This window comes from Sebastes fasciatus, chromosome 1 (assembly GCF_043250625.1).
Source record: "Sebastes fasciatus isolate fSebFas1 chromosome 1, fSebFas1.pri, whole genome shotgun sequence".
NCBI lineage: Eukaryota > Metazoa > Chordata > Actinopteri > Perciformes > Sebastidae > Sebastes > Sebastes fasciatus.
Window position 1 is genome coordinate 7,753,228 of NC_133795.1, and position 275,052 is coordinate 8,028,279.

General features: G+C 40.5%; 13 protein-coding genes, 2 long non-coding RNA genes and 2 other non-coding genes across 27 annotated transcripts; 4 read left to right on the top strand and 13 right to left on the bottom strand.

Moving 5' to 3' along the window:
* The first annotated feature begins 273 nt into the window (after positions 1-273).
* Positions 274-9,471, top strand: rae1 (ribonucleic acid export 1). Of its 2 annotated transcripts, XM_074660951.1 has the most exons (13): positions 274-413; positions 2,326-2,444; positions 2,579-2,683; positions 3,477-3,569; positions 3,664-3,750; positions 3,835-3,921; positions 4,261-4,332; positions 4,450-4,557; positions 5,406-5,512; positions 5,671-5,746; positions 7,173-7,367; positions 8,189-8,274; positions 8,897-9,471. In XM_074660951.1, coding segments are annotated over exons 2-13 (1,107 nt in total). In that variant the 5' UTR covers positions 274-413; positions 2,326-2,354; the 3' UTR covers positions 8,898-9,471. The 2 variants fall into 2 exon arrangements, with proteins under 2 accessions (XP_074517052.1, XP_074516993.1); XM_074660892.1 differs by lacking the exon at positions 8,897-9,471 and having other exon boundaries at positions 8,189-8,278.
* Positions 9,472-13,928: 4,457 nt separating this feature from the next.
* LOC141754511 (RNA-binding protein 38-like) lies at positions 13,929-28,361 on the top strand. The gene is made up of 4 exons (XM_074613656.1): positions 13,929-14,334; positions 17,515-17,638; positions 18,552-18,606; positions 26,551-28,361. The coding sequence occupies exons 1-4, from the start codon at positions 14,122-14,124 to the stop codon at positions 26,885-26,887; spliced, it is 729 nt and encodes a 242-aa protein (XP_074469757.1). The 5' UTR covers positions 13,929-14,121; the 3' UTR covers positions 26,888-28,361.
* Positions 28,362-48,922: 20,561 nt separating this feature from the next.
* On the bottom strand, positions 48,923-55,860 carry tada3l (transcriptional adaptor 3 (NGG1 homolog, yeast)-like). 2 transcript variants are annotated; one of them, XM_074661599.1, is made up of 10 exons: positions 55,695-55,860; positions 55,464-55,555; positions 54,953-55,206; positions 53,052-53,299; positions 52,764-52,869; positions 51,867-52,002; positions 50,814-50,917; positions 50,567-50,673; positions 50,074-50,265; positions 48,923-49,458 (listed from the first exon to the last, which is right to left on the bottom strand). In XM_074661599.1, exons 3-10 carry the CDS (start codon positions 55,160-55,162, stop codon positions 49,266-49,268), a joined length of 1,296 nt encoding a protein of 431 aa, XP_074517700.1. In that variant the 5' UTR covers positions 55,163-55,206; positions 55,464-55,555; positions 55,695-55,860; the 3' UTR covers positions 48,923-49,265. The 2 variants fall into 2 exon arrangements, with proteins under 2 accessions (XP_074517700.1, XP_074517782.1); XM_074661681.1 differs by lacking the exon at positions 55,695-55,860 and having other exon boundaries at positions 55,395-55,495.
* Positions 55,861-56,267: 407 nt separating this feature from the next.
* On the top strand, positions 56,268-60,203 carry arpc4l (actin related protein 2/3 complex, subunit 4, like). Its single transcript, XM_074609827.1, has 6 exons — positions 56,268-56,353; positions 57,736-57,854; positions 58,245-58,356; positions 58,451-58,546; positions 59,348-59,518; positions 59,669-60,203. Exons 1-6 carry the CDS (start codon positions 56,351-56,353, stop codon positions 59,672-59,674), a joined length of 507 nt encoding a protein of 168 aa, XP_074465928.1. The 5' UTR covers positions 56,268-56,350; the 3' UTR covers positions 59,675-60,203.
* A 1,979-nt stretch (positions 60,204-62,182) lies between these two features.
* pfkfb4a (6-phosphofructo-2-kinase/fructose-2,6-biphosphatase 4a) lies at positions 62,183-82,395 on the bottom strand. Of its 4 annotated transcripts, none has more exons than XM_074661500.1 (14): positions 82,104-82,391; positions 71,888-72,004; positions 71,678-71,774; positions 71,517-71,583; positions 71,341-71,415; positions 71,194-71,250; positions 70,987-71,108; positions 70,152-70,359; positions 69,922-70,068; positions 69,722-69,826; positions 68,798-68,927; positions 66,813-66,875; positions 66,633-66,697; positions 62,183-63,092 (listed from the first exon to the last, which is right to left on the bottom strand). In XM_074661500.1, the coding sequence occupies exons 1-14, from the start codon at positions 82,150-82,152 to the stop codon at positions 63,033-63,035; spliced, it is 1,362 nt and encodes a 453-aa protein (XP_074517601.1). In that variant the 5' UTR covers positions 82,153-82,391; the 3' UTR covers positions 62,183-63,032. The 4 variants fall into 4 exon arrangements, with proteins under 4 accessions (XP_074517601.1, XP_074517440.1, XP_074517529.1 ...); XM_074661339.1 differs by lacking the exon at positions 82,104-82,391 and adding an exon at positions 74,800-75,178; XM_074661428.1 differs by lacking the exon at positions 62,183-63,092 and adding an exon at positions 63,930-64,775 and having other exon boundaries at positions 82,104-82,395.
* A 4,710-nt stretch (positions 82,396-87,105) lies between these two features.
* On the bottom strand, positions 87,106-112,301 carry mapkapk3 (MAPK activated protein kinase 3). Of its 2 annotated transcripts, XR_012590161.1 has the most exons (11): positions 111,553-112,301; positions 101,480-101,619; positions 96,530-96,594; positions 96,230-96,309; positions 96,006-96,132; positions 95,773-95,848; positions 95,513-95,637; positions 93,052-93,137; positions 92,838-92,918; positions 88,278-89,236; positions 87,106-87,908 (listed from the first exon to the last, which is right to left on the bottom strand). XR_012590161.1 is itself a non-coding variant. In XM_074609656.1 (10 exons), exons 1-10 carry the CDS (start codon positions 111,865-111,867, stop codon positions 89,081-89,083), a joined length of 1,251 nt encoding a protein of 416 aa, XP_074465757.1. In that variant the 5' UTR covers positions 111,868-112,301; the 3' UTR covers positions 87,106-89,080. The 2 variants fall into 2 exon arrangements, 1 of the variants encoding a protein (XP_074465757.1); XM_074609656.1 differs by having other exon boundaries at positions 87,106-89,236.
* A 1,362-nt stretch (positions 112,302-113,663) lies between these two features.
* dnah1 (dynein, axonemal, heavy chain 1) lies at positions 113,664-162,693 on the bottom strand. 2 transcript variants are annotated; one of them, XM_074661140.1, is made up of 79 exons: positions 162,551-162,689; positions 162,252-162,293; positions 160,889-161,068; positions 160,728-160,800; positions 160,416-160,566; positions 159,511-159,655; positions 159,106-159,391; positions 158,742-158,997; positions 158,466-158,623; positions 158,126-158,337; positions 156,884-157,182; positions 155,959-156,109; positions 155,638-155,831; positions 155,293-155,518; positions 154,490-154,609; positions 154,312-154,397; positions 154,007-154,148; positions 152,667-152,822; positions 152,304-152,502; positions 151,946-152,199; positions 150,806-151,018; positions 150,545-150,709; positions 149,574-149,695; positions 149,088-149,193; positions 148,817-148,996; positions 147,795-147,935; positions 147,536-147,699; positions 147,296-147,409; positions 147,016-147,204; positions 146,818-146,923; positions 145,690-145,803; positions 145,449-145,598; positions 145,081-145,167; positions 144,762-144,948; positions 144,584-144,675; positions 143,819-143,973; positions 143,545-143,722; positions 143,265-143,459; positions 143,044-143,163; positions 141,720-141,878; positions 141,501-141,602; positions 141,261-141,401; positions 140,279-140,439; positions 139,716-139,873; positions 139,324-139,497; positions 139,179-139,208; positions 138,027-138,205; positions 137,537-137,767; positions 137,140-137,336; positions 135,826-135,961; positions 135,470-135,678; positions 135,186-135,357; positions 134,109-134,300; positions 133,884-133,994; positions 133,544-133,729; positions 133,260-133,451; positions 132,906-133,073; positions 132,596-132,787; positions 129,910-130,041; positions 129,413-129,538; positions 128,463-128,582; positions 128,042-128,191; positions 127,769-127,929; positions 126,293-126,518; positions 125,911-126,106; positions 125,584-125,735; positions 125,271-125,467; positions 125,022-125,166; positions 124,076-124,234; positions 123,271-123,402; positions 122,428-122,598; positions 121,650-121,829; positions 121,200-121,376; positions 120,446-120,616; positions 120,074-120,204; positions 118,373-118,517; positions 116,298-116,504; positions 115,921-116,152; positions 113,664-113,974 (listed from the first exon to the last, which is right to left on the bottom strand). In XM_074661140.1, the coding sequence occupies exons 3-79, from the start codon at positions 161,063-161,065 to the stop codon at positions 113,853-113,855; spliced, it is 12,585 nt and encodes a 4,194-aa protein (XP_074517241.1). In that variant the 5' UTR covers positions 161,066-161,068; positions 162,252-162,293; positions 162,551-162,689; the 3' UTR covers positions 113,664-113,852. The 2 variants fall into 2 exon arrangements, with proteins under 2 accessions (XP_074517241.1, XP_074517159.1); XM_074661058.1 differs by lacking the exon at positions 162,252-162,293 and having other exon boundaries at positions 162,551-162,693.
* A 9,450-nt stretch (positions 162,694-172,143) lies between these two features.
* Positions 172,144-182,184, bottom strand: LOC141752288 (uncharacterized). 2 transcript variants are annotated; one of them, XR_012590210.1, is made up of 4 exons: positions 182,003-182,184; positions 180,740-180,814; positions 180,492-180,630; positions 172,144-172,894 (listed from the first exon to the last, which is right to left on the bottom strand). It is a non-coding gene; the product is annotated as an uncharacterized LOC141752288 (long non-coding RNA). The 2 variants fall into 2 exon arrangements; XR_012590203.1 differs by lacking the exon at positions 172,144-172,894 and adding an exon at positions 175,068-175,877.
* On the top strand, positions 177,049-186,296 carry LOC141752126 (netrin-4). Its single transcript, XM_074609878.1, has 10 exons — positions 177,049-177,639; positions 179,276-179,751; positions 179,836-180,156; positions 180,465-180,591; positions 182,127-182,315; positions 182,950-183,166; positions 183,243-183,370; positions 184,070-184,138; positions 184,228-184,398; positions 185,738-186,296. The coding sequence occupies exons 1-10, from the start codon at positions 177,489-177,491 to the stop codon at positions 185,872-185,874; spliced, it is 1,986 nt and encodes a 661-aa protein (XP_074465979.1). The 5' UTR covers positions 177,049-177,488; the 3' UTR covers positions 185,875-186,296.
* A 1,216-nt stretch (positions 186,297-187,512) lies between these two features.
* chchd4a (coiled-coil-helix-coiled-coil-helix domain containing 4a) lies at positions 187,513-191,153 on the bottom strand. Its single transcript, XM_074610001.1, has 3 exons — positions 190,935-191,153; positions 190,037-190,135; positions 187,513-189,650 (listed from the first exon to the last, which is right to left on the bottom strand). The coding sequence occupies exons 1-3, from the start codon at positions 190,954-190,956 to the stop codon at positions 189,298-189,300; spliced, it is 474 nt and encodes a 157-aa protein (XP_074466102.1). The 5' UTR covers positions 190,957-191,153; the 3' UTR covers positions 187,513-189,297.
* Positions 191,154-193,162: 2,009 nt separating this feature from the next.
* Positions 193,163-201,024, bottom strand: LOC141752346 (protein transport protein Sec61 subunit alpha-like). The gene is made up of 12 exons (XM_074610244.1): positions 200,887-201,024; positions 199,210-199,277; positions 198,146-198,211; positions 197,979-198,057; positions 197,285-197,416; positions 196,996-197,105; positions 196,277-196,430; positions 196,009-196,169; positions 195,693-195,890; positions 194,485-194,676; positions 194,319-194,395; positions 193,163-194,229 (listed from the first exon to the last, which is right to left on the bottom strand). Exons 1-12 carry the CDS (start codon positions 200,891-200,893, stop codon positions 194,043-194,045), a joined length of 1,431 nt encoding a protein of 476 aa, XP_074466345.1. The 5' UTR covers positions 200,894-201,024; the 3' UTR covers positions 193,163-194,042.
* A 6,846-nt stretch (positions 201,025-207,870) lies between these two features.
* On the bottom strand, positions 207,871-217,125 carry LOC141752394 (inositol hexakisphosphate kinase 2-like). 2 transcript variants are annotated; one of them, XM_074610450.1, is made up of 6 exons: positions 217,002-217,125; positions 215,294-215,570; positions 213,386-213,626; positions 212,679-212,836; positions 211,718-211,893; positions 207,871-210,141 (listed from the first exon to the last, which is right to left on the bottom strand). In XM_074610450.1, exons 1-6 carry the CDS (start codon positions 217,023-217,025, stop codon positions 209,554-209,556), a joined length of 1,464 nt encoding a protein of 487 aa, XP_074466551.1. In that variant the 5' UTR covers positions 217,026-217,125; the 3' UTR covers positions 207,871-209,553. The 2 variants fall into 2 exon arrangements, with proteins under 2 accessions (XP_074466551.1, XP_074466470.1); XM_074610369.1 differs by lacking the exon at positions 211,718-211,893 and having other exon boundaries at positions 212,728-212,836.
* Positions 217,126-224,796: 7,671 nt separating this feature from the next.
* On the bottom strand, positions 224,797-224,869 carry trnaf-gaa (transfer RNA phenylalanine (anticodon GAA)). The gene has a single exon. It is a non-coding gene; the product is annotated as a tRNA-Phe (tRNA).
* Positions 224,870-228,156: 3,287 nt separating this feature from the next.
* Positions 228,157-228,229, bottom strand: trnaf-gaa (transfer RNA phenylalanine (anticodon GAA)). Its single transcript has one exon. It is a non-coding gene; the product is annotated as a tRNA-Phe (tRNA).
* Positions 228,230-230,997: 2,768 nt separating this feature from the next.
* LOC141755756 (uncharacterized) lies at positions 230,998-232,411 on the bottom strand. Its single transcript, XR_012591328.1, has 2 exons — positions 232,263-232,411; positions 230,998-232,073 (listed from the first exon to the last, which is right to left on the bottom strand). It is a non-coding gene; the product is annotated as an uncharacterized LOC141755756 (long non-coding RNA).
* A 3,969-nt stretch (positions 232,412-236,380) lies between these two features.
* On the bottom strand, positions 236,381-256,460 carry LOC141755516 (G-protein coupled receptor 22-like). The gene is made up of 2 exons (XM_074614669.1): positions 256,131-256,460; positions 236,381-239,503 (listed from the first exon to the last, which is right to left on the bottom strand). The coding sequence occupies exon 2, from the start codon at positions 239,390-239,392 to the stop codon at positions 237,854-237,856; it is 1,539 nt and encodes a 512-aa protein (XP_074470770.1). The 5' UTR covers positions 239,393-239,503; positions 256,131-256,460; the 3' UTR covers positions 236,381-237,853.
* Positions 256,461-258,451: 1,991 nt separating this feature from the next.
* cidec (cell death inducing DFFA like effector c) lies at positions 258,452-267,735 on the bottom strand. 2 transcript variants are annotated; one of them, XM_074610560.1, is made up of 6 exons: positions 267,477-267,735; positions 263,315-263,383; positions 263,060-263,213; positions 261,742-261,891; positions 260,893-261,083; positions 258,452-258,896 (listed from the first exon to the last, which is right to left on the bottom strand). In XM_074610560.1, exons 2-6 carry the CDS (start codon positions 263,365-263,367, stop codon positions 258,716-258,718), a joined length of 729 nt encoding a protein of 242 aa, XP_074466661.1. In that variant the 5' UTR covers positions 263,368-263,383; positions 267,477-267,735; the 3' UTR covers positions 258,452-258,715. The 2 variants fall into 2 exon arrangements, with proteins under 2 accessions (XP_074466661.1, XP_074466734.1); XM_074610633.1 differs by lacking the exon at positions 267,477-267,735 and adding an exon at positions 264,079-264,234.
* Between the last annotated feature and the right edge of the window lie 7,317 nt (positions 267,736-275,052).

Consider the following 275,052-nt stretch of genomic DNA (forward strand, 5'->3'; position numbering starts at 1 on the left):
TTAACAGACCCTTATTGTTATTTATTTATTTTGTTTTATTTTATTTTATTTTATTTAGTTTTGTTTTGTTTTATGTATTTGTTTTATCTATTCAACCTTTCATTTCCTTACATTTTATCTGTTGTATATCTTATTTTATTTTTATATTATTTTTGTACTGTAAAATATATTTTATTATAATTTTTTATGAATGAATAATCTGACCAAGTTGATGTGTAACTCCTGTCACGCGCTGCCTCCCAGCGTTCACTCTCGTCATTGCGTTCGGCTTGTTACCGGGTGGGTGGAATACCTACGTCATCAAGCTGCGACGCATCGAGGAGAACAAGCCGCCACATTTTTGATGCGCCAAATTATTTTGGCATTTTCCATCGTTTTCACGGCTCAAAGTCTGAATATAACACATTCTGGAGGTACGTACAGTCATGTAGTTATCAGACTGGTCTGCAGATAATATCATGTGTGAGTAGGATGTTTGATAATGTTGCATTGGGACGTTTTAATCCATTAAATTAGCTTAACTGACTCAGTATAGGTCTATAACCTGACTCTGCTAACGTTAGCTAGCCTTCAATTCTGTTGTTTTATAACCTACATGATGACTCAGATAGTAGTGCATACACTCAAGCGTATATTAAACACCGTATATAGTTAAACTGCTCAGATAATATCATGTTAACAAGCTAGCTAACGTTATAATGTAGAAACTAGCTGAGGTAATGTTAGTTAGCATCAACATTAGCATCTTGTCAACCTGCATCTGTTGTGGATGACGTCACTCACGTGTTCCCTGATATCTAGCCTGTATCATCAGGTATAAGCTTTATCATTATACTGTATATCTAGTCTATATCATCATGTATAAGCTATATCATTATACTGTATATCTAGCCTATATCATCAGGTATAAGCTTTATCATTATACTGTATATCTAGTCTATATCATGTATAAGCTTTATCATTATACTGTATATCTAGTCTATATCATCAGGTATAAGCTTTATCATTATACTGTATATCTAGTCTATATCATCAGGTATAAGCTATATCATTATACTGTATATCTAGCCTATATCATCAGGTATAAGCTTTATCATTATACTGTATATCTAGTCTATATCATCATGTATAAGCTTTATCATTATACTGTATATCTAGTCTATATCATCAGGTATAAGCTATATCATTATACTGTATATCTAGTCTATATCATCAGGTATAAGCTATATCATTATACTGTATATCTAGTCTATATCATTAGGTATAAACTATATCATTATACTGTATATCTAGTCTATATCATCAGGTATAAGCTATATCATCAGCTATATCATCAGGTATAAACTATATCATTATACTGTATATCTAGCCTATATCATCATGTATAAGCTATATCATTATACTGTATATCTAGCCTATATCATCAGGTATAAGCTTTATCATTATACTGTATATCTAGTCTATATCATCAGGTATAAGCTTTATCATTATACTGTATATCTAGTCTATATCATCAGGTATAAACTATATCATTATACTGTATATCTAGCCTATATCATCATGTATAAGCTATATCATTATACTGTATATCTAGCCTATATCATTAGGTTTAAGGTATATCATCAGCTATATCATCAGGTATAAACTATATCATCAGGTATAAACTATATCATTATACTGTATATCTAGTCTATATCATCAGGTATAAACTATATCATTATACTGTATATCTAGTCTATATCATCAGGTATAAACTATATCATTATACTGTATATCTAGCCTATATCATCAGGTATAAACTATATCATTATACTGTATATCTTGCCTATATCATCAGGTATAAACTATATCAGGTGTAAGCTATATCATTATACTGTATATCTAGTCTATATCATCAGGTGTAAGCTATATCATTATACTGTATATCTAGCCTATATCATCAGGTGTAAGCTCTCTAACTGAGTGGTAAAAATATCAAGTCAAATAGCATAAGTCTCTTTATGTAATGCATAAATCATTGGCTAAGTACTATAAGCTAAAGAAAACTTACAACTATACTTGCAGTAAAAACTAATAAAATAGTAGTTTACTGAGAGTATACTTTAAAGCAGGGCTTCTCAACCTTTTGTAACTTGAGGCCCACGTCTGACTGTTAAAATAATTCCGAGGACCACCTTCCCAAATAAATGAATATCTTATCTTATCAGATAATGTAACGTTACGTTGCCTGTTACTGTGGTTTGGCTTTTGATGATATTGATGACAGACTAATGAATGTAGTCTACTGTTGTGTAAGTTACACCATGCCTCTGTCTTCTCTCTCAGGTGTACATTAGGACTAACATTAATGTACTATGAGTTTATTTGGGACAACCTCCGGGTTTGGAGCAGGAGGGACAGGTGTCTTTGGAAACGCAACAACAGACAGCCATAATCCCATGAAGGTAAACCAGTGGAGGACAGAACTAAAGCATCTGACATAAGTTGTTATGATGACTCACTGAAGCTGTGCTTTTACCTTTTAACTTGACAGCTTAATGTTTTACTTTGTTGTTTATGCTCCTGTCTGGTCCAACAGGATGTTGAAGTGACTTCACCTCCAGATGACAGCATCAGCTGTCTGGCTTTCAGTCCCCCCACCATGCCAGGGAACTTCCTCATCGGAGGATCCTGGGCCAACGATGTGAGTTATTTATTCTTAATAATTGGTGTACAGTAGGGATGCACCGATCTGAATTTTTCAGTCCCATAGCGATACCTGGGATTTGGGTATCGGCCGGTACCGAGTACCGATCCCATACCAGTGTTTAATTAATAAGATGTATGCCGCACTGTGTGGAATTGACTGGGATCATTCTTTTATGTGTAAGGCAACATCAGGCTTGACTTAAATATCCTAACTTTTCAAAAGAAAATGTGACAAATAAATACATAGATGTAAATTTACTTAATTGTTATTTATTATTTAAATAATATATTGTGCACGAGCAACTTGGTAAAAAAAATCTTCAAAACTAAAAGGAATTACAATTCAAGTGTAAACCTTTGTAAAGCAACAATAACTTGATAAAACTTAAACAGGAATTAAAATTCCAGTATATAGGATATAAACTTAGAACTGAACTGAAGAGATCAGCCTACAGTAGTAGATTGATTCAGTGAAGATTATGGATCATTTTTATATGAGATTCGAGTACAGTTGAGTTCCAGGAGGATCCCCTCACCAGGTTTGTCTTCCATAGAGGACTAGTTCTGGACCAGATAACGAGTATGTAGCAGTGGTGGAAGAAGTCCTCAGATCCTTTACTTAAGTAAAACTAACAATACCACCCTGTAAATTGTACTTAAGTTCATTACTTATGTAAATGTACTTAAGTACAATACTTATGTAAATGTACTTGGTTCCTTTCCACCACTGGTATGTAGTATGCTCACAAGTAAACACAGTCTAACTATGTGGTATCATCTGACTTTAGGTCCGGTGCTGGGAGGTTCAGGACAATGGACAGACTGTCCCTAAAGCCCAACAGATGCACACAGGTCCAGTGCTGGATGCATGCTGGAGTGACGTAAGTCTCATCATAATAAGTAATTTAAGCTCTGGAGTAGCTGCCATCTGCTGGGCCATGGAATAATTTACGATGTGCTATTCTCTTTAACCAGGATGGGAGTAAAGTCTTCACTGCTTCCTGTGACAAAACAGCCAAGATGTGGGATCTTAACAGCAATCAAGCGATGCAGATTGCACAGGTTGGATGAAAGCTTACAGATCAACTATGTGGTCATAAGAATGAAGCAGAATCATCTTACACCTCTTATTATTTCTCCTCACAGCATGACGGTCCGATCAAAGCAATCCACTGGATAAAAGCCCCAAACTACAGCTGTATTATGACTGGCAGTTGGGACAAAACACTGAAGGTACAACAGCACATTTCAACACATCTGTTGAAAAGACATACATTTGTTTTTAGCATTTAGTGTCCCAAGAACATCTGAAAAAACAAAAAACAAAATCATGAAATATGATCAGCCATTATGCTTCCAAAACAGCTTTCTGGTAAACTTCATTTCAGTCACCTCTTATAAATCGGTAATGGTCACTATTGAGACTTTTTTACTTGATGTGTTTGCGTATACACCTAAATGTAACCACAACAATCACTTAATTGAGCTAATCAGAGAGTGGTATGTCAAGCTTTTTAATGTAGCATTGAGAAAGAACCGCACAACAAACCACTTTTCTGTTTTTCTCTTCAGTTCTGGGACACTCGCTCTCCCAATCCCATGATGTCTCTGCAGATGCCAGAGAGATGCTACTGTGCAGATGTTGTAAGTGGTTTATGAGGAGTACCGCATGAATTGTAATACTTGATGAGTTGATAATTGAATATGTGATTTTTTTTTTTTGTTGTTGTTTTTTTTCACCTCCCTGACTATTCTATGTAGGTGTACCCTATGGCGGTGGTTGCCACAGCTGATAGAGGGCTGATAGTTTACCAGTTGGAGAACCAGCCGTCTGAGTTTCGCAGAATAGACTCTCCTCTCAAACATCAGGTGAATTTTTTTCCTCCATGAAATATTTCTTTTTGTCTTTTCCTATATCTTTCTGTGCACATCGTGCCGAGTGTTGGGCAGTAGCGGCGCTAAAAGTACCGGCGTTACTAGTTTAACTACATTTCTCAGTAGCGTGATGGTAGCGTTGCTGTTTTCTGAATCAAATAGCTTTTCAGTTGCTTAGCTCTTCTATGGATCAAGTAGTGAGGTTTTCATCCACACAAGCTACGTTTCTGAAGCTCAAGCGCAGCTGAGCATTCTCAGTGATGCAACCGCCATACACAGACGTGTATGTGTAGCCAACAGAAGCACTTATGTATCATTTCCGCATCACTTACCAATCCTTGGACTGATGCTTACGACGTCTCCGCTGCAGGGAATACAGACACACAAGCTTGTGTTTACTTGATGGAAAGGTGGCAGACGATGATCCAGAGGGAGTCATCGTGGCCGTAGTAGACCTGCACACAAGGCCACAAACATATACTGTTTGATTATATTAATATGCGACAGTGTAGTACACTGTACATTAGTGCAAGGCAGATGGATATTGCTATGGTAGTAAGGTGCATGATTGTCCATGGATGTTAGAATTACTGAAAGTGTGCATTGATAGTTGAATATACATTATAAGAGATGTTATTAAGTATATTATTATATAATGTATATTAGGCCTCTATACAGTATGTATATTATATTGTATAATTTTATATTAATAAAGGTAGTTTACTGGTAGTTTTATGTACAGCCAGATTCATTTTCTTTGACTTGATGTTAAGATAGATGTAAGATATTTTGCTTTTCATGTATGACTCTCTTTTGATCCAATGTATTTTTCTGTCCCGCAGCACCGCTGTGTCGCCATATTTAAGGACAAGCAGAACAAGCCGACAGGCTTTGCACTGGGAAGCATTGAGGGCCGAGTGGCCATCCACTATATCAACCCTCCAAACCCGTGAGTGTCTAAAACAATCAATTTCTTACAAGTGAATGAGTTTTCTTTAATCCAGTGATGTGTAGGCATGCCTGATTATCATTTGGTTTTACCATTTGACTTACTGTCAAAGGCCTGAAGCAAAACATGACATGAATGTGTTCCCGGATCCCTTTCAGAGCCAAAGACAACTTCACCTTTAAGTGCCACAGGTCAAATGGAACCAACACAACGACTCCACAGGACATCTATGCTGTAAGTTGTTCTGAATTTCTAAAACAGTGTTGACATTGTCAAATAATTGTATCCTTTGTGCTCTTAAATTAAATTTGATCAACATTTGTATTGGAACATAGACAAATTATACCAGTTTGAGGACTTTATTTTCAACAGTTTTGATGCAAAGTGTTATAATAGACCTTTTTCACAGCAGACATTCTGCTTGTCATATGTCAATAAAAACCTAGATGGAATTAAGTGATGGATGCCTTGGAACCGATTAAACTACAACTGAAATGTATGTAATTAATTAGATGTCATATCTGCAGTGCAACAGGTCTGTTAATAGTGTTTCATTTAATATCTGAGATCAGTATTAATGTGAATATGAATATGGCTTAAAGGGTAACTTCAGTATTTTTCAACCCGGGCCCTATTTTTCCATGTTTTTTAACAAATGGGGACAACTATTTTGAAATTGGTCCAGTATTGAGGGATAACGCTGTAACCGACGGCCGCTCACACGGTGCGAGGGCAAGTGAGCAGCGCTAATGTAACGTTATGTCCACTACTACCACATAATTTTTCACTTGCAGGCTCAGATTGTTATTATAAGTGTATGACAACATTATGGAAAGGACGCTACAGAGAAATAAAACTTTTTGTTACCTTTCTCTTGATACGGTCTGTTCGTTATGGTGTCCAAGTCACGCTTAAGGAGAAGTCTCGTTGTGAAATCTGAATATCCGTATACCCTGGCTCAAATAAATCAAATTCAAAGACCTCATCCACATTGTTGAAATCATCTTAATATTCAGCCACGACATTGAAAATCTCTTAGATAACACTAAGCTACACTTTCTGTACTCCAACACAACAAACTCTGCCCGGCTGGCACTCGCGTTTCCACCATGGATGTATTCCACTATTCCACCGTTGTCTTCCGGCAACACGTCACCTCGCCAGATTTCAGAACGAGACTTCTCCTTGAGCGAGACTCTTTCCATAATGTCAGACACTTATAATAACAATCAGAGCCTGTCATGGCAAAAACAAGCACTTTTAGTGGATGTAAATGATGGTGCCAGCTTGCCTTAATAGCTCCATACTGCAGCCTTTGATCTGCTGCTGTCTACAGCGTCTTCCTCAATACTGGACCAATTTCAGAGACTGTTGTCGCTATTAGTCACTTAGACGCAAAAACACGGGAAAATATGGCTCCAGGTTGAAAAATACAGAAGTTACCCTTTAATATTAATGTCATTACATTTTTGTATTTCTGTTGCATTTGTCATATCCACTGATTTTTTAATGCTATTTGGTAGACACCATCTTGCTCGACAGCCCTTTTTTATCTTTTCACAGACTCCATCATTACATTATAATCCCTCTGATAACACCAACCAGCCTCGTTATAATGTTTCCTCATATCTCACCTACTGATTTCCATCCTTCCCATCAGGTCAATGCCATCTCCTTCCATCCTGTCCATGGCACACTGTCTACCGTTGGCTCAGACGGGCGCTTCAGCTTCTGGGACAAAGACGCCCGCACCAAGTTGAAGACCTCAGAGCAGCTCGACCAGCCCATCACGGCTTGCTGCTTCAACCACAACGGCAACATCTTTGCATACGCTTCCAGTTACGACTGGTCGAAGGTAGGAGGCGTAAAATCTCAAGTTGTGAGCAGGTGTTTGTATTTCACTTGAATTAGGGGTTGGCGATATATCGAATAAACTCAATGTATTACGGCTTGTTCTACGTGGGATGTAGTAAATGACTGTATCACCAGTATAAATATTAATTGTAATTTTTTAAGCCGTTGGCATGAGACTTGCTTTGGCATTTCGCTTCTCCCACGGCTCTCTCCCTCCCACAGACACACTCTCCTGGGTGAGTGTGTGTGGCGTACGAGCGTGGATGTGCGTATGTTTTTGTATCTGGAGGGAAGCGGGGGACTGAGAAAGAGCCTGGAGAGAGCAGAAGAAGTGAAGCACCAAAGGGAGTTATACGTGTTGAAGTCGGAAAAGATGATGGAAGATGCGCCTCCACTTCAAAAAAGACGTTACCGCTTTTAATAATCGGTCTCTGAACATATGGGACATACTGGTTTTGAACTGCCTGTGGGAAGAATGAATGTCTGTCTGTCCATTCTGGATAAAAAGCTCTGTTTTAACTGTCTACTTTTCTCTTTTTAGAGCACGGCACTTATTGTCTCTTGTCTCGTTTCTCCAGTGTGTTCATCTCCCTCACTGCTGCACCAGTTAAAATAGAAATGCTCTGTCAAAGTGTAATAATTCTCATTATTTATCTGTTATAAGTCCGATGTATATCGCGATTTAGCTTAAAAAATATCAAGATATTATTTATAAACCATATCGCCCAGCCTTAACTACAATAGTTGAAAACTGTTGGCATGCACCACATGCTGTCCTTCTCTCCTATTTTGTAATATTCTGCTCTCATCTGAATTCCTCAGGGCCATGAGTACTACAACCCCCAGAAAAAGAACTACATCTTCCTGAGGAACGCTGCCGAGGAGCTGAAGCCTCGGAACAAGAAATGGTGAGAGAAGGGCAGCCGCTGTTTGTAAACCTGGAGACCGCGGTCGCCGTACGGGGCTGCCCCACTTCCTCTGTACCCCTGTGACTCGCACTGGGGCCTTTCAAGGCACCCCATGATCCCTGGCATGCATGAATGTGGGAAGTGACGATAGACATGATTCTGATCTCAGTACTGCCGTGTACTACAAGTAGCCATTTTGTATGGGAATGCTACCGTACTGGCCTGAGTGAGTCATTTTGAAGGCTTGAGTAGTTTTCCGTAAACAGTGTATACAAGCTGCATTTGCACCTGTACAGTCGGGACATTTGGGATGAAGCCTGCTGGCTTTTTTTAGAGAATTTTAGCTTATAAGCCGTAAAAGGCTTTGCAGTGTATTCAGTGACATTAAAAGATACTTAAGGATTAATTATTAAATTATGGAGATAATGAAAAGATTCAAGAAATATTGAACAAAGGCAAGCAATGATTTACAATGAATTAAGAGTCATCTGCAAGGATTGATTTATGTCTGCTGAAGAGTGATATCGTACTGTTTATTCTGTACAAAAAGGGACACACCCTTTCAGAAATAAACGAAACAAAAATCAAGAAAAATGTTCTGACTGCTCCCTCCTGTCTTTAGATTCGTCGTGCCAAGTCGCATCTCTTGTGGGGAAATGCGGAAGACCTGCTGCTTTAGTGTGTGTATATGCTCAAGACAGACTCCTTCCTTTCGGCAAACACCTGGACCAATGCCGCCGCGCTGCGTACTGTGCATGGACCAATCAGAGGGGCCTACCCAACCTGGCGTTGATGACAGCTGCGTGGTCGCAGAGGTCATCATAAAAAGGGAGGGCTTTATTTGTCATTCATCTTGATGTTTCGATTTATTTTTTTTATGTGTCCAGCTCCTCATTTTTTTTACAGCTCTCCAAAGACTCTTACGATTTGCTGTTAGTCCGTGGTTTAGCTCCATGAATGAAACTGGGATGTAAAATAAATAACTAAGTACATACTGTTAGATTTGAACATGTTTATTCCAACCTGAGGGAGTAGGTTGTGTTTGCCGTATAAATGTTGGTTGGGGATTCACAGAACTGTATAGTGCATGCGAAAACCATGAACCACTATCATGTTTCAGCTGTAAATCTCTTCATCACATGGGTGGAATCATCACAACATCAAAATTATAAACTTTGGACAACATCTGTATCACAATGACCCCTCCTGTGTACTTGTTTTAACCCTAGTTGACCAGCAGGTGGAGCATTTTGCCCTTCAGTGTCTTTAACTGGCAGCAGTTACTTGAAGAAAAAGTCAGAGAGCTAAGCAGGACAAATGAGATCAAAGCAGGTCAGTGGGGTCCTTCATCCAGGTCGAGTCCTTTTGACTGAGCTAAACAGCTGGAAATGGGATTTATCAAGTGGATATGAATGAGGCAGCTACAAAGGCCATGTGTGAAAAGTGAACCAGTTCATAGAGGAGAAGGTGTGAATTAAATGTCTTTTTATTGAGGTCATTAGAGTATCACCTCTCTGTTAGCCTGACCCGCGGTACTTAGCAGTGGAACTCCAAGGCAGCGGGGGCGGGAAGATGCCACAGCTCACCGGCTCCTCTCAGCTTTCATGGGGTGACACTAGTACCACTCTTCTAGACCGCTGTCTCCTGTACTGTTCATTCAAACAAGTTTCTTAATATAAAAGAGTCCTCCAGGTTGCAAAGCTGACTCACTGGCTCCTATAAGCACCAGGACATTAATATAGTTTTTATTTTGACAGTCAAGCAATTCAAAAGTTTACTGTTTGATTGACCTGTTGCTTCTGACACTTGGATCTGCCCTTTCCTTTAAAGAGATTATCAGTGTTTGTGAGTCGCACGCAGGGACGTGTAGACAGTATGAAACTGGAAAAAGAAGAGCTTTGAGCTCAAGTGTACACCTTTTTTTTGCAAAATATGACAATCATTTGCTTTTATGATAGGGTAATACGAGGTGGCCTGTTGTCGCGGGCCCAATGAAATTTGTCATATTGTACTTTAACCAGTCTATTTCACAAAAGTGTGTGTGTATACTTGTCTGAACTTTGACACTGGTTCTCCTAAAGGAAGCAAGAAATAATCACTAACTTTATATAATTATAGTGCTGTAGTTTTAAATGAATCATCCATGATATGTTGTACTGTAACACTAGTCCAGATTAATATATTTGTGAGACCACATTAGGAGGTTTTAAAAAGGACTAGAGTACATTAATAATAGAAAAGTAAACGGTGTCTGTGATGTAATTTTCCTTTTGGTATATTAAACCTGCAGTAGGCAGAATATTTTTGGCATCATTGGGCAAAAATTTCATAATAACCTTTCAGCATTTTGTAATTCAAGTGCTCTGAGATAAAACTAGACTTCTGCACCTCTTCATTGCTCTGTTTTCAGGCTTCAAGAAAATCTAGCCCGTGACGGGAGACTTTGGCCAATCACAGGTCATTTCAGAGAGAGAGAACGTTCCTATTGGCTGTTGATTCAACAGAGACAGCTGTAAATCACTCGCAAACTCCAATCAAACGGTCAAACTAGGCAGCACTGATCAAATATTAATTAATATTCTGTTACTGTAATGCATATTTCTCTCAAATGTTTTCAGAAACATCTTGTAGTGTACTGTTGCTGGTGGGCAGTGCTTGGTATTTCCTCAACTGATCTCAACATGGCTGTCGGGTCACAAACTTTATAATTTTACAGCTAAACAGTACACTACAATGAAATGCGAGAATATAGGTATTACAGTAACAGAATATTGATTCATATTTGATCAGCGCTCCCTAGTTTGACCGTTTGGTCGGAGTTTGCAAGTGATTAACAGCTGCTCAGAGGCGGCAAGGCTCCAGCTCGGCTCTGATTGGTTGTTTTCTTTTGGTCTGTGAAGTCTTGCAGATGCCGTTGGAAGCACCTGAGGACACAGAGGCGCATGGTTTTTTTTTCAGATTACCTGTCTCACATAGTCAAGATATAGTGACTGTTTTATAAAATAACTTTTTTTTAAATCATATTTGCGCCAATTCTACCCACTGCAGCTTTAATATATTTATGAGACCACATTAGGAGGATTTAAAAAAGACGAGTACATACAGTAATAATAGTAAAGTAAACGCAGTGTCTTTGATGTAATTTTCCTTAAGGTATATTAAGTGATAGGACATTTTTAAATTTTGCAAATTCAGCATAAACAAATTATAAAGTAAGAGTTTATTGGGTTTTAGGTGGAAGTGGTGTGGTTTCCACTGTGCTTTTGTTTCAGCTGCACTGTTATGTAGGCTAACTTGTATTTTGGCTTTCTGTTCAGGCTATAGATAGATAGATAGTAACTTCATTAATCCAGAGGGAAATTCAAGTTTCCAGCATCACAGTTCCATAGTGCAAAACATGTTAGTAAAAAGGCAGTAAAAGAGTTAGTAGTGCAAAGTACAAAAAATATATACCAGATATAAAAATACAACGAGATGAAGAAAACTGTTAAAAACTGAATATAGTTCAGGGTAACAGCTGTGATACACGACTATTAAAAAAAAAGTGAATGTAGTGCAGAAGAGACTGTTAAAAATGAATATAGTGCAGAAGAGACTGTTAAAAATGAATATAGTGCAGAAGAGACTGTTAAAAATGAATATAGTGCAGAAGAGACTGTTAAAAATGAATATAGTGCAGAAGAGACTGTTAAAAAGTGAATATAGTGCAGAAGAGACTGTTAAAAATGAATATAGTGCAATAGAGACTGTTAAAAGTGAATGTAGTGCAGACGAGACTGTTAAAAAGTGAATATAGTGCAGAAGAGACTGTTAAAAATGAATATAGTGCAATAGAGACTTAAAAAGTGAATGTAGTGCAGAAGAGACTGTTAAAAAGTGAATATAGTGCAGAAGAGACTGTTAAAAATGAATATAGTGCAATAGAGACTGTTAAAAAGTGAATGTAGTGCAGAAGAGACTGTTAAAAAGTGAATATAGTGCAGAAGAGACTGTTAAAAATGAATATAGTGCAATAGAGACTGTTAAAAAGTGAATGTAGTGCAGAAGAGACTGTTAAAAAGTGAATATAGTGCAGAAGAGACTGTTAAAAATGAATATAGTGCAATAGAGACTGTTAAAAAGTGAATGTAGTGCAGAAGAGACTGTTAAAAATGAATATAGTGCAGAAGAGACTGTTAAAAGTGAATATAGTGCAGAAGAGACTGTTAAAAATGAATATAGTGCAATAGAGACTGTTAAAAAGTGAATGTAGTGCAGAAGAGACTGTTAAAAAGTGAATGTAGTGCAGAAGAGACTGTTAAAAAGTGAATATAGTGCAGAAGAGACTGTTAAAAATGAATATAGTGCAATAGAGACTGTTAAAAAGTGAATGTAGTGCAGAAGAGACTGTTAAAAATGAATATAGTGCAGAAGAGACTGTTAAAAGTGAATATAGTGCAGAAGAGACTGTTAAAAATGAATATAGTGCAATAGAGACTGTTAAAAAGTGAATGTAGTGCAGAAGAGACTGTTAAAAAGTGAATATAGTGCAGAAGAGACTGTTAAAAATGAATATAGTGCAATAGAGACTGTTAAAAATGAATATAGTGCAATAGAGACTGTTAAAAAGTGAATATAGTGCAGAAGAGACTGTTAAAAATGAATATAGTGCAATAGAGACTGTTAAAAATGAATATAGTGCAATAGAGACTGTTAAAAAGTGAATATAGTGCAGAAGAGACTGTTAAAAAGTGAATGTAGTGCAGAAGAGACTGTTAAAAATGAATATAGTGCAGAAGAGACTGTTAAAAATGAATATAGTGCAATAGAGACTGTTAAAAATGAATATAGTGCAATAGAGACTTAAAAAGTGAATGTAGTGCAGAAGAGACTGTTAAAAAGTGAATATAGTGCAGAAGAGACTGTTAAAATGAATATAGTGCAGAAGAGACTGTTAAAAGTGAATATAGTGCAGAAGAGACTTAAAAATGAATATAGTGCAATAGAGACTGTTAAAAATGAATATAGTGCAATAGAGACTGTTAAAAAGTGAATATAGTGCAGAAGAGACTGTTAAAAATGAATATAGTGCAGAAGAGACTGTTAAAAATGAATATAGTGCAATAGAGACTGTTAAAAATGAATATAGTGCAATAGAGACTGTTAAAAAGTGAATATAGTGCAGAAGAGACTGTTAAAAAGTGAATATAGTGCAGAAGAGACTGTTAAAAAGTGAATGTAGTGCAGGTTAACAGCTGTGATACACGACTATTAAAAAAAAAGTGAATATAGTGCAGAAATGACTGTTAAAAATGAATATAGTATATATGTACCATGTCACGATTATAAAGGGAAGTCAAAGCAAAAGCATAATAAGCATTACTTTAACGGCTGCTTTTTAAAGTTAGGAAATGTTATTTAGGGCTTGTAGCAGAGACAATTACTTCCTCATTACAGTAGTACAATGCACCATGTGGCAGCAGAGCCGCGCTTTCTGTCGTACAGTACGAGCTTCTCTTTGTGTCTTAAAGGACAAAAGCAGGTGCAGCACAGCGCCGTGGGGGAGGCGGACCAATGGGAGGAGCCGCTGCCCATGTTGGCACTCAGCGGCCTCTCTGATTGGTCGAGAGTTCTCTGTGGGCGTGGTCTAAATCCTGGCATATAAAAGCTCCCTCCACTTGTTTCCTCACAGTGTCAACGAAGCAACCGGTTCGACCAGGAGGGAGCTCTGCAGCGTGCAGCGTAGTAGTCAAAACTGCAGTAATAATATAGATAAATTAGTGTTTTTACTGATGCCTGGAGGTTTTTAAAGCACTTCAGTGTATTCCAGCGTGCCTCGGGTGTGTCTTCTTCTCTACCGGCTGACCAATGCTTCTGCATCAGTTCATGAACGGAGCCCTGGAAGTCATGCATCCATCACCGCTGCAGAAAGACACCACTTTTACCAAGATCTTTGTCGGCGGGCTGCCGTACCACACGAACGATGCCTCGCTGAGAAAATACTTCGAGGCCTTTGGGGACATTGACGAGGCTGTGGTGATAACAGACAGACAGACTAGTAAATCCAGAGGATATGGCTTTGTGAGTACAAAACACCAACCCATTCACAACTTTTAACATTGTCAAAACCACATTACAACTTGTTTGCTTTAATTCCACCACACGGATAAGTTCCTGTCATTAAAACATGCTTGTTTTTTAGTGTTTGCATACTTTGCATGGATGTGTTGGTGTCTCCCTCTCTTCATATGGGAATTATTATTATAAATAAATATCCATGCTGCATCAGATGCATGTCAAAGGTAATCCTCCACTGAAGCTTTTGTAGTGTTTGTATACTATGCATGGATGCATTGGTCTCTTCATATGGGAATTATTATTATAAATAAACATCCATACTATGTATAACTGCTTCATCAGATGCATGTCAACTGTAATCCTCCACTGAAGCTTTTTATTGTTTGCATGTATGCATTGGTCTCTTCATATGGGAATTATTATAAATAGACATCCATACTATGTATAAGTGCTGCATCAGATGCATGTCAAAGGCAATCCTCCACTGGAGCTTACTGGCATAATGGCACAGCATCTCTGTTTTTTGTTTTTTTGCCTGGCTGGCTGTTATTTTAGCTTAATGAGGATGAGGGATCACACAAGTTGATGGGTAACTAAGAAGATTATATTTCAACATATGTCTGATGTCCAACCCCCCCTTTACCAACCCTCCCCCAATGGAGTCCCCCCCTTACTCACCCCTGAGCAACCCCAGCTTATGGCTTTGTGTGTGTGTATGAGAGAGAGAGAGACAGTCTGCACTCCTTGCTTGCTTTATATGGTTATTTTGGAGCAGTGGGGAGGTTGACCTTGCACACCCTGCCCTCCATTGTCAAGGACCGGAGCAGTCGGCCGTAGCACATGATTTGCATCACATCTTGGCTGCTGAGACAGAAATTCCTACGTCAACAAATTGGCCCTCTAGTATTGTACAAATTTATGTTGAGTTTCCCTTTGATCTTATCTTTTTTGGACTAGTCCAAGCCATATGAATTACTTTCATACAATGTAAACTACCTGATCTCAGCTCACGTTGCATGGTGGGAAAAGTGCTGTTTTACCGCTACATTAACCACAACTTGATCCTTTGGCCACGGTTGCTTAAAGTCAGATTAATGAGTCCAATTTTAAACCTACAATAATAGGTGACGTATCTTGTTCCTGTCCAGGCACATAAAGATCCCTCTTTGACACAAAGAACAGAAGCTGCACAAGAAATGCTAATATTTACCAGAACCTTTGAAAAGACACATCAGCACTACTAGTACTGTCAGGCCAAAGAAGGAATGGAAAACTGCTATGTGTGCTTGTTTACGTCCAACGTCAGAATTGTAAGACAATTGCTCTTGGTGTTTACACATCAGCTCCCTTAACTCGGGAGGAAAGCTGTCCCGTGAGTCTAGCTGGTATCCAACGGCTGTGTATTGAGGCTGGTGTTTCAGGTTAAACAGGCTCAGGGAGATGTGGGTGCTTCCCGGGACGAGACATGCTTACTCGTGGTAGATCAGCACTTTATACTCGGCACACTTTTCTATGTGGCATGAGGCAACCTAGTTGGAGAGGTAGCTGGCAGCAGGAGGGGAGACGGGGAGGGAGGGAGGCTCCCCAAAGCTGAGCGCACCTTTTTTTCTAAACACACTTTAGAGGTGGATTAGTAGAACCCCCCCACAGCAAGGCTCTTCACAGTGTAAACACAGCCTCGTTCCTTCCTGTGTGTTCACAACACAGGCCCTGGAGTGGGCTTTGTTCCGGATCCCTCCACTATGAAGTACTGCTTTTAAAAAAAAAACATCCTCTTAAACAATGCAAGCCGTGGTGGTGGCCTACATTCACTGCTCGGTCCACACACCGAGGTGACTGAACCCTCTGAGTTGGCAGAACGTGGCAATCAAAACAGAAGGACTCGTCTAATGCCAGGAGGGAGAGAGGAGGGGTGGACTAATACCAATCTCCTTAATATTTTGTCCCTAATTGGATAAGCTCCTTGTTGCTCTTCCCAGAACCATATTTCAGCAGGTCTGCCCGCGGCTGAGTGGCAGTCAAGTGGCTGGCTACTGCTGCTGTGGGCAGTTTTCAAAGCTTATCATTGTGCTTTGTTTGTAGTTTCTTCTTCAGAGAAACTGAATCTTAACAGTGGAAAGCCTGTAGGGGGGGGTTATGATGAGATAAGCAGACCTACAGTCCTGTTTAATGCATTTCAAGTGTTTTTGTTTTGCTTGAATAGTTGATGTGTCACCAGCTAGGGGTGTAAGAAAATATCAAAAATATAGCGTATCACAATATAATGTTTTGTGATTAACTCAATCAATACTTTATTTTATTCTCAAAGTAGTGCTATGATGTTGGATGTTACAGGAACTGTGATAAATGCAGATCCCACTGTACTCATTGCGTACTCTCCATTTAATGCATATGGTGGTCTTTTCTTTATACTATGACAGTTTTCCTATAATTAGATTTTTAAAAATCCCAATATATCGCCTTGCTTACAGTATCGCAATATATTGAATCCAGTCCTGTCTCCTAAAAATGACATTCCCATACAGCTATCCTGCATTCTCAATTATGTTTGGAAGAAAATCTATTTTCTTGCAGATTACGTTTGTCTTTTACGTATCACAAATACCTTTCTAAGTCTGCGGACAGCCGCAGCGAGTGACGTAGTACAACGAGCAAAGTACAGAGCAGGTAGTATAGCGAGTGACCGTGCATTAAAATATGTTGAATAAAAATGTTATTGAATAATAATGCGTATAACAAGCAAGGAAGTCCAATACACAGGACTTTCCCCCAGGAGACCCCTGTTTGTGTCCCATGTGAAATGTAAGCATTTCTTGCTGTTTCGTGTTGTTTTTAAGTAATTTCTTGCCAAACCATGATGTTTTTTATTAAACCAAACTAAGTAGTTTTGTTTCCATTTACAACATTAACCACATGCTTAAAACTGCGACTGTAATCCGAGAGAAAGTAAGTTTCCCTCACAACGTATTTTGGTTATACAGTTTAGTTGTATGGGAACGTTATTTTGTGGAAGACGGTGTTGATTGAATCGTAACCCCTGTATCTAATCGCCATATTCCTGCCAATACACAACTCTTATCACCAGCCAGGGACGCCTTGCTACCGTCTGTTCGTTACATGAGTTGATGAATCATTTTGTTCTGGTGAGATCTTGTTTGTTGATGAGTCTGACTCTGTCACCAGGTGACGATGACAGACCGAGGAGCAGCGGAGAGAGCCTGCAAGGATCCCAACCCCATAATCGACGGGAGGAAGGCCAACGTGAACCTGGCCTACCTGGGTGCCAAACCCCGCAGCATACAGTCAGGTGAGATATATGTTGTTTCAAGGTTCAAGTAGGGCTGGGTGACCAAAATCTTCCACCTTAATATATAGGTCATTTCATATCTCGATAACGATATATATAACAATCTAGCATGTTTTCTGGTAATTAAATAAATAGTCTGTATGAAATAACCACATGGTAAAGCCTCTTATTGTAGACTCCTGTGTGAATTAAATACTTGACAAATGAAAAGTATTTTCTCATTTAATTATGAACTTTAGTGGAAAATGAACAGTTTCAAGTGAACTCATAGAAGAAAAAAATTAATTAATATCAAAGCTATACACTGACTATGTTTACATGCATGCAGTACGGAGTAATCAGATTAATACATATATTTGATTTCTGAGAAATTTAGATTAGTGTGCCCTTGTTATTATCAATTTAGGTGATGCAATTGTGTATCACGACATCTGATTTCATCTCTATACGATTACACTGAAAGATGATAAATGATCATATTGAATTATCGCCCAGCCCTTGGTTCAATTAAATTAAAAAAACTGTGGCAATAATGATGCTTCCATCTTAATCAACCAATTATGATTGGAGTGTAAAACATATAATATATCATAAAACAAAACTCCACAATAAAACTGGTTTAAGAACTAATGCTGTGAGCAGGTAGACCAGGGTTCAGGCAGTTTTAGTCATATAAGATGATCCATTCTGTCCATATGCAGCATATTTTATTTGTACATACCAAATAACTTTCAGTTTCCCCAAGTGCATACACGCTTTACTGTTTCTTATTGCGCATTTGTAACTGTTGTTCCATTCGTGGTAGGTTTGAAACAGACACGGCCTCTGTCTCTAAGCCCTCTGTGTATTGTTCTCTGGTCCTCCTCTGTAAATGCAAATGTGTGAGTCTGACAGCCGGCCTCCTATCTTCCAGGCATATCCATCGGAGTGCAGCCCATTCACCCAGCTCTCATCCAGAGGCAGTATGGGTAAGTGAGCGGGAGTGGGCGCTTGTTTTACACTCTGTGGGACGCCACTGGGCTACTATTTCTTTGACAAACAGGGCCTCTAGAAAGTACATGTCAGTTTCTGTGTCCACATGCAACTCCAGAAGTAGTCTATTAGCATATTTGAGTTTTTGTAGGGCTGGGTGATGTTTCACATATCTGTGGTAATAGAAGAGCATTCCAGAGGTGAAATGTGTGCCTCACTTGTGGACTTCTGTCAAGGAGCCGCTTGGCTCGTCTACCTGCCTGAGTGGGCTCTGTCACTGAGACGGCTTTCTAGAAGTGTCTGTGTTGTAGAAACAGCCTGGATGTAAAGGTCTAGGAGCCACGGTCCGCTGAGCAGCTAATGAGCATTTCGCTGCAATAATGAGTCGTCCCCCCCCCCCCCGCACCTCTCAGATATCATCTCTCACCACCGTTCATATTATACTCTCCAAACCTCAGATCTGTCTTGAAGATTAAAATACCGCCAGGTTAACTTGTGGTTTTGTGTACACATTTTGACACATGGTGTTTATAAAAATACAAACTAACAATAACATTGCTATTCATATGAGTAGTACTGAAACAAATGGTTGATTATTTGATCAACAGAAAACCAATCAAGAACAATTTTGCTTATCAGTTAATTGTTCCAACAAATGTTGTCATTTATCAAGCATAAATATAATCATTTGTTGGTTCTAGCCTCTTTCAATTTGTTCATTGTCAAATAAATATCTTTGGGATGGAAAAAAACAGCATTTCACCGTGGGCGTTTTCCACTGTTCTAAATGATTAATCCATTAATTGAAACAAATGATCACCAGATTATCCATAATGAAGGTAATCATAAGTCGCAGTTCGAAATATGTTTTCAGGGTAGAGCTGAAACATTAACTTGTAGCACCAAGTTGCCGATAGGGGACATGATTTTTTGTCTTTACGGTCCTTTAATAACGTTTCTGCCACCGCGGTCATCGCCTCTATTACAATCCCATCATAGGTCATGTGTTTCGTTGGCATGTGCGCCACTAAAAGTTCTCTTTCTTCGTCAGTTTGGTAAACAGACTGTTGTTATCATGCGTTGTTTTCTGCTCCTTTAACTTCTGTTTGTAGACTGCTACCAGCCATGAAAAGTTGCTGTGGACTTTGGTGAAGTGCTGCTTGACGGTACATCTTTTACCGACTGATACTGACACATGAAAATAGTATATGTTTTGCCTTTTATTGGTCTAGCTATTTTCTGTGGTAACTCGTTTAATCGACAGCTGATTGGCAAAACATTTATTCTGTGTCAGAAGGGGACGGGATGTCTCTGAATTTGATTAGATTATCAACTCTATGTACATATCCTTTGAACCTTTAGCGAGCCAATCAGAAACGGTTAGCGAGCTACTTGTTGGAGACCCTGAAATACTCAGTATTTGCAGCTGTATCCAGTATATATGACTCCAGAGCATGTGAGTGCTTAAGAGCTTCATGGAAATCCCAAGACAGTCTACAGGGACAAAAAAAAAAAAAAACATTTGGTGGTTTTGGCGGTTAATGAACCCGAAAAATACATACAAGAAGTGTACATCAGCCATATCTCTGTACTAGGACGGAAATCTCAGTCCACTAGGGACATGTCCCGTCATGTTTCAAGACCTTAGGAGGACCTTGGAAAGTCCCTTCACTGTCCGTCCTCCTGCTGCCACAGTGAGCATGGATTGGTACCAAAACCCTGAGGTTTTGAAATGTGGAGCACAGCGCTGCTCTGAGGCATGTGCCTGACAGGTGCTGGCTCGTATTACAGCCTTTTTACACCCCCTTAATCTCCCATGACCACCACCACCACCCCAGAGACGTAGAGAGGCGCACGGAGCACCTGTCCGCCTGCCTCTGAGGCTCCTCTGTATGGCGGGTGACAGACGCAGGCCTCCCTAAGATGCAGAGCGTACAAGTGGCTTTTCTTTCAGCCTCTCTTCTCCCCCCCCCTCCTCCCCGAAACCCCCTTTGACAACATATGGTGTGAGGAGGACGAGGTCTGAAGTAGGATTTGGAACTGGAGCATTGCGTGTAGCGGTGGTGTGCTGGTTCAGACTTACTGCTGCGTATGTGTGTGTGTATAGCTGTTGTCAGCAGATGCTGTGGACTGTGAGGGCCAGAGGGGGTCACTGAGGCCAGGAACATAGTTTTGATGGGGGGGGGGAGGAGTTGTCATGTCAGTGTGCTTGCAGATTCATCTCCTCTCATGCATCACCTCCTCCGCTCCACCCAACACATTCCCATGTCATATGTGTCCCCTTTTCTTCCCTTTAAGCTGGTTCTTACTTTAATTTCTCCAATTAAAGTGCTGCCGCTACCAGTGTGTGAGAGACACTGAAAACTGACACCTCTGTGTGAGACTGGGAGGGAGGGCGGTTAAAGAGGAGATTGAGGGGGGGAGGGTATCTGGGGGTGTATTCTGGGACTAATGCTTAATGAGGCAGTGTGCTCCCTAGGAAACTCACCTCTCCAGGTGCCAAACAAAACACCTTTTTTTTTTCTCCTTCTGCTGTCAAAGAATATTCACAATCCTCTCAAACAAAGAGGGAAGGACGGCACATCAAGTCGTCTTACAAGTATTGTAAGGTGTTGTTTAATTTCCCCCACCCAGTCCGGTCCTGTCGGTTTTCACACTTTGTGTTGCAGTGAGTCATGCGCGCTGAAGGTCGTTTGTGTTATCGTGTAGAAATATTTGGCTGCTCGGTGTGATATCGCCCAGGCGTTTCACATCGGCTCATTATGTTGCCTTCGTGGTGGCGATTACTTCGGCCTGTATTTGTAATGTTTCTGGCCATCAAATGTTTTCTGTGTGAGCGTCACGTCTCTCTAGTGTCTCCGGCTGCCATCCGCAGAGTGACGCTATGTCAGACACACACAGACTGTCCGTCAGCACAAAACCAGCTGACCTCTGATCTTCTGGCCGTCATCCACACTCTCCCCCCCCCCCCACCCCGCCCCGCCACTGCCCCACAATACACTTGGCATCTCTGTGGCCCCAGGAGCTCCCTACTGTCCCCAACTTAAAGTCCCCATCCCCCTCTTCTCTTTAGATAGAAGCATAAATTACATCTCCATCTATCTGGGCCAAGGTTTTCAATTTTCATTAGTTTTAATTAGGGCTGTCAATCGATTAAAATAGTTCATCGCAATTAATCATATGATTGGCCGTAGTTAATCACGTTTAATCACACATTTTGTACCTGTTCAAAATGTACCTTGAAGAGAGATTTACCAACATGGGAGTTGGCAAATATGCTTGCTTTATGTATTATTCAAATGTATGTTTATATTTTTATTGGAAATAAATTAACACAAAACAATGACAAATATTGTCTAGAAACCCTCAGATACTTTCAGGCATTTAGCATAACAAATATGCTCAAATCATAACATGGCAAACTGCAGCCCAACAGGCAACAGCAGCTGTCAGTGTGTCAGTGTGCTGACTTGACTATGACTTGCCCCAAACTGCATGTGATTATCATAAAGTGGGCATGTCTGTAAAGGGGAGACTCGTGGGTACCCATAGAACCCATTTCCATATCCTGAGGTCAGAGGTCAAGGGACCCCTTTGAAAATGGCCATGCCAGTTTTTCCTTGCAAAAATGTAGTGCATGTTTGGAGCATTATTTAGCTTCCTTCGCTACAAGCTAGTATGACATGGTTGGTATCAATTGATTCCTTAGGTTTTCTATATGACTATCTTTACTCCCACAACCTAAAAATCGTGTTAAAGAAATTAATAACGTTAAACAAATTTGCGTTAATGCGATATTATCACGTTAACTTTGACAGCCCTAGTTTAAATTTAATTATTTAGGCAGTTTTTATTGCTTTAGGTTGATGTTGAAGTATCAGATCTACTTAATGTTGGATGTGAAGCAACGACATAGCGCCGTCTCCTTGAATGTCAATTCCGTTCAATTTCTGTGGTTCAGTGTCTCGAGGTGACGGGAATTCATGCTTTCTCCTTTTGTCGGTAGTGATAATATAGCTAAAATACTAAAACTGAAATGAAAGTACGTTCATTTTTATTTTATTTGTATTAGTTTTAACCAGGAAATATGGTTTTAGTTTTTCTTAAAGGATATCGTTTTTTAGTTCAGTTTACTACAAGTGTTTTTCTCTGCTTATTTTCGTTTTAGTTTCAGTTTTCGTTTACCATAATAACCCTGTTTGGGGCACATTATTTACATTATTTTCTATCCCACTTCACCTAAACAAGGTCATTTGATTTTAAGCCTAGGTTAAGGCAAACGGCCCGTGGCAACACACTGCCAAAGCCACGGAGCAGGCAAGCTCATTATACAGGATGGGAGTGAAAGCACATATGCCCCACGGCGTTAATGTATGGTCATCTTTGAAAGCTGTGTGTGAGAGTGAATGCCTCTTTGTACGTAGCTCAATAGCACAGTTAGGGCAAAGGGTAGATTGCGCTCGTGGGTGGGGGTTAACTTCATTTGCTTATGTTTACTGCTGTTATATGCCACTGTTATCTGGTTTTATGTCACTGTCACTTGTTTCCCCGTCACTTGCCAGATGTCTCCGTGAGCTCCTGTAACTCGTTTCTACTGCGCTGTTGTTAGAAATGTTCTCATGGTGGAAAAAACATGGCATTTATGCAGGTGTCTTAGCTAAAGCTGCCATCAGCCCTGCTCTATATACAGTAGGGCTGGGATGATGCACCTATCTCCCGGTTCCATACCATCACGATCCTTAGGTGCTGATTCGATATGTATAAGTATTGCAATTCGATATTACGATTTATTGCGATTTGTTAACTTTTTTAACACTAGACCACACACTTCTAGGGACTTTTACTTTGGAAAATATCTAAATTAATACAGTTAAATGTATGTAGCATGTATGTAGTCAGAGATGTCCTGAAGACAAACATATCAGTCATTGTCAGGCATTATTTATTAATACTTTTCCCTCATAAATTAGTGGTATTTTCTTTTAATTTATAAAGGGACATATGTTTTATACTTCTAGTGAATAAAATCCAATCAGTCTTATTTCTATATATGTTTTTTGTATATACAGTTCCTTTTGTTAACACCTTATTTTGAAAACCGGATGCAGTCACACATGTATACTTCCGCTAACTTCGCCAAGTCCGTCTCTAGCTCTCCCGCCATGGTCATCTCCATCGGGGCCGTTTGAATGCATTTAACATAAATGTCAGTATATGGGTGCTCTACAGTTGTAGCGCCGGACGATTTGACCACGGAGATGCGAGTGACGACTGGCTCGACCGCACGTTACCGCAATACGATAACATTTCCTGTCCATGACAGAGTTAGCATGCAGCTTTAGCCGTGATGTCTAGCTCTGCTTTTCCTGCAATGTTGTCGGCTCACTGCGGTTTGTTTTGGCTGACGTCACGTTACTCTGACTACAACAATAAAAGCAATAACTTCCTTCTCCCTCCGTTAAGACTCAAAATGAAAAAAATATCGATTCTGGCATTCAAAAATAAATTTAAAAATTGTTAAAAAAAACGCGATACATAGGTGAATTTCTTTCCCACCTCTAATATATCGTTCTTTGTATGTTTGTAATGTCATATCATAGGTGAGATTTGCCTTGTTGTTCTGAATTTTAGGGAAGTTTTTACAAATACACATTTCACATCTCTTTGTTAATGCTGACAATAATCACTGCCATCCTCCTATCCAACCTTCTGCTATGGTTGCTGCCAGCTGACCAGTGTACCAGCAGCGGATCAGAAGATGCCCACAGTGCAGGACTAGTCCCGAGGAGGGGGTTGACAGAAAGTGTCTGCCCCCTCCTCCCTCAGCCAGCCTCTCTCCAAGGTGCCAGTGATGGCTTGAGAGTGCAGTGCGGTGTGCTGTGATGGATTGAAGTGCCTTTTTTTTAATCTTTTCTCTTCTGTGTGATATGAAGTGAAGAGGTTTTGCTGATTGCGGTGTGACTCTTTCCCTATTATGGCATGGTTTGGGGTTTGCAGTTGTTACTGGTGTGTGGGTGGGTGGATGGAAAAGATGGGATGGGGGGTTGGAGAGTGTGTGTGTGTGTGTGTGTGTGTGTGTGTGTTTGAGAGCGTGATGACATCCCTATCCATGCATGCTTCCATCTTTTGCTGTGTTGACTTCACGGCTGCCTCTCATTACTGATCCTATTGTTCTCCTGGACTGAATCTGTAGAAGATTCGTTTAGATTGAAATTAAAACACAGTCCATGAAGGGAAGGTTTTCATCTAGAGATGTTCCGATACCATTTTTTCCTTCCCGATACTGATTCGGATACCTGAACTTGCGGTATCGGTGGATACCGAGTACCGATCCGATACCAGCGTGATAAATATAATATTTTTGTGGAATTTATCTCGTCATTTGAATGCAGTTTCCAACGTTTGCTGCTGCGGTTCGTCCTTCTTTCCCCCTTTGCCTCGGTGAAGTCGTCATGCTCTTTTGCGTGATGCATCTTCAAATGTTTTTTAAGATTGCTAGTGTTGAAATTGGCAACTACATACTGTACAAATCGTCGTTTTTACTTGTTGGATTTTCCACTGTGAAATATTGCTAAATGGGCGACGTTTTTCTCGCTCTGTCTACCGTTACACTCTCCTCTCGCAGCGCACAGTCTTTGTTTGCTATCGTCACGTGACAAACTACCTGCAATCAGTTCTTCTTCGCTGCTCTAAAACAGTTGTCGTCAGTGGCAGCCATGATACATCCAGGGTGACAGCACAGTGAAGGCTGTTTTTGGGGCGGTGAAGAATAAATTATTTTCGTTTAAACAAGTTGATTTTTTTTCTGGGTTAATAAATTATTGGTATCGGATCGTTGGAAATGCGTCCGATACTGTATCGGTATCGGAACAACTCTATTTTCATCAGTACTGAGATGCAGCTGAGGAGCGTACGTCAAAGTGACATTTGGTGTGATTATCTTGTCTTTGTCTCGGGGTGTGTGTGCCTGTTGATGTTTTTCCCCCCAAAGGCGTAGTATCAAAGATAATGGCTCTTAAAAAGTCAGTTGCATCACCCTTTAAATGGAGGGGGGGGGGGGGTCTTCTCTCTACTCTACTCTCTCTGCCATCCTTCCCTGTAGACAACAAACCCAGGAGAGATACTTCAAATCCAGACTAAAAATAGACTCCTAAGGCCCTCTCCCCTTCCCTTCCTTTTCCTCCATTGGGTAAAGTGGCAAAGCAAAGACAGAAAGAGAAGGAGAGACGGCACAGTCCCCAGACCCCACAGCTCCAATCAGCTACATTTTGAAAGCTGGCCCACGAGGCCCGGCAGAGCCTGGCACCCGACCCTGATGAGCTCCCCCGCCGCCATTCCCTCCCCCCAGCTAGCACCATCACCTGCGATAGTCTGCACGAGATTTACACACAAGTGAGAACTAAGAGATGGCAACTTCTGCACTGCCTTCATGCACTTCCCCTTTTTTATGTCCCTGTGTGTGTGTGTGTGTGTGTGTGTGTGTGTGTGTGTGTGTGTGTGTGTGTGTGTTTGTGTTCAGCGAGTGAAGAGCAGCAGCTGTTAAAACACTGTGTTGATGCCTGAGCTTGAAAACCTGCCAGTAACGGCTGACTCTGTCATTCACCCCCCTCCCCCCTCCAGTCCGCCCCTCCCGTCTACCTCAGGAGGCCCTACCTAACAGGTTTTGTAGGTTTTTACTAACTGACACAGACAGAGGGTTGAGTCACCTTCGCCTCCTAACCTCCTTTTGCTTCTCGTCTAATTAGCCTTTAATAACAGTGGATAGCCGCGTGAGAACTCTCGAAGTTCAGAACACCAACAGAGAGTTTATAGTCCCAACATGCCCGCCCTCTGGGAGCAATGTAAACAATGGAAGCCAGACCCTGAGATTTCTCTGCTCTGGTGTTTCAGCCCCTCTTGTCTAATAACCCCCCCTGTTTGGTCTTTGTCTCTGTGTACAGGTTGACCCAGCCATACATCTACCCACAAGCCTATGTGCAGCCCAGCCTGGTGATGCCCACTCAGGTTTCCTCCTCCATCAGCAGCAGCCCCTACATGGACTACAGCGCAGCCTACGCCCAGTACGCCCAGGCGGCCTTTGAGCAGCAGTACCCGTACGCCGCCTCCCCAGCCAGCTTCCTGGGGTACAGCTACGCCACCAGCCCCACAGCCAGTCAGACCGCCGCCGCCACCGCTGCGGCCACCGTCCACCCGTCCCTCCCCTCCGCCGCCGGCCAGGCCCAGGCCTTCCTGCACTACGCCCCGCAGCAGCACATCCAGCCGGACCGCATGCAGTGAGTCTGCGAAGGAAGCGGAGAAGAGGGAGCGTTACAGGCGGAGGAGGAGGAGGAGGGAGTAGAGGACGCAGACCTTCGGACACAGGATGGCAAAACGCCCTTCAGGTGACCAAGCTATCGTAAGGAAGGGCTTTCAGGAAAAAGGGTGGGACTATTGCACTATACGATCAGGATGAGCTGTTTGCTCATTGGTTAAAGGGTAAAAGGGTTGGGAGGACTGTCGAGGTTCAGGTTGGGAAGCTAAACAGCATAAAGTATGTGGTCGCTTCCAAGGCTTCCAAGGGCTTCCAGAAGCTGACACTTCATTTTCTTTTTATTATTTTTATCGTCCTTTATTATTGTATTAATGTTATTGTCAATATGTTTGTATGCCATTATTATAAATGTTAAGTTTCTGGCTCAATCAGTGGAAGTTGCGTGTGTCCATGGTACATATTGATGATTGGAGAGCTGTCTGGGACATGTCACACCTCTTTCCTCCCAACTCCGGAGTATCTGGGGCGGATATGAAGGGCACTGCTGCTTTAGGACACTCGGGGACAGTCAGATATGAGGTGGTGATTCTGGGGAGGCATATAGCCAGCCTCTCAGCCTATCTGTGGTCTCATCCCAGGTAGAGACCTGACTGCCCCATGAACAAACCTCCAGCGTTCAGCTCCACAACACAGGAGGACAATGCGATATTTCACCTCAAGGACAAAACGGAAAGAAAGTTTCAGTATATAAGACAGTGGGAGCTTTGCGACTGTGATGTCAGGACTTCACATTTTTTTAATTCTTAATTAAAGAGGCCTTAATAAAAAGAGAAACTCCTTTTTGAATCTCCTGTTTTTCAAGCGCTCCCCTCCTCCCCCACCACAGAACCAAGTGCACAGAGCCCTTTTGTAACTGGCCTTTCAGCAGTCAGTCACATTAATCTGGCTTACTTGGTCTTGATAATTTCAAATGGATGTAGATAATCACATGCAGTATGTGGGCGACGGGGACCAGGAGCGCTGTGTATCGTTGTTGAAAGGTAGCTGACACTGAGCTCAAACACCAGTGTATTTTCTTTTCTCCTTTTATCACTGCGATTGTCACAAATTGTTGCTCTCAAAAGGACATTCATGTACAGCAATTTCAAATGTTTTCAGTCATCAAGTACATTTACAATATTTATATGTAGGTATTTATATGAGGTACTAAGTTAAAAATAGATTGTTTTTGTTACTATGACTATAGTTGTGGCACTGATGTCATTTAACATGCAGAGGCATACCTGCAGATCCACAGGTGTCGTATTCATATTGTTTTATTGTCCTGTCACCATGTCAGTGGATTTGCCCGGGTTCACGGCAACTACAGTAGATGCTCCTTTGTAGATCCTTCACCGGTTGCATCAGAAATTCTCTAGATTTTTTCAACAAAGATGTCTTTTACAGTCCCTTCAAAGAAGCCATACCAAAAAAAATAGAAATAAAGACTTTGTACTTAAAGATGCCTCTGGACTTCTTCTTTGATTGGTAAAATGAAACATCAAAAGTCCAAAAGGGACGTTAATCCTGTCACACTGAGTACAAAATGCTACGTGACTTATTTGTGTTTACAGTATGTTATGTTATTGCTGTGTCACTGCATTCAGAACGAAACTGAATGGCAGATCCTGCTGTGATGATACTGTGAAAACCCTGTGGGGTGATTGGGTTCAGTTATGTGTGTGTGTGTGCTAGTTATCAAGGCTGTGTGTGCTGTTAGATCCTGTACAGGAGGGGGAGCAGAGAGGGGAAAAGAGGCCCAGACTTTTATCAAGCCCCAACACCACCACCTGCCAGGGGTGCTGGGTGTTCCCTCGGCCAATGCACTTACGTCCGTTCTTTCTCACTGAGAGTGTTTGTCAAAAAGTGATTTGAAGCCCCGTCACCCAGGGCTGCAAGCAACAGGTTTGGGTTTTTTTGCGTTTCCCATCATCGTCTCTACATGTTTGTGGTTACATCAGCTACTTTAGAAGATGTGTCACTTCTAAACCTCACTTAGGCCCGGAGAACAAAACACAGGCAGGATTGTTAAAAACAAAAACACATGCATTATCTTTTTGTCGTCACCCAGGGTGTAATCTATCCACCCAGTAATGATTTACAATACAGCCTCGAATTCAATAGATGTTTTTCTGGTGCTTTGTTTTGATTGAAATCCATTCAGACCTTATTTACTCATGAAGTAAATTACTTAAATTAATTACGTGGGCGCCCTCATTTCAGTGAGTTTCAGTTCACATGATTGTTTGTATTCTGATCCCTCATACCTGTGCTTTCTTTTGGTGTCCGAGGTTTGTTAAAGGGGTACTCCTGCAATTTAGTATTGTACTGTCATTAAGTTTGGAGGCAGGCGAGAGGCAGGTAAAAGTAAAAGCCACACTGGCAGCTCTGTGAGGCCGTACTTGGGCGCATCAGTGCTTTGAGCTAATGGCATTAAAAAATAATGAAAAGTCAAAGTATAGTATGTAATTTATAAAATATCAAAACGTTGTAATATAGTCTGTTGAAAAAGTCCTAGTATGGTATGTCAAAAAAAGTCATGAAAATGAGACAGTGTATTAGGGCCATTGTAAGTTGAAAAATAAAATAACAAAGCCAGGGGAGTGGGATCAATGTCTAGTATCTTAGAAGAAAAAAAAAAACAGTCGTAGTATAAAATGTCCAAAAAAGTCATAGTATAGTATGTCGAAAAAAACGTCAATGATAGTATGTTGAAAAATAGTAATAAAAAGTCAAAGTATAACATGTTGAAAAAAAGGTCATAGTATATATTAAAGAAGTTATAGTATATTATATCAGAAAAAGTCTTCGTATAGTATGTCGAAAAAAGCCATAGTATATTGTGTCGAAAAAAATTTCATAGTATAGTATGTCGAACAAAAAGTGATTAATAGTTTGTAAAAAAAAAGCCATAGTATAGTATGTCGAAAAAATGGTCAAAAAAGTCACAGTATAGTGTCCAAATAAACGTCATTAATGGTATGTCGAAAAAGTCATAGTATAGCATGTGAAAAAAAAGTCATACTTTAGTGTATCGCAAAAAGTCATAGTATACAGTATTATGTCTAAAAAACGTCATTGATAGTATGTTCACAAAAAAAAGCCATAGTACCATCGGAAAAAAAGTCATAGTATAGTATGTCAAAAAAAATACATACTATACTATGACTTTTTTGTGACTACTTTTTTCGAAATACTATACTAAGACTTTTTTCGATGTTCTATACTATGACTATTTTTCGACATACACTGACTTTTTTTCCAATATTTTTTTGACATGCTATACTATGACTTTTTTTTTTACATACTAAACTATGACTTTTTTTTTTACATACTAATGACTTTTTTTCGACATACTACAGATTTTTTTTCCCGATATTTTTTCAACATACCATACTATGCCTTTTTTTCAACATACTACACTATGAATTTTTTATGACTAGTTTTTTCGACATTTGATACTATGACTTTTTTTCGACATGCTATACTATGACTTTTTTCCAATATTTCTTCGACATGCTATACTATGACTTTTTTTTCGACATGCTTTACTATGACTTTTTTTGATATACTATACTTTGACTTTTTTGGACAATTTTTCGACATAGTATACTATGAGTTTTTTATTACTATTTTTTTCGAAAAACTACTATGACTTTTTTACGACATACATTGCTATGACTTCTTTTGACAATTTTTCGACATAGTATAGTATGACTTTTTTCGACATACTATATGACTTATTATTTCTTTACGACATACTATACTATGCCTTTTTTCGACTTTTTTTGACATGCTATACTATGACTTTTTTACGACATACTATACTATGACTTTTCCAATATTTTTTCGACATGTTATACTATGACTTTTTTCCACATACTATACTATGACTTTTTTCAACATACTATACTATGAGTTTTTTATTACTATTCTTTCGACATTCAATACTATGACTTTTTTTTAGAAATACTATACTAAGACTTTTTTTCAAATATTTTTTCGACATACGACTGACTTTTTTATGACTAGTCTTTTCGACATACTATACTATGAATTTTTTTCAACAAATTATATCATGAGTTTTTTCATGACTATTTTTTCGACATACTATGAATTTTTTTTCAACATACTTTAGTAAAAGAAGTCTTCGTATAGCATTTCCAAAAAAAAGTCACGGTATAGTATATTGAAAAAAAGTCAGTGTAGTGTTGAAATAAAAGTCATAGTATAGTCTGTCAAAAAATTCATAGTATAGTATGTCGAAAAAAAGTCATAGTATGTCGAAAAAAAGTCATAGTATTGTATGTTGAATGTTTAGGTGTAAAATGAGAAGTAAATGAGTTTGTAAGTCACTGATAGTTGTCTCCGTTGAATGAACAGCCAATAGGAACACTCTCTCTGAAATGACCTGTGATTGGCCAAAGTGTCCCATCATAGGCTTGATTTAAAACCTGAAAACAGAGAAATGAGGAGGAGCAGAAGTCTAGTTATCTCTCAGAACATTTGAATTACAACATGCTGAAAAGATATTATGGAATTTTTGCCCAATGATGCCAAAAATATTTTGCCTACTGCTGCTTTAATTTATTTAAATTTTAACATCAGAACAGATTCATGCTCAGGTTCAGACACGGTCTCTAAATAATTATTAGACAGGTGTTTGAATTAAAGTTTGTTTAACAAGAGATGAATGAGTTCAAACTTGTCAAAATTACAATCCAAACGTATGTCAAATCACATCAAAGTCATATAGGTCTAAGAAGTCACAGTATATTATGTAAAAAAAAAAAAGTCCTTGTATAGTATGTCGAATGAGTAAAAGAGTCAGTATATATAGAATTTTGACCAGTCAGGACTGTATGGGGTTATGCTGATAACGTACTGTGATTAACACCATGGATGTGCGGTGAGTCACACTGAGACACTGGAATCTATTTCAATTGTGATTTAATGAAGACTTGAAATGGGTGGTAGGGCAGGTGAGGATGGCAGTCCATGCTGGTTTTGTCCAAACAGAGAATATCTACCATGTATTATCAATCTAATTTAACAGAAATATCTCAAACATTGCAAACACAAATATTTTAAGAGCAAAGAAACTCACATTTCCACACAGACAAACATTGCTGCCACATGGGAGCCCAGCAGGGTTCTGCTGCAGGTAAGTGCAAAGGCCTCACACCTGAACTCAATCCCACTTCTGTAGTCTCTGATCAGGCCGGGCTCCTCCCACATCCTGCTCCTCCTCAGACTGCTTTGCCTCCAGATTTGCCTTTTTACAAGACTATAGTATGACAAAAGAAGTCAGTATAGAGTATAGTGTGTTGAAAAAAATCACAACAAAGTCAGAGTATAGTAGGTTGGAGAAAAAAAGTCATAAAAGGTCATAGTATAGCATTTTGAAAAAAATCATTAAAATCATAGTATAGTATGTAAAAAAGAAAATCATAAAAAGTCATAAAGTATGTCAAAAAAGTAATTAAAAAGTCTTAGTATGGGCGGCTGGTTAGCTCAGTCTGTGGTCCTTTCCGCATGTCATTTCTCTCTCTCCCCCTTTCCAGTATCCACTGTCCTATCAATAAATGCTTAAAAATGCCCCCAAAAAATAACTTAAAAAAAAAAAAAAAGTCTTAGTATAGTATATATATCATAAGTAAAACATCATACATACAACATCATAGTATAGCATGTCATAACAAAATCCTAAAAAGTCATAATATAGTATGTCATAAAAATTACAAGAAGTCATAGTATAGTAAATAAGAAAATATAAGAGTCACAGTAATGTAAGTCTTAAAATAAATTTAAAAAATCATAGTATAGTCTGTCAATTAAAGTAGAAGTTTGTAGACATGTTTCATCTCCTTACCCGGTTACCATTTTTGAGGGACGCAGGATTGTTAAGATGTATAATGTCTTCTGTGGTTCTGAAGGAGCTTTTTGACAAAAATAACACTGGTGACGTCTTGGAGAGAGCGTGCATTACAAACTGGTGGAGTGGAGTTTAAAAGATGTGGGCATTTACAGCCCGTCGTCGTTCACAGGGCGTCAAATACTGATGTTTTGTCACGGCTGTTGGCTGTTGGCAGATAGCAAAATAATTATTAGACGTGTGTAAAACAAAAGTTTGTATAACAAGAGATGAATGCAAACAAACTTGTCAAAACAAGGCAAAAGTGAGCATGGCTCACTTACCCCCGCTCACTGCTTGACCCCTACTGAAGTAGGGCCAAAGGTTTTGCCCTTTTGGAACTAATGGAACGACGTCGGCTCTGGAAACAAACAAACAAAGTTGAAGTGGAAAAAAATCACAGTTTTTGTTCCAAAATTTTGGGCACCCTGGACTTCTAACCCCCAAAAGGCACAACTAGACCACACTGGCAAAACATCTTACCAAATTTGAAGTTTCTAAGTTAAATAGTTTTCAAGTTCTGCTACGGAAACGAAAATGTGACACGCAAACGGATGGATGGAAGGAAGGATGGAAGGAAGGACGGATGGAAGGACGGATGGATGGAAGGACGGACGGACGGACGGACGGACGGAAGGACGGTCAGAAGGACATGGGAGCGCTATTACTGACTACGTTGTCACGGGGGTATAATTACAATCCAAACATACGTCAAATTGTGTTGAAGTCTCTGGGGTCTTTGGTTTTCTTTCCACCTAAAAGGGGGCGCGGCCTCGACTTTTTGCTTAGTACCCGTATGTGCCAGTCTGATGTATACAAGTGTTTTCACAGATTGAGTGAGTGCGATGAGTAAGTTGACTTACGTGCCCCTTAAACAGATTTATTAAAGGTGTGTTCATGTATAGAATAGATCACCTTTTTGTTTTTCAGTGATGACAGCGTAGCGTGTTTGTGTTCAGGAGCTGTGTCAAGGAACAAGACAGCAAGTATAACTAAAAGTAAAACCTGATAGAAGCCATGCCAGTGTGTTGGGACAAGTTGCACTTTTTATAGCTGAATCATGTCACAGATTTTTTAAACACACTTGCGTTCTCAACAGAATTGATGTCCTCGCTGTTGCTGTGTTTACTGGTTGTTACTGTTGTGAGGCCGCTCTGGTCCTCCTCTCTTTTCTTCACTTGGTCACTGTTTATCTTCACTATCTCACCTCCCTTTCTGATCTCACTCGCACATTTATTTACTCAACGTTTTATGCTTGTCATTTGTGTTTTTTCTTCCCCTAAAATTTCTTCTCACTTCAGCACTCGAGGTCCTGTTTCTCCTCACATGCCATTCTGTCCCCCCTCTCTTCTTCCTCGTCTCTAATCCCCTCTCTTCTCTGTCTCGCTATCCCTTTCTCCTTCTCGCGTCCTCCTTGTGAATCCCATCAGAGAGGAGCAGAAACAGAGCCGGGCGTCAGCTTGATGAACGAGGTCACACAGGCCCAGCAGACCTTGTTATGCTGAGTCACCATAAGGCCTCTCTCTCAGTCTCTCCACCCCCCCCCCCCGCCTCCCTTTCACATGCACATGCAAAGTAGGTTCAGTCAAATCTCACTCCCCACACGCTTCTCACTCTGTCGTGCAACTGTGACGTCAAGGGATTCCTCAGAACTGTCATAAACACAGTCGCTCCTTATCAGACCTCAGCTCAACTTTACTCACAACCAGGCAAAGACGCTTCTTGATTTCATGGTCTGAACAACATGTAGGTCAACTTTGAGTTGACCCGAGTCAGCATCATGTAAAAAAATATATTCTGATTGAATGTGTGATAAGAAAAGCATCCAAATAATTAGCCAAGCTTGAGGTATAGCAACAAGTTAACTCTTAATTTTAGGTAATGTAATGGAGTACAGTGAATTTTTTTGGATTTAGAACATATCACCATAACTATTACATTATATTTGTGCCCCAGATACTTTTTTATACCCAGTTTTATGAATCTTTATGAAACTCTTCTTGTCCTCCACCGCTTTTCTTTTAAATGTCCCTTCTGTGTCACATAAAAGTAGCCGCAGTGAGTGCCTTCTGTATTTATGGCCTTTAAACTGTGGATCACACTGCCTCTGGATATTAGCATGGCAAGCTCTCTCTGTATTTTTAAAAGGAAATTAAAGACTTATCTTTTTAATCTGGTTTTTAATTAGTTCGTTTTTCATAATTTTATCCCACATATTTTTTTTTATTTTATGTTTCTTTTATTTTCATAATTTTATTGGGGGGGTTTTTCAGTCATGGAAAATTGTATATATATTTTTGTCCACTTTTTTTTTTTTTTTTTACTGTGTTTTAATTTTGCAATGTGAAGAACTTTGGGCTGCATGTTTGTATGAAAGGTGCTATATAAATAAAGTTGAGTTGAGTTGTAAGTTACTCTCTACATACAGATAGCAAAATATTATTGTATCAACAGTGCCACCGTAGCTATCTATCTATATTGATAGATAAAATATAGCTAAATATTGCCAGATAAACTGCATTTAACTGAGCTAGTTGGCTAACTTGATGATTTTGGCTACAAAGTCAGGCATTGTAATCATTCATTTCCATTTTAAAAGTGTGCCCCTAAATTCAAATAAAAATTAACACAATATCATTTTGTCAGCGTGTGCTACACATCATTTTAAAAGCATGCCATAAGGTGGTTAATAACAATTAGTAACTTTGCTATAACATGCATAACAAATACTGTGCTACTAAACAACATTAGTTATCATTACTCTTAATTGACAAAACTACAACAATAAATAAAGAAATACGTTTTGGACCTCACTTTGGTGCTGTTTGGCTTGTTGTGTATACAGTAAGCAATTGTAACACTTTGATAAATTACATCTTAACAAAGCAAAGTAATACCATTTAATTTATAAGCTACATAAATTTGAAAGGATATATGACGGCTATGAAACATCCCCCTCTTGTTTAATCTTCTATGGAGGTTAATGCTTTGTAGAGAATCATAAATAGCAATTTTATGAGCTCGTTATTTTAAAATATGCTATGATCATGCATTAAAGGACGTTACATTTGACGGTTGGTGCTTGTAAACACACGGCATTCAAAGTTGCCTCCTCCTCCTCGGTTCGTCGAGCGAGCGAGGGAGCAGCGATGGTCATGCGAGCTATAGAGTGAATGAAGAGAGGGGGCGGTGTTAGTTAGAGAAAAAAGCAGTGAATCAGAGAACTAAAACGTTATTTTCTGACTGTTTCACAACAGTTACATTCTTCTAAAGCAAAAAATAAACACAACCACACCTCCGCACAACCCTGCGGGAAGGAATTGGCTGGGTGTTACACGCCCACACGAGGCCCAAACGCTCTTAGCTGAAGCCCAGAAACATCCCGAACACAGCAAAATGTTATCATATGGCCCCTAAAACCCAAGCCAAATTTTACACCTGACTAGCCCTGTCTTTAGACGCTGTGTGGCACGACAGAGTCCAGTCCCACATGGGTCTGTCTGAGCCTGGGGAGTGTTGGTGCTGTGGTGTCAGATAGGCCTCTGATACAGGCTATATTTACCCAGGCTCTCAGAAGAAATGACCAGACCCCAGAAACCCATCACATGCTCTCTCCCGTAGCCCTTTCCCCGTGCCAATAACCCAGTCAGATAACGTGGTCTAGTGTGGAGAAAGTCAGGTATGAACAGAAAGTAGAGACAGTCAGTAGGTCACTGAGGGGAAAAGTAAAAGTCCCAGTTAGAACAGAGTAATGTGCAGGATAATAAGAGCGACCAATGAAGACAGTCTGTGGTCATCACTCACAAACACTGCTTCATACTCATTTGTTTTTGCAGTATTAACATTGCTTATTTATTACAAGCAAACTAGGGAGAAGTAGGACAAATGAGGGCAACTGGAGCTCAGAGCAACAGAAGCTGATAGAGTCACCGATGAAGAATTTCCCCACAGTTGGGATACTTGTGCAGTACTGTGATTATCCCAGCCTGTGATGCCGCCACAGCGCGAGGAATGGCGCTACAGAAGGTATTGCTTACCTCGATGACCTGTTAGAGGTTTACGGTTTACCTAAACTACAATTAGTGTACGAGGAAGAGGAATGAAGAAAAAACCCAAACAGCAACTCCTCTGTTACACAATAATGCTACAAACCTGGACAAACGTTTGTAGGATGAAGAGACATGAGGAAATAAAGATTAAAAGCAGTTCAACTGAGTGCAACGCTTCCAATAACCTCAAACAAGCTGAGCAACCTTATCACTCAAATGAGCGCTGAAAAATTCAGCCGGTTCAGCCAGTAAGACCGGCACAAAGGGATGCAAGCTGTTGATGTCGAAATACTTATGTCCCAACCCTTTAAAGTGAAGTAACTTCTGCTGAACAGCAGGAATTGAACACTTGTCATGAACTGGAAAGTGACTAGGAAACAGCCACAACCAGGGCTGTGGAGTCTGGGCGTGATAAAGATTGAGATATTTGTGGATCAGTGTGAGTTTTCAGGGCTCTGGCAGAAACAAGTGCTTATCCAGCAACAGGCCGGCACTCTATCAGCTGCTCTGACGGCCCTACAGGCCACTCTCACACCTCCTGCTCCTTCTGGCACTTCTGCTGGGGCTGCTGATAATGAGGCGAGCCGAATGAGATAGCCCCATACGGGACTGATACGTGTGGTAACGATTATCCAAGTTAATGGGAGTGAAGAGGAATTAATTAGTTGGCGAGACAGAAAAAGATAGACACGACAACAGCTGGAACAGGTTGCACTCTGAGTGAAGTGAAGCAACATATCCTCACACAATGGTTCGTATATATGACGTCTTTCTATGAATGTCCAGCAAGATGTGATACACAGGTCATTTACCGCTCCAGTCTTTCTTGGATAAACTTCCGTCTTCACAGGTAACAAAACTGCTTAGTTAGGTTTAGGCAATAAAACTGCTTAGTTAGGTTTAGGCAACAGATTTACTTAGGTTTAGGCAACAAAACTACTTAGTTAGGTTGTAGGTATTTGCTCCATTTCTACCCACTGCAGTTTTAAGTGTATCTCAATGAACTGGCCATCTGTGGATATATGGATTATAATGTACTGTATGTATTAATCTGTGTCTTTCTCCCATTAGCACAGTAGTAGTTCTTAACTTCCCTCCGATCATCCAAGTCTCCAGCTCTGTAATGTGATCTTAGTTTGTCTCACTCAAGCAGAGCTTGGGGAGATCCATCAGAGCCCCGACACCCCTCCACACTCCCCCTCAACAACAGCCCCTATCCAACCCCCCAACGGAAAGCGGAGCCGAGGCGCCACAGACGCTTTCAGCCCCACATCCTCCCCTCATGTCCATTTCACACCACGCCGCACCAGTCCGGCAGTGTCGGTATGCACACACAGAAATGATTTCTCCCCCCGCCAAACGTGGAGAAGGGCTTTGCAGTTTGTTCTGTGTCATTCTGCACGTGAGCAGCTAATGTAGCATGGGTAACACCCTGCACGGGGTGAGACAGAGCAGTGGATAGTGGATTCATCGAGCAAGCGAGGGAGCGAGAGAGCAGCGACGGTCAAGCAAGCTATAGAGTGAATGAAGAGAGGGAGCGGCGTTAGTGAGAACAAAGCAGTGAATCAGAGAACTAAAACGTTATTTTCTGACTGTTTCACAGCGGGTACATTGTAAAGCACCAATAAAAAACACCCACAACTGCACACAACTCTGTACAACCCTACGGAAAGTAACAACACAGGGCCCAAACGCTCTTTTGTTGAAGCCCAAAAACATCCTGAACACAGCAAAATAATAGTCTGTAGATACAGACACCGCCACACACTTCTAGTGGGAGAGCAGTGGATAGAGTACAAGAAGAGAGGTGAGTAGGTGAAAAGGGCTAAATCCAAGGGTGAAGCGAGGTCAAAGCCGTGTTTATAATATCACATATCACAGAGTAAATGCCTTGACCTTTGGCCTCAATATTGCTGACACTTCTTTGCTGTATGTCTGTGGGTTCGTAAGATGTTCAGCCCAGAGGGGAGGTTTGTTGGTTCCTTATCTCTGGCCAACATGCTTGTACAAACCAGCGCCTTCACCTCGACCTCAAACCCAGCCAGCCGCTGTTGGGGGGCAATAAAAGGGGAGGGAGTGAGGGAGGGAGGGGGGAGGTTAACTACAACAGGATCAGCAAAGAAAGAGAGAAAGAGAGAAAGGCAGAGGCCCAGCGCCTGACAACTACTGACAGCTGAGCTTCCTCTCTCAGCGGGGCTTTCACGACCACAAACTGACACAGTCACAGTCTCACACACACACAGATCGATCCACTTCAGCTGTACACACAGCAACTGAGTGGTCATGCACGAATTATACCCATTTTCTCTCTCATGCAGAGTTTGACATTGACTCGGTTGGACTGTGCTGTGGAGTTGTCTGTGTGGAAGAGGAGCTCTTATGTAACGAGTGCTGATGTTCAGAGTGTGAGTCTGTATGTGTGTGATGTTTTGTTTTCGCTTGCCTTCGGTGCGCAGGTCTCAGCTCAGACAGCCACGACGAAACCAATTTGTGTGTGTCCACAAGTGTCTCAGTGTGTGGTCACAAACACACACACACCACAGGGGACAGTAAGCAACAGGTGTAAAACGAGGATGTTAAAACACTCTTTTTTCCCGTTTGACTTCTGAACCTTTTGCTGTCACCGCTGGCATACGAGGACAGCTGTGAAAATGATCTTGTTTGCTTCACACGGAGCGCAGCAAACGTTTTATCTGTGTCTCTATATCTGCGGACAAGTGCACTACAAGTGACCTGCTTCTGCATCTCCTGTCGAAACACGTCTGCCTGTGGTCTGTGTTAACCAACACATGACGGGTATATAACTTATGTTGTTATTTAGGCCTAACGGTAGAAAGCAGCTGCTGATTTCACAGATGACAACAGCAGAAAAACAGAACAGGCCGTCATTGATAACTGGATAAGATAGATAGGAGAGGATATGGGAGTAAATCACATTAGTCACTTAGAATTGATGACGCAGCTGTTGGATTTGTTAATTTGTCATGAGGGGAATGTCCTGAGTGAAGAGGTCACCTTCATGTTGCTGACTGAAGCCTCATCACTTACGACTGATCAGGCATTTTCTCCTTTGAACAGTCGAGAGCTTCAACTCTGTTTCAGGTAGAACCGGCCTTTTGCATAGTTGTTTCATTCAGCTGCAAACTCAGGATGGTGCTCTGGAAAGAGAATGGACAGAGTCATTAGAGAAACTAAGTGGTCAAAAAAGACAACTAAAAAACAACAACAAAACTATTTTTTTTTGTGAAATAAACTTTTTGGGAGCTACGCATTTTTGCTTTCTCATGTACTAAAAATAAAAGGCATACTGTACATATAAGGCTACAGAAAACTACTGGGTAGCTGGGCTTAGCACAAAGACTGGAAACAGCTAGCCTGGTTCCTTCCAAATAAAAACCTTTAATGCTCACTAATTAACACGTTAGCCTATATCTCGTTTGTCTAATCCATACAAACACTATCCAATACAAAAAAACAACAAGTTGTGGTTTTACGGATGGGGTAATGTACCCGACTATTTCATGGCTGGGAGCAGTGACTTCCTGGAGTCTTTCTGTCAAAGTGAGGTTGCCAGGCAACCAGCAGGGACACTGCACCCGGCCAACAAATAGTCTGAGTCAATCTCAAAATGGTGTGCACCGTCTTGCTACATTTCCTCAAAACGTTGTGCAACAGGCTTTGGGGTACGTTTTCTCTTGTTCGGTGGGCGTGTCAGAGGTTTTACCCAATCAGCGGCGACCTTAGACTTCTTATAAAGATGGACGACATGACAGCTCCCCAAAAGTGAAGCCAAAACATCTCGATCGCCCCCTGGTGGCTGGCTGCAGTATACATCATAAATCCTGACTCCTCCATGTTAGTGGTTGGGACATGGTCAAATATATTTTTCCTAAAGATGGTTTCTGTCGTTTTAGGTAGTTCTTATCACGCTGATTTATGTTCAAGTGTTAATTTTTCTGTTAAGTTTGGTTTTAATTAGTTATTTGATACTATACAAAGGGGGTGAGACGTCATTATTGACAGCTGTGCGTCTCTCTTGCTGACAAGCTGCGGCCGCGCTCGGCTCGCGACTGGTTCGGGCGGGTGACCTCGATACTGAGAATCCACAGCCCGATCTCTACTTCGCAGACTCTGGCTCTAAATGACGTCAAAATCTCAAAATGGAAGCTCCCGTAACAGGGATACTTTGGCTTCACTTTTGTACAGTGGGAGGAAGTGGAGACGTGTAGTTTATGGTGGCGACGTGTAGGCTTATACTGTATAAACCCCGCAGTATTAAAAAGGCAGTGCGCACAATGGATCCAACTAAAGTCCTTGCATAACACATCATGGTGCATTACCGTTTCCGTTTAAATAAATGTTATTGCTATGTTTTATCAGGCTGAACGTGCCCCTGGTTTTGCTGCATTCACAACAAAGAGAGTTTAGCTCCTCGCAATTAGCTGAATTTATTCTACAAGTGTTGATATTGGTCTTTATCTAGATGTAACTGCCATGTTGCCAGCTATATATGAAAGGAACTACTGAAGTTGGTCTTTTCACTAAGCGGAAGATATCGTAGCCGCTAGAAATGTTGTAATGTAATGTAAAAACCACAACGTGTTGTTCTTACACTTCACTTGCATGTCATTCTCTCTATATCTACACTCTTTTCCTTTCATCTCTTTACTGTCATCTCTAATAAAGACATAAATATGCCCAAAAATATATATTTTTTTAAAAGTGAGCTTTACATATCATTGCGTATTTTGTTACCTTTGGATAGAGCCAGGCCAACAGTTCCCAACTGTTTCCAGTCTTTATGCTAAGCTGGGCTAACTGGCTGCTGGTTGCAGCTTCATATTTACTGTGCAGACATGAGATTAATATTGATCTTCTCTCCTAACTCACGGCAAGACAGTGAAAAAGCATATCTCCAAAGATGTCCTTTAAGACAGAGGCAAGTTTAGAAGACGGATCTCTCTTAAGAAAAACATAACGACTATAAGTGAGGCGGGATTTGAGCAGTAAAGAGCCAAAAAGGGGCATCTCGGAGCTGGAGATTGTGTTGATATAAATTTAAATGCATAATCCATCCTTGGAGATATTTTTGGGCATAAATTCATCCGTATCTTTTTTTCCTAATCTCCTTCAATGTCTTGAACTCTCAGGCCAAGAGCCTCCCCGCATCACTCATTTCTCCCATCATTTCTTTTGGGAGGTTTCCTCAAACCTCTCCTATTTTAGTATGTCCCACCAAACATGATTTGCCCTGTGGTGTAAAGAAAAAGCTCACTAAGCCCCCTGTCCTCTCTCTCTCTTGTGAAACAACATAACTCTGTGTGTTTGTGTGCGTGTTTCCATGCACCAACAGTCATGTTCCCGATCCTGGAGGGAGTGATCTGCTCTCGGTACAGTGAGGAGGATAGTCCAGCCGGATTCAACAGCAGCTCTTTATAAGGACAAGAGAAAAAAGGCCGTGCTGCCTCTATATTTAGATGGACTTTATTGGGCCTCTTGTCTTCGTTCGCCCCCCTCCTCCTGTGCTGCCGCTGTTAGAAATCTCTCACCAAAGCCATGTGGGCGGCCGGCCCTCCTCTCCATCGCAACGAGGGGAGAGTGAGCCTGATAATGATCTGGCTGATAATAACAGAGCAGAGGAAACCAAAGAGAGATGGGGAGAGGATGGAGGGAGGATGACAGAGAAGTGGTGGGTGGTGAGAGAAATGTTTTTCATTGTGTCTTCTTCTCTCCTCAATGACTATTATCCACAGTGCCGGTGATGTCCTCTCCCAGCTCCACCACCACTACAGCCCAGGGGAAGTCACAGGAAAAGGGTTATCCATCCAGTCCCACAACGGGTCTCTTCCAGTCCCATTGCTCCAATTTACACACCATATGGAGAAGCTGAAGTGGCAGACACTGGAAATATGATCATATATATCCATACAGTCCTCTTATAGGTCCCCTCTACATACCTCAGCTATCTGGTCTTATCTCCAAAGAGAAGCATATTTCTTAAGAGCTTTGACCTCTGCTGTCCAAATGTACTGCCAATGACAAACAGTGCTCTAACATGGCACACTCTTATCCACCTATCTCTCTCTTTCTTATCTCACTTATTGCCTGGTGATTCTAACAAAGTATAGTCAAGCGCTAATGGCTCCCAGCCAGCTCTCGGGGGGGACTTTGCTACAGAGGTGAAAAAGAGAAAAAAGCTTCGCCGTGTATTAGCATCAGACGGGGGCTAATGGACCTGGCATGACTTGAGCATTTACAAACGAAAGACCTTAAGCAAACATGGGCTGCGAAGTGTCCTTCTGAGTATTAACGACTCATTACGGCGACTTGTGTTGTAGGTCTTGGGTGTGACAGTAATCAAAGTTCATCATATTCAGTCCCTAATCCTGACCTCACCAGATGTTATCAGTTTTGTTTACATCCTCTTCTTCGATGACAAGAGTCTGCAGCCATAGCAGCTCTGTGAGGCTGCACTTAATTAGACACAGTGGTGCTTTAAAGGGGAACTATACACCCATTTTCAAAATTCATACATGTTATTCCTATGGTCTAAGACAGTCCAAAAAATATTAGTAAGCATGAACAACTCTCTCCCAAATCCCAAAACTGAATGCTAAAACTCAAACTTGTGATGTCATAGGGTATAAAGTCTGGAGCTGCTCCATTAGACAATGGCTTTGTCCAAAATCACATACTATCCACGAAATACTCAATAAGTGTACTATTGTTCAACATACTTTTGTGTGTATAAACAGTATCTTTTCGGACGCACTGAGCAGTAATTTACATCGTCACTTCCTGAGAGCCTCCTTGCCAGTTGGAGATGTGTAACCATGGTAACCCATGCCAACCTCATATGACCAAAACGATGATTTGTGAGAATCAAAGTTTGAATTAATTTAAAATATATATATTATGCCTAGCAAAGTGACATCTAGTTAAATTGAGGCATTATTGAAGTTACAGAGCTGTCCATCAACGTCTGTTATGAACGTTGTCGTCACTACCGAGTTGCATTGATATTTAAGCCGCCATAGTGTCGCATAGTGTTGCATACTGTAATATTTAACCGGAAATAGCTATGCAATTCACGTACTATTGGTTTCTTACTAAGGTTTCGGACATACTAAAATATCTCACACACCGTTTTAGCGTACTAAAGAGCATGTTAGTAGTTGTGTGTGATTACCGTGTCTTTCATACGGCATTTGGTGCGACTGGGCTGTATCCTGAGAGGGACATGAATGTCTAAATTATGTCAAAATTACACAGCAATCTATCTAATATTTGTCAAAATATTTCACTTAGAACCACAAATGTCAACCTGATGTTGGCGCTACAGGAAAAGTCAGGAGATCACAAAGTAGGATACACTGTCGGGGAACCATTTAAGACACTCTGTGCTAAAATCCATCCAGAAGATGTTTTGATATTTTACAGGAGAAGTGAAAACTTTGATCTGCTGGTGGTGGAAGATGAAAAGTCTGAGGATCACCAACCATCCAATAGTTGTTGAGACATTTCACACAAAAAAAAAAAACGTCAACCTAATGGTGGCAGTAGAGCAAAAGTCAATCAAATCAGTAGGATTCATCCTCTGGGCACCATGAACGTCTACAAACTTTCATGGCAACTGATCCAATAGTTGTGATATGAGCGGAGGACTGACTGACCAACATTGCCATTCATAGCATGGCTAATAATACCCTTACAGCTTATATAGACTACACTCGTCTGACTGGGTTTGCTGCCTATATAATACTTCAAGTGAGTGGCTTGTCTGTGGCTGATTGTGCTTATCTTGTACAAACTCCCCTGGAGGTACGGCAGGCTGGAAAAGGGGGCCCAAGAATCTTTATCTTTACCTCTCACCGATGAGCAAAGCCCAGACAGGTGGGGCTGAACGAGGCGGAAAGATTTGCATGTGAGCTGCCAAATTCAGGAGTCACAAGAAAAGCATCAACTGCCATGCAAATGAGAAGCAAATGATATTCAAACCAGAGCAAGGAAGTGTTTATGTGATACTATGTGAGACTATCTCACCATGCAGTCGTTTAAGTGCCACTGACTGCAGGTCTGTCAAGTTTTACCACAGCAGCCCTCGGGGGGGAGGAGGACAAGCCATGACATCAGAATAGTGGAAGCAGCGCTGAAGACAATAGGTCTCTGTGCGGGAGTAGAGGCGAGGCGTGGCCTGGCTGGACAGAGGGTCTTCTCAGTGGACCGGCCAGCCTCAGCAGCTGTCTCAACCTCTGTCTGTATCTCTGTCACACACCACACCATTTCAATTCAGCATGAAAGCTGACATAGCGTTCGGACAAAGGATCAACAGATTTATGTTAAATCCCTTAACTCCTATGTGTGTGTGTGTGTGTGAGAGTGTGTGTGTGTGTGTGTGTGTGTGTGTGTGTGTGTGTGAGAGAGAGAGAGTGTGTTCTTGTAGAGCTATCTTTGTGAGGACCAATATGAGTTTTCGACCTTCAAAGTGAGGACATTTTTGGAAAGTGAGGACATTTTGTCCGGTCCTGTTTGAGGGTTCAAACTTGGTTTTAAGGTCTTGGTTAGAATTAGGTTTAGGTTAGGGTTAGGGTAAGGGTTTGGGTCAGGCGTTTAGTTGTCATGGTTAAGGTTAGGGTAAAGGGCTAGGGAATGCATTATGTCAATGAGTGTCCTCACAAAAATAGAAGTACACGGCTGTTTGTGTGTGTGTGTGTTGTGAGCTCAGGAACGCAGGGACGGAGGTGGAGTAGGAGGAGAGCCCCGGAGAAAGAAACATAGTTCGAACAAACTGGCAAAACAAAGAGCCAATGGACAGAAAGGCCCCCACTGACAGGAGGTCTGGAGTGATAGCAGCATAGATAAGTGTGTGTGTGCGTGCGTGCGTGCGTGCGTGTGTGTGTGTGTGTGTGTGTCTGTGTGTGTGTGTGTGTGTGTGTGTGTGCTCATGTAAACACATACAGCAACACACAGCCTGCCCACATGGATAGCACTGTATTTACACTCCATTTGTCTTCTCGTAATTGCATTTAGGCGATACAGAAAAGGCTTCCAGACATGCAGCCGCTGCACATCTTGTGCCAGAATGCTGAAGTTCAAGTTATTTACCCAGACCCTCCGGTGGAGAGCCCTCTCTACTTAAACAGCCGTAAAGGTTTACAGGCCATGACAGAGAGGAGCGAAGAAGCTCACCACGTAGCTGAATTTCACATGGGGAGAGGAGAGAGAGAGAGAGCTTACGTGAGCGAGCGGAGCAGAGGCTGAAGTCATACAGTAGATCCCTCGGGGACAAACCACCTGGGTTTGTCAAAGGGAGCCTAGCCTTTTAAAAAACAGCTCAATACGAGATGTGCAAACAGCGGCCGAGCATCATTGAGCGTGTATGAGCAGTGTATCAACACAAAACCCACCTGCCCTTCGGTTTAGGTCTAATGACAACAAATGCAACAAAAGCCCCGTGCGATACGCCGAGCCTCGAGGGGGCCGCCACAGCTATTTATTCAGCCTCTCATTCACCTGTGAGGAGGATTCAATAGGTCTGTATGTTATTAAAAGCTTTCACACACATGGGGCCGAGGGCATTATGAATTTGCGTTAAGGACACCGACCTAAACGGAGGAGGTTTTTACATGATGATTGGGCCATTGTTGCAGCCTCCAGCCCGGCTGTAAGCTCGGAGCTCTGCTCAAGGACACCGAACATGAGCTTTTATTTTTTTAACCAGTCGCTTCTGAAAAGATGGTCTCGCTGTATTATTGTGGATTTAGTCTGTTTCCACTCAGGGTCTTGTCAGCATATTCTGTAGATATACACATGTAGGAATATACCTGTGCATATCCGGCTAGTTTAAAAAATAACCTTGTTTTTGTTAAGGTTAAAGGTAGAGGTGTAAATCAGAAGTCTCATCATGATTTGATATATGTTCTTTATACAACGAGACGATATTTGCTGATATCACTAAGTCTGCCACGTTACGATATCTATCTGATTCAATTGGGATATATACGAGACAGTATCATATATATTTCATATATATTTAACACAATCAGTTACATATTTATCAACTCACAAAAAGCAACTATGTCATGATATGACAATGACTTCCAGACATTTAAATGAAAAACAAACTATTCTTTTTAATAAAAAAGAATAGAAATAGTTCACTATAAAGTGCCACATCTCTAATGTTTAAGTGCAAATGTTTTTTTTATCAGATAAGAATTTCAAAATAAAAATAAATTCACTTTGCATTGATTATAATAGATGGTTGATCAATGAACCGATATATTGATCCAGATCAATGTATCGTTACACCCCTAGTTAGAGGTATCGTAGGTGCTGCTTTATATTATGTTTCAAATAAATGTATTTTCACTAAAATCTGTTTGACAGTAACTAGCATCCTGGTAGCACCCTTCCTCTACACTCGCCAAAACCTTGTGATTTTGAAAGTCACGTGATTTCTTGAGCGCAGGGAATAAAACAAACAATAAGGAGATAGAGAAAAAACACTTTCATTTAGATATAGAAAAATACTTCAGGAAGAAAGATTTGGAACTACTGACAGCTGTTGGTGGACACATGCCTGTGGCCAATGTGATAGTCAGTGAGAGAGAGCGATGTGTCTGACTGTTGTGTGTTGAACCGAGTGACCCTCTCTCACAGATGTCCAGTCAGTGAGAGACACACAGTCGCCTACTTTATCCAGGGATCAACATCAGTGCAGAGGATAACTTGAATTCACCACACTGACACACGCTGTGTTGGGCTGATGTCAACCACTGGAACCTTTGCTGTGTAAACTCTGCTGGCCAAGTCAGTCAACAGACAAAGACTGTCATCTAGTGGTGACTCAGTGAAGAGCAACTCATTTCACAGCACATAATGTGAAGAGAAGGGTAAGACACTGTTTAAAATGTTTTTGCATCCATATCTCAGGATATTGACTTTCAAATTAAGTAAAAACAACAATGTGGCTAAATACTAAAATATAAAACTGACAATACTAAAGGAAACAGGACAGTAGAGAGATAGGTTCTTGTGTGCTATTTTTCATATTCACACATTAGATTGTGTGATTTTAGAGTTACCTCTCAAGATGCTCCCTCCTATTACCATTACTGTAACATAAATACACATTATTCTTATTCCAATACATAAACAGTGGAGCAAATTGAACCCCTATATATCTATCAGTCATGGTGGCAGAGTGCCTGACCACCATGACTGATAGAAAACTAAGGAAAACACTGACAATGTACAGACTGAGCGGACTTTGTTCACTTTGTTATAAAAGAGAGGTGGAGACAGAATCTCACTTCTTACTGTACTGTGAGAAATTTAAGGAACTAAGAGAAGTTTTTTTGAAGAAAATAATATATTCTGAGTTTATCCATCTCCCTGATCCTCAGAAAATGCCATATTTACATAGGAAGAAAAATCAATGTGCAACATTAGCTGCAAAATACGTTGACTGCCATGCAAGCTCTGTAAATGTTTCTGATTGACCTAATTAGTCATGCAAATAAAGCTTATTTGAATTGAACTAATTAAGAGAGAAAGAGAAATATGCACAGACATAAGAGCCATTAAAACATTTCTGCACTATATTTTTTGTGGCTAAACGTTTTTTGAGCATGACCACTTTTTCCTCACACGGCTGTTCCATTACATAAAGTTTCTATCACTTTTCAGTCACATGACCAAATAGTGTAGTGGAGTAACACGTCAACTCATGCTGCTGAGTTATAAAGGGTCAATTTGTTGTTAAGGTGCAGGAAATTTTAGCACAACACTGGTCTTTATGGTCAAAGTCTAGCATTGTGTCCGGTTTAGGAAAAAGGACCCTGCCACTACCTCCCTGATAACAGGCTTAGGGACCTTGGTTTTCAACAATAACCATATAAACATAGCAACACAAGAAATATGAATTGAACCGATAATGTTAAACCATTATTTGATTTGATTTGAATAGCAGCGTGCCGGTGACCAGATGGGTTCTGGGAGGACACACTGTAATGATGCTCCTCCTCTGAATTGTTACAACACATACAAAAACTGTCTTTAAGTGGTACAGGTTTATTCAAACATTCATGTGTATTGTTTTCATAACATTACGATGGTAAAAAGCAACATAAAAATACAACTAACAAAGAAAACTTTCAACAAAAGGAGAGAAAATGTCTCTGATGCACACTAATTGTTACGGATCAAATGAGCATTCTGCTGTACATGACATAAAAACCACTACAGAAATGTCCCTACTCAAATCACGCAGCATTAACTGTATCATACATCATCATAAATACAGCTGTTCACTGGCCATTTAACAGCTGTCACAGTATTCTGACCTGTGTCAATCTGCGGGGAAGAAGATTCTTCTTCCAACACAAACGGTTTCCTTCTCTATCCATCCAGTAACTTTAGGATGCTTTCCCTCTCCTTCAGTGCTTTCCAGGCCTGGTCCTTCTCCTTCTTGGTTGGAGTGCGTTTCTTCTGCCTGGCTGCCATGATTCGCCGAAATCCCTCCATGACCTCGTTGTCAGACACCCTGACTCTCTGCCTCAGCTCCTGCTTGCGCATCTCCTCTTTTGCCAACCTGTGAGGCCGCAGCAAATAGTTAATGTCAACAGCTGATCGTAGATCAGACTTTACTTGATGTGCAGTTTACGTAATGAATACAGGGTTCCTACAGTTTAAGGCAAGTTAGATTTAAAGTCCAGGTAAAGTAAAATTGGTTTCTAAACACATTATACATGTTAGAAAATAAGTGCTGAAAACGTGAAACGACTGAACTATATAATGGTTCTGAGTTGTGATACCATTAAACTGTTTTTCTCCATTTTTGTGTTTAGGATTTTTTTAGGCGGGCCTGAAATCATGGCTCGATGACACACTGGAGCCATCCTTAGCATAACCCTTCCTCTAACACGATATAAGCACATCAGTGGTTGTCCCAACTCTTACTTACCAGAGCCAGTGGTGTACTGGCCATCTGGCATATCGGGACAAATTGAAATGTCACAAAAAATACTATTCAGAATATCCCATTTCCCATGTCTTAGCATTTTTAAGATATTTGAAAGATTGATTTAAGGCATTTTAATACCATCTAAGGCCTTATTTTTAGATTAATGAATTCAATGCTTATTAAGACTTTTTAAGGATCCGCAAGAACCCTGTAAATATATCTACTGTTGGCCTGTGTCCTCACCTGAGCAGCTCCTGCTTTCGGGCTCTGTTGTGAGCACTCAGTGCTTTGAGCTCTGCTTGTCTCTTCTGCAGCTCTGCCAGGACCTCGTCCTCAGAGTCTCCTCCTGGTCCGGGTCGCTCCTCCGAATCCAGCAGCCCCTGAGCCACCAGCTCCTCTTTGATCCGAGCCTCCAGAGAACGTGTGTGAGGAACACTGGAGGGGGAACACCGAAGGTATGAGATATGTGGCACAGAGTGAAGTAAAAAATACATACATACTCACGTACGTACAGGCAGCCACAGATCTGTTTAGTGAATGTATCACCAGGGAATAACCCATGATAGCTATCTGGTATGAATGGGTCAAACACAAGTTGAACATGTGTTAATTATCCTACGTCAGATAACGGGGTCAGTGTGTGAACATGGCTACCAACGTTCCAAGTTATCTTATATGGAGAACTGATCGTGGTGCTTCTGACATCTCATATTTTCATTTCGTGTTACACAAATACCTAAAAGCTTTTCCTTGGCTCCGAGGAGAAGTCCCAGCGCCATCATTAGCATCCTTTCCTGAAATGTCGGGTATAGGAGAATCCTCCATGGGGGATATAATGTTCTCCTGGGAGAAAACATAACACAATATATATGGTCATGTTTCAGTGTTTTCACAATAAATAACACACATATTTCAGATCTCACTCATTTTCAAAAGCCACTATACATTACTGGAGGTTTTATCAGTGATCACAGCAAACTGACCTCTACAAGGGCCTGGAGCAGACGCTGTGTGAGAGGACCAAAGGGACACCCGTCTTCTGGAGATTCATGTTGGGACTCTGACTTTTTCAACAAGGAGTCCACATCTACAGCAGATGAACATAAAGATGAGTATTAAAGGAATAGTTTGGGTGTTTTGAAGTGGGGTTGTACAGTATGAGGTACTTATCCATAGTCAGACAGGAGTTACCGCACGGCGCCAAAGCAATACAATAGCCTCCTATAAGAAAGGCTCACCTAAAAACAAAAAATCAATATCTGTTTAAGCGTAAGCTATATTTAGATTTCACAGGTTTACCTTGCCATGAGACAGCTATACAGTCTATGTTTCCGACAGGGAACTGAAGCCATTATCCATGCTCTCACCAAAGCTACCAGACTCCATTGAAAACATTTTTATTTGACCCATGTCAGAAGATGGGGGTTGCTGGTCTACCGCCGCCTCAATAGGTTTGTTTGTTTGTGTTATCGTGTGACTTTGGTTCATTCGGGTTCACCAAAGTCACACGATAACACAAACAAACTAACTGATCAAGGCAGCGGTAGACCAGCGACCCCCGTGTTCTGCAAGGTAAAATTACAGGGTTTTTTTCATAGGAGTCTGGTGGCTTTGGCGAGAGCATAGATGGATAAAGCGGCTTCAGGTTATCCTCAGAACAGCTGTCTGGCGGCGAGGTAAACTGCCAAAAAATATTCTAAATATAACGTACACTTCATGGGATATTGATTTGATTTTTTAGGTGAGCCTTTCTTTTAGGTGGCTAAAACATGTTTTGCTGCCGGTCCCGTCCACAGCAGTACATTGCTTTGGTTCTCTGCGGTAACTCCGGTCTGTTTCTCCAAACTGGGGGCGTGCTGACCATCATCTACTGTAGGTAATACACTGACTAAGTGTAAGTACCTCATACAAACCCCACTTCAAAATCACCCAAACTATCCCTTTAAGGTGAATACATGCTGGCACAGTATGGTAGTACCAAGGGCCTGCTGGCCCATTTGGATTCATTCAAGTCGCAGGCTGCAGTCTTCCCTCACCTTTTGCATCCAGCTCAGACAGCGGTCCTCCCATGACGCTCTTTTTCTTGTCGTTGGCTCGTGCTCCTTCCCTCTGCTCCTCCAGCAGATCTTCCTGAGCCCACCGCTGAGAGTAGTGTTTCCCCAGAGCTGGAATCTACAGATCACACAGACAGTACCAAAGATCAAAACACATCTAAAATGACACATTTTACTGAACATAATATAAACACGTTTGTGAAGGTTCTCAGTCATCCAGGTCATGGTATCCGAGTAAAGGTTAAATCAGCAGCAACTGGATTTGGTTTAGGTTCTTGAAGACGTTTCACTTCTCATCCGAAAGCTTCTTCAGTTCTGGCTGAATGTAACGTAACGTAAATCCGTGAGGGCTTTTGCCCTTTTCTATCCATAGGCAATCATTGGAGAGAGGCGGGGGGAGATGGAGGAGGAGCCCAGTTGGTAAGGCAGCATGGCCCATGCCCGGCCAGTTGAGGAGGTTCTGGCTGAATGGAATTTAACCTCTGTGGAGTCGTTAACAGGGATATAGAAACCACTCAGTACAATGGTGCTCCTAGGTGTGACGACTATAGTTATGGGTCGTTAGAGTCAGCTGAATGGCTCTAGTGTGAATGGCGAGGTCAAGTGTGAATGGTTGTTTAATCTCCTGGGCAGAGATGCCAGGACAGCATTGTAGGTGGAAGATAGGTGATGCCTTAGGCCTCCTCCTCTGTTGAGTGATGGCTTCTCTACTTTAGCATAGATGGCCTCTTTCACTCCTCTTTCAAACCATCTTTCCTCCCCGTCCAAAATAGTCACATTATTGTCATCAAAAATATATAATTATATAAACACCCAGAATTTTGGCCACATCACGAGTGGATTTAGGTTCAACATGTACATGGCTTTTTATTTTCATACTTTGAAATACTCAGCCTCATCCTCCGGGGGTTTCAGAAGCTCTTCTAGCAATCGTATCTCCTCATTTGTGATATCAGCACAATATGGCTCGACTGATGCCCAAAATCTGATAAAGAAAGAAAAAACATTTCAAATATAAAAGATAGCTCATCACCTTAATTCTTACTACAGCACACTTGTGTGAGACTAACCTCATTAATAAGCTGAATACAAAGATCAAAGAGGAAAATCACTGAGGCAAAGCAAATACAGAACTGAGAGATCTTATGAAGAGCTGTTGTTGCTGACCTGTTGGGTGCGTCATTTTTAGGAGTGCGGGGAATGTCTTGTGGATCGTCAGTAAATTCATACTCTTGGACTTTAGGCTGCAGGTTTTTGGATTTGGGTCTGCCAGGACCTGGACCCGGCGCGTGACCGCCTTTGCCGTCCAACTTCTGCTTCTTTGGCTTGTGGCGAGAAGGAGCAGCGGGGTCTGGGTCTTTTCCCAGCTTCAGAAAGCGCTTGTCTCCCTTCTTGTCCTGCCAGTCTGTGAGGATCTGAGAGGCAAGCACAGAAGGGGAGTTACAAATATGAATGAAATGAATGTTTTCATTTGGCTCAGAAAACTGACTTTAAATTCCACAAACAAGTGAGACCCGCAGGATCGCCTGCAATCCCGACCAACTTTACTGTCTTTCAGAGGCTGTAGCAGGTTCAGTTTTAGAGCTACAGTGAAGGTACTGACATCATATGAAACTATAAAAATCCATTGGAACCAACCATGTCATGTTAGCTTGTCGAGGAAGAGGCTAAATAATGCTCCAAACTTGCGCTGAATTTTGGCGAGGAAAAACTGCCATGGCCATTTTCACAGGGGTCGTTGACCTCTGACATCAAGATATGTGAATGAAAATGGGTTCTATTGGTACCCACGAGTCTCCCCTTTACAGACATGCCCACTTTATCATAATCACATGCAGTTTTATTCTAAAAATTGTGTTTTTGAATATTTCTGCATACTGGGGTCCATAAACAGTCTTGGAATTACATAAATTGAGTATCACTGTAAAGCTGAGACTCTTGTAGATTCAATGAGTCCAACTGTATTCATGTGTGATGATGTTAGTCCCCATAGTAGCCATTTCATAGTAGTGAGACCATTTTTTGAAAGTTGACCTCATTGTATAAAATGACCTGTGGTGACCTCTAGGATAATCACAGCCTCATGAAACAGCCACAAACTACAGACCTAGAGCATTCAGAGGATGGATGGCGTTTCTAGGTAGATTGAGAATAAGGGGGTTTCTGAGCAGTTTCCAGAACAGAAGAGCTCGCCATCCAATGCTGAAAAATACAATTCTTGCAGAAATCTCCAAAATGTAAAAAGTTTTTGTCACCAAATCACAGCGTGGCTTTTTCTATGGTGTTCCTCAAGGTCTGGTGTCTTAATGTGGTATTTTGGAGGGATTATTGATCTTTTTTTTATCAATTCTCTGGTGGTAAAAAATGGTTACATTTAGCATCAAATCTGTGGTGACAAATGGTATCAACCCCAACAACAACAAGAGAGCATGGGAATGGCCATCAGTTTTAACAGTTTTCTTCATCTCCTTGTATTTTTATATCTGGTATATGTTTTTGTACTTTGCACTACTAACTTTTTTTGCTGCCTTTTCACTAACATGTTTTGCACTATGGAACTGTGATGCTGGAAACTTGAATTTCCCACTGGATCAATAAAGTTACTATCTATCTATCATATACCTCCATCATCATGTTGTAAACCCTTATACACTTTCACAATTTATTTTAAATAATTTTATTTCTGATTTATGACTAGAATAACTTGACACACAAATTAATCATCAGGTTCCCAGCTTTCAGATGATGTACACCACTTCTATGTGGCATCTACTGTTGACCTGCTGTAGACCATCTTGAACCCCCTAAAAACAGAAAAAAATTGATCTATGAAAAAGAGGAAAGGAGTGGAAAAGACTAATGAGGGATTATTGATCTTTTTTTTTTTATCAATTCTTGAGTGGTAAAAAATGGTTGAATTTAGCTTCAAATCAGCTTTCAGATGATGTACACCACTTCTAGGTGACATCTACTGCTGACCTGCTATCTCCCCCTAAACAAGACTAAACTGGGTCTATGTGGGTCTCAGAGGGTTAAATGAAGAAGAGGTGTCCCCATCTATCTCCTACCTGTCTCTGCTCCTCCAGGGCTCGGAGGCGGCGGCTGGCTGAGGACAGCAGCGTCTCCAGCTCCAGCTGCAGGGTGTCCAGCTCCTCGATGCCGATGCCATCGTCCTCTGAGCGGCCGAGCACAGCCGTGTATCGGGGGCAAACCTTCACATGCTCCACGGGCTTGAAGTCGTAGTACTTCAGTGGAGGGCAGTCCTTCAACTCACTCATGACGAGGCTGCGTGGAGGAGACCAGGTGGTAGTGTCTGGAGTCACTGGTAGAATAACAACAACAGAAGATGAGACACTCTCAGTGATGTCCAGCTGTGCTTCTGTCTCTCCATCACATCACACACACTGAAGGCCCACACAGCCTAAATTAGGCTTAAAATTAACAATAACGGTGGCTATCATGCCACAATTTTGCACACAAACATTTTGCATGACAGAGTTTTGAACTTACAAGCCTTGAAATGTACAAACTAAGAGCACAGATGAATACATGTGAATGTTTAAGAGCAGCGATATTTACCGTCAGTGAATGGCGGCCATGATGGGAAATACCATTGTGATTACAGAGGGGGGTGTGAAATCACATTCAGATTGTTTTCGATAAAGTAGTAGCTGTAGGAACAGAATCAAAATGACATAGCTATAAAAAATAAAACAGTATTTTCTAATCTTACTATATATTGTAGTAAGGTGAAAAAAAATGTAGTGCTAAATATTAGCCTAATGCTAGAATGGTATGATCGGAACAAACCATATTGTGTCATGGGTGCATCACAAAATACCGCTAAACCCCGACATTCAGCAATTTAACCAAATCATATATACGTTATAACGTTATTTAACATCTTTTCTTTAAGAACAAGTTACAAAAAGGTCAAAATGACTTCTGAATTAAGGGTCGCTGAGCAAATATTCCTCCCTGTTCACAGACCGGAATGGTAGCGTCCATGGGTATGCTCCTTTTATGCGAACTAAAAACATGAATATGGTATCATTGGAACAAACCATATTGTGTCAAAATGCATCACAAAAATACATTACCGCTAAACCCCGTCATTCAGCAATTTAACTAAATCATATGTACTTTATAACGTAGTTTCTCAACATATTTTATTCAAAGAACAAGTTACAAAAAGGTCACTACTAAATCAACTGTCGCGGAGCAAATATGCCTCCCTGTTCACAGACCGGAATGGAAGCGTCCATGGGTATGCTCGTTTTAAACAAACACGTACTCCACCTGGGCGGAGTCGTAAGCGCACTCAACAGCATTTCTAGTATGTGGAGGAATCCGGAGAAGATGTGAATGACAAACCAAGCGCTCCCTCTCTGTACTAGACGATGTAGGATTTACGGAAGAGGAGTCGCAGGCGTGGCTGAGCAACTTCCGTCTTTTACAGCGCAAAAATGGTGAGTCTCTTCCACTAAATCTACCTGCATATTTACATTATTTAGACATTTTATCTCCACTAACTATTACTACATCCGAGGCGACATTATGTAGCTATGAAGCTTCGTGTTTTGTCGTAGTAGAGAGGTTATAATGAGAGGAAGAGCATCCTTCATGGAAATGGTTTTGCAGAAACTGAAGTGATCGAGCTGAGCTGGGTCTTTTCCTCTCGGCCCCTTTTTCTCATCGTTACTATGACTGATAGCTCTCCTAAAGCTCTGTCAGTTAACGTAGGAATAGTTATATATAGGTTTGGTATAATTTAAATATATGTAATGAGCTGCAATGTCCATCCATTAACATTGATGCATGCAGAAATCCTTCATGTTTTAACATCTATAGATAAACATCAGGTTTATACTGATTACTATAATGCTTTTCTTTCTAAAATTACTGTTTCTCATTGCTGGAGCAGGATGATTGTGAATAGGGAGATAGAATAGGATGATGACTGAATTGTACACAGATTTTTTAAATTTATTTTATATATATATATATATATATATATATATATATATATACAAATATATTTTATTTTATTTTATTGTTTTAAATTTTTTTTTTTTTTACTTGCGTATATTCTTTTTAATTATATATCTATTTTTTTGTATTTAATATGTTTTTCCTGTATCTATACTGGCTTTTGAAAAAAATTACTATTTCTATCTCCAAAATATAAAAGTGGAAAAGTGTAGGTGGGTTGTAACAGTAGCAGCCATTGCATCCCTGCATAACAGCTCATTTTTTAGTTCCTGATCAAGCTTGACCTCATAGCCCTGCTGGTTGAGTCACTATACTGGTTTACCCATGATCTAAGTAACACATGCATCATCCAACAAGATCCTCTCTGCAGTGGGACCCACCCAGACATTGATCTGGCACATTTATCTCACATTTCTGATCTTCTGCTATGTTATGAACCATCCAGACCTCAGGTCATCTGGATCAGGTCTGCTTAGTGTCCCCAGTCAGAACTAAACATGCAGAAGCAGCGTTCAGTTTTTATGCACCAAATATCTGGAACACGCTCCCAGAAACCTGCAGAACTGCTACAAATCTGAGTTCTTTTAAAACAAAGCTTAAAACTTTCCTGTTTGCTGCTGCCTCTTATTAAACCAGATAATGATCTTATTCTGCACTAGAGCTTTTACTCTTGTGTGTTATAGTTTCTATCCTAGCTTGTTTTTATTTTCTAATCTTTAATGTTTTTATGTTTTAATTATGTCTTAATGTTCTTTTGCACTTTGTCGCAATGTTCTTGAATGTTTATGTAAAGCACTTTGAATTGCCCTGTTGCTGAAATGTGCTCTACAAATAAAGCTGCCTTGCCTTGTGTCCTCAGACAGCGACTCTGCGCCCGTACCTAAACGCTGTGAGGGCCACCCTGCAGGCGGCCCTCTGTTTGGAGAACTTCTCCTCTCAGGTGGTGGAGCGTCACAACAAGCCAGAGGTGGAAGTCAGGTATGTTTGATGGCAGTCTCTTACAGTTGTCCCTCTTGCTCTGCAGTTTCTCCTCCTGTTGTTTTTCTTGCCCTTAAGCTGTGCTGCAGATCATCTACAGCTGTCACACACAAATGCAGACTTGTGCAAACTTGCATAAGAAAATCTGGGAGGGGAAAAAAATGACACAAGCCTGGGCGAGGCTGTACGATTGGCCAGCGGGGGCTTGCCGCAGCCTGTTTGCAGGTGTCTTCCCAATACAATGAGAGGATTTAGAGTTTTTCCACTAACTCCTAAGGTGTTATGTAGAGCAATGTAGGATCTTGAGCACAATGATGATTTTCAGTATCTATAAAACATAATAAAAGGCCTGTTTTTATTTGTAATGTCTGGATTGTGCTGTGCTTACAGGAGCAGTAAGGAGCTGCTACTTCAGCCCGTGGTGATCAGCCGTAACGACAAGGAGAAGGTTCTCATTGAGGGGTCCATCAACTCTGTCAGAGTCAGCATTGCTGTCAAACAGGTGATTTAAAAACAGCAGGATTTTTGACTGTTCTTTTTCCTAATTTTCTCTCACAGTGTAACATGCATTAAAAAAAAAAACTTCTTCACTGCAGGCTGATGAGATTGAGAAGATCCTTTGCCACAAGTTCATGCGCTTCATGATGATGAGAGCAGAGAACTTCTTCATTCTGAGGAGGAAACCAGTAGAGGTAAGAGAGAGAGAGATAAATCTGGGTTTTGTATAATGGCAAAAGAGGAATCAATGTGCAGGAAGAATAAAAAAAAAAAGAGGAACAGTGAGAAACCGTTTGAAAGGTACAGTGTGTAGGATTTGGCGACATCTAGTGGTGTGGTTGCAGATTGCAACCAGCTGAGTACCCCTCCGCTCACTCTCCCTTTTCTAAGACTGCAGTAACGTGAGCTGCAGAGTGCAAAACCGTGGTAACGCCGTTCACCTCGCTCAGAGGCCATCCTTACCATAATACCACTACTTTAGAAGTAAAGGAAGTCAGGCGGCGGCTGGCAGTACCACGGTTTTACACTCTGCAGCTTACATTATGCAGTTTTACAAGCGTGTCGGAGAACTACGGTGGCCTTCAGGTAACGTAAAAACGTGAAAGGTTTGGTTTGTCGGTTCTGGGCTACTGTAGAAACATGGCGGAGCTTCATGAAGAGAACCCGCTCCCTATGTAGATATGAAGGGCTCATTCTAAGCTGACGAAAACATGATTCTTAGTTTCAGGTGATTATACATTAATGAAAATATAGTTATGAATCTTATATTCCATTTCTACTCATAATAATCCCCTGAAATGTTACACACTGTCCCTTCAAATAGCAAACATCATAGGGCTCTTCATGCACAGATGTCATAGAAACTATATACAAACAAAATACCTCAATATTTACAATGTATATTCCCATGATTCTAATCTTTTCTGTTGAATTTCTAATGTGTTGACCGGTCTCTCTGACTCAATTCTTTCTCCTTTCTTGCGCTGTGATTTCAGGGATACGATATTAGCTTCTTGATTACCAACTTCCACACGGAGCAGATGTACAAACACAAGCTGGTGGACTACGTCATCCACTTCATGGAGGAGATCGACAAGGAGATCAGTGAGATGAAACTGTCCGTTAATGCCAGGGCCCGTATCGTTGCTGAGGAATTCCTCAAGAACGTAAGAAACTTGATTCTCTGGTTTAATGGCTAAAATTTTTTTTCTGCGTATCAGTCCGACTCATAGCTGTAATTTTGTACAAACGTTCCTCATCGTAAAAGACAGAAATTCTTACATGGAAAATAATGTCTCATCTTCTCCTCTCCACAGTTCTGATGACAGTCAGGTGGTCCCACACACATGCCGGGAAAACGCTCCAAGGGCTAATCAGCACAAGCGTGGAGTAAACAGCCAATCAGCGAGGAGATGAGAGGAACACGAACCAATCCGGCGATGACACCCCTTTGCACCCGTCTCCAGTAGTTCCCTGTACTCATGAATATCAATGACTGTATATAATGAAATATTTACCAGTTTCATTTTCAGCCACGTAGAACAAATCCCCAAACAAAGGCGGGTCCTTAAAGTATTAATCGAGTTGATAGCCATGAGTACAGGGGCCACTGAGAGCACGTTGTTGCAAATAAAAACGGCCAGGTTTTTGTATTTCGTGTATGTGAGTCTGCGTGTTCTTGTCACTGTCGTTGCAAATTTGTCTCCAAAAATTTCTCTGTTCAGGAAAAACCCCATGAAAGTAGTCTGTGTGGTGTTTAATGGCGGTCATGGAGCAAGATGGGTCTGTAAAGAAACCACCAAAACACATGTATGAAAATAATGAAAGATAATAAAACTCGAGTTGTTTATACCTTTTTGGTTTGCCTATTTGAATTCTGTGTCAATCATGGTGAACGTTCGTGCTGCTGCTGTACCTATAAACAGATTTGTTCTGCCTTCTGAGGAAGTTGTTTTTAGTCAGCAGTTTGGCCACATCTCTCCTTATATACAGTTACTGTGTTATTTCAGCTGTGAGGAAGGGGAAGTAGTACAGCAGACTGTGTGTGAACCGTTTTAGTTCTGCAGCATTTGTTCACATTTACAATGTAATGACTAAACTATAGATTGTCGTCCACAGAGAAGAAAGTGGCATTTTAAAAATAAGATTATATGCTTTTTAAAATTCACCTTTGCCTCCCTATAGCAGTGGTTACCAACAAGGGACCTTTTTCTATCATTGAGTAAACTGATGACCCCTGACTAAGAGACATATTTTATGGCTATTTCATAATATATTCAATTCTTAAAAATAACAGTACAGAACACCTGATAAACTTTACAATTAACCCGAATAGTGAACACAATAACTGCAGGAAGTTTGTGTAAAACGAGCGATTTGGATGAATTTTGAGCAGATTATTTCCTGTAAATATTGCAACAGAGATGGATTTTCCTGTTATTTTTAGGAACTTTTAATATAATTATTTGTAGGTACTATGTATTCTTTTTATTGTTAATTATTCATACATTATAAGCTTCTTTTTTGATAAATTCAGTGTCTTCTTCTCCCTGATGCTTGGTCATTGTTCTATTAGCTCTTAATGCAGGACGAGGTTGTTTAGCAGAGAGGGAAGACTGTGAATATAACTCTGTGTTCAGGTCTTCATCGTGTCTTTATCCTGTTTATATCTTAAATAATAATGCAAACTTTAAAAATAACAATTTGATTTAGTTTTCCTCACAGAAATGAATGAAATGCTGAGATATAGGCCAACTGTATATATTTTTAAAAAAGTTGTATTACACGCCCAAAAAATCAAGAATACCTCACAACCCCCTGTGAAGCTTTGGCGACCCCTAGTGGGGGATGGGACACCCTTGTTGGGAACCAGTGGGCTCTATAGTTACACACACCCCTGCTACTGCTGGAGGTGAATTGCCTTGCTCAACTGCACTGAAGTAATAATGGCTGAAGAAGGGTTTTCCATTACTTTGGGAATTCAGAGGAGCTTTATGGCATCATTCTGATTTATGAAAATGGCAATATTGACTAGTAACAGATAACATTATCTACTGGACCCTCCCTGCTCATGACCACATATATTACACCATGTAAGTTGTTCATGCAGCCTCCATCTCCTCGTACTCCACCAGTTCCTCATTGCAGGGAACCCCCATGTGACAGAGAAACAAAAGAGGCTCACCAACCAGGACTCTGTGGACGCCATCCAACCTCCATCAGCTGGCATATCTCACCTCCACACGATCGCAGTAAATAACAGAGCTGAAACAATTAATCAATTCATCAACAGAAAATAAACAAGCATCAATTTTTTATATTTGATTGTTTCTTCTTTCTTTTTCTTTTTTTTTAGTTTTTAGCAAAAATACACTGGTTCTAGATTTTCAAGTGTGAATATTTGCTGGTTTAAAGTGGCAATCCTTTAGATTTCCGTCCTATTTGAGTGAAAACAATGGAAATGTTCTTAGAGTTTAGCAGTCTGGAGTCTTTTTGTTGATACATGAGCATAAAAATAAAATAGAAAGATTCTATTTCTATGTACATGAGCTTCAAGTTTTGAGAATTGAGTGCATATTTTCAATTTTTTTGTGTGTGCACAATAGAGAAAAACTAATACAGGATTTTTTTCCCCAGACACCCATTTCATAATGTTGCAAATATATAAATAATGCAATACTTACATCAGTGGGCTCAATCACCATTGTGTTACCTCCTTCAGCAATAAATAGTGACTTAACAGACATTTATTTAAATGAAAATCCTTGAGATTGCCACTTTAAAATAATCAGTGCAACCCTAATACATAATTAAACCCATAGTGACAGCGATAATGAGAGATTTGTTTTATAAAAATAACACATCTTTAGCTGGGACGTACATTTTGAAGTTATGACACACATCAAAACAAACAGCTTTGAGCTAATATTGCATTTTTTTGCTTTTCCAATACCTTGTGTGTGCACAGATGTGTTCTTCACAAAAAAAAATTCAAATTTCATCTAAAGTCTGTTTGTAAAATCATCCGAAGAAAACCATGATTTGATTTAACCCATCTGTGTAAAATTTAAGTTTGTTTTCACCATAATTAATTAATAATAGTAATAATAATAATGACCCAGTCCATCCATTCATTCATTGAATCACCATATAGACAAAATAGTAAGCTTCATAATAGTTTTCCTTCAAATATATCAAGTATTAACTTTCAAATTGCACATTATCACTGAAGACACGGTCACATAAAACAATGATTGCACGATACAGTAACATGCAGCAGAAAGATCATGTGAAGAAGCCACACGGTTAACACTACAGTGTTAATTCTGCTGCTGCACAACATCAACACGCTGTAACCATACTGAATAATAGAGAACAAACAGACAAGTGTTTGATTGATAAATAATCAGGACCGGAGTGCCACCGTGTAGCCTTCAAAGGCCCAAACACATAACGTGCTCAGGTTGAGCCCCTTCAAATCAAAAACAACATACATAAGGGTTACAGAGAGGTGTGTGTGTGTGTGTGTCTGTGGCAGAGGTGTTGAAGAAGGAGGAGGAAGAGGAGGAGGCACGTCACCCAGACGGTCACCACTGTGAACAAGTTGTGCAGATTGGGAAAAGTGAAATGACCTCAAGAGTCCGTCGTAAGGGAGCGAGAGAACGAAAGGTCCGACTGCAGTCAGAGGTGAGCGGGGACGGTCTGCAGGGCGTCTCGTGTCGTACGATGGACGTTCACATTCTGGAAAGAGGAATGATTCGGTCAGATGCCTTTTGAATAAATATGAAATGTGTACCAACAAACGAAGAAACAACAAAGCGTTGCAAGTTAATTACACTTCTAGAAAGGTAGATGGGGTGCTGTAGTCTGTATACCATGTGTCATGGTTTTAAAAGACAGATTGTTATATTAGAAACGTTATTTTTTGAATGATGCCTCTACAGTTTGGCCATAGATGTTTCAACATGTTTGAAACAGTACTGGATGCTTCAGGTTACTTTGAAAACTCATTCAAATGCAGATTACCAGACCTATTTCATATCTAACAGACATCAGCATAAAGTGACTTATTATTATTATAAGCATGATGTGTTTATTTGGATCACACCATGTTACATGGCAGCAAGTCCTGGTGAACTTTTATTATATTTTGGAATCATCTTTTATCTTCTAAAAATGACTAAGTCTTTCAGCAAAGTGCCAGCTGTGAATATCAGCGCACAAGAAATGTGTGTGTGTCACAGTGAGCGTCTTGTTGAGGCTGATGAACGGCAGCAGCGGAGTCTTTGCATATGAATGAATGAATGTGGAAATCTGAGTCTTCAGTTTGCACAGCAGAGGAAGCAGGAAGGGAGCTGCACTGAACATCTGATCTGTGGATAGCACGGTTAGGAAGGAAGTAGTCGGCCACATTTGATCTCTAAGTAGTACGAGTAAGAAATATCCAGCTCAGCAGTCTAGATGTAATTTATCTGAAGATTTACTATCAAAGTAAAAGTATTTAACCCAAGATCCTAAAGAAGAAAAACTGCTTTCATGTCAGATTTTCTAAAAATGAAGCACAAGGAGAGTGTGGTAAGGATACATGAAATGGTTGAGTGGAGTTTATTTAGAAACAAACAGAAATATCTCCTCTTATGTCTGATCAGTGATATGAATAAACTGTAAGAGCCTTCACATTGTTGAACAAAAAACAATAAAACAAAGTCTGTACTTCTTCATTTGACAGTGTTAGACATCGTAAAACTAGAGACAAACTGTCAAAGAGGACATTTAATAAGGAAGTAAACAGTTGATTTTATTTATGTGCAAAATGGCACAACCTTGTTTTGTGTTGTGCAGTGCTGTAAAACTAAGATTAAAGTGTCCTGACTTGACAGAAATATAAAGTGATGAGACACTGCTAAAAGTTGACATTTTAAAATCAGTTCCAACAGACAAGATCAATGAGAAAACATCACTAATCGCTACTTCAACAGAAAAGGTGCAGAGAGTTTCACTGTTTCACAGTTGGGATTACAGTAAAAACAAAACAAAACAAAAAAACCTTCATTGGCTTTTTATTCATTCTCCAAAAATGGGAGAACGAGCTCGAGACACAAGATCCGTGTCATAGGATTAATAATGAAAATTAGAAACTGGATTCCAGTCAATTACCACCATCATCACGTCTTAAAATAAAAGTGTAGTAAAAACACAGAAGATCAGAGCAGTGAGGAGTGATTCAATCAAAGGAAGGTGGAGAAGAAAGACTAGATGGTTGCTGAGTGTGGCAGGTACATTGTGCGTCTGTATGGTACAGTGTGCATAAAGGAGGGTAAAGGAGGATGGGGGTGGAGGGTGGGGTGAGGGGGGATAACTGCCTCATTGGTGAGCTGGCACTGTTAGCAAAGCCTCCTTTGACATCCGCGACACTTCTACGTTCTGTTTGATGAAAAAAAAGCACACAAAGAGGGGGAGGGATCAAAACACATGGGAAATATGAAATCCACTGCACATAGACTGGACCAAGACTTGGAAAGACAGATTAAGTTCAGAGGCGTGTTTTTGTTTCCATCTTCGTTGCCAGTGTCTGTCAGTTGTGTGTTAGCAGAGCAAGTCAAGAAGAAATGTAACCACTGCAGACATGATTACTTAGAAAATCAGACAATTTCTCAGCTACAAAAACATTACGATCCCAGAAAAAGAGGCTTAATGGATAATCATCTAAAAATAACAAACTTCACCCTCAAGTGTGAATGAATTATCCTGATTGTATAGATTTTCTAAGCCTAACATTACATCACATCACTCATATAAAAGGGTACATATATTCACTGCCATAACACTGTCGGTCTTCTCTTTGTCGATTACTCAACTAATTGGTCATTTTAGTAATTTTTTAATGCTTTTTTTCATGCTGAATGACTTATTTCCAAGAAACTTCTGAGCACATCTCTGGTAAACACAAGATTTAAAGAGGTGCTTTTGTGTGATTCTTTGTGGACAGATCTTGTGGAGACAGATCCGTTGATTATAGGGATGTCACGATACCAGAAATTTGGTAGTCAATCGGTGGCCGATTATAGTGAAATTCCACAATTCTCGATACCAAGTCGATACCACGAAAAAAAGAAAAGAAAAAAAATCTCATGTACTTCAACATACACTCCTTTTATTACCGTTAGCATGCTGTTTTTTGTTAGGAAGTTAAACAGGTCATAATTCCCTCTCTATTATCTATTTTATATTGTTGTGAAAACATCTCCTTCAAACATCTGGATTTATTCAGGTTTCTCCCCAAAAACGACATTTTACAAGATTACATTTGAACACATCATGATAATGTTAGAATTCACCTTCGCCCAATACTCATTTTTTTCTGAACGCATCATAATGTAAATTGATGGCACCTCCCGTGTTGAAATAAGCAGGACAAGAGCTAGTTAACTTTAGCTGTTAGCAGCCGGTAAGCAGCACAGTGTTGCACGGAGCTAACAGCTAACGCTAACTGCATCTCGTCCTGCTGATTTCAACACGGATTAGTTGTTCACATGTGTTGGTTGGAGCATAATCAGGGAAAAAATAGGGTGTGTCTTCTGAATGCGTCGATAGTGAGTTTACTGCGTCCCAAACACATTTTCGCCATTAGTGTCGAGCCCTGACGATACCTACGGTATCTGCGGTACTGTAGAAAAACGAGTACAGTCACATTTTCTGAAGTTTGTAATCAACTTGGTACCAAAGTATCGGTTCTCGTGACATCCCAAGTCGATTAAATAAACTAATCAATTAGTTAACCAAATTTTGTATGGCATTTCTTTGGTTGAGGACAGCCCTACGTAACACTTGCTGCCAAAGCCAACATTTGCATTACGTCGGGTAAATTTCTCTGAGAACAATCATTGTGACTGTTATCAGAGACTTTCAGCATCAAATCCTGTAAGAAACTGTAACATGATCCACTCCTAGGTGTGTTTATCTAAAAGGGTGTGAGGGTGAAAATGTGGAACGTTAGAAGCAATCGGAGCATTAGTCATTGTTGTCGTGCTGATAACATATAATCCACATATAATCTCACACAAATCTACTCTGAGCTCATTACCGTTTCATACCACTGCTTATAGAAACACGGCCATCAGAATGAACTGTGGCTGCTGTGAAATACCACATGTGACTCCATGATGTTCAGCACCTGAGGCTGTCGAACCGACTGTAGCTCAGATGTACTGTGTGTGTGCTGACTGCGTGTGTGTGTGTGTGCTGACTGTGTGTGTGGCTGTATGCCGTCGTTTTACCCACCTCTGGTCTTTCTCGGTGTGTGTTGACAGAGTCCACGTTTAAGCTGATGGACTCCACCTTACAGCCTGAGCAGACAGAAGATTTGTTTCATTAGTTCAGGCGGCAGGAGTATGTTTTATTACTGTTCATTAGAAATAGATTTATCAGGTGCATCATGTGCTAATAGGAGAGCAGTCGTACCGTAGGCCACTGGCGTTAGCTTCAGCACCGTGTGCAGCGGGCACTTCAGGTAGGGCAGCTCCTCTGTGTGGAGACAAACGCAAAGGTTCATGAAAATACCCGAACAAACAAAGAACTCTCATTCCATTTCAAATTACTTCTTTTTTCTAGCAAAGACAACAGTAGAGAAGGAAATATATTAATTGAGTTAACAACTATGCTCGTTACAGAAAGTGCAATAAAATCTTAATGAGTAAAAAGACGGGAATCATTTATCAAAATGTCTGTTCAACAAGCAGACACTTGCAGTTAAGTTTATGTTTTCAAAATTTCGACTGTTGAGTCCACAGTCCGCATCAGGCTAACAGTAAATCGTTATGAACAAGCTAATCCACATTAGCAGCAGCAGCAGCAGAAGGTGACTGGGCTGGTGACTGTTCTTCATTCTTTTTAAGCTTCACTCAGTTTTGATGGCAGCAATATTATTATATTTAGATTTGTTTCCAGGGAGATTATTTATATTGTGGCTTTGCTGTTGTAAACATTGCTGCTCTAGAAACAATATTTTTGATACATTTAAAATATTAGTACATTCAAAACCTGCTCTTAAATAATTATTTTTTATATAATATTGTTTTTAAATAAAAATTTATTATTTCATAACAATATAAAAGAGCTGAAAAGTATCTATAGAGCCGGACTGATAAGGAATATCAGTAAGAGTAGTAGTAGTAGCAATCCTAATGATACACTTCCCTAGTCATGAGATACTGTATACACCGTATTCTGAAAAAAGGAATGAATAAAAAAGAAATTATTTTTAATCTGATATTTTTGCTACAGTGCCCACAACATGAAATCAGGTCAGTCTGCCATTAGTGAAACACACTTCTTAATCTGGGCTCTATGAAAGTATGTCACAGCTTTACACAGAATGCCTCACAATAAAACATTTTATTCAAAACGAGGCATAAATACTTTTAATTTGCACGGCAGCTGGATTCTCACGATAGCACAAGATCAAGCGAGAACTATCACACGAAAGCCCGCCTTGTCGGGTTTCAAGTAAGGAGTTTGTGTCCCGCCAGCCAGATCAGCGTCCTGTGAGGAGCTACTGGCAGCTACGAGCGTGGCCTATAGGTGTGTGAGACGCGACGACACGTAGAGGCAACGGTTGGTTCCAAACAACAACAGCGGCTCCTGAAGAGGTTAGCGTAGATGCTGCAATAGCATCACTTATATCAGAACTGGAGAGCATTTCTTCATTGAAAGAAGAGCAAAGAACGGCACTGAAGGCTTTTCTCAACGTAAAACATGTTTTTGCTCTTCTCCCAACTGGCTTTGGTAAGAGTTTGATTGACAGAGGTTCATCCAATCACCTGCCAAGTATCTTTTTGAAAGTGCCTGCCCTTTTCCAAACGGTTTCAAATGACGGCTTCTAAGATGGTGGTTCTTACAGTGAAAATGTAACCATGTGACTAACAGGAAAGATTTGCCTTCAAGATAATCTTATTATGTGATCTGTAATCTTCACTCAACCGGTTTCTCTCAAATGACTTGATCTACTTCTACTTAGTGAATTTGGTGACTTCCTACAGTTCTCACAGTGCTGTTCAACAACTTCTGAAGAAGTCAACTAAACAGAATTTGTGTTTCTGTATGTTTGTTTAAATGTCCTACTTAAAAGACATAGACAGCTATACTATGTACTATAAAATTAGTTTTTTTTCGATGGAGTCTGGTGGTTTTAGCGAGAGCATAGATGGATGCAACGGCTTCAGTTCGCCATCGGAAAGGGCTGTCTGATGGCGAGGGACAGCACTGAGTCCACAGCAGTGCATTGCTTTGGTTTCGAGTGGTAACTCCTGTCTGCTTCTCCAAACCCGTCATCTACTGTAGGTAATACACTGACTATGGATAAGCACCTCATACAACCCCACTTCAAAACACCCGAACTATCCCTTTAAGGACTCCTGCCTTCAGGGGTTCAGTTAAAAAGGACTAACCTGCCGTCTTGTCCAGGAAATAGGCCAACAGGCAGCGCATGACGGCCTGGTGACAGACGACCAGCACGTTCTCTTGCCGCTCCAGCTCCATGATGACGGGCTCCAACCGCTGCACAAGGTCCTCGTAGGACTGAGTCAGAAGAAACACAAAAAGAGACTAATCAGACAGACGGAAAGCAGAGTACGATTTAATCTGATAATCATTAAAAGCTAATGATAGCTTTGTTCAGATTGCAGATATTTTGAGAAGAACATTTTTACATGTGAAGTAAAATTAATGAATAAATGAAACGGAGAAAGAACTTCCATACAATCCATTTTCTTCTCACATCCTGCTGAGTAATCCATCCGAGTTAAACAGATTAAGCAGGTGGAAAAATCCATACAAGCTGTCTACACCAACACCATCTTTAACAAGATTCCCCAGAGCCTTACATCAGCACTGTCGGCCTGGGCAACCCAACTAATGCCCATATCCATCTTCCCCTGTTAGATTAATGGAGAGGTAATGGGATGAACTTAAAGTGAGAACAGACCAGCCGGCATTCAGACACACAATTAGCCTGACCCGACACACACCCCACACTCAGACTAATGTGAAGTCTTTGTTTACTGTAATCTGGTGTTTAGCCAAATCTGTCTAAGAGGCTGCTCGTCTTAGCTGAGGCTCATTAGCAGAGAATAAGTGGCCCGTAGCCATCTGGACGCCGTTTAATTGTGTTTGTGGTTACGTGTGAGTTTCTAGGAAAGAGAGTGTGTCCTTAATATTCACAAAGGAGGACCGACTCTGCTTTAGGAAATTCCAAAATTTAAACAGAGACACACTGTCCACAAGCATCAACATTAACATACAAAAACAAACTTTAACAGTTACATAACCGCATCATTAGACAAAATATATTACGTTGGATTTTAGCCACTGACCTCTCCTTTCGGGTACCGATAGCGGTATTTGTCCTGGTCTCTCAGAGCAAACTCAAGGGGATAGTGATCCTGGATCTCCTCGTACATCATCTCCTCACACACGCCCTAAAATGACATCACACACACAGATTAAAACGTTGTTAACACCGCACACATGTCAGCAAACAGCTGTGCTTAGCAGCCAAGAACACTGTACTCACTGCATCGATCTCGTTCAGGACCTTCCACTGTTCGTAGGGCACACTGAGAGCCTCGGCTGTCTGGATGGTCCTCTTCATCTGACTTGTCCACACCTTCAGGTCGCTGATGCCCTGCGCCTGGATGAAGTGGCTCAGCTTCTTCCCAAACTGCATAGAAAAGAAAAATTAACTCATCTAGTCAAGAAAAACAAAACTGAAGACCTATCTCTTGTTGAAAAGGTTAGACATACCTCTTTGCCTCTAGGTGTGAGGCCCGAGTCTCCTCCGATTCGACCGTTGACATTGAGCTCGCTCTCACCGTGGCGGCACAGGTAGATGGAGCGCGGCGTGATGTGAATGTTCATGAGGTAGTAGACAATCCGGCTCTGGATGTGGTCCAGCACCCTGTTGACCAAGTACCGCTGACCCACGTCCATGATTTTAATGAAGGAGAGATCCCTGAGAGGAGACCACAGACCCGTTAAGTCTACCGTTCAACACTGTTTGATGTGACTGAGCCAAAACCAGCGTATAAATATAGAGAACAATGGCATTACTAGTTGTTTAGGAATACAAATGAATCACTGCACAAGCCTATTATAAATAATGATGGTACCAATAATACAATATGAATATCATTTGTTATTTCAGCAACAGTAGAAAGACTGCTAGAAAATCTTAAACTCTCCCTTCTCTTAGATTAAGTGATTATGTGAAAACACTGTTCATGTTGGGCAACATCTTCATTCTAGGCAAAAGGCAGGCAAATGTTTGTTCCTCCTTCCAAATAAGAGTCCTGATCTTATTTGGAAAGCAAATCAGCGCTGACACAGAGGACTATCCTACATAATTAATGTCATAACAACCTTTGGAAATATTTCTGAATTGAATAGATCTGCAAAACATGAGCTAAACCAAAATACTCTAATTTAGGGGCTGTCCGGAAAGAAAAACTAAATTTCTGCCCCATTGTTCTGATGAAAAGACCAGAGCGTACTTGCATATGCTAAGTTAGTTATTCCCATATTTTTACATTGCAGTGTCATTCCTTTCCTAACAAATTGTCCACACCAGCTTTCACCTCACCTGTCCAGGACTTCATCCAGCGTCTCGTAGGAGTTTTCATAACACTTGATTCTCTTCATGAAATCTTCAACTGCTTCTTCTGTGTTACAGTTGGTGTAGTCGGGGCTCCCCAGCTTCACTTGCTGAACAGAAAAAACAGTAGAGGAGTGAGTACAACATGGACAGAATGTAATTTTCTCTTGAGATAAAATCAACAAGTAAACTTACCACTATGTTCTCCTGTATGACGTCTGGGTCTTCACACACAGACTCCACGAAGAACACCTGAGAGAAGAGGAGGAGGAACAAATCAAGTTTACTGTGAATGTCAACTAACACAGTATGACCTCCCAGAGTTGTGCCCCAACAAGTTACCTTAAAACCATTCTGTTCTGCAAACTCAATGATGGTTTCCCTCCTTTCTCTGGTGGTGTTTGTTGCATCAAAAACCTGTTTAACACAGACAATACGGATAAGCTTTTTAGCATTGCACGCTGTGTTTGAGCTACCGGAAACACCAAAACCGAAATAGCATTTAACATTTGACCCACCGCCACTTGGCCTCCTTCTTCTGTGAGATACTGTCGCACATCGTTCAATGCTGCTGAGGCACATTGTCTGTAAAGATCACAGACAACATCAGTCCAAAATGTCACATGGTTGTTGGTGGCTGAATAAATGAAGGCAGCACGAGGCCAGTCGCCACTCTTACCGTCTGATCTCTAACCCCTCCTCGTTGTCTGGACGGAAGAACTCAAAGGACTTGTAGATCTTCACAAACTCTCTCCTGTACTGCCCGACATTGAACTCTACGGTAAAGATGGAGGCAAGGACACTTGAGATCATCCTTGTCTTAGCATGAAACTTTTGATTTATTCTCTAGAATTCATGTTTTTATTCACTGGAGCTCGAAAAGTCATACCTCTGGTGGGCACTCCGATCCAGTTGAGATAGCGAGTCAGCTTCTTGGAGATATAGGTCTTCCCCCTGGCAGGAAGGCCCACTGTCACGATCAGGGTGGGACAGTTGGTCATACATACTGGAACGACAGGTGGAGAGGGGGAAAGAAAGTTTCTGTCAGCTGATCACACATAATGCGATGAAAAGGTGTAAAACTGATTTCATTGTAAAATGTGTAACACCTCAGTACAAGCATATTAGTGTATCTCAAGGTTTTGTTCAACAATTCACAGTTGCAAATATGCCTCCAATCTGCCCTTATACAATCTTGCATCTTACACCATTTATAAGAGTTAATATTAACTTAAATATTAGATTGTCCTTTATCGATGTGTGCGTGATCCAGTGTTGTCTGTGCCATTTAGACAAAGTCCCACATCACACCACTCTGAGACTGTATTAAACCAGGAGCAGAGGTCACGGTGGCACCAGGCTGTGCCTGAGGGGTTGTGAAACGCTGCACTTTTAACTACTCAAGACATCTGGAGACAGCTAATCGCTAGTTTCCACACTCGGTGTGTGCACAGATGACTGGGTCAGAGGGCGAGGTCGTTTTTATGGGTGCTATGTGTATTTTCTAGGGATGCACCGATACCGGATCGGATACCAGGCCAATATTGACTCAAATAGCTGGACCGGGTATTGGGGACAATGGAGCCGATCAATTCAATTCTATTCATTCAATTTTTTACGGGAATTTTATTTCCGGTTTAATTTTTTCCCAATTTGTTGCTGCATTAAAAAAGTTTTACACTTGAAATATAATTGCTGTTAATTTTGAAGAATTTTTTATCAAGTTGCTGGTGTACGATTTATTATTTTAATAATAAATAACAATCCAGTAAACATATATGTATTTATTTGTTAGGAAAGCAATGTTTAAGTCAAGCCTAATGTTGCCTTACACATAAAAGAATGATCTCAGTCACTTCCACACAGTGAGACATTCGGCTTATTAATTAGACATCAGATCGGTACTCTGTATCGTCCGATACACAAAGGAAAAACCTACCCGCTGTCCCATGCAGTTTTGGGCAAAAACCATGCAGTTCTTTGCATGCAGTAAAACATTTCCTATTTTCGCGTATTCTGATGTGTTCTTTACACTATGACAATTTTCCTGATATTCGATTTTTTTATTTAAAATCGCAATATATCGCCTTGCTTACAGCATCGCAATATATTATGATACGTATTGTATCGCCAGATTCTTGCCAATACCCAGCCCTATGTTTTAACATTCCCTGTCTGTAAAAGCATGGCAAAAAGACTATCAAAGAAGGGCACAACAGTCTGTCCAGGTGCATGAATTACAAACATTACAAAAAGGTACCTCTCACAACTACCTCCCTGATTGTATTGTGTTACCAACCAGCTTCACTCCACACAAACAGACCCATTTACCCACCACAAGCTCATGATTTCATTGGTATTTTTTAAAGCCTAACTGATTCAAAAAATCCTTCCTCAGTCAGTCCACAGAGAGGAGACACTGACTGACCATTCACACCAAATGTGAGAGCAGATCACTCACATGACTGCAGGGATAAACAATTCAGCTGTTTACCAACAACAGCTAACATTAGTGCTTGACTTGTGCACACAATGAGATGGACACCCCATCCCTAGTGCAGGGGTCTGCAACCTGCGGCTCCGGAGCCACATGCGGGTCTTTAACCCCTCTCCAGTGACTCCCTGTGGACTTTTAAAAATGGAAAACAGTTTTTTGTTTACATTTTCATTTTTATTTATCATTGTTGTAGGTCGACGGTACGACGGAGTATTAGGGCCATTTCGAGAATAAAGTCATAATATTACGAGAAAAAAGTCACACGTTTATGAGAAAAGAAGTAGTAATATTATGAGAATAAAGTCATAATATTATAAGGTAGTAATTTTACGTGTTATTTTCTTTTTTTCTCATAAAGTTATGACTTTATTCTCGTAATATTACGACTTTTTTTTTCTTGCAAAGTTATGACTATTCTCATTAAATTACGACTTTTTTTCTCATTAAGTCATGTCTTTATTCTCGTAATATTACGACTTTATCGTAAAGTTATTACTTTATTCTCGTAATATTAAAAAAAATGCTCGTAACGTTATGACTTTATTCTTGTAATATTACGACTTTTTTTCTCATTAAGTTATAACTTTATGCTTGTAATATGACTTTTTTCTCACTTAAATTTATGACTTTATTTTCATTAAATTACGATTTTTTTCTCATTAAGTTATGATTTTATTCTCGTAATATTACGACTTTTTTCTGTAAATCTCAGATGTTTTTTCCCTCAATGTGGCCATAATACTCCGTAGTACATTGTCTCTTTGGTCCTCACTGCATTATACTTATACACTAAGACTATAAACTGTGTTACCTTCATCACAATGCTCAAATGTTTTGCAGCTCCAGACAGATTGTTTTTTGTTTTATTTTGCCTAAAATGTCTCTTTTGATAGTAAAGGTTGCTGACCCCATCCACTACTAGTACCAGTCCTTTCTCCTCCATGCGAGCATCATGTGGATCCTTATATAACATAACTGTGTGACCCAGATGGCTGCAGCAACAGCAGCCAGACATCATCTGAACTCTGCGACCCACGTGTTTACAACCGTTAGAACCGTTCCAACCGTTACTAACGTACCAACCGTTACTAACGTACCAACCGTTACTACCGTTGGAGAGCTAACACATCACTGCTAATGGAGGTGTGTGCTACTAGCAGGCGGGTTAGCAGTAATTATGAAGTTCCCGCGGTGCTTCTGGCTTCCTACGTGAACTTAGGTCGAAAGAAATGACATCTCTTAGCTAGATATCACATCTTTTTAAATAGAGACGTTAACAGGTGACGCCACGTCGTCATACGCACCCTTCCTCTGAGAGATGTGTCTCTCTGGAAGGCCGTTTCTACACCACGGCATCCAGATCTTCTTCAGCGGGTTCTGGGTGAGTTCCCGCGGGTTGGACGGGGTTTTGTCCTCCATTGAGTCTGGTGGTGAGGTGGTGGAGGAGGAGGAGGCGGCCGCGGCGGGAACACGGGGCCTTTTCCCGTGATGCTGTTCTGAATGTGACCGGTGTTTCATCCGCGCTGCTCTCTGCTCTCTCTCTGTGGTGATGGAGATGAGCCGGTCTCTCTTTCAGCGCTGCTGTCACGTGCTCTGGGTCTGTCAACCGACGGTCGTACCGTAATGACCGCAGTACAGGCGCAGCGCAGCTTCTGCTTCATTACCGTAAATGACGTGAGTTGTGCTCAGCCGCAAAACATAAGCTTTATAGGGCGCAAGGAAAAAACTATGTAGTGATGCGTAAAAAGTCAAGACAGAGCACCCGCCAACAGCTGCCTTTCATCACTGCCAGTGTACTACAGTACAGGTCCGGCCGGACGTCAGTTCCACCTGGCTACAATACATTGTTTTAGATGTATTTGTTACCATAACAACAGTTTGTTTGATCGCGGAGATGTAACTCTGACATGGCAGGTAGCCTCTATGGTAATATTCCTTCATTTATAAAACTTGTGCTAGATGCTTCAGGAGATATTGCTACTTTAATAGAGACCCTTTTCACAGAAGAAGTTTTGATATGTCACAACTGGAAAGGCAACTAGTAGCCTAACAATAATGAAGGCTGCATGAAACTGAGTCATCTTTAATTTAAAGGTCCCATATTATGCTCATTTTCAGGTTCATATTTGTATTTTGTGTTTCTACTAGAACATGCTTAGGGGAGAGTGGGGTAAGATGAGCCAATTTTTGCTTATGCTGTCCTCGAGGTTAGGAAAAATGAGACAGAAGCAGAATGAAAACTTGAACCTTAAATTCAGGATCTCTCCTATCAAATGAAATGATCAGCATGCATCCATCACAAAGCTGTCTGGAAAAAATGACCTTCCCAAAAAAAGTGCTCCTGTGGCTCAACTTGCCCCAGGTAAGGGGTAAGTTGATCCGAGTCAGTGGGTAAGTTGAGCCATCGTGGGGTAAACTGAACATCTGAGTTTTTAAGTTTAAACCTCAGCATAAGTGTGTTAACAAACAGTTTCACAGTTATGAACTTGTGAGAACAAACCACCAGTGAGTTTCAAGACCATTGAACAATCAAAATATCATTCAATATTCGACTATATTCCAGTCGTCAAGGTTGCAGTGAAATATGAACTGTTGCTCCCTCCTTGCAGTTCCTCCAGCCTTTTGAGGTTGAGGTAGCTTCTTCAGCACATCACTCAGTGGAAAAGATGCCTCATCCTTTTCCTTGAATACAAAGGTGGGCTTCTCACGTCAAGTGTTCCCCCGGATTCTTCTGAGAAATCTTGCACTCACTTCGTTGCCCTCCAGGCTCTCAACCAAGCCAATGTAATGGTAGCTTCTGCCTTTGGATACAAAGTTTACTATGACAAAGTCACCAACTGACAGATCTGAGATGTCTGATTCATTTCTCTCATCATTAGAACTCTCATGCTCAGAAGTGTCATCAAATGGGATGGCATCACACTCTCCTCAGAACTGCTGTACGCTGTGATTTTCGTCTTGGTCTTTGGTTTGACCTAGGCCTACCTGCTAAACCCTTCTCTTTACAGTTGTTGGGGACAGGAGTGTTTTTTCTTTCTGCCAATTCCAATGCCAGTTCACAGCATTTCTTTGGAGTAAGGCCGTGGAACTGTTCAGCCAGCTTCTTGATATGGTCTGCAAGCTCCTTCTCTACCTCCTCTGTGAGGACCCTCTTTGCCTCTGCTGTTCCACTATAACCAACTGTTTTAACTTCCTTTATCTCCCTCTTCTATAAAGGTTAACACATAAAAAAATCAAACCAAGTTGTGTAACACTCAACAGTAATACCATTTTATACATCAGAGAATTAATTTGGTTAATTTATGGTGGGGTAAATTGAGCCAGTGGCTCGGAATAATAGTAGAATATTAGTGAGCCAGTGGCTCAACTTACCCCATAGCCTTTGGCTCACTTTGCCCCATAGCTACCATTTTGGAAAAAATGGCCCAGTTTAGCAATTCAGGCTAATCTTTAGCGAAGGGATTAACATGGTGTTATATCTTAGTAAATCACCAACATGTATAATATATTTTTTTAGACCTGGATAAATTTGCTTTGACCTAACATTCATTATTCCTGACATGCAGAAAATTTACTTTGATAGGGAAAAAACAGTTTTTGGTGTAAAAAAGTACTTACTACTTCTCCCATGTGCTTGACTCCATCACAGCAAGATAGAAATGATGGGTACTTCCTGAATTTATGGTCACATGACAAAACATAATCACAGTTGCCAAGATACAGGGGGTGGGTCAACTTACCCACTGGCTCATCTTACCCCACTCTCCCCTACATGCTTTAATGTTCAAAAAACACATTATTTTCCTCATCCTGTCTGTCTGAATATACCTGTATTTCCCCTCTGTCTGAAACGCTCCGTTTTAGTGGATTTCAACAGAATTGCAACGGAATTGTGTTGCTAGGCAACAGCTTGGGTCCATGTTTACTTCCTGTCTGCTGATGTTATTTACATACACTGCAAAAGGAAATAAACTGGGACACATTTAGAATGTTTATGTTTAAAACCATGTAAATATTGTATATTTGTGACATCACAAATGGACAGAAATCCTAACTGTTAATTTCGAACGCCCAATTTCTGAATACGGGCTGTGTGTGTTTCTCCGTATATTGAGCGTTTTGATAGTTTAACAATATTTATGTAGCACTTAAACCTGCTTTTTAATATAAAAGACATGATCACTTTTTACAATATGGGACAAGGAAAGGCACAAGCGTAACTAGTAGCCTAACAGTAATTCAGGCTGCATGAAACTGAGGCATCTTTAATTTTATTGATTTGAATTGATGTAATTTCCTGCTATAACGACTCAAAATGTCTGCTGTGGAAAAAGGTCCATCGCATGATCTAACGTTGCCAATTAAACCTGCATTAGGCAGAATATTTTTGGCATCATTGGGCAAAAATTCAATAATAACCTTTCAGCATATTGTAATTCAAGTGGTCTGATAGAAAACTAGACTTCTGCACCTCCTCACGGCTCTGTTTTCAGGATTTAATGAATCCAGCCCATGACGGGAGACTTTGGCCAATCACAGGTCATGCCAAAAATATTGTGCCAACTGCAGGTTTAATAGAGACCCTTTTCAAAAAGACACTTTGATATGTCACAACAGGAAAGGCACAAGCATAATTAAAGCTGCAAGCAGAGATGATTGGGCCATTGCACCTTTGTTTAGTTAGAAGTTATTTCCTGCATGGATTGAGTGGCACAGGAAATGACAGCGTCACTTTTTGTGTCCACTATGTGGCGCTATGACTATGAGTCCATATTGCTATGTAGATGTCCTCAGGCCTGGACTGCTATGAAGTAGGTCAAGTTTGGGGCAGATTCGACCAAGTACAGTCGAGTTACAACAGTTTGTCGTTCAATGGCTAATCATGTAAATTCTCTGCCACGCCACGTCAATGCTGTTTCATAAAAAGTCAAGCTTTTAACCACTTTTCATCACAAAGGTCTTCAGATTGCACTGACCAAATTTGAAGTTGATTGTGTTAAATCTGTAGGAGGAGTTTGTTAAAGTACAGAGCTTGGAAATGGCCATTACTACACGAAAAAAAATCACACAAAATAAAAAATGGCCAACTTCCTGTTGGGTTTAGAGCATGGCCCCAAGAGACTTTTTTTTTAAGTCTACATGTGATACATGTGCCTACCAAATTTCGTACATCTAGGTAAAACGTACCGAGAGGGCTGCTTCGTTGAAATTTAGTAGGGGGCAGTATCGAGCCACCTCGCAACACTAAGCACCAACAGGAAAGGCACAAACGTAACTTATAGCACCAATGATGGCTGCATGGAACTGTGGCATCTTTAATTTAATTGATTTTAATTGATGTAATTTCCTGCTATAACAACACTTGAGGTCAGCATGACAACCTAAACTCTGGGTCTCTTGAAAAGAAGAAACAAGACAACTGGCTGTGTGTTATATAGAATACAAACTCAACCACTACGTTGAGTATTGATTATTTTCTAACTGTCCTTTTTCAGCATTTCTCCTGATTCTAAAATGTACTAGACATTTTGTCACAGTAAGAAAAGTAAAAAAATAACATTAGTGATGGCTGAATTCCATTTAGCTGCTTCAGTATCTTGGTATTGTGCATACTGACTCACTATCTCACTGTCACGACTTACTGGAACATGTGAATATAACGGATGTTACTAGTCATGCCTGTGCCTTTCCTACTATGACAAGTATTGTGACAATAATGCCATCTACAGTATCTCTTGGTACTGCAAGTTTTCAGATCGGCAGTCACTAAGTGACAAATATTTTAAACCTCTTATCTTATTGAGGCCATTAACCCATTTGTGCCCAAAGACTATATTTAGTGTGATCAGGAAAAATGCCACAACATTTGTTCTGATTGGTCAAAAATCCTGTAATTTGGTACGGACATACTTTGAAATCACACTTTTATCACAGTAATAGTCAAAGTCAGGATTTTGAAAAATGAGGAAAAACACTAACATTGTTTACTAAATGTTTTCCATGTGAAATATATTTTACACTGCATATGTGTGCATATCTTTAATATTTGTTATGAGTTTATAGATACCATATACCTGATTGTGCTCCTTGTAGTTTCTGAGATACAGCTATTTTCTTATCATACTATATCTAGTATTTGGGCACATGGGGCAACTGTTTTTTCCTAAAATATAATAGAGTCTACTGCAAAAACAGTATTCCCATGAACCCAAATATAACTGTAGATATAGTATCATAAGAAAAACTCACTTTTCAGCCAAACCTTTTACCAATTTTGAAAATTTCCTCACATTTGTGCTTCAGCAAGCTCAGAGAACACTTCCACCGAAGAAAATATAAAAACTCAGTTGCGGGCACAAATGGGTTAAAGTTAATCCAAACATTATTACATACTACATTTCTGTTTACACCTCAGTGTACATATATTACTTCTCATCATGCACATACATCCTGCCATCCTGCCATCCTGCTGTCAGTTTACCTATCTGAAATACCGAACTTACCGTTATATATTTAATTTAACTGCACTATTTTATGCCTTAGATCCTCATTATGCTCGTGGGATTTCCCTTTTTATATCTACATGTTTTATGAGCATTGGTAAAGGATTTTCATTGCCAATGACTGCTTTGAACCTCGAACAAGCATGAGCTGACATTGCCCATGAGATGGCAGCATTACTCTCCCTCTTCCTCTGTATATGTGTTCACCTCAGTTGACCCAGCCTCATAAACTACCAGACAGTTTGTAAGAAACATCTGTAATGCAGTCCAACTCAACCACAGCCCTGCAAAAATGTCCATATTTCCTATATATAGATGTAATGCTTGTAATGTTCAGATTTTTAGGGGGAATTAAGGTGTCAGAGGATTCGTATATAAGGGTGTTTTCTAATATTAATAATGTAGTGCCTTTTAAATGAATGCAGACCAGTAACTCCACCACATCACAATGGGCAAAGAAATTACCATGGAGATCAAGCCACGCTAACATATTATCAACAAAAATAAACATTACGACTAGGACTGATGCGTCGAAGCTTCGACCGTTGCCATGGTATTTGACCTCCAAATCAGTATTCGAATGCTTCGGGGGGTTTTGTTTTTGTTTTTTTAATATATATATATGTATATCATAATAATGTATACATCCCCAAATAGCTCATGAAATAAGGAATAATCCCACAAAATTATTCATTATTCATATTCAACATTCATTATTATTAGTTTTTCTCAGACAGATATCACTGTTTGTTGTGTGTAGAGGTGTATGTGTGTTCAGTAGTGCAGCAGAGGCACTGTCCTGGACACTGAAACGTTGGAGATGGAGACAAAAAGACAGAAGAACATGTCCGCCTGCTGTACCTTGAAGCTTCGAATACCTTCGAATATTTCTCACCGAAGCTTCGAAGCCCAAAAAAAAATAGTATTTGGGTTAGCCCTAATTATAATTAAGCTTTACAAAGAAAGGACATTTTGCAGAGGTGTTGTATTGGATTGAATTACACTGTGCAGTTGTGCATACAATAGTGATAAGTCACTGTACAATCTGCCCATCTATTCTCCTTATAGACTTATCTGATGCACTGACTATATTAAGCTTTAGTGAGTCTTTAGAGCAACAGGGCCTGTGACCTAAATATGGCGAGATGGAGGTTTTTCTAATTAAATACTCTCCATCAAATTCCCTAACTGCTTGTAGACTATAATATATGTCATCAGCTCCATAAATAAATGGCACACTAACTCAGGGTGCTTATTTTTACCTTTAGGTAATATAAAAACACTGCAGTGCAGTAAAGAAAAGTGTGGCACATAACTGGACAATGTCAGCTGCATAAAAGTTCCCATGTCATTCGCATGCGCACTGTGTGAAATAAGTCAGATAGTTGACAGTGAGGTTAAATGTGGTGTCATCATGCATTCTTTACACTGGGACGTGAACAGGAAACGACTCTGAGCTCCTCCTCCTCCTCTTCCTCCTCACAGCTGCTGCCAGATTGCAGCTAGCTACAGCCTCTTATACTATACAAGTCATTTCCCAATATAAATATAGTATATTAACTTTACACTCGACATCCACCAGTATGATGAGAGGCGCGCTTTTACGCACGAACCATCATACATATATAGTGCTTAGAATAAGAAGAATAAATGTTATTATCGCAGCAGCCCAGTCTGAGCTCCACAACAACAACAACAAGCATAATTTATGATCCATAAACACAACAACCATGCAGAAAACGCAATAAAGCATATAATAAAGCATCAACCTCTGCAGCAGCAGCTTCTCCATCATAATCAGTATATGGAGAATAAAAAATAACTGAGAAGAAACCGATCATCTTCAGGCGACATGAAGCATTTAGATGTTTTAAAAAAATATATTATTAATATTCTCCTAAAGCACAACTCCCTCTGCTTTAAATGAGGCTGGTTATGATAATAAACGCACAGATTTGCGCGTGTTGTTGTAATGTAGGGTAAAGGTCTCACGCTCTTGTTTACGTCTGCTCGACCAGCCTCTCTGTCTGTCATCCGTTTCATTAAACATGCACAATCTAAACTCTGACATGCACTAAAGCATCCACAACTATAGAGTATCTTACCTGCTGTGTCCTGGTTGTGAGTGAGTTTGGTGCGGCTGCAGCCTCTCATCGTAGAGCGTCTGGTCTGATGGTCGGTGTGTGTGTGTGTGTACTTGCGTCCAACAGCAGCAGCAGCAGCAGCTCTTCTTCACTTCACTGATGCTCACCGTACAGTAGAGTAGCCTGCGCACACCCACTTCAGTGTGTGTGGGTGTATGTGTGTGTGTGTAGGACCTGCTGGAGGAAGAGTTTCTCCTAAACTGGATGGAGATGGAGTGAGGTATAGTAACCTACCTGCACCCTCCTCCTACTACACCCTCCTGCTACACCCCACCCACCCAGACACCCTGCCACCCTGTCACTGTTGAGAAATGCCCCCACAAGTCCTGACAGCCCCCTTACCAAAAGTGTGCTATTAGTATACTTCTTTTAAGCTTGGAATAAGAGAGTATATTTTCAGTTTCCTTTTTTATGTACTTATCAGAGATATACTTAACAAAAGTCTACTTGGCTTATACTGAGAAGTATACAGAAAATAAGTATACTTGGCTCTCATACTGACAAGTATACAGAAAAGTCTAATTCTACTTGGGTTGTACTGACAACATATACAGAAAACTGTAAGTATACAGTACTTAGATTATACTGACAAGTATACAGAAAAATGTAAGTATACTTGGCTCATATAAGTATACAGAAAAGTCTAATTCTACTTGGGTTATACTGACAAGTATACAGAAACGTGTAAATATACATGGCTTATATTGACAAGTATACAGACAAGTCTAAGTATACTTGGCTCATACTTACAAGTATACAGAAAAGTCTACTTGGCTCATACTGACAAGTATACAGAAAAGTCTTACTATACTTGGCTCATACTGACAGAAAAGTCTAAGTATACTTGGCTCAAACTGACAAGTATACAGAAAAGTCTAAGTATACTTGGATTATGCTGACAAGTATACAGAAAAGTCTAAGTATACTTGGCTCAAACTGACAAGTATACAGAAAAGTCTACTTGGCTCATACTGACAAGTATACCGAAAATAAGTATACTTGGCTCACATGACATTCAATATACCGAAAATAAGTATACTTGGATTATGCTGACAAGTATACAGAAAAATCTAAGTATACTTGGCTCATACTGACAAGCATACAGAAAAGTCTACTTGGCTCATACTGAGAAGTATACCAAAAATCTAAGTATACTTGGCTTATAGGCCTACTTGTACTTAATCTTTTGATCGAGATATACTTAAGAAAAGTATAATTAAGTATGCTTGCCTCAGGCCTACAGAAAGGTGTACTTGACTTGTAGTTGTGCTTACTTTTTGATAGAGGAGCCTACTGAAGTGTCAAGTTGTACCGTTTTTCATGACACTTATGGTTCAATGTACGATACTATATACGGTGCAGACATTTCACAGACAGTATATACATTCTCCAATATTAAATACTAAAATTCTCAGACAATAAGACATCTATAAATACTTACCTTACAGGATACGCTTTAATTAATACATAAAATAACACATGCATGTTCAGGATACCACATATTCACTGTTGAATGTTGCAATGTAAAACTTATTTCCATACAGGAACATAACAGGAAGAGTTGGAAGTTTCTCAGCAGCAGTGTAACTCGCAGAACTTGTTTTGCAGCAGAGCCTGTAAAAGTATTCACTCTACTTTCTTTTCTGTGTTTAAATGTGCAACAACTTAGTGTCACTATTGATTAATCAGGCTTTTTGCATGTAAACAAGCAGAACTCTTTGATATCCAATTGAAAGCGAATCTCTAATCTGAGGTAATTGCTTAGAATTGGATTTGCGTAACTGTGCACCTTTTTATTGAGACACACCTTCAAACTCACTGGTGCAGCCTTACAAAGTTGTTTTTCTACGTTGAATACTTTTGTGTAATTAGGGCGTGACAGCATATCCTGAGGATTAATGAATCTCAGGTCGCTAGTTGCTAGCTGTCTGCCCTGCTGTGTCACCCGACCCGCCTCAGCTCCACCGACGATCCGCCTCTTTGCCCATTTGGATTAGCCGGGTGTTAAGCCATGTCGTCACTAACAAGATGGCGACGGATGGAAACACCCACTTTGAGCTTCACAACGGCTCTTCGGAAACCTTTGGGTGACGTCACGGAGATTACGTCCATATTTTATACAGTCTATGATTTCAACCAACTGAGTAAGCCAGTGTTTGGTTTGTCCGTTCTGTGCTACTGTAGAAACATGGCGGAGCAACATGAAGTGGACCAGCTCCTTGTGTAGATATGTAGGGCTCATTCTAAGCCAACGAAAACACGATTCTTAGTTTCAAGAGATTATACGCGAATGAAAGCTTAGTTATGAATATCATATTACATTTCTGCTAATAGATCCCCCCAAATGTTACACACTGTTCCTTTAAAGGTGGAAGCATGTTGGGGGTCATCATTCACCCAGTTATCTTCCCCTGGAGGTACAATGCTATGATGTAAACATGGTAGCCAGGGAAAGCACACTCTTGACTTGAGGCTATTTCAGTAGCAGTAATGATACCCTGATCAGCAGACTGTGATATGATGACGCTAATTGTCAAGCACACGGCTTGTAACTGCACATCTGTGGATGAATGCGACAATCACACACACATAAAAGATAGAGAAGAGTAAAACATCTGGGAATCGTTGAGGACTACTCATCAGAAAAGTCATGAAACATTCAGAAAGAGAACGAATGGAGCTCAGACAACAAGGACTGAGCATGACAAAAACAGTCGAAGGTCAGATTGCTCTCAGCTGACCTTCAACACATTCCTCCCCAAAAGGGCAAAGTGATCTAACCCCCCCACACCACCTCCACCCATATATACACTTCCCCTGCACGCCTCACAGCCAAGCTGCAGGCAGCATGCCCAACACTGACACAGACTGGTCAGACCTGTCTCGCTGGTCTTTATCTATGAGCTCAGCATAAGATAAGCATTAGATAACACATTTTAGATAGTAGTGTAGTAGCTAACATGACCTGATGTAGGGCATACACCTAAATTATCTGGCTCCTTCATTTTCCTTTTTTGGGGGAGGACTTTTTGGCATCTCCCATAAATATAACAATCAATTGAAAATAGCTTTACATGACGATGAAAGCATCAATATTCACGCCTCATTCTGCTCCACACACCAGGCCAGTTCATACATCGACAGCTTTCATTACACAGTTTAGTTTTGAGAGAGATATAATGCTTTTTATCCAACAACTAGTCGCATACTGACGTTTTGTCAGGACCCCTTGGCGTCACTTTCTAACGCACTGGATAGCCCAGCATGTTAAACTATGAAGCTCCTCTACAGTCGCAGTAAACACGTGGTTAATGTTATGAATTCAAACTAAAAACACTTGCTTGGGTTTAGGCAACAAAACCACTTCGTTAGATTTAGGAAAAAAACATCATGGTTGGGCTTAAAATGACTAACGGGAAAGTGGAACGGATCGTTGTGAACACAAAGACAACTAAGTTACGTTTGTCACATATTTTTTAGCGACTTTTGTGACGTGTTTTTCAGTGACGTTTGTCAGGTTTCTTTAGTGATGTTTGTCACACATTTTTTAGTGACGTTTGTCACATATCTTTTAGTGACGTTTGTGACGTGTTTTTTAGTAATGTTTGTCACATATTTTTTAGTGATGTTTGTGACGTGTTTTTTAGTGATGTTTGTGACGTGTTTTCTACAGTTATGTTACGCTGTTTCTATACATATTTTACTTAGTTTACATACTTAATTTAAGCCTAACCATGACATTTTCCTAAACCTTACTAAGTGTTTCTTTTGCCTCAACCTAACTACGGACGTTACCTAATTTTGATGCTTGCCATACAAATGACACATGAAAAGCCTACAATGTGTCCTCATGACATGTGGAATGTCCGTGTAATGACTTCCTGTGAGATCAGGTTGCACACAGACACTAAAGGATACCTTGTTGTGCGTTGGTATCACACGCTGAGGAGCGTGACAAACGTCTGTATTTGACTCCCTGGGAATGAGAACGGGCTGCTTTTTATCAGGAGGTATTGTCTCTGTATAGCCCAGATTAAAGTATCAGTTGAGTCCATGAATCAATCAAAGACATCATCTTTCTTCAAAACTGGGCTGCTGCACAGACAGGCTGGGACTCGCACTGTCGCTTCACGAGAAGGCAAGAAGAAATCAATCATCGAACAGTTTTAAAAATCAATCTAAGTCCCAAAAGAATCAATAAATGAAAAGTATTTAAAACCTATATCTCTATGTCTCTCCTGTGAACAGAAAAAACTGACCCATGACTGAACCGACCTGCTGACATTTGACCTAATAAGCACTGTTGTAATCAGATGTGTCTCAATGTCAAGGATACAGCAGTGGGAGGATCAGCGACTTGATGTGTGGAATAATACAAGCAGGAAGTGTACAATGCACTGTTATTGTACAATGCACTGTCATCATATTGGTGTTACAGGCACATGTTGTAATCATGACTGCACTTGTCTGTACAAAATGACTAACAAAGGGAATTTACTCACCTGCCTCCATAAGAGGAAGTATATCATTTGCAACACGCTGTAAAATTCCACCCACAAATACACTCTAAGTCTTATTATCTTATTCTGAGAACTTTTATACTGAAAGACGAGGAGTGCCGAACAACAGCTGAGAGGTCATGCTCTATTTGGGCTAATAATGGCTGACATCCCATATAGTATTTACAGCGGCGATGCCAAGTAGTTTGTATGATAAGCTTCCCTTAACCCATCACCTAAATACTGCATGGGCACCATGTGATGGAAGTGGGGGAAAGGTACTTCACCATATAATCTAAACATAATATTGTTGACCTTTTCCAGTCGAACACCAAGTCAGATGGCTGCGTCCCAAATAACCACTCCACTGCTGCTATTTATAGTGGCCTCACAAAGCCTGAATGGCACTACTGTATTACAAAAACAATGCTTCAAAGGTCCTCAGAAAAAAAAACATGCAAGGGTTTACTTTATAAAGTTTTATTTACAACCGTATGGACAAATCCAGTCTCTACATGGAGTGGATATACCTGACAGATGAGGTTTCCATTATCAAAAGGCTGCACTGTCTTGTTTTAATGTGAAGTGAAACCCCTATTTACTGGAAGCATTTTACTCATAAATAACCTGCACATGACCTTTCTCAAGAAAAGTGTCACAACTCATCCATGCAGCACCACCAGCCATTACCCCACTGCTGCTGACATACAGCTCTCTGGCCTCACACTGACAGGTTATGTGCTTCCTCTCATAGCTCCATTAAGAGGACACAGTGTATACCTGCAGCAGTGGCACTGAGTAAGATTTACTGCCTGGTTATAAGTGTGGAGCCATTTTATTGTTGCTTCAATGAAAAATAGTGTATGGATGTTATTAACAAGACAGTCAGTGTCAGACGATGCTTTAAAGGGATAGTTCGGGTGTTTTGAAGTGGGGTTGTATGAGGTACTTATCCATAGTCAGTGTATTACCTACAGTAGATGATGGTTGGCACGTCCCCAGTTTGGAGAAGCAGACAGGAGTTAACGCACAGAAGCAAAGCAATGTACTGCTGTGGACGGGGCTGAGAGAAAAACACATTTTAGCCACCTAAAAGAAAGACTCACTTAAAAAGAAAAAATCAATATCAGTTTAAGTGTACGCTATATTTAGAATATTTTCACCAATTTGCCGACTGGGAACTGAAGCTGTTCACTATGCTCTCGCCAAAGAAACCAGACTCCATTGAAGAAAAACAGTAATTTTACCTCGCAGAACACAGGAGTTGCTGGCCTTCTAACCCAATGGTTTTCAAAGAGAGGTCAAGGGACCACCAGGGGTCCTTGAGGGGGTTCCAAGGGGTCCCCGGCAAAAAGGGGAATTATTTATTTTCAATAAAATGCCATCCATAAATAAAAAAATGACAGAATGTATGACTATGTTGGTCATGGGTTTCCATACAGTTTCTATAATAAAACACCTAAAAGAAAATCCTATCAGATGGAGACCCTGAGACAAAATCTTATCAAATGGGGGTCCGTAGTCTAATTTGTGTCAATTTAGCGGTCCTTGACTTGAAAAAGTTTGGGAACCACTGTAGTAACCAATCGAGGCTGTGGAAGACCAGCAACCCCCGTGTTCTGTGAGATAAAATTACAGTTTTTTTCAATGGAGTCTGGTGGCTTTGTTGAGAGCATACATGGATACAAAGGTTTTAGCCCCCCCTTTGGAAAGGGCTGTCTGACAGCAAGGTAAACCGGCAAACTAATATTGATTTTTTTAGGTGAGCCTTTCTTTTAGGAGGCTAAAATATGTTTTGTTGCCAGCCCCGTCCTCAGCAGTACATTACTTTGGTTCCATTCGGTAACTCCTGTCTGTTTCTCAAAACTGGGATCGTGCAGACTGCCATCTACTCTAGGAAATATACTGACTACGGATAAATACCTCATATAACCCTACTTCAAAAACACCAAAACTATCCCTTAATTTCCTGAAAGGAAGGCAGCAGAAGACAATATTAAGACAACGCAGGTAAAAGTGAGTGTTCTAGTTTCACAGTCTGTCTACAGCTGCTTTGTCTGTCTGTGTGTGTGGTTTGCACACCAGTGCATAGTTACAAAGGAGACCACAAATAGGCATTCAAATGCACAAAACATGATCACTACCAATACTTCATGTCTGCAGAAAGACACTCTTACAAACAGTCAAGGTCTAAAAATGACATAAGTACATAAAAATAGTTAAAAACAGCTAGACCCGCAGTGAGCAGAGACTTCTACCCCTGATGGGAGAAACAGGTCTTGATATGTCTTATAAATGTCCAGCTCTGGCTTTGCTGTTGTTCCTATGTTGTCCCTTTTATTTCAGAGAACGTTTCCTCAACGTCCAGTCTCTCAAGAGTCTCGAGCAGGTCTCTTAATGATCCTCTCCTGCTCAAATCAGCTTCTCCTCCTCTGTGTCTCACTGACTTTGGCAGACAGTGGACCCACTCTTGGCCCCGGCGGCGGCCTTCTTGCGTCTCTTGTTGAGCAGCGGGTTGCTGGAAGTGTCGAGATCTTTGATCTTCACCTGGTCGTAGTCCACGCGCATGGTCGCTAAAGCGCTGGTCATCTCTTCCTGTGAAAGACAGGACATCTTTGTTGAGTCCTATTCTCAACCAATCTTTTCAAATGTCAAATGATTTAAACTGGTGCTTTGGGAGTTTTTAAATGAGAGATGTTGCTTCTTTTTCCCCTCTACATCCAAGAGATTTTAACTAATCAGTGCTGTAGGAGCTGTTTATTTGTTGTTAGTATTTAATGTTTCTTTTACTAATAATAAGTAGTATTGTTTGATTAATCATTCTAGATGTTTGCTTTATTTAGATTCAATTTTGAGTAATTAGTATTTTGTTTTCTTTTGTTTAAGAATTGAGTAATACTGTGGGCACCTGCGGTTATATACTGTAGGTAGGTAGGACCAGCATGCACCTGGGTGGGTTTATGTTTTTTTACCAAAAACAAGAGAGGTGGCGACATCCATGTTTTCTTTGTGCTTTGTTTGCTTGCTTGTTTTTGGATAAATAAATCATCAGAGACACAGACATTTTGCATGGACAATGGACTCTTTTGTGTGTGTATACCACATACCCATGGTGCATCAGTGGCCCTTTGATTTAAGTTTGATTTTTCCGACAAATGGCCACTACAAGTGCATATCGTCGTATTGCATATTATGCAATAGTTTGACATTTTGGGAAATACGCTTATTTGCTTTCTTGCAGAGAGCTAGATAAGATGATTGATACCACTTTCTCATCTGTACAGTAAATATGTAGCTTGTGCCAGCATAAAGACTGGAACCGGGGGGGAAACAGCTAGCCTAGCTCTGTCCAAAGGTAAGAAAATCTGCCTACCATCACCTCTAAAGCTCACTAATTAACAATTAACATCTTAGCTCATCTCATTTTTATAATCCACACAAAAAACGATGTGTAACAAGGTCAAGTTGCGATTTTACCGAAGGCTATGCTCCTGGCCAAGACATAGTCCGGCACATCACACACCCCCAGTAAAACCACAACTTTACATTTTTACACACTAGCTTTAGAGATGCCGGTAAGTGGATTTTATTAACTTCGGACAGAGCTAGACTAGCTGTTTCCGGTCTTTATGCTAAGTTAAGATAACCTACTGCTGGCTTTAACCCTAATATACAGACATAAGAGTGGTATCAATCTTCTTAAACTCTCAGCTGTTGGAAAGTGAATAAAAGTCTTCCCCAAAATGTCAAACTACTCCTTTAAAGGCTGTTCCATAGTACACAGTAATTCACTAAATGATTTGTAGTGCAGGGAAAAAATAACCAAAGATGGACATGTTGTCAAAACGACACTGGCCGAGGCCAAGAGAAGCTCGAGCAAAAAGAGGTCTCAGACCGTAAAGGTCAGAGGCCTGGTCTGCAAACTGGAGCTGACAGCTACAGCCCTGGAAAGGTTAACCCTCAATCTCTTCATCCTTTATTAGTTCATGATATGAGGCCACTTGTCAGTCGTAATCCATGCTAGCTATGTAGAAAGAGTGTAACGCCTTTGTGCTTTTCGAGAAGTGGCTGTTCGGAAGTGCAATCCGTGAAATGTTTTGCACAACGTAGCATTGCAGCACTGAACAGTGGCGTATTGTTTGCGTATCATTTTGGAGAAATGTCCTTTTCATACCTTATCGCTTCAAACTTGCTCATTCAGCTGCTGTGAAGGAATGTATCATTCTACTCATGATTTTTGCTCACATTTACAGCCACTGAAAACACATGTGATAGCACAACTGAGACATTCTGTACAATACTGAGCGTTAACCCCACGGTGACTTGATGAGAGCAAACAGCGCTCTTGTTCTTTAAACACATTTTTTTGTGTAAATCATAGAAACAGCGCTGCGGAAAACGGCAGCTGAGCTCCTTTGTGTTTAAGTGTGTGTGTTAAATGCAAACTGTGTGTGTGTGTTTAAGTGTGTATGTGTGTGTTAAATGTAAACTGTGTGTGTGTCAATGTTACAGTACAGACTAGACTGTGACCACTGCTTCCCCCTGCTGGCCATTGGAGGACCATCAAGATGTTGGTATACAAAAAGAAACTTTGAATTTTTTAAATTAGAAACAATTGAATTAGTTTCATTTAATGAAGACAATTTTTCTTTGATGGTTCTTTGATTTAACACATTTACTAGTCATTAAGAGTAGTACTGAGACTGTGAAAACAGTTGTGTACTGTATGGCCTCTGTGGCTCTGTAAAGGTTGAGGACATGACCCAGATGATGTCATAGTGATGTCCTTTTCTCTATGCTGTGTTTCCACTGCAGATAGTACGCCCTCATTTTAGGCGGGATTCTCAGCTGATCGGCGAAACGACGGCGCATCATCATCTTCAACTGGACATTCGCTGAATCATTTAAAACGGAAACCAAACAGAGAAACGTCTGCACTTCGTCAGTCGTACGGTGTAGTTTTGTAAGCTGTCATTTTTTTTTTTAAATCTGTGTCGAGTGAATTATTGACAGCAGCTTGGCTATTTAAAAATCGCAGGTGCGTGCCGGTTTGTGCAGGATGTCCCCTGTCGCGCTAGTGACGATTCTCTTTGACCAATCAGTGGTTTTAACTCCAACTTCTAGTATCAGCTCAGCTCGCTTGGAACTTCGATCGATGTGGTACCAAGAATGGAGCGGTTCTATTGGTACTATACAAATTTTGCTAATGGAAACTGAACTGCTGAACTGAACTGCTTGGTGGAAACGTGCCATTAGCTCGGGTTTGGAGACCCCAAATTTTAACAGAAAGTATTACAAACTGAGGGAGATGGGTTGGAAAGATATGGGTCTTTACCGGGCATGCATGAAAGATGCTCTTGAGTTGCATTATGGAAAACCACAGCTTACGGAGCGTGCCCCATAGAGACAGAGTGCAATTAAGTCCCGCCCGCACAGGAGGAGAAAACAATTCAAAGTTTTTTAAGCTGCTGATCAAAAAAACTGAGCCTTTAAGAAGACAAAAATGAGGCATCAGCAGCAAGAATTGGAAAACTGTGGGGCCCTACACTCAGTACGGCGACGTGTGCACCAAGCATTTCGTCCAAATGTCAGTTTTAGGCTAACTATATTTCTGTAAGTTAAGCTAAAGCATTTACAGTGGATTGTGAATAAATCAGAAAGCGGATTTATTCAGGTAAACATAGTTTATGTTTGCAAGTGTCTTAGCTAACTGCAGTAGCTTGCTAACAGATAGCTAATATTACTTTGCCATCAGCTAGCTGTTCAATCATCTTCATCGTCAACCATCATCATTTTAGTTATCAACTGCACCCCTAGTAGACATAGGCTGCTAAAATAGTCCATTGATATGCTAAAAGCTGATGTTTTTTTACTAGCTACAGGTTTTGTTAGCATTTCAGCCTATGTTTCCATACTGTGGCTCCGATTGCTTTCCCCTCTGGTGGGTGCGGTTTTCAGAGTATTCTCTATACTAGAGACTACAAGTCAGGATATCTCAGCTTCTGCTCCCTTGATTTTGACCATTCTGTTTTTTAATCTGTCTCCCGGTTGCCCCTAAGTTATACAGATGTGTAATACTTAATTGCTGGAGCGCTCCTGTAACATTGGGGCCAACCTAAAGCTTTGACAGCTGAGCAGTGACAGGTTGTAATATATACATGTGACCAGAGGGGGTCAGTGTTGTTGTGCGTCTGACCTTCACGTCCTCCCACATCTCTCTGTCTTCAGTCAGGACCCGGGTGGTGTGGAGCGGAGTGGAGGGAACTACCATGGACTTCTGCAAACACACACACACACACACACACACACACACACATAAATGTACATATGAGCAAACAGATGTACAGACAAACAGGAAGCAGTACAGGAAGTAGACAACGTCTGTCTGTACTTGACCCACAGATACTCACATTAATCCAGGGATGGTTCATAAACTGAGTGATGGTCATTCTCTCGGTAGGGTCCGTCTTCAGCAGCAGATGGATCAAATCTTTGGCTGGAAGACCATAATTACATTATTAGTGGAAACACACACGCACATGCAGTTCTTGTGTCTTGTGAAGCTTGTCCTGTACTCAGGGACAGACTGGCCTACTTTCACAGGAAATAGGATTACTTGAGAGAGAGAAGAGTGAAAAAATAGAAAAACGTCAGCGTGTGCAGAGAGTCATGCCCCGTTGGTTAGGAGGAGGAGGACACCAGCCGGCTGTTGTCTCTTGAGTTAAGATGTCTCATAGAGGGGTCTAGACATGATAATCTGTCTTTAGAAGTAAAACTCCAGGAAAGCAGCAGGAAATACGGTCGGTGAGTGCGGTAGATGAACCGGAGTGACCCGCAGGGCATCAAACAGAAACCATAGTTTACCTAAACCATAGTTGAAAAATGATTTCTGTTTGAAGAGACTGCACTTAGGTAAGGACATGAGAAGCTTAAAGAAGTGATATAACACAAAGATGTAAACTGAAGCTAAGAGCAAAGTGCAGTGTTTCACCCACATGATGTGATATTTTAGACCAGCTGCATCTGATCATGTACTGATGTGTTCTACAGCATATGAGTAGGTCATCCTGCAAACCTGTACAGGCAGGTTGTTTTACGATTTCCTGTTTTTGTCAGGGGTGCTGCAAGCCTTACAATGAGACCACATGTTCACATGTCCAGTGGTAGAAGTGTTAAGATCCTTTACTACAGTAAAAGTACTAATACTCCAAAATACTCCACTACAAGTAAAAGTCCTGCATTCAAAACCTTACTTTACTGTGTAAATATTATCAGCAAAATGTACTAAAAGCATCAGAAGTAAAAGTAGTCATTCTGCAGTAAAATGTTCCCTCTCAGTATTTTACTATTATATCTGATGTTTCTGGATTAATATGACTGCTGCATTAATGTGTATGTTGCATTTTACTGCTGTAGATTTTTACGGTTGTGCTAATTTTAGTTTAGATAAATCGACAGCAATGCACATATAACAATGTATCTCTGAAAAGTCAATGAGCTCAGATAAACAGCCTGTTTTCAGCTTTGTGGCGATGAATTTTCCAGCTGATCTAAGAGGGTTTTAAATAGTTTATTTGGCTTAAGAAGTAGGAGAACTTTCTCAACACATAAAGGAACACTTCATCCTTCAGTTTGCCAGAAATATTCAAAATCATCAAATGTGGAGATACATGGTTTTCACTGAACAAGAACAGGAAACTGTAATCTGAAATGTAACTCAAGCTCTCAGATAAATAGTGGAGTAAAAAGTATATTTGTACTTGAGTAAAAGTACTTAGTGACATTCCACCACTCTGCACATGTCAGAGAGGGTGCTTTGACACCAGCGTTCATTTCGCTGTCCACAAGAAAAACGGCAGTTGAAAAAAGTTAAATTTCGTCATCTTTCTATTTCAGCTGGAAAACAACAAAACTGTCCGTTGCCACCATCATCTGGTAAAGAGCTGAATGAACACTAACATCTTTGACAGACAGACTCTGCATGGTCTCAGCAAGAAAAGTTTATTTTTTAACCTCTGACTCAGATGTATTGTGTTGAATACAACTGAACACAATGCATGTGTTGTCACTGACATACCTTTATGTTTGTGTTGTTAGATGGCTGCATGACAGAGTATAAAATAGGGATTTAATAGCATAGACTGTATATAAGAACCGGACGTTATCACCCATTGGTTTGTGAACTGCCGTTTTGAAGCCTTGAGTTCGGGATTTTGGCTGTCGCCATCTTGTTTTTTTGCAACCAGAAGTGACATGAGAGGGAGGAGTTAAGTACAACCGAACACTGAATAAGACATTTTTAGGCGACCAAAGTGTTACTAATTAACTTTCATGAACTGAAAACACACTGTGAAAGGGTTAAAGTTGTAAGACGAAAACACGGACAACTCCCAGACCGGACAACGCCGTGGTAGTGACCTGTCAATCACAAGGTAGCCACGCCCTAAAGCATCCCCTGCTTTATGATCTATTTGACTCTAAATGGGACCATAATTTACTGAATGAACATCATGCTGTGTTGAAGAAGACTTGAAACTAGCGATTGAGACCATAAACTCATGTTTACAATGTTTACTGAGGTAATAAATCAAGTGAGAAGTAGGCTCACTTTCTCATAGACTTCTGACTTCTTTTTGCAACCAGCTGGCCATTAGAAAAAATGCAGGTTTAAGGCACTTCAGCATTTGCTTCGTACCCGGAGGTTGCTATGGGACATTAAACTTTTAATAAATATGTAGTTGAATAAAGATATTTAATATTCCATAGATTGCAGGTTGTGTTCTGGAAAGTGTTTTTGAAAACCTACATTTTCAGGGCAGAAAATGGAGAGAAAAACAATAATTTTCCAATCATTTTCAAAAGGCTTCTCACCTTCCTGTGACACGTCCGACCACTCTGGGTTGGGGAATTCGTACTGGCCCATCCTGATCCTCCTCTTCATCCCCGGAGAAATAGCCTGGCCCGTGTTGGAGTAAAAAGGAGGGAAGCCACACAACCTACAGCGACAAACATGGTGAGACAGTAACTTTAAAACCTAATACGCTTTGTTTGAAGGTATCCATATACAGAACGCATCATACAAAAACATTTATTGTGACATCCACGCTGCCACCCACCCAACCAGTACTCACAGGATGTACATGATGACGCCCAGAGACCACATGTCACATGACTTGTCATATTTCTCCGGACCCAAAACCTCAGGAGCTTATCATCGGCAAAACACAAACACACAGAAATAGATAAACATTATAAATATAGAGATCAGTGGTATAAATATTGTAAATTGTTTTTCCTATAAATCTTTCAAACCCCTTTGAACTTGAACTCCCTCAAACAGTTTACCGGACATAAAGCGACTTACCCACATAGTACGGTGTATAACAGGGCGTCTGTAGAGGGTTGTGTAACGTCGTCTCCTTTGCAAAGCCAAAGTCTGTTAATTTGAGAATCCCGTTTTTTTCTTTAATGGTGTACAGCAGGTTCTCTGGCTGGTAAGAAGGCAGAAGAAGAAGAGAAAAATATGACAAAATGTCCTATAATGACCCAGAACAGAACATATTCTTCATGATCTTGATCTTTCCGCACCTTGATGTCTCTGTGGGCGATGTTGATGCTGTGGAGATAGTCGATGGCCGTGCCGATGTCCCTCATGATCTCAGAAGCCTCTGGGAGGAAAAGAGGAAAACACACTCTCTCAAACCAGAAGCTATTCCAGTATCACACAAGAAAAGATTCAGATAAAACAGATTATGTAAAAAGAAAGGAACAAATGTTTATATAATTTTATATTCTGTTCTTTCCCTGTCTAATGTTATTTAAATAATGAATCTTTCTTTCTCTCTCACATTGTGTGATGTGTTTATAAGACAGTCCATCAGTCCTCACCTTTCTCAGTGAAGGCCTGGTCTCCTCTGGCCTGGATTCGGCTGAACAGCTCTCCTCCCTCCATACTAAAGACACACACAAACACAATTTACAAAGTTATTTATATATATTTATAAAATTAATAGCATTTTCTGAGTATTTCTAAAAGCTTTTGTGATCACTGTGCGGATTAGTGTTTCCTTATTTTGATATTTTCACCTTCTGTAGAAAAAACAATGTGATTTCTACTCATGCCATGCATCGCAGTGAAGACACTGGGAAACAATAGTGTGATTAGTAATGAATCATTCCATAAAACGAATAAATAAATGTGGTTTTTTAGACATCAACAGGTGAACTCCACAGAATGACATGTTACTGTCCATAGTAAAATGCAAATAACAACAATAAATCATTACCACAATAAGTTTTGATAAAAATATATATTTCCTACATCTACACAGTTTTACACTTTGAGCCACCGGGTAGATTTTTGCAAAGAGAAGTGAAATTGAAATTCTAAAAATATTGAGTGAGTCTTCTTCAGCAAAACCGAGAAGAGCTCTGGATGGAAAGACGGGAAGGGAACCTGCGGTTTTTATGTGAAATTATACTGTATTTCATTATTTTAACAGTAATGTGGCAGTCATATTTGTTTCCTCTGTGGTCTCATTCATTTCTCTTTTTTTGTAATGATTTTTAAATTGGCCAAAAAATACAGGCAGAGCGCAGTTGTTCTGTTTTTAACATTTTCAGCAATACTGATTGAAGCAAAATACACAACAAAGTAGGAGGAAAGAAAACAGAAAAACAGTAATGTACAAGTAGAAATGTACAATGCACCCTCCTTTAAAATAACAGTGACAGAACAAACAAACAACCACCAACCCCCATCTATAATGCATAAGTTTGAAAGTATGTTAAGATTTAAAATAAAATTACAGATGAAAGTAAAACAGTAACTGAGTATCAGCCATCAAATCTGAGTCGAGGTATGAAAGCTCCTCAAATCTTCTCAAACATTGTCGGCCTCTTTCTTACATTGTAGAGGATCTTCTCTGGAGTACAGTAGTTAATTCATTGATCCAGTGTCTTTGAGAGGGAGGGAGGTCAGATTTTAGTTTACTAAAATGCACTTTTCCCAGCTGTACTGGCAAGTAAAATAAGTACTTAAAGTGGCAGTAGGCAGTGTATTTTGGGCATCATTGGGCAAAAATTCCATAATAACCTTTCAGCATATTGTAATTCAAGTGTTCTGAGAGATAACTAGACTTCTGGACCTCATCATGGCTCTGTTTTCAGGCTTTAAAAAATCATATTTCACAATGGCGGCGGCGTCACAAACTTTCTAATTTTACAGCTAAACCGTGCACTACAAGATGATTCTGAAAAGATTTGAGGCAAGAAATAGGCATTAACGTAACATAATATTGATTCATATTTCATCAGCGCGGCCTAGTTTGACCGTTTGGTCGGAGTTCGCGAGTGATTGACAGCCGGCTCTCATAGACGGCAGCTGGACAGCAGACCTCAGATCAGCTCTGACTACTTGTTTTCCTCCGGTCTGTGAAATCTTGCAGATGCCGTTAGGAGCACTGGAGGACACAGAGGCACATGATTTTTTTCAGGTTACCTGTTTCATGTACCACTGTCACGATATAGTGACCGTTTTATAAAAATAACTTTTTTTTAATCATATTTGCTCCAATCTGGCCTACTTCAGCTTTAAAGCTTTCAGGTTATGCAAAGAGAAGTGAAATTGAAATTCTAAAAATAGTGAGTGAGTCTTCTTCAGCAAAACCGAGAGGAAAACTGGATCGAAAGACGGAAGACGGGAAAATAATCTGCAGTGTTTATGTGAAATGATACTGCATTTCATTATTTTAATAGTAATATTGCTAATATATATTAATAACTATATTTTTTTTATTGGTGAAAATACAGGCAGAGAAATATTGTTCTGCAAAATACACACAACAAAATAGGAAAAAAAGGAAAAACAGTAATGTACAAGAAGAAATTTACAATGCACCATACTTTAAAATAACAGGCGGCAAAAACAAACAACCACCCACCCCCATCTATAACGTATAGGTTTGAAAGTATGTTAAGATTTAAAATAACATTAGTTCCATAGGAAAGTAAAACAGTAACTGAGTATCAGCTATCACATCTGAGTCGAGGTATGAAGGCCAAATCTTCCTAAACATTACAGTACAGTACGATGTCAATTCATTGATCCAGAGTCTTTGTGAGGTCAGATTTCCAGTTTACTAACACGCAATTTTTTACCTGCTGTAAAGTAAAATGAAGTACTTAATAGAGTTATTCAATTTCAATAGGTTCAGGTCTCCTATGATCCACATTTAGGATCCTGTGAAATAGTCTTTTCTATAATTTCTGAGGTAGTTTTAGTAATATATTTCCAAAACTCTGCAATCATTGATTCATTTTTGTTTTTTTATAACAAAATAATGTGACAATAATACACTGTATAAGGATATGATAGCGGATGCATGTTGATCACATTTCCTACCCTGTGACCTAATTCCTTAAAATTTCAGACTCTCACCAACAAAACAAAAACAGTTTCAGAATCACAACCGCACCTCAGACTAAAACTCTCCCCTCCTGTCCTCAGAAAAATGTGTTTGTGCTCATTGTGACGTGGATGCGAGCTACTGTGCGTTAAGTAAGAGCGGACTTTTTGTGGTTCATAAACTCACAGATGATCTGATAGCTGAGAAAGAGATGTGTGTGTTTGATTGTGGTGGGCTCTACTCTCGTCCTCCTCTGACCCTCACTCATACAGGAAGCAGTGAGAGATAACTGAGAGCACACACACACAAGGTCACTACATACAGTACAACACAAACACTTGCTGTGTCAATAAATGTGATGATGAGAACCAGTTAGTCACTGTTTAAAATCCCTTTGAACAGAGTCATTCCTCTGTTTTCACCCTCTGTGGTTTCTCTCTTTTTCTCTGAAATTTTACTCAGTTTGTTTTCCATTTACAAGTGGAAGGCAATAAAAAGTGCAAAGTTTAACTACATGTATACACGTCAAAGCTCACACCCACAGTGTTTCAGCCCCGTCACTGAAGTCTCTCGGGTATTATTATGGACAGTTTGTCGTGACATGTGAAGCCCAGATAGAATTCTGTATCTCACCATCAGGGCTGATGTCTTCACTTTGTGTCAGGGTGTCAGATCTCATGACTGACCTTTAACGTGCCCTCAGCGGCACAAAGTTTATGCTTAAGGCTCTATTTTGAGTGAAAACACATGAGCTCATTAGATATATTGGAAAAATGTATTTCCTACATAATTTTCAGGAGAATTGCTTTAGTTGAGTACTGTATTATTTTGTTGAGACACAAACCTCTTGTGGATAACATGTCAGGTTTATACTGAAGCAACAGTTTTAGCTTTAACCTTTTCCACTCCACTCCTCTTTTTCATCGACCTGTTTTTGTCTATTTTTAGGGGGCACAGGTTTTTTAGAGGGAGATAGCAGGTCAACTGTAGATGTCACATACCGGTACGTATAAGCAGTGTACATTATCTGAAAGCTGGGAACCTGAAGATTAATTTGAGATGCAGCTCAGCACTGTGTGTCAAGTTGTTCTAGTCATGACTCAGAAATAAAAAATAATTGATGAATTAATGAATAAATTAAAATAAATTGTGAAAGTACAGAGTTTAGTTTTGGGTTGATACCATTTGTTATACAGATGGCCTCTGAAAAAGGTTAAGTCGGTAAATGTTAATTATGATCAGAGCTGAAACGATTAATCGATTAACCGACTATTAAATCAACCATCAACTATTTTGATAATCGATTAATCGTTTTGAGTAATTTTTTAAGCAAAAAAAAAAAAAGTCAAAATTCTCTGATTCCAGCTTGTTAAATATGAATATTTTCTGGTTTCTTTACTCCTCTTTGACAGTAAACTGAATATCTTTGAGTTGTGGATAAAACAAGACATTTGAGGACGTCATCTTGGACTTTGGGAACACTGATCGACATTTTTCACCATTTTCTGACATTTTACAGGCCAAACAACTAATCGATTAATAGAGAAAATAATCAACAATGAAAATAATTGTTAGTTGAAGCCCTAATTATGATACCTGTGTGATTCAAGCATCATACAAAGTGTGTTGACTTGTGGAGATGGCAGTAATAAGTGGTGTGTCACACGTCTGTATTCACTGCAGAACTTGTGTTCTTTATTTATCACAAAGAAAATGCAAATATTCCAGTGGAAACTTGGGGAATCTGAGCTGTAACTTCCCATTTTCTGGTCCACATTTGTTTAAAAGAGGCTTGCTACATAAATCATCATTATCCTCCTTTTTAAGATCTGCGCTCTGCAGAGTGAGTAAGGGCTGCACAATCTATTATTTATTTCATCGTAATCGCGATGTCAACTTGCACAATAAACACACCGCGGAAGACTGCTTAATTGCACTCAGGGCTTTTTTGAGTAAGTTGAAAGAGAGTATCAGGAGAAAACTGCACTTTAAAATGTAAATATCATTCTTTTTTTTTATTGGTGCCTTTTGTGTTCAGCAGCAGCAGACGTTACGCATACGTTATTGCATATTTTCCTCATATTGTACAGCCCTGGAACAAGTCACGCAGAGCTGTGACTTATGGGAAATTGTAGCTCTGTTGCCAGTTTTGAGCCGGATATTAAAATAGCAGGACTCATCGCTGTCCAATGAAAATAATTTAACTAATCACATAAAAGCACCACTTTAAATCTTGTGTTTACCAGAGATGTGCTCATAAGTTTCTTGGAAGTTATTCAGCATGAAAAAGCATAAAAGAAATTACTAATCGACTGAAGAAATCTTAGTTGACTAAGATGACTGATATCTGATAAGTTAACAATGAAATACATGGTTGTTAAGGAAAGTATTCAGGGTGTGTAAAGTGAATGTGGTGAAATGTGACTCCTACCACTCCATGATGATGAGCAGGCACTTCTTTCCATGATGCATGTTCTCATACAGGCTGAGGATGCGAACGATATACGGCCCTCCTGACACTTGCCAGTGGAGCTCCACCTCTCGTCTGGCTTTGGGGCTGTCGTAGAGAATCTGGGAGACAGAGACAGAGAGAGATGTGATATGATGAATATTTAATTTTCAGTGTATGACAGGACTAAATTCCACGCTGGTTTAATATTGTTGTTGATCGAATTTCAGTGAAACCATGTCACATTTATACAATCGTGTTATAGTTCTACAAATTTCTGTCGTCCAAATTAATGTTTCAGAGCAAACTGTAACAACTAACAAAATTAATTACTTAAGTTTTTGCTTTACATATATGAAGCTTTTGGTCTCATAGAATGAACAATGGGAACATATGAGTTTGCGCATCGATTAGTGGATCAACAGAAAATTAATCTGCAACTATTTTGATAATCGATTAATCGTTTGAGTCATTTACCTGGCAAACATTCCCTGGTTCCAACATCTCAACTGTGAAGATTTGCAGCTTCTCTCTGTTTTGTATAATTGCAAATTCAATATCTTTGAGTTTTGGACTGTTGGTTGGACAAAACAAAACATTTGAAGATGTCACTTTAGGCTTTAGGAAAATGAGATGATATTTTAAAATATTTTTAGAGTATAAACGATTAATGGATTAATCGAGAAAATAATAGATTAACCGATAATGAAAATAATCGATAACTGCAGCACTAATGTTGATATCAGAAAGAATCCTTATTAATGTCGTAGTGACAATATCAACCATATCACCTATAGACCTATTACAGCATCATGTCAGATATTATACTCATTTGGTCAACAAACGTTTTTACCTATACCATCAATGTAGTCTTACATTAGGGGTGAGAAACACCAGAGGTCCTACGATACGATATTATCATGATACCTAAGTCACGATATGATCTTATTGCAATTTGAAACATTTTGTGATAAGTTGAGTATTGTGATAAGATATACTGCAATTTATTACCTTTTTTTTTAACTTCTTCATCTATTTTATCTAATGAAATACAGTTTTCACTCTGTTCATCTCAGTTTTCATTCACATATATCTTGAGGTCAGAGGTCAAGGAAGGGACCCTTTTGGAAATGGACATGCCAATTTTTCCTAGCCAAAATGTAGCCCATTTTTGGAGTGTTTTTTAGCGTTCTTCCTGACCAGCTAAGATGACTAGTGAATTGTTAAGAGGTTAATAGTTTATATAATAAAAGATTGATACTTGACGTCCGTGTATCGATACAATATTGCTACGCAAAATATTGTATCGATACTATGCTGTATCGATTTTGTTTTAGTTGGTTAACAGTGACCCTTCATAGAGTAAGAGAAAGAAAAAAATAAAAGCTTATAATAATAAAACCATTGACGCAATTATTGACCGTCTTCACTGATCCACTATGTGTAAGCTGAGGACAAACACATATAGTCCTTAAGGCAGCCTGGTCACATGACAGGATATGTGTTTGAGATACACACGCACACGCACACGCACACACGCACACACACACACACACACACACACACACACACACACACACACACACACACACACACACACACACACACAGCAGGTGGCGGACCTTGACATAGCACACATCTTCAGTCAGGGTGTATTTTTGGACGTGACAGGGATGGAGTGATCTCTTGCTGTTCACCAGGCCTGAGCCTGGAGTACACAACACACTGACTCACTGACGTATGACACACACTCACACACACCAAACCCATGTTCTCTAAAAGGTGGTGACTTTAAAAAAACTTTTGAAAAAATTTCACTTTTCTTGGAGACTCCAAATGTCAGAGCAGCTCACAACATTGTGTTTCAGCTCGCCAGTGTCAAAGAGGAAGTGAGCTGCTGAGTGTTTCGGAGGAGCAGGGTGTCGAAAGTAGAAGTTGAGGGTTTCCGGTGACTTATTTGTCTGATCTACTACTACATGTGTCCTATTTTGTAAAGCAAAGGAGCAGGCAGGTTTGTTTCTGCTGTGTCATTTACAGCTTTATGACTTTAATCAGATCAGACAGCATGTGCACTGCTTTCCTTAATTTCCTGCAGTGAACCAGAATTGGCTACAATAGCACTGTGTTGGATTAAATACACATATAAAACATTAAGGGGGAGACAATTAAGAGCATGAGACACACATAGTTAATCTTCTGATGGACTCTTTTGTTATGTGAGGCGATATCATGGAGACTAAACACACGCTTGTCCCTGATCCTGCTGTAAACCAATCAACCACATCCTCACGCTCCTCTAAACCAATCACATCTCTGTCCATAGAGACACACGGAGACACACACACCTTGACCTGATAATACCCACTGAGTTTAACAACACACTACTGAAGCTACACACACACACACACACACACTCATATGACTCCAACATGTTTACACTCTATTTAATATTAGTGGCTTAGAGAGCGCTGGTCCGTCTGTCTTGATAAAAAGGTGGTTTATGTTTACAGCTTCTACCAATAAAGCGCTGCTCATAAAGTCTACAGTAAAGTGGTTTAGGAGGTGGCACACAGTTCCTCAATGAGATGATAATGATTGTCTATGCCTGCTTTGTGCAGCGATAACAGTATAGCATGAGGGGATACTAATGCTATAGGCCTACTACTCCACTACATTTAGTTTACGACTAAAATTATGGCAGTTAATTAATACTAACTGCCCCCGGTGACAATAGTCACACAGCAGCTATTAGGCTATTTAAATATTTACAACCAGTTATAGTAGTAGTAAAATAAAGAGCGTACATGCAAGGAGTAGGTTGTGGTGGATGAATAGGCTTTTTTTCCCACACTCCTGCTGAGGCTGGAGGCCGGGGTGAAAGTCCTGCAAGAAGCCTATTTTTCAATTTATTATTAAATGAATTATTATTTCCAGTTTTCAGTCGCAGTTTGGTAAGGTTTACGCACCAAAACTACATGGTTAGATTTAGGAAAAATACACAAGCAGTACATATAGGGCCTACACATACAGTATCTAATGTGCGCCCGAGTCGGGTGAAAATAGTATTGTTGGCTACTGACATCTGGGTGCTAATAGCATCTTCCTTAAAAATATCCTAATATATATCATTGCTGCTTTTAGTTTTTAACAAGTCTACAGTCATGCTAGTGGCTTTGTGAGGCTGTGGTGTAGTGGTGCTTTGAGCTGAATGCTAACTCTAACAAGGCCACAAGCTCAATCTTAATTTAGCATGCTAACATTTGCTAATTAGCACTCAACACAAAGTGCAGCTGAGGCTGACGGGAATGCCATTTTATTTTTGCAGGTATTAAGTCGTAAACCAGAGTATTGGAAAAATTGGACCTGAGTTTTTGCAATTCACTCTGAGGTGAACATGAATGTCAGCCTCATGGCGCAAGAGGAAAAGTCAGGGGATAAAAATCAGTAGGATTCATCCTCTAGGCATCGTGGATGTCTATGCTAAATTTCATGGCAATACGTCCAATTCTTGTTGAGATATTTCAGTCTGGACCAAAGTGATGGACAGACCAACATTGCCATTGGAGCCACTCTGGAGTCAACCAGAGGTGGGAACAAGTCATTGTTTTGCAAGTCTCAAGTAAGACTCAAGTCTTCGCACTCAAGTCCCAAATCCTAAACTTTGAATTTTGGGTCCTAAACAAGAATTAATGCGCTCTTCACTAAATGTAATGGCATTTTAACGGCAGATAATATATCAAATTTACAAAAATCATGTATGCCTTTTAACAAGTTTAAACAAGTTTGTTAAAACAAAACGACAGAACTTGATCATAAAAAAAGATCGGGGGAATTAAGTGTCGACTTACTGGGAATAAATAGCGTTAACGTTAGTTGATTTAGGAAATTAATTGATTTGTGGCACACTTTTTAAATAACATCTTTTAATTTTTGGGCTTGGGGGAAGGTATGACGTATTTTCAAGTCAAAAGGCTCAAGTCCAAGTAAAGTCATGAGTCATTGGTGTTAAAGTACATGTCAAGTTGCAAGTCATTTATAATTTGGTCAAGTCAAGTCTGAAGTCATCAAATTTGTGACTCAAGTCTGACTAGAGTCCAAGTCATGTAACTCGAGTTTACACACCTCTGCTTTCAACTCAGGTAATAGTTTTCCTTGACATCAGAGGTAAACTGCAGTTTACATAAAACATTGTGAAATCCCCAGTGATGTCCCCACTAGGCAATAAAAACACACAGATCTGATACATCCATTTGCAACCCAGCAAAGACCCATACTGTTGACCTGTTTATATTTATGATCCATACTGTCGGCTGACCTGATTTTCTTTTTGACACTATATACAGTATATTGTGTATATTTTGGATTTGCACCTAATTATTTTCGATTTTTATATTTTTATATTTGCACTTTGTATTGCAACTGCTGCACAGCCAGTTCCATCTTATCTTATCTTAAGTTCCTCTGTGTTGTATAAACTGAACAGACGGCAATGATCAAGTGATCGACACTTCCAGCTGTTTTGAATACTACAAAGATCGTCAATTAGAAAAACTGTTGCATTCATTCAAGACAACCTCATGGTGCTTCAGTACGGCAGCATGTTTCCTCCAAAGCAGATAATGAGCTTAAATTGCACACAACGAGTTTACAAAGAGTCAATGGAGACTACTAAGCCAAAACCACTGAGACTGATTAACTTGTTCAACAGCACCGGTTGCCTGCAGCGAGCCTGCTTAAGATCTGATCGCAGTTTTAACACACAGGTTCTCTTCCATGCAGCGTCTGACCAAACCACTGAGAATATACATTATATGACAGTTTGGTCTCTGTGGGTCCGAGAGGAAACCCAGATGTGCCAACATCATGCCAAAGGCCTGACCACAGAGGTTGACACCCACAAACTATGAATGGAAGCCTGTACATGGATCTGTAGCTTGTACAGCTTTCCGTGCGCTAAGCTGGAAGGCACTTCGGGAGCTAAAATGGAACAATCACGTGCTTCCAGTGGTATTAACAGTTAATGGGGGGGTGCTCAAGAGGACTGCTCTCCCAGGTCCCTCTCCTCCCAGGAGTCAGACAAATCCAAGTTAAAAGAACCCTGATGACTGTAACTGAATTACATTAACAGGATGGCTCCCCTCCAGCTCTGCTGCAAAGTGGATTAAACCTATACCCATCCATTACGCTCAGCGCTCAGAGCAACACTTAATTAAAAAGCCAGTGAGCTGGTCAACTCTCCTCAGCCCCCCACCCCCACCCCTCCTCCACATCAAACACTCTCTTTGCTCTCTATTTGCCTTGAGATTAAAGAAATACATGCAGGGAAAGTCGTAAATTAGCTTGAATGGCAATAAAGTGGAATAAAAACTCCATCAGCAACACTCTGTCACTTCATCCAATACAATCCAGTTCACAAGCAAACCAACAGACACCAGTCTGCTATAGAGGAGGCATATTGTGATTTCATGAGTGTTTTCTTTTGTTATCTCTCTCAAACCTTTTAACAGAGTCTTCAGAGAGCAAAGGGGATTCAGACGCTGACAGTGGTGATTTCTCAAAGCTGGGGTCACCCTGACCTGCTGTTAGTTATATCTGGTGAAAGCTGAAGTCTTACGAGTAGCAGGTGATGCTGTCATGGATGCAGTCAGCAGTTACATGACTACACAGAAAAACATTTTAACAGATTAACACACCTTCTCTCTGTTTTCCAACCTGGACCCTATTTTCCCATGTTTTTGTATCTAAGCATAGACTGTATATAAGAAGTGGACGTAGTCACCGTGACGTCACCCATTGGTTTGTGGACTGCCGTTTTGAAGCCCAGTGTTCGGCATTTTGGCCGTCGCAATCTTTGTCTTTTGCAACCAGAAGTGAGTTAAGTACAAACGAACGTTGAATAAGACATTTTTAGGCAACCAAAAAGGTTATAATTAACTTTCATGAACTGAAACCACGCTGTGAAAGGGTTAAAGACGAAAACACGGACCACTCCCAGACCGGACAACGCTGTGGTAGCGACCTGTCAATCACAAGGTAGCCACGCCCTAAAGCATGCCCTGCTTTATGGTCTATTTGACTCTAAATGGGACCATAATTTACTAAATTAACATCATGCCGTTTTGAAGAAGACTTGAAACTAGCGATTGAGACCATAAACTCATGTTTACAATGTTTACTGAGGTAATAGATCAAGTGAGAAGTAGGCTCATTTTCTCAGACTTCTATACAATCAGACTTCTTTTTGCAACCAGAGGAGTCGCCCCTGCTGGCTATGAGAAAGAATACAGGTTTAAGGCACTTCCGCATTGGTTTCAGTTTTCAAAAGCGGACTTACCCACTGTGTCTAACTGACTTAAAGCGATAACAATTTCTGAAGTTGGTCCAGTATTGAGGGAGAACGCTGTACACGGCAGCTGCACACATGCTGCAATATGGTGCTTTTGGTAACATAAGAAAACATTTTATTTCTCTGCTTGTCAGTAGTTAAAACAAGCACTTTTAGCGAACGTAACATTACATTGACTTGCCCTCGCTGCTCGTTTTGCGGCTGCCGGTTACAGCGTTCTCCCTCAATACTGGACCAGTTTCAGAAATTGTTGTCCCTATTAGTCACTTAGACACAAAAACATGGGGAAAATAGGGTCCAGATTGAAAAATACCGAAGTTACCCTTTAATAGCCAACAAAAAGTTTTGTTAACACTTCATTTTACAGGTCCGCAAATTTCATGGTAATTAGGTGATAATTAGCAAGTAACCTATTTGAAATTTCTTTGGAATTACTGCCAAATAACCCCAATATTTACCTCAAAATGCGTCTAAAATTACTTTATTATAAACATTATTTCATAATTATATTTCGCTATTTCCCAATAGCTGGTGATTTATTTAATACATTTCCCAGGAAAAGAATACAAAGTTAATAGATATGCGTTATTTCCATGTCTGCTGGTTAAAATAGATAATAATTAGCAAATAACTTCTTTGAAATTTTCTTAAAAACTCCCTGAATCATTACATTAGCTACCAGTTTGTGTAGACAATAAGTCACATAATGGTGAGATTTGTGCCTGATCAGAAGTGTCTTCTATTAGTTCTGGTTTTCCATCTCCGATGAAGAGCAGCCGCTTCTCAAGCCTAAGGCCCTATTTTAACCATTATATGCTATTTTAGCATATAATTATTAAATAGTGTTTATAATAAAATACTTTTAGATACATTTTGAGGTAAACATTGGTAGTAGGTAATTTGGCAGTAATTCCAAAGAAATTTCAAATAGGTTACTCGCTAATTATCACCTAATTACCATGAAATTTGCGGACCTGTAAAATGAAGTGTTACCAAAGTTTCTATTACCATGTAAACAGCTCAGTGTTTTCAATTCAGATTCAATTCAGCAAGAAGCCTGAAGATTTTTTGGCAACATATATACTTTCATTATTCTCTCTGCTGTCATTTCTAAACCGTAATTGTGTTCTTCTCCCTCTCAGTCTGACATGATGCTATCAAGCATCCTATCCCTCTGGGCCTTTCGGCTTTTGTTTTTGAGTTCTTATTTTCTGCTGCAGTTCACTCTCCTTCTCCGCCTCTGTTTCTCTTTCTATCCCAGAGTCTACTGTGGGTCCACCATACAGCTCTACTTGTGCCACTGCTGCTGCTGTCTGGTTTGGCAGCTCAGATTCAGATGGATTACTGTAAGCCAGTAAATCTCTCCGTGTCTGTGCCCCAGCAGCAGTGGTGACAGCCTGACGACCTGTACTTGTGTGCCTCTACCCATGTATGAAGTTTCCACTGCTCCAAGGTGTCACTGTCAAAAATCCACGTGTCTCTATGAAGCAGCGTAACATGTCATAGCACATGGCTGGGTGACCGTTCGCCCCTTAACGTACATCTGATCCAGTGACTATCCCACTAAACACCAGCTCCATGATCACATTCAGCCTGTCCACGTGTAGAGCATGTGAGCTCAGTGGGCAACATGTTACAGTATGTCAAACCCAATGTGAACAGCGGGTACACGTACATTCAAAATGGTCAGTGTACTGTGACTGGAGAACAAAGATGGGTTTTGTTCGTCTCTATTAAAAGCTTCAGAGTTAGTCTGTGTAGTGTCCTCTATGTCTGCGACAGACATCTGACCTCAATAAAGGTCAAAGGTTTTGAATCTTGGCTACAGACTAAATAGTGAACCCACTTTCCAACCCTGAGATCGTAAACACACAGACCAAACTAGTATGTTTCCATCAAGATGTATCAAGATGGCACTAATAACATAGTAAATAAAAAACAATTACATTTCCACACACACTATTAACACTTCATCCTTGTAAACAACTTTAAATGTATATATATAGGATCAATTCAAGTAGGGCTGTGCAACATGGCCAAAATCTTTTATCACAATATAGGTTATTTCATATCTCGATAAAGATATATATCATGATATAGCATGTTTTCTCGTAGTTCAATAAATAAATAGTCTATATGAAATAACCACATGGTAAAGCCTATTTTTTTGTGAATTAAATAATTGACAAAAGAAAAGTATTTTCTCATTTAAATAAGAACTTAAATTCAAAACGAACAGAATAGTGCATGCACACAAGTACAGAGTAATCAGATTAAGACAATACTTTGATTTAACTGAGTTTGATCAGAATTTCTGAGAAATCTGAGTTAGTTTGTCCTTATTATCAATTTAGACGACATATTTGTGTGTCACGATATCTCGATATATGATTTCATCACGATACGATTCCATTGAAAGACAATAAATTATGATATTGAATTATCGCCCATCCCTAAATTCATGGTCTGAATCTGCCTGTTATTCCAAACTGACTGACAGTGACTAAAACTACTTCCACACACTGTCAAAAATAGCAACTTTATGTTTGTAAACACACAAGTAAAACTATTTTTTCTAGGCCTGTCCCGTCTTAGTCCATTAGTCGACTAATCGGTTGTTTTATTCTTAGTCGACGAAGATTTCTTAAGTCATTTTTTTTAATGTTTTTTTCATGCTGAATGACTTATTTCTAAGAAACGTATGAGCACATTTCAAACACTAGATTTAAAGTGGTGCTTTTGTGTGATTCTTTGTAGAAAAACTGTCAATTAAATCAACTAATTGATTAGTCGACAAAATAATGTGTGCGTCTTAGTCGACTTAGAAATTTGTTTGGTCTTGGGACAGCTTTAATTATTTCTAGTATGATCATTTGGAAAACAAACAAAAAGTCTTCAATTAAACTGTAAGGGAATATATTTAACTTCTATGGTTACAAATGCTGACTGGACTATAAGTGAAGTTTACTCATCAGGTGTGTAAAGTGAGCTGAAGGGGGTCCATCTATCCTCTACCTGTTTATAACATACACAGAGAGTGTCAGGTGACTTCAGTATCTTCAGTGTGCACTTCTCTCCTGTCTTCTTGCGGAAGCACTGAAGAACTTTTCCATTGATGCCTAAGCCCAGAACCTGACTGGAGATCTTATAATCGTCCGTCACTGCAAATATGCTGCTTTATGTAAATGTATGTATATATTATTATTGGAAATTAATTAACAACACAAAACAATGACACATATTGTCCAGAAACCCTCACAGGTACTGCATTTAGCATACAAAAATATGCTTGAATCATAACATGGCAAACTGCAGCCCAACAGGCAACAACAGCTGTCAGTGTGTCAGTGTGCTGACTTGACTATGACTTGCCCCAAACTGCATGTGATTATCATAAAGTGGGCATGTCTGTAAAGGGGAGACTCGTGGGTACCCATAGAACCCATTTTCATTCACATATCCTGAGGTCAGAGGTCAAGGGACCCCTTTGAAAATGGTCATGACAGTTTTTCATCGCCAAAATTTAGGGCAAGTGTGGAGCGTTCCTGACAAGCTAGTATGACATGGTTGGATTCTTTAGGTTTACATGAGGTGTGTAAAGTGAGCTGAAGGGGGTACATCTATCCTCTACCTGTTTATAACATACACACACACACACACACACACACACACACACACACAGAGAGAGAGTGTCAGGTGACTTCAGTACCTTCAGTGCGCACTTCTCTCCTGTCTTCTTGCTGAAGCACTGAAGAACTTTTCCATTGATGCCTAAGCCCAGAACCTGACTGGAGATCTTGTAATCGTCCGTCACTGCGTTGCGTTTTATCTCCACTTTGGGGTAATCGGGCAAGGCGAAGTGTGTAGGCTGGCTGTCCTGTCCGTCGGCTGCAGCAGGAGGAGCTGGAGGAGCGGGCTGCTGATCCGGCTTGTTCTCCTGCTTGTTGTCCGCCGGAGAGTCCGGCTCTGCCTCAGCCATTGGCGCTTGCACTGGCTGCTCCTTCCCGTTTCCATTTTGTAGCATGTTCACGCCGGCCTGTTGTCACCAAAGTAATGCTGTCCTCTGGTAATTGCGTAAAAAGAAAGCTGAGAGGAATCTTTACGCACCGGTGCTGCTGGCGCGTCTGGTTGTCCCGGGCACAGCAGCGCCTCTGTGGACTCCACACACTAACTCTGCTGTATCTACAATACAACCACAGCTTATAAAACAAATTAAACACAATAACTATTTTTCCTCACTGAGCTTAAATCCCGCCTTTTTTTTTTAAAGAACTATTATTCTGTCAACCGGTCAAAGCTGTCTCTTCAGAGAAATCCAAATATTTCAGATCATCTGAATGTCACAAAAAATAAAGAAAATCCAGTTAGAGAAGTCTTCAACAGACAGCAATTTGAGGATATTAAGTTGATTCTGCTGATCTCAGCTTCCCGTTGATCTGGAGTCCTTTGGTTGTGTTCACATGGCCAAGAAGTCCCTGTCACTGTTTGTTTAAGCACCACCCTCCTACAGTTTAGTCATATTCTCAACTGGTCCTGTGTGGAAGTCTTAAAGGAGCAGGACGTCTATTCAGCTCAGTTTTCAGTGGACACTGTGGAGAACAGGAGAGAGCTGAGAGGAGATTAGAGTTAAACTTACTCATAGATGTCCTGAAAAGTTACTGTATAGTATGTAGAAAACCACTCAAAGTGTGGTCTGTGCCACTCTGCCAGGGGGTCTGGGAAAAGTTTTCAGATTCATTGATTTAAATCATCATGATATGATTTTTTTTTTTCTTTCACAAAAGGCTTCATAGTCCAACGAATAAAATTATAATTTTTAAATCAACGGTAAAATAGTTCATAGATTAAGTTCTAATGTAACAAATCTATAACTCTTAGTATTTGCAAATATGTTCAATACATGTCTAATATCTTTCTAATACATTTCTCTTGTGCTCTCTCTAGGGCTGTCAGTGGATTCAAATATTTAATCGTGATTAATCGCAGTATTGTCCATAGTTAATTGTGATAAATCGCAAATTTTGTATCTGTTTAAAATGCACCTTAAAGGGAGATTTGTCAAGTATTTAATACTCTTATCAACATGGGAGTGGGCAAATATGCTTGCTTATGCAAATGTATGTATATATGTATAATTGTAAATAAATTAACAACACAAAACAATGACAAATATTGTCCAGAAACCCTCACAGGTACTGCATTTAGCATAAAAAAATATGCTTGAATCATAACATGGCAAACTGAAGCCCAAAAGGCAACAACAGCTGTCAGTGTGTCAGTGTGTTGACTTGACTATGACTTGCCTGAAACTGCATGTGATTATCATAAAGTGGGCATGTCTGTAAAGGGGAGACTCGTGGGTACCCATAGAACCCATTTTTATTCGCATATCCTGAGGTCAGAGTTCAAGGGACCCCTTTGAAAATGGTCATGACAGTTTTTTCATTGCCAAAATTGAGTGCAAGTGTGGAGCGTTCCTGACAAGCTAGTATGACATGGTTGGATTCTTTAGGTTTACTAGTTTCATATGACGATGCATTAAAACGCAGCTTTAAAACTGAGCCTGTTACAACTTAAAAATTGCAAGTTGCGGTAAAGAGTTTTTATTCGCGTCAACTTTGACAGCCTAGTTCTTTCACATAACTAAAACTATAGAAGTGTAAAAAAGAAGCTACGTCAAATTATTCCAAGGGACATACATGAGGGGTTCCCTGGTATGTTCTCTATCTTGTAATAAGCGGTCCTTGGCTGAAAAAAGATTGAGAACCTCTGCTCTAACCAAGCCGTTCTATCAAAGTTAATAATCGTAGATAACATTACACTAATATGGCATTGTGAAAAACAGTTTATTTACACAGAGTTTCAGTGAGCTCATTTTTAGTGACAAAATGTCTGTGTTTGATTTGATTCCGTCTCAGCGACCACAACTGCAATCATCACCGTTGTAGGCTGTTAAACAAAGATATAGTAAAGACAAGTGTATGAAAGTGTTTGTGTGTACGTGTGTGTTTAGTAGTCCAGTGAACAGATGAGGGCGACTCCCCGTTTGATCCAGTGTCTCTGACTTTGATCTGTAGGCAGCTCCACCGACATCACATAGTTGGTGGAGTGACCGGTTGTAGACAAAGTCCCTACAAAAGCACACACAGCAGCTCAGTGACATGAACACATTTCAATTGTCTGAATTTTTTTCCATCACTGCACTGAGTTACAGTAAGTGTGTCTGAGCAGTCTACCATGCCAGCACACAAGGTGTTGGCTATACTGTACGTGCTGTGGGTGGAAAATACAGAGCTGCACTTTGAGACGCTCCGTGAAACAAGACACTAACTGGAGTCTATTTTGGGTGAGTAATAACACCACCAAAAGGAGATAGACACAAACACTGGAGCGAGCAGCTCCACACCTCGTCAAACTGGAAAATAGGGTTAAAGCTGTAGTCGGTAACTTTGAGCGAATATGATGAAAAGTCATTATATCCTGACAGTAGTGAGACAGGTAATCTAATAAAAAAATCACGTTCTCCTCCTGCGCCCTAATGGTATCTGCAAGATTTCACTGCGCCCAAATCAAAACAACCAATCAGAGCAGAGCAGTCTCAAAGCAGCTGTCAATCACTGCTCACGACACTCACAAACTCTGATCAAATTGTCAAACTAGGCAGCGCTGATCAAATATGAATTAATATTCTGTTACGCTACATGTCCACTCAACTGGCCACTCAAGCGGTAACGTACCCTATCGTGGGATGCTCTTTATTGGTCCTTGGTTTTCTGCTCGCCGTTTCAAACAGGAAACAACATGGTGGCCTGCTCATAAAAACCCTGTTATATCGTATAAATATATATAAATATAAATAAATAATAATATTAATATAAATAAATATAAATATAATCCACAAAAACCTACTTCTGAAAACATTTAAGGCGAGAATTAGGCCATGCCACTGCTGAGTCACCTCTCATTTTAGAACTATATCGCCTAGTTTGACAGCTTGGGCCAAACTTCGTGAGCCGGGCAGACACGTTGTGCTGGACGGGCTCATTTGCACAAAGTTGAGATAAACTTTATGCAAATACAGACCCCCTCCAACTCGCCGCAACACTCCAACCAGGCACTGGACGACCGATTCTCCTGCTTTCCATAGGAAATGAATGGTAAGAGTTGAGACGCCCTCTGTCACCGGATCTGGTGGAAACGTGCTGTTACTGTAATGCCTATTTCTCGCCTCAAATGTTTTCTGAAACATCTTGTAGTGTACTGTTTAGCTGTAAAATGAAAGATTTTATTACCCGGCCTCCATGTTGAAAACAGTCGAGCCAAAACCAAGCACCGCCCACCGGACGGAACAAACTTTCTCATTTTACAACTAAACAGTACACTACAAGATGTTTCTGAAAACATCTGAGACGAGAAATAGTCATTACAGTAACAGAATATTGATTCACATTTGATCAGCGCTGCCTAGTTTGACCGTTTGACAGGAGTTTGCGGGTTTCGCGAGCAGTGATTGACAGCTGACAGTGAAACATAATGCACGGGACACGAACAGCGGTCTCCTGGATGAAAGCCCTGTGTTTGTTGGACCCATCCACCTCCCCTTCTGCCCGTCCCTGTGTGTCTTTTTTGCGCTCTTTAAAATACGTCATCACAGCACTTTCCCTGTGTGTTTACAGTTGCCGCAGATGGGTTTTCATTTTGTGGAAAGCCGTCGGTATTTGACGCCCTGGGAATGAGAACGGGCTGGATTGGTTTTCCTCCAGCCGGTGATATCTTGCAAATGCCATTAGGAGCACAGGACGACACAGAGGAATATGATTTCTTTACAGATTATCTGTCTCACACATTACTGTCAGGATATAGTGACTGTTTTATTAAAGTAACTTTTCATCATATTTGGTCAAAGTTATCGACTGCAGCTTTAACACATTTGAGCAAAAGTTTCAGTTAATCCATTTCCTTGACTAAAAAAAAGGAAATTCAAAAATCTCTAAATAAACAGCCACTGTTAGCCAAGTGCTATCTTATCTAACAAATAATATTAGTTGTAGTACAGATTAATCCAGTGTGTACTAACCAGCACGTGTGAGGGTCTTGTAGATGGGGCAGATGTAGACCCCAGATGTCGGAGGTTTGCGGTTGGGTTTGGGGATCAGCCAAATGACGGCCATGTCTGTGTGGAGCTCCTTGGGCCTGGCCTCGGTGAGTTGACCTGCCTCGTTATCCCAGCGAGCGCCCTCAAGGAACAGACCGTGGATGTAGCAACCAGTGTGTGGTTTCTCTGTTATCTCTGACGCTGACACTATTACCTGAGGGAGAAGGGATTACAGAAGAAATAAGGAAGAGACAGAGTAACAGTCAGTAAATGTAAATCTTCAAAGCAATGCTAACAAAAAGTGACGGTATATGTTGATATTCATACACAGCTATACATACTACGGCTTACTGTCTGACCTCAAAGTCAAATCCTATTGTGTCGATGGATGTGCCGGAGCGACGGGCATAGTTCTGGAGGGTTCCGGTGAGAAAAGCCTGGGGGAAAAAGAAGCCGCTAATCCAGAAAACAGGTGGAATGCCATTATAGATCCATCTCTGCAGGAAATTGATCCGCTGAAGCAGGTCAGACACCCAGGAGGCCAGAGGCTTCAGAGACGGGTAAGCCTGGAGGGACAGAGACACGTGGCCCGTCAAAGAGCTGTGTATTCTTAGAAAGCAGAGCCCTGAGTTATTAGAGCAGGACAGAAATGTCACCAGAAGTTCATCTGATGTCCTGTACACTGAATGTACAGAATGAAATCCCTCCCAAATGTCAAATGTCAGAGTCTCATCCCCGACTGCATCCAATAAAACACACACAGATGGATGTCATAATATTAGTTCGGTTCAAGGCACACTGCGGTATTGTATAGTGGTTTTCAAACTCTCTCTGTCATCCCCCCCAATGCCCCCTCTTTGGAGGAAGAAATATTTTCCCATCCGCAGTGAAACTGTTGTTTTTGAAAGGCTAGACAACGAAAAATATGAACTGAAGCAGAATATTTCGTTGGATAAAAACATGTTGTGAATTTTGGAAATAATTACGATCTCTCTTTTTTCAATACATTTTGTCTTTTGGACTGAGGACTGAGGCAATTACAGAGACGGACGGAGCACTGCGTCGCTCGCTCTGTGTGTTTGAGAGAGAGGAGGGTGTGTGTGTGAGTCAAGGTTTCTCTTTAAATTTATCCAGGGTGAGCCACCTGCCTACAGAATTTCTAAATGTATAAAAATATGAGAAGGTAATTGTTAATTTTCTCAATAGGATTTTGAAATCAGAAGATAATCAGATTTTAATTTCAAGGCTCATGTGCAGGGTGTTACAATAACAGCAATTTATCATTTAAAGAACATCTCCAAAGTGAGGCCATTTCTCTCTCTGGGCAACACAGCGAGATTGATGCTTTTATAACTAGCAGGCTAGACTATTGTAACATTCTCCTTTCTGGATTAGCGAGGAATACAATAAACTTCTGCTGCTCGAGTGCTGAGTAAGACCAAAAGGAGGGCACACATTACTCCTATTTTAAAGTCTTTACACTGGTTACCTGTTATTTTTCGTATTGACTTTAACATTCTTTCAGTAGTTTATAAGGCACTACATGGCCGTGAACCAGACTACTTCTCAGAGATGCTTTTGGTTTATGAGGCAGGAAGGCCTCTCAGATCCTCCGGTTCTTCTCTTTTAGCTGTTTCCACAAAGCAGAACAAAAACGTTTGGCGATGCTGCTCTCAGCCGTTATGCTCCAAGCCGCTGGAAGGAGGATCTGAGAGGAGCTGAAAAGATTCATATTTTTAAACGTAAACTAAAAACTCATCTATTTAGTCTGACTTTTATGTAGTGTTTTATAATTTTTGTGGTCTTATTATTTATACTTACTTATTGTATATCTATTTCGCTCTATTTTGTTTTATCAACATTATACTACTTTGAGCAACTGTTTATTATATATTTTTTTAAAGATATTTTTAAGGCTTTTATTGCCTTTATTAGTGCAGCTGTAGAATGACAGGAAAGCGGGGAGAGAGAGGGGATAACAAGCAGCAAAGGGCTGCGGGTCGGAACCGAACCTGGGCGGCTGCTAAGGACTCAGCCCACGTAATTTGGCAGTATTTCCAAAAGAAATTTAAAAGAGGTTACTTTCTAATTATCACCTAATTACCATGAAATTTGCGGTCCTGTAAAATTAAGTGTTACCGAATAGTTTTATTCTATTTTATTTTATTAACAATTTACTACTTTTAACATCCTAAGTTTTGTCAATCGCTTGTAAAGCACTTTGAAGTGTATTTGATTTGTTTGAAAGATGCTATATAAATAAAGTTTGATGCTTGATTGATTTAAATAAATGCAGCATATTGTGATGTGGGTTGTCTTCAACATGTTATGCTACATAATGTTATACAGTAGTTGCAACATGAGAAGTGACCACTGGGCACTGGTACCCACAAGGGAATCAGAAAAAAAATAAATTGGTGTGTGTGTGTCTTGCCATGGCTTTCCACATATCAGGCACCGCGTTGTTGAAGAGGCTGTTGGCCATAAGCTCCAGTTTTGATGACATCACCACTAAACCCTTCAGAGCCTTCACGATATCACCGAGGCTCTGAGAGATGACCGCCAGCAGCTTGTTATATCTGAAAGACAAAAGTACTAATGATTTAACCGGGCAATACCTGATTCAGTATTACTCAGTCATTCATGTAGCCAACACAAGAACAGGTGCATCACTCATGTTTATTAATTTGATCAGGACAAATACATAATTATAAGTCATAAAGGGAAGTAAAAATGTTAAATAAATATTTAAAGAATTCACTCCGAGGGGCAAACTAATTATGTAAGTAGTGAAATTATTTCCCAACCTGATGTTATAGCCTGATATTATAACTTAAATTTGTTTTTTAATACTGATAACATACCTGTTAGATAAAAAAGTAATAATATATAAATTACTATTACGTAACTATGATGGAGTTCATAAAAGTAAATAATTTCTTGATTAGTCCAAGAACAAACTGTACACAAAACTTCATCAAAATACAATCACAGACACACAATTTAAAAAAAAAGAAACAGTGGCCACCAAAGACCTCGTTTATAACATCAGAACAACACAGTATAAAAAGGAACATGATATATTTGTGAGAGGCTGATATGACTGTTGACCAATAACAATGACTCTTCAAACTCTCTCTGGACAAGTTGCTGACGTCACAAGCTACAGCGGCTCATACATAACCGAGTGAGCTGTTATTATTACAGCATGATCTCATATAATTATGATTACTGGCTGTGACTTTTGAAGGGTACAATTTCATTTACTGGACTCAAACAGAATACATCAAACAGTAATACATTACTGCTGGTTACACATTTAATTAGTATTTTGTACCTCAAATGTGAAACAATTTTACTTTTACATAGGGACGAATCACTGAACTATTCTGGGCCACTTGACTGAGCCACATATGTTGAAGCTAAATATTGCCAAAGATGCTTTGAATGCAGCACAGATGGAAGTTTCTTTCTCTGATCTCAAAGAATTACCAAACTGTAGACATGTGTTCTGCTGCTGGATGAGTATTTTCTTTAAATTTATAAAATGTATGTATTGATGTAAATAAAGGAGCTGATACGAGTTCTTGGGAGTCATCCAAGCTGATCCCAGTGTGACTGATACACAGTGCTGCTGTATCATAGCACTGCTAACACAGACAGAATAAGGAATGAAGGAGGTCACAAGGAATTATAGGTCTGTCCGGTGCTCTCAGAATAGTGCAATCTTGTAACAGGAGAGACTTCAGAGATTAGGTCCAAGTTGTGATGGAAGACGCACTTGGTGATGAAACGTTAGTCTTCTAATAAAGTCTGTTGCCTCATATCAGTGTGCTCCAGTATATTTTGGACCTAAGTCTCTCCTGTTACAGAATAAGGAATACCGTGCAAGAAAACTGTCTAATACACAGGACATGCCACCTGATTGTTCAACAACTACTTTCAGTTTCATATTGATACGAATTGTGATCAGAAAACTTACAGTTTTTACAATAAAAAGTTTTTTTTTCTAAATCTGAATTTTCCCTCATTCATTTCAGCCCTGATCATGAGTGTGCAGCAACAGAGCAGAGTGACGTGTATGTGACCTGCAGTGTGGGTCGGGATGTTATCTTATAGCTTAGCCAAGTGTTACCTGATGACCTCCTGGATGAGCACTGTGTTCATGGACTCTTCGTAGAGGACTGGGTACTTCTCCATCACCTCCTGAACACTGAAAGGCTGAGGAATCTTTTCAACGATGCCTGCCACTATCTCCTCCACTATCTACGGTACAGGAAGAGGCATATCACCAATGAAACACAACATGCCTCAGCCGTAGTCCAGGCATTTGGAAAAACACACACATCACAATCAAATTCCTGACAGGTTGCTCAACATTACTCAGTTAAATGTGTTCGGCCTCTCAATCTGTATTGAACTAGTGTACAAATTATAATATGAGGCAAGTAGTGCTAAAAAGATAATAGTAAAGAAAAGAAATCAGATCAATAGATAATATCTCTACCTCCTCCAGAGTTTTGCCCCCAGCAGATGCAGCTCGAGGCTGGAGACGAACCACGGCTCCCAACAGGGCGAAGGTCTCATTCTGGGCGAAGCTGATGTTGGCGTTGTCATGGAGACCAAAGATCTCAGGTGTATCATTGATGGGCAAACCACGGATGTATGCCAAGTAACCCTAGAGTCAGAATTGCCATGACAACAGGTCACTCGCTGACACCAGCTGTCATCAATAAGTGTGCTTCAATTTACTTTAGTATATCATCATAAATGCCACCCCGTCACTACTATCATCTTCATATTACAATCCCACTGTTGTCACTGTTGTTGTCTGTTTATTGGTTTATATGTCGTTAAGGTGGTCAGTCTATTCGCCCCTACTTTTTTTTTGTTTTGTTTATCTTATCTTGCTTATCACTACAAAATGGCAAACTCACTATAGTATAGTCCACTAGATAGTGAGAAGTGAGCGATTTTGGACACAGTCCCTGTCTTGGTGAATTGACCCTTTAATGTAATGAATAATTATTATTAACAATTATCTCCCTTTTTTAGTGGTATGTTGCTTATTACATTATTATTTTTGTCATGTTTCATAGATGGCTATCTTGCAATGTATCACGATTAGGTGTACTGCACAGAGAGTTCCCAACCTTTGATAATATGAGCAGTTTTGGAGAATACCAACTGATGCAGACAAAGGTCAAGTGTAATGCACTACTCTTATCACAATCTTTTGAATGCTCCTGCGTTTATCTAACCTTGATATCCTGCTTTGTGTCTATCTGCCGGTAGACTCCAGACGAAGAGTAGACATGATCGTTTTTGAGCACAGCGGGACAGTAGAGATCCTCCAGCACACTGAGGAGACACCGTCTGTCCCAGTCATCCGTCACGCGGCCGCCATAATTAATCTCTCCTGCAGTGTATTTTAGCACCTGGACAGGTGGAGGACAAAAAACACACACATTCTCTGGCTGGGACAAAACGTACGTGTCTTATGAAACATCCTGTATGTATTTTAAGCTCATACAGTACCTAAACTATCCACAGTGATAAGACACATGTCACAATAGCAATTAAATGTGAGCAATGGACATGTGTGATGCAAGACAAGTTAGGAGGAGAAAGGGGACAATATCAGAGTGGCTTTGAAGTTATTGTTGTCTTAACAGGTTGTTAAATACTGACAGAAGACTTCTCCCCCCCACCTTGTACGGGACGTCCTGGTACTCGTCCAGGAACATTTTGAGTTGGCTGATGCAGATGTTCAGGTCTCCGTCTGTGAATTCGTAGGGAATGTTGAAGCCCAGTGGGCCAAACTTCCTTCGCTCCAGAGCAATTCCATGGAAGAGACACAGAGACAGGAGCAAAGACTTGAGTTGTGTTTTCTGGAGAGGAGAGAGGAGAGAGGAGAGGAGAGGAGAGGAGAGGAGGGGAGAGGAGAAGAGAGGAGAGGAGAGGAGAGGAGAGGAGAGGAGGGGAGAGGAGAAGAGAGGAGAGGAGAGGAGAGGAGAGGAGAGGAGAGGAGAGGAGACAAGAGGAGAGGAATAAGTTGGAGATACCACTAGATAGCAGATGTTCTCAAAAACAAAACTGATCCAAAAAGGCAGGTTTTCTAATCCAAAGTATAATGCTGTATTCACACTACGAGCGACAAAAGCAATAAAACGGCCAGCGTGGCCAGCTACATTGTTAACGGGTAGCCGTTGAAGTGTTGCTCAAGCGCTGGTTGATGTAGTTATGTCGTTAAATAGCACTGGGGACTGGATAATAGGGTGAAACAAAAACATATGATTGGTAGATGCTTCACCGCGTCATTGGAGCGTTGAGAAAGTTGAGACCACCGTCAAGCAGTGACAAGTGTGGGGCGTTAGTATGTAGCTTCAAGTTACGTGTCGCTCGTAGTGTGAAAACAGCATAAGGAGGTAAATATAATAAGCAGGAACAGACTCAGTGGGGTGGTGAGTGACTGAAAGATGGGCAGACCTTAGTGGAAGAGGTGATAAAATCATTGGTGATCCTCAGGTAGGTTTTCTGTAGATTGGCCTTGATTCCCTTGGGAGGCTCAATGGTCATCTTGGACCCATTTTGGAGAATGGACACTGGGAACTTGTTGCTGGGAAGACTTGTGAGCCACAGACGGAAGTCCCTGTGCACCTGTTTGGGGGGTTGGGCAGTAAAGGAAGTAATTAAAGGAACAGTGTGTAGGATTGGGTAACATCTAGTGGTGTGGTTGCAGATTGCAACCAACTGAGTACCCCTCCGCTCACTCCTCCCTTTCCAAGACTGCGGTAACGTGAGCCGCTAAGTGCAAAACCGTGATAACGCTGTTCGCCTCGCTCAGAGACCATCCTTACCATAATCAAACTACTTTAGGAGCAACGGAAGTCAGACGGAAGTCAGACAGCAGCTGGCGGTACCACGGTTTTGCACTCTGCAGCTTACAATACTGCAGTTTCACAAGGAGAACTACGGTGGCCTTCCGGTAACATAAAAAAGCAAAAGTCTCTCTAGAGCCAGTGTTTTCTTTGTCCGTTCTGGGCTACTGTAGAAACATGGCCGAGCAATATGGCGGACTCCATGAAGAGGACCCGCTCCCTAAGTAGATATGAAGGACTCATTCTTAGCTAACGTAAACACAATGATTCTTAGTTTCAGGTGATTATACGCTAATGAAAACATAGTTATGAATATCATATTATATTTCTGCTACTAGATCCCCCGAAATGTTACACACTGTTTAACACTGGCAAAGTAAATGAAAATCTTGTGTAACGTACAATACTACAACAGTGTACAGTATAGTATGTAGTATGCATATGTTCTGACCTTTACTGGGTCGATATTTTCAATGAGCCTCTCGAGGGAAGGCATCCAGCTGGGCGCCAGGTGACAGTTCTGGAAGAAGACCCACTGACCTCTTTCCATAGCAGTGAGCATCAGGGTCTCAGCCCAGGGGCCCTGAGATCACACACACACACACAGCAGCAGAAGAAAGGGCAGATGTGAAGACAACAACAAGCCAAAACATCAGGCTTTAATTAAATAGAAAACATCCACGTTTCCTATAAGTTTGCTTTGTATTTAAAGAGTGATTAACGTGGGAAATCTCCCTACAGCCAGTTTGACATTCTAGGAGTCTTTCAGAAAGGCTTAAGAGCCCTCAGGTCAATATAGACTGAGGACAGAGTGATGTAACAGCCCGGCATGAGCCAGGATTTTAACTCACATAATTGCAAATAATGTGATAAACACACGCTAACACATATTGAACAGCCACAGGGGTAATGTGTTGCTGGGAGAAATGTTCAGCCAGCCATTAGGTTTCAGGTTTGTGGAGGATGAATCTGCATTTATCCTAAAATCTCCTCATGAGGTTTTTTATGGTTATTCTTTGAGCTCATTTATGGTGTCCTGGAATCTAGCATCTGCCAAAGTGGTATTGTACACTGTCCTGGCCTATGGCCATAAATAGAGAAAACAATTAGCACAGAGGTGGCCATTCTTAACAAGACAAATGAGAATGGCCTGGTTCTGTGAGAATGTGTTTTATAGCGCCTTTCCCCAGGGTCACAGAGAGTGTAAGAAAAAGAGAAAGAGAGAGAGAATTCCCAGGCACCCCCCCGGCCCTGACCTGGCCCTGGCCCAGAGAGATGGCACTCATTTTCTTGGAGAACTGCATGACGTCGGCAAACTTGTAGAGGTCTGCAGCGGGGTCAGTGCCAGGGGACAGGACAAAGATGAGGGGAGTGGAGCCGGTTGACTCCTTGAAGACCACGGACAGGTCTGAGGTCTGTGGAAGGATGGAGAGAGAAGGAGCAACAAGCCATAAATAGTTATCATAGTTAATTACATACTCCAAACATTAACCAATATTTGCACTGCTGCACACCCAGCAGAAATAAATGGAACCATTATTACCATGTTAATATTACCACACTTCTAAACCACTGCCAGAGAGATAAGACGAACCTTGTGTCACTGCATACATAGTGGTTTTAATATTAACGTTAAAGCTGGAATGCAGAACTTTTGTCTCCCCCCGCTGGCAGTGAAAGTAATTAAAAATAACATTATTTGAATATGAATTACACAAACACTGTCAACGTGCTTATGACATATGCCTACAGGTGAGCTCGCCACATCTCCCCCGCCCCCAGGAGCACTCTTTTGCCATCAATCGCTTTCTTTTTTGGACTTTAATCCTTCCTCTGAACGCCAAGTTTATTTTTTATCTGGAACATCCACTCAAGATACTTTTCTTGGACGCTTCTGAGGATTTTCCACCATAGCTTCCGCCATACTTCTAGCTGCTGCTGGTATGGTCTCTCCCCCCTTCATGCCCATCAAGGTAATGGGTAATACAGGTAGACTGACATACTGTGTAACCAATCAACTTACCAACACCAGGCACCACAACTTTGGTATACTTAGAAACAGAGAGAGCTTTCCCTGGTGGCGATAGGCTTAACAAGCATTGTGTGAACTTGTTTGGCAAGGGCTTGAATATAATGGATGTTCATTTAAATGTAAACATCACACACTCAGCTTTAAGGCAAGAGGGAGGAAGGTGACTCTACCTGAGGCTCTATGAAGCGTTGCCCCAGCTGAGCTGAGACAAAGTCCTGCATGCCTTGAACAACACAGTCAGCCCTCAGACAGCGCAGGACCAACAGCCTCTGGAATGAGTCCAGCTCTCTGTCCCACTCTCCTGGGAGAGGCTCCCTGTAGGCAAACATACACACACGCATACCTTGTTAGATATTAACAGCTTCTGCACTGCACAAATGAAGGAAACAAGTGTGAACATAGTGGTTATGTGTGCGTGCCTGTGAGGCTGGTTGCTGTCAAAAATTCTCTTGAAACCCTGCAGATGTTCGGTGAAGCTCTCTGCCAGGTTGCTGAAGTTGTCCAGAGCGCTGAGGCCCAGGATGTCCTGCCAGGCGCGCTCTGACAGCCAACTCACTGCTGGGTTGGTCAGCTCCTGGACGGGCATCCCTCCAGATAGCAGGTAGCGCCACTCAGCCTGCCAGAGAGAGAAACGCATATACATCAAATGTTCTTGGATTAACTCAATTTCTGTATGAGTTCCTCCAGGAAGTTGAAGAGGGGAGGGCGCCTGCCAACTCCCCTGTTTCTCACCATATCAATTTTGTTGTCGTTCATCGTGATGCGAGCGCACAGGAGAAAGGCGAACATGAGTTTGTGCTTCTCAAACAAGCTGCGGCACACGTTGCTGTACAGGCTGAAGGTGAAAAATGTATTGATGTTGGCGATTCTCTCCTCCACTGTGTCTGTGAGACACATGTCCAGAAAAAAAAATCAGTGGAAGCAGAAAAAATATATTTTTTACATTTGGTCTCAATGCCATAAATCTGTTCTCATGATTTTTCCATCTGCACAGAGTAGACATAATTCTGTGTATAATCCTGCAACCATAATGAAATTTACTGTAGAATTTCTTTCTACCTGCTCTCTCAGAGTTGGCAATGCCAGCCATGAAGATGCCAAGGAACCACTCTAGTGAGTACTGGTACATGGGGTCGACGTTGGACAGGTCCGACACACAGAAGAAGAGGACCTGTGTGCGCACAGCCACCGGCACATACTCCAGACGGGTGGCGTCAATGTCCTGCTCTGTCTTCTCTGCCGCCCTCACTTTGGCCTGCCAACAAAACCAGCTTGCATTAGTAGTTTATGAGTTTGATGGCACATTGCCGTAGTATCATATATGAGGTTTTGGAGGGAGTTATATATGAGAAAAAAAACTTTCCAAGCTAGTTATTTGAGAACTTCATGTTAGGTCACATCACAGTTTCACAATATGATATTAGCTCTCCCACTATCTTACCTTGATCTCTCCAGCTTTGACCTTGGAAGCCCCCAACACTTGGATGAGCTCCTCATTGTCCACAGGGTTTCCTTCTGTGGAGCTGAGTCTGAACAGGATCTCATCCTCAATTTCTTTTAGCTCCTGTTTCATCTTGGCGTTGCTGATGATCAGCTGGTTCTTCGCCTCCTCCAGGTCTGGACATTCCTCAGCCACCACCTGGCCGAGCAACTGGTCCTCTAGACCACTGGAGACGCACAAAATGCATATTTACACAAACACAGACAGTAAGACCGAGACATTATCGTTAGTATAAAGTGCATACCATAAATTGATTCTGAAAAAGTATTGGTTTTCTATCTGGTTTTCTTACATGTTCATTCTGTTATTTTATGAACATAATGCTGACCTCGGTATGTATTGTACTTTATCCTCATGTTAGACCTGTTGTACGTTTTATTTTTCAATGGGTTATCAGATAAATCCTTAAGATTGCTGTTTCTGATTTCCTCTGACAGATGGCTTCTGAGCGAGGTGAAGGTCCTGAAAGATACATACATGTGTTTTCTTTCATGTTCTTTCTGTGTTCTTTTGTGAACATAAATAAATACTAGCATAATTAATATATTTTTCACTCGGCGGCTCACTTTACCGCAGTGTTTAACGGTGGCGTCTGTGGTGTGATGAGGTTGATCCAACCTTGCAAAGTGAATCGATGTGGTTCCTTGACCAAAAAAAAACATTTCTGATTTTTTTCTTGTAAATTTATGACTTTATTATGTCAGAGAATATTCTATTTTTTTCGTAAATTTATGAGTTTTTTCCCATAATTTTTACCACTTTAATCTCAGAGAATAGCCAAGTTTCCTCTCAAATATTACCTCCTCCCCTGGCTCCGTTTTTTTTACCTAAAATGGCCCTAATACGCTGTTGTACATTTGAGACTGAAAGCCTGCCTTTTTCAAACCTACCAAATACACAAACTTGCATTATCATTGCTTTCTAATGTTACTTATTATTGCAAGCTTTGCATTTATAACATTTCAATGATTACACCACGTTAGCGCTGCCCCCTCTTCGTCGACTAATCGCTTGTTTTGGTCTTAGTTGACTAAGATTTCTTTAGTTTTATGCTTTTTTCATGCTAAATGAAAATAATGAGCACATCTCAGGTCAACCTAAGATTTAAAATGAAGTGGTGCTTTAGTGTGATTCTTTGTGGAGTAACTCAGTTTTACAGATCTGTTGATTAAATCAACTAATCGATTAGTCAACAAAATTGTATGAGGTCGAGGACAGCCCTACACCACTTGTGTATTTTGGATGCAGGGTCAATTAGGACGAGCAATACCACTTTTTCTGTCAGATCTCAGCATTGAAGGAGCTGAATAAAATGTGATCATAACTGATAGAATTGATGACAAAACTACAAAAAATAAGAAAACAGTTTTTTAAAACAAAACCGAATTGTGCTTTTATCGGTATAAAACATGTTACCTGGGTGACAGCGTGAAGTTAATGAGGGTGACTTTGGTGGAGACCTCTGGAGAGTAGTGTGGGTTCGGCAGCTTGGTGGTGATGTACATCTTGAAGCCTTTATGGTACGGGATGACTGAATCCCCCAGCTTCAGCATTGTGTTGCCTTGCTGCTTAAATGTCTAAGGGCCAAATAATGTGAGTTAAACCGACCAGTGTATTATAGATATTTGCATATAACACTGCCGTACAGTTCAAGTAATTTTTTTTTGTAATAGATGTGTGTGGATTCACCTGTTGCAACAACACAGGTTCTAGAGCCGGATCTAACTCCTCTCCTATGTTCTCCAAGAGGCAGGGTTTACCGAAGCGGATGGCGTTCTCAAGACTGCGGAGGAAGTCCCGGTCACTTAGCTTCATAACCTCTAATCCATTGTCCTGCTCCTGGGTGACAACAGGAAGCAAGTATGAATGAACTGTGGATTAAATTCAGACACTGAGAAGCTTTCCAGAGTAGTTGTCGTTGATGTGGAATAAGAGGTAACCCCAACAATATACTGAACCTAGTTTAACAACATATTGAACACCTGCACTGGATACTCTGCTATGTCAACTCTTGATACTCTTGATGTGAAGGAATAAACTAAAATCTTTATACAGCTACTTATCATGTCTTTTTGTCTCACTGGCACCCTCTGCAGTTATGAGTCCTCACCATGTTTTTGATCCACTTGTTGGCTTGTCCCTGAGGATCAATGAATAAAGCCCAGCGCAGAGAGTACTGGGTAATCACACCATTCTCCACTGAGAGGTTATCCTTGGGCAAACCTGATATCTATGCACATAGAAATGACAAAGTATGATGACAATAAAGGTAAGTTAGTCTCATGGTCTGACTATTAAGGAGCCGTGTCCACCAAAGCGTTTTTTCCTGAGGCCAGCGTATTTTTTTAATGCTTTGCAATGGGAGGGACGCTTATTTACGCTATGGTAAAAACGCCAGCAGTGTGACGAGGCGTTGCGCGTGTATTCTGCGCCGAGCACTGCACATTTGGCGTTTTTTTTTCAGATTTTCAGAGTTGAAAAATGTTTAACTTTGGGTAAAACGCTGCGCTCGTCATTGTCACTTTTTACCCAGCCGTCCAATCCCAGTGGAGGATAATATCCTACCACAAAGACGTGATCAAAAGTCTTTTATTATGAGTATGGTATGGTGTTATTGTTTATGTTATGCTATTGTTTTTATTGTTTTTACTGTGGACTTTATGTTGTCCTCATGTCTGGAGCACTGGACCAAACAAATTTCCCCATGTGGGATAATAAAGTTGATCTGAATCTGAACCAAATGATCTCGTTTACCAAACGATGCTCACAAAATCTCATGAACTCACACAGACCGGCGGGTCCGTCCTCTTTCCCTACATGCTTCAGCCTTCCCTTCATCCAGAGCAAGCACTCTAATTTATGCCAACATGTTTACTTCTGCGGATATTCCATATCGTAGCAACCAGACGCAAACAAAGCGTCTCAGCTGTAAAAAACTCTACACATCCAAAGCGCTCTGTTTTCAGCTGGGAAAAACACTTTGGTGGACACGGCCCCTAACAATTAAAAACTTAAAATGCTTCGACTCTGAAGGTCAGCTGATGACAGGTTGGTTCTGACCTGCCAGGAGCGGATCTTGACTCGATCTCCGAGGGTGTCGATCAGGTTGGGTTTGTCAGTGTGTGAAACATTTAGCTCTTTGAAACAATGCAGCCACTCCTCTGCCATGGCTGCCCTGTACTCTCCCTAAACACAAAAAACACAATGCCCCTTCATATAAATCATGCAATAGTGCTGCACTGATTGGGAATAGGAACAGTCAGAAAAACAGTGACACGCTATGGCTAAACTACTAAAACTTACTATTAAGATACTCATACTTTCAAAAGTACTTAATAGTTATGTTCAGACTTTAGGACTGTGATAGGTTTGATTTTTTAGATGAGTCTACTGGAATAAAAAGAACAAAAGTTAAAATGTTTTGGCAAAGCATCACAATGTTGAATCTTAAAAATGCTGTTGATTGTGATGGGAAATATGTATATATACATTACATTATGGGTATTGCAACCCATAATAGTCACACTCACACACCAACTGAGTTACAGCCCACTTACAGTGAAGGGTCCCAGGTATGCTACGTATCCTGCAGATAGAAGCACATCGCCGGCCACATTATTGACCAGGTATTCCAGATGTTGCACGGTTTCCTTCCAACGCACCTTCTCATCTGCCAGTCCTCCTATAAGCTGGAAAAAATTAACACATCATCATTATGCAACTATCAATATTAAAGGAGTTAAATATTTTGAGATTAATATTAGAAAAATTGTTATTCTCATCAGACAATATTACACTGCATTTCCTCTAGCCTATTTAAGAGCAAATACTGCTGCATGAGTCCTAAAACCTAGAAATGAGTTAGCATTTTAGCACTTCCGGTTCCCTTGTCTGGAAATTAATGGGTTTTTGGTTAGATGTCTGAAGTAAGGTCTGTGGTTAAGACAAGCTTAAGAGATTTTAACGTTTTGTTCTCCGACATAAAATACATCAATAAATACCACACTCGCGAATTTTGAAGCTTTTACATGTCTTAAAAAAGGTGGTTTCTAACAAGTGGCTCATTAGTCTGCCTTTAGCTTAGTTGTGGTGAGGTGAAGTAATGCGACCGTGGTGTAGTTTGTTTATAGCCTAACGTTAGCTTTTTACTTCTGGTGATTGCACTCACACTTCAAAAACATAAAAGAGGTGTTTCTTTGTGGAGATTATTTTACGGAACAAATGGTGTAAGTAGTATCATAAATGTGTGTTGGCCACAGAGTTTATTTTCTGCAGTAATCCAAAACCCACTACAAAAATCCCTTTGGCTTTTTGTTGAGGGAACTCAAGCGATTTTTAACTTCCGTGCTGGCCTACAAAAATACGTCATCCCTGCAGCACTCCATAGCCTGTTACAGTAAATCTTTATGTCTGTATTCTGCTATCTCATACTTCTTATTACACTGTTTAGGGTAACGTACAGTATATAGCCTTCTAACTTTCATTTATTCTTTATCTGTATATGTTTTTCTCTACAAATCTGTGTCCTGTTTCTAACCACCTCTCTGGTCTGTTTCTTGTGCTGCTGTAATTATGTCTTACAGACGTAGGCAAAGTTGTTGGTAACGTTCCGTTAGAGAGAAAAACCCACAATGGTCACTGAAATAACTTGAAACTGACAAAAGTAATAATAAATAAAAATTTACTGAAAATGAACTAATGAAAATCAGATATTGTTTTTGAATTGTGGTTCAACAGAATCATTTTAAAAAACAAACTAATGAAACTGGCCAGGACAAAAATGATGGTACCCCTAGAAAAGATGTAAAATAATGTGACCATAGGGACATATTAAACTAAGGTGTGTCCTGTAATTAGCATCACAGGTATCTTCAAACTTGTAATCAGTCAGTCTGCCTATTTAAAGGGTGAAAAGTAGTCACTGTGCTGTTTGGCATCATGGTGTGTACCACACTGAACATGGACCATAGAAAGCTAAGGAGAGAGTTGTCTCAGGAGATCAGAAAGAACATTATAGACCTTCATGTTAAAGGTAAAGGCTATAAGACCATCTCCAAGCAGCCTGATGTTCCTGTGACTACAGCTGCACATATTATTCAGAAGTTTAAGGTCCATGGGACTGTAGCCAACCTCCCTGGACGTGGCCGCAAGGGGAAAATTGATGACATATTGAAGAGACGGATAATACGAATGGTAACCAAAGAGCCCAGAACAACTTCCAAAGAGATTAGAGGTGAACTCCAAGGTCAAGGTACATCAGTGTCAGATCGCACCATCCGTCACTGTTTGAGCCAAAGTGGACTTAATGGAAGACGACCCAGGAGGACACCACTGTTGAAAGCAAATCATAAAAAAGCTAGACTGGAATTTTCCAAAATGCATATTGACAAGCCACAAAGCTTCTGGGAGAATGTCCTTTGGACAGATGAGACAAAACTGGAGCTTTTTGGCAAGTCACATCAGCTCTATGTTCACAGACGCAAAAATGAAGCATCCAAAGAAAAGAACACTGTACCTAATGTGAAACATGGAGGAGGCTCGGTTATGTTATGGGGCTGCTTTGTTGCATCTGGCACAGGGTGTCTTGAATCTGTGCAGGGTGCAATGAAATCTCAAGACTATCAAGGCATTCTGGAGCGAAATGTGCTGCCCAGTGTCAGAAAGCTTGGTCTCAGTTGCAGGTCATGGGTCCTCAAACAGGATAATGACCAAAAACACAGCTAAAAACACCCAAGAATGGCTAAGAACAAAACATTGGACTATTCTGAAGTGGCCTTCTATGAACCCTGATCTAAATCCTATTGAACATCTGTGGAAGGAGCTGAAACATGCAGTCTGGAGAAGGCACCCTTCAAACCTGAGACAGCTGGAGCAGTTTGCTCACGAGGAGTGGGCCAACATACCTGTCGACAGGTGCAGAAGTCTCATTGAGAGTTACAGAAATCACTTGATTGCAGTGATTGCCTCAAAAGGTTGTGCAACAAAATATGAAGTTAATGTTACCATCAATTTTGTCTAGGCCAGTTTCATTAGTTTGTTTTTTTAAATGATTCTGCTGAACCATAATTCAAAAACAATATCTGATTTTCATTAGTTAATTTTCAGTGAATTTTTATTTATTATTACTTTTGTCAGTTTCAAGTTATTTCAGTGACCATTGTGGGTTTTTCTCTCTTTAACGGAACGTTACCAACAACTTTGCCTACGTCTGTATCTCATCTTTATCTTATCCCTCCTTCTGACCTTGTCTGCTCGGACGAGGCGGCTCTCACACAGTTGATACTTGCTGTCCAGCTCCTCTTTCTTAGCCAGACAGTCCTGGTACGTGGCCTGCAAAGTGGCAATGCCGCCCTCCACCCCTGCCAGTTGTTCCTTGGCATCATCCAGGATGCGCTGGGTCCCCGCTAAGTCCTCCTGGGCCTCCTGGAGAGCTTGCTGTGCAAATATTTACATTTTTTAAATGTTAAGATGACTCTCTTATTTGACAAACTTGAAAGTACAGTGGTATCTTACATGGATAATCAATGGCTCAAATGTGGATTTCAGTTTTTACCCTTTTAGGCGCCACACCCTTGGCCACAAAGTGATATACATGCATGGCTCGCACCCACTGGCAAATGGAGGTACAGGCTTTGGAAACCTTGGCAATGGACGCCGGCTGGAATTCCTCATTATCTATGTAGGGCTGGACTAAACTGATGACGCTATCTGGGATGTTTTCCTGCAGAAATGATTGTTGGCAGAAAAAAAAGCTGCTTTTAATACATCTCCCGAGCAGGAAGTGACAGAATCAGCATCAAACACTGACATTTAGAGACAATAATCTTGTTTTAGCGAGACAATGACAACATACGTTATACTGTACATACAATGACATGGCAATAGATCCATTAGATATGAGCTCTACCTTATCATACTTGAAGAGGCTCTCCAGAAACTTGCCAGGGTCTTGTAGCAGACCCTTACCAGGTTCCCAGTAGTCGTCGACCTTGGTGCCAGGCTTCACTCCAGGCACCCTTTTGGGTTTGATGTCCTTCATAATGCACACCGCCTCAATAACCAGCTTCACCCCCTGGGGAGGTCGCTGCATGCCTCGCACCTGTGAAAAAAAACATTCAGGAGGTTATATTCTACGTATAAATTAACAATGCAGTACAATTGGAAAATTATCTTCAACCAATCATCCCTGACCTCAGTGACATCATTCTTGTTGAGTGACTTGAGGCTGGCGAGGGCAGCATCCAGGGCTGGCAGAGCCTCGTCCAAGTCTCTCTGGGCGTCTGCTGCGATGGCTCCAGCAAAACGGGCTTTCTCTGAAGCTTTGGCTTCCTCTGCTTGCACTGACCTCCGGGTCTCCTCTGCAACCACCGTGTCTTTCTGGCAACGTAGAGTATAAATCACACTCAAGGTTATAAGTTGGTAAGTTTTCCGAAAGCACAGCTCATGCACATGCACAAACACTAAAGAATAAAAACATTGGCCCCTGTTTTGCTCCACTATTACTGATTTTCTGTATCTTAGTTTTCCTTACTTTGATGGTCTCCATAGTGACTTCAGTGTCCTTAGCGGCCTCCTCCAAAAGAGGCCTCATCGTCTCCAGCTCCTCTTGCATCTTACTCACACCCTCCGCTGTGCTAAGAAGCTACAGGATCACAGAGCAGCAGGTAGTCAGATAAGAATGCTAATCATGCAGCATATGTACACAAATTACAAATTAAATTCCTATCATTGTCATATTTCCAGGTCAGTGCCTTGCCTTGTCCAGGCCAGTCTTCATGCGCTGACGAGCTCCACACAGTTCTTGCTTTTTTCGTCCAATGAGATTGGAGAACATTTTGAGCAGTTCCAGGTAGCTCTTGGGTGTGACATAGTTGTGTCGAGAAAGCTCGGCCAGGTACTGTTCACACTTCTTGGCTACCATCTGGTGGATCCTCACACACATCGATGTCTGGAGAAGGAAATCAATTAGGGAGAGACTGGGACTGCGTCCAAAATCACATACTATGCACTACACACCGTTCAACATACTTTTGTGTGAATAAACAGTAGCATGTATCTTTTCGGACACACTGAACTTTAATTACCACGTCACTTCCTGAGAGCCTCCTTGCCGGTTGGAGACGCGTAACCATGGTAACCCGTGCCAACCTCATGAGACCAAAATGTGATTTGTGAGAATGATAAAGTCGGAACTAATTAAAACCTATATTACGCCTATAGCAAAGTGGAATGTTATACTTAAATTGAAGCGTTATTGATGTTACAGAGATGTCCACCATTGTCTGTTATGAACGTTGTCGTCACTACCGCATTGAATTGTGGGATATTTATGTCGTCGTAGTGTCTAGTGTTTGCATACTGTAATATTCCACCGGAAATAGTATGCAATTCACATACTATTGGTTTCACACTAAGGTTTCGGATATGCTAAAGAATCTCACATACTGTTTTAGCGTGTTAAATAGCATGTTAGTATGGAATTTTGGACACGACCTGTGTTAATGAAAAGTTATTTCAGTATATTACTTTTTTGATTATAGTTTTAAGTTTGAGTTTCCTTTTTTCCTTTTCTTTTCAGGCAGCCAGTAGTTTTTATTTATTTAACCAAGGTATAAAATACATTTGCAGAGACTTAAAAGTTGCTTGAGTAAGGTAATCTCTCACAGCATCCTGCTGTAACTGTTGTCAACGTTCTATTATTGTTGCGTGGCAATGCAGTGAAAACCTTTCAAATGACTATACATATGTGTAGCAGAAGTCCAATCAGAGAGGCTAGCTTCCCCCAGCAGTCCTCACACTCACACACGCACCCACACACACACAGTATCCTCACCAGTCCCATCATGGCTGTGGGGTTGGCTTCTAGCTCAGGCAGTTCATTAAGAAACGATGTGGCCACAGCCAGCAGAGCCTCCTCTGGCCAGGCACTGAACCAGTCTATGGTGCAACAGGTCACCAGTGAGGGAAACTGTCGCAGCCGTGCACGAAACACTTCACCGATAGGACTGCAGAGGAAGAAATAAAGAGGAGAAGTGTGAGTAGTGGAAAGGGAAAGAGACTAAGGATAAGGATAATTTGCTTTCCACCAGGTGATCAAAGCTTTGCACAGTTACTAACCTCATGCAGAGTACAGTGTGGATGTTGCTGCGGACCCTCCTGATGTAGGCGGCCATAAGGTTGGCTTTAGTTGGCTGCTGGCCCAGGTCTAGCACCACTGGCTTCATGGCTGTCAGGATGCGCTCCTGCTCGTCTGTTGCATACAGGTTGGGAACATCCCCAGAGTTCAAAATGTTGTTGATATCCTCCAGGAATGACTCACTCTTAATCTGGGACATTAACACAAAGGTGTTGATGAGTAAAGAGAACCGAGCTACATCACTTTATGCATTACAAACTTTACATGCTTGTGATAGGGATGCTATTAAACTACCACACACACACAGTTCACTGTAGCAGGAGAGAAGAGATATTACCTGTGTGTCAACAAAGAGGAAGGTGATCTGCTCGTTCTGAAGGCCGGCCTTCAGCATGATCCTTTTAATGTCTTCTCTCCACTCTGTCTGGCCGTAGTTCTTCGACAGCTCAATCTGGAAACACTCGTATTCTGACCTGAATATGGGCAAACGCACTATGAGAACTGGGCCACAAGATACTTATATTGGTGTTCCTGCATGTTTTAGCACATTAACAGTACATGGTGTATACTTTATGGTTGAACAATCTTAAGGCATTGACACACGGGGGCTATGATGAGTAAACTGCAAAACACTTGCTTGCGAATATTATATGTCTAGGGCTTACGAGTGGATCTGGTTTGGGCTTTCTTCTGTCAAGGTTGAAAGGAGTAATATCGGCTACGTTCCAAATTACATACTTTTTCTTTTTACTTTTTGTACGTACTGCAGCTGCCCTTCAAACTACATACTGTTGCATGAAGTATGCATACAATTGGGACATACTACTTCTTTATAACATTGTGCCTTGAACTTTGACCTCTTGCTCAGATATTCGCTGTGCAGAGGATTGTGGGTCAGAGTAGCCAGAAAAGCATGCTGGCTTGCATACTGCAAAATGTGACCAGATATAGTAGGACATCCTGGTATTTTCAGTGTACTGCATTTCACATACTATGTATTGGGACATATTAAATCTTTTTCTGGCCTACTGAATAGTATGGTAGTATGGGTATTGGAACGCACAGAAAGTTTGCCGTCCTGGTTCGGACTGTGGAGCCTCCGTGTTGTTGTTTCATAAATATAGACTCAACTCAACCTGTTCCACACAACATGATTGGTTGATGCCTTTATGCGAAAATCAATGTTGCTTTTTTGACGCGAAATATTTGCATTCTGTGTGAAAGTATTCATGACAAAAACAACAGTTCAAACTAAATATATTGACGTGTGAATTTATCGCAAGAAAAAATAAAAATAAAATATATATTTTGTTTTTTAAAACAGCGCCTGCTTGTGCCTGAGCTATCACTCAATAATCAATAAATAATGCAACTTTAGTATAAAACAAAGGAAACTAAATGTTGACTGTTAAATATTACTGTAAACCATCTATCTCTTGTCTCATTCTGATTTTTATAATATGCCATAAAGTAGGACATCAATCCAAAAATGTGTGTATGCTTTGGAAAAAGGTCAGCAGTAACATAATAGTATAGAAAACACACAAAACTAGCAGTGTGACCCTTTTAAAAAGCAGATATTTGGAGATAAAAACTGTTTCATGTATTCAGCCTGTTGTCATGGGAGTTGTATGAAGTGTGGGGATCTCACATATATGATGCCAGCTTAGTGAGTGACTGACGTCCGCTCCCACCCACTCCCAGCAGCAGAGCGTTGCCCAGAGGCTGGCGCAGGATGCGACTAATACGGCACACATGCTTAATGGCATCCATGAAGAGCACCAGCTTCATCTTGGTGTTGCTGATCTGGTTGTAGTCTTCCATGTATTCCTCCATCACTTTCACCAACTGAATAACATAATATAGGGGTGAAAAAAATATCAAGCATTTTGTTAAAGTATATAGTCACTCACTTATGCTGTGAAAATAACAGATTTAAGAGGGGCACAGGGAAATGAAGCACCTTCACAAAGCACAATGTAACTACTCATAAGCCAACTGGTCAGCATTAAGCAACAGAAAAAAACATACCTCAAACCACCACTCACCTTCTCCTTGTCTTCTATGAGTGTGTAGACTTTTTTGAGGACTCCAGGACTCATGAAATCTCCAAACAAAACAGGTTGGCAGGGCACAGCCTCTTCAAAGCTGCAGTCAAACTCCTGAATGCAGTCCTTCAGGAGGCTGTCGAACCAGTCCCTGTCCTCAGCACACACCAGGCGGTCTTGGAAAACCCGACAGCTTTCGTGGTACCAGAGCTGCAGCAGCTGCAATTTGTCCTAAAATCACCAAAGTAACACCACTTTTATACTGGGGGTTTTGAGATGTACTTTCATTCCTCCCCACATCTCCTTAGTTCAAACTTCTTCTTATATGATTATTCAATATTTGTTGCATCTGCTGATGCCAGGTGCTTCAAAAGAAAATTAATTTGTAAGTACTTAATGGATCAATCGACTAAACCTGAAAGGATATTCCAACAATATATTTCATAATGTAATTATGTCACATTCATTTGATTCTGTTTGATCGGACTACCTCCATCATTCCAGAGTCAGCCATGAGGATGCCCTGGAAGACTTTGGACAGATCTCTGAGGTTGAAGGTGTAATGGGACTTGGCTGGAGTTGGGAGGAGCTGGGAGGTAATGGTGGAGTAGACTCGGATAGTAGCGTCTACAAGAGGCTCAATCAGCGGCTCGATCGCTGACACCGGGCCTGATGAGAAATAGCAGGATAGAACAGAGAAGTGACAACACTAAAACATGAAATTCACGTGAAAATCTATTTAACTGGAGGGTTTTTGAGACAAAACTTTATTAGAAGACACTTTCACAAGCTTTGGTCAACATGTGTTGTTATTAAATGTGCTCTATGAATAAAATGAATTAAAATTACAATTATTCAGACGTGTTTTGTATCTTCTTATAGCATACTAGCTATGCTTACTGATGCTGAGTATTAAAGGGAAAATTTGCCGCCTTATATGTGGATATCCTATCAGTGTTGATGGTAAATGTAGTCAATTTAAACAATTCTTTCATCAGTTAGCAGCGGCAAAATCTGTTGTTCCTCCTGCATCCAGTGCCGTCATTTGATGTGACAGCGACGTAGTTGGATGCAAAAAATAACTACAGCCTGTCGGCTTGGATTTCTATTCTCCACCTCTGGGCAGCCAGGGGGCCGTGCATGCAGGGTGCATGCTCTAGATGCTGCTCAAAAACAGAACTCCCTTGTTCTCTTCACTTGTATTGCAAACTAGCTATGTGTCCAGCACAGCAAAGATGGCATCCCAAAATGTGAGTACAGAGGATGTTATGGACGAGGATACATTTTACAGTGTTTTGGCAGACTCAGATATTCATCCGTATTTATTTGAGCAAGAGTATGCCGCGGGAGAAGTGCAGCGGAGAGAGACCAAAGCTTTGGCCCTGTGCAAAAGAAGCGTCAGAACTGACACGCAATGCATCCTGGTACATGTAGGCTCTGCCAGCAGAGCTCTGCTAGCAGGAAGAACTCAGCTTTCTCTTTCAATATAGCAGGTACTGAGGAATTTATTGCTTCAACTGACTACATCTATCATCAACACTGATTGGACAGCCACATAAAAGATGGTGAATTTTCCCTTTAAATTACATTTTACACACTTTGCACTCTTAATCTACTTCCTTTCTCTTTGCCCCTGACTTACCGTCTGGTTCCTTTTTATTCATATTTCCATCTGAAAGAGAACAAAGATTCAGTTAGAAACTGTTGTTAAATTGTTTTTTACCTGCTAATGTAAGTGTTCTCTGCCCTGCAACATCTGTTCATACACATCAGTAGACCTGGCTCACCAATCCAACTGCCCAGAATGGTGGAGAAAATCTTTTTCTTGCTGGCATCTTCCATTTCAGTGAAGGACAGGAAGTTGAAGTGGCGCGTGAAGCGCTGGGTGATGGGGTTCCGGCCTCCACCCGGTGGTCCCATCGCACAGGCAAAATTGATGTCCACTATGTGCTTGAATGTCCCTGTGGAGAAAGGACAGGAAAACAAAAGAGGAGCTAAATCTAATGAGATGTTTCACATTTCTGAGGAGCGAAAATAACAAATCTATGTATTGAAACAGTAACAATCAATATTTTAGGCATGAAGAAACACTCTGGAGCAATGTACTATTAGTGCAATAGGACAATAAAGAGTCAACATTGAATGTAAAAAGTTTAAAGTAACAATAGGGTATTCTCACCTATCTGTTTCCTGTCGTACCAGCCTCCATGGTCCATCCACTGCCTCAGCAGTTCAATAGGAGGCTGAGCACCATAGGTCTCCAACATGGGCATGTTTAGGTCATCAATGAACAAGATGAAGTGCTTCCCCATTGGAGGTCCAAACACACCCTTCCGCCTGACACAGGCACATGCATCATTGAGATGGTGGGTCACAAACACATTATTGTATCGTAAATAGGGCGGCCCCCTCTTAGTCGATTAATCGGTTGTTTTGGTCTCAGTCGACTAAGATTTCTTGAGTCAGTAAGTCGTTCTTTTATGTAATTTTCATGCTGAATGACTTCTTTCTAAGAAACTTATGAGCACATCTCTGGTAAACACAAGATATAAAGAGGTGTTTTTGTGTGATTCTTTGTAGAGAAACTCAGTTTTACAGATCTGTCGAATAAATCAACCAATCGATAAGTCGACAAAATCGCATGAGTGTTAGTCGACTAAAAATGTCTTTGGTCGAGGACAGCCCTAATCATAAACAAGGGTTAGTTGGATTGACAATGTATTTATAGTAGAGCATGCATACCTTTTGTCTAGTTTGCTGTCAATATAATCTTGAGTCTGGTTGGCTGAGGTTCGGGCCGAGAACATGAGGAAGTGTGTGATGTATTCATCAGGCATGTTCTTCAGCAGCTTGTCTGACATGATCAGGGTCTTTCCTGTTCCAGTCGGCCCAATGCAGAGCACCTGGATCACACACGCAGACAAATATAAATCTAATCTATAGAGTGCTCATGGGAAAACATTTTTTGTAGGCCAACTAGGAAGTTTGCATCACCCTGGTTCCTCCAACAAGAAGCCAATGGGATTTTTCCATTGGCTTTTTGGATGATTGCAGATAATAAGCTCTGTGGCAAACAAACATTTATGATACTTACACGTTTGTTCAGCAAGATAATCTTCACAAATGAACACCACTTTATTGATTTTTGAAGTGTGAATGCGATCGCCAGAAGTAAAAAGCTAACGTTAGGCTATAAATAAATTACACCAGTCGCATGACTTCACATTACCACCACGAAACTAAAGGCGGACTAGTGTTTGGCGTAATGATGTTTAGTAGTCTCCTTTAGCCACTTGTTGGCAATCGCCTTTTTAAAGAAACGTAAAAGCTTCAAAATTCCAAAGTGGGGTATTTACTGACGTATTTTATGTCGTAAAACAAAACATTAAAATTGCTTGTGTTAACCACACACCTTATTTCAGGCATCTAACCAAAAATCCATTAAAAAAAAACCCATTGACTTCGAGACGAGGGAACAGGAAGTGCTAAAATGCTAACTCATTTCCAGGTTTTAGGACTCATTCCTGTACCACTCTATTGGTACATTTTCTTGGCAATGAAAGCATTTAAATGTAAAGCATTTATTGGTGGATTCTGAATACGTGCTTCAGTATAAAATGTGCACAGTTTACGCTGACAACTGATACAGTTTTGAACTTTTTTTTTAACATTTACAGTATTTGTAGACAGATGTGTGAAGCTCAACTACAATCAAAGTACTCACCGGTTTCTTATTGGTCAACAGCATATCCATGAGGAAAGACATTCTCACTGTGTCAGCAGTGGGAACGATGATGTCAGCATAGTTGGTCTCTGAGGTGATTACAACACTCTTTGAGCCTTTCATCCAGCTGACCCACTGGACCTAGAGGTCAGACAAATAGATGATTGAGTGAAAAGCAAAAATGCCTCTAATGCTTGATTGCATGAAAAATCTGTATAATTATGATTATAATCCGTTTACTTCTCTTTCTTCATCTTCATCCTCATCCTCAAAGTTACTAATCCCTGCATCATCGAGCCTGTAGTCATACACCAGGGCCTCCTCTGGAAAGCATAACTGAATCTGAAGGACAAATACATTTACTTTAATCAAAATATACCTCCGTAAAGAAAATAATACAGCTGTCAATACAAGAACTATTTTGGTATTGGGATGCTAAAGCGGAGATGCTGATGTGACCTTTTCCTCTGCCATCTTGTTCTTGAGCCAGGCACTGAAGCGCTTACAGCTGTCTGCGTCTCCCGTGGCTCCGACACTCCACACCAGAGAGAAAAAGAACCAGGGCTCAATCAGCTCCTTCAGGCAGTCCAATTTCTTTTGGGGCGGTGGCCTCTCGTCCTACAAGACAATAAAGGATTGCTGAGGGGATCACAACCAACAAAATTCACATAAACAAAAGTACAGAACAGGGTTTATCATCAACTTCAAGGTGAAATCAGTAACATTCACATTCATTTACACTCGTAGCATGATTGCAGATACATTAATTACTGAAATGGAATAGATGCAACCCAACAAACTCAATAAATGTTTTTTCAATAGTAGAGAATCTTCTGTATTGTTTCACCACACTTGACCGTACTACGGAAGCCCTGAAAGCTAAGTGAGAGAAAAAGTGGTGATCAGTTTTCTAAGTCTGATCTAAATTGTTTTCTCTCCTGTGTTTATGACTTAAGAACAGATTAAAAAAAAGTTTTGAGAGGATAATTTTTCTAAGTTACTTTGTTTTCAGTCTGTGAAAACAGGGGAAAAAAAGTTGTCCGTCTGTACATCCGTCCATACAGACCATTCTCGTGAACGCGATATCTCAGGAACACCTGGAGGGAATTTCTTCAAATTTGGAAAAAAAGTCCACTTGGTCTCAAGGATGTAGTGATTTGATTTTGGTGGTCAAATGTCAAGGTTAGCGTGACCTCACAAAACACATTTTTGGGCATAACTCAAGAATTCATATGCTAATTATGACAATTTCACACACATGTCTAATATGATTAAATGATGAAATGATGACATGTTGGACAGACATGGATGTAAACTGAAACTTGACTGGTTGGCGGAGACATACAACCACGAGGCGGTAATTCATGTTTTCTTCCAGGTGAGTTTTCATTTCTCCAGTCACTCCAAACACAAGGTACATGTATTGTGTGATAGCAAGTTATGTTAATACAACTCACCTGGAAAAAAACATGAATGCTTTTTAGTCCTACTTAGAACATGGCATAGTGGTGCACCTCAGCCTCTTGTGGAGAAAAAGGAGTATTACAACAACAAATGATCCTGCCAAAACTTTTTTTTTCACCTGTTTCACAGATGACATTTTTTTTAAAGGAACTTAGAAAGATAACCCTGGCAAAACCTTTTTTTCCATCTGTTCTTAAGTCAAAAACACAGGAGAGAAAACAATTTAGATCATTTAGATTGCTTCAACAGCATATTTGCACAGAAATCGATATAAATTAATTTCATGGGGGTTAATCTAACAGAGAGAAGCTGCACACACCTCACTAATGTCAAAAGGATTGAAGAAGCAGTCCATAAGTTTAAGCAGACTACAGGTGAGGTTGCTGTCCAGAGATGTGATGACCTCCTTTACTGATGTGCGGACAAATGTGATGGAGTCCTGGGTAAAAGTACAGAAAAATAAAAACAAAATTGTTTATACTGTCATCATCTACAATACTGTTGGTGTCTCTCTCAGTTACAGTATGTCTCCCCTCTCACCTGCAGGAACCTGGCAAACAGGGAGTCGAGCTGCTCTGTGAACGGTTTCAGGGCTTCAGGGATCCGCTTCAGCCAACACTCTGTAAAAGGGACGAGGCCCAGAATACTGGGCTCCAGGTAGACCATACCGCAGCGAGACACTGTGGCTGGAGACGCCACCGCCAAGTCTTGCACCTCAAACATCATGGTCATCACCTGCAAGAGGAAAACACTAGACGTCTGAATGCACACGGGACAGAGGGAAACACAGGGACAGAAACATGAAGACTGAAAACTTTACATCAGTGAGCTTGATGATTTCCCCAGAGCTAAGGCACAGCTTTTTGTTGTCATCCAGCACAGTGTTCATGTTCTCAATCCATACAGCATCCACTGGCCCATCAAACATGTACCACTTTTTCACTTTGTCCATGGATGCTGCACCTCCACGGATAACAGATGAGAGGATACCATCTGTCCTGTAGGGGTGTAGAAAAAGTGTGTATGTATAGTGTAGGTCTGACTTTCTTTTGTTTGTTCTGTAATTTGTGTAGAACAAAGAAAGCATCACTTACCACTCGTGTGTTAGTAAGTCATACTCCCCGTAGAGCTGTCCCATGGTGATAGATTTGGGGTTGAGGACATACGTCTGAACTTCCTCATACACACCACCACTCACAGAGGGCTGGCCCTTCAGAGCTGTCAATGCTGCACCTAGTATCTCATAACACTAACACAAGCAACAGTAATGCTTACATGTAGGACACTACACTGCAAAACAAAAACTTTGGGGAACTGTGAATAAAATAGTAAACAATATTGTGATAAGTCAAATACTAGGGGTGGGAAAAAAATTGATTCACGTAAGTATGCTTCATTTGAGTCTATGCGGAGGTAGAAGGAAGTTCCCGCATTTTTGTTGTAGTCTCAATCAGAGCTAGCCTTGGCTAAAGAAAGCTGCATGAAAACTCTGTCATGGACGGGTATCGTAGTGCGGTAATACGACGAACATGAGTGGCCATAGTGCTCGACTGCGGTCAAGCCAGCCATTACTCGCATCTCCGTGGTTAAATCAGCCAACGCTACAACTGTAGTGCACCCATATACTGACATTTGTAAAATGACCGATATATTTGACTTCAGGACATCACCGACTACATAGACAACATGCTGGAAATAAAGATTTTCCAAAGTACAAGTTGTATAATTAAACTTTTTCCCATGGTCTAGTGTTAAAAAAGTAAACAAAAATTAAATATCAAATTGCAATAACATCAAATTGGCACACAAGTATAGTGATAGTATTGAATCGGGAAATAAGCATATCATTTCAGACTCACCTTGGTTTTTCCTGATCCAGAGGGTCCCACCAACATCAGCCCATGTCTCACCACAGTGGTCTCATACAGCTGAATACACTTACTAATATACCCTGCAATCACCACAATAATATCATCCACCTATCTTAAAAATACAGGTACCTCCATATATGAAAACATATTTTGTGTAAACACTAACCATCCACATCTTTGAGGTTCTTCTTGGTGCAGATGTTACGCAAGGACTCTTCGAGTGCGCCATAGTTAATTGGCTCCTGTTTTGTCTTGGGGAAAAGATCAGATACGATACCGTGGAAGAGCTTCAGGTCGTCCTGTAAAAACTTTGGCACGTTGACGTCTTGAATGGCTCGCAGACAGATCAACTCCTGGGAGACGGCAAGATTGCAGAAGAATAAGATATTAAATGGACAGGTAGTTTTTCATACCCCATTCAAAATTTCTGTCATATTTTCTTTCTTATACTTTATTTCCATCGTAAACAAAAGAATTGTTCTAACCTCATTCATGTCGGGATTTTCTCTCTTCAGGTTTCCAGCAGCTGAGATCACAGTCTTCACAGCTCTCATACCAAAGTCATAATGATCCTTCATATAAACAAGAGCAACAGTCAGCACATCTTTATATCTTTGTTATTCTTACATACACATCTCTCCACCCTCTCAGGAATGTGTTAACTATGTAACTGTGTGTTATATGCCAGTATTTTATAGTATAATACTGTCAAATTAAAAAGATTGAAAAAGTAGTTCAACAGCAGTTTAAGTTGCTTTTTCAATAAAAAATTATGTATTTTCTTGGCAGACAGAAATGCATTTGGAGATGCAACTGATTCTAAGTCTGATCTCCTCTGAATCAATACAAATACCTGAGAGCTCAGCTGCTCAGAGGAGAGCTTAAAAGTGGTGGTGATCTTCCTCGAGAGGACTTTGGCATCACTGAAGCCAAATGAATACAAGGAGATCTCAGCAATCATAGCATAGTCAGGCACCATCATGGCAACAGGACGAAACAGCGCCTGTAGAAGATATAATAATCTCTTTTGTTGAGCCCCGTCTGCTTATCCTCAGTGTTATACTGTTATTTAAAATTAAATCTTCATTTCAAACCTTGAGATTGTCGGGCAGCTCAGTGCGTCCAGCATAACCAGGATTCATAGTGATGAATACAGCGCAAGATGGGACAAGAGGGATCTCTGTTCCCTCAAACACAAATCGCTCTGCCTGAAAACACAACATGCACACAATTATCTTAAGACTGACTTTTTATTTGAGGAATGCAGTGATGGTAAAAAATAATTAAAAAAATGTACTTATATAAAAACAATATATACTTTTTACAACTTCATAATGGGAAAGTACTCAACTAAAAGTAAACTTTAATGCCGGATCTTACTCGCAGCAAGATTGGTTTCACAATGTTCAGAATTTTAATTATTGACATCATTAACTTTAATTCTGTAAAATGCACAGTACAGTGCTGTAGTTGGCTGACCAACTGTCTATAGTGGTGAGTAATCTCTGCAAAAAAACTGCATATTTAAGGACAATTGTGCATATAAAACATTATTCTGTAAAAAACTAGCAATAATATATAATATATAATATTGAACTGTTTACTAATATCAAAGATAACTTTGTCATTTTCGCTGACACATAAGAAATATATGTCATTTTATAACAATACGACAATGTTTGATGCTTGATTCAGATACTGTATGTGTAACACAGTAATTTATCAATACCTGTGGCAGTTTTTACATAATACTACTGCATATAGTAATGCTTCCATGCCTCCATGTAATTGCTCCAGGAGGTTGAGTTTATTTAACTCAAATATATGAAAAATGTAAAATTTACTAGCCCATAACAAACACATTTGTTCTTTCTTGAAATGCAGTAGAAATAAAGCACAACCATGGAAATACAACGGAGCAGAACAGACATTGAACTGTTTGCCGTGGTAATTAGTACAAAGTACAAAAGAGGGTGATTGTTGTTAGTTGTTATGGTGACAACACACATCAGTGGGGCTGTATAATGTGTTGCCGCTCTGACCACCCTGATACATTGATTTGAATGGTAATGCCCATTCTGTTCCTCTTCTATTTCTATGATATACTATATACATATATAAATACACAAAATGGAAATACTCACTGTACTTATGCACAGTACTTGTACAACTCAAGTACTCTGCGGTTAAGTGCAGTACGTACCAGTGAATCAGTTACTCACCCTTTGCTGTTGGGCCTTTTGTATCGTGGTGATCTGTTGTGCCACCACAGACAGCACTTCCACATCAATACGATTAAACTCATCAAAGCATGCCCAGGCCCCAGAGCTGCAAACAGGAAGACAGACAAAAATGCAACGTTAAAAATTTGTGATATTTAACAGCAGATATTCTTTCATACTTTAGTAACTGCCTCTCACCTGGCCAGTCCTTTGAGAAACTTGCCCATAGCAAGGAAGTCCAGCTGATCAGAGCAGTTGAAAACAACTGTCTGGATAGCCAGAGCCTTCCCAAGATCTTTAGTGGTTTCCGTCTTTCCTGTCCCTGCTGGACCTGCAGGAGCTCCTCCAAACTTCAGGTGCAGAGCTCCTGTTAGAGTCAGGTAGCATCTGAAAGAGGCAGGAAGTGGTGTATTCAAAATAATATATGACATTCAGGGAAAAAAGAAACAGAGTAGATAACATTAGACTTAACGACTACCTGTCAGTGAGCGGGGTGATGACCAGACGTCCGGAGTTACCAAGGTACTCGTATCCATACAAAAACTCTGCATTCACTGCGCGGATGTACAAGTCATCTTTTGTCCAGTAATATCTGCAGACAGTATCAGATCAGTATCAAACTTACTCCTACAGTATTGCAGAATGATAAATACAGTGGACTCCAACGTCAGGAGTGACAGAACTGAAAAATGACAGAACAACAAAACAAAGAGATAACCTGAGCTGGCTGATCCACTCAAAGTCATTGATGCTTGAGACCTCCTCCTCCACCAGTTTTGCCGCAACATCCTTAGCGTGGACCTCTATGACGATAAGCGCAGACAGCACGGCTCGTTGCATGTTAGACAGACGTCCTCTCACCAGCTGCACTAAGTCACTTAACTTCAGAAACAAAGGGGGAAGTCAGTACACTGTAGTGTGCACAATGTACAGTGCAAATGTGAGCAATATTGGCCAGTCCAATACAAAGTCCCCACCTGTGTCTGTAGTTGGGGATAAAGGTGTTTGGCCAAGTCTCCCTGCTCCAAGGCCTCAGACACCTCAGCAGTCCAGAAGACCTGACAGCCAGCTATCACCACTTGACCAGGCCACGATAGCACCCACTCTGTACGAGGTTGCTGAGGGGTCCAGAGAGCACACACACAGATGATGTAAACCCTGAACAATTTAAATATGCCATGAAACATAGAGGAAAAATAAAGAAATGATCTTTGATTTTAGAAGAAACTCCTCTCTGTCCCCTGTAATTATGAACATAACCATTAAAAGTGTACGGGATTAAAAGTACCTGGGCACTATTATTGAAAGCAATCTCGACAAGAAATGCTAACACCAGTGTTAAGTTTGCAAAGGCTCATCAATGTCTCTACTTTTTAAGGAAACTTAGAAGTTTTAATGTGGACAAAACGATGCTGATAATGTTTTACAAGACCTTCATTCAAAGTATATTGACTTTTTGTATTGAAACAAATTAGACAGGGTTGTTATACTGGGTGGCAAGAAAACAGGGGAACCAATGTGCTGTATTACTTATATGACAGACCACTACGCCATGAATTTTCTTCACAACATCATAGCAGATCCACTGAATCCTCTAAGGCCTGAATATGTACTTTTAATCTTCAGGACGTAGGTGTAGTATGCCCAGGATGCGGACTAAAAAATGCATCTCATCCTTTGTCCCAAGCAGCATTAAGCTGCTTAACAAGCTCTGAACTCTGCGCTTCTCTTGAACTTGATGCCCTTTATTGATTTCCCAAATGATGCTTTTTTATGATGTATTTATGATGCTCATGCTGTATGTTGTATTATGTGCTGTCATATATGGTTGTTGATGTTTTCTTGATAGTCTTTAATGCTCTTTGTGCAAAGCAAATTCCCCTAGGGGCGATAAACATTACATTCATTCAATCATTCATTCAAATTGAACAAACAAGCAATACAAGAGTACACATCACAACACATCAAAAACATCAAAGCGAGAGTCAGGGTTACAGACCTCGGGGTAGACTTTGAGTGAGCGGTCAATGTTATCCCTCAACGTGGCCTTCATAGATTTCTCGACATCCTTGAGCCAGTCCTCCACATTTCCAGTAGGCCACACTGGCAGGGACAGCTTCACCTCCTCCCCTTCTCCGGAGTACATGTGTGTGATCTGTAGATCTGACTGGAATTGAAGCTGAGAGCCAACAGAAGTCTCAGTCGTATGTTGTATGCATGTTATATTTTCAGTAATATATGAGCAGAGTAACTGTAAAGAAACAACAAACCCGTGCGATGTTCTCAAAGCATTTGCGCAAGTGCGGTTGTACAGCAGTAGGATCTTTGGTCTGGGACAGAATCTCCAGGAGCTCATCGTCTGACAGGAAGTAAAACCTACACACAAATATTCACTGTATAGTACATTGATTGTACTAAGTCTATGTAGTCAACAGTGTGTCATGATTTAGTGTGGAAACTCATTTCTGGCCAAAAACTGTCCACATACATATCACCACTGATTCAAGTAGCCTTTAGTTTTTATAGATATTTGCTTGCTTTGCTTTTGGTATCATAGCTATCCCTCATTTATAACAACCATAACACGTTTCTTTGGCCACTCACTGATGGTGACGTTGTAGTATTATGTGAAAAAGTGAGATCAATGCATACCCTCTCCAGTTAATGGTATGTGGAATAACTCTCATAACTCTGTTATTAACACCATCAGATAATGAGAGCCGGGTGAATTTCAGGACACTTCGAGTGAGGCTTACCTGGGGAAGCGGCCTCGTTTTGTCTCCAAGTATTCACTGAGACCCTTCTGCACCTGCTCCAACAGTGCGTTGCACTTTTTCAGTTTGTCTAGTAGACTGACATCTGGACACAGCTCAATCACCTGGAGTGAAACAAACATTAACAGTTTACAAAAATCATGAGAGCATCTTCATCATCTAGCTATGTTCATCTCTGTATAAAAATGAAACCTTTGTCCTTTAACCCTTGTGCCTCACTTTAAAAAAGCTTGCTTGCTCTGATGTCCTTAGAGGACAAAAATGTAGGTATCAAAAAACTGCCATACAATTATATATATATATTGTTTTCCACTTTCACTGACTATATATTTTAACCAACTACCAACTATTCATTCACTTTCAGAATTTTAAGCCTTTACATGTTAGTTTGTTTACATACTGTAATGCCACTGTTATGAAAAAACAAACAAATAAAGAATACAAACATATATATATTTTCTGTAAACTAAATGCTACTGGGATTCTTTTTTTCACAGTCTGAGATATGTCAATGATGAGCAACAACATTGTTTTAGATGCATTTTTATTTTTGTGCAGGATACCAGGAAGAAAGCATGTATTTTGCCACACTGGGCAAACATGAGAAAATGACTCAAATGGAAAATAGTAAAATATTACTTAAATGTTGAAGCCAGGGCTCTAGATTGAAAGCCTGACATAATACAATGCATGATTTTATGCTGTAATGGCCCTGGGATAAAACATTGTGGTTTTAATGGGTTTCAAAGGGGACATTTTTGCCTTTATGCGTCTGAGTGTCTGTATTTTGGCTACACGGTTTATCAAAGGACTATTATAGGAGCTGAAGTTGAACTTCCAAAATTCAAAAAATACATTAACACAGCCAAAATGATCAAAAAAAAAAAAAAAAAAAAAATGTCCCGAGTGAGACAGAGGGGTTTTTAAATATGAAGTGTTATGGAAGCTCTGACCTTTGGATTATTGAAGGCATTTCTCATGATGGTCCTCCATGTTTGATCCATTTGCTCGTATCTTTTTCCTTCCACAGGCAGCTGCTGGTTGATATCATCAGAGCTGAAGATGGGCTCCAAGTAGAGCCAGGAACGCTGGCATGTCAGCCACTCCTCCAGCACATCCTGCAAGCACCAGAAGAGGGCAGTAGCACAGCATAAGATACTGCATGATAATGATACAAGACACAAGACCAAGTGTGAGTGTGTGCATGTGTGTACTTGAGTCATTCGGAGCTTGCTCTCCCAGCTGCTGATACGGCCCTCAAAAGTTTTTTTGAAGGGAGAGAAGGATATGCTCTGCGTCATGACAATGTGGTCGTCCAGCAACTGCAACGCCTCATCTGGGCTCTTCAAGATGTAGGTGCCTGTCTCCTTGTAGGACAACATGTCAAAGACTACTTTCGACCACTCTTGTTCCATCTTTTCCAGGGCCTGAGTGAGAAGGTGTGAAAAAAAAGTAGCAGCCACCAAATTTAATGCAGATATTCACACACTGATCGAGTGCGTCAGCCAGAAAAGTGAGTGGAGTTGCTTTGAACTAAAGAAACATGAGTCACTCAGCCTCTGTTGCACCACCATCATTGTGAGGTTGTAATACTTTTCTTAAGTGCTCCTATTGTGAAAACTGCATTTTAACTTTTTGTTCATGCAGAGAATAAAAATGATCTGCCCAAATTTTGCAGTTCTACAGTGACACTACATTCATCACACATCCTATACAAACACAACTTAACACTACATGAAACACTGCATTTAGAGTACAACTCCTTGGGCCAGTTGCATAAACTTAGTTTAAGATTGTCAGACTAGTCTAAGTAAACCTGTCTGTTACATAAATATTAAGACTGACTTAATCTGAGGTAGGAAAGTTAGCCACCTCTCCCCCTGGCTAAGCCTGAGATGAGAGCCTTGTTGCTATTGCAGCAGTCTGTCAGAAGGTCAGTTAGCTTACTATTTCAACTGTTTATCCATTACTTTTAGCTAACTTTTGGCTAACTATTTCAACTCTTTATCCTTTACTTTTTTTTTTATTCTTGTACCATATTCTTGAATTGTTTTTGAATATCTTTAGCGCTACTTATGACCTTGGATTTATGCTGTTTACCTGTTCTGATATTTTCTCTCATACTTGATGTGGTGTCGCTGTTACTGTTGAATCCGCCATTTTTTCTCTGTGAGTTATTTCACCAATAATGCATTGCGCATCAGGCTATCTAATTCAGTCAGTCTTACATTAGTCACTCAGGAAGGCTTTATGCAACAGGTAAATTTAAGTGTCTATAGCAAGTCTGACTTCAAGTTATATTCAAGACAAAGACTAGGTCTATTTTTATGCAACTGGCCACTGTTCAAAGGTACCTGTTCAATGGTGTACTCTTTCCCAGCCACCTCAGCCACATGAGCTATGTCATCCACGTGGTTCTGTAGGCCAAGCTCCAGGCAGCGAGTCAAGGTCAGTTTGGCTTTGGGCTTGACATTCATCTCAATGCGTTCTGAAAGCATCTCCCAGTGGCGGGTCTTCATCCCCGGGTTCCTCATGCCCTGAATCAGAGGAATATGAGGCTGGAAGTCCTCGATCTTGCTGCGGATTACAGTCGCCACCAGCTGGCAGTCTGGCGTTGTGTAAGACAAAGAAAGCGGGACCAGAAAAAAACACATCAGACATATTAACAATCACACTTTATCAAGTTAGAATGGTGATAGATGTGTCACCTACCAGGAATGTCCTTGAACTGTTTAATACATTTGTGCATGGTCTTGTGGGCATCTGTAACATTGCGCTCAAGCTGCTCAGGGTCTATGGAAGACAGCGGGTCATTGAGCCAGCTCTCCTGCCAACGTAGCCAATCAGAGGTGGTGGTCCATAGGTCTTTAAAAGGCTGTAATTCCTTTACCAGCTTCTGCAGCTGATCATACTGTAAAACACATTAACATTTCATTGTCAGAAAAAGCTTGACAAATATTATAGTATGTCTATATAGTATTTTCTTTCACAGTTTTTTTAACAGTTCAAAACAGGGGGGAATATTCTGTATGTAAATGTATCTAGACATCATTTGATCGATTCTCTTTCACTTACATTAGTGGTAGGAACACCAAACAGGCGTTCTCTGGTGTTGTAGGTTTGAGCCATTGTCTGACACTCCTTTAGTTGCTTGTTTGTACGCCTCACCTTGTTGGCCACCTCATGGGCATGATCGGGGTCTGTATGACCCGCAAACCCAGCAACCAGCATCTATAAACACAGTTGTTGCAATTTAGAACCAAATAACATCAACTTACTTTGCTAAATCAAACATTTCTAACATTAAAACATAATAAACTAAGATCTGTGTTGAGTGGATGATTTTAGAGATTGTTGATACAAGTTAAAGGGACTGTATGTAAGTTTTTACACGTATAGACTTTCTTTATTGTTTTTTATTGCCAATGTGTGAAAAGGTTGTAACCTAACTTAATAAAAGAGACCTTCAGCGACTTTCTGGGTTTCCTCTATCTACTGTGAAGAATGCGGGCCGTTTTTTCCGGGAAAATCCAATGGATGTGACGTCAAGCGCGCTCGGGAGTGCCTTTATTTTCAGCTCCGCTACAGGGCTAACAGTTTGCAACCAAAGCTAATGTTCCGTTAGAAATGGAGTCCCCTAACGCCAACAAACATACAGTCCCCACCACAACTCAGACTCCAACACAAACTCCACGGGAGCACAAAAAAAAACAAAGTTATATGTAGCGGACCAGTCTTGCAAAACAGTAATGTGACCAATGGAAAACTAGTGTTTTGGGAGTGACGTAGGTCATTTTGGAGAATAGCAGAGCCAGTGCGAAGAGTGTGTGTGCACGTGGAAAGTGAGTGGTTAAGCAAGAGAGAGAGAGCGACGGCGAGTGTGTGAGAAAATGAGCGATTAATTTACAGTAGCTCTGAGTATATCAAGTGAATGTACACTGGAAGTTGCAGTTTCTCAAGACCAACAGAGGTTTCCCGTGTCTTGTTTCCCTGCTGCTGAGTGGAGTGACGGGGGTTAACTCTAGAGCAAGTAACGTTATCGACTCCGACCCAGGAGACCAAAACTAATGTCTCCCCTGTGCCTTCACACCACGGTCGGGAGGGTGAAGCATGAAAAGTTAACACCAGGATGAACATCGGCCAGGCCTTCCATTCATGGAGGGACCTTTGTTTGGTAAGCTAACATTACTGCCAAAGCATGTGAAATATATAGTGATATTGTGGTTTTAGCTGGCTTATGTTGCTAACGTTAAGCAACATGATGCCTATCAATCATGTTTAAAGGGAGGACATATCACAAGAAGACCTCTGAAAAAAAGATTAAAATCTTAAAGGGGGTCTACTTTCAGTCGCGTCCAAACAAGGCCGCGAGTTCAGTTGCTGATAAACAATAAACCCTAGTTGGCTCAGCTGACCTTTAGAGAGGTTATTTGCTCCTCAAGGTTGTTCTGGTCGACCAGCTGGATCTTATGGAAGTGCTCCTCATCCTCCACATGCTGGACGGCTACCGCTTCAATCTGGCTGATTATCCTTTGAGGCCCACCAATAGCTTCCCACCTGCAGAGATATGTAGCAATCACTACAACAACTCCTCAGTTCCCTCTATTCATCACTCTAACCACAATGAAACCATCAAATCACTCTTAATCCGACATGAGAACGTACAAAATAAATTTCTGATTAGTTTTCAAAACATTAGCATGATGATGTTTACACTTACTTTTTACTAACATCCTCATCTGAAAAACAGTAGCAAAGTTCTTCTATTAGCTCATAGTCTGACTGGATCTTGCCAGTAAATTCCATCTGTGGACACATTGAAAAAATAAATCAGATTTATTGACAAAATAACCCTTCATATGACACATAACAACCAGTCCATGTATGTACATGTGCACCTTGTAACTCTTGAGCTGTTCTGGGATTTGCTTCATCCAGTCCCTCTTTTCAGTCAGTTCCTCAATGCTGTTGGGGTTGTCACGTAGCTTATTACTAATCGTGTTGCACTCTTCACATGCCTACACACATACAAGATAAAAACGTATAATCAAATCATTAAAAATGTAGGAAAAGGCTTTCAAACTGAAGTAAATGTAGGTCCTGTGTAATCAATGGGCAACCTCCGGGTCTGAAAAGTGAAGCCAATGCGGAAGTGCCTTAAACTTGCATTCTTTCTAATAGCCAGCAGGGGGCGACTCCTCTGGTTGCAAAAATAAGTCAGATTGATTTATTACCTCAGTAAACATTGTAAACATGAGTTTATGGTTTCACAAGTCTTCTTCAATACAGTATGATGTTCATTTTGTAAATGATGGTCCCATTTAGAGTCAAATAGACCATAAAGCAGGGGATGCTAGTTGTTTGAGTTTTCATCTTACAACTTTAACCCTTTCACAGTGTGTTTTCAGTTCATGAAAGTTAATTATAACATTTTGGTTCTCTAGAAATGTCTTATTCAGTGTTCGGTTGTTCTTAGCTCTACCCTCTCGTGTCACTACTGGTTACAAAATACCAAGATGGCGACGGCCAAAATGCTGAACTCGAGGCTTCAAAACGGCAGTCCACAGACTAATGTGTGACGTCACGGTGACTACGTCCACTTCTTATATACAGTCTATGTGTGTAATACATAACACCTATACAGTATTTACGGTATAATTAAGTACTCACGTGTTTTCTGGCCTCTAAACTAATGACTTACATCATCAACCTGCTTGCGTAGCTTCTGAGCAAAGTGGTCCAGCACTGCGTTGGCTAAAGCCTTTTTTTTGTTACAGAGAGCCTGACGTACAGCCTCAACACGCACAACAAATGGACCAATGACAATGGAGGATGGCAGAGAGCGCTCGAGCATTTCCTTTTCTTCGAGAAGTTGTTCCACCTCTTTCTTCACTTCTTGGGTTGTCTGTTCTGCATGTGTGTGAGATCTGGCAGAGAAGATTCAAATGATTCCATTTAATGAGGAAAGCATGCTGAATGGACCAAAAATCGGACTGACCCTGAACCTTGTGGGAGAACTTGCATACGTCATTTTAAACAGACTTACTTGAAAAGGGTTTCTATGTCCAAGTTGTGTAAATCTAAGTGTTTCTCATATTCAGCAGCATAAGCCCTAAGAGGTATGGCTGCTTGTATCAGAGCATTGCGGACCTTCTCTCTCAGCTCAATTACTTCTGGTTCCCAAAACTTCACTGACTCGATCACCGGATCGTCAGCGATGAACAACTTCTGCATCACAAACTGGCACGGACAAGAGAGGAACTGTTAAATCATTGTCCCTTAGATTCATTATCATCATCCATGGATAGAGGAAGCTTTCATGAACATTTTAAGTTAATGCTCTGGGATTCAGGTGATTTTGTTTTACCTTCTCAAGCTGTGGCACGTTGTACGTGGCCACAATGGCCTTATCAAACAGGTTGACGATAGATGTCTCAAAATTCGCCATTGGAGTGCTGTAATGAAACCCAGTCTGATCCAGAACCAAGTCCAACAGGAACAGAGGGTTCTTTTCTGGCCTGGTTATAGAGAATAGTGTAATATTACCGACACATTACTAAATATCTAGCACAGTAATAGGTTATGTCACACTCAAACACTCCAAGGCTGTGTCTGAAATAAATCACTCACTACTCACTATATGGTGAGTTCGCCATTCTGTAGTGCTGTCCGAATGTATAGTGAAAATTATTATAAAGTAGTGTACAACGATGATCACTAATCGAGCACTATATCCCATCATGCATTGCGCTGAAGCGGACGGACGAAAAGAGAGAGAGAGACGCGTGATTGCAATCTGCTGTACAAATGTAAATAAATATTGATATTGGGTGGCATTTCCACAGAGCTCTAAAAACTGTTTTGTATTATTAAGAAGTATATTCAACTACTTGTTGTATTTATTTATATTATATAATATATTTATTAGGGGAAAATACGCTCAGTATAATATCATGTATTTATGTTGGGATTTATTATGGATGGTCCACCGGCCAACGTTGACCTGGCACGCTTTAATTGTGTGACAGCAATGACGTAATTAACAGCGCAGAGAAATGACCCGAGTAGTGTCCAAAAGTGTTTCTTAATTTTGCCGATGAGCTCCCTATATAGTCCTCTACATAGAAGTCTCTAGATAGTGAGTAGGGAGTAGTGGCTAAGTGAATGATTTCGGACACAGCCCATGATATAACAGCATAAGAAAACAGTAACACGGATGCATATGAGCACAAAAGTGTGTGAAGATGTATATATAAATGTGTATCCATGTGTGTAAGTTCATGCTATCCTACTTGTAGGGGCTAGTTATGAGGTCGTTCCCCCAGGCCAGGTCGTGAGGACACGTCAGCACACTGTGGCAAGCGTTTAACAGCAGCTGATTCAGGCTGGCCAGCGAATCCTGCACGAGGAAGCGCAGGGAGTCCTCCAGGTTTATCCGCACCACAGCCATCAGTCTGTACAGCTTGGAAGACTTGTACGTGTCCCAGCAAGACTCGTTCACGTTGTAAGATCCCGAACCAATATCACCCAGGTTGGAACGGATACTGTTGCTCAGCGCGACTACCCATGTCTCCCTAAGATACAAGCTTATCTGAAGGAGGAGGAGGAGGAGGAGGAGGAGGAGGAGGAGGAGGAGGAGGAGGAGGAGGAGGAGGAGATTTCATGCATCTTTACTCATGTGAAATTCAGATGCCTTCTTCATCTGCAAGGTTTCTCTTTCTGGTAATCCACATTAAAAACAAAAATGGATCCATGGTTAAATTTGAATGAATGGGATTTGCACAGGTCTTTTCTTACCAGTACCACAGTGATTTAAAGGTCCCATATCGTGCTCATTTTCAGGTTCATACTTGTATTCTGTGTTTCTACTAGAACATGTTGTAATGTTAAAAAAAACCTTTATTTTCCTCATACTGTCTGCCTGAATATACCTGTATTTACCCTCTGTCTGAAACGCTCCATTTTAGTGGATTTCAAGGGAATTGCAACAGAATTGCGTTGCTAGGCAGCTGTTTGGGTCCATGTTTACTTCCTGTCAGCTGATGTCATTCACATTCACTGCAACAGGAAATAAACTGGGACACATTTAGAATGTTTACGTTTAAAACTGTGAAATGGTCTAAATATTATAGATTTGTGACATCACAAATGGACAGAAATCCTAACGGCTTGTTTCAAACGCACAATTTCTGAATGTGTGTGTTTCTCCGTATATTGAGCATTTTGATAGTTTAACAGTATTTATATAGCACTTAAACCTGCTTTATAATGTAAAAGACATGAAAATCTCACTTTTAACAATATGGGACCTTTAAAATAAAGAGGTGTTGCTGGTTTGACCATGATAAGCTGCAATTACCCTGACAATGACCCATTGTTTTAGCATGAGTAGTGGTTAAATTTGGGTGCTACATCTGCAGTGATTACCAGACAATCAAATAATGCATTCAAATTCTTATTTAAAAGAAATGACAGCTACTTTGAATTGATAGAACCGTATTGGCAGAAGAAAAGCTACAGCAATGCTACAATACCTGAGTGTGCATTTGAGACTGCATGACTTCAAACTCGTCCAGTCGCAGTGGTTTGACGGAGGAGACGTTGAAAAGCCTCATGGTTGCTACTTTGTTGCACTCGGACAATATTTCAGATAACACACAGATCACCTCTGGCTTTGTTAACAGGGAACAGCAGGCAAAAGCAGCTTGGTTCTTCTTATAGGCAAAGGGAGGAACTGGAACGCACCCTGTGCATAGATAAAACAGACAAGTGATTAGATTCTGAGGGAGAATGACAGGTATTGGGGTGGTAATACAGTACTTTAATCTTGACCCCATTGGCTCAAATAAATGTATACATGGATAACTGTCTTACCTGTTTGCGGTACATACTCAGGATCCTTCTGTGGCAGGGTCATGTGTGAAAACTCCTCTGTGTGGCTCATCACTACTTTGTCAAAGCTCATGCGGTTCATTGTACGCTCATATTCCAGTTCGACCTCCTTCTCCAGATCTCCTATACTCGTCTTCAGACTGAACACATAAGATTCCCTTTATTCTTAACATTTCAACTCAGAGGGATCTATTATAAAACAGGTCATACTGAACAAGGAGAGAATGACAGCAGAAATATGACATTGACATTACTTACATTTTCAGCCTGAGCCCAGGGGCTGAAAGGGCGTGTGTTTTGATACGCTGGAGACTGTGGGCATCAAGAGATGGTGTTCCCCTCCAGGTCGGCGTGCAGTCCACAGACAAGTGGTAGAGAAGCAGAGCTTCTGTGTTCTCCCGCCAGCGCAGGGCAAACTGGATCCGTTCCACAAAGATACGTGGGTCCTCAGCACTGAACACCAATCTGATCCTGGGTACCCAGAACTTAGTGCCATCTAGTATGGCGTTTACTCCTATGAAAAAGAAGGAGATGGAAGGCATACATACGTGGTCAACAATACAAACAGAGACGAGATGAAATTATGAGTGTGTCATTATAGTGCAAATACATAAAAACCAACCAGGAGATTTGCTGTTTTTGTGTTTTTTGTGTGGAATTGGATTTCCTTCTTCATCTGTCAGTTTTCTGTTTTGGTAAACTTTCTGTACCAGATACTGGCATTTCTCCTTACTGTAGTCAAGGACCCCAACTGAATGCCAACTGTACTCCAAAGAGGAGCTTTCTGTCATCTCGTCATCTGTAGGCAGCAGGGCTTTTGCAGGAATAGGTTTTCGATCAGGTTCAGCATTGCCAAGGGCAAGCCAGTCTTCTGGAGTCCGGCAGTCATACTCCTCATTGTCAAATACCTAAAGGAGAAACACAGGAAAGATGAGTGTGGGGTGGTGCTGTGCCCTAAAATATAGGATGTAACGGAAATTGGCAGCCCAAAATGCCAGAGAAAAGATTGCAGCAGGAACAGACTCACCTCCAGGGGGAGGTACTGTGATACAGGATTGTCAGTCGTAATCACATCACTACTGCTCTGATGTCTTGCCATTAGGAGATTGGAGGATATGCCTTTTTCTGCCAGGAGCTGTTCAATGTCAAACTTCAAATATTTCCTTCGACGTCTATAAGAAAACAATATGAAACAGGAAAATAAGTCTTAACAAAAGGCAGTGGTTAGATTATCCTCTAAAAAATCCAACAGCCTCTATTCTGTATTTCAGAGGTTGTAGTGGGCTCAGTGTTAAAGCTAGAGTGAAGATACTGATATCATATGAAACTAAAAAACCTAATGAATCCATTCGTCCCAACCCTGTCATGCTAGCTTGTCGGCAAAGTTACGCTAAATTATGGCGAGGAAAAACTTGCATGCCGATTTGCACAGGGGTCCCTTGACCTCTCACCTCAAGATATCTGAATGAAAATTGGCTCTATGGGTACCCACGAGTCTCCCCTTTACAGACATATCTAACATTTTCAGATGCAGTGACAGAAAATGGAGAGGTTTTTGAAACAAAAAAGTGATGTTGGAGACAACCTTGCACCAGTAAAAGCTTCAAAGCCTGTGGTGAGGAAATATGACCCTGAATATTTTGGATTCATAATTGCAGGCAGTGATGGATGAAGGTAAGCTGAATATCAATGTGGGTCATTACAGCTGACAGTGACATAACACATATTTATAGCCCAGTTTCTCATTTATTTTGGAAGGTGGTCCCTGGAAAAAAATATGTAAATCAGAAGTGGGCTTCAAGTTACAAAACCCCTGACAACCCCTGCCTTACAGTATGTAAATATGCTCACTACAGGATATGCATAGAACAGAAAGCTCCACAGCACTAGATGACTCTTCTGTCATACATGATGCACGCAAACACTGCATACCTTTCTATCTCTAACTTGCGGGGGATCTGGCCTTCAACAGTTTGGAAGGGCATCTGGACCTTGGATGTATTAACAACCCGGCAGAAGTAAGAAGGCTGTGATTGCTGTGAGGTAGGTCCATGATTGACCGTTGCAAGCTTGAAAGTTGTAACTAAAGAAAACAGTGCAGATGAACAAAGATTTTATACACAGCATATACAATATTGTATTTTAACGAAGCATATGCTCCTCTTATAAATACAAAGTAGGTGCATCAGAAATTATGACTGAAAATGCCTACATGTCTAAAATTGTCATGTAATACAATCTCACCTTTAATTGTGTTGGGATCACTGGTGGATTGGCCCTGTGACCTCTGCCGGATACCAGGTTCTGCTGTAAGAGACTAATCAATAAACAGTTAGTCTTGGATTTGGTCAGACCACGACAGAAGCTCAGTGTTTTGCATGGGCTTCATAATGAAATGCTTTTACCTGGAACTTGGATGGAGTGATGATATCTGAGTATGTGCCCTTCTGCTCATTCACAGTGCATTTTCTGATGGGAGGGAGTTTGCACCAGTGACTTAAAGTTGGAGGCTTGGGCTCTGGAGGTTTGCTGGGGGGATGAGGCACCAGTACACCGAAACCTGGCAAATATTTTCTTTCCATCTTCTAATAGAATCAAATAATTCATGTGTGATGTTAAACAATGAAGCCTGGATGTAATCCTGTTAGCTGCTTCGAAAATAATCTAAACTGTTGCCTCAAAATGCTTTCGTTACATGCAAAATGTGGATGAAAATTGTTTGTTTCTGTCCTAGAAGTAACATTAAATCTTGAATATTTTCATTTAATGTTAAATAAATGTCTGTTAAGTCACTATCTATAGCCAAATGTGTTAACACAAAGGTGATTGAGCCTATGGCCCACTGATGAAAGTATTGCAATATTCATATATTAAGATAAGATAAGATAAGATATTCCTTTAATAGTCCTGCAGTGGAGAAATTCGCAGTGTACAGCAGCAAAGGGGATAGTGCAAAAAACAAGATGCATCAGCTAACACAGTAAAAAAAAAGAGCTAAACAAAGTGTAACAAAATATGAACCATTTAAATAGAAGGAAGTATAAAAATAGGAGCAGTATATACAGTACCCAGCCAACATTTGTATGTGGGGCCCATGTGGGTAGTAAATGGGCTGAAAAATAGGCCTTATATGGGATCGTCCGTAGGTTTCATAATGGCCCCGTGCCAATTGCCCTTGTGGGTTTCATGCAGGGGTACACTGGGTGTTATATGGGCCCAATCTGGGCAACAGAAAACCAAAACCCATCTCGGCCCCAGGTTTAAGTTCTATGTGGAAACTACATGGGGGCTATATGTCCTGAAATATGGGTTGTAAGTGGGTTTGTCCACAGTTTCCATGTTGGCCCCATGCACTAATTTCCCAGTAGTGACCCAACTAGGATCCACACGGGTAGCCCACATGGGGAGCCCATGTGGGACCAACTTAATTGACCCAAGTGGGCGCCATTTGAGTTGCCCATTCTGAGCCCATGCACTAATTTCCCATTAGTGACCCACCTAGAACCCACTTGGTACTTAGTTGACCCAGGTACCCCCACCCCAGCATAACCCATGTGGGGCCCACATAACCATGTTGGCTGGGTATTGACAATAAACAGACAAATCAACAACATTGCACAATTGGAAAATGATATTGCACAGTGAGAATGAAATGAAATTCCACCTGAAAATATCAGGTCAGTTTTTGGTGTGTAAGTGAAAGTGGTCTACTGGGAGCAGCTTTGTGAAATAGGTGTCTGTGGTGTCATTAACTAACTCTTACATTACCTATATTTAGAAAAGGAGAATGGAGGAATTAACAACATCCACCTGCGAAATAACAGGACAGTTTGAGTATGTTTACAATAACATACCGCTGCTGCCAAATAACTTTACTGAACCAGCAAAAGAAGCATCAAACATACAGATTAAAACCGTAAACTAGTTAGCATTAGCACTAATTAACGTTCAGGTGTGACCGTTTGCTTCAGCTGCTCTGATTAGGTCAACTAACAAGTAACATTACGTAACGTTTGCTAATTTAAGATTGTAATCAAACAGAAAATATGTTTTTTTTTGTTACATACCTTATACTAAATTGGACTGTAAGTTGTAACGCTGCTCTTTAGTTTCCTCTAGCTGAAATAGTAATGTAATAGCTGATGAACTTTATAAATCTCAGTTTCTAACTGGAAGTTAACCGCCGGTATGTAACTGTTGGTAGACGGGGCAACGGTTGTCATGGAGACGGAGAGAGCCACAACACGACAGTCCTGCTTTGTGGCAGACTGAGGGAAGAGCTTTTAAATTAAACATCTAACAACAACTTTAGGACACAAAAATAAAACTAAAAGAGAAAAGAACAAAAATAATCGGAAAGGGACTTGAGGGAATTATTTTACGTTTTATTCCACTATTGGACAGCTGTAGATCCAGGTTTTAATGTGGCAATAGTACTGCAAAATATATAAATATTGCAATACTTTCATCAGTGGGCCATAGGCTCAATCACTATTGTGTTATTAATTTCAAAGAAAATCTTCGAGAACATGTCATCAGTTTATAAAATATATGCAATATTATAGACAATACTTTCATCAGTACTTTTGGACACAAAAATAAAACTAAAAGAAGAGAAAAGAACAAAAATAAAATAAATAAATGGACTTGAAGGAAATATTGCATTCCACTATTTGACAGCTGTAGATCCAAGTTTTAATGTGGCAATAATACTGCAAATATATATAAATTGCAATACTTCCATCAGTGGGCCATATAGGCTCAATCACTACTGTGTTATTGTATAATTTTTTATTTAAAAATCTTCGAGAAAATGTCTTCAGTTTATAAAATATATGCAATATTATAGACAAAACTATCCAACAATGTATAAGTAATTAATACAGGTTTTAATGTGGCAATAATACTGCAAATATATAAATATTGCAATACTTTCATCAGTAGGCCACATAGGGAGGGATGTCCCTTTTTTGTTTTTATTTCATGTCAAAGACAATGTGTCCAATGTGTCCTACATGTGATAAGATGAATTTTGCCATGTCTACAAAAACCCAATAAAAAAGATTTGAAAAAACTTTATTTGTCTCATACTGTCTGCCTGAATATGCCTGTATTTACCCTCTGTTTGAAAGGCTTTAGCTCATTTCAATGAAATTGCGTTGCTAAGCAACAGCTTGGGTTCATGTTTACTTCCTGTCATTCAGATACACTGCAACCAGAAATAAACTGGGACACATTTTTTTCTGAATAGGGGCGGTGTGTATTTCACGGTGGACTGAGTGCTTCGATACTTCTGCAGTATATATATATATCTAGGACTTAAACCTGCTTTATAATAAAAAAAAAGACATGAAAATCTCACTTTTTTACAATATGGGACCTTTAAGTAAAATATCTGAATAGCCTACTTCTCCTATCACTGGTAAGGGAGTGAAATAAGAAAGCCACGTGGGATGAAAGAAGAGAACAAAGACAAAGAGTAGTTGTACTTAAGAGAATTAAATAATTAAGATTCATGAGTTAATTATGCCTGTCCCTTTAGAAAAGGACTGTTTCCTCTGTAGCAGTAGTGTTTCACTGAGTAAGACCATTTCTCATTCAAACTACTCCCAGTCCCAAAGATCTTAGTAATTTAAACAGTTGAATAACGGCTAGATAAAAGCAGTTTGAATCTGTAAACAGTAGTAGAAGACCTAAAACAAAGCTCAAAAAGTTATATATAAATAGCCTACTCTTAAGGCCTACATTACAAATCTTAGACAGTTTGAGCGTCTGGGAGATTGGTTCTCGAAACTGTGAGTAAATTTACATAACCACCACAATACACTGTTCTCCACAGGTAGGCTAAGCACCAGAACAATCACATCCCATGCTGTTCCTGGTGAAGATAGTGATGGTAATGGCAGTAATGATAAGCTAATGGAATTTGATTGGAATGCACACTTGCGCAAATTTCAAAATCTTTTCCTCTCACACTCATGACAGCTCGAACGTATCTGCAAGGGAGGGGAGAACCCCGTTGACCCGTGCGATCCCCACACTCCTGGGTCACAAGGGCATCATAACCTCGTCTGTTTCCCATGGCAGATCACAGGCATCATGCACTGCGGCCCCTGCTCCTGCCCCTGGCCTCTTCAAACCCATCAGAGCAGCCTGACATTGGGTAGCCAAGCACAAATGAATAGTCTCATGTGGCTGCTGAACCCTCACGTGTCACTTGCGAAGGACATGCCGCCACGCAGATAGGGATGAATTAAGGTGAAGAGGGGACTGGAGAGTCACTGAAGAGGTGTAGTGTAGCAGGGATCGTGAGGCCAAAGGAGTCAGAGGTGACCTACAGCACTGTACTCGTCTTGTGAGGAGACAAAATGCTTTACAGTAGCGAGACTGGCCCTGTTCGGACCTGGTATTAACATGCGTCCTGAGTGATCCGATCACAAGTGGACAGCTCTAAGCACGGGTGTGAACGCACTCAAGACGCATTGAGATCCGATTGCTCAGACCACATTCAGAGGTGGTCTTCTTTTAGCAGCGTGTACGCGAATGTGTCCTGGGCCACATTAATTAGACTACTCCACTGACGTCCCGCTGGGATCCACGGGTCTCTGTGCTCCTCATGTGAATAGACAGACAGACGCGAGCACTTGTCTGCCTCGCAGCCTGGAAACGGCCTCTGTGCTCTACTGTATCCTGTCGGTACAATTGTATTTTATTAAGATATATCTTATCTATAGGCTACATTTCTACAGACTATCAGACTAGGCACGGAACGTGCATTATTATCATACTGTTGGAGATGTGTCTGTGTTTTTTGTTCCGGTGCTTTGCACGGAGCTGACATCTGCCCGCTTGCTCACTCTCATCCCCGGTTCAGAAGCTCTCTACCCCGCTGTTGCCTGGCAAAGGCAGCAGTGTCGGCGGCATGGAGGTCCCCGCGCACCGCCTACAATAACCTTTTATTTTGATGTTAATAAAATGTACCCAAATTCACGAATATGTAGGATATTACTACTGACATTCATGTAATATTACGTCACAACGGCTGCTTTATTAGCTATGTGTTTACGACGTTATTTGCATATAGAGCGGGGAAGTGAGATCAGATCACAAGTGGTCACTTAAGACGCATGTGGAGACGCAATGCCAAGTGTCAATAGACGCACCTAAAGCCGTCCACTCGAGATCAAATCACTCTGGATTCATGTTAATACCAGGTCTGAACAGGACCAAAGAAAAAAGATATGATATGGATGCAGTGGTCATTACTCAGGAGAGGCCTCTTGAAATGTTTAGTAAGAGGCCATCCGCTTCATTGGCTTCTTCTCAATGGAGCTCAGTCTTAAAGCAATGATCTCACCCAATGAAGACGCCTAAACCAAATGAAAGACTTCCCCAAGAGTCTAAATAACCCACATCTAATAAAGACATTATCATATCAGAGTGGCCTCAGCACTCAGAGCACCCTGACCACGGCAATGTATTAATCATTAGCACGTTTCTAATGGTATTGATTAAATCAGTGAGGAGATCCGGTTCCAAAGAAAACCTCACGAGAACCACAAGTCTCTGATGAGGTGGTGTTCCTCAAAGCATGGTCGCCTACCAATGTTTGGTAGCCATCTCTGGAGCCAGGAGCCCACCATGATGGGACTTGATTGGACAGATGTGGTCAGCAGCTCTGGGTGAGTGGAACTGATTAAATCCTAACAAGCTTTGTTAACAGCTTTGATCCACCCTGTGTTCGTCCTTTTTCTCACTCCTAACAGTCCAGCAGCAGATATATGCTAACATGAAAGATCTGGCTCAACATCAACTGTTGAACAACATCAATATTAGTCATTTACATCATCACTCAGATGTATAATCCATCCTCTCCCCCTCTTCATCCTAGAATCCTCTCATTATTCATCCACTTCTCTTCCTCTCTCTCTCTCCTGCTTTCACGGTGTTGGGATGTTGTGAGGGTCATGGCTCTGTGAATATAACTCCCATTTTACGCTAATGACATCAGCATGTGTCGCTAACTTTAGCTCCTCCTGAGGGCCAGATGTTGGCTGATGGGATCAAACACTGGCTATCCCCCCTCTCACTGTCACATTGTTGGGAGAGCCAGGAGGGTTTAGCATTTGCACATATTTCCACATACCTCCTGCAGAAACCCACAACCCAACCACAAAATGCTGGCACACCCTTAACTTGCAGAGTGATTTTATTTTTGCATTCGCACACAGGAATGGAAACATACAAAGGCATGCTGCGGTTTCCAGTAAAGGCTCATTAAACTTTCTTGAAAATAGACAGAAATTTAGTTTAGATATATTAAAAAAGTGTGAAAAACATGCAGGGATTATTTGCCACATGTCTTCCTCAGGACCTACCAGATCATTGTTTTGCAAGTCACAAGTAAGTCTCAAGTCTTTCCACTAAAGACCCAAGTCAAGGCCCAGGTCAAAGCAGGCAAGTCTGAAGTAAAAGTAGACAAGTCCATAGTCAAGTCCCAAGTCAAAGGAGGCAAGTCCAGAGTCAAGTCCCAAGTCAAAGGAGGCAAGTCCAGAGTCAAGTCCCGAATAAAGACCAGAGTCAAAGGAGGCAAGTCCAGAGTCAAGTTCCAAGTCAAGTCCCAAGTCCTAAACTTATATTTTTTAGTCCTAAACAAGTCATAATGCACTCGTCCCCAAATGTAATGCCATTTGCTTCTCCGTCTGTAATTTTTGACTCGCACGTTTTGCATAATGCGATTTGTTTTTTGCATAGTTTTTGAACGCGAATAAAATTATCTTTGGTGTAATTTTTTTCCAATTGGTGCTCAGTAACATATCGTTAGTTCTTCATGGTTCTCTCCTGCAACTTGACTGGATGCTGTCAGATTGGTTCGAAGAAAGTGGATCTGGAAATGCAGTAAATTAATTGATTCGTGGCACCCTTTTTTAAATAACATACTTTTACATCTTTGGGCTTGGGGGGGAAGGTATCAAGTATTTTCAAGTCAAAAGGCTCAAGTAAGTCCAAGTGAAGTCACGAGTCACTGGTGTTTAAGTCCAAGTCGAGTTGCAAGTCTTTGATTTTGTCAAGTCGAGTCTAAAGTCATCAGATTTGTGACTCGAGTCCACATCTCTGTGACTTACACATTGACACTACATTGTTAGAAACAAATACAACTCCTGGACATTGTAAGATTAATTTACATCGAACACTTACAACCTAATACCCATAACTGCACCCCATTTTCAAAGCACTTTTTCTCTTGACAACACCACTGTGGTCAATGAATGTCAGTTCATAGATGAAACAGAAGCACCATGAGGGCAGCGAGTGTCACATTAACACCACAGTGTTTTGTGGCGGCACGTTTTACAAGAGCTAAGCAGATACCAGCAACATGAGGCTGCTTCCATGCAGATTTGATTTTGCCCCGTCATACGAGGTACTGTTGTTTAACGGTGACCCCTGTGCTTGGCTGTACATTGAAGTTGCCGTCATGGCTTGGACGACTCACAGGTGGACTCTTGGCATGCCAATAAAGACTTGTTTAATGAGCTGAGAAGGGCCTCAAAGAAGCAAAAGTGGCCAGACATGAGACAGACTGGAACCCCCCAACCTGTGGCCCGGGACCTCAAACAGCTGCATTTGATTTTTCCTCTCATTTGCAACATTTGTTAGCGTGACTTTTAGGAGGAGAATCAAAGTCAGACAACATGGGTCACAGAAATATTCGACATAGTGAGACAATCTCAGTGATAAAAAGTGAAGAACTAAAGCTGTTGAGCATAAACATTATATGTGTATGCTCCCTGCTTTTAACTGATGTTGACCTCCGAGGAGTGTCCAGTATTTATCCCAGCCTCCTCATGCTGACCTCTGACCCCCAGCCAGGGTTATTGTAAACTAAAACTGAAACTAAAACGAAAAAAAAGCAGTGAAAAATATCGTTAGTAAACTGAAACTAAATAGAAAACTATAACCATTAAAGGAACAGTGTGTAATATTTCGGGGATCTATGAGGAGAAATGGAATTTAATTTTCATAACTATGTTTTCATTAGTGCATAATCACCTGAAACTAAGAATTGTGTTTTCGTCAGCTTAGAACGAGCCCTTCATATCTACATAGGGAGCGGGTCCTCTTCACGGAGTCCGCCATGTTTCAGTAGCACAGATCGGCCAAACCAAACACTGGCTCTAGCAAGAGCCTTTCGCACTTTTACGTTACCTGAAGGCCACCGAAGTTCTCCGACACGCTTGTGATACTGCGGTAACGTGAGCCGCAGAGTGTAAAACCGTGGTACCGCCAGCCGTTGCTGACTTCCATTGCTCCTAAAGTAGTGTCATTATGGTAAGGATGGCCTCTGAGCGAGGTGAACGGCGTTACAACAATTTTGCACTCGGTGGACGGAGGGGAACTCAGTTGGTTGCAATCTGCAACCACACCACTAGGTGTCGCCAAATCCTACACACCTTTAAGAAAAACTAAAACTAATCTGAAAAAATATTGTCTGGTTATAAACTAATACAAATAACATAACGTAAATGTATTTTGCTTTTAGTTTTTTAGCTACAAGATATCACTACTGAAAAAAAGGAGACAGCATGAATTTGCGTCAACTCTCGTGACATTGAACCACAGAAACTGAACGGACTTGACCTTCCAGGAGACGGCGCCATCTATGCCGCAATTGCTTCACATCGGACACTAAAGTAGCGTAAAGATTTAACATTAAACATTATGGCCATACCTACACAGTTCTCCAAACATGTATTTTGTATGTACAGTAGCTACATATTTCTGAGATATTATATGCAGAACAATCTAAAGCTTACCTCACTTTTATCCTTAGGGCAATTTTAATTTATTATTTCATCACATTTCACTTCCAGTTGTTCTTGTTTTAGTTGATTAATTTGCCTTAAATTGATTTGTTATTTTTCTTTTTTTTGTGTCATGATTGTTTGATATTTTTTTTAACTTGGCTATATCGTAAATGAGGTCTCTACCTCAATGTATTTCCGAGTTAAAATAAAGGTTGAATGAATGAATGAATACCTTGCCCTAACAAAAACAAACTACTGTAAAGCTCAAACTAAACCTTTCTGAAAACTAAAACTAAGCTAGAATGGAATCAAAAAGTCAAAACTAAACTAAAATAAAAACTAAAACTATTACAACCTTGCCGCCAGCACACTTGTTGTTAGTTAGATTTGTTCTGCTGGTTTACTCCTGTGCCAGACTTCAGAGCCTTTGAATCCATTAAAGTTCTTTGAGACAGTTAAATTAAATTGTTATGTAAGCCAAGTCGCTGTGCTTTATCTAAGTGGGTGTGCGAATATGAGCTGGAAGAATAAGAAAGCAAAGTGAGGGGAATCTGTAACATGTGTGTGTGTTTTGTGGTAACAAACCAGTGTGTGTGCTGGCATTCCAGTTTGTTTATGTGGGTGGGCGATGGAAAGCCAGGAAAGAGTTATCAAGAAATTGTGTTTGAATGTGTTCGTGTGTCAGAATGACAATGTGTTTATGTGACGCACAAGAGTAACTCCAAATGACATCATAAACAGATATAAAGAAGTCAGACAAGGACACGAGACTGAGGAGAGGCCGGTGGTAGGAGTGTATGTTTGCAAATGTGATTGTGGGTGGGCAGTTAATTTGTTGTCCAACATTAAACAAGAGTTTCAGCTATAAATAAGTCATCGCCGCTCAGCTGAAGCCTCCTCCAGTGAGCCACCCTTTCTTGAAATTCCTCCTCGTTAAGAATTAATAAAGAATAAATGGAAACCGCATAGTTTCCACTCACACATATATACCCACAAATCCACACACAAGCTCACAGATGCACACATTATTGGTTTGGCAAGCTGCCCGAGTGCTTCGCTGAGGCCTCAATTTGTCATCCCGCCTCATCTGGCCTCTATCAGTTTCTGGTCCGACAGCTTAATCTGTGTCATTCATCCTCTCACATCAAAGAGGCTACTTGCAATCGAAGCCTATCATGCAAGCACACACAAAACACTGTGGATGTGCACATTCACATGTTAACAGACTTTTAAACGGTCTCTTTGTGCTTATTAAAAACCCCTCTGTGACATGAGGATCATAACAAACATCCGCAGTGAGGACACCGTCTTTGTAAGATGTCCACACTGATTACTGAGCTCACAGTTGAAGCAACAGAACAACTCAAACTATCCTAAAGAAATACAGTCCTCTTGGTTTTTATTGGACTTGAACTGTAGACCTTTGCAGTTGACCTTGACCTTTTAACTTCTAACCATGTCAACTGACGGGCTTCAGGGTAACGTATTTGGGAATTGCTGTATTATTTTAAAGAGTGTAACTGTCTAAGCTGGAATTTCTTGGATCTACATTATATATCAGAGGTATAGGCAACCTTAGGGTGCTTTCACAAGCCATAGTCCATTTGGTCCAATTGATTCTTTTGGTTCATTTTCTATTTAGTCTGGTTCGGTTTCACAGTGCACAAATTAAATTGGACCAAATAAAATAAGTTTCTGAGGGGGCGTTTACGGAGCGAATTCATCTTTTTCATCTCAAGAGCTGCCACTTCAATGCAGGGAATCGTGGACTTTGAAGCTGTCGAAGTTTTTGCACTTTGACTCGGCACTGAATCCCTTCTCCTCCAGTTAATGACTTTATTAACGTCACTGTTTTTCGTGGATTTTATTTATCATATTCTGTATGTTCTCTTCGGCCCAGAGGTCAAGCAAACATCAGACTTCGGCAGAAGTCCAGGTCCGTCCACTCCTACTCATGTTAACCTGTCGTTTACCTGTGTCCATCTCAACAAATGCCCGCACATGCAGCCTGCGTTTTGATTCGCTTGGAAACGGTCCGAGACCACCTCTCACAGGCGGTCTCAGACCGGTTGTTTTGGTACGCACCAGAGTACGATTACTGTGTTCACAACTGCCCAAACAGACCTCAACAGATGTTGAACCGCACCAGAGTTCGATTAAAATGTTCGCTTGTAGAAAGCTCCCACCATTGTTATGTGATAGCTTAACCAATGGCATACTAGAAATATGTGTGCCAGAGAGTTTTTTGGAAATGTTGAAGTGTCCTCTCAATCCACATGCCAAAATACCTCTTTCACAGCTATTGGCAGTCGCACGTCCTGTTATTTACGTGGTTTGATTGACTTTTTTGGTACCGCCGCACATGGCACCCTTTAGCACCGATATGAAACACACCGGGCGTTCCATTAACTATAATGAAAACCCATTCGCAGAAACAGTAAATGCTCTAATAAAGTGCGCCGGGAGTGTGGCGACGTAGTTTAAAGAACGAAAGAGACACACAACAAACACACGGCTTTCATCCAGGAGACCGTTGTTAGTGTCCCGTGTGTCACGTTACAATCAGTTTGTGTCCCGTGTTCACAACGTTCAGTGTCATTTTCAATGTATAAACGTAGTAGTTTCAAGCCCAACCAGGTATTTCTTACCTAAACCTAACTATAGTGGTTTTGTTGCCTAAACCTAAAGTGACACCAAGAATAACTATAATGGTTTTGATGCTGAAAATAAAGTGACGCCAAGGGGTGTGATGCCGATGCCAAGGGGCGTGACAAAGCGGTGGTATGTGACGAGTTGAGATGAGAATGTGATGAGAATTACAATGACCTGATTCTGGGAGGAAATTGTTTTTTTTTTTATTTTGCTGTGCACGTTGCCTATATGGATGGAATAACATTACAGATCCGTTGGAGATCGCGATATGGTGTCATAATTAAACTTAATATTCACATTAATGCTGATATGGCACACTGATTAACAACAAAATTTAAAAATGGCACTTCATATCAAAAAGGTAGCCGACCCCCGGTATACAGTATATCAAGACATCCGTACTGTGTACTTTATGTGGTAAAAGCTCGGAGTCTTTCTCCAAAAAATCCAACAGGATAATTAACTCTGACCTCAGAGCTTAACTCAAGCACTGCCTATTAACCACGCCACTTACTGGTTGCTCTTGTGGCCAGCGGATAACGTCATATGAGATCCTACTGTGTGTCGTTATAGTCTCCATAACAACAACGCCATAACAAACTGAGACATTAAATCAGACTGCATAAACCGCATTGCTCCAAATCTACCATAACTAACTGAATAGATGTACTATTTGGAGAAACAAATCAAAGCCTGGTCACGTTGTGAGGCCTATAATGCAGTAAAGTCATGTAAGGAAGCAGCTTAATCCTCTTCATCCCCGGAGGAATATATGAGCTGACATATAGAACACAAAGGCCGAGAGAAGACAAGGAGGGAGAAGGAAGGAGATGGAGAAGTGTGGAGTAACACCATGTGCTCGACACACGAGCAGCCAGGACAAACATTGAGGATTAGAAGTACGGGAAGGGGGAGTCCCCGTTCGTCTGACCCCCCGGCCCCCATTAAGCCCTGTAAATGAGAGAAAGAGGAGCAATTAGAGAGGCAGGTAGGAGATCCCTGTGACCTTTCCTGGCTGGTATTTGACCTCTCACAGCTGGGGGCCAGGGTGAGTATACATGCTGAACATTGAGGGAACGTATTCACTGAAAGGTACATTTTTCTCTCAGCACTGAGACGTAACACGTGTTGTAAACTGCGGCGTAGATTCTGTTGTTAATATGCTCACGTTCTACACAAGCACTTTATTGGATGTGGGCGGCTCTGCATTCCTGCATCACAGAAAATTACCCTTCATTACAAGTTAGTCAATTAAGAATCCAATGTGTTTTGCATTTTGAAGGCGAAATGAGTAACCAAACATAGTTTACTTGCACTTGAACCAGCTGCTCTTAAAATGTTTTATGGCTCTGCAGCAAACCTTGACCTCAAACCTCAGTGACGTGAATTTTGGTGCCTTTGCAGAAATCTGATATCAGTCACATACAGTCGTGTTTCCCAAACTTTTTTTTCCTGGGGAACCACTTCATAAAAATGACAAACCATCGCGGCCCAATTCACAATAGGCCTTATATCTATAAATAGTGAGAAGAGCGAATTTGTGCGTAAATCAGGCTGTTCTCATACACTGTTCGTAGCGATACCTACGAAAAGTGTACTGTAATTCTTTTTTAAGTTATTTTTTTGGGGGCATTTTTCCATTTTTATGACAGGACAGTGGATAGAGTCTTGAAAGGGGGGAGAGAGAGAGTGGATGCGGAAAGGGCCACAGGCCGGATTTGAACCCGGGCCGCCGCGGTCAGGACCAAGCCTTAATACATGGACGCCCGCCTTACCAACTGAGCTAACCCAGGCGCCAAGTGTACTGTAATTCATGTATATCCTATGAAATGAATTTGTGTGTAATTAACGTAATCGTGAACCAGGAAATATAAATAGAGGTGATCGCTGCGTAGGAGGAGGTCGAGGCGGATAGGTGGGTCAAAAAATATCAGACTTTTGCCCAGGAGACTGGTGTTTGTACCCCGTGTGAAACCAGAAGTCCACGTTGATTTATTTGTCACGTAATGTAAATCTTAAACTTAAATAAGTTAAGTTACATACTTAATTTACGCCACTTCCAGAGTTTTTTTAAGCCAAATCCCGATCTTTTCATAACATAACTAAGTACTTTTGTTGCCTAATCCTAACCAAGTCGATCTTTTCCTAAACCTAACTAAGTAGTTTTCTTGCTTAAACCTAAGGAAGTTGTTTCCTGTGAAGACAGAAGTTTATTTTGAAAAGACTGTATGCATGTAACGAGCAGATATTGACACATGTTGCTGGACTTTCGTAGGAAAACGCATGAAAAATGAAGAATGACTTTTTGTAAGATATCATACAAATCGTTGTATGAGAATACGTTGTGGAAATGAACGTTACTGACCATTTTTACCATAATTTCCGCATCACCTTATATTATCTTGAATAGGTAAACCAGCCATGTCAAAGAGACATATTTGATAAATAAAATAAAAGCATTTGTGTTTTTCCTCTCATCAGTAAAACAAACCAAATGTCTTTCATATTAGATTCAGTGTTGCAAGTCGGCTACAATCATCACAACAATACGAGCATTCAGGCTTCCTCATGTGGCTCAAAGGAGTAGCCTACTGCAGATATAAATGTTAAAAGACGATGGAAGAAATTCTGCAAATTTATTTGGCGACCCAAATAAAATCTCCTGCGGCCCACCTTTGGGTCGCGACCCAGTCTTTGGGAATCACTGGCATTAGCTTCTTCCAAAACCAACCTGATTCAGTCAATACAAGCTAAACCACATCTGGACCACACTGATGATTTGACTCTGTGTTTTATCCATTATCCCCTAAAACACACAAATGCACACAGGTCCTCCCATCCTGCAACCAATGTGAAAAGATGTGAATAACATTTCCGTGTGTCCCATTGAGCCAGAACTGACTCCAGATTAGTACAAAGCAGCAATAAACTATGTCCGTATGCCACTAACACAACCAGATACCAGCTAATCCCTCATAGATGACATTACCCTAATCTCCCATGAAGCTATTCTTAGCATACAGTATATACCGCACCGCTGGAGCGTGACGAAAGGAGAAACTGTGAGATGCCAGAAGATGGAGAGCCTCCGGGTTTTATTGTGTGGAGGTTTGCCAGACACTGTAGCTGGTGTTAAAGAGTGGAGAGCAGGAGGACAGAGAGATGAAAGGAGAGACCAGCGAGGGGCGAACAAAGACAAATGTACAACTGGAGTGATATATGAGTTGAGGGACTGTGGAAACAGGGATAAAAACTTTAACAGGGAGATACATTTAAAATCAACACAGATGGACGAATGTCAGATTAATAAGGATTGATAACTGGGATAAAAGTATGCGAGTAATCCGCTGCTGGCTGCTCATAAACATCATACAAACATCAGCCCATATGCCATTCCTCAGTAATTTCTATTCTCCATTCTGGAGAAAAGCAAGCAGGCATGTCTGTAAACAATTTTTATGGTATTAAAGACATTTATGGAAACCAATCCAATTATGTGTGTCCTTTCCAATTCTCTGAGCCCCCTGCATTTGAAGCCAAGCCATAAAACTGAAGAGACATGGTGTTTATTCTTCGGGGTGCCAGTGAGGGAAAATACATCATGCTCAGAAAAGGACTTAGATTTCCTGACGTGTGTGGTTAAAGAGAATTTAAAAAAGAACGACTGTCATGTATCAGACCATGTGTTTATTATCCAACAAGGCTATAATGAAGAATGGCAGAGTAATCTCTCCAGTCAGGCAGACAGATGGGAGGGAGAAAGACTCATTTTCTTGTCCAAGTCATTTGCATGAAACTCCGAGCTGTCAGATTCTTGTGGTGCCACAATGGCCATCAAGCTGCAAATAACTGCACTGAGGACTATTTTTGTCTCCCTGCTCAGGTTTCCTCCTGCCGGACTTCAAAAGAGACCTGTAACTTGGAATTACTGCAGCTGAAAAACAGGAGGGCAGAAGCAGATAAACTAATTTCCTCGCCCCATTACGAGGCCCTGGTTAGTGGAGGGACCTGGTTTTAGCTGCTGGTATGCGCAAGGCGGCTGGTTCACATTAAACCTGCGTTGACGAGCAAGTGTGTCCTCCCCTGCATGCTCATGATCCTTTGCAGAGTCCCAAATACGATACGATACGATACAACTTTATTGTCAGTTTGCACTGAAATTCATTTTGCATCCATAGGCAGCTCAGTTTGAGAAAAAGTACACATACAATAGACATACTGTTACCATAGACAGACAGACAAGTAAGACCCATCAGACAAAAAACAAATCACATCACAATTATTCATACACAACCCATTACAAAATTACCATCTGTCCTCTGGATTTACATGTTTTTAGCAGCACATTAATTATTATTTAGCAACAACATGGACTGATGGAAAAAAGTGTTCTTTAGCCTGATGCGGTTGAATGTAGGGACTCTGAATCGCCTCTTGGAGGGCAGAAGTTGATATTCCCCATTTAAAACATGTAAGGGATCAGAAGAGATGCTGTTGGCAAGTCTGAGCATACTCTTGTTGTGAGCTGCTTGAAAGGAGGCTGTCACAGGTTGGCCAATGATCTTCATGCAGATTTTGATTTGGCTATAAAGTTTAGTTTTAAGTTTTACAGATATACTTCTGAGCCAGGCTGTGCTGCAGTACAACAGGATACTCTGAATCACTGAACTGAAAAATAGAAAAATAATCTGGCTACTGGCTCCAAATGATCTGAGTCTGCGAAGAAAGTAAATGCTGTATCTTCTTACAAGTGAATTCAATGTGAGGGGTCCATGATAGGGTGGAGTCTATCATCATAACTCCCAGGTATTTGTATGAAGAGACCTGTTTAATTTCTACATTATGAATTGTAACTGGAGGCAGCTGACAGTCAGGAGGAAGATCAAATGTAATTTCTTCTGTCTTACTAGTGTTAATGATAAGAGCTTTTTTTATCACACCATTCAATCAGCCGTGGACATTACACTGATGCAAACTGAGGTCATCAAATGGATGAAAGTAGTGCCAGAGTGGGAAAAAAACTGCACCTTCTCAATCAGTTTTGCTTTAGTGTTGTTGCAGCACAACGTCCTCACAGTGGGCGTGGAGAGAAGCATGGATAAAAGGAGCGCACACTCCTCTCCTCTCTCCTGTGCGTAACAGCGTTTAGAGCGCTGGAGCTGGCTGGGACAAGGAGCGCTTGGATTGGCTGTGACTTAATTAAAACATTTACACGAATTAATTAGCATAGAAAAAAAGGGACCTATCATTTCCACCGTTTTGGCGAACACACAGACTCTCTCTCTGTTGCGCAAAATGGATGAAAACAAACATCCATCAAATGGGAATTAAGTGACAAAACATGGAGTGTTTATTCTAGGACTGACCGATGTCGACCCACTTCTGTCAGAGAGATGTCCTATAGCTGCTCCAGAGGATGCTCTGAACTTTATGAAGGATTTTTTTTTCATCATTATTCCTGGAAGGACTTTGGAACAGATACTGGACACTTTGCGCATTGCGTAATTGGCAATAAAAATGTCCTTCAGATCTGCTACACATACCGATGGGAGTAATCTCTGCAGGAAGGTGTTTCTCGCATCGTGCATGTTGTAAACACAGCAGGATGAGAGAGTCTAGTGTGCTTGGGAACGGTCTGGATCGGATGCTGGTGTTGCTCTGTTGGCTGTTTCTGGTTCTGGAGAGGAGTGGAGCAGGTGAGGTGCATCATCATCATCATCTTCATCATCTCTGTTTCTGTTGATGCTCTGTCTCTGAACCACTTGCGTCATTGTGGCTGAACTTGCCTTCTCGTATTCCCCATTGTGGGTTCGGTTACAGCATGTTATTACTCTACACTGTAAACAATTGCTGTTAATTTACAGCAGGATTTCAACAGTACTAACCTGTTATTGCTAAAAAACAGTGCTTTACTGTTAATACAAAAGAAAACCTGTTAAATTACTATAAACAAGTCTATTATAGCTGTTTTCCTAACAAGTACCTTTAATTGTATTTAGTGTGACTATTCCTATGTCTGTAAAGTGCTAAGTCTATTCATCTAGGCAAAAAATAATGTTTATTAAAATGTATGTAAAACATACAACTTAAATAGTGCATTAAAACAAATCAGTAAGATAATGTAAAAGAAAGGTGAAAAACATCTATATAATGTATCTTTAAACAGTAAATTAACTGTAAAACACTGTGAAATTAAAAAAGTTCAAACAGTATTTTTCATTAACAGTACAAAGCTGTAAATATCAGTGACAGTATAAAAAATGTTAATTTTACAGTAACATAAAAGCAACCCTGCTGCCAGTTCTTTACTGTTATTTTACTGGGAAAGTCTTAACAATGTGGCTCCCTGTCTCTCAGAGAATTGATTTCAAAATACTCCTGCTGGTTTACAAAGCACTAAATGGTTTAGGGACAAAATACATTTCTGATCTTCTGCTATGTTATGAACCATCCAGACCTCTCAGGTCATCTGGATCAGGTCTGCTTAGTGTCCCCAGAGTCAGAACTAAACATGCAGAAGTTCAGTTTTTATGCATCAAATATTTGGAACAAGCTCCCAGAAACCTGCAGGACTGCTCCAACTCTGAGATCTTTTAAATCAAAGCTTAAAACTTTCCTGTTTGCTGCTGCCTTTTATTAAACCAGATAATGATCTTATATACTGCACTAAAGCTTTTACTCTCGGGTGTTATATTCTATTTTAGCTTCTATCCTATAGCTTTTATTTTTAGCTTGTTTTTATTTTCTAATCTTTAATGTTTTTATAACTGTTTTAATTATGTCTTAATGTTCTTTTGCACTTTGTCACAATGTTCTTGAATGTTTCTGTAAAGCACTTTGAATTGCCCTGTTGCTGAAATGTGCTCTACAAATAAAGCTGCCTTGCCTTATTGATTGGGCGGACAGTTATGGTGAGTCAGCTGCATTAGACGTCCAAGAAATTCATGACCTAATGATGTCTTTGCATGGTTCTTCATTGGCAGGTGACAGTTTATTTGCTTAGTTTTTGCTGTCCTAAAAGTAAAGCCCAGACCTGTTGTTGATGCATTTGACACTGCTTGTGTCTTGCCAATACATGTAACCTGAGAGTATTAATGCTGTCCAACGGGGGAAAGGGCAGGATTCTGTGTCACATAAGAAGCAGTGGCACAATGGTCAGGCAAATTAAATATTCATGGAAAACACAATGAAGAGGATATTGGATTTGTGTCAGTTGATGTCAGTGCTGGAAAGTGTTTCTTGCTTTTCCGTAAAAACACTGATCTGATTACACATATTGACTCAACACTCTGCTATGTCATAACACTGACTCTCCATCACCCTCTGAGTCAGCTTCCAGATGTGTGGACCACGCCTGCAGCCCACCAATTGGGAACCTGGCCAGTGGCAGGACCCTCCTCACCCACTCAAGCTGCTGTGGGAACCACCACATTCCTTGCCCCCATCCTCCTGGGACACTGTGCCCCGAGGACGCCCACCCACCTGCTCACATGACTGACGACCCTTTCTCGCATCCAGACACTTGGTGGGCATCAGGTGCAGGCGCCACCGCGCAGGAGCAGCAGGATGAGATCCGGTTGGACCTGGAAACACAGTTCTGTTTGTCCCATGTGGTTTTGGTGTTCAGGTCACCGCGGCCTGCTGCCATGGCTGTCGAGCGTTCGGCTGACTTTGGAAAGACTTGGGAAGCTCTAAAACTCTTTGCTCGCAATTGCAGCACGGAGTTTGGTTTGCCTGATGATTTTACTAAGCCGGGCTCTTTGTGTACATCCCGCTATACCAGCGCTACACCCTGCAGTGGGGGGGAGGTAAGAGAATACGCACAAAGATGTTTTATCTTTTGGCAGATCTACAATGTTTGACTCAGTGCTGATTGCTGTTTCTCCTTGCAGGTAATACTACGGACACTAGACCCCAGCAATGCCGGAACGATGGACCCTTACAGTCCAGAGGCCCTCGACCGCCTCACCCTCACCAACCTCCGCATCAGGCTGCTAAAAGCTCAGACCTGTGCGACACCTCTAAACCCACCTGCAGAATGGATAAGCCCTGCAGCCTCAGCTCTGACTCCCACACCCACCAGAGAAAGCTCAGCCTCAGCACCTTATGCTATTTATACTTTACTGGCCAGAGGGACCTGCCTGTGCCATGGACATGCTGAGCAATGTGTGCCACACAACATCAGCCAAGATGCAAGACAGGACAGTAACATGGTGAGAGGCTTTTCCTGTGTGTGCAGGTGCATTTCAAAGTAAAAGTGATAAAAAGAAAAGACGGAGAGAGAAGGCGTGTCTGTCAGTTTTTGCATTGGTCTGTGTTCTATTACAGCCTTGTATAACACACATGTCAGGATGTTAGGTCCAGATGTAAAATGTACTTACTGATGGAAAAAGAGCTTTAAATAGCTCGATTTCCTCCTCACGCCACCTGCCTGGATCTGTTTTATTTTTATAGCTGTCTCCAGACAGCAGGCAACGTCTGCTAGTGTAGGTGAAGTAACTGCCCCAGATGTGTTTTCCAGGTGTCTGGTAGGTGCCTGTGTACTCACCACACAGCAGGCGATCACTGTGAGAAGTGTGCCCCGCTCTACAATGATCGTCCCTGGATGCCCGCCAACAGCAGCGGCGGGGAGTCCAACCCGTGTCAGAGTAAGTGACCACCAACAGGAGTGCACGATACTGGTCTTGCTGAGAGAGAAAAAGCCAGAGAAGAGCTTTAAAATTGAACTTTAAAGGGATAGTTTGGGTGTTTGAGGAGATGTATGAGGTACTTATCTATAGTAGGTGTATTACTTACAGTAGATGACGGTCGGCACACCCCAGCATCAGGAAACAGACAGGAGCACCGACACCAGAGCAAAGCAATACAGTGCTGTGGACGGGATGGCAGAAAAACATATTTTAGCCACTTAAAAGAAAGACTAATTTAAAGAAAATTGATATGCGTTTAAACCTGCAGTAGGCAGAATATTTTTGGCATCATCGCGCAAAAAATCCATGATAACCTGTCAGCATATTGTAATTCAAGTGCTCTGAGAGAAAACTAGACTTCTGCACCTCCTCATGGCTCTGTTTTCAGGCTTTAAATAATCTAGCCTGTGACAGGAGACTTTGGCCAATCACAGGTCAATCAGAGAGAGCGCTCCTGTTGGCTGTTCATTCAACGGAGGCAGCTGTCAATCACTCGCAAACTCCAATCAAACGGTCAAACTAGACAGCGCTAATCAAATATTAATCACTATTCTGCTACTGTTATGTCTGTTTCTCACCTCAAATGTTTTCAGAAACATCTTGTAGTGTACTGTTTAGCTGTAAAATGAGAAAGATTGGTATTTTCTGCATGGTATCAAGGCCTATGGAAAGGAGTCTGGGTCACCGGCGGACATGGTGCTTGGGGTATGGGGTATAACACACGCGCATTGTAACTGAAGCTGCGGTCGTGCGTTGCGATTGGCTCAATTTCGGCATTTGTGTTGTACCCCCAAAGATATGACGCGTTGATGACGCGTGACCCAGCCTCCTTTTCTATATGCCTTGCTTGGTATTTTCTCAAGAGATCTCAACACAGCGGCCATGTCACAAACTTTCTCATTTTACAGCTAAACAGTACACTACAAGATGATTCTGAAACATTTGAGGTGAGTAATAGGCATTACAGTAACAGAATATTGATTCATATTTGATCAGCGCTGCCTAGTTTGACCGTTTGATCGGAGTTTGCGAGTGATTGACAGCAGCTCAGAGACAGCATGATTACCTGTCTCATGCACTACTATCAGGATATAGTGACCGTTTTCTAAAAATAACTTGTTTTAATCATATTTGCTCCATTTTAACCCACTGCAGCTTTAAATTATATTCAGAGATGGCCTCATACTGCTGGTCGCATGACGTCAGTGCACCTTTAGTTGTTTGGACCCTAGTAAACCTTTTGCGGGTCTAGTCTGTAAATTTTGTTCTGTGTTGTCAATGTCGGCACAGTATGCAAATCATTTTGACAACAGTAGATATATTTTGACTATAATATACAAGTAGGCTACATAGACGAAACAAAACTCACAGACTTATGATTTGTCCCATGTTCCCTGTTTGCTTTCTCTCTCCTCCCCATCCTGATGTCCACACTTTGTCTCTCTCCCATCTCTCTGATTGCTATGACATCACACACCTCTGTGTGACATCAGAGTGCCAGTGCCACGGTCACGCAGATAGCTGTCACTTCTCTCAGCGAGCATGGCTTTCCTCCGGTGGCACCAGCGGGGGCGTCTGTGACGACTGCAGACACAACACTGTCGGCCGCAGGTGCCAGCGCTGTCGCCACGGCTACCACCGCCACCCAGCCCTGCCCCTCAACTCCCCTGACGCCTGCACACGTAAGAGACTCAGAACTGGGGGGCAGGGAGGGTCACTGGTGTGGGATTGGCTAATGTGTTTTCTAGAGCTGCAACGATTAATCGATTAGTTGTCAACTATTAAATTAAATCGGCAACTATTTTGATAATTGATGAGTAATTTTTTAAGAAAAATAAAAGTCAAAATTCTCTGATTCCAGCTTCTTAAATGTGAATATTTTCTGGTTTCTTTACTCCTCTATGACACTAAACTGAATATCTTTGAGTTGTAGACAAAAGACATTTGAGGACGGCATCTTGGGCTTTGGGAAACACTGATCAATTGAACATTTTTCACCTTTTTCTGGCATTTTATAGACCAAACAACTAATCAATTAGTTGGGAAAATAATCAACAGATTAATCGACAATGAAAATAATCGTTAGTTGCAGCCCTAGTGTTTTCAACCAAGCAGGAAAATAAAGGAGGTTTCATGACTGATTTGATCTCAGTGGAATTAAATCAAAGTTTGGGAGGATTGTGGATAAAATGTAAAAGAACCATAATGTCGTATAGCTCCATCTGCTGGCATATGTCTGTAAATTTAACAATAAAAGAAAAAAATAAATGTTTGAGCAGCATACACAGCTACAGTATCTGTGTCTCTGTTTCTCAGGCTGCTGGTGTGATCCTCGGGGCTCTTTGCCTATACGTCTGGGAGAGGAGGGACCCTGGTGCCACCCTCGGAGCGGGCAGTGCCACTGCAAACCGGGTGTCGGCGGCACAAGCTGCAGCCACTGTCTGCCTGGCTACTGGGGTTTTGGAGAGGAGGGCTGTAAACCCTGCACCTGCCCTCACAGCTGTGATCCGACCACTGGGGAGTGTCTGGACAGGTTAGCCATATGATTAATGATTCTTTACACATCAACGTGGAAGCTAAAATTTAACTGTCAATTCCACTTTTTGCAGCTACTCAAATAATCAGGTGTTCAATGTGCCCATTGGTGGGAAAATCCCTGATCTGGATCACATGTTCACAATAGAAGAGGAGGTACAGTGGTCGAAGGAGCTTGCAGTCTCTGCTCTGCATTACACAGGTGAGTAAAGTACTGCTGTGTTGCTCATTAACTGTGAGGTTCATCTGCATAGAGTGCTGCAGCAGGGATGACGTATTTTTGTAGGCCAACCAGGAAGTTAGCATCGTCCTGGTACCCTCGACAAAAAGCCAATGGGATTGTTCCATTGGGTTTTGGATTATTGCAGAAAATAAGCTCTGTGGCAAACAAAAGTTTATGATACTTACACAATTTGTTCAACAAGAATCGTCACAAATGAACACCACTTTTATGATTTTTGAAGCGTAAATGCAATCTGCGGAAGTAAAAAACTAACGTTAGGCTATAAACGAACTCCACCACGGTCATATGAGCACGATTAAACACAACGAGGCTGTAAAGGCGGACAAGTTAGACGTTTCATAGTCTCATTTAGCTACTTGTTAGCAACGGCCTTTTTTAAGACACGTAAAGGCTTCAGAATTCAGGAGTGGGGTATTTATTGATGTATTTTATGTCGTAGAACCACAGGCCTTATTTCAGGCATCTAACTAAAAAAACATTAAAAAAAACCATTGACTTCCAGACGAAGGTGCTGAAATGCAAACTCATTTCCTAGTTTTAGGACTCATTCCTGTAGCACTCTATCGCGAGGCTTAAAATAGTGGAATCATAGTGTTTCATAAAGTGTAATTATGGAGGTAAAAGTGTAACGGAGCATAACTCGATGTCTTTACACAGGGAAGTGTAGCTGTAAGGAGAAAAAGCTGAGGAGTGTGTCTGACCTCTGCAAGACCAAACACGATTATGGTAAGAAATGATGTTTAAAAACTGTTTAATAAATTGGGATCTATACTTGCTTCAAAATGCCATCTCAGTCTCTTCTGTTAATCTGACAGTGATCAAGGCCAGCGTTCTGTCTGCTCACGACAAAGGCAGCCACGCAGAGGTGCGAGTCAAAGTTCGCAAGGTCCTTCGATCAGGCCAAGTGGCGCTCTACTTGGGGACCATCAGCATCTATCCTCTGTCCTGGACCAGCCGCGGCTGCACCTGTCCTATTTTAAACCCAGGTAAGACAAACATGACAGAGAAGAAAAGGAACTGGAGATATGGTACATGAAGCCAAGTGCTGTTCAGTTAATAGTTTTCTTAAAGAGACTTTTAGCATTAAAGCTGCAGTTGGTAACTTTGAGCAAATATGATAAAAAGTTATTTTTATAAAACGGTCACTATATCATGACAGTAGTGTATAAAACAGATTATCTGTGAAAAAAAACATGTTCCTCTGCCTCCTCCTTTGCTCCTAATGACATCTGCAAGATTTCACTGCGCCCGAACAAAAACAACCAATCAGAGCCGAGGAGCCTCTAATGGTACACGTCCACAAGGGCGTTTTTGGATGCGAGGGATCGCCTTACTTCCCAGCGTTGGACACTTGATGGGCTGCCACTAGACACAAGTCACCTGATTGGACAAACTATTTCCCTCCTGGGCTGCTGCTCCCAGCTTTAAAACCAGAACCAACATGGCAGCTCGTAGGGAAACTTTTGTCTCATATCAGGAAAATAGTTCACCGCTATGCGTTTCTGATCTGACTGTCATTTTATGCGAGAAATAAGCCATGCAATTGCTAAATATGTCTTTATTTTGGATCGACAACAGTTAGCTTAAACGTTTCTTGGGAGTTTCCAGACGCGGCCAGTCGCACCGGACGCCCCTGATTTCCATAAAATAGCCTAGACCTCAACTGCAAATGAGGAGGAGCCAATGTGACGCCTCGTCTCTCGAATCGCGCCGCCACGCTACCAGAATGCATTGCACGGCTGCTTACATAGACAATGATTGGGAGAGAGTTTGTGAACCAGTTGTCATGTTGAAAACAGTCGAGCCAAAGCCAAGCACCGGCCGGAGCAAACATTCTCATTTTACAGCTAAACAATAACTAAAATATATTTTTGAAAAAGTTTGAGGGGAGAAATAGGCATTACAGTAACAGAATAATAATTCATATTTGATCAGCGCTGACTAGTTTGCCAGTTTGATTGAAGTTCGCAAGTTTCGTGAGCAGTGATTGACAGCTGCTCTAGAGCTTCCTCTGCTCTGATTGGTTGTTTTCCTTCGGGAGACTTCCTTGTTTTCCCTGTTTTCCTTGAAATCTTGCAAATGCCATTTGGAGCACTAGGAGGAGGCAGAGGAACATGATTTTCTTTACAGATTATCTGCCTCATGCACTACTGTCAGGATATAGTGACCATTTCAAAATGGTCATATTTGCTCAATGTTACCGACTGCAGCTTTAACAGATGAATATTCAAGTGACACAAAAAGTTAAAAAAATATCAAGATAACACCAAAGGAAGATTCCTTATTAGATTAGATCAATTAACAATGTCTTACCTTTTCCACCAGGTATGGAGTACCTGCTGGCCGGCCCGGAGGAGGCCGGGACCGGCCGTCTACTGGTCACCATGCAGAGCGTAGTGGTCCCGTGGACTCCCCGACTCGGTCTACTAATATCAGAGGGCCTGAGGAATGGATGCACATGAACACAGATCCAAAAAGGCGGGACAGACTTCAGAGGATTTCACAGGGAAATTTGAGTCAGCGGACAATTCAGAAAAGGGACTGAAAATCACTGGACAACATGCTGCGTCATCAGGAGTCAAACTCATGATCCGTCTATTGAAGACAGGTGCTCACAATGTGTGAGTAAATACAAAATAAAGACTGAAATGAATACCTGGGCTGCATTCGAATAGTCCTTTTTGCTTAGGAAGGTTCCTAACTGAGTGAAATGACCCGGAAGTACCTCAGTAGCAGCCATGATAAGAGCCGTTCGAATTCACCAAAAGTTAAGGAAAGGAGCTTCAATGCTTCCTTTATTATCTCCTCTATCAGAGGATACACTGGACCATCCTTTACCGAAGGAAACAAAAGAATAACATCCTACAATTCCTTGCGGCCACAGCATTTAAGGCGACGCCACGTTCGGCCGTTCATAATAACAAACTATATGCTTATCTTGCATATTATTCTCATACGCTCATACACTAATTGGGATTCATGTTTAATCTGAGTGGACAGCGACAACCATTTCGTTTCACTTTATTTTTAATTCATTATTTATTTCGAACATGTAACAAATACATCAGTAAAAAACAAAACAATAACTAATAAAATGAACAGTAAACAACCAATTAACAAATAATCAACATAAATAAATATTACGAATATTTCGAAAAGAAGTTGGAAGAAGTACAGCCTACACTTACAGTATATGGTCCTACCCCTTCTCCATAACTCCAACAACTAACTCAATATTTATTATATATTCATGTTTATTTCAATTCCAGCCGTGGTAATGAAGTGATATTTTTCCACGTTAGGTCAGATGATCCTTTATTATCTGTTGATAGAGTGTTCCAGCAGCAGGAGGAGGAGCTGTGGTATCTCTCTTTCACACACTGCAGGTGAAGGAGTCTGTCACTGAAAGACCTATTTAAAAACACTTGGAGGGAGTAGCACCTTTTGTAGTCCTTCTTCAGAACTTTGTAGTTTCACCACAGCAAACTGACGTCACTAACATCCGCAGCCGTCGCATCATAATGACGGAGTCTAGTGAAAGAGCAGTCGGATCCTCCTAACACCGCTGTTGTCTTTTCCTAAGTCCTTCTAAATGCTCCTTCTCATCTTTCCTTGACCTCATGACGTTTTCCACTGAGGTCAAGGAAAAGTGGTTAGGAAAAGACGTTAGGACGTAATTATTTGACTATTCGAACGCAACCCTGGATTTGTTAAGATCTGAGTCTAACAAATCTCCTATTTAATGTTTTATCTCCTCTTTTCTTATTAGCAAAGAGTAATGTAGGAAAGATTACGGTATTTGAATGTCAAACTGGGTTTCTTAAATATTATTTATAACTTTGGTTTCAAATAGTAAATATAATACATTTTGAAAGCTAAACCTATATCATTTGGATTTTAATAAAATGCTATGAAACTATAACATTACTAATATAAAGGCAATATAATGGGATATGGCTGTAAAATATGATGACAGTCCCATTTTCCTCAACTTTCAGTGAGAAAAGCTCCCATAAAATACATCAGACTATCAACGTATGAAAAGAAAAATGACCGATATAAGAGGCTTTGGCTTTAGAAAAACAAAACAAAAATATGAATTGAAATTGTTCAACGATCATTTTTAATCTGGACATGTTTGAGAACAACCCATCAAGTCTTTTTAAGGCCTGAATGTCATTGAATGGTGAACACAGAATCCAACTGGAGACTCTCGAGACAGTGTTAAGACAACAGAGACATTTACGCAGTGACAGTTAAATGTGACAAACCACTTTGGTCAAGGCCAGATACAGTGAATTAATAAATATGACGACCATTGTTCACACGGCAACAGATGTAGTTGGAGACCCTGAAGATGTCAACAAACAGCTAAAAACATTTCTTACTATCAATGTAATGTTCACTGAACAGAAGCTGAAACAGCAGCCTTGTGTTCTTACCAGTTACCTGCGTTTTGGTCTAGAGATTAACTATAAAGGCCCTGACACACCAAGCCTAGTCTGCCCGTGCTGGAATTATTTTGGCCGATTCAGCATATTCAATCAGCAGCGGCGCCCGTTGGTGAAAGAAATCACTCCGATTGGCTGTTCAGCTTAAACGAACGAGAAGAGAAACAGAAGTGAGGAAAGCAAGCCAACGAGTAAAGTCAAGAGGAAAAACACAGAAGGCTCTTCTCATCTTTCATCTTCATCTCATCTGATCATTCCAATACACGGATATTTTCACAATGACATGGTCATCTGGAATGAGTTATTTCATCGCGCAGAACGTGAGTGGTTGTTGGCCGTTGGCTGAAGTCTTTGCGGTGTGTTCAAGTGCAACTTTTTGGCCAAGACAAAGGCGACATGAGGCGACTCAAAGGTTGGCCTTCAACGCCGCTAGTTCTTTGATGTCGGGTTGGTGTGTCTGGGCCTTTAAAAGGGACAGTGTGTAGGATTTTGGGGGCTCTATTAGCAGAAATTGAATATAATATTCATAACTATGTTTTCATTTGTGTGTAATCACCTGAAACTAAGAATCGTTGTGTTTTCGTTAGCTTAGAATGAGCCCTTCATATCTACATAGGGAGCGGGTCCTCTTCACGGAGTTCGCCATGTTGCTCCACCATGTTTCTACAGTAGCCCAGAAGGAACAAACCAAACACTGGCTCTAGAGAGAGCCTTTGTAAAACCGTGGTAACGCCAGCGACCGTCTGACTTCTGTTCCTAAAGTAGTGTTTTTATGGTAAGGATGGCTCAGGCGGCTCACGTTACTGCAGTCTTGGAAAGGGAGGAGTGAGCTGAGGGGTACTCAGTTGGTTGCAATCTGCAACCACACCACTAGATGTCGGCAAATCCTACACACTGTACCTTTAAGTTGTAGAAAGCATCAAAACTCAAGGTAAATTCCTACAATTAGCTGAACAAAATCTAGTGATTACTGTGTTGATTTCTGTCAAAGTGAATAATTGGTGATGATTCAATGATTTTCGTGACCAGTCAACATTAACACACATAATGACCGCTAACAAACAAGCTCTTCTGATTGACATGAACACGCAGCAAATTAAACTCCTATTGCATATAAGGTGAGTCCTTCAACTAATGTCTCTGCAGCAAACAGCGTGACCTGCTGTCATTTAATCATGTTATTCAATGATTTGTGTGTGAGTGCTCAGCAAACAAAGCAGCCTCTACTTTTGTACAAACGCTACGTCTCTCTGCATTCACAAAGTCCTTCTCTGATGGTCTGTAAATATTGCCCATGAGCACCAGAGCTGTGTCAGTAAGTCCTCTCTGTAGGCTTTAACAGGAGGAGAGACCAATCAGAGCTCTTCATGGAGAGTCACTTATGCTGGGCAGTGCTTGCACACACAGAGGAGCCTGGATGACAACTGATGGACCTTAGCTGGCGGTCTGGTTGTCTGTAGGTGGCGTGCTGTCAGACGTGGCCGGGGTAGAGTGAGGTTCAGTGGGTAAGGCAGAGCCCTCAGTCGGGGCGGCGGAGACAGACCCAGAGCTGGACTCTGCCTGGGCGGAGCTTGCTTTATCCTCGTCCTGAGGATAGAGCTCAGGGTACTTCTGCATGCACTCCTGCATGTTACGGAAGTGGTCGATGCACTCGGAGCCCTTCACATCTTCCTTACTGTAGTGGAAGCAGGAAAAGGCCTCCTTGAACTGAGAGCCACACGGTCCGCTGGCCATGCCGCCAAGACACGGGCAGTTCCAGTTGACGTCTCCATTTGGCAGGATGAGACCTAAACAAACAGGAAACTAGTTAATAGGTTACCTTTGTGAGAAAAGGAGGAATGTTTGGGGCTGGACAATGTGACAAATATATATATCGTCAAAATATTGCAACATAGGCTAGTAGGCTAAACCTATAGTCATTTCTTTTTCTCTATAATTTTACTTCAAACTTATGTTCGTTTTGCACTCAAGTTCTTAATATGAGAAAATACTAGGTACTTTTCATTTGTATTTAATTCACACAGACGTGTGGTTATTTCATACAGACTATTGAATTACCAGAAAACATGCTATATCATGAAATGACTTATATCATAATGGAGGATTTTTGCCATATCGTGCAGCCCTATTTAGAAGTCAGGTCCACTTTTTCCACAGTGACTAAATGACTAACCCTGCTCCTCATAAGGATCATTGGGGTCATCTGCGATGAGCTCAGCGTTGCTGGGAGCCTCGTGGTCCTCCTTGGTCACAAAGATGATGCGATCTTTACCTTAAATGACAGAAACACAAACATCAACATCAATGACTGACATTGAAAGTTAAGTTCGTTATCAAAGATAACACCCAGATTTCTGCTCTGGGTTTGATGCAACAACAGGATAGAGCAGTGGTTCCCAACCAGAGGTCTGGGGACCCCTAGGGGTCATTTGAGGGAGAAAAATGGGGAATAGTGAATCTTCACTATTTAATTCACTACAGAAGTGAGCCCAATGTGAGTCATTCACTATTCTGATCATGGGTTTTCCTTCCCTCACATCTACTCAACTGTAGTTGACAACTATTCTGGTCTTAATCAATCATATCTAACAACCAACATCTTTCCAAAATCTTATCAAATGGGGGTCTGTGACCTAATGTGTGTCAATTTGGGGGTCCTTGACATGAAAAAGGTTGGGAACCACTGGGATAGAGAACCTAAGAGAAGTGGGGTCTGGACCTATGATAATGGCTTTATAGGTAGAAGTAGTAAAACGTGGTCCTGGAGAGTACAGCTGGACTGTGTGGTTGACAGTGACCCCTGATGGCTCACTATGCTAAGAGCTCTGACTGGAGTTAACCTGCTCTTAGAGCTGTTTGATAACTCTGACAGCTCCACCAGGATCACAGCCAGCTTCTCACACTTTGTGACTTACATACCATCTAATGACTGCAGCGACCAGAGTATGAAGTCAGTACAGTAATAACCTTTACTGGAGGGTTAGCTTCCCTAGCTGCTAGCCGTGGAGCTAACCTGCAGTAGCATGGAGGCTGCTCGTGACATTGGAGTGAAATGAATGAAAGGTGTTTACCTTCCTGTCTGCAGTACGACATGTCTGCCGGTGGTTCAGTCCGTCGCCCTCTGTTATAAAAGATGACCGGTGCGAGAGGAGTTACTTAACAACTGCGAGGAGCTCATCGGAGAAACTACCAGCTAGCCGGCGTCCGACAGTCAGACAGACAGACAGACAGACCGACAGACAGACAGACAGACAGACAGACCCGTGACGCTCCTCTGACCCGCCGGTCACATGTGGGCGCACGGTAATGACATCACCCAGTCCCTTTTTATAATAAAGAAATAATAAATATAAAACAAAATCTAACAATAATGAAAAACAAATGTAAAGAATTGTATTGAATAAATTTGATCATAATTTTAGCTAAATTTAAGACTCATAAATCCAAATTTAGCCACTCTAAATCCGTATTTATAAGATTCGAAAATGAAACCAAACAGTACATTAAAACCATTTTTATCTCAAAATAATAAATACAAAAAATAAGAAAGCTTTTTATTTGTGCTCTTTGGTTAAAAAAATCCCCCTGGCTCTGAAAAAAGTATATGTATATATAAAACGACTAAAAGATATATATATATATATATATAGATATATATATATCTATATATATATATAGACAGGAAGCTGGCAGGAGTGTGACACTACTGCAGGATGCATGAGGACCACATTGAGAAGAGGCTCAGTTCATTACAGGAATCACACTTGAAACGTTTACAGTGCGCTTATACAGTAAATGGGAGGAGATGCAATCAACTATATCAACTCCTTATTTCTTATATATATATACAATTTAAATATATAAAATATAATAATATATAAAATAAAAATGGATTATATTATATATTACAATAATATATAATTACATATTATAATATCAATTATATATATATACATATATATATATATACATACATACATATATATATATATATATATAAATTACATATATATGTGTATACACTTCTTTAAAAAAGTGAAATCAAAATATGTTTGTGAATAATTTTTAATAAACTTAATTTACAAATAAATTAAACAATGATTTCCCATTTTTATTTTGACTTACCAAGTTTCTTCCTGCTTTCCTGTCCAGTTCTACTACAGTCATATGACCTTGTGAGTCCTGAGTTACAGTTAACCTGAACGCCTATACAATACACCCTCTGAAATTTTCTCTGTACCTCTTTTTGTTCCATCCCTCAGGAGAAGATTAATTTCTGTTATATTGGTGTGCATGACAAACTACAGGTGATATTGAAGCTCACACATCCCAGTCTAAAAGCTACAAGGCCCCAGATTTTCATGTAAAGAGCGAGCAGATGGAAAAGTGAATTTTGTACAAAATGGTAAATTAAATGCGAAAAAAAATTAAATAAAAATAATTTAGAAAATGTATTCTTAATGATCACCCGATTGAATTAAATATCCATCAATGCATTGCCTCATAACTTGTTTGGGGACTCATTCTTCAGATCATAGGATATCTATAAGTAGTAATTAGTCATAGGTAACTAGACTTCTGATTGGTCTTGAAGACATTTCTTATTTATCCATTTTCATTGTTAAATTAAAACAGAAAATTTGATAAAAGCATTGAATGTAAAGTGAGAAGGTTGCTGGTAGTGATGTTTTGGTATATACAATCAGTTGAATAGCAAAATCCCCCCTTATAGACTTATATTTTACTCTTTACCATGTGAAGCAAGTCAATTTTAAACCTCATACAGTGACCACTAGTGGAAGTTAAGTGATTGGTAGTTACAGCAACTAAATTAAACTACAGCTGAGTTATAAATCACAACTCGATGGACATAAACTTGTCTCAACTGTAGAGGCTAATATCAGAGCATCAGTCCTAGTAACTATGTCAATTATTGTTGCTGTACTTGTTTGTAGCCTTACTGCCCTTTAGTGTCAAATCCAGCTTTAACTATCCATAACATGTGCTAACAGCATTCAATTGCAATGGCACTACGTGTTATTCTTCATTATTACACGGCTTTGTCGAATACTCAATTCTGATTGGTCAGCTGGTCATTGTTGTGAATTAAACCCCAGACAAGGCGATGCAAGACCGATGCCGCGTTGCCCTGTCGGGGGTTTATTTTACAAAAATGACCAGCTCGTTGTATGTTATCCCGTACTTATTTCACCCACGACCAGTATCCTGTAGTGGTCCCCGAACATGCAAGGACAGAGCACAACAAGGAGACAAGAGAAATCAAAACACAATTTCCAAGTATGTTGGAAAAAAATCCTGTTTTTTTTAATAACACAATTATGTCTGTTACATAAAGTAAAAACCAAAATGAAACCCCTTTTCGTCCCTATCAAACCCACCCTCATCCCGACAACCTCGGCAGTATTGTGCAGCGATTCAGTCTGGGAATAAAAGAGCATGACAACACAGACAAACACTTTCCTTTGAGGACCCAGAGACGGAGGACAAGCACTGTGCCCCACATAAGACCAGAGTGAATATAAACACAGTCCATCATTTAAAATATCAAAATATAAGTAAATAAAATCCACCAACAGCTTGTCTGAGATTACCAGAAACCTTATGAGGAGTACAAGCGTATTTTATTTATACTTTCACATCCTACTAAAAGGCCCCCAGAAACCTCAAGCACGATTGCTACTTATGATGAACATGACATGGCTTTCTTTCAACTCTCCTGAAATGTCCAGGCAGTGCTTTTAGCTTGAAATAAGCACTGTTGTCGCTGTCTTAGTGTTCCTTGAACATGCTGCGATGAACAATGCCTGAGGTAAGTCAAAGACAGCACCTCACACTTGTGTGCTTTTAGGCATTCTTCAGCTGATAAGACAGTCAGTGGGGACTTAGGCAGCCTGCAGAGAGATGGGTTATAGCTATTGGAGTAAAAGGACTGAAGACGCACAATACTATGCTCAACGCTGGGAGCAACCGACGTGGTTTTCTCAGCATTGACACGCTAGAGAGGTAATGGTTGAAAACACAGGTGGTGGAGTAAAGTTGCTTATCCCAGCTGCAAAATGGACTGATTGTGCGAATTGCAAAAACAAAAAGCAAAATAACAAAACTGATGGGGGAGGTGGATGCGCTTTGTCTGATGTGTGTCAGAAGGTTGGTATTTTCTAGAAAAGCAGTGCTCCCATGCTGCCCACTTCGCTCTGCTCCTTTACAAAGATTTCAAAGTACTGGTAGATGATGGTCACAGCCAAGAGGATTCCTGTACCCGAACCAATGGCACCCAGGAAGTCAGCCATGACCGACAGCCCTCCTATGCAGAGGCCACCGAAGGCAGCAGCTGTGGGGATGTACCTGTGAATAGTAAATCCATTAATTAATACAGAAATATTCTGGAGGACAACTTTCTACTGCAAGTAACAAACATGAAACTCTGTTTGCACCTGTTGAGCTCGTGCACCATAGAGGTCTCTCTGTGTCCCCTCATCACCATCTGCTGCTCCTTCAGCTGCTTCGCCACCTGAGACACACACAGTGATAAACGCATGTTAATTTCATGCGGGACTGGCGCAAAGCAAGTAGCAAATGCTTCTGCAAACGCAGGCTTACATCTTTGGCAGAGGATCCTGAGACCTCAATCCAGGTCTTGGAGAAGAAGGCGCAGGAGCCAAGCATGAAGCAAATGTAGATACAAGCGTGAACCGGATCATCCAGGACAGAACCAAACGACTCTGGAGGAGAGAGGAAGTAGCAGAGTCCGCCCACCGGATAGGCTCGAGCTGGTCCACCACTTGTGGCGTCCTAAACAAAAAAAAAAGATTTTGTTAGTAAGATGCACGACTTAACTACAACGCAAGAGACCGAAACTGACTTTGCCCTCTTTATGAAAATCACCAAGAGTCCTTAAAAGGTACAGTGTGTAGGGTTTGGTGACATCTAGTGGCGTGGTTGCAGATTGCAACCACCTAGTACCCCTCCGCTCACTCCTCCCTTTCCAAGACTGTGATAAAATGAGCCGCAAAACCGTGGTGACGCCATTCGCCTCGCTCAGACGCCATCCTTACCATAGTAACACTACTTTAGGAGCAACGGAAGTCAGACAGGCGGTACCACGGTTTTGCACTCTACGGCTCACGCTACCGCAGTTTCACAAGCATGTTGGAGAACTATGGTGGCCTTCAGGTAAGGTAAAAACGTGAAAGGCTCTCGTTGGAGCCAGTGTTTGGTTTGTCCGTTCTGGGCTAGTGTAGAAACTACAGCTACATGGCGGACTCCGTGAAGAGGACCCGCTCCCTATGTAGATATGAAGGGCTCATTCAGGTGATTAACACTAATGAAAATATAGTTATGAATATTATATTCCATTCCTGCTAATAAATCCCCTGGATGTATAAAGAAAACTGGATACAGCGTTGGAGGCGGGCTCCTGTTCATTCCTATGAGAGTTGCTCAATGGTGCATTTTACAACTTTTAGGACCTAATGATTTAAATAAGGGCTATTCAAGTGTTTGTACTAGGAAGTTGATTTACCTAAAAAAATATTATCCGCTGAGTTACATACATCTTTTTCCCAATGTAAGTCTATGGGAAAAAGTATTTTTGGGCCCAATGGCATCACGTGACGGACACGGAAGTTGCAGTGCAACTGTTTGGCCACTACGAAAATTAGCTTCAAAGCCCGGCGCCCTTCCTGGGGGCTTGATAGATCCCCTTAAATGCTACACACGGTTCCTTTAATCCAATCTCCTGGTGTATAAACACGTCGCAAAGACTGAGACTGGATGTGCAGGAGGCGAAGCTCAGGTTATATACTTACAGACCAGGTACCCAGTAGGTTGACGAGGAAGTTGCCGCTGAAACGCGTTGAGAGCATCTGAGAAATGACATAGAGATTGGAGACCAGGGCAGACTGCAGGATGATGGGGATGTTGGAGGTGTAGAACAGTTTGATGGGGTAGGTGTTGTATTGTCCACGGTAGCGTGCTGACTTAATGGGCAGGTCCACCCTGAAGCCCTGGAGAGGTAACAAAGAGCGCCCATCAGTAAGCTGATATTTACTTCAAAACATGTCGTCCAAATTCCTTTAGTGCAGTAAGACACTGGACTGTGTTTAGTTGGTGTTGCCAGCTCACCTGGAAGTATATGACCACTGCAAACACAAAGACGGTGGCGATGAGGTTCATGAGGTTAGGCAGGTTTTGTCTGTAGAAGGCCTCTCTCAGGGCGCGCACCTTGTCCGTGCGGGTGGCAATAAGATGAAAGAGAGCAATGATGGCTCCCTCAAACTCAGTACCTGGATAAACAACAGGAGTCACGGGGTTAGCCATTATAATACAGATGAAGATGTATCTCCTGCATCTTCCCTCAGCTTCAAAATGTGTTCATTCCCAGCGCCCGTACCTCTGCCGGTGTTGACAGTGGTGGGGCTGAAGGCCTTCCACACGATCGTCTCACAGATGTTGGTCGCGATGAAGAGAGAGATACCCGAGCCCAGACCATAGCCCTTCTGGAGCAGCTCGTCCAGCAGCAACACAATCAGACCTGCGACAAAGAGCTGAAGAAACGGACAGGAGGTTTGTATTGAGCCGATTCAGGCAGACAGCCAGCTGTTCAAAACAGCGGTGTACAAAACAACATTATGACAGTCACAATGAAGAAGCCAGGGTTTTAATTATCGGATTTCTGCTCATCCCAAGGAGGGAGAGGATTCAGAATCTTAAATTTGTAAAATATTTGTAAATTAATTTTAAAATAATGTAAAGGAAAACATGTACTCTACAAGAGCTAACAAGCTAACATGTTTTATATTCAACCTCTAAGTGCGTCACACACTACCTGACACTATATATGATACACAAATCAGGTTGATTGACAGATTACTATAAAGTATATAGTATATATAAAGTAATATTAAATATTTTGGCCTACAAATATTATTTTAGTGGGTAAGATAAATTTAATGATTAATGGATTGAATTTTTTCTATTGTTTTTAACACCTTGAATGAGCTAAAACACAATTCAGACACATAGCCTAAACTTTGGAAATGTGCGCATCTGTTTCCAGAAACACACATTACCAGATTTTAGGCTGGAGAGCAGCAGTGAGTTTGTATTAACCTGGATGATGATGAGCAAGCATATCCCAGCACCCATCTCTGAAGGGTCTCCATACATGCCAGTCATAACATATACAATGGCCTGTCCAATGGTGATGATCATTCCAAACACTGTGAAAAGACAGAAAGAAAATGATTTGCAATTGGCGATTTTGCAGGAACAGCTACTACTGATGTTACTGAGCAGTTTATTGTGTCTGCTATCTTCAAAACAAATACACAAATCTTCACAGTTTCAAAGGTACGTGACAAGTTCTAAAAATAGCAAATGTAGGGAGTGGTAGACCTACATTTCTGAGCTCCATTGAAGAGGGCTCTGTCCTTGGGAGTGTCTCCCACCTCAATGATCTTGGCACCAGCCAGCAGCTGCATGATAAGGCCTGAGGTGACAATGGGTGAGATACCCAGCTCCATCAGAGTACCTGGAGGTCAACAACATTAGTGTCACTGTAAGCCTCAGTTAGCACAACAACAGAAACAATGCACAAGGGCCTATGCACATGCGATAATGAGATTCTGTCAGATCTGATAACAACGTTGGAATTAGATTATTTCTACTTGTTGGAGCAGCACAGGACATAAAAGCACTCTGTGATTAAAGGTATAATATGTGACCGTTGTCAGTTGCTGCTTTTAAGCACACAGCATTCAAAGTTGGCTACTCCTTGTTGGCTCAACAAGCGAGGGAGGTAGAGAGAGAGCAGCGATGGCACATAACACGACCGTTATCATCCGTGTAATACGGCCGCTTTGTATCTGACAGAGCTAAAGGACTTGTGCCTCGAAGCGTCCCGAGTAAAGCAAAATAAGAAGAAAAGAGAAAATACAGGCAGAGGGCTGCAGGGTCTCTGCAGAAACCGACATCGCAACACACTTCTAGTGAAAGTGATGACTGAGAGGGATTATTTCTGTATCAGTCTATACAATGTTTTTTAGGAAATTCTTGTATATTATAACTCTGTTTAACATATACATGTCAAGCACCTCTGTTGGAAGCCAGGATCACTCTCATCCAGTAGAAGGGATCTGCTGAATCTGACGACATGATGCCAAAGAGAGGAATCTGAATCAAGAAAAAGATATAAAACAGTGTCACAAACCACGATCACCACTAACAGAAGCAGTGGGTTGGATGTCATGAAAATACTAACCTGGCAGCACACCAGAAAGATGAATAACGTGATGGCCGTCCATAGTACTTTTTCTCTAAATTGAATCTGCAAGGATTAAAAAAAAAAAAGAGCATATGTCATTCATATCCTTTCATAATAGCACAGTGCAGACATAATGCAACTTAATAAGAGTATTTGTTAAGACTAGGGCTGTAAAAGTTAACGCGATAATAACGCGTTAATGCAATCAATCTTTCGGAGGTCGTAGCAGGCTCAGTTTTAAAGCTAGAGTGAAGAAACTGACATCATGAAAATAAAAAACCTAAGGAATCCATTGGTACCAATCAGTCATACTAGCTCTTTGCAAAGGTGGTTTAATAATGCTCCAAACTTGCATTAACTTTTGGCGAGGAAAAACTGTCATAGCCATTTTCAAAGGGGTCCCTTGACCTCTGACCTCAAGTTAAGTGAATAAAAATGGGTTCTATGGGTATCCACAAGGTTTTTTTTTCTTATTTAACCTTTATTTAACCAGGTAGTACTCATTGAGATTAAGAATCTCTTTTGCAAGAGAGACCTGGCCAAGACAGCAGCGTTTAAACATACATTAAAGTTTCAGATGCCACAACATAAAAAAAATGCAAAATACATATATAGCATAATATCATACAAAACACATTCAAATCAAGTGTTTGAAGCCAACGTTAAAGTGAAAATATTCAGAAACACAGGCAGCTCCCGATTGACTCTGCTTCTAGGTCTTTCATTAATGTTTTCCCGAGTCCCCCCTTTACAGACATGCCCACTTTATGATAATCACATGCAGTTTGGAGCCAGTCATAGTCAAGTCAGCACACTGACACACTGAGTTTGACATGTTATGATTTGAACATATTTTTTATGCTACATGCAGTACCTGTGTGAGTTTCTGGACAATATTTGTCATTGTTTTGTGTACAATGTGTGCATTTGCATAAAGCAAGCATGTTTGCCAACTCCAATGTTGATCAGAGTATTAAATACTCGACAAATCTCCTTTTAAGGTACATTTGAACAGATAAAAATTTTTGCGATTAATAATTATAATTCATAATGAGACCTACCTTTCTTTCTGGTTTCTGAATTTCTGGCAAGACCGCACAGAAAGGCTTGATGACCTCCAAAAATTTAACTGCAGAAAGAGACAGTAGCAGGTTAAAAGGACAGAAGTAATCATTGCATTTACACCACACACACACTCACATTATATATCAATTATTTATGTTATTTTGAGTAATTGGTCCTCTTAAAAACCAGGTTAGCTTAGAGGCAACATCATCACTAACCAGCAGCTTAACCAGCTGCCAGCAGACAACTAGCCAATGCTGCAACAAGCTGTACTTTCTTAGCAATAATCAGACATAATAACAAATTACACTTGAGCAACGCTTGAGCAAAGTGTTGTCATTTATAGACAGGTAGAGGCTTCGCTGCTGCTGGATGTCTCTTCAATTCAATTCTAATCACTTTATTTGTCCCCCAGGGGCAATTGTAGAGGCTCTTAAAGCAGAACAATTAACAACACACAACAGGAAATTTGAAACATGTTTCAACACAGCTGTGTCAATCACTGAAAGTGACTTTGACAGCAAGTGATTTAACACATGCAACTGAATCCTTTACTAGTACCATACTAACCAATTTAGCATTGCAAGTCTATCATTGCTGCTCTTAAAGCAGGTTAATTCAGAGGCAACGTCATCACTAACAAGCAGCTTAACCAGCTGCCAGCAGTCAACTAGCCAATGCAGCAACAAACTGTATTTTATAAGCAATAATCAGACATAAAAACAATTACACTTGAGCAAAGTGTTGTCATTTATAGACAGTTGGAGGCCTCTCTGCTGCTGCTGGATGTCTCCTCTTCAACAGATCAGCCGTGTCAATCACTGAAATTGACTTTGACAGCAAGTGATTTAACACATGCAACTGAATCCTTTACTAGTACTGTAACAGACTCGCTTGTTCATGGGTTAAAACTGTATTTTAGCGTAGGAGAGTCTGTTACAATACCATACTAACCAATTTAGCATTGCAAGAAGTCTATCATTGTTCTTATTAAACCAGGTTAGTTTAGAGGCAACGTCATCAGTAACAACCAGCTAACCAGCTGCCAACTGGACAACTAGCCAATGCAGCAAACAAACTCTATTTTCTTAGCAATAATCAGACATAAAAACAATTACACTTGAGCAAAGTGTTGTCATTTATAGACAGTTGGAGGCCTCTGTGCTGCTGCTGGGTGTCTCCTCTTCAACAGATCAGCCGTGTCAATCACTGAAATTGACTTTGACAGCAAGTGATTTAACACATGCAACTGAATCCTTTACCAGTACTCTTCTAACTATCAACATGCTCGTATAAAACAGGAGAAAAGAAACCAGCGTGTCTCTCCAGAGAGCTATCCTGCAGTTCCTTCAGCTAGCGCGATGCTACCTAGCATTCAATCACACATAAAACTGAGTAAATCAATGTAAAAGAGGAAGTTTGCGCAACTGTGAGAAAGATAAAGGGAAGGATGTTAGAAATTAGCTCCGACTTGTGAAGAAAAACACATCTTAGACTTGATTTAATGAAGAATACACGCTTTAAATTAGCTGTTACAAGCTAGCTGCCAGCTAGCCGCTAAGCTAGCCAGTTAGCTACGTTAGCTTCATGTTCCGTTATTTGTTTATCTGTCGGAGGTTCATTCAGTATCTTAGAGCCTGAACACGTGTAGAGAAGAAATGGATGTCACCTACTGCCCATGGTGTCCTGAAGACGAGTCCTGTCGTGTTACTGGGACCAGAGAGAGACAGCGGAGACAGCGGAGACAGAGAGTCAGAGAGTCAGAGAGGCTCCATCAAGAGAGAGACAGAGAGAGAGAGAGACACAGACACGTCACCAGACCAGCCGCTAACACACGTCACTACTCTGAGACACGCAGACATCACACTGCACACCCACATTAATGCTGTACAGTGGTATCTATGCAGACACTTTATTTAATGTGATAAATAAATCTAGTCAAATCGTTAAACGCATGATTTTTATTTTTATTTTATTTTTTTTATTTTTTTTAAAGGGACTATTTGTAACTTTCAGAAATGCTTGAAGAGCCCTTTATATTATTATTTTATTTACTTTAACCCCTGGCATGTTTTGTGTTTTATAATTTTATTTATTTATTTTAGTTTTATGTTTGTTTGTTTTTGTTTTTATTTATCCATTTATGTTTTTTATTCCTGTTATTTTTTATGTTAATGTGAAGCACTTTGGGTACCTTTTGGTTATTGTATAGGGCTATACAAATAAATGTAGATTGATTTGATTGTTGATTTATGTCCACTATTTGTATTGTTTATCTATGTATTGTTTGAATTGTTCTTTGTATTGTCTACAAATATAAAATAAAGACTATTTAAAAAAACAAAAAAAACAACAACCTATGAGCATGATCCATGGATGTATTGATAGTATGAATCAATATAGGATCAGGCCAGGAATGGATGAAGACAAGTGACAAGTGAAAATCTTGCAGAGGAGAGATGATACTAATTTATGTGCAATATCAACATTTCATATTTATATGGGCAATAATGTGAACCCAACCATTCATTCAGTCTATTTTTTATATATATCTTGTTTTTTCACTGTTTACTTACTAGGCCTTACTATATCTTTATGATTGACTTGCTTAATTATTAGATCTTATTTTGTTTTTTTTACTGTTTATTTACTTACTATATCTTTATTATTTACTTGCTTATTTATTAGATCTTATTTTTTTTTTTTTACTAATGCCTCTTGTTGTTTGCAATGTAACCCTTTGATGCTGTAATCTTGCAAATTTCCCTGCTGTGGGACTAAAGAAAGATTATTTCATTTTATCTCTTATACAAAACTGTCATGATGTAAACTTGTAGCCCTCAGGACTTCTGCTGCCTACTGGCATTATTAGCCCCTTGATTGATTGATTGAGTCATGGTTTTTTAATCTCATCACGCATGTGTTTTAAATAATGACATGCAGTATTCTCAGTACTTGCGTTGTCTCAGCTCTCCAACGGTAGCCTTAAAGACACATTTATTTATTTATTTATAGTTTTGTGGAGTATTGCAATCAGACTGACTGAATATTAATTTTCCTGATGCAATCCTCTGTGCTGTTTACCAGGTCACCAGTTAGAAGTGGTGAAATGTAACTAAGTACATTTACTCAAGTACAATTTTATTTTATTCACACTGTGATACAACCATATTAACAATCCAAAAATATCAGTTGTGTATATATAGTTGAATGCACCATTATTATCACCTAGAATAAGTGTGGCTGCAGAAAGCTATTGACATAGTATATAGGCTATATTAAAAAAATATTTACCGTAAAAAGTTTTAGCAATACAGTGTTACCTTTTAAGATGAAAGAATATCAACTATTTAGTGTTTTGTTTTTTTAGTGTTCTGCATAATTTCATAATGCATTTAGTTCAGATAAAATTATAAGTGAAGCAATCTCAGTTTGTTCTCATGCTATCATTTCCCCTCACAGCTTCTCACCACTAGAGCTCAGTGTTGTTCCAGACAGTGGTGATATTTATCCGTGCTTGTCTAAACTCTCTGGACCTACACTACTATCATTTCTCACTAGATTTGTTTCTTATCAGAAAACACTCACACAGAGGTGGAGCGGAGGGTGGTTGGGAGTCTGCACATCTGCCCTCAGATAAAGAGAAATGTGTTCATGTGGTTACATAATGACCACAGAGCTGTGAGCTAACACAGAGGTGAGGACAAGCAAATGCCACACTAACCCCCTCCAGGCTCTACTTTTCATAGAGTTTTGAATAGCCAAAATATACTGTACAATTCTTTCCTGTCAGTCATGAGGAAACTGGCTGACCTCAGCTTTGATGTTGTGTTTTGATGTTAATCAGAAGTTATTATTTGTTGGTAGAAATTTATTTTTGAAAGGGTTTCTGCTCGCTAAAGGGGACTTTTTCCTTTCCACTGTCGCATAACAATGCATGTTCATGGGAGATCTCTTGTTGGGTATCTAAATTAAAGAGTACGGTCTAGACCTGCTCTATGTGAAAAGCATCTCAAGATAACTTCTGTTATGATTTGACGCTATACAAAAATAAATTGAATTGAACTGAAAGAATCAAACTTGTGTTTTAATGAAAACAGAGCGTTCCATAAATGAATGTTTTATCTGCAGTGCCTTAATGATCTGAAAAGGATAATACAGCCTAATACACCATGTGCAACCAGTCCCTTAGTGCCAGATAATGCAAATAGTCTGTGGTAATGCACAAACAAATATTTATTATCTTTCTTACAGAAGAAAAATACATGCAAATAAAACATGAGCCAATGTTTTGATAATATTTCCCCAACATTAAGTCTGTTCCTGTGTGCACCTGTAGAGGACATTATGTCTGTCTGCAACCTTCAGTTATGTAAACTCACCAGTGTTTCACTGAACGACTAATACACGGAAACAGACCCAGGACCATATACAAGGACATGTTGTACCTCAGACTCGGGTGCTCAAGGACAAAACTATCCTGGATTACTCCAAACGCATTAAATCCTTCAAATTAAATGTCATAAGATTTCTTTCTTTAACACTTAAAGATCCCATTAGCTTCAGTCATGCTTTCTAGACATTATTTATATATATATGACCACAATCTTACAGATTACAGAACTATGATAATAAGGTAATTGTGAATGTACATTGTAACAAATGGGCTAAAATAACTTACTGTGCACAGGATTTGTAAATTCTATTTATGCCCTTTATTATCATAAAGGAATATGACATCATTTTACAGCTGCAACTATGTTTATTGTAATTATCAATTAGTCTGTCATTACATTTTCAGTTGATCGATTGATTGTTTTGTCTATAAAATGTCAAAAATATTGCATTTTGCAGTATGCAAGTCAGCATGCTTTTCTGGCTATTCTGACCCACAATCTTCTGCGCAGCGAATATATGAGCAAGAGGGTCAAAGTTCAAGGCACAAGGTTATTTTAAGCATACAGCATACAGAGTCCCAATTGTATGCATACTGCATGCAACAGTATGTACTTTGTAAGGGCAGCTGCAGTGCGTACTAAAAGTAAAAAAATATGATATTTGTAACGTATAAGCATGCAGTCTGCCTGCGGTGAGGGGAGCTGATATGTGAACAAGAACAAACACAGTGATGTCGGTACATGTCGGCTAATCAGCTGATTTGATTCTGTTGCAGATGAGTCAGCCTTTGTCTTCCTTATTTTTAGAGATGAGTAAATGTAAACAGTGAAGTGCTACTTCGGGTGTGGAGGCATGAGTGTCGCCTGTTTTAGTCAGTCAGTGGGCTGTTTTATTAGCAGATGATGGAGGGGCATGAAATAATAGTCATGGCAAAAGCAGTAAGTAGGAGCCTGGGAATTATACATTTAGTGTGCTTCATCCATACACTGCCAACTGAAGTTATCAGCTTATCAAAGACAAAATTACATATCTGTGTTCTGCACGGCCTTGTTTAAAAGTACAGTGTGTTGCGGCATCTAGTGGTGTGGTTGCAGATTGCAACCAACTGAGTACCCCTCCACTCACTTATTAATATTATATTCCATTTCTGCCGTTAGATCCACCTGATTGTTACACACTAGTCCTTTAACACACATGTAAAAACACACATCCATGCAAACACTATTTATGTATACGAAGGGCTCATGTAAACCCACTACTGAGGATAGCGTCTTGTCCATAAGTAGAGGAAGGGGACAGAGATATCAGTGAAGAGAATCCCAGGGTAAGTGGAAGGATAAAGAGAGCTAAACCATAATCCTTGGCTGTAATATTATTGTCATAACACCATGCCTGGCACCTGTCCATCACTGAAACCCCGTTAGACTGAAGACAACTGAGGCTCTGTTTGGAAGAGGCAACCACAAACTGCAGTAATCCCCAACTAATCCAATCGAGGCCTTGCGGTGTGATAGTGTTATTGTGAGCCAGAGTAACACCCATGGAGTGATTCAAGAGGAAACAAAGTCCTACCTTCATTTGACCTTCATGTGTGAGCTTAAATAAACACTGTGTTTGGTGTCAATCTGTGCCTCTGATGGTTCATTATCGTAATTAACAGGTCAGTGTAAATGAGTCGGACAGAGTGGACGACAGGGGCCTCAGGCAAGGTCGAGGCCCGACGCCGCGCAGACAGCGTCACTGTGCCACCGTTATGTAACAATCCGATTACATCTTGGCTCGATTTTGCTTTTCCTCTCTTGCTTTTGCAGTCCATTTCTCCGCCTTTCTATGGATGAGCAGACCTAGCCTCCATGCACTGTGTTGTCATTTCATGTTCTTATAAACTGTATTCAATTTAGTGGTTAAAACCTGCTAGACGTGGGTTCCTCTAGTATTAACACAATGTTAAAGCTATGGGTTTAACTGCAGCCTGTGCATGTGTGAGGGTAGGTATTTTATGAATTGAATGATTTAGATTGGAACAGGTGCGATTTTATCTTCCAATGATAAATAATCATTGAGTTCCGTAATTATTATACTGTATATTACCGTTGTAATATTTGCTCTGATTATTTCATATATGATCATTCCTTGAAGCATTGTAAGTCTCATGATTCAGATTTCTGCTTTTTTTGGTATTTCATTTTTTTCATTACTTTTTATATACAATGTCTTTGCATGAATTTGAGTTTATACTTCACATTGAACTTAAATTTTCATTCTTAAAGCTCAAGTAGGCGAGATTGGAGCAAATATGATTAAAAAAAAGTAAATATATATTTTATAAACATTGCCTATATCATGACAGTGGTACATGAAACAGGAACCTGAAAAAAATCATGTGCCTCTGTGTCCTCTGATGCTCCTAACGGCATCTGCAAGATTTCACAGACCGGAGGAAAACAAGCAATAAGAGAGAGCGTCTGTTAGAGCCGGCTGTCAATCACTCGCGAACTCCAACCAAACGGTCAAACTAGACCACGCTGATCAATAGGAATCAATATTTTGTTACGTTAATGCCTATTTCTCGCCTCAAATGTTTTCAGAATCATCTTGTAGTGCACGGTTTTGCTGTAAAATTAGAAAGTTTGTGACGCCACCGCCATTGTGAAATCTGGTGAAGGAATGCCAAGTTACGCTCTCTCAATGAAATGACCTGTGATTGGTCATAGTCTCCCGTCACGGGCTAGATTTTCTAAAGCCTGAAAACAGAGCCATGAGGAGGTGCAGAAGTCTAGTTATCTCTTAGAACACTTGAATTACAATATGCTGAAAGGTTATTATGGAATTTTTGCCCAATGATGCCAAAAATATACTGCCTACTGCAGCTTTAACGGGATGGTGCGTAGGATTTAGTGGCATCTAGTAGTGTGATATAATATATTTTTATAATAATAATACATTATTTTGCTTCACTGTTTTCAGTCCATTTGCACCCAACAAAACAATTTTAACTCAAGGTCCACGCAACCTAAAATGCAAACACCCAGAAGTAAAAATAGAAATCCTGACGTTTGTGTGTCCTCCTGTCTTATTTCTATTTGAGAGGCAGTCAAGAACAGATCCTGTAAACATCAAATAGCCAAGAGGAAAGTGAATCTGTGGTGGTGAAACACACATTTGGTCTGGACTGTCCCCCGTATGCAGAAGAGCTGTGGAATAATTAACTGCCTTTCATCAGTTTAATAAGTGATTCACAGTTATTAGATAATCCTCAGTCTGTTGCAGATAATGAATGAACTGCTGAGAGATAAGGAAATGAGTTGATGGCAGTGAACAAACAAGTGAAATTAATTTTGACATCATGCATGACCTCGAACCTCAGTTGGTAAAGAATGACTTTTGCAATGCAAAGTAATGAGATTATTGTTTTTGGAGGTGACACCAGTCATAGGACTGTGAATGGAAGTGTGCACCACTGTGTCCACATGCAACAATCATGGTCATGAGATGATGGAGCAGACTTGATGAATGAAAAGAGTAGTGACACTATCCCATTCCCGGCAAAGGCTGCTGTTGCCATAGTGATTTTAACTGCTGTTATTATGCAACTGTTCCACTTCACAAAGCAATGAGCTACTAGGACGCACAGAATAACAGTGAATCTGCAGTATGTGTGGTGTAATAGACATATGCATACACACAATGACAGAATGGGATCATGTTGATGGTTGAGAGCAGCCCACTGATCCTGAGAGTGGAGAAGAAAGAGCTTATCTTCTTCGTCTCTCCATCCTCTCATCTATCTGTCCCTCTGCGATCACACAGCACAGAAACATCACATCCACATACTGACTGTATCTGCAGCTGATCTTTGGCAGTCTATTACACACAAACCACCATAACCCTGCTCTGACCCTAAAGATTAAAGTGTCCCTAAACCGCCACAGGACTACAGAATAAGCAGCAAGGTCCAAGAATGAGAACAACATAAAAGTATATTAAGAACATAATGTGTTGATGAACCAATGAGATTAATGAGAAAACCCTTTCCAGGGTATTTGTAGAGATATTCATTAATCTGTCATCATGTGCTTGTACTGGCTGCCGCTCAGAAAGCAGGCAGTCATTTGTACACACCCAGGGGATGACCTCACGTCCTGGAAATTTACATGAAATATTATAGTTGATGTCTGTGGTTTCTTTCTTTAATCCAGTGATTAAAAATGTTCCTGACCTTGTCAGCAAGTAACAGCAAATACAAAAGAGGACTTGGATGTTAACACAAACCCAAGTCTTTATTTTCTTCCCCAACAAACTGTGGACAACACATACATACAAGATTGAGGAATACAAACATGTCAAATAATGTTAATTAATATCATTAATGTAACATTAATAGCATGGCAGGTATTAGTCTTCATCCACATTATTTTTGTGAACTTTCCGTTTCCCTTTACACCTGGCATTAAAATATGTTCGGATTGCAATCAGATACATGAAAGTACTGGTGTAAATGCACCTAAAAGGCATTAAAGACAGATTGTGATCCGATCGGCCAACCCACCTCCGGAGGTGGTCAGGGACGCTTTGTGACCACATTGACCACAAATGTAAATGCAATTGCGTTTTCAATCCACATACAACAACTACGTCGACGGAATACATAATGCAAGGGCTGTCCCGAGTGCTTCCTCTGATCACTGTACCAGAGGAGCGCTGGAAAGAGCACCAACTCAGTGTCTCCTCTCCTCATCCCTCTGTGTGTGCAAGTGTAGTCGTACTTCAAAATCAAATCTGCAAGCCCTCTCCTTGCGGTGTTATGTGGCTGATGTGTCCGCCTATTACGCACCGTCTCTCCAGGCAGTTCCCGGCTGCGAGCCAGTGCGTAGTGCAGCCTCCAGAGGACTCCTCTCAGCTCTTTCAGACAGAACAATCGGATCTCCATGTGGACACTGGAGTAACATATTTACCAGATGTATATGTAATCAGGTTAAATCATATCTAGATACAATCTGGATGCATTTTAATGCCAGGTTTAAAGGGGGTCTTTGAGGGAAGATGATGGGTGGGGGCTAACTGCCTCTCTTGTCATCATCTCTGTCCTCTTCATACACATACAACTCCTGCTCTCTGGCATAGCCCTGTCCCAGTGCAAACACATCCCATTACCGCACTAAAGCATTCCTTGGGGTGGATCCCATGGGACCTTATTTCAGAAAAAATATGAACAGTAGTCAACGGAGAGAGAGAGAGAAATAGTTTTTTAATCCCGTTTGAATAGCGCTATGAATCACACATATGATGTTTGTCAATTTAAAAGATAATTTTGTAAGTCAAGAAAGTCGCAGTTTGTGGTGGTATAATTTAATTTTGTGTGAAAAACTAAATTATCTTTTAAATTGACAAACATCTCATATCTCCTTTTTCTCGTTTGAATACAGGAACCACTAGGGCGCTCTTCAAAAAAAAATCAGAGCTCGCAAAGAGACGGCTTCCCCGCTCAGAGTCTCGACTCCCACAGTTCCCCCCTGCCTCCAGTCAACACTGGTCCATCCCTCTACCCACAACCCTTCATCCCTCATCCTCTTTCCGGATCCTTAATCCATCCCTCCTACATCATCATGGCTCCCCTCCATTTTATATACGTATTTAAGTATTCTAAACCCATATCGTTATTGGCGTGGTCTTCGTTACTGAACAGAATGACGCAATGGGGTAAATCACTGCATCAGTCACACAGATGGCTCCTCTATGTTATGTGCAGGTCTCTTTCATATCCTGAAGACAACAGAAACATTGAGAGGCACCAACGGCAGAAACAGGAACTGGGTCCCATGAAGGGCCAGCTGCAACGAGGTCTAATTTTGAAGAGGAGAGAAAAAAATCTCTCTCCACTTCTGTAGTGCAGTCCTCCTCTTTCTCCACTGTGTTACTGTGCATCTGTGTCTGAATGTGGGTCATGTCAGTCTTAAGTCTGTGCTGTTTTTCTCCAGCTCGGAGATGATGGTGATCAAGTTCTTGATACCAGTGATGAAGTCGCTGTCCAGGCCCTCGTGCACCACTTTCTCCCCCTGGTAATATCTGCAGGTGGTGTGGGCAAAATCAATCATTCTCACATCCACCACAGGGCTACGGGGGTCTGAGCAGGACAAGCGAGCCTGGTTAACACCTGAGCTTCCGTCACCGATACTGCCATCGCTAGATGTGGAGGGTCTGCGAGGATGTGCACCTGCTACTTCAGCCTCCACCTCCACGCCCTCATCCTCTTCTTCTTCTTCAGAGCAGCCGTCATTGCTGTGTTTTTGGTGGTGCGCTCCGTCGTAGATGATGAGCAGGGAGCTGCGGTAGAAGCGATAGGATTCGCAGGTTTCAATGGCAGCTTGAAACTCTCTGAGCCTGCGCAGCACCGGGGATAAGAGTTCACGTCGTAGACGTAGTCCGCTGTGGAAGAACTGGAACAAAGCCTCCTTGAAGCCCGGCACAGTTAGCCTTTTGCCATGCTCCCTGTTCATGCACAATAGCTGGCTCGTGTCAACCTGGTACACCTGAAGGGATCGAAAGACATAGAGGGGTTGAAAAAGTAGAGAAGGAATAGCGAGATTTGTTTGACTATACTGAAAGTAGTGCCTAAAATTGGCTTTGTTTCACCTGGACTAGACCGGCCAGCTAAAGAGTTTTAGGGTGCTTTCACATTAGGGACCCGGGCCCGGATCCGAGTACACTTGTCCCCAAAGTCCAGTTCGATTGATTAGTGTGAACGCTCCGTACCGTACTCGTGCACGGTTCGTCGATCTGTACTAAGAGTCCACTTGAAAAGGTGGTCTGGACAACGGATCATGTGTACTCGGGCACGGTTCGCATCAGGTGTGAAAGCCAAGCGTACCAAAACACGGAAGTGGACCGCTATTTAACCCGAGTAACGTTAGCAGTTAGCGAGAAGTTTTGAAGGGCAGGCTTTTTTCAATGCCGCCGGTCTCCTCCGATATCTGTACACATATAAAACTGTTTCATATCTATGTCTGTATCTGCGCGCATCATGGGCCGATCTCATCCTCTGAGCTGCATGGCCGTAAATGATACAGCAGGAAGGTAGGCGATGGGGTTGAGTGATGTTTGTTATTTTATTTAGCTGATTTAATGGTCTGTCTGCGAAGAACGAGAGCCGCTCAGTTGTTCAGCGGGCAGGGAGAGAGACGGGGTGGGAGCGAGACAACGTGTAGAGTCGGCATATTTTCACACCAAACTCTGTGAAATCAGAGTTTATTTCGGCCAAACCAGAGTTGGTGAATGTTGGAAAGACTAACGACGACAGTATTGGTGAGTTTTATTTTGTTTCTGTCAAGTTTGAATGAAGTGTTTTATGATGCTCCGCCACTAGAACAGCTGATCTCAATATAAACAAATACACGTGGGTGATGACGCAAGTGTACTCGGGTACGGAACAACTTTACTAATGTGAAAGCTGAGCAGGTGGGGGGAGGGGGGGGGGGGGGGGGGGGGGGGGGATTGTACTCGGGAACGGTATAGATCAATCATACCTATTGTGAAACGCCCTTACAGTCAATTTGGAATCAGAATCTGGTTTATTGCCACTTAGGTTTCACGTATAAGGAATTTGCTTTGGTGTATCAGTGCATAGCAAGGTAAACATAGTGAAAGAAATTTCAATCAAAAATTAAAGTACAAAGATCAAGAAACATAAATATAGAAAACTGCAATAAAATTTGAAACAAGACTCGGTCAAAACCGGGTGTATGGCTGGACCGTGTATGGTCATCTGTGAATTTGTGACTAAATTGTTGCGCAAATAGCCAGTGGTCATTTCTATAATGTTAAATCCAGTAATGGTACATGTCCACACTTTGAGCACAAAATTAAGTTATTTGTCAAATAAATTGGTACTACTGTCAGGATATAGTGAGCAATTATGACGGTCCTTATGAAAGAATATTTTTTTTTAAATTAAAGCTACCGACTGTAGCTTTAAAGGAAAAGTTCCACAATGAGACAAACAAGATATAATGTGTTTATAATAGAGCTTTAAAGGTATTTCACAAATGTCCAACTATTCCTTTAAGACAGAGCCATGAACTCTGAAGCTAGCCTTGGCTCAAATCTCACCTGCATGCCCGAGTGGCAGACTCTTATTGTCTTATATGTGCTGTGCTGGTAGACTTGGTCCTTAAAGGCCACATGCCCTTCTGTGGCACCATATGCATGCCGCCGTATGTTGAACTTCAGGTCCAACACGCACGGCATCCTTTGCCGCCACGTCAGATTCTCCAGCAGCATGAATTCTGGTAAACTGAGTCAAGGAGGCCAGAGTTGAAAAAACGTAGCCTTCTATACTATTCAGCTTACAATTTAAAACAACTTGACGAGGTTAGATAAAAATAAACTGTGTACATCTAAGCTTTTCACATAATGCTATAATCCTGACAATACTGTATGTAAAGGCAGGTCACAGCAATATCAAGTAACTAAAGGGAGTTCTTTGGAAGCAAAACTCCACGGGACAAAGACATTGATAGCTAGAAAATGTATTAGATAACGTAATAATCATGTATGCATTTCAACTGCATGTAAATAGGCAGGTGTTCAGATGGTTCTGGTGGCTCAGTTGGCTGGGACACATGCCATGTCCTCTAGTGTGGAACATCTGAACAATTAATCCTTTCTCGTTCCACTGGGATATTGAATGTTGGCAAAATAGGAAAAAAATAGAATTACCGCATTGCGGTTGTTTGCCTCCGCCAACCAGTCAAATTGCAGTTTACATCCCTGTCTGTCCAAAATGTCATCACTTTGTCATTTTATCCTTTTAGACATTTGTGTGAAAATGTCATAATTAGCACATGAATTCTTGAGTTTTGGCCAAAAACGTGTTTTTATGAGGTCACACTGACCTTTGACCACCAAAATCTGATCAGTTCACCCTTGAGTCCAAGTGGATGTTTGCGCCAAATTTTAAGAAATTCCCTCCAGGCGTTCCTGAGTTATCGCGAGAATGAGCCGGGCGTACGGACGGACAACCAGAAAACACGATAGAAACAGGTGTGGTTCTCAGTAAGTGAAAGGATACTGTATTTGGATCCTTGGAGGTACGTGGGGTTGCGCTTCGTCTTCCTCACGTGGTACCATTGAGTCCAGGGGTTGTGTTTGACCTGTGGTAAAGCATTACTGTGACTGCGCTCCAGTTTGAGGTAGAGCACCTCGGTCGGCTCTCCCAGCTCGTGAACGCTGGACGGCAGAAGGAGAGAGAACGTCATTAGATGAAGACACAAAGAAGAAAGAAAAAAAACAGACTCTGTATCTGCTTGTGTACGTGGGTAAAGTATGCATGTGGGTAGTAGAGCATAAAACAGTAATGTAAAATAAAGGTAAAGGGCAGTAACAAACTGGTATATTGGATATAAAGAGGAACCCAATCCGTCTAAAACATTCAAAATCAACCTCCACATACATTTTGCCGTCAACCGGTATCAGCCTTCCAATCGCTCCGCTACTCCAATCCAGGGCTGACTAAGTTTTGAGTTTGTGTATATGCACGTACATGCAGGGCGGGCTCTAGCCCTTTTGGTACCCCAAAAGTGGTGCATTAAATAAATCATGGTTGTGTAACTGAAGTGATCAATGCATCGTCTTCAATTTAATTTACATGAGCCTCGATTTAAGTGTGAAATTGACTCACTCACAAACTGACCCCCACCTGGTGACGCACTGACTACACCTCACTATGAGTCCCTCAGTGTACTGCTGTCTCTGTTGGGAAACTTTCCTTCATCTCACCTATTGTCCTGGTCTTGACAAGAGGGGCGGCTTTGAACATCATTGCTGTCATTTTCGCCGTCTACAATTTGCGAGAATGCCATCATTTTCCCCCACATGCGCATCTCGCACTTGAGATCGCTGTAGGCCGTGGAGTCCGTGTCCTCCAGATCCAGATCTTCTGCTGGGTCACTCTGGAAGGGGTAAGCAACGATGCAATGGTTCTCTTCTTCATCCTCCTCGAACCTCACTGACGCCAAACCTGAGAGCGGGAAACAGAAACAACATCTATTAGACGTTTGTGTCACCGAGCAGTGAAGAGAATATGTCTCTCATAAAGAATCAAAGCACAGTAAAGCTGACAAGATAACACAGGCGGCTAAGAAGTGCTGAGAATCTCTTATCCCCATCTTGCTGCTTTTTTTGCAGCAGTTACACTCACAGAGCAGTTTGATGAATCTCACACAAAATGATGAGCAATATACGTAAATACCAGACAAAAATAACAAAGCATCACCGCACACATGCACAGAAAAAAGATAAGATGCTAGTCTACAGGCTTCAGCTGTAGATGAAGAGCACAACAAGTAATAGTCAGCAGGACAGCACAGGTTGCTTGTATCATAAACAGCCTTTCCTCCCCATGGTGTCCCATAATATGGCTGAAGGAGAAGGCAAAATAAGATGAAAATAAAGATAAAGAGGTGAGGAATCCATTGGTACCAACCATGTCATGCTAGCTTGTCGTGAAGGAGACTAAATAACGCTCCAAACTTGCGCAAAATTTTGGCGAGGTCAAACTGTCATGGCCATTTTCAAAGGGGTCTCATGACCTCTGACCTCAAGATATGTCAATGAAAATGGATTCTATGGGTACCCACGAGTCTCACCTTTACAGACATGCCCACTTTATGATGATCACATGCAGTTTGGGGCAAGTCATAGTCAAGTCAGCACACTGACACACTGACAGCTGTTGTTGCCTGTTGGGCTGCAGTTTGCCATGTTATGATTTGAGCATATTTTTTATGCTAAATGCAGTACCTGTGAGGGTTTCTGGACAATATTTGTCATTGTTTTGTGTTGTTAATTGATTTCCAGTAATAAACATATACATACATTTGCATAAAGCAAGCATGTTTGCCCACTCCCATGTTATATATAAGTATTATATACTTGATAAATACACCTTTAAGGTACATTTTGAACAGAGAAAAAATATGTGATTCATTTGCGTTTAATCGCGAGTAACTATGGACAATCATGCAGATATATAAATAATTTGACTTGACTTTGTTGTTGTTCTTGCTCTGCTGTATGTCTGTTAGCGTGTAAGTTCACTGAGAGAAACAAAAACACAGTCAAATTCCTTGTGTGTGTTCACATGCTTGGCCAATAAAGCTGATTCTGATAGGACACAAAGTTGTAGCCATGACAGCAGACAATGCTTCAATTACGGACGTTGCAGCATAGAAACTACAATGTTGTGCAGAGTGCTGCCTATGTTGACCTTTTCAGACGACCTCATGGAGGATATCCGGATCTAAACAAGGAAGAATCTCTCTTTGTATCCTTTTCACCTCGGTGGGTGTGTGCCAGAAAGAAGCAAAGGGGGCAAACCTGACTTACCTGTGTTAGAACAGCCTTCTACAAACAAGGACATCACAACCGGGTGGCCTGTTTGTAGGAGGTCTTTGCTGCAGCACCATCCTGTGGCAAAATTTGGCACATGCTGCTGGCAAGTACCTTGAAACAAAACTTGAGCAGGGAGCTCAGTTTCCTAAAAATCTCCCAATTTACACTTTACACACAACCTGCAAAACAACAATTCCCACCTGACTTGCAGTGAAATAAAGAAAGAGAGATGCATAACAACACACCAAAACACACCTGCCACAACACAGGTTAGAAAAGGATAGTTTGCATTACCTCTATACTGGGGGATAAACTCCCTCATCGCAGCAGGCACACTCTCGTAGAACCGTACTTCGGGGGCGTAGAAAGGTTTGCATATGGTCTGCTCCCCGAGGCGCAGGACGCAGCAATGCCCCCCCACTTGGTGTAGGAAGGGCTCAAGCTTCACCCCTTTTTCCAGGTAGCACTGCATGTACTGCAGCTGGTTCTGCTGCTGGTTTTGCTCTGCATCCACCGCCTCCTGGGCCTGAGTCTCCACAGCCGAACCCATCCTCCTCTGGCCCTCACCACACTGCCGTAGGCATTAAGACAGGAAGGAGGAAATAGAAGAGAAACAGAATAAAAAGCCAGGTTTTGGTGGATATTTAATTCCTTTTGAACTCCTTGTCTGGCAGTTCTTGTACTTGAAAGCCACAGAAAGTCCTCTAAACGTTGTGGTTTGAACTAGTGATGCAGCGACAGGTAAAGCAAACACTGACAGATCCTGCTTGTGCCTCCACTTCACACTGAACTGCTCTCTAACAGCTGAGAGCTGGCTCACCACTGGTAAAGCTGTCACAAGCCTGACACTGGGTCCACCCACATCACAAGCAACCCACCAATCAGGAGCACCCAAAGCGGGTTTGTTTGGTGGTAACACTTCAAGGGAACGGAGCAAGCAAACACAGTAGTGGGAGGGGGAGTCAGGGGGAAGCAAGAGAGAGAGGAAAGGAATAAAAACAAGGAGGGAGGGCAAAGCTGAACCCAACGGGTGTCGTGATATACCAGTATTGACGATAGCTGTGATATTTCAAAATTGAAATATTAACATTGTGTTAATAATACACACACAATAAATAAAGAGTCGAAATTAGGGCTGTCAATCATTTAAAATAGTTTATCGCAATAAATCGCATGATTGTCCATAGTTACTCGTGATTAATCACAAATGAATCGCACATTTTTTATCTGTTCAAAATGCACCTTAAAGGGAGATTTGTCAAGTATTTAATACACTTATCAACATGGGAGTGGACAAATCTGCTTGCTTTATACAAATGTGTGTATATATATATTTATTATTGGCAAATAACAAAATGATGATTGTCCAGAAACCCTCACAGGTACTGCATTTAGCAGACTCAAGCCCAACAGGTAACTACAGCCGTCAGTGTGTCAGTGTGCTGACTTGACTATGACTTGCCCCAAACTGCATGTGATTATCATAAAGTGTCTGTAAAGGGGAGACTCGTCGGAGCTCCTTTGAGTTCCTTTGGAACTCCATTTTGTATATCGTAATATGGCATAAGTGTTGTCTTTTCCTGGTTTTACAGTAAAGTTATGTAATTTTCTGACTATTCTAGCCGTTCTATTATTTGTCTTTACCCACTTAGTCATTATATCCACATTTCTGATGATTATCAAAAGCAAATACTTTTGTAAAAAGATAGTCAACCCTATAATATCGTCACAATATCGTGGTATTTGGGTCAAAAATATTGTGATATTTGATTTCCTTAATATCGCCCAGCCCTAGGTGTAGGGAACTGAACAACAAAAGAAGAGGAGATAGGAACACAGAAACTATCATGCAGTACAAAATACACTGACAATAGTCAAATATAAACTAAATTAATTACTTACTACACAGAAAACTTGGCCTGGAAGAGCCAACAGTTTTTATATGATAAGCAAAACATGGTGCAAAATAAAGACACTGTCATTTTAATGTTGTAACACTTACAGTAGTTGCAGTAGTCGTAGCCATCTAGAACTGCTGCTTCCAGGTTATCTGGCTTCCAGCCAGCTGGGATCCAGTTATATAGTCCCTGGGAGCCCAGTCCCCCACGTTGCCTGATAAGTTGGGTCTAGATTCCACGGTAAACACACCCATTGAAGCACATTTCACTCATTCCTTGCTAACTTACCCCCGGGGGAAAAAAGAGTAAAAAAATATTTAACTATTGATCAATCTGTCTTCGTTCAATTGCAGGGCGTCACCAAGAGATTCCTTCACTAAAACACATTCACACATACAGTAAACCAATGTGTGATGGCCCACAGACACATTTGAAAAATGTTTGCCTCCTGTCAAGTTGTCAATAGTTATTATTCACACATTTTTAACAGCATGCACCCCGTTTTTACCCTCCCAATTCACCTTAACGACTTAGAAGTTCAAGAAAAAAAACACTCATTCATTATGCTAATTTATGCTTACTCGCGTCCTATCTCCTCCTGTGACCCGGTAATCGTTCCCCCTCTGCCACCATGGAGGATCTTCCAATTCCTTGAATGCAACTAGAGTAGACGAGGAGAGAGGAGGCTTCTGGAGGCACTGAGAGCGAGGAAATACCAGTGTATCATTTTTGGAAGTCTTTTTGGCACTTGTGACATAAACAGAGGCGTGACACATAGCTGGAATAATCACAAACCATGTCAGGACTCTAGAAATTTAACTGTTCCATTTTGTATATATATTTAGGGGCTGTCAAAGTTAACGTGATGATAACGCCACTAATTTATTTTAGGTTGTAGCAGGTTTTAAAGCTAAAGTGAAGATACTGGCATCACATGAAACTAGAAAACCTAAGGAACCCATTGGTGCCAACCATGTCATACTAGCTTGAGGAGGTTAAATAACGCTCCAAACTTGCGCTAAGATGATATGTGAATGAAATTGGCTTCTATGGGTACCCACGAGTCTCCCCTTTACAAACATGCCCACTTTATGATAATTGCATGCAGTTTTGGTCATAGTCATAGTGAAATCTGTGGTCAAGTCAAGTTTGTGGGCTCTAAAATATCATTGTGTATTTTTTGTGTACGTGTGAGTGTGCGCTGTACATTGTCGTCATCAGAGTGAAACTGATACTTTTGGTTAATTTTCTATTTAGTCTGGTTCGGTTTCAAAGTGCACAAATTTAAGCGGCCCTAAGCCCTGTATACCTGCAAAACACACAGAAAGAACAAAAAGGTCAACAGGGTTAAATGTACACACAGGCACAAACAAAAGCAAATCTCCAAAATAGAAGCTGTTGTTTCCATCCCACTGACCTCTTCTACCCAGACAGCGTTGCCTACCTCCCGAACCCAAAACCCACAACTGAACTCTCAATGAGTCAGTGGCAAATTAGAATTCACCGTGCCTAACTTTCTCATGCCCGCTAGGAAGGGAACAGTATGTTCTTAAAACACAATGCACGCACCAGTGGGTAACCTCCAAGTCTGTAAAGTGAAGCCAATCTGGAAGTGCGTTTAACCTGCATTCTTTCTAATAGCCAACAGGGGGCGACTCCTCTGGTTGCAAAAAGATGTCTGATTGTATAGAAGTCTATAAGAAAATGAGCCTACTTCTCACTTGATTTATGACCTCAGTAAACGTTGTAAACATGAGTTTATGGTCTCAGTCGTTAGTTCAAGTCTTCTTCAATACAGCATGATTTTCATTTAGTAAATTATGGTCCCGTTTAGAGTCAAATAGACCATAAAGCAGGGGATGCTTTAGGGCAACTTGTGATTGACAAGTTGCTACCATGGCATTGTCCGGTCTGGGATTTATCCGTGTTTTAGTTCCGGGCCTTATGAAATTTGTTTTATTTTTTCCGAAATTCAATGTTTTTTGTTTAAATTAAAATTTGATTTAAATTAAAATTAATTAATTAATTATTTAAATTTAATATTTCAACAATTCATAAGAAAATATTCAAAATTGAATGAATATCAATGAATTGGATTTAACACAATATTGCACTATTTTTTATCAATGAAAATGCGTCATAGTGCTCTGACTATATACATATATATATATCCCTCTCACCCTCGTGGGGTGGTATCTGTGTCTTCCTCAAGCTTGGGTCCTCTACCAGAGGCATGGGAGTTTGAGGGTTCTGCGTAGTATCTTAGCTGTTCCTAGGACTGCGCTCTTCTGGACTGAGGCTTCAGATGTTGTTCCTGGAATCTGCTGGAGCCACTCTCCCAGTTTGGGGGTCACAGCTGTTTGTCAATATATATATATAAATACGACGTCACCTTGGGTTCTAATATATTAAGATGGACATTGTTTTTACTGTTTTCTGGCATATTATAGAAAATAAATCATTAATCAATCAATCAAATAAAAAATGGCAGATTAATCAATAGAATAAGAATTAGTTGCAGCCCCATGCTACACAGCTGGTACAGCGCAGTTCAGAGTTCATAGAAAGAGCACCACCAATCTGAACGGCAGTATCGACACAGATTACACAGAAAAAACAAGCCTCCCCGCTGTTCTTGGAGCTTGTTCATGGGACAGTGAGCGGGTTCGTTACTTTCTACTCAGTCCGTCTGTGAACACAATGTTATATACTCTGTTCCCTTAGACAACTTTCCCTTGTCACATTTGGACCGTATGCATCATGGTGGGTTATGTCTCAAGAGATCCACAGCAAGACCATGTTAGAAATACTACTTATTTTCTGTAGGCCAGATCTCTCCAATTTAGCTCACAGTTCTTTGAGTCATGCAGCAACTAACAAATATTCATTACTATGCTTTCTATTTTCTTACCTCGTATACTGTGACTCAACTCAACACCAAGACGAAAACCTAGTCAATGTACCTGTTTTTGATTCTGACAACGACAGAAACGTGTTGAGCTACATTCATTTGCAAGTTAATCTAGTGTTCTTGTGTCAACTACCAATCTTGTTCGGCAACCTCCGAGTAATACAAAAAGCGCTTTAAGCATCATCAAGCCCAGCCTCATCATCGCTCTCAAACACAAATACCCAGTGTGTTTCAAAGGCAGGGTTACATGCTATGTTACATTACTGCAAAAAAACAACCTTATTTCTAGGGGAAAAAAATCGATGTTTATGTTGCTGAGGATCAAGATCAAGCTTCTTGTATTAAAGTCAACATAAGGAATCCTATTCATATCCCCCCCTCTCTAGGTAACTGCCTAGCAACTGTAAGTTTGATTAGAAACTCCGCCAGGCGTTTATTGGAAGGTCAAACACATTCGCTCAAATCTCAGCTCGCATGTTGTCAAATGAACAAGGACGCCCACGCATTCAATGGTAAACAAACTTTTACAAGGAAATTTGTAAAACACCTTTAAGTTTGATTTCCGTTGTCTTTAATATCTCCCAAATAGTGAATGTATATTGTTGTGGTATAAGTACACAAACCAGCAAATAGTTAACTGCAGTCACATGCTTTCTGAAAACCACGTTTTCATCCCAACTTGAGGTCCTGGGAATGAGAACGAGCTTGTTTTGAGCACATCACAAGACACTAAAGAAAGTGACTGACAGAACAAAACCAGTTCGTCACACACGTGTAATGGATCAGTGGGGTTAGGACTGAACTCGTTCATCAACATGTTTGTTGCAACGGACATTTCCACGTGCAGAAGGCAGGTGTTTTCATTTAAAAAGCTCAGATAAACTCACTGTACGTTACCAGCCCAGCAGCAAACAGCAGATAGACAGTGATCCGCTGATGCAGATCATGAAGCATTTAGCTGCTAAAGAGCCAGATATTTCCCTCAGGAGTTGTCAGAGATCAGTTGTCAGAGAGAGGAGTGGAGAAGGTGGTTATTGTTGGCTTTTTCTAAGTGTTTCTGCACTGCCTTTTTCTATCCCCTCCTGCCAATCACCTCCATTGTTAGTTCTCTGAACCACTTTCTGTCAGTTCATCATCATCAATGCACTGCTGATTAGCACGTTACCACAGAGAGCCGGTTGACCATTCATCCGGGTTTAAATGAGAATGACGTAAATCCCTGACCTCTTTGGTGCACCGTGGCCCGGACCTGCTCTCTTGGACCGAGGCTCTCTTGATTCTACTCACCTCGGCTGGCACCCAGACGGGTTAGAACAGCTGAGAGATGATGGTGAACCATTGGAGGTCCTGCTGCAGTCTCTCCAGACATGATCTTATGTCTGATGGGACCTGAAGTGACACAAGTGGTGATTTGTTACACAACTGCTTATTTTGCACCAAAGTGTTTCAACTAGACCAGACAGAAACCTATTGAAATAAATAATACCATCAATGTTCTCAGTTATTTCTGATTGTCTAAGTTGTTACTTTTATTAGTATCATTCAGTGGTGGGAAATAAGTAAGGGATAATGTACAGCTGGCGGGTCATTGTTGTGAAAGAATCCCCGACAGAGCGATGCCGCACCCAACGCGCGCCCTGAAGGGGATTCCTTCACAACAATGACCCGCTAGCTGTAAATTATCCCGCTTATTATTATGCTATGCATAGCAACGGTCTGCTTTACATAGCAACGGTCTGTTATCCATAGCAACGGTCTGCTTTACATAGCAACGGTCTGTTATCCATAGCAACGGTCTGCTATAAAGAAATTACAGACCACAGAACGCTGTGATTGACCAATCAGAATCGAGTATTCAACACAGCCGTGTAATAAGTACATTTACTCAAGAAGCCTACTGTACTAAAGTACCATTTTGTGGTACTTGTACTTGTTTTAGCCACCATCAGAGTACAGCAGAGACTCCGGCCCTGGAGACCAAAGCTACGGTCTCCCCCGCGCCCTCCGACCGCGGCCGACACTGATAACAAGACGGGCTTCACTAGATATAACTTTGATGTTTTGGTGCTTCCGTGTAGTTTGTGTTGGAGTCTGAGTCTGAACAGCGTAGCCACACGCGAGCGCACATGGGACACAGACCCGGATTGATTTATACGTGTAAGAAGTTAAAAACTGTCTCTTTAAGATTGTGGGTCATTGTCTTGTTAATGTGGGAAGTGTATAGCCTAGTCTTTATATTGAGAAATCTAAATAAGATCTTATTATTTATTATTACCTTAAAAAAGAAACACTTGCCACATACAGTATATAATAATAATAATACATTTTAATATGGCATTAGAAAATATTTTTTATTTTTTTATTTTTGTAAGAAGTACAGTAAGATATATGTATATATAATTAGATTTTATTTTATTTTATTGTTTTTAATTCATTTTTTTACTTGTGTATATTCTTTTTATTTATTTATCTATTTTGTTGTATATAATATGTTTTTCCTGTATCTATACTGGCTTCTTTTATATTAATAATAGGTTTATTAAGTTTCTTTGTACTGAGAATGTTATTATTGGGGACGTTTGTCAATGTTTGTTCTGTTGTTTCAAAATGAACAAAAAAAAACAATAAATATAATATTGAAATTAAAAGAAGTACAGTAAGTGGGCACATCCATATAGGCTATGTAACCCCTATACATACAGTAGTATACATACAAATCTGTACCAAATTCAAGTCATAACCTCTGTTTGTTATGTCTTACAGTGTTGTCTTATTGACTGTATGTTTTGTCCCACCCATGTCTGTCTAATTTGTCCCTTTTTTGTACTATAACTGATCTACTTCTGCTTGCACAGTGTATGCAGGTGCAAAGATCCATCTGTACTTCAGTTATTAGTGTGTGTGGTTGTGTTCACAGTCTCCCCTTACCAGGGAGAAACTCTGCATGAGTCCTGCCATCTGTTAAGTGTACTACTGCTGTGGGTTCATTAATATCCTCCAAAACGTTTCATCCTCTGAAAAATAATAAGGCTTCAGTGATAAATGCTGCAGACTTTGGGATTAATTGGGTAGACTACCTGCACATTTTCATTTTTTCTGTATTTGTGGGTAGTGTGCCTCTGGGGGCAGTGGATGTGCCCACTTACTGTACTTCTTTTAATTTCAATATTATATTTATTGTTTTTTTGTTCATTTTGAAACAACAGAACAAACGTCCCCAATAATAACATTCTCGGTACAAAGAAACTTAATAAACCTAATATTAATATAAAAGAAGCCAGTATAGATACAGGAAAAACATATTATATACAAAAAATAGATAAATAAGTAAAAAGAATATACACAAGTAAAAAAAATAAAATTAAAAACAATACAATTAAATATATACATATATCTTACTGTACTTCTTACAAAAATAAAAAATACAAATTATTTTCTAATGCCATATTCTATCGAAATGGCCTGTGTTGACATTTAAATATTATGACTATAATAAGCGTTTTCAGTCCAAAAAGGTGGCAGTGGCTGATGTCAAATACTCTTTCAAATTACTATCTAAAATAATTACAAGAACACATTATAAGCAAACAACTGTGCTAACGTTACTTGTGAATTAAGTTACTATTTCGGCACATAAATGTCTGTAACTTTCAGATTACATGCTAGTAGTGCTTACAGTCAAAATGATTGTTACTGATAGTGGCTAAAACAAGCATGAAACACAGAAATATTGATTGCAACGTTGCTCAGGAGCACCCACCTGTAGCTTCCTGTGTTCTCCTGTGCTGAGGCTCTCTATGGTGCACCATGAGGGACACCATCACTGCAGCTGCTCGATTAACCCACCAGGTGGCTCTAAAACTATAGAAAGGTAAAACAGCAAATACATTTAGTAAAAAATTCGTAGTAAAGGTTATTTACTCTGTTACACCTCCATCTGAGTTATGTAAAACTGTAAAATTGTTAATAATTTCATAATAGCCCTGTATTGTACACTTCGCTATTGCATCCCAAAGAAGAACCTTTTACAATCATTTAATTCAATTCGTTTCAAAATGTGCTTTATTGGCATGGGAAACATACATTTACATTGTCAAAGCAAGAGTGAAATAAAAACAAACAAAATATGTACAATAAGTAAAGATATATCAGAATATAGAAATGTGTGAGCAGAGCTGTCTAGCATTGCAATATAGTAATACAATATATAAATAACTATAAGTAAAGTTTAACTTAAAAATACAAACGGAGAAATTATGATTTTGCTCTTTAATATTTTTTCATAAATAGAAAAGTCACAATTTCTCCGTTCTTTGTATTAGGCTGCAGATAAGTACATTTTAGATAGATAGATAGATAGATGTACTTTATTGATCACAAAATATACATGTCAACACTAAAACAAATATATCCATAGAATACAAAAGATGAGGAATATTGGAATACACTATAAATATACCTGACTATTACAACTAGCATAAAAAAATCTAAATAATGAAGATAGAATAACCCACTATAGACATTATTAGCAAGTGTGCAGGTGCAAGTTACAATATTTTGTTATTTAATAAAAGATAATTGCGGTAGTAAATGTGCAAATGTAGCTGTGCGAGCTGAGAGAGATCTCTGTTAGACAGAGATGAGGTGTTGTAGAGAATTAGTGCTATAGGCAGGAAAGATTTCCTATATCGGTCTGTGTGACAGGGAAGCGGAATCAGTTAATTTAAGATTAAAATAGAAAAATCGAGGCAGCGGGCATTGCTTTGCAGATAAAAAATATAAATTCAAAGAAGTGGAAACTGTGTAAAGACTGCAAAGTTTTTTTTTTAAATAAATGTATTTGACGGTTCGTATACTGTATATGAACAATATGTCTGCGGACAGAAATCAGCACAGTGCAAATGGTGAGTGCAGGAAGACACAGATGATTAACCAACAGTCTTCATAGTGGTTTTCATACCATGTACCCTTAAAAGGTGTCCACCTGTTGCCGAAACCCGGGATCGAACCAGGGACCTTTAGATCTTCAGTCTAACGCTCTCCCAACTGAGCTATTTCGGCACATGTTTAAACCTAACTGTGTAATTTCTTCGTATTCCCACCAGAGGTCCACCACGCACAGTATAAATAAGTTATTTGCTGGTACTGCAGCCTGTGGTATTTTCAGGGTATCGTTAGTGTTCTTACAAAACACACGTGTTATTGTTTTATCTTGGCTTTCATGAGGAATATTGTGTTTCAGATGCACTGCACACAAAGCCAGACATGATGATGTTGAAATTGTGTTTAAAGTTTGAGTTAACTTGGCTAAAGTGCTGCATACATTTACTAAGAGGAGAAAAATCCACCATATATATGATACTCACCAACAGTGGTGGAATGTAACTAAATACATTTACTCAAATACTGTACTTTTACTTGAGTATTTTCATTATATGCTACTTTATAGCCTACTTCTACTCCTCTACATCTCAGAGGGAAATATTATACTTTTTACTCCACTACATTTATTTGACACTTACAGTTATTTATTACTTTTTACATTAAAAAAACATATGATGCAGTACTGCTAATCTACCCAGTAGTATACAAAGCATCTAAATTGGCTCAACACTGACGAACTACAACATTAAAATGCTCTTACATATATTTGTTAGTGATAAAAACAGAATAATAATATCTATAATAATATAATACTGCGAAATGAGCCATTCTGCATAATTACTTTTAATACTATAAGTACATTTTGCCAATAATACTTATACACTTTTATTAGTACTTTTAATTCAGTAAATTACCTGAAAACTTCTTCCACCACTGCTCACCAGTTTCATTACTGCTCTACATCTTTATAATCCAACATGGCAAGGAACAGCAGCATTGGTTTGAAAGGGGTCTATATGTGTAATAATAATAATAATAATAATAATAATAATAATGATGTTAATACATAATAATAATGATAATAAATAATAATAATATATAATAATAAATAATTATAATACATAATAATAATAACAATCATAATAATAATAACAATGGTAGTAATAAATAAATACTAATACTAATAATATTAATAATGAAAATAATAAATACAAATATCAATAATAATAATATATAATAATAAATAATAGTAATACATAATAATAATAATCATAATAATAATAACAATGGTAGTAATAAATAATAATAATATATAATAATAAATCATAATAGTAATACATAATAATAATAACAATCATAATAATAATGGTAGTAATAAATAATAATAATAATAATAATAATAATAATACTTGTTTGGAAGTGGAAACGAAGGTGAACTTTCTAAGTTCTGACCCCAAACACATAATGTAAACATCCATTAGATTTAGCAGCTAGAGCTACCTGAACATTGACCTTGAGCTGTTCTTCTTCTTCTTCTTCTACAAGCTAGGATGTTCAAATCATTAAGTTCAAATCTCAGGGTGTTGACAGACTGGGTAAAAGACACTGGGACACCGATTACGGCCCAGATGCTGCCACACATTTTGCCAGACGGCGAGGAAGCAGGGAGTCCTTGATGGAGGAGGTCAGTCATGATGCAAGAGCCATTACAGATGATGCAGTATGCCTGGCAGATGTTGAACTGATGGCAGAGAGAGACACTAATTTTATATTTGTAAGCATTTTCACTAAGCACTGAAATGTCCAGCAGTCTGAACTGATGTCATTCGAACAGTGATTCAGTTTATCACAACAGTTTTATGGTGTTTTAAATTCACTCCAACAACATCTGGTTGTTTGGAGGAGCAGCAGCAGGATCTGCCTATAGTGGCCCTTCAGCTAATGCATCATCATATGAGCTTAATGTACAGTACTGTACATTATCATCATGCTGTTTGCCTCACGGTGGGGTTTCCTCGCTTCCTCTCAGTACTACATGTTCCCTTTCTACCATTCAGCTTTGAAAAGGCTTTACTGTTGTATAATCAGAATACTACACACACAAGTAAAGAATACAAACATAGCCTGGAGTACTTGTTCTTTGAACAGAGATGTATTCACAACAACAACAACACAATGAGGGGGTTTATCTCAAGTTGTTTATAATACACATTCTATTTGATTCAGAGTTCATAGATTTTATCCAAATGTCATGTCGATAAATCCACAAAAAGGGGATCTTCTGTGTGTTTTTATTTTAGGCATGCCATCAGCAACAACCATAAACCCCTCATGGTTCTTCATCTTCTTCTTGACTGATCTTTCTGTGTTTTCTGTTCTCGGGTCTTCGCTAACTTCCAGTTTTGGACATCAGGTGAGGTTTTACATCAGGGAGTTTTACTTGAGTGAACAAATCAGTTCTTTAAACTCCTGTGAAACTGTCAATACTATAATTCTTACAGTATTTAATGCACAGTTATTTTAAATATGTACATATCATCTGTCACTGTCAATATAAATCCTACTTGTTGTATATACAGTATATAGACATGTATATATGTACGTACTGTACATAATAATCCAGTCCATGTATATCATTCAATATTTATTTATTTGCACTGCTTGTGTTGTTTACAACTTCCAGAACACTTGACATGTATATAGATGTTTTATTTAATTTTATTATTTTATTGTTGGTCATTGGTGCTTTTATAAATATTTATATAATATTTATATACACATTAGGGCTGCACAATTAATCGAATATTAATCGCAATCACGATTTTGGCAACACAAAACAATCTGTTAACTTTCAAACAATATATTCTATTTCAACCAAGTAAATTATAAAGGTGCAAAAGCCATATTAAACTCACATCACTCTCTCTTTGTTCTGCCTGGGATTGTTTGGAGGGAGAAGGGAGGGTTCAGGCCTGAAGGGCAGAGCTATATATTCGAGGGGGAGCGGTCTAATCAGGAGTGGCAACCTATACCATGCTTGCAGGTGGGGTGGAGACTTGTGATTTAACACTACTTGTGTACATAACAGTCCTGTCCATTCATCATCTTTATTTGTCCAGTTTTGTTGTGGTTTTGTTGATTTTTTTTCACATTTTGGAACAAGATACATAAATGTTTTCTATGATTTGCTGTGCACAGTTTATGACAGTGAAGTTCGTAAAAAGCGTGGCTATTTTTAGCATCAAGCGTCACTTATATACCCTTACTCAGGTGTCGCTTATATAGGGAGCACTGAGTCATGTTGTTGATTAACAAGTAATGAGATGTTGAGACCTGTTTGCTTGTATTTAGCTTTACCTGTAATTTCTCAAACTTAAGCATTGATGTCTTTACTCTGAATGTAGGGATATGAGTAGAATAGCATTAAACTCTACTGTAGTTTATTTAAAAGATGACACGCTTCCTGCCGAAACCCGGGATCGAACCAGGGACCTTTAGATCTTCAGTCTAACGCTCTCCCAACTGAGCTATTTCGGCTTGCACGCACCTACTGTGACAATGTGCTGCAATAAACATAGAGGTCGCCCTTCACTTCTACTGTTTATCTCATTAAAATTCATTTTTAAATGGCAAATAATTTTTTCGCAAAATCTATGTTGGAATTTAAATCTTTGATTTTAACCACAATTAAATGCAAAAAAACAATCAAACGTAGTAGAAGTGTCCTGATTGTTCTCTGTCGGTTTAAAGGGACTGTTTGTAACTTTTTACACCTATAAATGTACCGGGTCGGGATCCCATGCGCGCTCGCATATGCACGCTTGTGTGTGGCTACGCTGTTCAGACCGCTCCTCTGCCTGTCGGCACGCGTTCTTGCTCCACCTCACGTTCATGCGCGCCCACTCCACACTGCAGAAGAGTTGGTTTAGCTCTGAGAATATCTAGTGAATGTACAGTGGACGTTTGAGCAGAAATAACTGCTGCAGCTCCTCCAGACCAACAGAGGTTTCCCGTGTCTTGTGAAGTGACGGGGCTCCGCAGCGAGAAACGTTATCGTCTCCGACCGGGTGTCGGTGTCTTCCTGCGGGCGCAGTCGGAGACGATAACGTTTCTCTTCCTGCTTCAGCCCCGGCACCAACCCGCTTTTCATGCTTCAGCCTCAGACCTTCGTCTGGTCAGCTAACATTACTGCCAAGCAGGTGAAATATAGAGTGATATTGTGGTTTTAGCTGACGTGTGTCGCCTCACTGTTTTGAGCGATGCTCGTTCATGTGTATTTTCAGCGAGCTAGTGCGAGCGAGACGCTGACTTTCGTTGACTTAACGGCCACAGGTGTCGCTGTTAACAAGTAATTCTGAAAGTTACAAACAGTCCCTTTGAAATTAATTTTTAAATGGCTAATTATTTTTTCTGGAAATCTATGTTGGAATTTAAATATTTGATTTTAACCACAATTAAATGCGAAAAACAATCAAACGCAGTAGAAGTGTCCTGATTGTTCTCTGTCGGTTTAAGTGCTGCTGAATTACTTCACCCTGCAGGCTTCAGCCCACATGGTTGACCTTCTTTCTCCCATACCGCAGAGGTCTGCATCGCCTCCCTCCCACGCAACACGAAGCCCACGCAAAGTTTTCAAACCCAGCACGCTGGCAGCTGTTCAACTAATGCGAGTACAGTATAGCTGACTGGGAGGAGCATGACATGAACACTGGCAGGTAACTGGAGGTGCTCAGTGCCTACTGAGGGCACCCATACTGCACACACACATGCACCCACATGAAACAGTAAAGGATGGCTTCTCATCAGCTTCCACAGAGGAGTTTATTTCACCATGCCAACAGTGACAAGACAATGCTAAAATTATTGCACCACCTACTCACTATTATTATTGGCTGCTTTGTGATTGTTTTAACAGTTTATCATGTGCAACGTTGCAGTCCCTGTCCAACAACAGACCACAGATAATCACACAGATAATCACAATAAATGTCGAACACGAGTATGTTTATTTATTGCAACAGTGTGTGCTTGTTGTCCAGGAGGACTTGGTGTTCTGTAGCTCAGCGGTATATCACAGTGGGAATAATCATGTGAGCTGTATGGACAGTGGTGAGCATTGTCCTCATGCTGTTTCCCTCACAGTAGGATTCCCTTCAAGTCCTCGTGAGGGAAAGTCCAGTTGTCACAACTACACCCGAGGCCTTTTTTAGCTATTTAGACAGAAACATTGTTTGTATTGTATACAAACTATGGAATGAGTCAGCATGTGACAGAGCCCACACACAATAGGGGACACACTTTGGACTTAATCATATCAAAGGGCCTGAACATTTCCAAGGTTGTAGTGATGGATGTTGCTCTGTCTGATCATTCCTGTGTATTCTTTGAGAGTACTCTTCCTGTGCACAGAAATGATAAGACAGAGGTAATCACAAAAAGGTATATCACTGAAAATACCAGTGATCAATTTGTTCAGGCTTTCTCTTCCACACCCACCCTCCCCTGGACCTCTGTCAATGAGCTTGTAGATAATTTCAATTCTAAAATGACAAATGTTATTGATACCATTGCACCCAAAACGGTGAAGATTGTCTCTGGTAAGAAAAAATCTCCATGGAGAAATACCATGTTGGTAAGAAATGAAAAAAGAGAGTGTCGAAAAGCTGAACGCCAGTGGCGGAAAACAAATCTACAAGTTCATTATGACATCTATAAAGAGAGACTTTGCATTTATAATTCAGAACTGAAAAATGCAAGGCGGTCCTTCTTCTCTGACATCATCACCAAAAACAATAACAATGCACGTGCCCTGTTTGCTACTGTCGACAGGCTAACAAACCCTCCTGTGTCAGTAGCCTCTGAACTTTTATCCTCCAGGGCCTGCAATGAATTTGCTTCCTTTTTTACAGAAAAAATTCACAAAATCAGACAAGCAGTCACTTCCTCCATAGCAGGTACAGGATGTTTGTTTCCCCTGCGTCCACTTAAACCTGGCGCAAATACCATGACACAGTTTTATCCAATAAATCAGACATACCTGGAGGAAATCATACAACATCTAAAATCCTCCTCATGCTGCCTTGACATTCTGCCAACAGGCCTTTTCAAAAAAGTATCAGATTGTATGGTCTCAGAGCTTTTACAGATTGTTAATGCATCTCTTGTTTCAGGAGTCTTCCCACAGGCCCTGAAAACTGCTGTCATCAAACCACTCCTCAAAAAGAACAATCTGGACTCATCAGTAGTGAATAATTACAGACCGATATCAAATCTTCCATTCTTGTCTAAAATAATTGAAAAAACAGTTTTTCAAAAATTAAATAGCTTTCTGGCACTAAACAACTCTTTTGATGTCTTCCAGTCAGGTTTTCGACGAAACCACAGCACTGAGACTGCTCTTGTTAAGGTCTTCAATGACATCCGATTGAACACAGACAGTGGTAGAACTACGGTTTTAGTTTTACTGGATCTCAGTGCTGCATTCGACACGGTTGACCATAATATATTACTAGACCGACTGGAAAACTGGGTGGGTATTTCTGGCATAGCACTCAGCTGGTTTAAATCCTACCTAAAAGACAGGGACTTCTTTGTGTCTATAGGTAATTGCAAATCTGAGCTGAACAAAATCACATGCGGAGTTCCCCAAGGCTCCATCTTGGGGCCTCTTTTGTTTAACATCTACATGCTCCCACTGGGTCAGATTTTTGAGAACAACAAAATAAATTACCATAACTATGCAGACGACACACAAATTTACATAACTCTATCACCAGGAGACTACAGTCCAATACAAGCACTGAGTGAGTGCATTGAACAAGTCAATAATTGGATGTGCCAGAATTTTCTTCAGCTGAACAAAGACAAAACTGAGGTCGTAGTTTTTGGAGCCAAAAAAGAAAGATTAAAGGTTAGTGCTCACCTACAATCTGTGATGTTAAAAAGCTCAGACCATGCCAGAAACCTTGGTGTAGTCATGGACTCAGACCTGAGCTTTAACAGCCATATTAAGACAATTACAAAGACAGCCTTCTATCACCTGAAGAATATAAGAAGAATTAGAGGACTGATGTCTCAGCAGGATTTGGAAAAACTAGTCCATGCATTTATCTTCAGCCGACTTGACTACTGTAACGGCGTCTTTACCGGTCTTCCTAAAAAATCGATCAGACAGCTGCAGCTGATTCAGAACGCTGCTGCTAGAGTCCTCACTAAGACCAAGAAAGTGGATCACATCAGTCCAGTTCTGAAGTCTCTACACTGGCTGCCTGTCTCTCAGAGAATTGATTTCAAAATACTGCTGCTGGTTTACAAAGCACTAAATGGTTTAGGGCCAAAATACATTTCTGATCTTCTGCTGTGTTATGAACCATCCAGACCTCTCAGGTCATCTGGATCAGGTCTGCTTAGTGTCCCCAGAGTCAGAACTAAACATGCAGAAGCAGCGTTCAGTTTTTATGCACCAAATATCTGGAACAAGCTCCCAGAAACCTGCAGGACCGCTCCAACTCTCACTTCTTTTAAAACAAAGCTTAAAACTTTCCTGTTTGCGGGTGCCTTTTATTCTGACACTGCACTATAACTTTTACTCTTTTGAGTTTTATGCAATTTTAGCTTCTATCCTAGCTTTTATTTTTAGCTTGTTTTTATTTTCTAATCTTTAATGTTTTAATGTTTTGTTGAAAACTAGAAAGGAGGAAAGCTGCCTTTTTGGTAAAAGCTAAAAAGAGGAAAGCTGCCCTTTTGGTAAAGCTAAAAGGAGGAAAGCTGCCTTTTTAGTAAAAGCTAAAAAGAGGAAAGCTGCCCTTTTGGTGAAACTAAGAGGAGGAAAGCTGCCTTTTTGGTAAAAGCTAAAAAGAGGAAAGCTGCCCTTTTGGTAAAACTAGAAAGGAGGAAAGCTGCCTTTTTAGTAAAAGCTAAAAAGAGGAAAGCTGCCCTTTTGGTAAAGCTAAAAGGAGGAAAGCTGCCTTTTTAGTAAAAGCTAAAAAGAGGAAAGCTGCCCTTTTGGTAAAGCTAAAAGGAGGAAAGCTGCCTTTTTAGTAAAAGCTAAAAAGAGGAAAGCTGCCCTTTTGGTGAAACTAAGAGGAGGAAAGCTGCCTTTTTGGTAAAAGCTAAAAAGAGGAAAGCTGCCCTTTTAGTAAAAACTGGATGTTTTTTGCATTTTGTCGCAATGTTCTTGAATGTTTCTGTAAAGCACTTTGAATTGCCCTGTTGTTGAAATGTGCTATACAAATAAAGCTGCCTTGCCTTGCCTTGCCTTGCCTATACTGTGAAGTACATCTTTCAGTAGGGGAGAGCGGGGTCGGTTGAAACACTTTTGTATTGACACCAAATAACCTTCCATTCCTTACAGATTACCTTAATGGGACTCTATGTAAGAATCAGAAATTGCTTGTTAACAGCGACACCTGTGGCCGTTAAATCAACGAAAGTCAGCGTCCTGTTGCTCGCGCTCGTGCTTGTGCTCGCTCTACATAGACATGAACGAGCATCGTCAAAACAGTGAGGCGACACACGTCAGCTAAAACCACAATATCACTCTATATTTCACCTGCTTGGCAGTAATGTTAGCCAACCAGACGAAGGTCTCTCCATGAATCAATGCTGATCCTAGTGTTGACTTTTCCTGCCTCAGCCTCCCGACCGCGGCCGGAGGGAGACATCGGAGTTTTGGTAAACCTCTGTTGGTCTGGAGGAGCTGCAGTATCTATTTCTGCACAAACGTCCACTGTACATCCACTAGATATTCTCAGAGCTAAACTAACTCTCCTGCAGTGTGTAGTGTGCACGCATGCACGTGAGAGTGAAGCCAAAGAGCAAGTGAGAACGAATGCGGTGTGTGAGTGAAGGCAGGCAGGCAGGCAGAGGAGCAGAGTACAGCAGAGACTGCGGCCCTGGAGACCAAAGCTACGGTCTCCCCCGCGTCCTCCGACCGCGGCCAACACTGTTTTGCAAGACGGGCTTCACTAGATATAACTTTGAGGTTTTGGTGCTTCCGTGTAGTTTGTGTTGGAGTCTTGTCTGAACAGCGTAGCCACACGTGAGAGCGCATGGGACACCGACCCGCAATGATTTACACTTGTAAGAAGTTACAAACAGTCCCTTTAACAGCAACACAAATAAGTTCATTGCTGAACAGACACCACTCACCAAACATTCACCCATTCACACACACACATTCATACACTAACCCTGCCATGCAAGGTACCAACCTGCTCATCAGGATCTAATCTAAATACTCATTCACACACCGATTGGCTTTACATCGCAAACGATCTACTCGTACAGTTGGAGTAGGAATTACACAACAACATTTCTAAAATCGTAGTGTATGCCCAGCTTAATTTGCATAATCTTTGCAGGTCTTAAGACCGCGGTAGAAATGCAGGCAAAATTCCCCAGAACTTTTGGTGGAAAACCAGCTTAACTTGCTAAAAAGGCCCTGTACCAACTGACCCCGCACTCCCCTCTTTGGCATCCCACAAACTCAAAGACATGAATTCATACAGACATGAGCAGTAGGACAAAGGCAGCAAATCCAGACCTCAGTTTTTCATATTTATTGTTATAATTCAACATTGCATGGTGATACAGTCACATAAAAACAACACCATGAAGAAAACCTATAAAGATAGCATATTCTTGGTGTACATACAGTATAATATATATCTTTTTCATGTGTTTACATTCAAGAATGCATCAATTGTGTGTTTGAGAGAGAAATTACGTGGCCTCTGAAATGAGCCCCAGTGAGAGTACAGCATCAGAGCAGTGAACACACAAGCAGGTAGAACAAAGTCAACAGGAAACACGAGTCCTATTAATAATCCCAACATCTGTCGGTGCTCGGCTTTATAGCTGTGACAGTTACTCTCTTGTGTTTTACTGTACACTATGGTTGAGTAGACCCATGGGACCACATTTTTTGGACAAAGCCAGCTGCAACTGTCTGAAACACTCCTCTAAATCTAGAAAAGTCAGTCTATATAATCACGTACAGACCCAGTGGCTTGTACTGGTGATTTCACAGGAAATACATTTTAATCTGGTCAGTATTTACAACATGTACATGAAAGTTATTTCAAAAGAGAACTGCGTGCTTTTAGCATGCCAAAAACTGAACCACAGGGACGCCTTAAATCAGCGGTTCCCAACCTTTTTCCTTAAGGGACCCCTTTATCTGTCATTGAGTAAACAGATGACCCCTGACTAAGGGACATATGTTATGGATATTTCATATTATATTCAATGCATAATAATAACAGTACAGAACAACTGATAAACTGTACAATTAACCCAAACAGTAAACACAGGAAGTTTGAGTAAAACGAGCGATTTGGATGAATTGTGAGCAGATTATTTCCAGTGAATATTGCATCAGAGGTCCTGTTATTTTTAGGAACTTTTAATACAGTTCTGTCTGTATTATGTATATTTTTTAAATTGTTAATAATCATTCGTACATTATAGGCTTCTTTTTGGACAAATCGCGTGTTTTCATTGTTCTATCAGCTCTTTGGTTGTTTTAACTGCGTTCTTTTCTAATGCAGGACGAGGCTGTTTAGCAGAGAGGGAACGCTCTGTGATTGTAACTTTTATTCAGGTCTTCATTGTGCCCTTATCCTGTTTATATCTTAGATAATAATCCAAACTTTTAAAATAACAATTTAATTTAGTTCTCTATACAGTATGAATGAAATGCTGAAATATAGGCCAATTGTATATTTTTTTAAAAAGTTGTCTTAACATCCCCAAAAAAATCAAGAAGGCCTATCGAGCCCCCGTGAAGCTTTGGCGACCCCTAGTAGGGGCCGGGGCACCAGGTTGGGAACCAGCGCCTTAAATACAATGCAACCCAGAACAAAAGACCTGCAATGAATACTATTTTTCTTCAGGCTGTATGTATTCAGCTTTTGTTGAGAATGTGACAGAGAAGTGTTGATTGATCTGAACGGTTGTTTTTGAGATTGTTGTATTTTGGCGATGTACTGGACTGCATTATATTGAATTGCTATCCTGTTATTTTGTCCGTCTCTGTCTATTTTACAGTGTCATCCCAACTAGCTTCTTCAGCACAGCCAGCACACTAATATTTCTGTCAACATTTAATAAATCATAACATATTCTTTTTTTTTTACTATTTAAAAGGTACAGTGTGTAGGATTTAGTGACATCTAGTAGTGTAGTTGCAGACTGCAACCAACTGAGTACCCCTCCGCTCACTCCTCCCTTTCCAAGACTGCGGTAACGTGAGCCACCGAGTGCAAAACCGTGGTAACGTCGATCGCCTCGGTCAGAGGTCATACTTAAGTACCAGACACACCAAGCTGACGGTCGGCCGTCGGACAGGTTGTGTCCGTCGGTGAGCGTCTGTTGCCCTAGTTTTTGCTGTGTGTTCCAAACCCCGGCACACGTACGGCGCTTCGCACAAGAAGAGAAATGGAAGTGAGGAAAGCATGCCAACGAGTAAAGTCAATACACGGATATTTTCACAACGACATGGTCATCTGGACAGAAGCTAAGTGGTGAGTGAGAGTGGTGTGAAAATAGTCAGCAAACACAACGGCTCGTGTATAGTATATATAGTACTATATATAGTATAGTCAATTTTTATTTGTATAGCCCAATATCATAAATCACAAATTTGCCTCAGGGGGCTTTACAGTCTGTACAGGATACGACACCCTCTCATCGGATAAGGAAAACCTCATCCATAAAAAAACCTTTTAACAGGGAAAAAAAGGGAAGAAACCTCAGGAAGAGCAACAAAGGGGGGATCCCTCTTCCAGGACGGACAGACGTGCAATAGATGTCGTGTGAACAGAATTAACAATATAATGAAAATACAACATACACAGGTAGGTTTCCCTGTTTAAATGACGAATACAGACTACAGCTGCCTTCTGGTGTGGAGAGTTATTTCATCGCACGCAGGCGCAGGATGTACGTGGTATTGACTGTAGGGTGTAGTCTTTGCGGTGTGTTCGAGTGCAATGTTTTGTTCAAGACATAGGTGGCCTTCGTTGTCGCAAGTTCTCTGATGTCGGTTTGGTGTGTCTGGGCCTTTACCATAATGACGCTATTTTAACGGCGGTAGCAGGGTTTTACACTCTGTGACTGACGGTATCGCGGTTTCACAAGCGTGTCGGAGAACTACGGTGGCCTTCAGGTAACGTAAAAACGCAAAAGGTTCTCTCCAGAGCCAGTGTTTGGTTTTTGGAAGCTAACGAAAGCTAAACGAAAACACAGTGATTAGTTTCAAGTGATTATAGATCCCCTGAAATGTTACACACTGTTCCTTTAAAGGACTAGATAGACATTTTGGGAAAGATGCTTATTTGCTTTCTTTGCTCAGAGTTACAGTAGATGAGAAGTTTGATATCAATCCAATGAGCCTATTTCCCCAAATGTCAGACTATGACTTTCTCCAAGCAGAATATGCAAAACATCAATAAGACTTTCCACCATTTGATACAAATTTGGGATGAAAAAAGAGTTGCATTTATATGACAGAGCATTGCACGATGTAAACACTGTAACATTGAGCGTTTAATAACTACTTACGCTAAAGCAAAACTGCATTTAATATTTCACACTAGCCTAACACCTCATATCATCACTGTGTCTTGCTCGTAAATATCCAACATGCTCCCCTTTTAGTTCAGAGTACACATCAGAGCTAAGACGGAGACAATATTAAATACATTCAAAGAGTATTTATTTGTTCGAAGTGAATCAACATGTTTTTTGTTAAAGCTGCCTTGGAGCATTTGAGTGGGCGGCAGATCAGATCATCTGCTGGCTAAACACATTCTTTGGAGCAGTTAGGTAAGCACCACTATGAGAACGCTCTATCATACAACTCCATATGTAAACAGACTTCACTATAAACTATATACACCTGTGTGTATGTTTTCTGTGTGCACCACAGTGACGACTGCTCTCCCTGCTGCCTGAGGTGAACGTTAGCTGTGTGTTTAGCATCAGCTCGGCGCTGCTGCTGCTGCTGGTGGTGGTTACATTAAAACATCTCCCAGAGGTGGAAATGTGTTTTTCACATTTCTTACACTGGCTTCACGCACCAGTGAGTTTCATAATGGGACACACCTGTGACTCTATTCTGGTTTTTAATTACACTAGCCCGGCCCATGTGTGCCAGTCTCACAGGACCTCTGCCAGGCAGCGGTCAGTACCTTCGCTCGCTTCCAGCCGCACCTGCCGGCTGGTTTTCCTGTTCTCCACCCAGGAGTTGTGTATGACGGTGCCCCCTGGTGACGGGTCCACCTGGAGCAGGGACACCACCCTCTTCTTCACCTTGGCACGGAGGGCGCGGCGCAGCTTCTGCCGGGTGAAGGCGTAGAGCAGAGGGTGGGAGACGGTGGTGCCGTAGGCCAGGGCTAAGAACCAGAGGCGTAGGCTGACCAGGGCGTCGCTGGGGCCGACGCCCAGGATGAGCACGTTGGTCACAGAGAGCGGAGCCCAGCAGCCCAGGAAGGTGGTGATGATGATGAGGGACATCCTGAACACCCGCCTCTGTCGCTCTCGCCGATCCCTGTGTCGCCGCACTGCCCGCCTCAGGGCGATGATGGCCGACACGGAGGCCTGGACGCCCAAGGTGGCGGGCATGGCGGTCGCAGCGCCTGTGTCGGCGGTGACGAGTGGGGCGGAGGACAGGGCAGGCGGGGAGGTAGCTGTGGGGGTTGGGGAAGTGATGAGTGGAGGGTGGCTGAGCCGTTTGGTGCCATCTGTGGTGCACTGCTCCCCTCCTACCTCCCCGCCGTCAGTCATTCTGAGCCCCGCCTTCTTCTTTTTCTGTCTCTTGTGGGGCACGCTGCAGGACGGGCCCCTGAACCGCTGGCCCTTCTTCATGTGGGAGCCGATGCGGATGTTTAAAGCCCTCAGTATCCTGGAGTAGGTGAACAGCATGACTGCCACTGTGGCGAAGAAGATGGGTACCTGCAGGATAAGATGGTAATACATCCCCAGGCCCATTTGGAAGCCCTGCCCGCCAATGCACAGCACTGTCTGGTTACGCCACGCTGGCACCACCGTGGCGCCGACGCCATTTGAGGACAATGACAAGGGCGTCACCTGACCATTCTCCTCGGGTCCCTCTCCACTGGACCACTGCACCTCCAAGAACGGGATAAAAAACACAGCTACCGAGGTGACCCAAACGGCGGCCAGGAGCAGCGTTGCTCTACGCGTGGTCAGCAGCCGGTTGGCCGGCCGCACCGAGATGTCATATCGGTCCAAGCTGATGACCAGGATGTTGATGGCCGTGGATATGCTGGCGAAGGTGACGCAGGCCTCGTGGAAGCAGCAGAGCAGGGCGAGGTTCGGTCCCGGAGGGAGCAGCACAACCACCAGAGTGAGGGGCAGACACAGCACGCACACCGCCACGTCCAACACGTGCAGATTCACAGTCACCATGTTGCTCACCGAGTCCACTAAGTTGGACTGGGAGCAGTAGAGCACCAGCACCGTCAGGTTGCTGCTGAAACCCAACACCAGCTCCAGCATGAGGAAGGAGGTGAGCGACACCTGGAAGCCCAGCGAGTACGGCGTGTACCAGGACGCCGGGCCGCTTGGCGAGCCCTCTCCTCCCTGCTCCTCAAGGACTCCCATTCCCTCCAAGCCGGCCACCGTCCCAGCCCAGTCAGTGGCGGCTGGGCCTGAGGTGTAGCTGTCAGTCTCCATGGCGACCTCTCAGCCCTCATATATTGCATCTGTCACGCCGTTGATGAGCTCCCATGATGCACCAGGCTGAGCCTCCATGATGCGGGGATGAATAACAGCTTGGTGACAGCGCTGGGGAGACAGGAACACAAACCAGACAGATGAGAAATGAACTGAGGAGGAGAAAATCAAAACACATTTTCTCTCTCATCGTGTCAGACATCTCAACATCACTGTGGATAGAAAGTCATCATAACAGAGATCAGAACGACCAGAAAGAAAATGACTTTGTGTACTTTCTATCTACCTATCTATTTATAGTATATCTATCTATCTATAGTATCTATCTATAGTATCTATAGTATCTATCTATCTATCTATCTATCTATAGTATCTATAGTATCTATAGTATCTATCTATCTATAGTATCTATCTATCTATCTATCTATAGTATCTATAGTATCTATAGTATCTATCTATCTATAGTATCTATCTATCTATCTATCTATCTATCTATCTATCTATCTATAGTATCTATCTATCTATCTATCTATAGTATCTATCTATCTATCTATAGTATCTATCTATAGTATCTATAGTATCTATCTATCTATCTATCTATCTATAGTATCTATAGTATCTATAGATCTATCTATCTAGTATCTATCTATATATCTAAACGATAGATACTATATATCTATCGTATGTATCTATCTATCTATCTATCTATCTATCTATCTATCTATCTATCTATTATCTATCTATCTACCTATCTATCTATAGATCTATCTATCTAGTATCTATCTATGGTATCTATCTATCTATCTATCTATCTATCTATTATCTATCTATCTACCTATCTATCTATAGATCTATCTATCTAGTATCTATCTATGGTATCTATCTATCTATCTATCTATCTATAGATCTATCTATTGTATCTATCTATCTATCTATCTATCTATCCATCCATCTACTGTTCCTACAGTGTACCTACCTACCTATCTACAGTATCTACCTACCTAATGTACCTACCTACCTAACTACCTACCTACTGTACCTACCCATCTACCTACCTACCGATCGTTATAAATATGCATATACTATATACAGGTGGTTCTGCATTATGCATCAATCCAGCCTTCAACCTGTCTCCCATCAGTGTCTCTGATTACCATCTCGGCTCAGCCACAGCCCGAGACCTGCTCACAAGCTGTCAGCAGCGACACAATGGCCGTCACCTGTAGCTCAGGAGAAAGATCAGTCATCAGACCAATCAAACTGCCCTCTCAGTGGATCAGTCAAAACAACACATTCAGCAACTGGTTGATATGATCTGTAGTCTGCCAGCTGCGGCAGACCACATGATTTATTTAAAATACCTCCACTGCCAAAGGAGTATTAGATGTTGACGACCACTTAAGTTAATTCATTTTAGTATCAGCTTCACATCTGATCTGAAGAGTTAATTCACTAAAATTATCCAATCCATTGTTTTGTATTCAGGTTGTGGGCTTAGAGGTGGTGCCTTTGATCCTTTTCTTCAATAACATTATAAAATGGCATCACATGGAGGACAAAAAAAATTATTTACAAGTACCGCCTACACTTCAATATCTGGATCTGAACAGTCAAGTCAGGACTAGTGTGTTATCTGCTGTTATTCAGCGCTGCAGCTCGCAGGTCATTGATGACTTTTGTTCTAGCTGTTAGAAGGAGCCTGCTGGTGCTGGTATACGCACACAGACAGTATCTGACTGTTGTATTGACAACCACAAGATTAAAACGCAGAGTGCAGTTGATTAGAGAGAGGCCACTGATTGCACCTGCGGGAAATCAATTGAATGATACAAATCACAGCTTCCTTTCCCCTAAAACCATCAAGAGGTGAAAATCACGGCAGTAAAACATCAGTTTACAGTAAAACATGTGTTGACGACCCGACCGGTCAAAAAGCAGCAGCACAGGAAAACATCACAACACAACGGATCAACTCTCAACATGCTGGCAACAAGACGTTTCGGATGAGCGACGCACTAATTTTTTTTCTCCTCCCAGTTTCTGTTGCCACGGCAACCACGCTACAAGGGTCTAGATTAATGAGGGCACAGGTGCCATATACTATTGAAGTGTGTGACACTGAGCTCTTTGGTGACGCCATGCTGGTGACAGAGAGAGAGACGGGAGAGTAGTGGAGTTAAAACAGCTTCACAGCAGAGAGCTTGAGAACATGTTACGTTCCCGACCACGGGAAAAGATAAAAGAGACGAAAACAAAATTCACATATACTGGCGCGCTCGTCTGCTCATCTGTTGACTTGCATGTGTTTCTGTTCTCCCTAGGCATTGTGAACAGCAGAAGGGAGGAAATGGAAGTCCCATAAGACCAACAGCAATATATAATATATAAGCAAATTATAGACTTTATGGAAACAAGTTTCTGCAGCACTGAGAGGAAGCAGTTGGCAGATTTATGGTTACTTTTAAGAGGAGAGTGAATAGGGTACAACATTTTAACTAATAGATATCACCATGAAACGTCCCCAGTTGATTACTTACATTAAGACAATTATTTTTTTGTATTACAAGTTTTCTGAAATTTTATGTTTAAATATGCAAATGAGGCTTATTAAATGTATTAAATATGTGCTAATTTGCATACATTTCCAGAACAGAAATCTGAACATTGGATAAAACCAGGTACAAAATTATTGTTTGATTTTGTTGACATATTAGAGTTAAAGGTTTTTACTGAAGGAATGATTGATATCTCTTTTTATCACTCAATAAATCAGAAAATACTGTCAACAGCCAAAAAAAACTAAAAACAATTGCCATGTTTTTAGGAATAAAATGTTATATAAATCAAGCTATGAAAGATATATGAACAAACCCCTCTGTAAAAACCTTCAGAATATAGATAGCAATGAAACTGGGAATTTTGGTGGATGTAAGTGTTACTGAAGTGGAGATTTATGGCTCAAAGTGAGAAAAAAACTCATTTTGAGAAAACAGCCTTTAAAGATATGTATTGAAAAATTCCGTACATTTTGAAGACACTACCGGTGAATACGGTAAAAAATTTAACTAATAAATATCACCATGAAACTTCACCAGTTAATTACTATTATTAGTTGAATACTTACATTAAGTATTTTTGAATTACAAGTAGGGCTGTCAATCGATTAAAATAGTTAATCGCGATTAATCACATATTAATCGCACATTTTTTATCTGCTCAAAATGTACCTTAAAGAGTCTTCAAGTATTTAATACTCAAATATGTTTGCTCTTTGCAAATGTATGTATATATTATTATTGGAAATCAATTAACAACACAAAACAATGACAAATATTGTCCAGAAACCCTCACAGGTACTGCATTTAGCATAAAAAATATGCTCAAATCATAACATGGCAAACTGCAGCCCAACAGGCAACAACAGCTGTCAGTGTGTCAGTGTGCTGACTTGACTATGACTTGCCCCAAACTGCATGTAATTATCATAAAGTGGGCATGTCTGTAAAGGGGAGATTCGTGGGTACCCATAGAACCCATTTTCATTCACATATCTTGAGGTCAGAACTCAAGGGACCCCTTTGAAAATGGCCATGACAGTTTTTCCTCGCCAAAATGTAGCGTAACTTTGGAGCGTTAATTAACCTCCTTCACGACAAGTTAGTATGACATGGTTGGTACCGATGGATTCCTTAGGTTTTCTAGTTATATGTCTTCACTCTCGCTTCAAAACTCAAACTCTAGCTTTAAAGCTCGCTACAACCTCTGAAAGATAGATTGCGTTAACACGTTATTATTGCTTTAACGTTGACAGCTCTGATTACAAGTTTTCTGAAATGTTATGTTTAAATATGCAAATGAAGCATTATTTAATGCTAACTTTTGGTGAATTTAAGAGACACAAATAGACAAAGTGTAGTAAAATAAACACCTAAATGTGTATTTTGGATGTTTTCTTTCCGCTAGTCTGAAAGAAGACATGTTGGAAGCAAAATGGCCCAAAAACTCAAAATTGACCTGTGCATGAAAAAACATGTTTTTGCCTGTCTCCCCTTAAAACTGTAAAGGATATCTCATGGGGATTTAAGGAGAAATGCTGGGGAAAGTAAAGTCAAAAAAAAAACAGCCAGAGAAGAATTGAAGGTGTGCATGAGCGCAACCCTGCAGCCACTTTGCTCGACTCCTGCTGGAGGTTTCCAGCTGGTCCGTTCGTGAGCGGACTCCCTGATTTCCACCAAAGGTTAGAGTGAAGATAAGGTGGGGGGGAAATGGAAATGTGGAGAGAAGTAGTGGATTCTGGTTTAAAAGAGGACATGCATCTCCTGGAAGCAGGACATCTGAAACGCCTGCTGGAAAGACCGATTACAGAAAATGTGAAGGAAGGAAGTATAGAAGCAGGGCGAGCCAGCAGCGCTGGTAAACAAGGTGTCCCAGGGTGCAGCGGTGGCAGCTCTTTTTTTCCACTCTAAACTCTTACATCACCATAACTGCTGCTGGTTTCCTGGTTGCCTACAGTACCCAACAGGCCGCTTCTGTCCCAAAAGACTCCTCTCATGATTGCCTGAGTGAAAACCATGATGGCTGCACGGCCGGATCGGATGCTTAGCACATACAGGAAAAGCAATCTGGTCGTAAAAATGGCACAGCAGCTGATGGAGACCGGAGCTCTGTACGATGGTTTGGCTGTGCTGAGTGTTTTGCTCTATTTTTAGGGGTGATTTTTGTACAGTATACTCTTTTGTAAGGGTATGTACCACTGCTTAATCTTTGTGAATTAAAAGGTTGAGTTGCAAAGGGGCATTCATGTGAAGTAAAAGTGTGAAAAATCAATCAATATGACCCCGCTTTGACCCAATGTGCTTCACAGAGCACTGCGCTGTTTCACACTGTTCTTCATCCACAAGATGGTTTCATAAGAAATTCTCCCTCTTTGAAAAACCTGAATCTGAGTGATCTCAGGGATGGTTCGGGTTAGGTGTTGTAAAGTGCTTTTTTTTATATATATGAATCCAGATAAAACCTCGTCAGAAAGCCCCTCCACCACTCCTGATAACGAGCTGTGAGAGCCAGTAGCTTCCTAATTATGTCGCCTGCGAGAGGAAGGCGCTCACCAGGGAGTGCTCCAGGTGACGGTGTGTGTGTGAACATCTCCCAGCTGTGCAGGAGGTTATAATCTCACTTTGACCTGAACATACTGAGAACCAGGAAAAGGTCACATCAGGGAGATTGAATTTAATCAGTGGCCGCCCTGTCTCCGCAACACCTTCTACATTTACACCCTGACAATGTAATGAGGTCGAATGTGAGACCGATGACACATTTTCATAGAATATCAGGAGATGATGTCAAGAGGCAAGAGGTCGTGTGATTTTTCTGAACGTGTTAACACTGGAATTGGAATTTTCCAGTTTGAATCCGTAACTCAAGAGTCTCCTGAGAGAGAGAGAACACTTGCCAAGAGTTAGATGATAATATTGGTACCACTCTCATGTCTGTATGGTAAATACAAAGCGACAGCCAGCTTAGTTTAGCATAAAAACTGGAAACAGGGCAACAGCTAGCCTGGCTCTGTCCACAAGTACCAAAGTCCTCCTACCAGCACCTCTGAGGCGAACCAATGAACACATTATATCTTGTTTGTTTAATCCATGCAAGTGTAAGGGTTCTTTCACAAGCCAATGTTTAGTCCATTTTAATCAAACTGCGGTTTGTTTGGGCGGTTGTGAACGCAGTAATCGTTCTCTGGTGTGATCCAAAACAATTCCAAGCGAACCAAAACGCAGGCTGCCTGCGCAGGCGTTTGTTGAGATGCACACAGATAAACGACAGGTTAGCATGAGTGGGAGAGGACTGACCTGGACTTCTGCAGAGGTCTGACGTTTGCTTGACGTTTGGGCCGAATAATACAGAGCATGGTAAATAAAGTCCATAAAAATGGTGTCGTTTATAAAGTCATAAATTGGAGGGGAGGGGATTTGTGCGTCGATCAGTGCCGAGTCAAAGTGAAAAAATAACTTTGACAGCATCAAAGTCTGCGATTCCCTGCGTAGAAGTGGCAGCTCTGGAGATGAAAAAGATAAATTCACTTCTTCGTAAACGCCCCTCAGCAAATATATATATTTTTTAATTTGGTCCACTTTAATTTGTGCACTGTGAAACCGAACCAGACTAAATAGAAAACAAACCATATCAATGGATATCACTGGATCAATTTCACTCTGATTCGGATTAACCAAACAGAACGGAAAAAATCATTTCGCCCCATCTGAAACACCTGAAACGCATGAACACGCCTCCCGGCCGCAGAAAAATTTAATTATTGCAGCGAGCCCCACTTTGCCGCTGCCTGGTGTGGACGTACATTATCGATGAGGAGTTGCCCTGAGCGATTACGATGCAGCCCGTTCGGCGTTCTCCCTCAATAGGCCTTTTTCACACAGCTATTTTGACATGTCATATCAAGGTAAACACAGGTGTAATTGATTAAATAAATGATGGTCTCGTTCTATTTAGTGTGTCACAGCCATTCCAGTGAGCCAGCATGCACAATACCAGAGCCCGGGCCCACCTAAATGGATCAGGGCCGCAATTAATGTTATTAATTACACCTGTGTTTACCCTGCAATGACCAGAAGGTAAACTGATAAAAAAAAGCTAACTAAAAAAGCCATGTGTACCTTTCACATATTTTGTTGTTTGATAATGAACTGATGATATTCTTGGTCTTATCTGGCTACAGTTGATACCTGATACTTTCAATGCAAAATGCAGAAATGTACACATTACCATGTGCAATATGTAAACATATTCATTTTATTCTGCACAGCGCTTGACATCACATCGGGGTCCTAATCCCTAATCCTTTGTTTTTCATTCAGTTGGGAGGAGAGTCTCTGTCTTTTGTTTGGTCTCATTTCATCTCCATTTATATGTAAAGACGTACAACGTTTATTATGTTAATTTGTATGCAAAACTGTTTATGAATGCTTGTTTTGTTGCTTTGTGATTTTGTTTAATGTCAACGTTCTTCAGGATAATCAAGTTGAACAAACTTTTCAGCGATTAAGAAGCTGAATAGACATCAGGTTTTGCTAACAAACTTAAAAATAAATAACGTCCAGGGCTGCAACTAGCGATTATTGTCATCGTCGATTAATCTGCCGATTATTTTCTTGATTAATTGATTAGTTATTTGGTTTATAAAATGTCAGAAAATGGTCCACAACTCAAAGATATTCAGTATACTGTCAAAGAGGAGTAAAGAAACCAGAAAACATTCACAGTTAAGAAGCTGGAATCAGAGATTATAGACTCAAACCGATTAATCGATTATCAAAATAGTTGCCGATTAATTTAATAGTTGACAGCTAATCAATTAATCGTTGCAGCTCTAATAATATCTTTCTGTGTTATTGTTTTACACCAAGTTCAACAAAGAAATCCTAAACCCTAAACATTCAGACTTGAATGTTTAAACTATTTAGAAGTGCAGATTGTAGAAAGTAATTCAGGGAAATGTAAGAAATCAATGCAAGTTGAGGAAAAATTAAATAAAAACTTAAATTACAACACAACAGAGACTGATCTGATAATATAATGGATATTTTTTTACTTTAACATCAAAGCCTCAGCAGTAATTCACAAACTAGTACAGCACATCCAGGATACTTTCTACACAGATCTAAGCGACGCCCTACAACGTTTTCCCCTTCGGCGTAGGAAGCCAGACAATATGTGACAAGAGACTGTATAACATGTATAATTGAACAGCTACAGTCACATCGGCGTTCCCCGGGAGGAGCAGCATAAAGATTAAAAGATAATCTTGCTATTCCTGTGAGACAAGCTGATGTAACAGGTTGTCAAAATGATATATAGTGAGAAGAAGACAGGAGTGGAGAAGAAAGGTACACCGATCGTTATGGGGCATACATATTTAATGTAGGATTTCTATGAGAGTACTGTGGAAAATAATATTTTTATCAACCACACGGAAGAAAAGATCAAATTAAATCATGCAACAAGTGTTTGATATGTTACACTTTATCTCTCAGTGGCAACCAAAGCAGAACAACTGACACTAACACTGTAGCCGATGATAACTGTAATTTAAAAATACTTTTAAAATGTATTCTGTTGGGAACATAAAACTGATTAACAGTCATGCTTACAGCTCTGTGAGACTAAACTAAGGCACATGGTGCTTTAAGCTACATGCTAAACAGGTATGGTGTTTTATCTGGGTCACCATCTTATAGGTTACGTTCACACTGCAGGCAAAAGTGGCCCACATCTGATTTTTTTTTTTGCACATAATATGTGACTCAGATCATTTATTCATAAAAATGTAAACAGCACAAATCACAAGGGATCTGATCTTTTCAATTCTGATTTGGGACACTTTCACATGTTGTCCTAAACCAGTTACAGGTCGGATTTTTGTCGCAACGCAACCTCAGTCTGGAACGGTCATATCGGAGTTCATGCAACTTTTATGTCACTCTAGATCGACATTCGTCCGCACGGCCAAAGTGACGTCACACCATCAGACACGGCCCTTCTCTGGGGTTCCATGCGGCAGGTTTTCACCTGTCCACTCAAATTTTTTCTAACAACGCGGACGCGGATGGGCGGCAAAAATAGAGAACTTTGAGAATGTCTGTTTGCCGCGAGAAGAAACCCACGCGGAGTATAAAAGATCCAAACATTTCCTCGTCATGGTTCCACGTCAGCTCCTGTCATTGTGGAAAGCATTACCAAAGCTTTACATTGTGGTATTGATACTTTAATGAAGTGAAACACCTGAGTACTTCTTTCACCCCTGAACCTATAGGTCATTAAGCTATCGACATATTTATCAACCAGCATATCCAGACATTTCTCTTCACATAACACATGGGTGTTCACATGAACTCTATAAGCATCGCAGGATAGCAGTAAATCAGTTTTTCCTCATTAAGATGTAAAGTTATGCAGCAAGGTGCCTGAAAATCTAATCACACCGTCAACTCAACCGAGGGAAGCTGAGGGGAAAAGTATGAAGTTTCTGTCATGTACTGTTGTTGAGAGAGTTAGACGACACTGCGGCGGTAGGACAGAACAGAGGGAATGATCAGGGTGGGCATTGATGATGATCATATCTTATTCTGATGTACATGTAATTACATTGTAATCCCATTACAGATAATTTCAGGTGTTTATTTTTACTACCACTTTTACTACAATTACTACAATAGAAGAGTTAAAAAAAAAATCAGTCTGGCGTCTAGGAGTCTGATCATTTCTTTTGTGCCAAAGAGGCAGCTTCAGTTATTTGCCATGACGGTGTGTAGTAGAACATTTTGTCTACTGTTTGATCTCGGCAAAGCTTGGCAGAGCATAGATTTTAACAAGACATTACTTAGGACAAAGCAGTGCACAAGAATAGAAAGTAGGGCTGCACAATTTATCGAAATTTTAGCAAAATCACAATATGGCCTACTGCAATTTTCAGATCGCAGGATGTACATTATTTGTTAAAAGGTGAAAGGTGCGTGAAAATACTATTTTAAATTAAATATTGTTGTGCTGCAAAGATGTCCTGGCCTACACTTCATATTCTACAGACTTAAAGGGCGGGTCCATCCACGCTCTTTCCCATTTTTTTCAAATGGAAATGCCCACTCAGCTATTAGCAAAAAGCAGTGACGTAGGTTACCAAAGTAAGCTAATCAATAAGGTTATGAATAATGTGAACGCTAGCACTAGCCGAGTCAAAGTTAGATGTGCAAATTTTGGGAATAACTGAAAGGGTTAGTTTGGATATTTTGGAGAAGGGTTGCATGTATACTCCCGTGTTCTGCAACTGTTTACTGTTTCTGTGAATGTAGCCTTGTGGCTTGAAATGAGTGATAAAAAAGGTCGAGTCAGAGCAAAACAGTTGCAGGCCACTGTTCATCCTCAGCACAGTTGGGCTGGGAGAGCAGCAACACACACACACACACAGAGTTGTACAACCGGACACCTGCTGAGTCTAAGCGGTCTTGTAGCTGTAGATGAATACAGAGAGGCCGAAAGTCTCATCTGGAGCAGCCCTGTAGTGTATTAGGGGATTATTTTTTTCTGCCAGCAGATGAAATGTAAAACAAATATGAATTGAATGACTTCCAGCTGGTTGCCTGCCTTTAACACGCCAACTCTTTGAGGCATGACTCCGACCTTCATCTGTGAGGACGAATACCACCGTGACATTTTTATATATGTTACCATTTTCAAGATTAGTGTAAAGGGTAATGGACATTCTATATGCAAATAAATAGTTTTATACTGCCAATACGGACACATATAAAAAGGATTGCACATTCCTGATTGTGACGCCCTGCTGGGACGGTGACGACATATCACACTGTAGAGATTTAAGCTGGTCGTTTCGCAGAACAATCCCAACTCAAGGGCCACTTACAAGCCTTTTCTGGCGCTTTAAACCGCATGGTCTTCATCAGCGGATGGCTCAGTTGTCATGGAGATGCATCTGTTGACATGAAGAGCAAGTGATATGTTTGAAAGCTCCAAAAAAAAACTAATAAGTGGACCTTGAGTTGAGATTGCTTTTTCAAATACTATATCCAAGGTCAAGAAATACCTTTGATGCTTATCTATGAGGTTGAATGTGTGAACATAGTTGTATGATATCATAGTTCAACGCATCCTCATAAAACGGTTCGTAAGTTATTCCTCATTTTTCACGCGTTTTCCTTCGGATGTCCAGCAACATTTGTCAATTTTTGCTCATTACATAGTATACAGTCTTTCAAAGTAAACGTCTGTCTTCACAAGAAACAACTTGGTTAGGTTTAGGCAACAAAACTAATTAGTTAGGTTTAGGAAAAGATCACGTTTTGGGTTAAAAAACTACGGAAGTGGCGTAACTTAACTACTGAAGTTACGTGACAAATAAATCAACGTTGACTTCTGGTTTCACGCGGGACACGATCACCGGTCTCCTGGGCGAAAGTCTGATGTTTCGTTGACTCCCCCATCCACTCCGACCTCCTCCCTATATGGCGTTAGTCGCTCTTTATACTTCCTGGTTCACGATTACGTGGATTACATACAAATTGATTTTGTGGGCTATATAAGAATTACAGTGCATTCTTTTTATAGCAGGTATAGCTAAGAACGGTATATGGAAACAGCATACATAGTTTGTGGTATTGGATGGCTTTGTAGTGAAAAACGCAAGTGTATTGTATAGCAACAGACATTACAGCCTTCAAAAAGGTTAGATCTACTCCTCTCTGGCTGAAAACTGAAGATTTTAAGCATCAGGCTGTATTTTTCCATGGCTGTTTTATTATTGCATTACATTGTAGAGGTGTTGAGTTGTTGATCAATCCTGAAGTGTTTATTAGAGGCCTATCACACTGTGATATGTGGGGCGTTTTCTTTTTCTAGCGGCTTCTAACTTAATTGAAATTCAGGCAGTTGTTAAAGTAACATGGACGAAAAGTCTAGTGGGAATCGGTGCTAATGCAAAGGAAGCGAGATGGCTCACTCTTTTGCTAATTCCATCAAAAGCTCCAGGAAAAAAGATGTGTTTCATTATTTTTTTACCACTTGTCCAATCGGGCAAGTGAGATTTACTAGATTTACTAGCCTGACGTGGTATTTGACTTGCCCTGGGCAAGCGGGCAAGCCTTATTACTGCTGTATGTCTCATGATCTACACAAACAAACACACACATATACTGCGCCCCCACAGTACTGCTGTGTCAACACAGCAAGGGCACACGAGCAGGGTCGGGGGTCATCTCCACTCTGATTGGTTTATTGACCCCGTGTCCAGGGTGTTTACAGCCCTTAATTGTGGCTGTTGTTAAAGCTGCATCCATACTTTCCTTGCAGAAATCCAATTATCATTTCGGTTCATTTCATAACGGGGCTGAGGAGCAGCTGGAGAAATCGAGCGGGACGGCATGAAATATGGAGAAATACCGAGAGCGCTTTAAGGGGAAATATGAGGGAGAAGTAAAATCAAGCAAAAAAAAACTCTTCAGGAGACTCATCTTTAATGTATGCATCTCTTTAAATGACCGCTGAGGAGATATCTGAGCGATAACTTGCACACAGACAGTGAGTGCACCTATCGCCATGCATCTCAGACATACAGGGTTTGAGCAAAGCATCCAGACTCTCACTGAGGACCTTTGTGTTGTCCTGTTGCCTGAATTATTTATTGCTGAGCTGAAATATGGACCTGAAATAGCCCGCCAGAAGCAGCGAGAAAGAGAGACAAGAGAAAAGGTGTGTTGCAACTGACAGATGCTGAACAGAAAGGCCACTTGATGAAAAACAATGAGGTCACTTAACTGCAGAAGGAGGCAATTAGAAGACAATTTATCCATTTGTGTGAGCTGACGACAGCGAGATAGAGAGAGGATGATGATGATGTATTGACACACACACACACACACACACACACGCAGACACACTTCCTGTCTTCATGTTCACAATCAAAGCCGTCCACAGCACAACACGGGGACGGCGTGGCGGAGACACAGCTCAGACCGTAAACGCTTTCATCAAGACTGTTTCTCTTTTGCTTTCTTCCACCTCCACACTGTTGCAACCGACCCCTCCCTTCTCCGTTACCTCTCATCTCGCCCGCCTGCTGTGTCTCACTGCGTTTAGTTTCACTTTTACAGTCTCCATTTGTTCCTCTGCGCATCTTTCTTTTTTAGTTGTTTTGTTCTTTGACATGAAACACGGTTGCTTGTGACAAACAGCTGAGAGAGAGAAACCGCGTGATGCGGCACGCGGATCGTATGAGAGTGTAAATCTGAGTTATTTGACTGTGCGAGGGCAGATTGCAGTTCTGAGATGTTGAGCAGCATATTGTCCCATCTGTCATAATGGATGCTGTTCGCTCTACTGGCCTGTCTAACCCCGAGCACTTTACCAAACACAACTTCAGCAGCATTAACACTGAAATAGTGTAACAATAACTTTCATTACCAATTTAATTATTTTCTTGATTAATCATATGGTCTAAAAAATGTCACAAAATAGTGAAAAATGCCAAAGTGATGACTATAAACAACACAGTCTCACAGCAGGACTTTCAACAACTAATTTTTCATGCTTTTTCCTACGAATGTCCAGCAACACGCGATGCACATGTCAATTTCAGCTCTAGTCTTTTTAAAATAAAACTACTTACTTAGGTTTAGGAATAGATCAACTTGGTTAGGTTTAGGAAAACATCGTGGTTTGGGTTAAAAAAACACTGGAAGTGCTGTAACTTAAAGGTAGGGTTGACGATGTTATCCAGTTTACACTATTCGTTATATTGGTTGAAATGGTCTTTACACCCTGACAGCGATCCATTACTTATGAGCTCTGAAAAAGAGCCGTCATCTGTAGCTGCTGTAATCCTGTAAATACGTCTACCAATCACTACCTCGCGGTCCGCTTGAAAAGAACCACTCAGATGCCTCCCTGCCTCCCTGCTCGTACTTGTGTCTGTAGATTTCTTCTAAATTCACCAAGTTAGCATTAGATAATGCCTCATTTGCATATTTAAACATAAAATGTCAGAGAACTTGCAATACAAAAAATAATTGTGTTAATATAAGTAGTCAACTGGGGAAGTTTCATGGTGATAGCTATTAGTTTAAACTTTTACCCTATTCACATAGTGTCTTCAAAATGTATGTAATTTTACAATCCATATCTTTAAAGGCCATTTTCTCAAAATGAGGTATTTCTCAGACTCTGAGCCAGAAATCTCCACTTCAGTAACACTTACATCCACCAAACTTTCCAGTTTCATTCTCATCTATATTCTGAAGGTTTTTACAGAGGGGTTTGTTCATGTATCATTCATAGAACATTTTATTCCTAAAAACATGGTGAAAATTTATCATGGCTGTTGACAGTATTTTCTGATTTATGGAGTGATAAAAACAGATATAAAAAATCCCCCCTGTAAAACCCTTGACTCTAATATGTCAACAAAATTAAACAAGATATTTTGAACATGGCTTTATTCAATGTTCAGATTTCTGTTCTAGAAATGTATGCAAATTAACATATATTTGATAAGATAATGCCTCTTTTGCATATTTAAAAACATACACTTTCAGAAAACTTGTAATACAGAAATAAGTGTCTTCATGTAAGTAATCAACTGGAGATGTTTCATGGTGATAGTTACATCTTGTATCCTCTTCACCTGCTGGGTCCTTAATGGTAAAACAACTGAATAGATGTTTAATAGACTAAAGTCAAGTCCTCGTAAATGTTGCTTATGCTCTTCATTCTGCCCTTAAATGAATGATGAAGGCGTAACTATTTATCTAAAGTTATATTTAGGTGAATCCTCCCTGCTAAAGGAAGGAGCGATATAGTCATTATTCAGCAACTAATGGACCCTGACGGGCAGTGAGAATAGATTAGAGAGCTTTGAGGCATTTTAAAGATATTTTGAGGCATGTTTGGCCCCTGGGCTGTTGACACACACAACAAAACACCAAATGCAAAACACGCAGCATCCAAACAGACACGCAGGCTTTGGTGTACAGTGTGCATGGTGAGATGTTTTGCAGCGGACTGCGGTGAGGAGGACTCCCTCAGGAGCGTGGGAGAAACACAGCCTCAGAGCTTGTAACTGTGTCAAGCACCTACTCCCACTCGCAGCCCGTGGTTTCTAATAAAACCCGGATTCCTCTGCGAAATCGATATTTCGTGGAGCTCTGGGTGCCAAACATGCAGCAGCACACTGAGTACTGCACGGGAGGAATGCATGTAGGCATCCTCGCATCAAATAAAGACAGAAAGTTGGATGCATTACCAAAACAGTGTTTCCATTTCATACATATTTTTTTTTACACGAATGGGTATAATTGGATAACAAAATACGCTGCGTAAAAGTTCAACTAAAGCAAAAGTTAGACGTTTTAAAGGGACTGTTAGTAACTTTTTACACGTATAAATCTACCGGGTCGGGATCCCATGCGCGCTCACATGTGGCGGAGTCTCCTCTGCTTGCCTTCACTTACACAGCGCACGCGTTCTCGCTCCACCTCTACACGTGCATGCGCGCACACTCCACACTGCAGAAGAGTTCGTAGCTCTGTGAATATCTAGTGAATGTACAGTGGAGATTTGTGCAGAAATAACTGCTGCGGCTCCTCCAGACCAACAGAGATTTCCCGTGTCTTGTGAAGTGATGGGGCTCCGCAGCGAGAAACGTTATCGTCTCCGACCGGGTGCCGGTGTTTCCCTGCGGGCGCAGTCGGGACACGATAACGTTTCTCTTCCTGCTTCAGCCCCGTAGCCCCGGAGGCTGAAGCAGGAAAAGCCAACACTAGGATTAGCACTGATCCATGGAGATACCTTCGTCTGGTCAGCTAACATTACTGCCAAGCAGGTGAAATATAGAGTGATATTGTGGTTTAAAGCTGATGTGTGTCGCCTCACTGTTTTGACCGATGCTTGTTCTTGTCTATTTAGAGCGAGCAAGCGCGAGCCCGACGCTGACTTTCGTTGACTTAACGGCCACAGGTGTCGCTGTTAACAAGCATTTCTGAAAGTTACAAATAGTCCCTTTAAACGTTTTAATGTGTATAATGTAACTACACGTGCATTTCATACAAAATGATTTAATTGGCAAGTTATTGTCTGACTGGATAGGTGGTGATGGGCTACATTTAGGAGGACTTGTCATTGGTCTATTAAACAACTATTCAGTTGTTTTACCATTAAGGTGAAGAGGATACAACATTTAACTAACAGATATCGCCATGAAACATCCCCAGTTGATTACTTACATTAAGACAATTATTTCTGTATTACAAATTTTCTGAAAATATCATGTTTAAATATGCAAAAGAGGCATTATCTTATCAAATATATGTTAATTTACATACATTTCCAGAACAGAAATCTGAACATTGGATAAAGCCAGGTTCAAAAATATCTTGTTTCATTTTGTTGACATATTAGAGTCAAAGGTGTTTTTACAGAGGGATATCTTTTTATCACTCCATCAATCAGAAAAGACTGTCAACCATAAAAAATATGTATTTTCACCATGTATTTAGGAATAAAATGTTCTATAAATCAGGCTATGAATGATATGTGAACAAACCTCTCTGTCAAAACATTCAGAATATAGATGGGAATGAAACTGGATAGTTTGGTGGATGTAAGTGCTACTTAAGTGGAAATTTCTGGCTCAGAGTCTGATTTGCATATATTTCCAGAACAGAAATCTGAACATTGGATAAAGCCAGGTTCAAAAATCTTGTTTCATTTTGTTGACATATTAGAGTCAAAGGTTTTTTTACAGAGGGATATCTTTTTATCACTCCATAAATCAGAAAAGACTGCCAACAATCCTTGCATCAAATAAACACAGAAAGTTGGATGCATTACCAAAAACAGTGTTTCCATTTTATACATATTTTTTTTACACGAATGGGTATAATTGGATAAATAATACGCTGCGTAAAAGCTCAAATAAAGCAAAAGTTACAAGTTTTAATGTGTGAAATTTAACTACACATGCATTTCATACAAAATGATTTAATTGGCAAGTTATTGATGTTGGACTGGAGAGGTGGTGGTGATGGACTACCTGCGTGCCAAGAGCTTGCCAAGCGACTGCGCAATTTTACGCACACAAAATGCCTTTATCAGAGAGAAAACAGATATTGCAGAGTGAAAAACGTGGATTCTTTAGCAAAATCTGCGCTCTTACCTCTGGAGTCGGATCCGTCCGTGCGCTCAGAGATCCATCCTGCAGCCTGCAGCCTGCAGCGTGGTGATGGGAAGAGTCGCTGCTGTCCTGTGGAGCAGCAGAGCAGCAGAGCACATGCTCAGCAGCAGCAGCAGAAGCAGAAGCAGCAACAGCTCCACCAGGGGACACAGACAACAACACAGCTCAGTGGGACAGACAGACGGACGTCTGTCCGCAGGAAGAAGCTCAGGCTGCTGGTGGATCCACAGACCAACCTGCTGCCAGGATGACTCCAACTCACTGGAGGAGGAGGAAGAGGAGGAGGAGGGATCTACAGTAGAGGACATTCAGATCACTGGTTTAAAACTTCTCTGTGATGCTGGTCTTTGTCTTTAAAGCAGAACTTTAAAGCCCTACCCAAAAATGTTGCTCACTAAATTAATATTTTTTTTTTTAAATGCATAGGCTATATGAAAACAAGCTGTGTAATTTACAATGCCAAGTATAAAGCATAGACTTTATATGTAGATGGATGACACATCTCCACTTCCTCCTACTCTACAAAAGTGAAGCCAAAATATCCTTGATAAGGTAGCTGCCTTCTTGAAATTTGACGTCATTTGGAGCCAGAGTCTGCACAGTGGTGATGGGGGAGCCAATCAAAAGCGAGCATGGCTGCAGCTTGTTAGCGTGAGCCACCGAGCTGCTATACGTTAATATCACGTTTGGCTAGAAAGACACAACTATCCATAATATCTCTATAACTACATTTATAATCAAACTGACACATGTTCTATTAAACAGACTCATGACCTTAATGGAAAGTTAAAGTTCCAGAGCCTCCTGCTCCTTGAGATTTCACTCATATCAGCTGTCAATCATGACATCTTACCCCCTTTGAATAGAGGTTAAGTCCCGCCCCTTCCGGTGGACCTTAATTTGGAAAAAATATGAACAGTAGTCAACGGCGAGACAAATATTTTTTTGATCCCGTTTAATTCGCCATGAATCACACTTCAATTTAAAACATAATTGCAATCAGAGTTTGTTGTAAAACCGTTGAAGTATTAGACTGTGAAAATACGTACATACAGAATGCCCCTTATTTCTCATTTCAGAGCAAACGATGGCACATGACCAGTGTTCACTTTTATGTCGTGTTTGCATTGTATGCAACTACTGTTGTGCTATTCATGAGATATGCAATTTAATGCATGCATTTAAACAACATCCAGGGCTCAACAACAAGGACTGCCCACAAGTAAAATGCCACATTAGGCTAGTAAATCTAGCAACTCACTTGCCTGATCAGACTAGATGATGGAAGTAGCTGTAAGGAGTGAGACGTCTCGCTTCCGACTCATCTCTGTTGAGAGTTGCACATGTGCGGTACCGATCGGGCACTCGCAAGAAAATGGTGGCGGTCCGGACGAAGTTTATGAGCTGAAGCGCAAGCGAGCATTTCAATTATCCTGGAAACAGGAGTTTAATTGGGTGGTGTTAGAAGATGTGGGCAAAACTCCAGATTAATTTACTTAAATAAAGATTAAATCTGACAATTAACTTTAGTCTTTATTGTTGTCATTTGATAACCGCTAATATATAAAACAATTTGTATAGGGGCAAGGAAAAATGTACTTTGGACAGGTAGATTTCTGACCCAATAAAAAAATATCTTTGAACCATGACATCCGTATCCATCAATACATTAGCAAACAATAAACCAACTGATATTATGTGGTGTATATATTGTATTTAATGTAAACGTTTAATCAGAAATGACCAACTCTGTCCATGTTTCTATTCTTTCTGGTCATAATATTTTCTGTAGACAGAAAATGGAGACAAAAAGAGAAGAAACCAGGGGGAGTGGACCACAGTCATACTCCGACTCCTGACTTACTGAATATATACCTCACACATTTATCTTCTTCAAGCTATATCAGACAGCCAATTTGGTTCAAAACTCTGTCCTCAGATTTTTGCTGCCACCTTTCACGACAAGATGGCAGAAGTGGCACTCCTGCCGCCAGCTGAAGCCATCATCTCTCTTCTCTCTCAGTATAATGGTTTGCTTTGCGGCCCCTCGCCCCCTGCAGCTGCTTGCTCTTCCTTCGTTCTCTTCCTCTGATTTTCTGAAGGCAGAGGCAGGCTGCAGCTGACAGGACAGTGCAGGCCAGGGGACAATTAGGGAAGCGTGGGAGAGACAGCTGGACCTGTTGCCAATTACACTGACTTTGACCAGGAACCACATACACACAAAGCCAGCTTAATGGGCTTCACTTCGCACATCTAAGCCCTCTTGTAGACCTACTGTATGTGGACTTTAAGGAACGGGGGAATAAAAAAAAAGTGTTAGTTTTATTTATTCATCTCTGTAGGTAAAAGATACAATAGTGAGTAAAAGTGCTTTCTGAGGAATAACTTGTGGTATCAGCTTCTACATACATGTGGGGCAAAAAAAAAAATGTAACAGAGCAAGAAAGTGACTGTGAGACTGTTGAAATGTCCGCAAACTGCACAGGAAGCACCGGTTTCATCTGTGACCATATACATCTAAGAGTGGACAATGTGTTTGCTCCACCATGGTGGGCTCTAGTCCATCATCAGTGGGATATCTTTCCCAGCAGCATGCTCTGCAGCTGCCTGATCCTGCTCTCCTGAGGCAGCGCCAGGCTCTTCTCTGCTCGCTCCTCTTCCTCCAGCAGCTGCTCGATGTAGCAGGAGGAGCCCAGCAGGATGTGGCCTGTGGCCTGCATGGAGAAGATGGTCCATCGGAGAGCCTCCCTGGAAGCACAGCACACAGATACAAAATGAGCTCATGCCTTCAGTAATTCTAATGGGAAATGAAATAGACAAGCATGACAGGCCACACAAGCTGACAAGAAAATTACTTAACAGGAAATATACACAACTGGAGACATCACATCAAGTGAATCGCATCATAAAACGGACATCTACGGAAAGAAACAAACCTCTTATACTGCAATGTGAGCACAAAAGCCCCATATCTGACAACTCCGCGAAATGTAATCCTCTCTGACTGGAGCTCCGTGCCAAAGCTGAAAACCAGCAGATCTCAGCAGCGATGACATAACTCCTTCCAGAATTAATCTCGGTAAAATCTAGCCTTTGTTCTTTTGCAATCTGATCATTGTAACTCTTCCACCCACACAGGTATACACATTAAAATATGAATTTAGGCACTACATGTTAGGGGTTGTGCACAGAATACTGTAACTGGTGTTAATATGTTAGAAAAGCAGCTGATAGAGTAGAAAAATGAATCAGGAAATCAAATTCATTGTTAGTGAGTGGTGGTTGGATTGCAAAGGTGATGATCTGCTGGTATTTTATGGATTAAAAACTCATTAAAATGCATACATTTTCATCTTTAACCGAATTAAACTATTACTAGGAATCAGAATAGTGCTTCAGTAAAGTCACCAGGGAAATGCTTTGACATAAAGAACACAGAATCATTAAAAAGGTACAGTGTGTAGGATTTGGCAGCATCTAGTGGTGTGGTTGCAGATTGCAGTACCCCGCCGCTGACTCCTCCTTTTCCGAGATTGCAGTAACGTGAGCCACCGGGTGCAAAACCGTGGTAACGCCGCTCGCCTCGCTCAGAGGCCATCCTTACCAAAATAACACTACTTTAGGAGCAACAGAAGTCAGACGACGGCTGGTGGTACCACGGTTTTGCACTCTGTGGCTCACGTTACCGCAGTTTCACAAGCATGTTGGAGAATTATGGTGGCCTTCAGGTAACGTAAAAGGTTCTCTCTAGAGCCAGTGTTTGGTTTGTCCATTCTGGGCTACCGTAGAAACTAGGGCTTTCAAAGTTAACGCAATAATAACGCAAATTTGTTTTAACACCACTAATTTCTCTAGCTCAACTTGCGATTTCTTGGTTGTAGTCAGTACTCAGTTTTAAAGCTAGAGTGAAGATACTGGCATCATATCAAACTAGAAAACCTAAAGAATCCATTGGTACCAACCATGTCATACTAGCTTCTAGCTAAATAATGCTCCAAACTTAGGCTAAATTTTGGCGATGAAAAACTGGCATGGCCATTTTCAAAGGGGTCCCTTGACCTTTGACCTCAAGATATGTGAATGAAAATGGGTTCTATGGGTACCCACGAGTCTCCCCTTTACAGACATGCCCACTTTATGATAATCACATGCAGTTTGGGGCAAGTTATAGTCAAGTCAGCACACTGACACACTGACAGCTGTTGTTGCCTGTTGGGCTGCAGTTTGCCATGTTATGATTTGAGCATACTGTTTTATGCTAAATGCAGTACCTGTGAGGGTTTCTGGACAATATGTGTCATTGTTTTGTGTTGTTAATTGATTTCCAGTAATAAATATATACATATGCACTCAAATGTTGATAAGAGTATCAAATACTTGATAAATGTCCCTTTAAGGTACATTTTGAGCAGATAAAAAAGTGTGATTAATTCGCGATTAATCACTAAAAAACTATGGACAATCGCGATTGACAGCCCTAGTAGAAACATGGTGGAGCAACATGGCAGACTCTGTGAAGAGGACCCGCTCCCTTTGTAGATATGAAGGGCTCATTATAAGCCAAAGAAAATACAATTCTTAGTTTCAGGTGATTATACACTAATGAAAGCATTGGTATGAATATTATATTCCATTTCTGCCCCCAAAATGTTACACACTGTTCCCCTTTAGTTCCATAACAGTTCAACAAAACAGCATAATAATGAGAGGAGGTTTCAGATATTTGACAGGCTCTTTCACTCACTTCAGAATGTTTTTGGCAGCGTAACAGCGCAGGTCATAGGACACAGAATAAGCACCGTAGAGGGTCGCTTTCACGTTCAGGCAGCCGATGAAATCCTTGGGGTTGGTTTTGTAGAGGTCAAAGGTCACCTTGGCCACATCTGTCCTGTGCTGTGACCTGCACTCACTGAGCTGATCTCTGGAGGGGCTGCTCTGTGAGGCGACAGGAACGGAAACATGAGTCGGGTCAAAAGGGTACGGACACATTGCGTTGGTGTGATTGTGGCCAGCAAACTGGGACAAATGACACCCAGCTCCACCAGCAGACAGCTGGATCACAGACTGAAGCAGCTCCTGCCAATGATGACGGGGACGGCAAATGACAATGAAGCCAGGTCAATGTGAGGTCACCACAGTAAACATGTAGAGGGTGGGATGCAAATCACTGCATGCATCAATTTCTATGGAAATTAATTGCTTTTGGGAGAAACACCATTCACACTGGTTGATACCTCAGGGTCTGATTAATATTCAGCCCCAGCCTTTGATTCTTCTCTAAATATTATGAAGGAAAAAACTAATCTCTGGTGTTCTGCCTTTGCACAATAACTGGCTTATTGCTCCCCTATTCAGTTTCAAGGATACAATATTTACTGATTAAATTTCACTGAAAAAAATCAAATGGATTATTCTTCAGTCTACAGACCCTCTATCATCCATATTCATGGCTTCAGTCACTACATCAAAGAATCACTGGCATAACAAACGCTGACTAAAAGGAGTCAATCAATATGTTGAGCATCACACTGCGCAGCTGATCAACAGTGCCACCTAGTGGCGGATGTGAATAGGATCAAACACTATATCATACCAGATGTGGGGTCCACTTGTGGCCCTCCTCCAGGACCATGAGGACAGCGTTTTCAGGCAGCGTCTGGAAGAACTCCTCTGTGTCGACCCCTGTGCCGTCTTCATCCAGCACCAGGACGCCGGCACACGATACACTCAACGAGTCGCTGACCTGAGAGAAGAGCAGGCACAGAAGGGAACATTTCAGATATGGCCCTTTATACAGAGATAGAGCATTATTACAGCCAGATATCAAGGGCTCTTCTCATTTCTCGATTTTGTGCCTCCTCGCTCCTCCAGCTTGGGACCCAGAAATCAATCTCAGCGCTCCATCTTGAAGGACATCGAAATTTTAAAATGCATCTCGAGGAGCGAGGAGGCTTGCCGGAGGAGCTATATCACTGAATGTAGGCTACACACAATTCAACTGCTATAATCATGATATGATGTTTACAAGTGCAAACGGCTACTAAAGGCAATTTATTATATCAATAAGAACATTCTCTTGTATTCTGCACGAATTTGCTGTATTTCTTGTTGTCATAGAAATAGGAGTGTGTTATATATAAATATATATAATAGGCCTATATACTGTATATATCACTCAATCTTATTTATTACATGGCTTTGTTGAATACTACGGTCTGTTATTTCTATATAACAGACTGTTGCTATGGATGCAGTTCTGATGTTATTCATAACTGTAAATTTGCAAAAGTAAAACCTCACTTTAATATTTTCAAGAAAGAAACGGAGCTATATATTAAGACAATAACTTCAGCAGAAAACATAAAAGGCTAGTAAAACAGTGAGACTGTGCTCCCAATTTAATGTTTTTACTCAAGTTATTAGTTATTTATTTATTCATATTGACACCTGGCATGTTATATGTTACTTTATTTTATGTTTGTTTTTGTTTATCCCTTCATTTCCTTTATATCCATTTACCCATGTATCAGTTTAATTGTTTATTAAATTGTTAACAGATTAAAAATTAAGTTTTTTGTTTTTTTTAAAGTCTAATTTTTGTTAATGCGGGAGGGACTGAGACCCAAGGAGAAGAGGCGAGGAAAGGAATCGAGGATGTACAAACTGGGAAATGAGAAAGGCCTCAAGTGTACACCTCCAATGTCTCGTGAACTTTCACCAACATGAGCCTCACAGACGGTGAAGCAATAAGTGAGTCACAGGCCAGTCTGTCAGCAGTAACTTTAATCATCCATGTTCCACGCCACGTCTTTATGATTTCAACTGTTTGAGTCACCGTGTGATCATCATCCCCACTCAGCTACATCACAGTTCCTCGTCAGCCCTTTCAACACCTCACACCCTCTCCTCACCTTGTTCAGCAGGTCTTCTAGCGTGTCGGCCATGATGCCCTTCTTCACACTGCGGTCGGCATTCGTGACCCTGAAGGGCTTCGGCCGAGGAGCTCGACCCGACAGGAGCTGCTGGGTCATGGAAGCGCTGGCCGAGACGCTGGCAGTCACACACCTGAGAAAAGATAGAAGACATAATTAAACTTCAACCTTCTTATCAACTACTAACTGGTGATTGTTGACGATCACATCCAACCCACGGAGAAGTGCTCTTACTTGGAGAGGGAAGACGGAGTCAGAAGGGTGAGGGACTTCATGGCGTAATCCATCTGAGAGCACCTCGACCTGCATTTGGAGGTAGCATCAGTTTAGCAATTAGACCTGCAAGGCCACATATCACCAGTAGCAGGATAACATTACTAAGAAGAAGCAAGTAGCAGCTTTTAGTGACTATTGCAGCTTGAAAGTTAACACATTTTATATTCCAACGATAAATTAAGGCCAATGATCTAAATTAAGTTCTGGTACTGCATGCCCCCGTGTCCAGGCCTCTATGTATACATCTATAATTATCTATAATCTAGGCCCGCAACTAACGATTATTTTCTTTGTCGATCTATCTGGTTCAATGTTGTTTATTTTCTCGATTAATCGATAAGTTGTTTAGTTTATAAAATATCAGAAAATGGTGAAATGTCAATCGGTGTTTCTCAAAGCCCAAGAAGACGTCCTCAAATGGCTTGTTTTGTCCACAACTCAAAGATATTCAGTTTACTGTCATAGAGGAGTAAATAAATCAGAAAATATTCACATTTAAGAAGCTAGAATCAGAGAATTTAGCCTTTTTTTCTTTAAAAATGTACTCAAACCGATTGATCGATTATCAAAATAGTTGATGATTAATTTAATAGATCGATTAACAGCTCTACTCTAATCTGTAAACAAACCCATTTCACAACAAAGTCCCGATATAAAGACACAGAAATCGACAACACATATATTCTTATTTTCATACAGAGGTGAAAAGCTGTTGTCCTCACCGTGTTTGAATATAATCCTTACAGTGGTCGTTGTGATCCTCAAGTGCTGCTCCGACCTCCACTAAACCTCACTGATAACATGTACTCTCTTCTCTTGTTGCTGTTTCTCGCACCACTTTGTCACTGAACTTTGTGCCGACTGACTGTTGAGCTTGTTGCAAACTATATTGAGTAATTCTCCACGAACACTCCCACTGACCCTCCCTCCAGTTTGTTATATACAGAGACGTGATTACATCAGCTGAGCATCCTTAAAGGGCCTCTGTGAACAGTTTTCATTGGAACTACTTTCTACTGTGAAGAAATAGTCCCCATTAAAACACACTGACTGTGTGGTCTGTGGACTTTAGCCAGATTAACCTGGACATTGTTAATGGAAAGATTTTAAAGACATTAAAATGTAATGTTTCAATGCTTTGAGCAGCACAAAGTGAATTATATTTAACTCCACTGTATTGAAGTGGGGGCAGAAAACGTCTATCTGCGTGTCTGAATCGCAGTTTGGGTTAAATGAGAACATATGATTTGTGTAATTTGGACAAAGACAATACAAAGATTTGTGATAAGACAACCAGAAGTCTTGTAAATAACATTTGTTTTAAGGTTCCTGAAGACAGCAGATTTGTCACTTGTGGTCAAAATGTTCATTTCCAGCACATTTTCAAAATAAATCTGATTTCAAACACTTTCTTGATGTCAAGCTAGAATGAAATTAACACACACGGACAACAAACAGGTGACTGCTGCCATGTTCTAGTTGAATTTTCTACTATAATACAGGTATTTGGGTATTGTACGCATTTTAAATTCCCATTATTTCAAAAGGGAAAACTATTCCAAACGAGTCCCAGTTTATTTCCTACAACGTCTGAGACAACTCTGGTAACAATGGTACCTTACCCTTTGTCTCTGTCAGAGATCGTGTAATGGACAGTAGTGTAATTGCTGTTAAGCACAAATCTGGAAAACTTCCCAAATTAGGTCACAGGTCAATGTTCACCACATGCTATCTCACAAACTGGTGTGTCACCTTATGGAGACAATGAGTGACCACACCTCTTAATGTTATCACATCATGTTACACAAGCTACCCATAGCTACTATAATAGTGTGTCTCTCCTTCCTTGTTCCTCAAATGGTTTAAAAAGTAAAATGTAAGAGGGAAAAAAGTGTGTCCGAAGTGACCCGGCTCACTGAAACAACTGCTGTGACATTAAAAGAGATACACCAAAGTACTGGTCCACTTAAATAATATGCAATATTTTCAGGTGGAATTTCATTTCATTCTCACTGTGCAATATCATTTTCCACTTGTGCAATTTTTGAATAGCCTGTTTATTGTCAATACTGTATATACTGCTCCTGTTTTTATACTTCTTTCTATTTAAATGGTTCATATTTTGTTACACTTTGTTTAGCTCTTTTCTTTTACTGTATTAGATGATGCTTCTTGTTTTTTGCACTATCCCCTTTGCTGCTGTACACTGCACATCTCCCCACTGTGGGACTAATAAAGGAATACCTCATCTTAAATCAACTTTAGTACAGATGAAAGGATACACATTGCTGTTCTCTCACACAATTCATATGCCATTTCAAGTGGATATATTTCACTCTGTGAGTCTACAAGTTCATACTCAGCAGCCTCCTGACCAGCTGTGGCATTAGGAACGAAAATGGAGGAAATAGGAGGAAAAGCTGCACACATATGGAGAACTACACACTCAGTCCTGACATTATGCATTAAGCATGTTGTTTGCCTTCTGGGCAGGCTATAATCCTCTATTCATGTTTATTGTCACACTAACTAAAATAACAAATAGGGGATTGGGGCTTTGTTTGAGTAACAGTTCATACAACCAACTCAGGGAACTAAAGAAAATCAGCTTCTTGTTTTTTAAGAAAACATATGTTCAGCTTTCAGAAAGAACAAGACATCCTGTACTCACAATATGGACAGACTGAGGTAGAAAAAAATAATGAATTATATATATTATATTTTGATAAGGATAATATATCAGTAATTAATTTATATTTCTGTATGACACAGATTAAAGGTAATAATTATAGTTAGAATAATTATAAATAATAATAATTATAGTTAGACAAATTTAGGAAGATTTAATTTGAGTACATATATGGCTCAATAAGGAAGCTGGTTAATAATTAATAATTGACTTATGGAGAAAGGGTAGGATTAAATAAGTTTATACTTCTTCTCACTCCTTTTTGAATTTGTAAATGAAGGCATCAAGTGTTGACAATTTATTTTTCTTATGCTTTTCATTGTATGTAAATACTACTTCTTTATGACCACTTGTTGGTATGATCATTCTTTTTCTTTCTTTTTTCTTTTATTTTTTGTATTCTACATGTGCGAAATAAATTTTGAAATGAAATTGAAATGAAGGAACTGGAGAAAATCAGCTTTTTGTTTTCTAAGAAAACATATGTTCAGCATTCAGAAAGAACAAGACATCCTGTACTCACAATATGGACAGACTGAGGTAGAAAAAAAATAATGAATTATATATATTATATTTTGATAAGGATAATATATCAGTAATTAATTTATATTTCTGTATGACACAGATTAAAGGTAATAATTATAGTTAGAATAATTATAAATAATAATAATTTTAGTTAGACAAATTTAGGAAGATTTAATTAGAGTATATATTTATATATGGCTCAATAAGGAAGCTGGTTAATAATTAATAATTGACTTATGGAGAAAGGGTAGGATTAAATAAGTTTGTACTTCTTCTCACTCCTTTTTGAATTTGTAAATGAAGGCATCAAGTGTTGACAATTTATTTTTCTTATGCTTTTCATTGTATGTAAATACTACTTCTTTATGACTGTCCACTTGTTGGTATGATCATTCTTTTTCTTTCTTTCTTTTTTATTTTATTTTTTGTATTCTACATGTTCGAAATAAATTTTGAAATGAAATTGAAATGAAGGAACTGGAGAAAATCAGCTTTTTGTTTTCTAAGAAAACATATGTTCAGCATTCAGAAAGAACAAGACATCCTGTACTCACAATATGGACAGACTGAGGTAGGAAATAATAGACTTTTACAGCCACTAAGAGGGAGGTTTGATACAGAGAAAACAGGAGAAACTGGTCACCTTTGTCTCAATACAGAGAGAATAGCAATACCACCATAATGATCACTAGAAATGCATTGGTTTCTATGAAAGGTGTGCAACACCTGGTTTAATATTTCACAGAACAAAATATGATGAAAGCTAAATTAAAATTCGATTAAATTTATTTTTATATAGATAGAATTTAATTTTAATTTAGCTTTCATCATATTTTGTTTTGTGAAATGTTTTGTAAAAGACAAAGTGACAAAAAAGTGGAGCAACAGTAAAATATTCAGACTTACTTGAACTTTTCTCCAAGGTGCGTCACAGCCTCAGCACTAATTAGCAACACCTGGATTAGACTGATTAACGACTACAGTCTGCGCTTTTTTGGCTTCTTTCTCTTCCGTCTGTCTGAATGCTAACTCACAAACATTTAAACAGTTGGCTGTCCAGTTAAGAAGTTGGAATAATGAATATATTTGACGATGTGAGGAGTCGTCTTTCACCAAACTGCTGGAACGTTAAACTGATAACACTAAAACGTGTAGAACTATCGCGAGACTTGCAGTGAAAAGATGATCTAACTTTAATAATCTCACGAGAGTTCACAATTCGTGTTTTACCTTTACCTAGACCGGTCAGCAACTCCTCTCGAGTGGCTCCCTGTGGATTTTTAAAAATGGAAATGAATAACTGTTTATTGTTTACATTTTTCATTTTTATCAATCACTGTTGTAGGTCTTTGGTAGGACAGAGTATTAGGGCCACATTGAGGGAAAAAAAATAAATCTGAGATTTCGAGAATAAAGTCATAATATAACGAGAAAAAAGTCAAAAGTTCATGAGAAAAAAGTTGTAATATTATGAAAATAAAGTCATACGTTTACGAGAAAAAAGTCGTAGTATTATGAGAATAAAGTCGATATTATAAAGTAGTAACTTTCTGAGTTATTTTCTTTTTTTCTCGTAAAGTTATGACTTTATTCTCGTAATATTAAAAAAAAAATCTCGTAAAGTTATGACTTTATTCTCGTAATATTACAACTTTTTTTCTCGTAAAGTTATGACTTTCCTCTCGTAATATTAAAAAAAAAATTCTCGTAAAGTTATGACTTTATTCTCGTTATGTTATGACTTTTTTTCTCGTAAAGTTATGACTTTATTCTTGAAATATTATGGCTTTTTTTTTCTCGTAAAGTTATGACTTTTTTCTCGTAATATTATCGCTTATTATCTCTTTGCGACCCTTGCCTGTTTTTAGGAATAAAATGCTATAAATCAGGCTATGGATGATATATAAACAAACTCCTCTGTAAAAACCTTAAGAATATAGAAACTAGGAATGAAACTGGAATGTTTGTCTGCTGAAGTGGAGATTTCTGGCTCAGATTTGAAGGCCTTTAAATATATGGATTGTAAAATACAATACATTTTGCAAGACACTACAGGTAATTCATTTAACTAATAGCCGAGCTATCACCATGAAACTTCCTCAGTTGATTACTTACATTAATGCCATTATTTTTTGTATTACAAGTTTTCTGAAATGTTATGTTTAAATATGCAAATAAGGCATTATCTAATGTTAACTTTTGGTGAAGTTAGGAGAAATCTAGAGAAGCAAATAGGACAAAGTGAAGTAAAATAAACACCTAAATGTGTATTTTGGATGTTTTTTTTTTCACTAATCTGAAAGAAAACATGTTATGGAAGCAAAATATCTCAAAATAGACCAGTGCAGTAGAAACAGCTTGGCTCCAAGTTTATTTCCTGTAATATTAGCAGCTGTAGCAGAAATACACTTGTCGAGGGTAATCTGTGTGAAACAACTTTTAACCCAAACTGAAACGGCTAAATTAAGATTGTGGTGCAGTCATTACATAAAAACACAGTAGCCCCCAGTTAAATGTTTATTGTGATAACTGCCTCATGATGATGAGTGGAGTTTCATTCATGCACATTTCTACACTTCACCGGATTACATGGCGGTAGTGTGGGAAACAAAACGCTGTTTTTAATAAACAGCACAATTTCTAGAAATGGTTTATTGCCTGTGATAACATCTGCAGAAGAAGCCTGGGAAAACCTTTTAGGCTTTCTTATAGATTATGATTACAATATTGTAACGGCAACATAACTGTGCTCCTTGCAGCTGGGGCAACAATCAAAAGACGGAATAATTGCTGGATAATTTGTATATTTGCGAGGGTTAGAGGGTTTCTGTGACGCCCAGTAGTAAGTGACTTTACTAGCTGCATCTGCATTTGTGTTGGCTTTAACTGCCACAGCTTGAAGTGATACAAGAAATAATTCAAGGTCATGACCGGCGTAAAAAAAGAACAAACTCAAATGTGAATCAGATGAGTCGTTTATTTCACTCTGCTGCTTCCCATTTCATGCTCACTGCAGGAGCACAGATGAATCACGCCACAGATATTAGTGTAATGTAGAGCAGATAATGCGTCAGACTTAAAATAGCTGCGACTTGTTTGCCAAATCTATCAAGTATCAGTGAACAAAGGTCTATAGAAAGGGCCTGTTCTTCTCCCAGAGGTCAATATCCTGCCCGTGTCTTTGTCCTGTTATCACACATCAGACCCCGCTGTGGCTGACGCAGGCTCATCCGCCTCAGACCCATTCATTTGTGCTTTATGGGTTGCTGATGCTTGTAATTATACTAAGCATGCTTGATGTCAATGCAGAGTGAAATGAATTAGACTTGAGAAAGAAATATGATTATCATATTGGATTTAATTGAACAACCTTTTCTTTGAATTCAAGATGACACATGCAAACACAAGAGACAGATTTCAGAAGCTGATCACAGTTTTCTGACCCCACGGGTGAATAATCTTTGAGACAAAAGACCAGCTTTATCTTGCTTTGTTTGACGTTGTTTGCAGTGTTTATGTTTTACATCATTCTTTCTATTCACTTCTGTGTAAGAGTCAGTCTATGGAGTGGTTTGGATGTAGAACGATAATCATTTAAAGCTAGGGTTGGTAATTTTCTTCAAAAACATTCTTATTATATTTGTTGAAATCCTCATTACATCCCAACAGCAATCAATAAATCAAATGCTCTCTGGTATCAGCGGCTGTCGCAGGACTGTAATAAGACCGTCCAATCATTTCAATCGGGCCGAATATATTGATTGGACGGGCTTATTATGACTGTTACTACGCCTGTCTACCTGCGCGCACTCTGCTCGTGCAATCATTGCACGTCACTCTTCCACAAGCTGCTAGCTTGACAGCTGTGAGTACTAACAATAGCCATGTTTATAATAATAGAGATAATAGATATGCGAAGTCCCTCCCCTCCGGTAGACCACTTTGGGACCATATTTTGGAAAAAATATGAGCGGTAGTCAACGGCAAGTGACAAATAATTTTTTGATCCCGTTTGAATTGCGTCACGAATCACACATATGATGTTCGTCCATTTAAAAGATAATTTTGCAAGTCAAGGAAGTCGCAGTTTGTTGTAAAAGTGAGACTATGAAAATACGTAATTAGAAAGACTCAGGCTACAGTGTTCATAGCTATACCTACGAAAAGTAAGGCACTGTAATTTGTGTATATCCCACAAAATCAATTTGTGTGCAATTAACGCAATCATGAACCAGGAAATATAAATAGTAGCGAATGCCACGTAGGGAGGAGGTCGGGGTGGATGGGTGGGTCAAAAAATACCTAACTTTTGCCAAGGAGACCGACGTTCCTGACCCGTGTGGAACTAGAAGTCAGTGTTGCCAGTGTGCCACTTTCGGAGTTATCTCAAGCCAAACCACGATCTTTTCCTAAACCTAACTAAGTGGTTGTCTTGTCTAAACCTAAGGAAGTTGTTTCCTGTGAAGACGGAAGTTTATTTTGAAAAGATTGTATGCATGTAATGAGCGTAAATTTACATTGCTGGACATAACCTTTTGGTAAGATATCATACAAACTGTTGTACGAGAATACATTGAAAGACGCTCACCCAAAAGTCACGTAAGTCTCTCTCTCTGAAGCTACAATGCCTGTGTGTTTCCTACAGGGGATGAACTCACACCAGCAACGGGTCTGACTTGTTCTTTCGACTCAGGAGTTTCTGGATAAAACACATCAGGTAGATAACATTTCATTTGTGCGTAGAACATCAGCTAAGTTAGCTAGCTAGCTAGTGTTGGTGACGTATATTGTGCGAGATGAAGGATGTAGTTCACTCAGCGGTTTCACACAAAACTAAATGATACTTAGACAAATTGTGACTTTCTTAACTTGCAAAATTATGTTTTAAATTGACAAACATGATATGTATGATTTGTGGCGCAATTCAAACGTCTCAAAAAATTATTTTGTCTCTGGCCGTTGACTATTGTTCATATTTTTTCCAAAATAAGGTCCCATGAGGGACACTGGAAGGGGCGAGACTTCACCTCTCTGATAATTTGGGGGGCTTTGGAGGGAGAAACAGTCTTTCTCGCTAGATTTAGGGATTTCTGTAGCTAGTGCTGCTAGCTACTTTCATTGGAAAACAGTTGGCAACACTGGGCTCAGTTTTGCTGTTGAATAATTTTTTTAAAATCTAGCATACTGTTGCTGGTTTCTGAAGATTACCAACCCTAGCTTTAATACAAGTATAAAAGTAAAGCAGATCTAAGCTCTAAACTGACCGTAATGACTGTTTTCACCTGAACTAACATTGTTTCTAACCAGGTGTCTGTGCCACAATGTAAGAACTCCTCTGTGAGGTGAGATTTTGTTTGTCCATCGAGCCCCTGACGGCTCCCAGGGGCCCCGCTTCTTATTTCCTCTTGCCTATTCGTGCCATCAGTTCTGCATTGGCTGCTGCCTTGGTTCTCATGTCCTGGTTCTTGGCCAGGTCTATGAGGACACTGAGGATGCTGGTGGGGACATCGAGGGACAGGGCGAAGCGGGACCCCTGCTGGGCTCTCTTTGGCACCAGGGAGGCCGGGCGCGGGGCTCGTTCTCGCCGGAGCACGGTGTGATGTTCTGATCGGAGCAATGAGTTCAACACGCCGCTGCGGTTCAGGATGTCGACAGCCAGCACATCCCTCTGTGTGTCTTCATCAAGTTTAGCAAGACTGGGAGCGATCCTCATCTGGCTCTGGACACACCACGGCAGCAGCAGAGCCAGGCAGAAACACACGCGACGCACACTCCTCATGGTCAGGACTCTCTGTGTCTGCAGGGAGAGAAGAAGAAAAGGTCAGCCAGTGGCTCAATACTGCAAGGCTTCCCTTGGTGATGGCATGCATCAGCAATTTTCTTCTGTCATTCTTTACTGATTACATATGCAAATCCCTCTCCAGTTGGAAAGGCTAGTGATGAAACCCAGGAGACTTTAAAATGAGAATATGTGTATGATGCAACGCAACAGAATAATGAAATTCCTAATATTCTGTAAATGTAATATCCAGGAACATCCACATAAGATTTACATTTCAGTAATCCCTGCCAATGCACAAATGGAGATAAATGATCTATCCAATATGCAGTAACTGGTAGATTTGAAATACAGCTTAAAAAAAAGACATAAAAAACATGTTGAAACACTACTTTGGTGATAGTTTTCTGCAGAGAATTATAGAATCTGCACTATTTTGACCACTTGGACACGCCAGGGGGTCCCTGAAAAGTTTTCAGATTAAATTTCAAATTATGATCTTTTTTTCTTTTTTTACATAAGGCTTCATAGTTCAACAAATAATATTTGAAATGTTCAGATCTACAGTATACAGTAGCTCAGTCTGTAGGGACGTGGTTTGGGAACCAGAGGGTCGCCGGTTTAAGTCCCCACATAGACCAAATATGGAGTGTGGACTGTTAGCAGGAGAAGTGCCAGTTTACCTCCTGGGCACTGCCAAGGTGCCGTTGAGCAATGCACCAAACCCCAGCTGCTCGGGGTGCATGTCTATGGGCAGCCCCCTCGCTCTGACATCTTATTAATTAATTAATTAATTAATTAATTAATGCATGTGTATAGGTCCTGTTTGTGTGTGTAATGTGTAAAAAATGAATTTCTCCTCGGGGATCAATAAAGTGTCTTTTTCTTCTTCTTCTTATAAGATCATAGATTACGTTATAATCTAAAAGATCTATAACTCTTAGAATCTGCAAATATGTCTAATACATGTCTAATATATGTCTTTTTTTTCAAGATTGTTTTCATATATGCAATTTACAGTTCATACAAAAGTCTATAAACAAACTTTTAAGTAATGATCTTAGAAACAAACAACACAAAAGAAAACATCAGGATTAGGAAATATATATATATATAAAAAAATAAATAAATAAAAAATAATAGGATGAAAAATAAAAAAGAGGGGGCATAGAGTCTAATATATTTCTAAAATATTTCTCTTGCATTGTATTTTCATATAACTAAGACTATAGAAGTGTAAAATCTTGTAAGGGTTCTTGGTTGAAAGAAGATTGAGAACCTCCTCTATAAATAATCCAGTATTTTGTCCAACTTTCTAGTAATTCATGCAATATGTTCTGACATATGAACAGATAAATCTGTGTAAAAATGATCAGGTGTCATAATAACCCCAGTCAGTACTTACTGAAATGTTGGTAACTTGACAAAAAAGGCACGTCTCCTTCCTCTTGTAAAGCAAGGCTCTCTGGTCTTTGACCCTCAGATATCCTGAGATACTGGATCTTCTGTCTCCCAGCTTCTTCTTCTTCTTCTTCTCGACCTGTGTGACACGCAGTGGGATGTTCAACTGGACTTCTGCCTGCTACTCTACGACTTGGTCGTTCCTCGCCGTTGCACTGCCCCTGCCCCTTCCCCTCTCCGTTTATCTTTTATATATCTCTTCACCCCATCACCCGCCCCTCATTTCATCTCATTTCCTCTACACTCATTGCCGTCTTTCTCTTTCTAAAAATAACATGATGGTAATCACAATAGTTTGCCTTCAATGAATACGATAGTTGCCCCCAGTCTGCAGTCAAAGCACAACAGAAACGCATCATCTCCGTTCAAAAGTCAAGTATCAACACGTTGCAACAAAACAAATCCCTTTCTTATCAAGGTGTTATTAGTTCCTGTGTTGTCACTCATCCATGCAGACTATGGATGCAAAACGGAACTGTAAAAACCGAACCGTTCGATGACGTACAAACCGAACCGTTCGATGACGTACAAACTGAACCGTGGGCTTGTTGAACCGTTGCACCACTATTAAATACAGGTCTGTTAATAGAAGAGGCAGTTATCTGAACTGTTATTTCACAACAATGACCCGCTGGCTGTACATTATCCCGCTTACTACACAGCTACTTATTTAAGAAATCAATAATTTTACACAAAAATGGTCCTCCAGAATCCAACATCAGAGGTGCAGCCATAGCAGCGATCTGTTATACATAGCAACGGTCTGTTATAAAGAAATAACAGACCATAGAACGCTGTGATTGACCAATCAGAATCAAGTATTCATCAAAGCCGTGTAATAAAGGGAGTTACCCCCCTCCCACAGAAACACTGCTTCCTGAACTGCCTGAAACGCCTAGCTTGAAGTCCTGCCTTTTCTTCCGTAACGTGGTGATGTCACCAAGTAACACACTTTGCCTAACGACTAGTTTGGCACGCCTTCAAACAAAGCTAGTTACAGCAGAGCTGGAGCGGAATCCGAAGGGTTTGGTTCGGTTGACCAATCACAGCAGAGTGAGCCAGCTGACCAATCAGAGCAGACTGGGCTGAGAAAAGTAAAGCATTTTTTGAACATTAAAGCATGTAAATAAATAGAACATTTTCTCATTAACTAGTCCAGCAACTACAGACAAATATCCAGCCCTTAAAACAAGCATTGAGTTGGGAGTAACAGCGGCTAAATGTGGTGTCATCAATTAGAGT

What these genes read in the sequence shown, in the direction of transcription:
- dnah1 (XM_074661058.1), bottom strand. Translation starts at nt 161,065, where the DNA reads ATGGAAAGAAAATATTTGCCAGGTTTCGGTGTACTGGTGCCTCATCCC. An exon ending in CGCAAGTTAGAGATAGAAAG is followed by an intron (nt 159,656 to 160,415) that starts GTATGCAGTGTT and finishes GTTTTCTTATAG; the next exon opens with ACGTCGAAGGAAATATTTGA. An exon ending in AGGGTGTGGCGCCTAAAAGG is followed by an intron (nt 132,788 to 132,905) that starts GTAAAAACTGAA and finishes ATATTTGCACAG; the next exon opens with CAAGCTCTCCAGGAGGCCCA.
- LOC141752394 (XM_074610450.1), bottom strand. Translation starts at nt 217,025, where the DNA reads ATGGCTACGACTACTGCAACTACT. An exon ending in CTACGACTACTGCAACTACT is followed by an intron (nt 215,571 to 217,001) that starts GTAAGTGTTACA and finishes TGCCTACGGCAG; the next exon opens with TGTGGTGAGGGCCAGAGGAG. An exon ending in TGTCAAGACCAGGACAATAG is followed by an intron (nt 212,837 to 213,385) that starts GTGAGATGAAGG and finishes TCTGCCGTCCAG; the next exon opens with CGTTCACGAGCTGGGAGAGC.
- LOC141755516 (XM_074614669.1), bottom strand. Translation starts at nt 239,392, where the DNA reads ATGGAGACTGACAGCTACACCTCAGGCCCAGCCGCCACTGACTGGGCT.
- chchd4a (XM_074610001.1), bottom strand. Translation starts at nt 190,956, where the DNA reads ATGTCGTACTGCAGACAGGAAG. An exon ending in GTCGTACTGCAGACAGGAAG is followed by an intron (nt 190,136 to 190,934) that starts GTAAACACCTTT and finishes CTGTCATTTAAG; the next exon opens with GTAAAGATCGCATCATCTTT. An exon ending in TGATCCTTATGAGGAGCAGG is followed by an intron (nt 189,651 to 190,036) that starts GTTAGTCATTTA and finishes CTGTTTGTTTAG; the next exon opens with GTCTCATCCTGCCAAATGGA.
- rae1 (XM_074660892.1), top strand. Translation starts at nt 2,355, where the DNA reads ATGAGTTTATTTGGGACAACCTCCGGGTTTGGAGCAGGAGGGACAGGT. An exon ending in AAGCGATGCAGATTGCACAG is followed by an intron (nt 3,751 to 3,834) that starts GTTGGATGAAAG and finishes TTCTCCTCACAG; the next exon opens with CATGACGGTCCGATCAAAGC. An exon ending in CTCCACAGGACATCTATGCT is followed by an intron (nt 5,747 to 7,172) that starts GTAAGTTGTTCT and finishes CCTTCCCATCAG; the next exon opens with GTCAATGCCATCTCCTTCCA.
- LOC141752346 (XM_074610244.1), bottom strand. An exon ending in TTCAGAAACCAGAAAGAAAG is followed by an intron (nt 198,212 to 199,209) that starts GTAGGTCTCATT and finishes TAATCCTTGCAG; the next exon opens with ATTCAATTTAGAGAAAAAGT. An exon ending in CAGGATCCTCTGCCAAAGAT is followed by an intron (nt 194,396 to 194,484) that starts GTAAGCCTGCGT and finishes TGTGTGTCTCAG; the next exon opens with GTGGCGAAGCAGCTGAAGGA.
- LOC141752126 (XM_074609878.1), top strand. Translation starts at nt 177,489, where the DNA reads ATGGGAGTAATCTCTGCAGGAAGGTGTTTCTCGCATCGTGCATGTTGT. An exon ending in GGAGTCCAACCCGTGTCAGA is followed by an intron (nt 180,592 to 182,126) that starts GTAAGTGACCAC and finishes GTGTGACATCAG; the next exon opens with AGTGCCAGTGCCACGGTCAC. An exon ending in ACTGGGGAGTGTCTGGACAG is followed by an intron (nt 183,167 to 183,242) that starts GTTAGCCATATG and finishes CACTTTTTGCAG; the next exon opens with CTACTCAAATAATCAGGTGT.
- arpc4l (XM_074609827.1), top strand. An exon ending in AAGCCAGAGGTGGAAGTCAG is followed by an intron (nt 57,855 to 58,244) that starts GTATGTTTGATG and finishes CTGTGCTTACAG; the next exon opens with GAGCAGTAAGGAGCTGCTAC. An exon ending in TCAGCATTGCTGTCAAACAG is followed by an intron (nt 58,357 to 58,450) that starts GTGATTTAAAAA and finishes TCTTCACTGCAG; the next exon opens with GCTGATGAGATTGAGAAGAT.
- LOC141754511 (XM_074613656.1), top strand. Translation starts at nt 14,122, where the DNA reads ATGCTTCTGCATCAGTTCATGAACGGAGCCCTGGAAGTCATGCATCCA. An exon ending in ACCCCGCAGCATACAGTCAG is followed by an intron (nt 17,639 to 18,551) that starts GTGAGATATATG and finishes CCTATCTTCCAG; the next exon opens with GCATATCCATCGGAGTGCAG. An exon ending in CTCATCCAGAGGCAGTATGG is followed by an intron (nt 18,607 to 26,550) that starts GTAAGTGAGCGG and finishes CTCTGTGTACAG; the next exon opens with GTTGACCCAGCCATACATCT.
- pfkfb4a (XM_074661339.1), bottom strand. Translation starts at nt 75,013, where the DNA reads ATGAAACACCGGTCACATTCAGAACAGCATCACGGGAAAAGGCCCCGT. An exon ending in AAGAAGGAGGCCAAGTGGCG is followed by an intron (nt 71,416 to 71,516) that starts GTGGGTCAAATG and finishes TGTGTTAAACAG; the next exon opens with GTTTTTGATGCAACAAACAC. An exon ending in CACACCGAGAAAGACCAGAG is followed by an intron (nt 63,093 to 66,632) that starts GTGGGTAAAACG and finishes TCCTCTTTCCAG; the next exon opens with AATGTGAACGTCCATCGTAC.
- mapkapk3 (XM_074609656.1), bottom strand. Translation starts at nt 111,867, where the DNA reads ATGCTACAAAATGGAAACGGGAAGGAGCAGCCAGTGCAAGCGCCAATG. An exon ending in GAGAGAAGTGCGCACTGAAG is followed by an intron (nt 101,620 to 111,552) that starts GTACTGAAGTCA and finishes TCTGTCTCCCAG; the next exon opens with ATTCTCTACGACAGCCCCAA. An exon ending in TCGCCCACAGAGACATCAAG is followed by an intron (nt 96,133 to 96,229) that starts GTGCGGAAAGAT and finishes CCTTCTTACCAG; the next exon opens with CCAGAGAACCTGCTGTACAC.
- cidec (XM_074610560.1), bottom strand. Translation starts at nt 263,367, where the DNA reads ATGGATTACGCCATGAAGTCCCTCACCCTTCTGACTCCGTCTTCCCTC. An exon ending in ACTCCGTCTTCCCTCTCCAA is followed by an intron (nt 263,214 to 263,314) that starts GTAAGAGCACTT and finishes ATCTTTTCTCAG; the next exon opens with GTGTGTGACTGCCAGCGTCT. An exon ending in ACAAGTGGACCCCACATCTG is followed by an intron (nt 261,084 to 261,741) that starts GTATGATATAGT and finishes GTCGCCTCACAG; the next exon opens with AGCAGCCCCTCCAGAGATCA.
- tada3l (XM_074661599.1), bottom strand. Translation starts at nt 55,162, where the DNA reads ATGAGTGAGTTGAAGGACTGCCCTCCACTGAAGTACTACGACTTCAAG. An exon ending in AAAAATGACGCACCCAACAG is followed by an intron (nt 52,870 to 53,051) that starts GTCAGCAACAAC and finishes TTTCTTTATCAG; the next exon opens with ATTTTGGGCATCAGTCGAGC. An exon ending in GTCTGAGCTGGATGCAAAAG is followed by an intron (nt 50,918 to 51,866) that starts GTGAGGGAAGAC and finishes CATCTGCTGTAG; the next exon opens with ATGTGGACTCCTTGTTGAAA.